At 51.0% G+C, this 256,573-nt stretch overlaps 5 protein-coding genes across 9 annotated transcripts; 2 read left to right on the forward strand and 3 right to left on the reverse strand.

Annotated features, from left to right (window-relative positions):
• Positions 1–8,000: 8,000 nt before the first annotated feature.
• TMEM268 (transmembrane protein 268) lies at positions 8,001–29,423 on the reverse strand. The gene is given in 10 exon segments (XM_081278551.1): positions 8,001–8,953; positions 11,976–12,158; positions 13,010–13,090; positions 15,241–15,351; positions 18,851–19,000; positions 20,042–20,149; positions 22,256–22,258; positions 22,260–22,369; positions 26,284–26,453; positions 29,406–29,423. Coding segments are annotated over 9 exon segments (1,035 nt in total). The 5' UTR covers positions 26,393–26,453; positions 29,406–29,423; the 3' UTR covers positions 8,001–8,773.
• Positions 29,424–39,651: 10,228 nt separating this feature from the next.
• ATP6V1G1 (ATPase H+ transporting V1 subunit G1) lies at positions 39,652–48,076 on the reverse strand. Its single transcript, XM_081278565.1, has 3 exons — positions 47,910–48,076; positions 44,226–44,326; positions 39,652–40,439 (listed from the first exon to the last, which is right to left on the reverse strand). The coding sequence occupies exons 1-3, from the start codon at positions 47,989–47,991 to the stop codon at positions 40,266–40,268; spliced, it is 357 nt and encodes a 118-aa protein (XP_081134691.1). The 5' UTR covers positions 47,992–48,076; the 3' UTR covers positions 39,652–40,265.
• A 62,070-nt stretch (positions 48,077–110,146) lies between these two features.
• On the forward strand, positions 110,147–195,181 carry WHRN (whirlin). 2 transcript variants are annotated; one of them, XM_081264762.1, is made up of 13 exons: positions 110,147–111,011; positions 133,467–133,688; positions 140,058–140,183; positions 175,175–175,377; positions 176,422–176,458; positions 177,374–177,586; positions 178,224–178,433; positions 181,197–181,229; positions 189,581–189,652; positions 190,802–191,345; positions 193,275–193,456; positions 193,955–194,077; positions 194,426–195,181. In XM_081264762.1, exons 1-13 carry the CDS (start codon positions 110,394–110,396, stop codon positions 194,606–194,608), a joined length of 2,766 nt encoding a protein of 921 aa, XP_081120888.1. In that variant the 5' UTR covers positions 110,147–110,393; the 3' UTR covers positions 194,609–195,181. The 2 variants fall into 2 exon arrangements, with proteins under 2 accessions (XP_081120888.1, XP_081120889.1); XM_081264763.1 differs by lacking the exon at positions 181,197–181,229.
• A 2,758-nt stretch (positions 195,182–197,939) lies between these two features.
• Positions 197,940–241,846, forward strand: AKNA (AT-hook transcription factor). 4 transcript variants are annotated; one of them, XM_081274333.1, is made up of 23 exons: positions 197,940–198,001; positions 201,989–202,135; positions 210,450–210,814; positions 213,258–214,315; positions 215,900–215,974; positions 220,866–221,022; positions 221,629–221,783; positions 223,901–223,960; positions 224,884–225,011; positions 225,405–225,576; positions 226,019–226,161; positions 226,259–226,465; positions 227,248–227,476; positions 228,300–228,406; positions 229,071–229,279; positions 230,680–230,842; positions 233,558–233,734; positions 234,337–234,446; positions 235,065–235,211; positions 236,455–236,550; positions 237,818–237,991; positions 238,136–238,328; positions 240,795–241,846. In XM_081274333.1, exons 3-23 carry the CDS (start codon positions 210,562–210,564, stop codon positions 241,024–241,026), a joined length of 4,245 nt encoding a protein of 1,414 aa, XP_081130459.1. In that variant the 5' UTR covers positions 197,940–198,001; positions 201,989–202,135; positions 210,450–210,561; the 3' UTR covers positions 241,027–241,846. The 4 variants fall into 4 exon arrangements, with proteins under 4 accessions (XP_081130459.1, XP_081130458.1, XP_081130460.1 ...); XM_081274332.1 differs by lacking the exons at positions 197,940–198,001; positions 201,989–202,135 and adding an exon at positions 205,086–205,236; XM_081274334.1 differs by lacking the exons at positions 197,940–198,001; positions 201,989–202,135 and adding an exon at positions 205,086–205,236 and having other exon boundaries at positions 237,818–237,925.
• Positions 241,847–243,415: 1,569 nt separating this feature from the next.
• LOC308640778 (alpha-1-acid glycoprotein-like) lies at positions 243,416–246,340 on the reverse strand (the record flags this gene model as incomplete). The annotated part of the gene is made up of 6 exons (XM_081278610.1): positions 243,416–243,526; positions 244,459–244,562; positions 244,715–244,822; positions 245,432–245,502; positions 245,693–245,835; positions 246,227–246,340. 6 exons carry the CDS (start codon positions 246,338–246,340, stop codon positions 243,416–243,418), a joined length of 651 nt encoding a protein of 216 aa, XP_081134736.1.
• Between the last annotated feature and the right edge of the window lie 10,233 nt (positions 246,341–256,573).

The raw sequence follows: 256,573 nt of genomic DNA on the forward strand, positions 1-256,573 counted from the left end.
AGGGGAAAGGAGTCTCTCTTGGGTCTCTGTTATAAAGGCACTAACACTAATCCTGATGGCCCTTGGCTCATAACATAGTCACCTCCCAAAGGAATTAGAATTTCAAAATGAATTTTAGGGGATACAGACTTTCAGAATATCATAAACAAGGGGAGTTGGAAAATAACATATTAGCAGTCCCTGTGCCTACCCACTCCAAAAAGGAGGGGAAAAGAACTATGTTGTCTATGTGGCAATATTGTGGGTAAAATTCATACCTTCTATGGGAGGCCCATCCTGGCTGCAGTGTGAAGGATGGATTTGAGTAGAATAATGAGAATAGCAACTTGTAAAGTATGGCACCTTGCTTACTCAGTGCCAGGTCCTCTTCAAAGTACTTCATAAATATCAACCCTGTCAGTACAATAAACCAAAGAGGTTAGTACAACTACTGCCCTGTTTTTACAGATTAAAAAACTGAGACTCATAGAGGTTTACATAAATCTTTTAGGATTTACACTAACATGTGGCAGATTGGGACTTGAACTCAGGAAACCTGACTCTGTAGTTCACACTCTTAAACCACAAAGCTAGGCTGTCCCCGAGTAATTGTGGAATGGAATTCAGTTGTTGCTCTTGGCCTCATATTGACTGTTCATTGCCTGCTCTTCAGAAATGGAGCTGGGCCCTTTACTTTTCCTTGGTAGGAAGTGCAATGTCCAACTTGGCCAGTAGAGTGTGCTGGAGACTCCTTCCTGGGTCTGAGGCACTCACCTTAGCAGGCTCCTGCAGACAGATTCCCCAGTGCCTGGCTCCTGTAGTGGAGGCAGCTTTTGCAGCAGAGGTATCCTAAGGTAAGTGGAGACCAGCAGCACTCTGCAACTACCAACTTCTCCTAGTGTCCTCCACCAATGGGGGGTGCCCCTGAGTGGGCATGTTTCTAGAACATTCAAGGCCTGGATCTCAGCTGGAGATGGGGGATGGGAACACCCCACCCCCCCACCCCACCCCCAGGAGCAAATTTATCTCAACCCTACTTTTCCCAGAAACAGCAGTAAATCCTCTCTAAAGGAAGATCAAAACCCTTGAATATTGCTTTAATTTTTCATTTAAAATGTCTATCATTCAATCAAAACTTAACAGGATTGTCAAAAGATAAGAGCAACTGACTTAAAGCAAGAGGAAAAAAAAGGCATATTAAAGTGACTTAATTTTTTTTAAAAAAATCTGCAAAGTAATCAGATATTGGACTCAGAAGATAAGAGCTTTTAAATGAGTACAATTAAATATTGAAGAAAATAGATGACGATATGGATAATTTCATCTGAAAATGAAACTATTTTAAAATTCAAATAAAAATTATAGAATTGAATACTACAATAGAGGATGTTAAGAATTCAGTTGACGAGGCTGGGCATGGTGACACATGCCTATCTATAGTCCCAGCAACTCAGGAGAATGAGGCAGGAGGACCACAAATTCAAGGCCAGCCTGGGTAAACTTAGTCTGGCCCTGTATCAAAACAAAAAATTAAATGGGCTGGGGACAAGCTGTCCCTCTCCTCGGTCTATACCCAAAGGACTTAAAAACAGCATACTACAGGGACACAGCCACATCAATGGTTATAGCAGCACAATTCACAATAACTAAACTGTGGAACCAACCCAGATGCCCTTCAACAGATGAATGGATTTTTAAAAAATGTGGCATATATACACAATGCAATATTACTCAGCAACAAAAGAGGATAAAATCATGGTATTTGCAGGTAAATGGATGGAGTTAGAGAAGATAATGCTAAGTGAAGTTAGCCAATCCCAAAAAAACAAATGCCAAATGTTTTCTTTGGTATAGGAGGCTGATTCATAGTGGGGTAGGGAGGGGGAGCATGGGAGGAATAGATGAACTCTAGACAGGGCGGAGGGGTGGGGGGGACGGGAGGGAGCATGGGGTAATTAATGATGGTGGAATGTGATGGACATTACTATCCAAAGTACATATATGAAGACATGAATTGGTGTGAATATATTTATATACAAACAGAGATATGAAAAATTGTGCTCTATATGTGTAATAAGTATAATGCATTCTGCTATCATATATAAATTTTTAAAATTTACATAAAAATATATATTAAAGAAACATTAAAATAAAAAAAAACAGGCTGGGAACATAGCTCAGTAGTAGAGCACTACTGGTTCACTGCTCAGTATCACATAAAAAAATCACAGAATTAACAACCAATTAAATACAAATAAAGGCAATATCAACGGAAAAGAAAATAAATCACAGGAACCAAACAAAAGAATGGAAATTAGAAAAAGTAGTCTTAAACTAGGTGTGGTCCTGCTCACCTATAATTCTAGCAACTCAGGAGGCTGGAGCAAGAGGATCTCAAGTTTGAGGCCAGCCTCTGCAACTTGGTGAGAGACCCTATTTCAAAATTTAAAAAGAATAGTCTTAGAGAATTCTTTATCTACCAAAAGACTCAGAATCCTTGAAGAATTTTTTACTTACCAAAATTTTACTTACCAAAAATATCTTTCAAAAATTAAAAAAATAGAGACTTTTCAAACAAAAACTGAATTGTCACTGTAAGATCTATACCAGGAGGAAAATACGAAAGCTATTTCTAAATATACTATACGAAACACCATACCGTACTCAAGAAAAGCTCTGTAGTTAATTCCAGGAGAATGAGAAAGAGATGAATGTAAGACAGATCATGAAAGTACAGAAATAAACAAATAGTAATTTTAAAAGGTAACAGTAATAGAGACACATGGATAATGAGCTTAATGAACAGTGGCTGCGAAAAGAATTAACAGCAATGTCTGTTGTCATTTCCAATACAGAAAGAACTAGAAGCTGTTAAAGAACAGTACTGCGGGCAGGAAGATGAAAGAGTAGGCTGGCCTCTGTCCAGGAAGTGCTGGGAGTCCTCACGTACAATGACCAATGACGCCGCCAAGCAATCAGGGAGGGTGTTGTCATCTAGGGTGACCACTAAAAGAAGCATACACCTCATAGGCTGACGCAGGACCAATCACCCAAAACAAATAAACAAACAAGAGGAAATACAACTGTTTCAAAAATCTGAATCCAAACGTCAGCAAGAGAGAAAAAACAAAAGCAGAAATCAATAGAAAGTAGAGGGTAAGACGGTATTATTTAAGCCCAAATTAGTAACTGCTTTAGACATAGCATAGCAAATACTTCAAAAAAAAAAAAAAAAGACTCTGGGCTGGGGTGTAGCTTAGTAGCAGAGCACACGCATAACATGCACAAAAGCCATGGGTTCAATCCCCAGCACTGTGAGAAAATAAATAAATAAAAATAATTCCATAAAAGAAAATCCTATGTGCCTATAAGGGTGACACCTTAAATATAAGAATGCAGACAATCTGAATGTAAAAAGATGAACAAAGGTGTATTATGTAGTCAGTACTCAACAGAAAGCTAATCCTCTCAGTAAACTAGAAATAGAAAACTTCCTCAACTTGATAAAAAAAATTTTTTACAAAAACACAGCTAACAATATACTTAGTACTGAGAAACTAGAAACTTGACCACTAAGATCAAAAATAGGGCAAGGGGGCTGGGGATGTAGCTCAAGTGGTAGCGTGCTTGCCTGGCATGCGTGCGGCCTGGGTTCAATCCTCAGCACCACATACAAACAAAGATGTTGTGTCCGCCAAAAACTGAAAAATAAATATTAAAAAAAAATTCTCCCCCCCACTCTCTCTCTCTCTCTCAAAAAAAAAAAAAAAATAGGGCAAGGATGCTCCCTCTCACTGTTACTTTCAACTTCATACTAGAAGTTCTAGCCAATGCAATAATACAAGAAAAGGAAATGAGAGGTATGCAGAATAAGAGGAAATAAAACTGTTTGTAGATGGCATGGTCATCAATGTAGAGACTCCTAGAACAACTGAGTAATTATAGCAAGGGTGAGATATAAGCTACAAACTAGGAGAAACTATTTGCAAAAGATACATCCAATAAAGGACTATTATCCAAAATACACAAATTATTAATATTCAACAATAATGAAACAAACCACCCTTAATAAAATGGGCCAAAGATTTTAACAGGACCTCCACCCAAGCAGATCTATAGATAGAAAATAAGCAGAAGAAAGGATGCTCTACATCATATGCCAAAATGGAGATGGAACAATAAGATATGGTTACACACCTATTAAAATGGCCATGGGCTGGGAATGCTCAGTTGGTAGAGTGCTTGTCTTGCATGCACAAGGCCCTGGGTTCTAATCCCCAGCACCACACAAAAAAATGGTCAAAGTTCAGAATATTCAGGAGACTGACATCATCAAATGCTGTCCCAGATGTGGAGCATCAAGAACTCTTGTTCATTATTGAAGGATTGCAAAATGCTTCACCCACTTTGGAAGACTGTTTGATTTGCAGTTTCTTACAAAACTCAACATACTCTTATTATGCAATCAACAATCATGCTCCTGTGGGGTGTGCAGTGAAAACCACCCAGGGTTGTTGGTAATGGCCTTCTTCAAAATTGCCAAAACTTGGGAGCAACCAAGACATCCTTTGGTAAGTAAAGGGATAGATAAACTGAGGTACATCCAGAAAATGGAATATTATTCTCTGGTAAAGAGAATGAGTTATCAAGCCTTGAGGAGACATGAAGGAACCTTAAATGAATATTACCAAGTGAACGAAGCCAATCTGAAAAGACTCCACACTGTAGAACATTCTGGAAAAGCAAAACCGTGGAGATAGGAAAACGACTGGGTTAGGGATGTGAGGAGGTAGAAGGGGTGGACAGGCAGAGCACAGAGGGGTTTTAGGGCAGTGAAAAGCCTCTTCTGCTGCGGTGGGTACATGTCACCATACACTTGTCCAAACCCACAGAATGTGCACCACCAAGAGTGAACTCTAAAGCTAACCACAGACTTTGGGTGATTACGCTGTGTCGATGTGGGTTAATCAAATTCAATATCATGCATCACTGGCAGGGAATGCTGATCATGGAGAAGCTAAGCGGGTGTGGGGCTGGGGAGTACATGGAAATCTCTTACCTTCCTTTGCTGTGAAATCCCTCTAAAAACGTTAAATCGTTTCAAAATAGAAAGAAAAAAGAAAACTGCAAAGTAGATCACAAGGCAGAAACTCTACTAGGAATGAAGGGGGAAAGTTTCACAAAGATAAAAAAAAAGTCAACTCATCCCCAAGTTATGGGGGATGATTCTCAATTTGTAACCATGTAACAACAGAGCAAAACTTGACAGCAGCACCAAACATGTTATCAAATATGTTCATACAAAATCTGTATGCAAGCTTTCTTTGCAGCTTTATTCACAATAGCCAAAAAGTACCAATAACCCAATTAGTCAGCAGATTGTGGTGTGTCCATGTGGTGTGCCCACGTGATGGACTATTACTCAGCCATAAAAAGGAACCAAGTAGTGATACGTACAACATGGATGTCCTTAAAACCATGAAGAGAGCCAGAAACACAGGCCTTTCATACAAATAAACATTTACCCAAAATGTCCACATGGGAAAATCTGTGGACAGGAAAGTATACTAGTGGATGCCAGAGGCTAAGGAAAAGGGAAGCCTGGAGTGCTAGTGGGTATGGGAGGTATTCAGAATTTTTCTGGAAGGAGGGGCAATGAAAATTCTCTAGAATCAAACAGCAGTGATGGCTATGCAGCCTTGAACATACACTAAAAACTACTCAACTGCACTCCTTGGTATATAAGTTATATCTCAATTTTTTTAAATACATGGTTTAAAAACAACTTGTCAGAAATAAAAGGAAACACAAAAAATAATTGAAGATTTCCCCTCTCTGGATCATTGATACAACAAACCAAAATCAGTAAGGAGGCAGAGTTGAGGGGTTGGGGTGTGGCACAGAGGTAGAGTATTTGCCTAGGAACCAGGAGGCCCTGGGTTCAATCCCCAGTACCACCAAAAGGAAAAAAAAAAGAGGATATAGATTTGAGAAACATAATTAAAAGTTTGTGCTACATACACAAGAAAGATCCAGCAGCCATTGAGGAAAGGCCCCCACGGAGGCTGGGGCGTTGCTCAGTGGCAGAGCAAGTGCTTGACATGCTTGAGGCCCTGGGTTCCATCCACAAAACAAATAAATCAATAGTAAGTCAGTCGCCTTTGGCTGAGCGTTTACTATGGACACAGCAGGGACCAGGCCTCACGGTCTGCGCTGTAGCACCTCCACCCACTCCCCTTGTTAACACACCTCTCTCAAGAGCTGAGGAAATGGGGGTGTGGGGCCTGCAGAGAGGGTGTCTGGCCCCAAGTCACTAGCTTGCTTCCGAACCCCTCCTATGCACCATCCTCCAGGGCTTAGTTCCATAAATCTGACAAGGATCTTTATTCACATAAAAAGACACCAGGGTGCTGGAGTAATTAAGTCTGATGTAGACAGCAACAAAAATATAAACAGGCACCTACTGTATACAAGACAGTGAGAGTTTTGAAAATAGCAACAGCTTATTGAGCCCACCAGCTGGTAACTCAAGGTTGTAAGCACTAACAACTTTCACCATGGACCCTCACGACGACCTGCCAGGCAGACCCATCCCTCTCCTACTGATGAGGAGCAAGATGACCTCGCCAAAGGAAGGACGCTGTTCCTAAGTGTCGGGACACTGGAACAGACGTGACCCTGGAATGCAAGCGGTGAGAGGCTTCTCTACCACATCACGATGTCACACCTTCCCGGCATCACCAGGCCCCTGACGGAGCCCGGAGACAGGGGCACCCTCCTAGGAGGTTAGCTGATCTTTAAAGCAACCCAGAGGAGCCAGTGACACAGAAATCACAGGGGTTTATAAATGAGGAAACCAAGAGGGGTCAGGTGTCTCTGATGGAGAAATGTACACCTGGGCATGCCCCACCCACCAGGCAAGACCACCAAGAACCCTAAAGAGAGGAGAGGTGGAAGGCCACCTGATACAGACCCTGAAGTTGAGACACTGCTGTCTTGTCATTTAGCAAACCCGTTTTTATTCTGTTGTTATACTTCGTGGATTTTATGATGGGATGATAACTACAGGCTTCTATTGATCACATCCACAGTGACACTAGATCAGAAAGACAGTGATCACCTTTGTAAGCAGCTTCACTGAACAAAGCTGCCCTGGGACACAGCTAAACACAGACACTTAACACAGCCATTCCCGGGGCGGGGCTATGCACCTACCTGACCCCTCTTCTCCAGCACAGAAAAAAAAAACTAACAGGTTTGTCTCCAGGGTGGCAGGACTTCTCTGAATGTAGATGAAGCCAAAACAGACAGAACAAGCTTTGGTCCTGGGAGGGCCCTGAACAATCATCCAACCCACCCACCGTACAGAGGGGTAAACTGAGGACCAGTCAAAGAAAGCAACTTGCCAAAAGTTAAACACCTAGAAGAGGAAGACCAAGACTAGAAAGCAGATCCATCATGACCCGGTTCTGAACCCCCAGCAATCTGGAGAGAGATTTGAGTAATCTGGTATGGAATCGGTGAAGAAATCAATCCACACACAGGGTTTTGTGTTTTCTTTTTTTTTTTTTTTTCTTTTCTCTTTAGCAGGTGTAAGTCATGCACAAAAAATGTATAAGGTGCCATCTGGGACCCTGAGAAGTTTACAATCTAGCAAGAAAAAACAAGCATGTGCACAGAAAAACCAGATCAGCAACATAAAACTTCAACCCAAGCAGCAACTGTGTCAAGAATTTAAAGGAGACAGCAACGGGGCTTGTTGCTAATCTCCCTGAAGGAGGGATCGGGAAGGCAGGGTTTTAAAGCATGAATACAAGTCCACAAGACAGAAAGGAATGGGTATGCCGTTCAGAAAGGAATTCCAACTTATAAAAGGGTTTTGAGAGACAGCCGAAGCTGAGTCTTGGGGGCTGGGAGCCTTCCATGCTAGGCCAGGGCCTGGGGACTTGCATCTGTGCAACGAGTGGTCTTGAAACATTTGGGGGAGCAGGAGGTCCCGGAACTCTTCACAGGAGGTCGGAGGTCTCGGAACTCTTCACAGAATTTCACAAGTGACTGATCACATTTCAACATTAGTGTCAGAAAACACAGCTGTGTTGTGTCTGCAGTGTGAACCGGATGGTGGGCAGGCGACACCAGTCCTGCCGCCACAAGGACCCATCCCTTCCCAGCGTTCCTGCTGGAGGGTCATCTGCCCCTTAACTCCTGCTTCTGTCCTGAGCCCTGAGGCTAGCAGACCACAAACCAGGGACCACTGTGGTGGAGACAACATGGGGAGAAAAACCTAGGAATGGAGGAAAGTCGGAGAAGCTGCTTCTCTTCTTCAGGGAGGAGAGAGGCAGTCTCACAACTTCAGAGGTCAGAGGCAAAGAGCAGTGCCCATCCTGAGCCTCGGTTTCCCCACCTGACACAAAGGGGCCGGGGAGAGGAGCACCATGAGACCAAGCTCTGGACACAAGACTTTCCCCAACGGGTCCTCTTCACATCTCCTGGGCTCTTTGGGTGGTGAAAGGAATGAGGGTGGCCCTTCAGCCACAGCCACACTTCCAGGCCGCACAGAGAACAGCAGGGGCAGGACCAGCTCACAACCACCGGCTTCAGCCCTGCCAGGGGTCAGCAAGGGACGCTGGTGAGGTGCGGGACACTGGCACAAGCCTGGCATCCGTGTGACTGACCCCGTCTGGTGTGGCCCCCGTGCTTCTCTCCTCACCAGGGGCTTGCCCCTGGCCATCTGGGCTGTTGAGGCCTCCTCCACTTCTCAGTCCTGACAGCAGATGAAGATCTTGTCCCTAGGTCACCTGGCCAGGAATGGACAACACCCTGTGCCCAGGACCTGGGCTTCTATGAGCTGGCAGGGGCACGGGATCCTGGGAGAGTCTGTGTGCCGTGTCCCCACTCCCTGGGGCAGCTGGGAGGTCACCAAGAGTCGGATGTAGTAGCCACCAAACACTGCCAGCAGCTGTCGGGCCATTTCCTGGAAGAGGCAGAGAAGCAGAGTGAGGCCACAGGGACACACCTTGAGGGAGGGGAGCGGGAGCCTCTGGCCCCCAGCCCAGGAGTGATGCTCTCTGGGAGAGAAGAGGCGGGGCTGGCACCTGAGGCTCTCAAAGACTCTAGCCCTGCCTAGAACCCAGCTCAAAGGCTCCCTGGCTAGGGGCTGGCGCAGCTGGGCTTCCTCATCTCCAAGGGGGTAACTAATGTGTGTGAACGATAAAACGCACAGGGACTGGGGCGTGGTGGTTCTACCGTGGTGGTAGAACACGGGCTTAGCATGCATGAGGCCCTGGGGTCAATCCTCTGCAATAATAATAATGATTAATAATAATAATAATGGACACATAACCTCAAAGCACTAGGGAAATTACCAACCCCCCTTACACACTCTTCCCATTTCCAATGTCCATGAGTCTGTAAAAGTAAGTGAGGTCAAGGTGATCACTTAAGAAGAGGAAAATGAGGACCTGGGGAAATTTCCCGTTGGAGCAGGAGTCTCCAGTTCACACAGAGCACCTGGTAGGTCTCTTTATACAAGTACTCCTAATGTATAAAAGGTTACTTATAAAAATTGGACTTAACCCAAAAGGACAAACACAGTCCGCTGGTGTCCAAATGCTGTCTCTACTACATAAGGCACCTGGAACAGTCAATTCACAGCAAGAAAAGGCAGAAGGGCGGCCCCAGGGGCTGCGGGGAGAGGAGGGGGCAAGCGTTACAGGTGTGGAGCTTCAGCATGGGGGGCCAAGGGTGCTCTGGAGGTGGTGGTGCTAACACCGTGAACATAATCAAAGCCACTGAGCTGTATACTCAAAATGATTAAGATGGTGCACTTCATACTATCTATACTTTACCAAAATGAAAACAATTAAAATGTTTTTTTTTAAGAAATTCTTCAATTTGAAGAATTGAAGAATTTCAAAGAATTTTAAAAATTGGAATTAATGCATGCTGTTAACACACCCACTAGTCTAGCAGGTGAGATTCGAGAGAAACGTGCTTATTCCTAGAGCATATCTAAGGTCTTTCACAAGACCACTGTCCACTCCGAATGTAATGAAATATGCTGCGGGTTCCATCCAGGCAACTTGTGCCTATAGAGTCAGGAATGAAGGCAGGCACGCCAATCAAGAAGGCCACGGGGAAAGGCAGGTCCTCCCCTCTACACTGACCCTGAGCGGTGGCCCCGCCTGCTGAGCCCAAGTCTTCCTGAGTAACAGGGAGAACAGTAGCACCTACCACCTGAGTGGGGGAGGGCTGCAGGAGCCAAAAGATCGAAAGCATTTAGCCAGGGCCTGATAAACAACATCAATAGCATTACCATTATCACACACAAAACTCAGAAACCACCCGGTTCAGAGGACAGCTTTTTTGTTTTGAATTGTTCTTTGTGCTTGAAAATATTGAAAATGTCAAATAGTCTATCACTCACTCGGATCGGTTTTCTCACCAATTTGGTCTAGAATCAATAACATAAGAAGCTAAGAACTGTAGCAAGAAAATTGGCTAAGCTACATTCTCCCTTGCTCCATGACCTTGGGTGAGTCAGCCGACCTCACAGAACCTACTTTGCCCATCAAAGAAGGGAAAGTAACCCCCACCACAGAGAGTGTGCTAAAGCATTTTATGCAGGACAAAAATCTGTAAAAATGGAAAAGGTCACTTTAACTATCTGTCTTTTACAGACTCTGGGCTCACAGAAATAGGACAGTGCAAACTATATGGAGACTTGGGGAGTGGCTGCGTTTTCCCTAGCTAAATTACAAGAGCAGCTCCTTTAAAACAAGGCACACATACACACTTGATATTCGGGACAGGAAATTTTACTTCTATGGATTTGAAAACATCATTTAAAAGACCCAGGTTTAATGGGCTATTGCATCTAAGCCCAAACACGCATGCCACATTAAAGTATGTGACCTTATTAATCTTTTCTGCTCTTTAAAAAAAAAAAAAAGTCAATAGGATCCAAGTGAAAAGATTCATACAGTCATCATTTTCTCTTTGAAGTAGTCCTACTGGCAGGCCTCCAATTCCCACGGGGGCAAAAGAGGGGAGTCGGGGCTGGTTTGAACCTTGAAGTCCTAAAGATTAGTGCTGAAATTAAATCAAAGTGATCTCCTAAAGTTCCAAATGTCCCCCAAGGTCACTCCTTGCTGCTTGTCTCCCTGACTATGGGTCTATGCTCCTGGTTTAGCCTGACCCAAGAGGCAGCTTGGGTAGCAGGACCCACAGAACTGGGGAGCTGTGGAACTAGACTGCAACAGAATTCAAAGACTCATATCAAATCCAAATATCCCATGGCAGTTTAAGTAGAGAGATGGAGGGGTGGTAGGACAGATGGGTAGATGATTGATCAATTGATTGATAAACATGTTTTAAAGGTCAGTATTGACAAAGTAAACTATAATCTGTGAACATGAAACTACCATCCAATATTCAAGCTGAGTACAGCAAAGCGCGCCTGGGATCCCAGCAGTTTGGGAGACTAAGGCAGGAGGATCGAAAGCTCCAGGGCAGCTTGGGAAACTTAGCAAAACCCTGTTTAAAAATCGAATTAAGGACTGGGGTTGTGGCTCAGCGGTAGAGCACTCGCCTAGCGTGTGCAAGGCCCTGGGTTTGATCCCCAGTACCACATAAAAATAAATGAAAATAAAGATATTGTGTTCAACTACAACTAAACAATAAGTATTTTTTTTAAAAATCAAATTAAAAGGACTGGGGAAGTAGCTCTCAGAGTTTGTAAAGCACCTCTGGACTCAATCCTCAATACAGGAAAAAAAAATCCAAGACACTGAAAAACACAACCAAAAATCCTAATCAGTACAAAACAATTTCTATAAATTATTTTTTAAAGTGTTGAGTAGGCAAAAAGAAAGTTCAAAGATTCGGGCTTCAAGGTTTGGATGGTGTCTACCAACTCATAGGAGCTCGCGGAATCCGCACCTACATGGCCACCTCCTCTCAGGAGGAGGATGGCCCCCAGTCTCAGTGCCTGTTACCTCCGGCTCAGCCTCGGGAACGAGCTGGTAGAGCTCTGTCTGCACGAGCGGTCTCTCCTGAGGACGAGGACTGCTGGGCAGGAGAGGAGCCTCCTCCGAGCTCTGGGGGCCCTCTGCCATCGTGGGGCTCACCCCCATCTCCAGGACAACATATAACTGGCTCAGTCTGCTTCTCAGCAAGGACTGCAAAGGAAACAGAGAGGAGTGTGGGTGCTTCCTAAATTGGGTGGGAGCTGGGAGGCGCAGGCTGCCTGTGCTGCAGACCCAGCGGAGGATGAGCTAACTATGGACTCGATGCTGGCCTCAGAAGTATCTGGAACTGAGTCACATGGTGAGGGCCCCTCCTTCCCCATAAGAGCCCGGCCCTTAACGGCCTTATAAAGGGCTCGCCTTCCAAGCTCTCATTTGCTCCTCAAAGTGGCAAGGAGCCCAGGGCTCAGAGCCCGGAGGCTCAATCCCCCACCGGCTACAAGACCATGACCACAGACAGGCTGCGGTCTCAGAGCCTGATTCCTCCTCTGCAGAATCAGTAAGATCTCCCCATTTTCTGAATAAATGGTAGAAAGCACTTTGAAGAAGTGAGAGTCACCTCAACCCATTATACCTTTGGGTCCACCAGAGTTGATCATTAATATGACTCTGAGTATAAAGAAATACATATTCAGCCAAGCTTGGTGATGCATACACACCTGTAATCCCAGTGACTTGGGAGGCTGAAGTAGGAGGATTGCAAGTTTGAGGCCAGCTCAGCAATGTAGTGAGACCCTAAACTACCTTGTCTCAAAATAAAAAATAAAAGCACTGGGGATGGATGTAGCTCAGTGGTAAGCGCCCCTGGGTTCAATCCCCAGTACCCACCCCACCAAAAAAATTGGAAAGCAGAAAAGCAACCACCAATTTCATGAATTTCTTGCAGGGCTTCTTCTTTCTAAGGTACTTTTTCTTGGATATTTTTCCAGTGTTAAGCCAATGTGGTCTACACAGTCTGGCCTCCTGGTTTATTTTGCTGGTGTTGTATGGTTATGAGAGCTTACCTCTTGGTTAGTCTTCATCTCCTGAACGTGGTCAGACAAAAACTGCACGCAGTCCTCCAGGTCGAAGTAGACAAACCAGAGCTGTGCAGGGAAGAGCCAGGCCCCATGGCTCGCCCGCCAGCAGCCTCCCACTCCCAGCCCGGGGCCCACCCGCTACTCCTCACCAAGGACCACCCTTCTGAGGAACACCCAGTTTGTTCCGCTCTCCCCAAGCCCTCCACCATGACCACATCTCCTCTGTACAGCCGGCAGGAAAAAAAAATGACTTTGCGTTCAAAGTTGGAAAATGTCCAGTTCTGTACCAAATGGCAGTGGCTTCATCCCCCACAGGTCACCGAGTATCCCAGAGAGAAGCTAACCCTTCCTAGAGCAGGGCATGTGCACGCCTGTCATCCCAGCAACCTGGGAGGCTGAGGCAGATGGACTTCAAGTTGGAGGCCAGCCTCAGGAACTTAGTGAGGCCCTCAGCAACTTAACAAGACACTAAATCAAAGTGAAAAACAAAAAGGGCTGGGGTGTGGCTCAGTGGCAAATACCCCTGGGCTCAATCCCCAGTACCAAAATATTAAAAATCAAAAAATAAATGAATAAACCCTCCTGGCCATCACTGTTCTTCTGGGGCCACCACCCTCATCCTCTGTAGTCAGGGCGCATTTCTGCCTGGAACCCAGATGGACAAATGAGTGGAGCCCTTCACAGACGACACCTCCATTGCTCATGCCCAGATCCAAGGTCATCACCTTGGGTGCTCTGGGGGAGGGAGCAGGGTAAGCCTCCACCTCACCTCCACCTCACCTCCACCTCACCTTCCACCTCGACCTCAGCAGTCCCCAGGAGGCCAGGCCACACTCACAGGCCGAATCTTCCAGGGCCACACATTATATAACACCTTGCCATAATCACAATCCAAGTTCTAAAAAACGAGGGGTGCCCCTCGCCTCTACCTCCACGCACTGGCCACGGCCCTCCACCCGGTATCTGCCCCACGAGAGCCAAGCACACCGCCCACTGCCAGCTGGTCTCCCACTGTCTCATCCAAGGAGAGGAGTTTTGTCAAAGCTTTTTACTCTAAAGATTTCCAAACAGGTACCAAAGTAGGCAGCAGCCCTCCCTCCTCCTGTGTCAACTACTGTCCCCTCATGGCGACTCCTGTTTCCTCTCTACCCTCTCTCCTGACCCATCACAACACCCCTGCACACCCTGGCCATTTTGACACTGGGTCCCCTCATCCCCCGATGCTATTTTGAAAATGACAAGACACAGTTGCCTGAAAAGGAGTGTCCATGCACCCGGCCTCCAGCCCACCACCATCTGACATACCAGGTCACCCCTCCCCATGCCAACTGATAAAGCAGAGCCAGAGCTCAGCGAGGCTAAAGGGACCAGCAGAAGCTTCCTGTCCACAAGGCCACACTCTGGTGATGTACCTGGTTCACCCCCTGACATTGGGCTCATGTGCTCAACTCCACAGGCAGAGATCTATGTAGTTCTCTGCTGCTGCTTCAGCAGCTAGAACATGTCAGGCACATAGGAGGCTCTCAATAAACTCCTGTGGGATAGACAAGGCCTTTGCATAAGGATTCTCCCCAGGCCCTGTGCGTGCCCACCCCCAGGCTCCTCCAGGCTCTTCAGTGCAAGGGGGAGAGCAGACACGGTGCCAAGGAGATGTGGCAACCCCACTGGGCAGAGTCCAGCTAGGATCATGACTGCCAGCCCCAGTTGTGTCCCAACCCACTGTGAGACTTTGTACTTGTCACCTTAAGGCCTCCCCTCTGACTCTAGGATATAGACAATGACTGAGCCAGGTAGACAAGGCCTTCAGCACCTGATCTGCCCCTCCAGCCTCATCTCTCCCAGCTCTGTCCTCCCTGTTGGCTCCTCATGGTCCTTCAAAGTGCCCTGTCTGCCTTGCATCTCAGCCTTGCCAGAGCCTTTCTTTGCCCCAGGGCCAGCAAGGCATTGTGACCATGTGACCACATGCCTGCCATCCTCACAAGCCTGTGAGCTGTTGCTGGCTGGACACCTTGCAGGCCTCTGGTATCCTTCAGTGCCCACAGGGGGCTCAGCACCAAGGAGTTGTCCGGAGCAGGGAGGAAGGAAAGGGCCTGTGACATCATCTCACCTGCAGGCTCCTGGACCTGCTGCACAGGCTGGGAGATACAAGGCCAACTGTCCTCAGGAGCCCAGATCAAAAGTGGCCACCAGGGAGAGACCACTCCAAGCCACAGTACCTGGATCACACTCTGGCACCCTTCCACGGTGTCCGTCACCCCCAGCAGCACCCGGTGTCTCAGCAGGGCTCTATTAGCAGCCGTGAGCCTCAGGTCTGTATTAGTGTTAGCCTGTAAGACAGATGCCAGGCCCATGGTTGACCCCTGTGCTGCCAGGGAGCTCCTGGGCCACGGCCGCACTGTCCCACCCTGGACACCACACAACAGCCCTCACCCTCAGGACTTGCACCTCCTCCCCTGTAAGTCATTGTTGGGACAGTAAATTCAAGACTATCAGGCAACCCAGGGCAAAGCCCGCCTCTTCTACCTCCAGGGGTCTGGCCCTGGAAGTGATGTGCCTTCCCTGGGCCCTGCTGTCTTCAGTTACAGAATAAGGAGTAAACAATGTCACTGACAGTGAAACTGGATTCAAAGCATCACATTTCCACTGTCCCTGCCTCCCAGGAACGCAGCGAGGTTTCACTGGGATCGGTGGATGAAGCTCTTAACCCGGCTGGGGCGCATGGGCAACAGCACTACGGGGGTGGGCGCGGATGGCCTGTGCACCTGCTCTCGGAAAGCACGCGTCTGTAAAAGGCCTGCCTCTGAAGACCCGGCTGGGGCCTGGGCCTTGTCCCCCTCAGGCCAGCCCTTCCTATACCGGGTAACAAGAGGAAGGAAAGGAGCTGGTCCAGGTGGGACTCTGGGGGTAATGGGCTGCAGTCAACCAGCGACAGCTTCGGATGACGAAACCCAGTTTAGCATGCAGTATTTCCCACGTGGCCCTGGCCACAGACACATTCTCAGGAAACTGCTTAGCAATGAGCGGTACTCTACAGGGGTGCTGGGCACAGTCTTGCCTGCCCTCCCGAACCGTCTGCTCTCAAGGAAGAGCAGCAAGGCCCATGAGGAAAATGAGGCAGTGGGTATGAATCCTGAGGCTCCTGTGGGTGCAAGGGATGTGGGTGGGGCACCAACAGCAACACCGGCCAGGAGCCCAGGAGAGGGGATCTGTATGGTCCTGAGGACCAAGAAGCCTCACAGGTTTGAAGCCCTTGAACTGAGACCCAGAGGAAGACCTAAGGAGAGCTGTGTGGCCACAGACTCGTCACTTCAGCTCGCTGGGCTCCAGGTTCCCCACCGGCAGACAAGATCGACAGTAATGACATGTAATATCTGAGTAGCATTTACAGTATACCAAGTACTACCGTAAGCAATTTTCATGAATTAAATTATTTCATTTGCACAAAAATCCCACAGTTATTTTGCCGCATTAGAGGTGAGGAAACTGAAGCCCTGCAGGTAAAATGGTAACCTGCTCCAAGCTGAGGGCTAACAAATGGCCAAAGTGTCCTGGGCACATACTTCAGGCCCTAAGCACAGGGCACACAGCGGGTGCTCAGGACACAGGGCTCACTGTTAGGAGTTTCCAGAGTGAGCAGATGGCCCAGGAACACTCCCTCGGTGCCCCTGGGCCTTTGTGCTGCCTGTGAGAGGCTGGGCCTTGCTCATGCCTGTGACCTGTGCCTAGCACATTACCTGGAACTCACAGGGGCATCACAGCTGCCAGTTGAATGAAAGGAGGGGAGAGGCGGGGCGGGGCGCCCACGCAGGCATCCCCTGACCACATGGCTTACATCTGCAGCCTTCAGGCAGCCGGTTGCCAGCCATTCTCCTGCCTCTGCTCAAGCACACCACTTTGCTTTTTCCTCTCCCCAAAGAAGCTTCCTGCTTCAGGAGCAGCTTGCTCCATTCATTTCTTACCAGCCAAGCACAAGGGCTATTGGGGGGAAGTCTCAGCACAGCCCGAGGGCGTATTATCTTGTCAGCCTGGTGATAAAGCCCAACAAAGATCCTTTCAGAATGATTCAGCCATAAAATTCCTATTTGTCCCAGTGAACACAGGAGACACATCCTAATGACATTTCCCCACATCCTGCCTCCCCTTCTGAGTAGAAGCCTCGTGCCTGCTGAGAACCTCGGGGCCCAGCACTGTGCCCAGGGCTGCAGGATGCAAGGACAGGAGCTTCCCTGTCACCGTGAGACAGCATCGGTGTGCTGGGCAGAACAATGGTCCCTCAGAGACACCCGAGTCCTACTCCCCAATCCTGTCCATCTTCTGGGTGGAGGCTACTGCAGTTTACAGGTGGGGAAGCTGAGGCTCAGAAAGGCTCTGGGAGCAGCCCAAGGTCATGCTGCTGTTCAGTGGCCGAGCTGGAATCCCAGGCCAGGATGCTCAGATTCCAAGTCATGTTCTTGGTCAGCACCCTGCTGTTGGGCCAATCTGTGACTATTGTTAGGTGGCAAAGGGGACTTGAGTGCAGGATGGACTTCGTGCTGCTGCTCAGCTGACCTTCAAATGCTGAGATTATCTTGGATTAGCCAGGGGGTGTGATATAATCACAAGGGTCCTTCAAAGGGAATGAGAGGCAGGAGAATCAGAGCCAGAGGAGGTGTGGCTTTGAAAGAGGAGGAAGGGACCTAGCCTAGGAATGCAGGAGCCCTAGAGGAGCTGGGAAAGACAGTGGACAGATTGTTCCCTAGAGCCTCTGGAGGGAACACAGCCTGCCACACCCGATTCTGGCCCTTTGAGGCCTGGGCTGATGATCATAGCAGCGTAAGTTAATTCATAACATTGTTTTAAGTTTACAGCATTTTGTTACAGTGGCTCCAGTTCCCACACTGTAGAGTTCGCACTAAGAACATGGCTCAGAATCTGAGCATCCCGGCCTTGAACTCCAACTCGGCCACTTACTAGCAACATGGCTGTGGGTTGCCCACAGAGCCTTCCTGAACTTCGGTTTCCCCACCTTAAACAGAGTCCACTTAGAGGACTGTAAAGCACTGAACAGAGGACTTACTGTACACCAAGAGCACTCAACCCATAACAAGAGACACACATTCAAAGAAACTACAATTCATGAGCCGTACCTTACGATGGGAGGGTTGACCTCCTCTTCAAAGGTGATCAAAACCTTCAGAGGGTTCAGGATTTGAACCCTGGCTCTGCCACTTATAGTGGAATCCAGGAGAAGTTACCTAAAGTCTGACCACCCTCAAGCTCAGGCACCCAGTGCTGCAGGGAGGTGGGCTCATAACCCTCTTGAGCTTTCTCACAGGGCTCTCATGCGCACCCAGGGAAAGGTGAGTGAGCAGCTCAGTCAGCTCAACTGACTCAGCACCCTCTTGCCAAGCTCTTTAAAACAGCTTGCTTGGGGGGGTGGGGGGGTGGGGGGGGGACTCACAGGGATTAGATGAGAAAAACAAAGCTCTCTAGCTCTCTGGCATGAGGCAAGCAGCTTTGCTCCCCTCCCCATGTGCTGCTCCTGGGACATGCGGCCTCACCACAGGCCCCAAAGCAGCAGGGCCAGCCAATCATGGATTGGGACTTCCCAAACTATGAGCTGAAATAAACCTTTTCTCTTTTTAAGTTGATTAAATAAAAGAAAGAAAAAGAGGACTTGGTCCTGATTGTGATTTGATTTCTTTCAACCCTGGTGCATGTGGGCCAGAGTGAATTTTCATGGCAGGAGGGATTCTTTAAAAGCAGGCAAGAGGAAAGGCTGGCTTGGGACTCTCAGGCCCACCCAGCCTCTGGAGGGAGCATGGCAGGGGCCTCTGGACATCTCACCTTCCTCTGCTGCCTCTCGAAGACCAGCATGAGAGTCAGGGTCAGGCTGACTGCGGCCAGGGTCACGAGCAGCACGCCCGCCCAGTGGCTGCCCAGGGCAAACATCTGGCTGGTTGAATAGATGTTGGCCCAGATCACCACGTAAAACACCTGCGGGAAGCCAGGGGAGAGCACAGTCAGGAACCCCCATCCTCAAACGAAGCAGCTCCACTCCCAGGGACACCGGCATAGGCTCCCGACACCCTCCTGGGTTCAAACAGCTCACGGGGCTGGAAGAGACCAACTCTGGATCTATGGGAACGGACGTGTATTCCCTGTTTATAAGCAAAAGCGGACCACAGGGCTTTCAGCTGCTCCCAAGCCCTCTTAATCCTGATTTTAAATAAAACAGAAAAAGAAGAGGTCTTTGGAGAAAGATAAGGTTGAGTCTGAAACCCACAGTGATCCTTAACTGGCCATTCAGCCTTTCATCTCTGAATCTCAGTTTGCTCATCTGTAAAGTGATGATAATAACGGCTACTTTGGGGGGTTGCTGCAAGAGTTAATAGTGTAACACAGGTCGCAGCCCAGTACATACTAGAGAATTAATAAATGCTGATTCTCACTCCTTCCCCTTCTCCCCAGAAGAGGGAGGTGAGAGTCAGCCATGCTATCTGACCAAGGATTCACCAAAGAAGCAAGTCGTGGTGGTTAAGACCACAGATGCAAAGGCCAGACGGCTTGTGTTCAAACGTATGTATGTGTTTGTGAGTGTACATGTATGTGTATGCAGATGTAGTGTTCACATATACACATACACACATGTGCGCACACATATATACATACATGTGTATATGACTAGAGCTGGAATGGACCTCTCTGTGAGCAGAAGAGGAAACCAAGTCCCAAAGAGGAGAAAAGACTTAGCCAAGGTCAGACACTGAGTTCAGAGCCCGGTGGTCTGCAGATTCCCAGTCCAGGTTCTGCCCATAGGAAACCCCAGCTCCCACCCTGTATACAGGGACTTGGTTACAACTCTCTCCCACAGATCTCTTCCAGTGCCAAATCCAGGCCCATGTGGTACTGCTCTTCCCCAAGCAATTAAATGGGTCACCAGCTGCCAAGTCCCTTATCTGCTGGAGGATACAACACTGCATTTGGCAGTGGGAGAGGGCCAGGGCCGGGCCAGTGTGTGCCCATCTCGCTCCTTACCACGGCAAAGGCCAGCCGCATGGGCCTCGAATTGTAGATGATGTATCTTCTCACTTGGGGCTCCAAGAGGGCACTCTCCGCCAAGCTCCTGTACTGGTCAGCAGGGACCTGTTCGGCCACCCAAGGGAAAGAGATTAGTCAACCACCCCATCCCACCAGCCTGTTCCCATGGTGTGTGTTTGGGGGGGGGAGGGGGTTAGGCCGCCCCAGGGGGCAGAATGAGTCCTGGGTGGAAATCACAGGTGCAGGCTCAGGGAGAAACAGCCATCCTGAGAAGGTGAACAGCTTGAGAGCCAGGAGAATCTTAAGGGGTCTGTCCCCACAGCCTGAGACTCAGTACCTTGGGGCAGGCACAGCATGGGCTGACAGTCAAGGCACAGGCCCTGGAATCAGGCGGCCCTGGAATCAGGCGGCCCTGGCCCAACGCCCTGCCACTCTTGTGCTATGTGAACTGGAGCAAGTTACCCTTTCTCTGAGCCTCAGTTTCCCCCTCTACAAAATGCAGGGAACCCACCTTGTAGGGTTGGGTTCTTATTAAATTAGATCAGACACAAACTGTGCTTGGCACAGTGCCAGGCGCATGGTGACCACCAGATACGCAGGTGCTACTGTCAATACTGCAATATCAGCATCTACTGCACAGCCCAAAGTCCCACATGCTCTCCCTGCCCAAACAAAAGTGTCTGCAGAACGCCCTATGAAAGTAGGCCAAGGAAAAAGAATTTACCAATTAAAAATTACATTTAGGAACATGGTACAACAATATATAAACTGTACACCAGTAAGAAAACTCAACCCGAAGATGACCATTTGAGAAAGATGCTCTTCTGCTAGGTGCAATGGTGCACACCTGTGATTCCAGCTGCTCAGGAGGCTGGGGCAGGAGGATCTAAAGTTCCAGGCCAGCCTCAGCAACTTAGTGGGGCCCTAAGCAACTTAATAACACTGTGTCTCAAAATAAAAAATGAAAAGGGCTAGGGATGTGCTCGGTGGTACAGTGCCTCTGAGTTCAATTCCCAATTTAAAAAAAAAAATCAGTACAAAGGTGGAAAGGAAATGCAGAATGACGAAGCCAACTGGTGCCGACATGATATTAGCTCGATTCGTCAAGTCTTCATCTGATGGTGACCCAATATGTTCTGAACAAAAATGCAATTCAGCTTCAAAGAAATAAATTCTGAAATCTTCCGGGTAAATGAGCAGTGCATGCTCCCCATCCGTGCCTGATCAACCTGGCCTTCGCAGGAAACCCTCATCCTGCTGGGGTTTGGGAAGGGAAAACTGGCCCCTGGCACTTCCCACCAAAGGCAAGAGCTTCGATTTATCTATGTGCCAGAGACAGTGCAAATGTTCCTCAGACATGACTTCACTTACTCCTAACTAAACACCAATATAATAGGTATTGATAACTGATAACTGATAATCTTTTTTTTTTTTTTAATTTTGAGACAGGATCTCGCTAAGTTGTTTAGGGCCTCATTACGTTGCTAAGGCTGGCTTTGAATTTGCGATCTTCCTGCCTCGGCCTCCCGAGCCGCTGGGATTTGATATTGTCTTAATCTGCAGATGAAACAGACTCAGAGAGGTTAAGCTACCTATCCAAATTCACAGAGGCAGCGGGCAGCAGAGCCGGGTCTGAGTGCAGAAGAGGGGGTCTGGGAAGCCTGGGCCTGCGTTCCCTGCATTGGGAAGTGAGTTCACACAAACTTTCCTTTGCCAGCAAGAACAGCCCCCTCTCCTCCTGCCCACCTGGTGTACTCCCACTTGTCCTCGAAGCCCCACATCAAGGTCTGCTCCTCGGAGGCTCTCCTAACCACCCAGGCGGGCAGGCTCACCAATCTCCCTGGGCACGTCTTCAATGCTTTGCTGCGTCATTGTGTCCCACAGTCCTGACCCCTACAGTCCAGACCCCTCCAACCCTGTCCATTTCCCCAGTGGGCTTGGAAAGTGTGAGCTTGGGGTCCTGCCTGCCTCTACACTGCTGAGCCAGCTAGGCGCCTGGCACAGAAGGGACACCCCAAAACACACCTTCAGGAAGTGAGTCCATCGAGAAGACAGGCCGGTTCCCACATACCTTCCTTACGTCACCCACCACAGCAGGCAGGAGGACATTCATTAATATTGGAGAATAACTGGGTGAGAGGACAGATGGGTGGATGATGGGTAGACAGACGGATGGAAGGGAAAGCAGTGGGGGCTTGGTGAACATAGCACTTGCCTGAATGCCCCAGGTCTGCAGTTGCTCCTCTGCGGTTCCCAGGTCGAAGGCCATGGGTGCACAGGTATTGTCGACCCGGAGGACGGTGAGGACCTGGCCATTGTGGAGCTCTGAGAAAAGAGCAGAAAGAAGCCTCATCTGGCTGCACCAGAGTCACCTCGGAGGAGGCCAGAAACGAAGGCATCACCCCACTGGCCGTGAGAACCTTCTCACGACAAGGAAGGACATAGCTGTCCTCAAATCCCTAAGGACTGGACTTGATTGGGAAGCCCCAGGGAGACAGAACCAAGGCCAGAGCAAGGAAGCCACTGGGATACTACGTGAGACCAGGCAAGGAAGACCTAACTTCCCCAAACAGAAAGCTGTCCTCTCAAAGAAAAGGTGGGTTAGTCCCATCACCAGGGCCACTTAAATAGCGACCAAACAACCAACATTGAGGGGAACCATGACATCGAGGGGATTACGTAGCAGACGCTGATTCCGGCACTGCAAAGGAAGCTCAGTGAATGTCTCCTGAATTCCTAGCTGCCTCTCAGTTAGTGACAACCAGCTATGACATGGAGAACAAGGGCCCAGAGGACGTCCCCTCCCTAACTCCCTAAACCTGTGAATATGCTGCCTTCATGGCAAAAATTAAGATTGCAGATGCCATTAAGGTCACAGACCTTACAAAGAGAGCACATACGGGACACTCAAGTGGCCCATCATGATCACAAAGTCCCTCAAAAGTGGGATAGGCAGGCAGAAGCAGGGGCAGATGTGACAAGGGAAGAAGGAGGGAAGGACAGTCATTGGCTTGGGGACGGAGGAAGAGGGCCAAGAGTTAAAGAATGCAGATAGCCTCTAGGAGCTGGGAAGGGAAACATTCTCCCGAGAGCCTCCAGGAAGGAGAGGAGTCCTGCCGGTACCCACTGCGAGCTCAGCGAGCCCAGGGTCAGGATTCTGACCTCAGAACTGCAAAACAATACATTTGTGGTTTTGGAGCCTCCATGTTAGTGGCCACTTTGTAACAGGAGCAGTAGAAAATGAACACACTGGCTTCGTGGTGACCTCTCCTGTCTCAGTCTATTTTCTGCTGCTCTAACAGAATACCACAAACTGGGCAAATTCTACATAACAGAGGCTCACGCACGGTTCTGGAGGCCAGGAAGTCCCAGATCAAGGCATCTGAAGAGCACCTGAAGCAGGGCAAGTGAGCAAGGGACAGACAGGAAAACTGGCCTGCATTCATCCTGTTTATTGGGAATCCAAGAAACCCACTCTCAATAACTCACTGCCTGACGGTGACATGCTCGGTTAGGTCAGGAGGACATGATCCTGTGGAAGGCCTGGCCTCCAATGAAGCAACGTGCAAGAACAAGGCTCTTCAGAAGCGACCGGATCACACAGCTCTGGTCTCAGCAGTGAACTGACCCACTGACGGACTCAGAGCCAAGTAATCTACTGGAGGTGGGGGACCTGTATGGGGCGGGCCCTCAATGAAGGGAGCGGGGTCTAGGGGTGCCCTTGGAGACCACTTCTCCTCCCAGCCCCAGCCCCAGCCTCCCCCTCCCTCTCTCTGCAGATCTAACCCACCGTGCCCTCCCCGTCATGATGTTCTGCTTCCCCAGGCCCAAAGCCGAGGATCCTGTGGCCACAGGCTGACATCTCCATCACTGTGACCCTGGATAAACCCTCCTCCTCTCAATTGTTTTTCTCAACACCGCTCACAAGGGCAGAGCCTACCCTGACCTAATCGCCTCTTAAAGGTGCCCCCTCCTCATACTGTTATGGTGCAACTCATTTCAACGTGGTTTTGGAGGGGGCACGCAAAACACAGCACCCCAAGCACATCTGCTACTCACTCATATGTTAAAGGCACACATTCAGAGCCACATGGGTGGCACACGCCTATAATCCCAGCAACTCAGGAAGCTGAGACTGGAGGATTGCAGGTTTGAGGCCAGCCTAGGCAACTTAGCAAAATCCTGACCCAAAATTAAAAGTGAAAAGGGCTGGGGATGTAGTTTGGTGGTAGAGCATCCCTGGGTTCAAGCCCCAGCACTGCAAAAATAAATAAATAAATAAATAGAATCATAAGATTAAATCAAAGAGTATGCAAATTAGGAAGAGTAGACAGAAACAAAATAAAGGCAGATAATAACAACAGGTCTGGATATTGAGCCCCTACTGTGTACCAGGTACTGGGTGGAGGCTTCTCAGGATTTCACCGACTCCTCTAAGCACCCCAAAGGATGGGTGCCATTAACATAGAAAAGGAAAACAAACCTCTGAAAAGAGGAACTTACTCTGTTTTAACAGGGAAGACAGGAGTGGAAAGAGGCAAGAAGGGGAGGAGTGCACGAGACCCAGCACAGCAGGCGGGGCCTGCGACTGACCCACCCCTCCTCGCACACATGGCCCTGTGGAATCCACACAGGACCCTGAGGCCCTCCTGGGCCTGGCCCTCTGCACAGCAAGTGTGTGCAGGAGCAATGCAAAGAAGTTTCATGGTGTCTGTTTGCCTTACAAATCAAGAGTTCCCGGATTCCTGGCAATAGTATTGCTCATCTGTTCCTTAAGACAAGCACACCAAGTCCTCCACTTAGAAATACTTGTTTTTACCCTGAGGCTAAGAAAAGCTACCAAAAGGGAAAGGATGCATGTGTATTCACGTGTGTGCATGCGCACAGGGAAGAGCCCTCTTCCCTCAGAGGAACAAGAACTGGCTTGCCCAGGCTCAGCGGAGCAGCGTCTTAAATGTCCTGAAGGAAAGCTACCCTATTCCACTCCATTCTGTGGCCGCAGGTGCATGCCTAGGAACTGCTTCCCTAACGACTAGGGTAATAGAAGAAACCCTTGCTTTAAGCAGCCATGTTTCAGACCCGCTAAGGAACCAGCCACACTCCTGTGGCCCTCCCACAAAATGGAACGCTGCTCCCCTTTGCCTGTCCCAGCCACTCGTTCCACCTTTTATTCAACCAAAGTGTTTATTGAAGATCCACAATGGGCAAGCTGTGGGCTGGGACCACAGACACACAGAGGCCCTGCCCTCCTGGAGCTTACATTCCAGAGGGGAGGCTAGACACGCAATGTTCATTACTCAGATAATTATCTACAGACTGTAGTAAGTACAACAGGGAAGAAAATACATCAGAAGAACACATCAGAGGGTATTGACTGGGGCAAAGTCATCCGGAAGATTCCTCATAAGACGGATATTTGCATTGAGCTCTGAAGGGTGAATGGAAACTAAGCAATAGAAAGTAGGCAGGGACAAAGTAAAGAGGCAGAAGAAACAGGATGTACAAAGGCCCTGAGGCAGAACAGCATGGCAAAGAACAAAGAACAAAGAACAAGGGCAGCAACAGTCATTAAGACAGACCTTGCAAGCTGGCAAATGACAGGTTTTCATGCCAAGCCAAATGGGAAACCCTGAAGTAGAAAGTGACCCAGCTGCATATGCATTTGAAAAAGATCTCTCTGGCTGCCAGGGAGAGACCAGAGGGACAGGAAGGAGAAGATCAGTTGAAAAGCAGAGGATGATGACAGGAGATGGTGATGGAATGATCTGGGCAGAAATGGCAGAAGGCAGCGGACGTGATGGGGCACACCTGTAATCCCTGCAACTCAGGAGGCTGAGACTGGAGGATCACAAGTTCAAGGCCAGCCTCAGAAACTTTGTGAGGCCCTATCTTAAAATTAAAATTAAAAATTAAAAAGGACTGGGGGTGGGGCTGGGGATATAGCTCAGCTGGCAGAGTGCTTGCCTTGCATGCACAAGGCCCTGGGTTCCATCCCTAGCACCAAAAAAAAAAGGACTGGGGATGTAGCGCAGTTGTAAAGGACCCCTAGGTTCAATCCTCAGTACCAAAAAATAAAATAAAATAAAACCTTCTTAGAAGGCAGCCTGGAAATGTACTCCAAGGTCACCCACCCTTATCTAAAGAATGTTCTGTGCCTCATCCCTGCCCCTAACCTAGAATGCTAGGTGAGTCCAGTTCCGAGGAGCCTCGGGGAGGAGGAGAGAATGAAGGGTCCTTACCTTGCCCCCACCCAGGAGGGCTTCCCCGCTGCAGGGCGCTCCAGCCAGGGGAGGAGGTGGGCAACGGGCTGGCCGCCCCGCCGGGGTCCATCTGCGGTTCACAGGCCATGGCCAGAGCCAGCTGGGTTTCTACTTCCCCTTCCTGGAGCTTCAGCTCATCCTGGAGCAGGCTTCACTCACCTTCAGGAAAGAGCACGAGAAGGAACCTCAGGCCTGGGCCTGGGCAGCCGGCGCTTCCTGGAGCTCTGGGAGGCCAAAGTCACCAAGGCCCACGAGAGTCTTTTTGCTGACTCTAGTCTTCCTGATGATGCCGAAGAAACTTCTTGGAGGGAAGATGAGGAACTAAAACATGCCCCCCAGGCCAGGCCTTGGCTGAGAACTTCCCTTCTGGTCAGGGGCCTTCTCCAGCTCTTACTCCAGAGCTGACCAGGCCCACTCAGTTACCCTCACTGAGCAAGCCCAGGTAACCAGGCACGAGGCAGGCACATCTGTCACAGGAGCCTTGTTTACACCAAGGATCTCCCCCAGCTTCCCACAGACATGGCCAAGACACACAGGGCAGGGGCGGGGGCGTGGTCAGTGGTAAAGTGCTCGCCCAGCATGCAGGAGGCCCTGGGTTCCATGGCCAGCTCTGCAAGGGGGAAAACACAGGGAAAATGAGGTGATGGTAAATTCAAATTTAGTAGGTAAAAATACCTAGGTTCTCTGTCAGAGGCGGTGAAGGTTTGCGTTCAAGAACATGGACTCCAGAGCCAGGCTCACTGGGTAAATGGCGGGCTCACACTCCACCTTGGGCAAGTTCAACCTCAGAGCTTCAGCTCTTCCAATCACAGAACCTTCCCTGCAGGGTAGCTGCAAAGACTCAATCGGTGATTCGCATGAAAGACACACAGCAGCATCGAACAAAGAACCTATCTCATGAATATCAGCTCTACCAAAAAAAACAAAAAGCTGGTGCAGTGGTGCACACCTGTGATCCCAGCAGCTCAGAAGGCTGAGGCAGGAGGATTGCAAGTTCAAAGCAGCCTCAGCTGGCAAAAGTAACTCAGTGAGATTCTGTCTCTAATAAAATACCAAATAAGGCTGGGGATGTAGCTCAGTGGTCCAGTGCCCCTGAGTTCAATTCCCAGTACCGCGCCCCCCCCGCAAAAAAAAAAAAAACCTTTTCTATTGCTTTTTGAGATTTAACACAGTTGCTGTTCCTAAGTCAAGAATTTAGTTTTGAGCTTCCAGGCAGCCAAAGCAAACATGCAAATGCTGTCAATAAAATAGTCATCTAGAAATAGCAAAAAAAAAAAAAAAGATAGTGTAGGGATCAATGTGCCTTCCTGGCTACAACCCATCTTGGAAAGGTTTCTAAGGCCTCCAGGGCCAGGTCACTGAGAGGATAGCGAGTATCACCCTTGGCCACCTTCATAGGCAAAACACAGGGACCCACTGGTGGATGTTTCCTTGGTAAAAACCTGAATCTGCATGCCATCTGCTATGACTGCAACCTGCACTGTTCACCTCTGTTATGTGTCCAGCCGGGAACCTGAGAATCACCCCTTGCCAAGGAAAACTATGCCAGAATCCCATGGGATGGCACAGCAGCCCTGCTAAATGTATTGATGAAAAAGTCCACTAAAGTTGTCTTTGTATAGGAGTGATACTGGGGATGGAATTCAGGGGAGCTCTACTGGTAAGCCACATCCCCAGCCCTTTGTTGAATTTTATTTTGAGACAGGGTCTTGCCAAGTTGCCGAATCTAGCCTCAAACTGTGATCCTCCTGCCTCAGCCTCCCGAGTTGCTGGGATTATAGGTGTGCACCAGGGTGCCCAACAACTAGAATCTCCTTTTTGCTACCATGGTTGGCGATATTGGGGAAGACACAAAGTTCCCAGTCTATACACATCTGCTTGATTCCAAGCTGGATCCAGGACACACTGCCACTGTGTGAGGGGAAGAGCCTGATCCTCCTGTGCTCACCACCTTCTGCTTCTCTCAGTACTTTTTAATAGAAACAGCTACATAATTTGTGAGGCCCAGTACAAAACGAAAACGCAGGGCCCCTGGTTCAGAAATGGTGAAGGGTTGCAAAATGTTGACAGCAGAACATCAAGCCAAATTTGGGGACTTTCCTAAGTAGGACGCCTGGAGTGACTGTGGAGGTTACAAGACTTGAAGCTAGCCCTGACATTAAGCTGCAGAAAGTCATTTGGGAGCCCCTTCTCCCAACCGAGAATATATAAAAGATGCGCTTTTCACTAACAATTCAACCTGCCTGTGCCACACTCAAATGCCACAAAGCAACAAAATATGAGGAAAAGACTGAAGACCTTGGAGCCAGAAAGCCTAAACTCAAGTCCCTGCTCAGTCATTCACACACTGTGACATTTGCTGCCGAGGCACCCAGCCTGAGCGCTGCTAAAATGGGGGTGCGGGGCCTACCTCACTAAGCTGCTATGGGATGTAACAGCAGATGCCAAATGACCTCCAGTGGTCCACCCACCATGAGGCCCCTTTCCTCAACACGTTTCTCCTGCTTCACAGGCACAAAACTGAAGTCACATGTGTGAAGTGATCTGTACAAAGTCGGGTGTCTAACAGCCAAGAAATCAGAGAAGAGCTCCCGCTATCCAGCTCTGGAGTCCAAGGCCACAGTTTCCAGGCCTTTACACCTTTGGACCCTGGTCTGACTGTCTCTTCCTGAAAATGCCTTTAAAATGAGTGGGTCAGGGCTGGGGTTTGGGCTCAGTGGTAGAGCGCTTGCCTAGTGCGTGAGGCAGCAGGCTCAATCCTCAGCACCACGTAAAAGTAAATAAAGGTATCGTGCCCATATACAAGTTAAAAATATATTTTAAAAAAAATGAGTGGGTCAGGAGAGACCGCATTTCCCAGGCCTGATCTAGAAACAAATTCCACTCAGATGGAAAGCTCTCTGCTGGGAGGGCAGGGTGTCCCCTCATTACCTAACCTGAGTCCTGGTCTACAGCAACACTCACAAATTTGACAAGCATTTACCAGCCAATCTCATCCTGCCTCACTTCCTTCCTCTTACCCTGTACCCCAAGAGGCATGAAAGCAACAAAAATAGATGAACCCACAACCAATGAAGCCCTTCTCTGCTTAACTTGATCACCGACTAGGCTCACAGGGCAGAGAATGTCCCATCACCCAGGCTCCAGACAAAACCCAGGGACACAGCAGCTGGGAGCCTGTAAGTCAGAGGAACTGTTCTGGAGTCTCAGACAAGCCTGGCAACCTAGTATCACGGAGGAACCACACACGAGATGGAGTTGCTGAGATCTGAGGTCTCCTTTCAGACTGCACAGGAGGTTCCATTAGTTGCAAAATCCCACAATGAGGCACTGTCTTTCCAGGGTTGGGGGAGGCGGGTGTTGGCGGGGAAATCACAGCACCATAGTTGGTCTATCAGCCACCTTCGGAGTCCCAATCAGCAGGCTTCATTCATTCACCTGAAGCTGTTCTCTGATGGCTAAAAGTAACCTGCCCAGTCCTACTACTTCCCACCTGTCTGACCTGGAGCAAGTTACTGGACTTCTCTCTGCCTTGGTATCCTCATGTGTCAGCGGAGATAATGGTGGTGACTTTAGACTGTTGCGAGGTTTAGCTTTCACAGGCATAAATCACTCTGAATAGCACTGGGAAGCAGCAGTTGCTGAAGGAATATAGCCCTAAGAACCTTCTAGGACCAGGCCCTGAGCATGAAACCAGAGATAAAAATCTGAGGTCCCTGTCCAGTCCACCCTGCTGAGGATCACTATCTGAGGGAAGGACAAACTAAGAAAGAAAATTACCAGACAAGTAGGGAAAGGAGGGAGCTTTGAGGTGGGAAGCGTTCTCCAGGCTTTCTGGGAGAGAAGGGGGCTCCTTGGCTTGGCAAAGGTGAGGGGGAGAGAAGCTAGTGAGCAGGACCTGCCCATCAGGGGAGGGCAGGGCTGCTCCAGCCCCCCACCCCCAGCACCTTGGGCATCCAGATCCAGAGGCGGCAAAGGACAGGAGGGGAGCTGGCAAGACCCCAGGGGCAGAAACTAAACTGTCACCCAGAGCCCTGTACGAGGGCCCCCTCCCACTCAGCCCGGCTTCAGTCCCACGTGATAGTGGGAGAGTCAGACACCAGGATGGAGGCGCACTGAGGGAGGGAGCAGAGCTTTGGGACTCCTGCCACTAGTTCCAGAGTCCTGGCCTCTGTGCTCCCTCTGGGTATTCTGTGGCTAACCAGACCTCCCACTCACCTACGGCCGCCCCCGCGCACCAGCTGGATGCCCAGAGGTCCCCAGCTCTGTTGGCCCGGCCTCCCTAAGAGCGATGTGCTGGCCTGAGATTCCTCACAGGGAAAGAGAAACGACCCCGTTTTCCTCCCTCGGGTCAGGTTTGTTTGTGGAACTGGAAATCCTTCAAGAGATCACAGGAGGGCCCGCCCCAGAAGTTTTGGGGTGGACAAGCCTGGAGTAAATGAGACAAAGCTCTCCATTTTACAGATGCGGAAATTAAGACTCAAAAAAGAAAGTGAGCCATTCGGGATCAAGGCGCCAGTCGGGGACGGAGCTAGAACTGAAACCCCGGCTCCTCCAGGCCCAGGAGGTCCCACAGAACGTGGTGGCCGTGGCCTGGGCAGCGGTGCCTTGCCCTGCCTGGTCTCTGCCCTTCCATCTCGTCCAGGTCAGCTGCCTGGCGGTGGGCGGGGGTCTTTTTCACCCCAAAAAACACCCCCGCCCCAGTCCGCGGGCTCCGGGCCGACCCGGGGAAGGGCCCCAGGGCGCGCGGCATCTCCGAGTCGCCGAGCCAGCCCGGCCCCGGGCGCGAGCGCAGGCCGAGACGCCGGCGCCGCCCGGCACCAACCCGGGACCGCGGGCGCACGGGCGCGCGCACACTCACCGCCGCCGCCGCCGCCGCCCGGAGACGCGGAAGGTCGGGGGCGCCGCGCCCCTCCGCGCCGCAGTCTCCCGACGCCACCGGCCCGCACCCGCCCGCCCCAGCGCGCGGCACCGCCCTCCCGGGCCCGCCCCCGGCCCCCGCCAGTCACCCGCCCGTCACCCCACCGGGAGGAGCCGCCCGCCGGGCCCGCCGCGGGCCTGGAGGGAACGCGTGCCGGGCCGCGGAGCCCAGCTGGGAGGCGCGTTTCATCAGCCCGGCTACCCAGGGACGCCAAGGGCCTCCGCGCCCGCGCCCACGCGGCGTCGGGACCTGGGGCTCTGCCGTGCACCCTGCGCCGGGACCTGCGACACGTTTCCCCGGTAAAGCAGCGGCGGACCTGGGAGGTCAAGTCCCCTATGACACAAGTCACAGGGTCCCGTGGATGAGGCAGTTTAAGGGACCAGAAGTTATCAGGGACCTGTTTTTAATGAAAAATTTGGAGTTTGGGGATCAGGCTGCCTGAGCTCCAATCCAGGCCTCTCCACTGATTATATCACTTCGTAAATAATATAACCCTCCCGCCTCGTTTTCCTAAAAATCATTAATTATAACGATGTCTTAGGGTTGTGTGAAGATTTAATGAGATAATCTCACCCAAAATTGCAAGAGTCTGCAATGAAAAGTTAAGTGCCCCCTCCCCTGAGTAGAGCACTAACCTTGAGTATTTTTCCTTAGAGCCCACAAGTAAGTACATGTCTTTACAGCAGATTCTATTTTACCGGGGATTCTGCTCTTCCATTCAACAAGAATTCCTGGCTGGGTATTCATCTCCACTCTGCTTTCTTTTGAAGAGGTTCATAAACTTCCATGCCATGTAGAAAGGGTCTTTCCTGGCCCCTTCCTCTTTGTGGACATGTTGGGTGGTTCTCTCTCCTGCTGACTGAATGTGCTGGATGCTCATGGTCACATTGTTGCAGGCATGACACAGCCTGCATTTCTACAGGTGGGTTTCCACACATTTTTAATTTCAGCAGATGCTGTCAGATTGTTGGGGGGACCCTCAGACCACAGGACAACTGGCTGCAAGTTCAGCTAGCCCAGAAGCAGAGTGCCTGGAGGCAGGGAGCTGAACTTGAAAACCTAAATGGCAGACAGCTAGCTAGCTCCCAGGCTCCCTCATTCACCAGGCAAGTGAGGGTCCAGGCAGTGGGCTACTAAACATGCAGTTAATTTATTTTTGGCATTGGGGGCTGGGGATATAGCTCAGTTGGTAGAATGCTTGCCTTGCATGCACAAGGCCCTGGGTTCTAATCCCCAGCACCACAAAAAAATAAATAAATAAAAAGAAGTATCAATCATCATTTGGTCTGGGGCTGTGGCTCAGTGGTAGAGCGCTTGCCTAGCATGTGTGAGGCACTGGGTTCAATCCTCGCACCACATAAAAATAAAATAATAAAATTGGCATTGAGTACCTGCTGAATTATATAGGCATTATACTGGACAGTAGTGAGCAATTTAGGGGCATGGAAAGAAGTGACCCAAGGATGTAGGTGCTTTACTAAATGCTGATAAGATGTTGAAAGGGATCCTGCAACAAGGATCCCCATCTCGCTAAACCCTGCCTCTCCGCCAAGGCCTAAGGCCTACCTCCTCCATAAGGCCAGAGCTAGTCCTCTGGTGCTTCTGGCAGGGCTGCCTTCACACTTCATCCTCACTGCTGGTCACTTCACCATGATTCATGTTGACACATCAGCGTCCACACCACAGAAACACAGAAGAGCCAGCCGACCAGGCTCTAATAACTGACAGGTGAACTTCAATCTCTTTATGGAAGGGAGGGAGATACTGCCTGCCCAAGTGGGAGTCTGAAATGGTGAGGTGCCGAGCAGAATGTAGTCCATAAAAGTGAGGCGCATTCTTGGTGAGCAAGGCATGGTGTGTGTTGCATCCCTGAACCTCCTGCATGTGACAATCCTGGCACTATGCCCGGAGGGAGTGGGAGCTCCGTGTAGAATGGAGAAAGGGCAATAAAATCCCAAAGTTTGAAAGCCAACGTCAGCTGTCAGCTGCGACAGCTTGATGGACTCACAAGGGTCTTTGTGGTGATCTCAAGCTGCTCCCCACCCCAGCCTACCCAGGACTGACCTTTACCCACCCTCCCCAACAAGTCCCTCAATACCCGAAGCTCCAGGATCACAGTCTCTCAGTTCCTCCTACACCTCATGTTCTCTCTCACTTCCAGTTCTGTGGTTGCCATCCCCTGTCCATCTGGAAGGTTATCCCCAAACCCTATCCCACCTCAGCACCTGACTAACCAGCTCATTCTCAGGGCTTAGCCCTTTCCTGTCCCAGGCAGTCCCTCTTCTCATCTAACCTACACCTATATCCTCTCACATGGTGTGGTCGTTGTCACTTCTCCTTTCCCAAAAAGAGAATGAACCTTTTGGACACAGGCTGCTGCTGCCCTTGGGCAGAGCTGTCCCAGCACTCTGTCCTCAGCAAGTGTTCAATGCATCTGCTGCAGTGAATGAACACACACAATGAAATCAGAAGGGCCTCAACTACAGGCAAATCCAAATAACCAGGAGCCCCAGCCTTAGCCACTCTTCTCAGAAGGCTCTCCTCTCCCTGCTGTGTTTACAGCAAGGGCTACAGACTCCTGTCTGAGGACTAGCAGCCAACACTATTTGGCAACCTGGATGAAGTAATAGAATGAACTTCTTTCCAGCCTGGCAGAACCTTAAATTGTTGCAGCAGATGGTAGAGGAGGGAGCCTCAGGACTGCTGGGTGAGCATGTGAAAAGCAAAGATCAAAAACTAGATCTTGTGTTTTGGAATTGGTCTGCCAATTACATATTCACTAACTTTTAAAAACATCACTTGACACAACACATAGCCACAGCCTGTACAAACTGAACTAAATCATACAGCAATTCAGGCTAGGAAGTCAAGCATACCCAGGTTCAAATACAAGCTTTGGCACTAATTAGCTGTGACCTTGTGCAATCGACTTGATCTCTCTAAGCTTCAGTCTCCTTATTATAAAGTAGGAAAAATATCTACCTCAGAGAGGTGGTGAGAGAATTAAGTTATGAATATAAAGCACCTTGAATTGTTATGGATGTTCTTCAATTTGAACTACTTAAAACTTATTTCCAAAAGTGTGTCTTAAATAAACTTCTATGGCTAGTGACTCCATGAGATCCATTTCAATTCCTGGAATTCACATCACCAAATAATGAATTCATCTCCAGGATATCCATGATGTAGGTTGACAGCACCTGAGAGCTTGGGACTCAAACACACAGCTGTCCTTGTCAGGAGGTGTGCTGGGGTTAACACAAATCACATGCTGGTTATTAGAAAACTGGGTCAAAACCAGAAGAAAAATGACTCTGAATTCCTGTCAGAAGGCCAACAATCCATCCAGGGGGTGTCAAGGGTCTGTTTCTACACTATATACAGAAAGATAAGTGCCAGGGACAGGAATAATGGGTAGGGTGGAGCATTGGGAGAGAAGAGAAGGACAACTGAAGGTAACTGGGCTGGGCACAGTGGCACACACCCATAATCCCAGCTTCTCAGACGTCTGAGACAGTAGGATCCCAAGTCTGAGGCCAGCCTCAGCATCTTAGTGAGAAACTGTCTCAAAATATAGAGGACTGGGGATGTAGCTCCGTGATAGAGTGCTTGCCAGCATGCACAGGGTCCTCTGGGATCAATTCCCATACCTGAAATAATAATAATACAAAACAAGGAAATTGAGCTTTTAACTAGAGAACTAGATTGTTTTCTCATCCTTAAAAACATAAGACAACAGTACGCAACCCAATTATGTACCCTGCACCCCAGCCAGCTCCTCTCCTGATCTTCAACTGCTGCCATCTGTTCTAAAACATTGCCACTCTTCCCTTTATAAATTATTTTCAAGAAGAAAGGAGGGTTGCCTGTCCCCTGACTCTCCAAGCCTACCCCTCCCCGTCAATCATCCCCACAAACACAGTAAACCATGGCCTTCACTTCACACTTGACCTAGGAGCCAGCCAGTGTCATTTAAAGATAAAAGCCAGAGAAGGCACATGTTGACATCATGATCTGTCAGCTTCCTCTCCCCAAACCACTAGACTGCCCAAAACATTCAGTAAACAGCGTGCCTAGCCGGTCTCTTAAGACCTGCCTATTTGCCCAGGGAAGAGAAACAAAAGCAAAACTAGAACTGCCTGCTTGTATGGAAGCTATTTCAGTCAGTCATCTCACTGAAGTGACAGCAGATCAGTCGACAGGAGGAAAACACTCTGACACCTGCCAGATTATCTCTGAAGGAAAGGAAAAAATAAAAGGTGAAAAATGAGGGGCCTGTAGAAATCATCAAAGCACATCCTTTCCATCAGACAGCTGAAGTTGACTTCCAGCACCATCAATCTTCTTGAGTAGAAAGGCCAAATAGGCCAGAATGAAAAAGAAAAGCAGAATGTTAGTTGCAGGCCTCACTCAACCAGTCCCAGAAGCTCACCAGGGTTAGAGGAAGCTCAGTACCCAGAGCCTAAGACAGAGCAAGGTAAGTATTGTTTTTCTGGTGCTAGAGCTGAACCAGTGCCTCCAGCCCACATGCTAGGCAAGTACTCTCTATTTTGAGACAGTCACCCTAAATTACCCAAGCTGGCCTTGAACTTGTGATCCTCCTGCCTCAGCCCCTACAGTAGCTGGTATTACAGGCAAATACCACCACACCCAGCAAACAAGGCAAGTTTTTGCTTGCAACCTGCAGGCTGCCCTTGACATCAGACTGACACTTCTTTGCTCTGTGACCTTAAATATCCTCTAAGCCTCTGGGCCTCAATTTTCCCATCCAGAGAAGTGGAATTATAATGCCTAACCTGCAGGGCTGTATAAAGTGCCCAGAACATAGGGATGTAGGTCAGTGGCAGAGTGCTTTCCTGAAATGTGCAAGGTCCTGGGTTCAATCTCCAGTACTGCAAAACTAAAATTCTATAATTAAAGTGCTCAGAACACAATAAGCCTCCCTCACTAGACACATGCAGAGATTTGATTAGGGGCCTCTGATGAGTTACTTCACCTTTCTCAAGTTTTTCCTCTATCAGTGATGGGAGTGGCTATTCAGGGAATTTGTGTAAGATGTTACCCCCAAGGTTACACAATGCCTTACTGTAAGCTATTTTATGCTGTCCATCAGGGAGAACTTGAGTAAGTCTGAGCCATGGCACGGAATGGAATGGTAGGGTTTTCTTTCTTTTTGGGGGAATGGGGGGTGATTGAACTCAGGGGCACGCAGCCACTGAGCCACATCCCCAGCCCTATTCTGTATTTTATCTAGAGACAGGGTCTCACTGAGTTGCTTAACACTTCACTTTTGCTGAGGCTGGCTTTGAACTCACCATCCTCCTACCTCAGCCTCCTGAGCCACTGGCTGTGATCACAGGCCTGCACCATTACACCCAGCTCGAATGGTCAGTTTTTAGGCTTGTAACAAGCAATACTAGGAACACCCTCTACTCCAGGCAACTGTAGAACTGCCCAATGTGCAATTCTGGAGCATCCATTCAGAAACTGGAGGTCAAGAACCACATGGATGAGATACAGTGAAGGAACAGTCATGAAGCGTAGTCCTGAAAGCATGCAGAGACTCTAAAGATGCTCAGGAAACTTGGCTCTTCCACTGCATGTTCTTGGGCTGCTTCCTTAACCCCTCTCTGCCTCAAATCCAGTAAGAGTCGCTGAGGATTCAGTTGGTTAGTATAAATGCAGAAGTTTCTAGAACACTAGCTGGTAGGTAGAAAGCTAATGGGTGTAGCTCAGTGGTAGAGGGCCTAACCTGTGCAAGATCCTAGCACCACAAAAAAGAAAAAGAGGGATAGAAGCAACAATTTTTACTCCCTGAATGTCCATAGTCCCCCCTTATTGCAGTCTTCCTTTCAATTAGGTTGGTCACATCACTCACATTGATCAATGGGCTAAGAGCAAGTGTCATGTGTCATTTAAGGGCTGCAGCATACAAGAGTCAATGTCTGTGTCAACTTTTTCTTCCCATCGCTGTAATCATGAAAATGAGGTGCTGAGATGGTAAAGCTACCAAGGTTCCTTGATGCTATCCAACTTATATCATCCTTGGCAAGAAACAAACCTCTGCTGTACTGTTAACTAAGGAAGCATTTGCTGAGCACCTGGAATATTCAGGCACCATATGTAGTGCTTTGGTTTTTGTTTTCTATTTATCATTTTCTTTTTGCTTTAGAATAGTTCTAGTCTGGGGACACTTTTGGCTCCTGGGGATATTTGGCACTGTCTGGGGGCATTTTTGATTGTCACAACTGGGGAGTCCCTTACTGGCATTTAGTGGCTAGATAACAGGGTCTCTGCTCAACAGTCCTACTGTGGATTAAATGCATAAAAATAAAAAGCCTCACCCTGACCCTACCTCCTTTTCCAGAAGTAAACATTCTTCTGACATTTCTTCTACTTCCAGATATACTCTGCTTATAGGCACTTGTATGTCCTTTCTAGCCTTTTTTACCCAAGTGGAACAAATCACATACTGATCTGTATGGATATACTCAAGTTCATTCCACATAATCACCACCACGCCTGCCTCACCCTCTCTGCTCTCTGGTAAAGTGCCTTACAGATGCCAATTTCTCAGGGAAGACCATAACATAAGCCCTTTCCCTGAGAATTCCCAAGGGTTTTAAGAAAACCTTAGCTCAGGCCCCACCCCCAGATATTCAACGAACTAGGAAGGACCAGAGCACCTACCAGTTCCCTGGGAAACAACCAGGACTGAGAACTACAATGAATCCGTCTACCTACATACTGGATCTCAAGGACTTTATACCACTCTGGGACCTCACTCTTCCCAGACCTTCTCAATTCTCTATTCCCTCCCTTCCAGCATTTAAACATGCTACCACCTCCCTTCAGCCAGCGTCTCTATCAGCGACCCCCGAACCTCTCCTCCTCACAATCACACCTCCTATGTTCACTTTTCAAATCAGTTAGGTCAGTCAACTCTTTAACTTTTGTCTAACCAGCACACTCCTTTTGAAATATTCCCCTTTTAGCTTGTGAGTAGCAATACTGATCTGCTTGGCTCAACCCTACTAATCCATCAACATATTGAGGACAAGGTTAAAAAAAAAAAAATGGGTCTAAGGGGGGTGGGCAGCTCGAGTGATACAGTACTTGCCTAGCATGTGCAAAAGCACCAAAAAGGCGGGGAGGGCTTCAAACCAGTGAATATAAGTGTTGATTCACATTCTTCCATTGTGAAATCTGTATTGGCGGAGGTATAAGTGGAGGTTAGAACTGCTATGCTCAGCAATGCCAAGCATGAGGCCTTAACAAATCTGAGTACAGTTTGGAACACATTAAAATGGAGATGTTTTATTAGACACCCAGGTCTAAACGTCAAATATGCAATTTGAAGACTGGAGTTCGAGAAAGATGGGATAAATATGTAACTCTTCAACATAACTTATTTTAATCTACGAAATCAGAACCAGGCATGGTGGTGAAGGCCTGTAATCCCAGTGACTTGGGAGGCTGCCGCAGGAGGTTCCCAAGTTCCAAGGCCAGCCTCAACAACTTAGAAAGACACTGTCTCAAAATAAAATTTAGAAAGGGTGTAGCTCAGTGATAGAGCCCCCAAGGTCAATCCCCATACCACAAAAATGAATACATAAGAATGAAAGAAATGAAATGAAATAAAGGTGTTCTCACCAAGGAAATGTAGAGAAGTCCAAACACACAACCTTGGGAAGAAATGAGCAATCAGGAAGAAACCTAGAAGAAGCACCCCATTGCATAATGGAAGCAAAGAAAATGATCCAAGGGAGAAGTGGTCAAAACTTGACTGAAGGTCAAGCAGGAAAAGCATGTATTTCTCAATACAGACGTCACTGCTGGATCTGACAGTTTCAGCAAGACTGGAGTTTTTTAAACAGTATTTTAAACAAAACTGAAAAGCTCATACAGTAAACCCTTCTGAGGCCTTCAACTCTAAAAAGGAACAGAGAAATTGGAATAGTAACTAGAGAGAAGTGGCCTAAGATTTAATCATCCTGAAGCACTTGAGACTTTTTTAAAAAATACCATCAACTTATCTCATACTGTTTTAGAATAAGCAAGGAAATCCCCATTTTCTGTTTCAACTGTCTCTACCTCAGAAATTATTCTGCAAGCAAATGAAGTTACTACAGTATTTCCCACATCATTTAGCCCACCAGGAAAGAAAGGTGCTCAGTAATTTGCCCAAGGGACCCACCACAGGTCCCTCAAAGAAAAGGTAAACACCAGACTCCTTGTTATTTTTCAAGAACAGTTAGAAGGTGAAATCATGAGTAATTTTCTTCCTGCTAAAAACGTACACCTTGAATGTTTTCTAATTATGAATGTAAATGTGATGCCTATGTTAATTTCCTGGTGAAATTTCACACAATATCTGGGCCAAAGTGTATTTTGCATTATCAAAAAGGATGAACCAGAAGAGGTAAAATGTATGGCAAAGTCTTTACTTTTAAATGATTATCATCACACCAAATAATAACATGTAACAAATTCTTGAGTCCTATCATCTAGTAATTTTGATTAAAATAAACTAACAGCAGCCCAAACAAGTATGTTAGTATTCATTGTTCTAATCCTTAGTCAGAATGGATGACTTTAAGGCTGGCTGCTGCTTCTGACAAGTTACAAATAACTATTTACTACTTTTTCATAGATAAAGCCCCTGACCTTCAAGAAAGTATAAGGGAAAAAAATTATTTAATCCCTTTCTTTCTTCAAAGAATTGTTTTTTTTCCTACTAGATCTAAGAAAGAAAAAGTCAACATTGATACATCCATTGCTTGAGCTAGAAGGCATAGGAAAACAACAACACATACTCAGTAAATTCCTAAGAAGGATGAGGTAAAAGATGACACCTTTGGATAAGGACTAAGGCTGTACAAAGAAGCTAGATTTGCTACTCTCCAAAGGGACCTACTATATCACAGAGAAATAATGTAATGCCTTTCTAAGAACAGAACCCAGGCTTTGCTAAAGCTCCACATTCCTCAAGGCACTTCATGTTCTGAAGTGCTAACCAGGGAACAGGTGCTTCTTTCTCCTATCCATTTATGCGGTAGTTTTCATGGATTTCTGGTCGGATGTCGCAGACAAAAGCCAAGAGATTATCCAAGACTTCGTCCCTGTTCTGCCGGAAGTAGGTTTGCAGGATGGTCATCTTTTCCTGGGTCTCCTTTTCCACTTCAGTGCTGCAGCTGCCATGGGATCCCAGTGCCTGGAGTGGAGATGCAACAACACAGGGAATACCATTCAGTAAGCAATGAGCTAACTTCTGGAGAAACCAAGCACATCAATGAATAAATCAGTAGTAGGTGCTGTGACCCTGCGACTGAAGACCAGGTGAGGAAACAGGCCTTCCCATGCAGAATTAACAGGGAACTACATCCAGCAGAAAGCAAGCTGCAGAGCAGCTCCACTGCCAGGAAGTCACCCCAAAGACACAGCCACACTTCTCCAAGGTCCATCATATAGCCTTACCTAAAGACTAGAATCAACCTAAAGACTCAATGCTACAGGCATGGTGGCACAGACCTGGGATCCTAGCATCTTAGGAGGTAGGAGGATCACTTGAGCCCAGGAGTCCCAAAAAGAAAGACTCAACAACCAAGGACTGGTTAAATCACAGAGCTTCTACACAACAAAATACTGTTAGCCAGGCAGAATAGTGCAAGGTGTAATCCCAGCAACACAAGAGGATCACAAGTTTGTGGCTCACCTCTGTAACGTTGTGAGATCCTGTCTCAAAATGAAATAAAGAGGACTGGCCGGGGGAGGGGGGGGGTGGCGGGGACGGGAGCGGGGGATATAGCTCAGTTGGTAGAGTGCTTGCCTTGCATGCACAAGGCCCTGAGTTCAATCCCCAGAACCACCAAAAAAAAAAAAAAAAAAAAAAAAACAAAAAACGGATTGTAGCTCAGTAATAAGAGTGCCCCTGGGTTCAATCTTTACTACCACACACACACACACACACACACACACTAAATAAATAAACAAATGGAAGAGAATACTGCTCAGCAATATGAAATGAATTGCAAAACATGCAGTTAAGGGAGAGGAGAAGCAAGACATATTATCAGTGTAATTAGTATTCATGTATTTTTGCTGTGGTTTTAAAAAGTGGGAAGCATTATTTAAAAAAAAAAAACTATAATAAACACAAGGAAGATAAAACTTAAGAGGAATATACAAGGAGGTTTACCACCACTGATGTTTTAACTCTAAAGTTCAGCAAATTCACCAACTGAATTTGACATGAATATTGACAGCTGTTCTTTCAAATATACCCAGAAGAAAACAAAAAAAAGTGAGTGTGAGGCAGGAGGATTGGAAGTTTGAGGCCAACCTCAGAAATAAAACTTAAAATGGTAAGTGGCAAGGCTGGGGATGTCACTCAGTGGTAAAGTGCTCCTGGATTCAATCTCCAATACCAAACAAAAACACCACCAGCAGTGACTTGCTTTGAGGAGGATCCAAGGCTAGGTGAGAGGGAAACTAATTTCTCATTGGTGCTCTTTTTATAAGTATGTATCTTAACTATTCTTCCCCCACCCACCCCGCTTCTTTTTTTTTTTTTTTTATTGGTACTGAGGATTGAACCCAGAGTGTTTTATCACTGAGCCCATGCCCAGCCTTTTTTTTTTTTTTCTTCCCTTTTTCCTCATTTTATTTTGAAGCAGGGTTTTGCTAAATTGCTGAGGCTGGCCTCGAACTTGTGATCCTCCTGTCCCAGCCTTCGTAGTTGCTGGGATTACAGGTGTATGCCATGACACCAGAGTTAACTATTCAGTTCTTCTATTCACAAACTAACACGTAATGATTTGTGAATTTCCTTTTATTCACTCTTTCTTTTTTTTTTTTTTTTTTTTTGTAGTTGTAGATGGACAGAATGCCTTTATTTTGTTAATTTTTATGTGGTGCTGAGGATAGAACCCAGTGCCTCACACATGCTAGGCAAGCGCTTTGCCACTGAGCTACAGCCCCAGCCCTCCTTTTACTTTCTATAGTCTTTAAAATATAGTTGGCTTTTGTTAACTGCCATACCTACTTACCATAACTTGACCAATCAGGTTCCGGAGGACCTAATTTTGACATTTTTCACTGCCTAATCTTCTCTTGCATCATTTTATTAAGATACACACATATACATAAGCTAACAACAATATCCCTTCGTGTTTGTATAATATTAGTTTTCAAAGCATTCTTGCACATTACCTCTCTCCAGAACCTATTGAGAAAGCAATCAACCCACTTTTTAGAAATTGGGAAACTAAGGCTCAAAAGGCAAAATGAATATACAAAGATTCAAACTCAAAGTCTTCCAAGTTCAAACTTAGGACTCTTCATACTATGAGTGTTTGTAATACAGAAATAAACTGTTTCATAACTGCTTAGCTGAAATACTTAAAACAGCTTAGATTTTTACACAGGATTATAGGGGGAAAAAACTATTACCTCTGTTCCACAAATATAAATTGTATTATGCCAAGCTCCAGTAAATTGTCATAGAATACTGTTACCATAGAACACTGCTAAGAAAACCACACAGCTTGTGCTTTACAATGTAACACTGATACCACCTCTATAAGCAACTGTAGCACTAAAGGTAAAAATATGGACACAAGATGGCTGACCTGACACAGAAGATTATTATTTTGTGTGCTGTCTGACAACTTGCAGTAATAATCAGCCCCATCAGAAAAACAGTTTTAAGCTTAAAAGCTCTGTAACTTCCCAGTGCAAAGATGACTGCAAGTTTGTATCTCAATGCTAGGAGGAAGGCATCTGCCTTCACTCCCTGGACTTGGACCTGGAAGAGTGTGTACCTCCAACTACTGGGAGCCAGTGCAGAATGTGAAAATGAAGCATACAGAGGCAGAGGCAGAGCTGAGAGATAGAAAAGAGTCCTGAGGCATTATTTAAGCTCCTGGATCAAGAGTCTTTCATCTGGGTCTTTAATTATATAGGCCAATAAATTGTGAAGCAGTTTGAATTGTGTTTTCTGCTACCTGGATCTGAGAATCCTGGCAGCATTTCTTTTCACTGTGAAATTCTCCTCCATTCATTCCCCTTAATAGAATTTTCCTTGCATCCTTCATATTGCTGAGATCTGGTTTTGTACCATGACTGCATGCATCACAGAAGTCCATGCTGGTTGTAGACATCTCTACGTACTTTACTAATGGGGGCTCCATTCCATTTATGTTCATGATCATCACAGTACTTTTCACAGCTATTATGTCTGCATGACTTGCATTTTATTATTGAGTCTCTCAGACAGTAAGATAAGCTCCATGAGGGCAAGGACCATGTTATTTCTAATTACTGCTGATCCCCCAGCACCCAGCATACCACCTGGTACATGTTAACTGTTTAACAGATTACTTGATAAATGACTGAATAAATGAAGATGAGGAGTCAATGTTAAAAAAACAAAAAAAAAAACTAAATAGATAAAACTGATCATCTTAAAAGATTCAGCCTGAGTAGCCAACAAAACATTCAAGCCAGGCACACAGTGGTGCGTGCCTGTAATCTCAGCGAGGCCCTACAACTGGAGAGCTAAAGACAGGAAGTCTGCCAGTTTGAGGACAGCCTCAGCAACTTTGCAAGACCCTGCCTCAAAATAAAAAATAATAAAGACTAGGGGTATAAGTTCAATCTCTAGTATCAAAAAAAAAAAAAAAGAAAAAAAAAAAGAAAGAAAGAAAGAAGGAAAGAAAAAAGAAAAAAAGAAAAGAAAGAAAAAAGAGAGAAAGAAATTAAAAGAAAATCATGGGCTCCAGGTATGGCTCAGTGGCATGAGTACCTGCTAGCAACAAGATGCAGGGTTTGATCCCCAGCACAAGAAAAAAAATAAACAAGTAAGTAAGTAAATAAAATACAATAATTAAATTTTTAAAACTATCAGAATTAGAATCTCTATCTAAGCCATGAAGAATTATTTTTAGAGTGGGGGGGGGCACAGGAAATTAAAGCAAAAACGTGAAGAAACAGGACCCACCGCAGCTTCCTTGGCCTTGAACTCTTTCTCCCTCTGCAGGCGGTACTGTTCAATTTCAGCCTGAGCTTCTTCTTTGGCCTGCTTCAGCCTCCGATTCTTTCCTGTTTTCAAAGGAGAAAGCTACATCAGGAAATGTTAAGAAAAGTAAAAAAGCAAGTGGACACTGAGATGGTGAATTTTAACAGTGAACAGAAAAAAACTTAAGGCAGAGCCCCAAGAGGTATACATAGGAAAGGGGGAATTCAGAACAGTTTAGGTTTCTGCCTTCTACAGGTTATAAGTGATCAGATAAAAATGTATGCCTTCATTGGCTGAGATTCATTGAAGCTCAGTGGTAGAGTATTTGCCTAGCATGCCCAAGGCAATGGGTTTGATCCCCTGGAATTGGGGGGGGGGGGGGGAGTCTTCCATAACTAACTACATCCCATAAAAATGACAGGGGAAATAAAAATAAGATATGTCAGAATATTTTCTCAATCTCAACTACTAAGAACCAACATAAAGCCAGACATGATAGCACATGCTTATGGTCCCAGCTACTTGGTAGGCTGAGACAGGAGACAGGACCACTTGAGTTCAGGAGTTCAAGACCAGCCTGGGTAAGAGCAAGACCTTGTCTTTAAAAAAAAAAAAAAAAAAAAAAAAAAAAAAAAAAATGGGTGGTATTAGCTCTCTGGGGAACTCTTTCACTGCCCAAGAAGTAAACACCCAACTTGCTGATGGCAACTGGAGCTCTGCTCAGGAGCTTACAGAAGAGGCTAATATATTCCCTAGGGACATCAAACTAAAATATAACTAATGAAACAGATGATGTAACACTGGAAACTAAAAACCATACTTGTAGCAAGGAAGTAAACAAAATGCTGAGTGGAAAGAAGGCTGAGTGGGGAGTGAAACAGCAGGAGGAGCTGAGAGGCCAGGGGAACCAGGGGTTCTGGTCTCCAGGAGACAGCAGTTTAATATACAGCTGGAAAAAACCTCTTAAGTTGTTAGAACCTATGTGAAAACAGATCACAAGTCTAGCTAACACATATTGTTTGTTTTGACTAGCTGCTCACCAAGCTTCTTGGATACCCAGAAGGAATTAAAAAAAAAAAAAAAAAAAAAAAAGGAGGCAGTCCCAGATTATCAACCAGTGTTTATATAATTCGGGGCAAAAGACAACACCCTGCATCTAAAACTAAGCTATTATATATATCTCGGTAGTATCAACTGTCCAGCCCAGTTAACCCATGTGGAGGAATGAAACTGATTTATCCAGCTACTGAATAAGAACACAACCCTGGACTTGTAATGACCCAATGACATCAACATTCCGTAGTCTGAAACAATTAACAAGTCTCTCTAAACTATTTCTGCAAGTTTCTATTTACGACAGTACTATTTTGGGCTTACTACTGTAGGCTTCAATTCACCTGAACCTCAATCCTTCACACATATTCTCCCCATAAGTATAGTGAGTCATATTTCAAAGCCAAAAACATCTTCCAAACCAATAAGCTACAAAACATTTATGGCCCAAACTTTATGAAGTAGCTCCACCTCATTTCACAGTATATCACTCCCAACTCCCAGGACTTCCTGAATAATCACTTAATACCATTTCTGACTTTCAGCACCCCAATGAGATTAAACCATAACACATTTTTTTTAATTTTAAGGTCCAAAGCAATGACTTCATGAAATCATTTTATTTTACATCATGTGCTACCTCTTCCCAACTCTTAAATGAGCAAGCCAACCATAGTCACAGATCCAGAAAGGAAATTTTTTTTTCAAATTTCAAAGCACTATTGATAACATTTTAAAATGTGTATTTGTCACTTAAAACAAACATATTCAGCAAATAAGAGCTCTCAGAGATACAAGACCTTGCACCAGGCTTAACAGTAGAGAAAGATGTAAAACATGACCTCCTACTTCCAAAGAACTCAGTCACCTACTTCCAAAGAACTCAGTCAGCTATTCTTACCATTTTCCAAGTATCTGTCCCTGCACTTCCCCTAAATAGTCTCCCATTCTTCCCAATAAATAAACTTCTGTTCCTGATGAGACTCACTAGACAAACTTTAAAGAAGTCATTCTGGAAATACTGTATCAAGGGCATGACTGAAATTATGCTACAAAGAACACAAAACTTCCAGTCACCAAAGCAGTGCCTGGAGCTTCTTTTCAGCCCTAGCACCCTAGAAAAAAAAGCATTTCCTAGGAAATAAAGAGTATCATAATCCTCCCCACATCCATGCTTGAAATGCACTTGGAGGTGGGCTATCAGAGTCTTATACTAAAACAAACTCTAAGGAATTACTCAAAGTAATTTCTTGGTACTTTTACCCTGGCATAGGAAAGGAGGCCTCTAAACTTCAACTATGCCGCTTTCCAACATGTAGTCAAATCATTTCTCACAGCCTCATTTTACAATCTGTAAAATGGGAGCAGACACATCTTTGCTTCAGATGAAAAATGGGATAAAGCTAAATTACACACAGTCCCCACTTCACAGAACTTAGTCCTGTGTTTGAGCCATGTACATACATAGGTTACTGCACTTCTATGACAGAAATAAGCACTTGCAAGGGATTCCTAGCCTCATTCGCTGGAAGATGAATCAGGAAAGGCTTCCAGGAAGAACTACTGACTAAACGATGAGGTCTAAAGGAAGAATGACAAAGAATAAATAAATAAATAAATAAATAAATAAATAAATAAATAAATAAATAAAGGAAAACTAACAGAAAAGAAGGGGGGGGATGGGAAAAGATTCTTCCAATCAGGAGACCTATGCAATGCTAGCAGGTAAAAACGAAGTTGTCTTAAAGGAATCAAACCACTCCCCTGTGATGGAATGAGAGTAACTCAACGTGAGTGCCCAAAGTGAGAGCTGGCAAGAACACAAAAGCAAGACCCAGAAGCGCTGCCTCCAACCCATTAGGGAATCTGGGCTTTATTCTGCAGCCACTGGACATTTGTTGACTGGAAACTTGGTGGGGCAGTCACGTTTGCATTTACACGGATGACTGAAGTCCGGAGTGAGTGAGTACACAGTATAGCACTGGCTTCTTCCATTCCTCAGTGTAGACCAGAGGCACCTGTTAAACTCCTGAGCAACTCTACACTTCCACTTACCAGCAATGACCCTATCCAATATCTGCTTCCTTCGCGAGTAGGTGGAATACCATGATGGTGTTGCACCCATACTGTGCTGGCGCTTACTAGCCGCATTAAATTTAAAAAAAAAAAAAAAAAAAAAAGGAATGAACGAGTTAGGTTGCTACAGAGGCCTCAAAGAAGTTGTGGTTCTCAGACACTGGTGGCAGAGACGGGGGTAAAGTGAACGGATAGACATATCTTGGCGTATCTAGGACTAACAAGGAAGAAAACTCGGGTTTGGAGTCTGAGCGATCCTGTGGATGGTGGCTCCCTTCACTGGGCCGGAGCCTTCCAGAGGCGCAGGTGGGAGGGGAGAGAGAGAGTCTGGACGGCCCACGCCTGGATCCCAAGAAGGATGGGAATCCATACCGTGTCCCCACCCCACATCGACACCCAGGCCTTCCTGAGCCTCGGCTCCACTCAAAGGGCCGCGACAGCGACCCTGTTCCTCGCAGCTCGGGCCTCAGCCGCCTCCCACCTCCCGCGGCCTCCACCAGCTTCCACCCACGCCTAGCGGCGGGCCCTGAGACTTACGCTTGCGGGCCTCCGACACCTTCTCTGCGGCCCGCTTCTCCGCCTGCAGCAGCTGCTGGATCCCCTGCGACTGGCTGGCCATGGCTGCGGCGACTCTGAAGGCCAGGCAAACGGCCTTACTAACGCCACGGCCCCCGGGTCAGCTGACCCACCGCCCAAGCTCTGCGCCTGCGCCTTGAGACAGCGCCCCGCCCCGTCGTCACGTGACCCCAGCAGCGTTGCGTCAGCTGACGGTTTGGAAGTCTTGGGCTCACGCAGGATGGGGCGGGGAGGAGGAGCCTAAATGGAGCGCCGCAACTGCGCCTGCGCGGTGTCAGGGCTGTCTTCCATGGTCCGGGCCCTCCGACCGCCAAATCCTGTCACTTCGCTGGAGGTCCTTGTAGTCTCTCTGCTCTGTGATTGCTCTATTCCCTTTCTAGTATGCCCACATTAAAGTTCAGAGCCAAAGGATATCACTTTTTCCTACTTTCCACACTGCTCTACTGCCGGTCTACTCCCTGCCTTTCTGGAAATTTCCTACAGTCTATTTAGGAGCACTTTAGGAAAATTCTTGCTAGTTTGGGGGAAGGAGTCCCCGGGTGAAGTAGGCCCCTACACTGAACTGGGAACATAGCTCAGTGGTAGAGCGCTTCCTTAGCACGCAGTGAGGCTCTAGGTTCCATCCCCAGCCCCGCAAGGTGGTACTGGTGGAAGGGGTTGGAGCCAAGTCCATTAGTAATCTGCAGAGTGGTGTTTAGCCGGGTCACTGCCCCTCTCTGAACCGAGTTCAGGAAAGAACTGCACTGTTTTCCATAAATGATAAATGAATATCCAGCATGATTGGTAGTAAGGCCACAGCAGAGAGGATGACAAAGTCCCCTGATGGAGCTCACAGTTTACAGACAAAAGAGGTTATGTAAAATGCGTAGACAATGACGAACCCGGGCTGCTTTACAAAGGGGAGGAGGATGCAGAAGGGGATGTGAAGGCTCTCCCAGTGAAGTGGCACATTTAAGATGAAGCCGGATGCCATTGGTGGTGGCCATGCTTGTGATCTCAGCAAGCAATCCCAGCGACTGAGGCAGAAGAATGGCAAATTCAAGACCAGCAGCTTAGCAAGACTATCTCAAAAGGGGAAGGGACACTGCTGGTAGTGTAGCTCAGTGACAGAGCACCCCTGGATTCAGTCCCCAGTACAGGAATAGAGATCGGAAGGCCAAGGCTATGGTAAAGGACTTGCCTGGCATGCACCGCGCCCTGGGTTGGCTCAGCACTGTGGGAGACATGAGCTCTGAAGAATGTGAAATTACCTAGGAATGTATAGTGGCAAATGAGTTAGGAATGATTAGGAGAAAGGGACCATTATGTGTAGAGCTGGGCGGAGCTTGACTTGGCACAGATATGGTCCCCTGGCGCCCCCCACGAAAGCTAATGGTTGCATTTGCATTATGTCAGGCCCTGTCCTAAACACTTGGCTTATACCCCACGGCAACTTCAGGACTACCATGAAATAAATAATGGTCCTGTTTTATCATGTCCACACTGAAGTTGAGCGGATGAGTAACCTTGCCCATAAGTCACACCCCTCTTAACTGTCAGATGGGGTATTTCAGTCTAGTCAAGCTACAGACTGGAAACTCTGAGGAGCTGTGCCCTTTCTCAGGGCTCTTATAGACTATGGAAAGGGCAAGATGACCTCTGGAGTTCACCAAGTACTGAGAACATAGGACGATGCCAGAATTTTTCTTATTATAAATATCTCTGCGTTCCAGGAAGAGGTGGATTTATGGCTCAGTATATTTTCAATTATTTGATGTTTGGGTATGGGGCTGGAAAGATGGTTACAATCCAGAATTCCTTTTCTTTCTTGATCTGTGAACCCAAACTTGATTTCTCTCTGCAACTTTTAAGTCCATTCAATGTTTCCTTGGAAGGTTTGTAAGTTTTAGTGTTCTCAGAAAACTCAGTTCACTCAGTCAATGAGCAAGGACAATATGCTCTTTTCTAAGAGAGGGATGAAGATTTAAAAAGATGATGGTAGCCCAAAATGGAGCAACCTAAATGTCTACCTACAGATGAGCAGACAAATAAAATATGTCATTCCCATGCAATAGAAAAATATTCAGACATAAAAAGGAATAAAGTACTGACCTAGGCTACAACACAGATGAACCTTGATAACATTATATTATGTAAAAGAAAGATGACACAAAAAAAAAAAACACATACATACAGTTCCATTTACATAAAATGTCCAAGCCAGGTGTGGTGGCATATGCCTGTGGTCCCAGCTACTTGAGAGTCTGAGGTGGGAGGATGACTTGAGCTCATGAGTTTGAGACCAACTTGTGCAACGTAGCAAGACCCAGTCAAAGATATATATATATATATATATATATATATATATACACACACACACATATATGGCTGGGATTGTGGCTCAGTGGTAGAGGGCTCACCTAGGCACAGGTAAGGCAATGAGTTCGATCCTCAGCACCACATAAAAATAAACAAAAATAAAAGTGTTGTGTTCACCTACAACTAAAAAAATTTTTAAAATATATATATGTACATATATATTCTCTCTCTCTCTCTCTCTCTCTCTCTCTCTCTCTCTCACACACACACACACACACACACACACACACATATGCAAAATGTCTAGAATAGGAAAGTCTTTAAAGACAAAAAACAGATTAGTTATAACCAGGGCTGGGGCAAGGGAGGAATAGGGAGGGACTGGTCACTAGTACAGAATTTCCTTTTAGGGCAATAGAAATGTTCCAGAATTAAATAGTGGTGGCAGTGGCATATCCTTGTGAATATAAAAAACACTGAATTGTATACCTTAAAGTGTAACCAGTATGGTATGTGAATTATATCTCTATAAAGTTTTTTTTTTTTTTTTTTTTTTTTTTTTTTTTTACTTAAAAAGCAGAGAGAGATGAGGAAGTTGGACGTGGATCCTTTGCACAGTTTCTAGTCTAATAAGTGCCAGCAAATGGAAGCTGTTGTTTTAGCTGGCTAGGGGATAATTGTTCAATTTGCAAATCTGGTTCTATACTTAACAAAAGCCTTCACATTAGGGTTCCTATAACAGCCCAGTTCCTCAGAGCATCTAAATATCTACACATTCCAGAATTCATTTCCTGGAAGCATTCCAAAAGTTTATTGTATAAAGAAAGAAACACTAGACAATCCCTCCTCTGAAATGTCAGACTGGTTTGGATTTTCTGAAGATCAGAGTGGGTGTTTGGTATCAGAACTTGGGTCCCCTGAGGAGGCGGCCTGTAATAACAAGGAAATGAGAGTGAAGCAATTGCCCTCAGAGGTGGGCCTTCAAGTCTTGAGGAGCGCAGTAGAGCAAAAATTCACAAAGTCATCTCAAGGGTACAGAGTAGATGGCTGGCCTCCTTCCCTTGACCAAGGAATGTATTAGAAAAAAATGTACACACTCTGAGGTGGGTTGTTCAGACACAAGTTGGAAACAAGGGTGGTCTCTATAGGTCCAGGTTAGCTGTGACTCAGAGAGGCCAAAAGAATAGGCTGCATAGTTGAAAATCCCAGCCATGCATACTTCAAAATCCCAGCCTGTCCTTCACTTGCTGGTTGACCTTGAACAATTATTTCATAATATGTAAAAATTAGGCTAGTGATAATGCAGTAGCATTGTCAGGAGAATGAAACCAGTTAATACATAGCTTAGAACATACTCACAACTCATAAGAACACAGACATCTGGACCCCAGAATAGTGATTTCTCAACCAAAACTCCCGCCTGGTGCCTGTGGTTAGTGGAAGCTCACCTCTGACAGACTGCTTCCGGAGGATTTGAAGGGCCACTGCATATGGTGACAGGTTGCTCACTGCACACAAAGTGAGACTGCTAAAATCCAGCCTGGGCTCCACCTATTATGCTCAGAAATAACACCCTTTCCTTATTTATATAAAGTCTCCTTGGGACCTGAAGTGGACCATGACAAAATCCAGGGTGAAGGCTTGACTATCGCATGGGAAACTCATGGGAGAATTCACTGCTCCATGGGGCCTCCTGGGAGACAGCTTCCTGGTCCCTGCCTCAGGTCGCCATGATATACACTTTCCACAGTGAAATACTGAGAATTAAATAGCCTACCTACCAGAGAGGCTGCACACTTGTAATCCCAACAACTGGGGAGGCCTGGGCAGGAGAATCACAAGTTCGAAGGCAGCCTAGGAAATTTAGTGAGACAGTGTGCCAAAATAAAGAACTTTTTTAAAAAAACTGGGGGTGTAGCTTTGTGGTAGAGCGCCCCCTGGGTTAAATCCCCAGTACTGCAAAAGATAACTAAAAAGCCCTTCCTCTCGATTTATTCTGAAAATAAAAAGACTGAGATTCGGTTCCTCAATTTTACCAGCATTGGAGAGATAATATCCATCCCCAGTGAGCCACTCAGCTGCATGTTGCTATGATGACATTTACTTGCTATTTCAGTCTCCACACAGTTAAAGATCCAGGATTGGCCAGGATAATATTTTTTCCTCTCTTGTCCCAGGAGCCGAGGAGCATGCCTAGAAAGGGATCAAGGAAATAAAGAATTGCAAATTATTCCTTGAAATTAACTACCAGTGAGTCTGAACAAAGTCATAAGCAAAGATATATTAATAGTACTCCTTTCCATTCATTTGTTTATTTAAAAATGTGCATTTGGGTAATGACCTAAAGGTAGGTGCCAACCTTTGGCCAAGCGGTATCTTGTGAGTAAAACAGACCAATTCCCTGTCCTATTGCAGTTTGGAGTTAATGGGAGGAGCAGCCTGTCTTATCCACAATTGTGCCAGGGCAGTGGTGTGGGGTGTAGACAGGCCAAAGAATGTACCCCAAGACAGCATGGAAGACATATGGCTTACTGGGGAAAGAGCTCAAGAGATCAGTCACTGCTTCCAAAAGAGTTCAGTGGCAATAGGCTGACAGATGGCACCCCTGTCCCTCACGGTGCTTTGCCAAGCAGTGCCTTCTCTCCCTTAGTGCTTTGTCCAGGGTGGTCAACCAGATGAGTGACACGTATTCTTCCATGCTGTACCCATCCCCATTCAGGGGTTTTATATCTTGGGCTGCAGAAGCAGTGACATTATCAACATGAGTTTGCTTAGTTTGCTGGTAGGACCAGCATTCCGAGGAGCAGCTGTGGATGAGAACGTATCTTTCTATAGAGCATACTAACTTGCCCTCGTTCTCTGGGGACATGAAAAAAAGCCAGTGTCCTTCAAGATAATATGTAACTGGACTTTCCCATCCAGGCTTGCCTACATTGTTCCCTTGGGGGGATTGGGGGGAACAGAAAGGGAGCATCCAGGGGCATGGTGCTTTACTGTCCCCTTTTCTTTAGGGATTATCCACAGCCAGACAGAAATAACCCCCACAGAATGTATAATGAAATGTCAAATTCTCTACTGGTATAATGACCAGTTTGGGAACTGTTATGGTGTAGACATGTGGCATCCCCCAAAAGCTCTCTCATGAGACAATGCAAGAGCATTCAGAGGTAAAATGATTAGGTTATTGTAACTTAATCCATGGGTTGATTCACTGATATGGATTAAGTGAGCCATAACTGCAGGCAGGAAGGGTGTGGCTGGAAGAGGCGGGTGGGGGGGCACGCCTTTAAGGTATATATTTTGACCCTGATGAGTGGAACTCTCTGCTTCCTTGTTGGCTTGTCTTGAGCTGATTCCTCCTTCAAGTCCTTCCACCATGATGTTCTGCCTCACTTTGGGACTGGAGTTGACCATCTAGGGACTCAAACCTCTGAAACCACGAGCCAAAATAAACTTCCTCCTCTGCATTGTTCTGTCAGCTCTTTTGGTCACAGTGATGGAAAAGCAGACAAACACAGGAACAAACACTAGGCACATATGGCTACTGAGCACTTGAAATGTAACCGGTCCTCATTGGATACTCTCTGAGCACACAGCAAGTTTCAAAGAATTTATACGAAAAAGAAGGAATGTAAAACATTTCATTAATAATTTTTATTGATTTCAGGTAGATCTGAAGATATTTCAGATATACTGGAATGAATAAAAGGACTTACAAAAATTAACTATAACCAGTGCATCCTGCTTAAGATGGCCATTATCAAAAGGAAGTAAAGGAGAAGGAAGAGCAAGAAGAAGAAAATTCAGGCTTGATGAGCAGAACTGTAGTCCTAGCATTCAGGAGGCTGAGGCAGGAGGATCACCTGAGTCCAGGAATTCAAGACCAGCCTGGGCAAAATACTGAACCTCCCATCTCAAAAGAAAGAAAGAAAGAAGGAAGGAAAGGTTATGGAGCAACAGGAATGCAGCCTCCCTCTGGCCCTCCATTCATACTCTTACATTGCTGGTAGGACTGCAAATTGGTGCAGCCAATACGGAAATCAGTAGAGAGATTCCTTAGAAAACTTGGAATGAAACTACCATTTGACCCAGCTTCCCTCTCCTCGGTTTATACCCAAAGGACTTAAAAACAGCATACTACAGGGACACAGCCACATCAATGTTTATTGCAACACAATTCACAATAGCTATTTGTGGAACCAACCTAGATGCCCTTCAATAGATGAATGAATAGAGAAAATATGGTATGTATACACACACACACACACACACACACACACACAATGGAATTTTACTCAGCATTAAAAGAGAATAAAATCATGGCATTTTCAGGTAAATGGATGGAGTTGAAGAATATCCTGCTAAGTGAAGTAAGCCAATCCCCAAAACCCAAACCCTGAATATTTTCTCTGATAAGTGGATGCTGATCCATAATGGGGCTGGGAAGCATGGGAGGAATGGAAGAACTTTAGATAGGGCAAAGGGGAGGGAGGGAGGGGAGGGGGCATGGGGTAGGAAAGATGGTGGAACGAGATGGACATCATTACCCTACATACATGTATAAATACAGGAATGGTGTGTGTACAACCAGAGACATGAAAAATTGTGCTCCATTTGTATACTATGAATCAAAATGCATTCTTCTGTCATGTATAACAAATTAGAAAAAAAAATTTTTAAAAGAAAGAAAGGAAAGAAGGAAGGAAGGAAGGAAGGAAAGAAGGAAGGAAGGGAGGGAGGAAGGGAGGGAAAAGAAAAGAAAAACTAGCAAACACTAAGTGTTGGCGAATTGAAGATGAGAATTTTGTACATTTTTGGTGGGAATGTTAATGGTATGGTCATTATGAAAAACAGTAAGCCATTTTTTTTTCAAAAAATTAAAAACAGAATTGCCTTATGATCCACCAGTTTTACTTCTGGGTATATTCTGAAAAAAAAAACGAGAGCAGTATCCCAAATATTTGCCACGTTCATAGCCACATTATATACAAAACACAAAAGAAGAAGCAACCCAAGTGTTCATCAATGGATGATGAATTAATAAATAAAATGTGGCACATATCTACCTGCAACAGATTATTCAAGTTCAAAAAGGAAGGTCATTTTGACATGTACTACAATGCGGATGAAACTTGAAGACATTATACTAAGTGAAACAAGCCAGTCACAAGACGAAAAATACTACATAAATCTACTTGTCTGAGTTGTCAAATCCATAGAGACAGAAAGCAGAGCGAGAGGAAAGGGAATTAGTGCTCAAGAAATGAAGAGTTTCAGTTCTATTTCTGAGGGTCCTGGTGGTTAATTTCTTTTCTTTTCTCTTCCTTCCTTCCTTCCTTCCTTCCTTCCTTCCTTCCTTCCTTCCTTCCTTCCTTCCTTTCTTTCTTTCACCAGAGATTGAACTCGGGGACACCAAATCACTGAGCCACATCCCCAGCCCTATTTTGCATTTATTTAGAGACCAGGGTTTCACTGAGTTGCTTAGCACCTCGCTGTTGCTGAGGCTGGCTTTGAACTCATAATTCTCCTGCCTCAGCCTCCCAAGCCACTGGGATTACAGGTGTGTGCCACCAAGCCTTGCAATGGTGGTAAATTTTGTTAGGTATATTTTACCACAATTAAACAGATTTTTTTTATTTAAAAGCAAAAAAAAAAAAAAAAAGAAAAAAAGAAAAAGCAATTCCACTTTTTCTCTTTATTTGTTGAAATGTGCCAATAGGAGAATTTAATATCCCATGTGTGGCTCACGTTGCATTTCTCTTGGTACTGCTCTAAAGGAAAAGAATTTTCACCTCTGAAGGATTTTTAACAAAGGAACTTGCTGCAGTCAGGAGAACCCAGGGAGGTGTCCAGCCAAGTTGGAGGAGTCTTTATGGGGTGAGCGGCCTGAGGTCAGGAGGGGTAGAGAACTTTAGAGGCAGAAAGGACAACTGGGGTAAGGGCCTGGAGGCAAAAGAGAACATAGAAATTTCCAGAAATAGCAATGAGGCTGGGATGCCCAAAGAGAAGGGTAGAGGTCTCTGAGATGAGGCAGGAGGAGTGGGCAGGGGCCAGCTCAGGTGGGGCCTGGAGGCCAAGCTGAGGACTTTGATCTTCCTCTTAAAAGCAGAGGAAGGCATCAGGGGGTGACAGGGATGCCTTTGAAAATATTGCTCTCCTGTGCTGCCATCTGCAGTGGAGGGGGCAAGAGAGAGAGAGAGAGACAGACAGACAGACAGACAGACAGTGTGGCTTTTGTTTTGTTGGAGTAAGTGAGGTTTCGTATGTAGCTAAATATAGTTGAATTTTCATACTTTCTTAAGAGATGGACAATATTGAACTTGATTTGAGGCCTGTGCTCCTGGAAATTGCAACAGTTAAGAAATCCCCCAACCTCTTGCCATCCCAACTCTCCCTCTCCTTTTGTGTTTCTGGAAATGACTTACTAAACGAGCCACTCCTCCCTTTAATTTAGGTGGGGAGACACTTCACCTTTATGTTCTCTGTCTCATGAGCCACTAACTACCTAAGGTTAGAATTGTATGTCCTTCTGAAAGCAGCCAGGCCCATGGACAAGCACTTCCTGTTCAGCTGGCTGAGACTTCCTGTGATTGCAAAACTATCCCGGGTGTATGCCACCCCACCAGGCCTTCTCCTCCTTCTCCATGGAAATGTCTCAGGCAAAGCCACCTGAGCAGAGCGCTCTGATCGTCACATCTGGATGGCTCTTCCTCCTGCAGTAGCCTGAATAAAATCATCCCCTTAATTGTCCCTCACATTTTGTCTTTGACATCATCTTTCAGATAAATGAATTCATAAATCAGAACTTCCTGGTTTGGAAAATAGAATCCTGGCTCTTATGTGCAGAGCAGCAAGGGTGGATTCGACTCAGCAGAACACACCATTGGTTGAATATATTTTATGCACAAGGCACTTTGTTAGGCAATAAATTGTGGGCTTAAAAAAAAACTGCCAGAAGCAATATATTACCCATTAAGTAAATTATCACCAGCACAATTTTTATTGAGCTCTTCTAACAACCTTCTGGAAAAAAAAATCCCAGATAGTTGTTATTATTTTTATGATCTTTGCCATAGTTTTCTCATTTGTAAAATGAGAACAGCAGTGCCTGGGTAGGGAGGTGGGGAGGGTCAAGGATACAATGAACAAATTGTCAGCTGCTAGGCAAGTACTTTTAAGTGCCTGTGCTTGGGTGGGAACGGGGCGAGTCTACCCTTTAAATGACTATTAAAGCTCCTTCAAAGTTGTTTTTTGTTTTAGCTAAGGCCCTTTGGAGAAACTTAAAAGGAACCAGTCAAAAATCAAAGAATCGCTCTGAGTCCCTCTTTTTTAAAAAATTTTTTAGTTGTTTTAATTAGTTATACATGACAGTGGATCACATTTATGCACTTTGGTATATCATACATAGATGGGATATAATTTCATTTTTCTGAGTGTACATGTTGCAGAATCATATTGGTCATGTAGTCACATATACACATAAAGTGATAATGTCTGTTTCATTCTACTATCTTTTCTATCCCAATCCCCACCTCTCCCCTTTCATCACTTCCCTCTACCTAACCTAAGGTATTCTTCCCTAGTTCCCCGCCATCCCAGCCTTACTGTGAATTAGTATCTGCATATGAGAGAAAACATTTGGCCTTTGGTTTTGTGGGATTGGCTTATTTCTCTTAGCATGAGATTCTCCAGCTCCAACCATTTACTGGCAAATGCCATAATTTTACTCTTCATTAAAGCTGAGAAATATTCCATTGTGCATATATACCACATTTTCTATATCCATTCTCTATTGAAGGGCACCCAGGTTGGTTCCATAGTCTAGCTATTGTGAATTGAGTTGCTATAAACATTGATGTGGCTGCCTCACTATAGTATGCTGGTTTTAAGTCTGACTCACTCTTTTGAGGTGACCTAGAGTATACTTAACTTGTTGATCATAAGACCAAATTCTCTGCCTAGGGGCATTCCTGTTCACTATATTTTTAAACATGTGACTTATGACTTGAACTGAGCATGCTCAGGAGTGTGCCCACCTCAGCATGTGATGGTGAGTCTGTCCTATGTGAGTATGTGTATGCTTCCTCCATAAAAGCTCCTGGCTTTCTTTGTTGTGGAGGCACTGCTTGGAGAATTAGCTCTAGTGTTCTCCTTCCTTGCTGAAGTAATGAACCTCTCCTCACTCTCTTATCTCCTGGTTGTGCTGATTGGCCTTGCACTCACCAAAGGGCAAGCCCACTGTGTTCGGTTACAAGACGATCATCTGTTGCAATCCCGGGAACATGCTGGAAGAGCTGTGTGACCCTGTGTGTGTGGGGGCGGGGTCAGGATATGGTCTCACTGTGGGTGTCCTCTCCAAATCTGTATGTTGAAACCTAATGGCCAAGGTGACAGGATTACACTAGAGCTTTATGGGGGCTCCACCTTCCTGAATGGAATTAATAACTTCACCAAAGAAGCCCCAGAGGGCAGTCCCGACTCTTCTGTATGCTTGGACAGTTAGAAGGCACCATCTGTGAAGCAGAGAGCCCTCCCCCACCACCAAATCTGCTGGTGTCTTGAGCTTGGGTGTCCCGCATCCACAGAGCTGAGGAGTCAATTTCTGTTGTCATTTACCCATTCTAAGGTATTTTGTCAGGGCAGAATGAACTAAAATGGGGTGAGAGGCCATTGTATGTGTGTGAAGTAAGAGGGAATGTATATTTTGGTTCAAGATGGGAGTCCTAGGATCATCTTTGGTCCTGATGTTTTTATCTTTGACCCCAGTTCTGGACACAAGAGCATCCAAGACTTTTAGAATCTCCAGAGGGAAGTTTTTCATACGCTAATGAGATGTCTGGCTGAACCCTCACATTTTTCAGGATGGGAGCTGATCACTAGAAAAGCTAAATCCAGATTATAAGCTTGGAACTTTGAGTGCCATCTCCCATCTCATGGGAAGGGCGGAGGAACTGAAGATTGAGTTAATAATCAATCGTGTCTGTGTATAAAAGACTCCATAAAAATCGCTAAAGGTTGGAGCTTGGAGAGCTTCAGATTTGGTGAGCTCATCCTCATGCAGGGAGGGTGGTGTACCCCAGCTCTGTGGAAACAGAAGCTCCTACACGGGACACCCTTCCTAAACTTGCCTGTGCACCTCTTCCTCTTGCGGTTCAAATGAATCCTTTATCCTGTCCTGCCCTTTACAACAATGTGCTTCCCTGATTCCTGTGAGCTCCCATCGCAAATTTTTGAACCTAAAAAGGAAGCCATGGAATCCCCAGTTTGCAGCTGTATTAGTCAGCTTTCTGTCACTACAAAGAAACACCTGAGGCAACCAATTGCAAAGAGAAAAGGTTTGGCTCACAGTTCTGAAGGTCCCAACAAAAGATCAGGTGGCCCCTTCGCTTTGGGCCTCTGTTGAGGGCAACATAGAAGGGTGGGAAGGTGTGGCAGAACCGACTGCTATCATCAGGGGCCAGAAAGAGGCTCAGATTTGGGTCTCACAACCCCCTTCAAGGGCACGGCCTCAGTGACCTAAGAACTACAAGGCCCCATCTCCTAGGGGTTCCATTGCATCCCAATAGTGCCACCCTGGGAACCAAGTCTTTAACACATGGATCTTTAGGGGACATTGAACGAAGCCATATTAGAAGCCATGTTAGACAGAACTGCGGACAACCTGCGGACTCACTACTGACTGTTGGCACCTGACACAGGGGCAGTCTTGTTACTGTGGGGAGTGCAGAAACCCCAGGTAGTGAGTGTCATACTGAGTTGTAGGACACCCACCTGATGTGCAAACAGTGGGAGAATTTTGTTTAATGCAAAGGAAAACGCCACATGCACGAGGCGTCAGAAGCTAAGAGTGTTGTGAGCAGAGAAAGGAGTTCCTCCTAGTACCATAAGAAGAATCTAGACCACACGGGCACTTGCCACTCCTTCAGCCTGCTTAGGAGGCAGAGTCTTGCACACAGGTTACCATCAGGTTCTTGTTCACGGGACCCGGCAGCCTAGCCCTGATGCAGCAGTGATTGTCACTGCTCTACTCATTCCCAGTGACTCTGCATGTGGGTGTTGGGGACATAGGGATTGAACTCAGGGGTGCTCTGTCACTGAGCTAGACCCCCAGCCCTTGGTATTTTACTTTGAGAAAGAATCTTGTTAAGTTTCCCAGGCTGGCCTCAAACTTGGAATCCTCTTGCCTCCATCTCCTGAGCAGCTAGGATTATAGACATGTGCCACCACGCCCAGCTCCCTGTGACCATCTAGTGGGCTCCATCCCATTTCCACCTGCCAGTATCTGCACCCTTTTTATAAAAAGGATAAAAGGAAGCCTTTTTCTTCCCAGAGCTGAAGAAATGCTTCTGACCAGAATGAGACTGGGAATTAACAGTCCCAGAGAGCAGCCCTCAGCCATCAATTCCTCCACTTGGGTGAACGAGAATCTTGCGGATGTTTGGGGCTGGCCTTTCTCTCAGAGAATTAAATGGCTTAATATCGTTGTCCCCTTATCTATAGAGGAGATAACCCAATGGATGCCTGAAACCTCAGATGGTACTAAACCTCATATGGATTATGATTTTATACATAATTATGACAAAGTTTCATTCATAAATTAGAACTAGTAAGAGATGAACAATAACTAATAGCAAAATAAACAATTATAACAATATACTATGATAAAAGTTATTTGTAGGTGGCCTCTCTCTCGCACTTGCAAAATATCCTATGACACAGACTATTGGATATGAAAAATAAAAAAACCCGAAATAGTGTGGCCTGGGAAAATGGAATGAAAAAGAAAGCCATCCATTGATAGCGTTCATCCCTTTCAAGATAAATCCTTTTCAGATGGTGGCCACTGGTGGGGAGAAAGTGTTTCATCAAACAGAATAATGGTCTCTAGGAAACACTAATCTCTTCCAAGATAAATCCTCTCCAGGTGCTGGCCACCCACCCCCAACCCCAAACCCAAATTCCTTAGTGCCCCAACTGACACACTCACTGAGTCACCTCTCAGTGTAGCCTAGATAAGCCTGAACTCCTCCTTTGAACAGTGGCTCATTTTCCGCCAAGAAAGTGGGTCCATCAGAACCATGACTCCATTCCTGAATAAAGGCTTTTGGCTGATCCATGAAGTTTGCATCCGGCCCAGTCTTTTTGTGCTAACACTTCTCCATCTTTGGGTGACATGAGGTGGCGCAATGCCCGTGTGATGGGATGACCTGCAGTGAATGACCTGGGCTTTGTGACACAGGGCGCTATTGACCTTCTGACTAGACCTCGGAAGGAGATGTGTCTGCTTCATTTCTGGGGTGGGATAACGGGAGATTTCAGCACAGTACTCCCAACAGAGAGCCATTTAAAACTCATCAATTGCTTGTTTCTGGAATTTTCCATTTCACATTTTCAGACCTCAATTGACCACAGGGAACTCAAACCATAAAAGTGAAACTGCAGATAAGTGGGGTCAAGTGTGGTGTGCCTCTCCTTCCTCATGTCACTTCTGTCCTCTCTTATCAGTCTGCCTGCCCTCCCAGACGAAAATTGATGCTCAAATCCTTGCTTCCAATAGAGCCCATACCAATACCAGGCTCCACTGATGGGGTGTAGATGACCCGCAGCAAACAGCAGCAGACAAGCTGGCTCCTAGAAATGGTGGCATCATTGGGGAGGCTGGTGTCTTCCCTACGGATGTGCCTCCCTTGGGCCCATGGACGTGAGCGGTTGTATCTCCCATCACCAGTGTCAACCTAAACATCTTCACAATCTTAAAAGAAGTCCAACCCACAGGGGCTTCAGGGCCAGACGGACCTGCAGATCAGTTTCATGTGGTCTTCAATAAACGGCTGAGCACCTCTGACCTCCGTTTCCTTCATTCTAAATAGGCAATACTCGCCATCTCGTGGGTGTTTGTGAGGATTAAATAAAGTAGCAGGTGCTAAGTGACCGGGGACATGTACAGTTTGCTGTCAGTCTAGCTCTGTCCCTTACCTGAGATCTTCGACAGGCCCTGGCATCTACAAATTGTCCCTGTCTCCTCGGTCACTATAGCAACCTGAAGCAAGCAATAAATTTCTCCTAATGAAACTGAGATATTTTCACTTTCCCCTGCTGTGTTTGTCTGGGTCTTGGATGGATTAAAAACTCCCAGAGGAGTCATATTTAGAGTGTGTCATCTGACCATTTATAATCTGTGTCGTGGACCATGATGACCATAATATAGGCAAAAATGACCTAACAGGAAGGGTAGAGAAGCCCCTGTCAGTCTTCTCTGGCACAAAGGTGCTGCTGTATTTTGGGTGAGTTCGGAAGCATCTAGAGAGTGGGACTGAGAACAGCGGAGGTGGTTGGTCAGCTTTAGGGTTTGTTTGTTTTATTTGCTTTTGTTGTGCTGGGAGACAGACCCATGGCCTCATGCATCTGGGAAAGCACTCCACCACTGAGCTGCACCCCTGCCCTGGACGATCTAGAGGGAAGAGCAGCCCTTGGCCAGTTGGGGCCATTTGAGAGGCCATCCAGCAAGCTCTCCTGCCTTGCTGCCCATCTCTCCACCTCCCCTTTGGGTTTGAGATTCATTCTGATTCCCCGCAGCAGGTACACCCTGAGTACCTGAGTGTCTCAAGTCCAAGGCTGAGCGCAAGGGTCTCAGATAACAATCTGGCCCAGCACCTGCCTCAAGAAGCCCATGGCCAGCAATAACACTTTCCTTCTTTGTAAGATAAGGGATCAAGGGATTTTTAAATCCCCTTTCACCTGGAGTTTCTGTGATTTTCATGAATGTGCAGTCGATTCTTAGAGAAAGCCTTGTGAAGAACGGCTTCACTTGAAGATAGGGATGAGAATGGGAGGCAATAGGAAGGTGGTGGGCTTTTGAGAATATTGTCAGAATACTCACCTGGATCAGCTGGGCACTGTGGCACACACCTGTAATCCCAGTGGCTCAGGAAGCTGAGGCAGGAGGATGGTGAGTTCAAAGCCAGACTCATTAAAAGCGAGGCACTAAGCAACTCAGTGAGACCCTGTCTCGAAATAAAATACAAAAAAGGGCTGAGGATGTGGCTCAGTGGTCGAGTGCCTCTGGGTTCAATCCCATTAAAAAAAAAATACTCACCTGCCCTCCTGGCATCTCTCTTCCTGTAATTTTTAAAAACTAACACATTTGAGACCCTGGCAAGTGAATAAGTTGTGTTCAGAATGTCTGAACCAGACATCTACAGTCTGTTCTGTTTTAATGCTTGTTTGGAAAATGCCAAATGGTTCAAATACAATTAATATACTAGAGAACAATTTGAGCACATTTTGCATTTGCCTGTGTGTGATGTCACCCACAAGGCACATCAGGTGAGAGCAGAAAACTGCAGCAGCTGAACTGAGTGATAGGATGTCAAGTCCAAAATGTGGACAGAGCAAGGCAACTTTGATTTTAAACAATTTTTTTGCAAACAGCAGTGGAGGTAGGGGAGAGGGAGACTATTGCAGAATCTCAGGCTTCAACCACGAGGTTTGTAAGTGTGTGTGTGTATGTGTGTGTGTGTGTTTTACTGGGGATCAAACCACAACCAAACAGGACAGGTAGAGAAGACTCCATCAGTCTTCCCTGGGCATGAAGCTGCCTCTGTATTTTTGATGGTTTAGAGAACACCTGGAGGGTGGGACTGAGAACAATGGGATTGTCGGCCAGCTTCAGGCTTTGTTCTGTCTGATTTTGTTGTGTTGGGGACTGCAGGAGCACTCTACCGCTGAGCTACATGCCCAGCCCTCTCTAATTTAGCTTTATCTTGAGACAGAGTCTTGCTAAGTTGCCCAGGCTGGCCTTGGTCTTTTGATTCTACTGCCTTGGCCTCCTGAGTAGCTGGGATTGCAGAAGTGTGCCACTGTACCCCGCCATAAGCATCCTAAGATGCTAAGTAAAACAGGTTTTTTTTCTCTTATGGAGGGAAGTAAACAAGTCTAGAAAGAACTTGGTGGGGAGGTAGGCTCAAGGGCTGGAGTGACTGACAGCGCCGTACTGTGAGGTTGGAGGCTGACTCTGGGTGGTTGGTGTCAGAAGAGGAAGGAACTGTGGTACCCAGTTGGTGTTGGAGAATCAGAGAGTGTTCTTCAAATTTTAATGACAGCCCCCTCTAGAAGACCTGTACATGCAGGGAAAATGGCCTGGGGACAGAGGTAGTGGCAGATGCCAGGCTGAGAATTACTCTTGATTCCCACCCGCTCCCTTGCCTCAGGACAGGTGTTTTGCACACCTGTTAGGGCATAATTCAGAGTGTATTTTAGCTTAAGCGTGGAGTCCGTCTTGAACTCCTAGGAAGTAGGAGCTCAGAGACCTCCTACCCAGCATCCTCTTTTTTTTTAAGAGGGAGGGGGGGGGAGAGAGAGAGAGAGAGAGAGAGAGAGAGAGAGAGAGAGAGAGAGAGAGAGAGTTTTTTAATATTTATTTTTTAGTTTTCGGTGGACACAACATCTCTGTATGTGGTGCTGAGGATCAAATCCGGTCTGCACGCATGCCAGGCAAGCACGCTACCGCTTGAGCCACATCCCCAGCCCCCCCAGCACCCTACCTGACCAGCCTCCACCATGCCATCTCCTAAGGACTTTCTTTTCCTTGTCAGGTAATGGATGGGAAGTTCTGCCAATCAGCTGCCTACACAGACATCCAGCTGTGAAACCAAATGTCCGTGACCTTTCTTACAGACACCCCACTAACACCCTTTGCTTGTCTTGGCCTTAGGAAGAGGTCAGGGGACCTCCCTGCCCAAACACTGCACTGTCCACAAGGCCAAACACCTTCCCCTCTCTCGGTGTCCTTCTAATACTTCTTGGGGAAGGTGTGGATCAATTCCATCTTTTCCCAATAAGACTTGTGGGGATACGCATGCTCTGAGAAGGGAACCCTCAGGGCAGAGGAACTGATTAATACATCAGCCTCCAGGTGCCCTGGTACACGCCTGTAATTCTTACAACTCAGGAAGCTGAGGCAGGAGGATTTTGAGTTCAAGGCCATCCTCAGCAGCTCAGTGAGGCCCTAAACAATTTAGTGAGACCCTCAAAATAAAAGATAAAAAGGACTAGAGATGTAGTTCAGCAGTAAAGTGCCCTGGGTTTATTCCCCAACACCAAAAACAAACAAAACATCAACAAAAGCCACATCTTAGAAGGAAGAAAGCCAAGGCTAACTAGTCCTCTACCCTAGGCATGTGTAAGTCTCCCCAATGGGGCTTTTAGAAAAATTAGGTATGACTTCACTGGGTTCAAGGACAGCATTAAAATTTGAATTACCCATTCATTTATAGGCATACTTATGTATTCATCTGACATGTTTATTGAGCACTTGCTTTGTGTTAGACACTAGTCACTTCAGTTAAATTCAGTAAAAGAGGAAAAAGAGAAAGCTCTGTTGGTCTGGTCCAAGTCTACCACCTCTTCAAGCCTTCCTCAATCCCTCCTTCTCCTCCACATAGAGGGAATCACTTCCTTCTCTGAGCCCTAAAGGAGCACAGAATCCAGATCCCTACTGGAGATAAGGGGCTGTTCACTTACTTCTGCGTGAAATGCTTTGGGCTGCAAGTAACAGAAAACCCATCTTGCTGTGGCTTAACTGTAGCAAATGCTTATTGTATACCTAGAGAAAGAGACTAGGGACCCTAGGATCCTGGGCTGTCAAAGGTCCAATGAGCTCATTGAGAATGCAGTCTCTTCCTAACTTTTGGCTTCTCCTTCTTAAGCTGTCAGCTTTTCATTTTTATTCAAGTCATCTCAAGGTCACAAGATTGTCATAGAAGTCAGGCACAAACCTGATCAACCCCCAAAAAAAGAGAGAAGGGCACAAGCAAAAAGCTTTCTCCTGCTGAGGTTGTGTCTTATTTCTAGGTATTGAAGAACCCAACCTGAGTTCCCTTAGGCCCATTTGGTCAGAACTGGAGATGGAAATTCTCACAAAAGGGAATGGGGCCAGGTACAGTGGCACACACCCGTAATTCCAGCAGCACGGGAGGCTGAGGCAGGAGGATTGTGAGTTCGAAGTCAGTCTCAGCAACTTAGTGAGGCCCTGAGCAACTCAGTGAGACCCTATCTTAATAATAAAACCTAAGAAGAGCTGGGGATGTGGCTCAATGGTTAAGAATGCCTGGTTTCAATCCCTGGTACAAAAAAAATAGGGGGAATGGGATTGTCAGGGATGGCTTAAACACATGATGACTCATTTCAGTGAGGCACAGATCTAGATCTTCCTTACAACAAGCTAGGGAAGGGAATGGAGGGGCGTGGGTGAAGGCTATTGGGCTCCGGTGTTGGCCAACCTTGACCATCTATCTCCTTTACTGGTAGAATCTTTAGTGCATCTGTATGTCCAATGCCCCAGCCATTCTTTCACACACACCCAGTGATAGTACTTGCTACATGTTTCATGAATAAATGGAAACCCCAAATATAGCTTGGCTTTATGCAGGGGGAGTGCAGAATTTGGAAGAAGTGTATTTTATAGACTTATCAAGTGAATAGAACCCCTGGATCAGGAGTTCTTTGCCAGGAGCTCAGGATGTTGTTGTTGTTGTTGTTGTTGTTGTTTTTGTTTTTGGTACAGGGTATTGAACTCAGGGGCACTGAGTTCACATTCCCAGCCCTATTTTGTAGCTTATTTAGAGACAGGGTCTCACTGAGTTGCTTAGCACTTTGCTTTTGCTGAGGCTGGCTTTGAACTTATGATCCTCCTGCCTCAGCCTCCTGAGCCGCTGGGATTACAGGTGTGCACTACCATGCCAGGCCCAGGATAGGTTGTTAGTGACTTCCTGAACTCCTGAAACCATATGGAACATTTGTCATCAACGTGTATATGAACTTGGGGTAGGTTGTGTCTCTGGTTTACATGACATCCTGAAATATTCTGCAAAGACTTGGAAATCCCACTCTGACATGGCCTAGGACAATCCTCTCCAATAACCAGAACACCAAGCAGGAGCCAGTGGCCCACAGAGATTGCAATGCAGCAGGAATGAGCACCTAGGTCCCCTGATCCCCAGGACTCCTCCTCCCATGGCTGCAGACTCCATTGGCTCTATTTTTAAAAAGCTGGCCCAAAGGGTGTCATTAGTCTCTGTCTCTTGGCACAGCCTGGAGCAGAGCGGACGGAGAAGGAGCCTCTCATGGTGACTCACCACCATCCTCCCCTGAGTAATGGTCTGTGGCTCCGCCGCTCACTCTGCTGACGCACTGGAGTGGACATGGCTGGCCCTCTGTCAGTGGTGGGGTGAGAGTGTGAAGCCCTGGAGGGGAGGGGCAGGGGGAGGGAAGGGCTGGGGTAGAGATAGAGCTGGTGCCCATCATCCAGATTTACCCCCTATCCCCAGGGGGAGGAAAGGGGAGTTGATTTATCAATTCTAGAGCCAGTGAGCAACCTGATCCATGTTAGAATTCCCAGCAGCCCCCAGAGCTGATAGAATGTGGGTGGGGAAATGGGAAGAAGGCCCTGCCATCCCCCAGTGGCAAGGACTTCCTACGGATCAGGGTGGAGCAAGGTGGCTGAGCCCTGCTTGGGAGGCTGAGTCAGCGAGTCGCACCCCTGACTGGTAATTCCAAGGGTGTGAGACCCAGCCCTGGAGCGTTTTCACCATCCAGGCTCCCAGGTCTGCATCCTGGCTCTGCTAAGTCCTGGGCTCACCAGGGGATCTTGGGAACATCATTTGGCCTCGCTGGTCCTCAATTGGTTTCCCTAATGGAAAGTGACAGGCCAGCACTAGATCATCCATGGTTCTACATATTGCTTCTCAACAAAGCTGCCTATGCTCAGGCTCCAGGCTGATGGTCCACCAGCGTGGCCACTCCAGGGAAGAAATTCCCTATTCATCCTTGACATCCCTCAAGGGAGAGGGTTCCAGGGAGGGGTCCTAGAGGCTGGGGCAGGCTGGCCTCATTGAAGAGAAAGGATTCTAGCCTCTGGATATTTCAAGTGGATTATTATGTGAGCAGGCTGAACTTTAAAACTGGAGAGCTTTGCTGGACGCGGTGGTGGTGTGTGCTTGTAATCCCCACGGCTCAAGAGGCTGAGGCAGGAGGATCGCAAGTTCAAAGTCAGCCTCAGCAACAGTGAGGGATTAAGCAAGTCAGTGAGACCCTGTCTGTAAATAAAATACAAAATAGAGCTGGGGATGTGGCTCAGTGGTTGAGTGCCCCTGAGTTCAATCCCTGGTACCAAAAAAAAAAAAAAAAAAAAAAAGCAAAAACAAAAACCTGGAGAGCTTTGTGAAAATCAGGATTGCTTTCCCAGACCTACTGACTCACAGTCTAGCAGGGGATGGAGACTGCAACCTGGACTTCCAGAAGGTTCCCCAGGAAGCTCTAAAGCAGCAGGTGTTGGAGACCCAGATCTGAACCACCTGGTGGGCTGCCCTCTGCCCCTTCCTTGTTCTCCCAACACAATGGAGATGGCCATCCCCAAGGCAGGCCTGGATCCTAAAGGAAAGGAAATGCTTTCCAAAGCCAGGAATCTGTAGAAAGAATCGGGTCCAGACCTCACAGGCTGTCCCAGGGCAGGAGCACCTGCTTCCAGATGTTGAGAGTGCAGTCTGCTCGCTGCATCTGTTGCCGGTCATGAGTCTAGCAAGATTTTGAGTGGAAATATCACCATTATTTAGCTGATGACAGACACAATATCAAGAACCCTGTCCTTATTATCGCTGGAGAAAAACATTGAATGGGTTTTTGAATAACCATGGATGGGTTCACACAGCACGCAGGAATTCATTATCAGACTTGGCTGCGCTCCGCTCCTGACATGCCTCTGGCGCTATTGGTTTCTGGAATTTGCATTCCTAGATGGAGGAGGCAGATACAGGCAGCGGGCAGTGAGCAAGTGGGGGGGGGGGGGAGGAAGTGGGCTGGGAATGGTTGCCTAGGAAAACAAGGGTACTGGCTGGAATTGTTCAGTTACCATGACAGAGTGTCAACGCAAGGTGCAGAGAGGAAATGTTCCGTGGTCATGGAAAAGCTCTGCGTTCCATCTCCCTCGTAAGGAATCTCCCCCGGCTCCTGGTTCTGCTTTCTTCTATGGGGGCTTCCATGTGGGCCAATCCCTCCAAAATGGTGACCACCAAAGGCTCAGACTGATGGTCCACCAGCATGGCCACTCCAGGGAAAAAATTCCCTATTCATCCTTGACTTCCAGAAAGACTCTGAGGGTGGAACCTCATGGGCAGGCTTTTGCCCCTGAACACCCCTGAGCACAGTGACCAGGGCTAGAGCTGCATGGCAAGGTCAGCCTCACTCCAACCACTGAACTGCCATGGTGGAGTTGGCTGCCTAGGGGGACAGCCCAGTGCTATTAGAGGGCCTGATGCTGGGAAGGCGCTCAGGAGCTCTTCCCCCACCACAGCAGGAATGGACAGTACTTTCAGGTCCCTCTCCTGGGCTGCGTTCACATCTATGATAGATTTTTCTGGATGGTTATTTCCCTGCTGGTTACATGCTCTCGGGGAGCAGCTGCCAACCCTGTCATTTTGTAGCTCCAGGCCTACCATTCAGGGAGGTGCCTAATGGGTCAGAAGAATGGTGAAAATAGCCCAGTCCTGGGGTTACAGTTTTGTCTGGATTCTGTCCCTAACTGCGTGTAGCCTTGAGCAAGCACTCTCTCCTCTTGGTCTTCTTTCTAATGTAATAGGGAGGGGTCAGCAAACTTCTGCTGTAAAGGACCTTAGAGTAGGTATTTTAGGCTCTGAGGGCCACATGGGCTCCGTCACAACTGCTAGACTCGCTGCACAAAAGTATCAAAGATATGAATGCATGGGTGGGCATTGTTGTGCAAGAAAACTGTCAAATAGGTGGTGGCCCAAATCCAGCCATCCAGCCAAAACTCACCACCCCGACTAGGTGATGTTTCCCTTTTTCTTTTCTTCTTCTTCTTTTTTTTTTTTTTTTTTTTTTTTTTTAGTTGTTAATGGACTTCATTTATTTTCATGCGGTGCTGAGAATCGACCACAGCGCCTCACACATGCTAGGTAAGCATTCTACCACTGAGCCACCACCCCAGCCCTCCATTTCTCTATTGCTATATGACAGGCCACTATCATGTTGGTGTTCAAAAATTTCAGATTTCAGAGCATTAGGGATTTGGGATTTTTAGATGACACCTGCTCAACCTATATGTGGATGGTGCTAGGTTTTGCTGTTTCTTACTGGATTAGGCTCTCAGAGGGCAGAGATTTAAGCTTTTTGCTCTTCTAATGCCAATGCCTGGCATACAGTTGGCAATCAGTAAATGTTGATTGGCTATATAAGTAGCTGCTTATTACTTTTTAGACAATTCTGGGGAAAAATACAGAATTATAAACCTTAAAAGTTAATTAACACACAAGCAAAAAAAAAAAAAAAAAAAAAAAACCCAAACAGTTGTTATATATGTGATCAAGACTAAATTTTTTTTTTTTAACAGAGCAATGAACAAAAACTTAACCTCCAAAGAATAATGAGCTAACGGCAGGGACACAAATTTCCAATGAACATATGGGGGAAATGTTTAACAAAGCATAATAAATTAGACAGTATACAATTTCATACTTCATATGAGCAAAAATAGGGAGAAATGGCAATACTTGGTTTTAATGAGGTTATGCAGAAAGGGACACTTGCTGGGGAAAAAGTCATTCTTGCCCTGCTGGTAGCCTACTCCTGAGCTCTGATGTATGATGTGTTCAAAAGCCTTTAAAATGTTCAGGCTCTGCTAACCAACCATGCTACTTCTAGAATTCTTATTCCAAGGAGTTAATCATCAGTCCCCACATATCTTCACAGAGAGCACTCATTAATTCCTCATTACTTTCTGATGGATCTCTCTACCTCTAAGAACAGACTACCATTATAGTCACAGGAGCTGATAATATCTGACCACTAACTTAGGGACAAGAGCAGAAAATGGTCCAGTGGGATGGTGGTTTGAATGTTGGCCACCAGCCTATGGGAACATTTCTAGAAGATGGTTGGTCATGATTTATAGAGAGTCAACAAGTTCATTATCTGCTGTCCCATTTGGAAAAGGCCCAGCAATTACTTGAAAGATCCTCATGGAAGGTGATTTGGCTTGCCAACTGGGTTGGAAAAGTATTTATTGAGCACCTTCTATGTGCCAAGAAATTACTGGTATGCTCTCATCTTATCTCTCGTTGGGCAGCCATGATTATCCCCATTCAACTGATGGGGAAACTAAGATACGATGCAAGGAGAAGAAGCAGGACGTGAAGCAGTTTTGACTTATTCCAGAAGCCTGTGAAAATTTCCACTGCGCACAGCAACTGGTCCTTAACGACTTAGCACTTAATGACTTAGATGTGCCATTGGTTGTTTAAGCAAAGGTTGTTTAAAACACAGCTATTCCAGCAGCTCCTCATTAACTGCTTTGAAAGATTGTATGACACCCACATTCAGTGGCCTCAAATCTTTCTCCAGGTGCATAATAATAACCTGTCATTTGATTGAGGAGGAAAAGCCTGCGTTCTAGCAGGACAGAGTGGACCGGGTGACTGAATGGGTTCTTGCTCAGGGCCATTGCCTTTACATAAGTTCTCAGTCAGGGTATCTGGAATGTCATGATGATTGATTGGAGACAGACTGCCCTGTCCTGGCAGCTTGGGAGTTCACCTCAAATGATTCCCGTTTGCACATTCTGTAAAATAAACACACAAGCCTCATTGCCTTTGCACCCACATCATAAGAAAATGATGGTTATTTAGTGGATGCGGCCACAACCCCATCTCCCACTTGCCTGAGCAACACAGGTTGACTTCTCCTTAGAGAAAGGAGCCTGAGTACTGCAACCTGAGGCTGAAGTCAGGCACCAAAGGGGAAGACCCTTCCCCGCCAAAAGGGCAAAAAACTATTTTTGACTAGTAGGAAAGAACTCACTGGGTCTTCATTGTGTTTTTGTTTTTCTTGGAATTGATTTTAGTTAAACTTTTTTAAAAAATGGATTTGGTTTGTTGGTTTCAACAAGCTCAAGTAGTGCACTGGGGGCCTTTGTTTGTCTGTTTTGCTGAACTTGAGTTCAATGCCTGCTTTGACAGCAGAAGGCAACACAACATCACAGACACACACTGCAATCGAACCAAGGGGTGTCATTTTAACCATTCATAATGGTCATCAAATTATGTTAACTGTATCTTCCCAAGATGATGGGTCGAGAACCTACCTAAAAAGGACCTGGAATATTGTCACATTTCTCATGTTATTCTCCTGGGGTGGTGTCGTAGACCACCATTCTGCAGAAGGGAGTTGTTGTCAAAACTGGTTAACTAACTTGTGGTTGTCCCATAAAATACCCAGTGGTCCTCGGTCTTCTTGTGTGACAGATGCCTTTGAATACAGGAAGGAAGCAGGCCACTTGGAGGGATTAAAAGACCTAAAACAATAAGGTAAAGGGAGCAGCAATTATGGTACAATGGCTGCTAGGGTGGAAGAACATTCTAGAAGATTGTTAAAGGAAGCAGTTGTCACACTGTTTCTGGGTTCACAGTTCCCCTACAATGCCCCTCACCCATAAACTTCTTGAGCCAAGGGTGACTATTGAGTACCTGCAATGCAGCTTGCCTGAATTCAGAGGTAAGTATAAGATACGCACAGGATTTTGAAAATGTAGCATGAAAGGCAATGTAAAATAACTCAAAAGCATTTTTTCTTATTGATTACATATTAAAATAACATTGGCTGTAGTGGTTTAAATAAAATATAAAAATTAACTTCACTCGTCTCTCTTGACTTATTTAGATATGGTTACTAGAAAATTTAGAATGACATATGTAGTTTACATGACATTTCTATTGGGCTGTACAGCTTTAGGGCCAAGTATTTCCATGTTCCAGAAAATACACAGCACTTCCTAGGCACAATATTGCCTTTCATTTCTTTCTTTCTTCTTCTTTTTTTGGGGGGTACCAGGGATTGAACTCCGGGGCACTCACCACTCAGCCACATCCCAGCCCTATTTTGTATTTTATTTAGAGAAGGGTCTCACTGAATTGCTTAATGCCTCGCTTTTTCTGAGGCTGGCTTTGAACTCACAATCCTCCTGCCTCAGCCTCCTGAGCGGCTGGGATTACAGGCATGCACCACCATATCCAACTGCCCTTCATTTCTTATCTCTTAACAGGGCAGCCTGAGGGACGTTGTTCCTGAAGACTTGGAACAGACAGACACTGTGCATTAGTCTAGTCTATTGCCAATAACACAATGCCTCAGGCTGAGTAAGTTATAAAGAAAAGAGGTTCATTTTGGCTCCTATGGTTCTGGAAGTTGAAGGTGGAGGGGCCTGGTGAAGATCTTTGTGCTGGCAGTTTCCTGAGGCAGTATGGACCATCATGTGGCAAGGGACAGGGAGCATCCAGGTGTACATCCGTGTCTCTTCTGGTTGCTCTCCCTTCTCCTTATAAAGCCAAAGGACTTAATTATGGGGGCTCCACTCTGATGCTTAATCTAATCCTAATCGCCTCCCAACAGCCCCAACTCTGAATACCATGGTCAGATGAGTTTCTACCTTCTTAATGCTTCTCAGTGGGGCTTGGATTTCAACACATGAAAACTTGGGAGATACCCATGCGCATCCACAGGGCTGCTCCCACCCCAGGGAGGGTGGAACTCCAGCCAACTGGGGAAGAGGCTCAGCCTTGGCCTCAGCGGGAGCCTCGCACACAATCTGCTCCGGCTCCTTTCCAATTTGGAAATCACTCTTTTCACAATGCAATTTCTCCAATTTAGGAGAATTTGCATTGCTTCAAATTTTACACACACACACACACACACAATGAAAGCTTACTTAATATGTTTCATATCACAATATTTATAGCTCACAAAATTCAGACCTACATCACGTGTCCTTGGAGTGCAGGGAGAGGTGTGCCCGGCTCTGCCCTACATTGGCAACACTCCACTCCTGTTGCATCCGACAACCATGCAGACCAGCGTCTTTTCTCAATTATAACAATGAATTTACATAACGATTAAAGCTTTGTACCACGCCTGGAAACACAGCCCGTGGGTGAGCCTGCTGAATTAGGACAGGGGACAAGGCAGAGATGCCCTTCACCCCACCCCCATGGAGAACAGCACCAGTGTTCTATAAGTGGGCTTAGGACTGTCATTGAGAGGCCCCCGCATCCAGGGGAAGGGACCTCAGAAGTCACCAGCTCCAGCTTCCACTCCATGCAGGGGCACCTCTGCATAACCCCTGAGGGCAGCCATTTGGATCCCAGTGGACCCCTTATGATAGAAGCCCCTTCCCCGCGCAGGAACCTGAGTGGCGTTTTGCTTTTTGTTTGTTTGAACGACTCTGACTGCATAGAGCTTGGGCTTATACCGCACCCAGGGGTCAGATGTTCATTCCACTGTAACCCTAAATGATGAGATCTAGACTTCAAAGTAGCCCCAGTCCCCCAACAAGGAAAAGTGTGAACGCAGGCTCAGCTATTTAGCTTTCTCAGCCTCGAATCAAAGGCAGGAGAGGGTGTGACAATACTGAGCCCACAGCGATGTTGTAAAAGCAGGAGAGAAGAAAGGGCTCTGTAACTGGGAGGTGCTCCTCCCAGCTGGCCCATTTGTTTGGATTTGGGGTGACTATTTCTTTAAAACAGGACTGCCCAGCAAGCTTTTGCTTTCACAAAGATGCCTTGGCAATTACTCAGAGTCCTGCTCTCTTCTGGGCAGTTACAAATCGGTCTGTCCCCTGTCTCCAGGTAAGCAGCGAGGGGATGCTGTGTGGGAGGGCTGGAGGGTGGGTGCATGTGTGGAGGAAGAGGGGTGCAGTCAGGAGGAGGGCTCAGGACCCGCAGGACAGCAGCAGCCACTAGCCTGGTGTCCCCAGACTGCAAATAAACAACAGATCTTGGAATGCATGACACAAGTGGCAAGTGTACTAGATTTGCAATAAAAGAAAAAGAGACGTAGGTGTAAATTCCAGCTCTTGAGTCACTTCCCACTCTGCAACCTTGACTCTGTCACTTACTCGCAGTGCAACCTTGAGGTCACACCCTCTCTTGGATTCTCAGTCTTTCATCTATAAAATGGGAGTAAGAACATCCACAGAGCAGCATGAGGTAACACTCACATGTCCAGCATCTGGAGTGGGACTGCTATTTAGTGGAAGGATGGCCTCAGACATCTCTCAATTTGCCTGTTTTTGTACCTTCGTTAATTTGTAAAAGGTTTATTGGGGTAAGATTGACGGACAATAAAACACACGCTTCAAAGTGTATAACTTAATAATTCTTGACGTGTTAAAAACTAATGAAGGTAACCATCTGTCGCGTTTCTCACGACTAAAACACTCAGGTTACTCCAGGTGAACTGGGCTGCACGAAATCATCACACAGAGACAGAGGTACCTTTTTCTTTGGGTCCTGTGATGGCTCCTCTGACCTTAGGGGTCTGTGGAAAGAGAGAGAGAGAGAGAGAAAGAGAGAGAGAGAGAGAGAGAAAGAGAGAGAGAGAGAGAGCGAGAGAGCACATGAGTGCACTGCTGACCCCTTTTATTGAGGAGAAGCCATTCAAACGAGGCAGGGGGTCAGGTTTCAGGGGACTAAGCCTACCTTCATGATGTCTGCTGTCAGCAGGTTGAATGACATTTAGGAAGGCCACACCCAAGGGCAGAGCAAGAGAAGGGGACACATATGGAACATTCTATCCCAAACAGGGCAAAGGGGTGGGATTACCAAGGAACAGGTGAGTGTCTCCACCCCAGGGATGTGCCTGCTCAGAAGACTGGCCTTGCTACCCGAGGGGAACAGACCGGGTCACGGGGTCTTGGCACTACCGTGGCAGGCTACAGGGATCTTTCAGATCCCCGAGGTGTATCAGGACTGGAAGGCGTGGTAACTCAATTTGGCTCCCCACACCCGTTGCTTCCAAAAGTATTCCTGTACTCCTACCACCCACATCCTCAGAAAACCACTTATCTGCTTTCTGACACAATAGATTAACCTGCATTTAAAAAAAGAAAAGTTTTTGTGGTACTGGGGATTGAATCCAAGGGCACTTTATCTCTGAACCACATCCCCAGCCCTTTTCCTTTTTTACTTTGATATGTTCCTGAGGCCAGCCTTAAACTTGCAATCCTTCTTCCTCAGCCTCCCAAGTAGCTGAGATTTCTGGTGAGCATCACCGTGCTTGATAATTTTTTTTAAAGTTATGTAATTAAAGCCATGCATATGTGCTCTTTTTAGACTGGCTTCTTTCATACAATAGCATAATTTACTTTGAGATTCATCCATGTTGTGCATCCATAGTTGCTTTTTATTGCTGAGTAATATCCCATCATATGGACATAATAATTTGTTAACCTGTTCACCTGTCAGTCAGCATTTGGACTTATATCCAATTTGGGGCTATTACAAGTAATATTTCTACGAAAGTTATGCATACATTGTCGTATGGACATGCGCTCTCCTTTCTCTTGGGTAAATATCATATGCGTTCACTTCATTTGGGGAAATACCTAGAATAAGAATGGAGGGGTCATATCATATGTGTATGCTTAACTTTTTAGGATCAGTTAATGTTGGGGATGCGGCACTTACCCAGCAAGTGCAATGTCTGATCCCCAGCTCTGGGGAAAAAAAAATTACCAAAATGTTTTCCAGAGTGGCTGTACCTCTTTTCCTCCCATCAGCAACCTACCAGAGTTCCAATCTCACAACATCATCATCATCTGTGACTTAGACTCGGGGCTGCTATAGCAAAATGCCATACATCAGGTGATTTGTGAACAATAGACTTTCATTTCCCACGGTTCTGGAGGCTGGGAGGGTTGAGTTCAAGGTGCAGGCAGATTCAGTCTAGTGACCTCTGACTTTCTAGTTCAGAGATGGCGCCTTCTAGTGGTGTCCCCGTCCAGTGGAAGCAGCAAGGGAGCTCTCTGGGGCCTCTTTGCTGAGGACACTAACACTATTCATGATGACTCTGCTCTCCTGATATAGTCATCTCCAAAGGCCCACCTCCTGGGACCAACACACTGGGGACTAGGTTTTCAATTTGAATTTGGGGGAGGAGCAAACATTCATTCATACCCTAGCAACATGGTCATTGCTTTTTATTTTAAATATTGTCGTAGGTGCATACTGGTATCTTATTGGAGTTTAAATTTTTATTTCCCTGATGCCAAAGATGTGTTTTCATGTTTACCATTCAAATTTCCTCTTTAGTGAAACAGTTGTTCAAATTCTTTTTTTAAATATTTATTTTTTAGTTCTTTTTTAGGTGGACACAATATCTTTATTTTATTTTTATGTGGTGCCTAGAATCGAACCCAGTGCCTCACACATGCTAGGCGAGCGTGCTACCACTTGAGCCGCATCCCCAGCCCTTGTTCAAATTCTTTGCTCCGTTTCTTTGTTTGGTAGTTGTGTTTTATCTTTTGTTGTTTGTTTTTTTTTTTAAGTCAGGGTCTCACTATGTTACCCAGGCTGGCCCCAAACTCCTAGATTCAAATGTTCCTTCAGCTACAGCCTCCTGAGTAGTTGGGACTCCAGGTGTGGGCTACTGTGCCTGGCTTTTGGTTCATTTTAGAAATTGGAGTTTTTTTTTTTTAATCTTCTTGATTTTGAGAGTTCTTTATATATTCTGAATTCATATGTTTTATCCAATGTATGATTTGCAACTGTTTCTGCAAAAACCAGTTGTGGCTTTTCTTTTCATTTTTTAAGAGTGTCTTTCAAAGAGCAGAAGCCCTAAATTTTCATGAAGATCGATTTGTGGATTCATTTTTATGGAATGTGCATTTGGTGTTGTAACTAATCTTTTCCTAGCTCAAGGCAAGTCTGTTAGTTTCATAAGGCTGCTGTAACAAAGAACTGGGCGGCTTAAAACAGATTGATCCTCTCAGAGCCCTGGAAGCTCCAAGGAAGAACGTGTAGTAGAATTCTCTTCCAGCTTCTGGTGGTTGCCGACATCCTCGACATTCCTTGGCTAGACCCAGCAGTCCACTCTTGGTCTTGGCATATTATTCTCTCCATATGTGTCTGAGTCCGTTCATATAAGGACCCCAATTATATTGAATTAAGGCTTCACCTGACTTCAGGATGGTCTTGTTTTAACTTAACATTACACCTGCAATGGCCCTATGTCCAAATAAGTTCTTGATCTAAAGTTCTAGGGAAAACACCATTTTGAGACAGGGTATCACTAAGTTGCTGAGGCTGGCCTCCAACTTGCAATCCTCCTGCCTCAACCTCCTGAGCTGCTGGAATTACAGGCTGGCTCCACTGTGTCCAGCTCAGATTTATCTTTAATTAGCTCATATTTTTGATGCTGTAATGGTAATTTTTAAGGTTCAATTTTTCTAGCTCATTGCTTAAATGTAGAAATATCATTGATTTTTAAATATTGATCTTATATTCTGCAACCTTGATAAGCTCATTTATTAATTCTGTAGACTTTTTTAGGTTCCATAGGATTTCCACATAGATAATCACAGTAACTGTCGATAAAGAGAGTCTTAATTCTTTCTTCCCACTTGGACTGCCTATTATCATTATTAGCCTTATTGCATTGGTTAGAACAATACTGAATAAAAGTGATGAAAGTGGATATTCTTGCCTTAATTGTGACATTAAGAGGGAAAATTTATGCTTTTATAATTGAATATGATGTTCACCGAAGGTTTTCTTAATAGATACTCTATTCCTAAGTATCTGAGAGTTTTTTATTAGAAATGGATGTTTGATTTTGTGAAATACTTTTTCTGTATCCATTGATGATCATATAGCTTTTTTTTAGTCAATTAATTTAGTGAGTTAAATTACTTGATTTTTTTAAAATATATTTTTATTTGTAAATGGGCACAATAACTTCATTTATTTTTATGTGGTGCTGAGGATTGAACTCAGTGCCTCACATGTGCAAGGCAAGCACTCTACCACTGAGCCACAACCCAGTCCCTATTACTTGATTTTTTAAATACTAAAACAATCTTGACATCATGGAATAAACCCCACTTCGTCATGATATATTTATCCTTTTTTATAAGTGGATGGATTCAATTAACCAAAACTTCATTGGGCATCTTTGCATCCATATTCCTGGGTATAGTGCTCTGCAGTTTCTCTCTTTCCCTTCCTGCCAGGGATCGAACCCAGAGACTTACATATGCTAAGCTAGCACCTCACTACTGAGCTACACCCTAGCCCTGTATTTTCTTTTCTTGTAATTTTTTGAGACGTTTATTCTTTTCTAACTGTTTTAGTCCCTGTGACTAAAACACCTGACCAGCACAATTGTATAGGAGGAAAAGTTTATTTGGGGCTCACGGTTTCAGAGGTCTTAGTCCATATACAGCAGGCTGGAGGTGAGGCTGAACATCATGGTAGATGAGTGTGGCAGAGGGAAGAAGCTCACATGACAATCAGAAGCAGAGGGGGGGGGGTCTCTACTTGCCAGGTACAACCAAACCACGTCGCAGTGCCCCGCCTCCTCCAGCCACACCCCACCTGACTTGAGTTACCACCCGGTAATTCCCATCAGGTGGTCAACTCACTGATTGGGTTAAGACTGTCACAATCCTATCATTTCTCCTTCAAACCTCCTTGCATTGCCTCACACATGAGCTTTTGGGGGACACCTCTCATCCAAACCAAAACACTCCCATGGGTACATCAAGTTATAAATTCTCATAACCATCCTGGTAGGGATGCAGTATCTCATTGTGATTTTGGAGTTTCATGCACATATTGCCTCTTGAAATTGCTTCATGGTTCCTGATGCTCTTCTGCTCATGTTGAAAAGTTCTTTTTTCTCTGTGTGTTTAGTTTTAGATCATTCCTGTTGCTAGGTCATCAAGTTCACTCATCTCTAATGTCTAACCCTCCGTGAATCCTATCTGATATATTTCATCTCTGACCTTGTAGTTTTCATCTCTAGAACTTCCATTTGATTGCTTTCTAGAATTTCTAAACGTCTTCCATCTATCTACTTAGAATGCTCAATGTTTCCTCTAGCTTCTAGAACACACGGGATAGGCTGTAATCATATCTTTTTTTTTTTTTAGTGGTGTCATTTTTTAAATTTTTTTTTATTGGTTGTTCACAACATTACAAAGCTCTTGACATATCATATTTCTTTTTTTTTTTGAGTTTTGAACACTTTATTGAATCAACATGGCATAGGATGGCATTGATGGTCAATGAATGTTCACTGGGTAACTGGTCTTGGTCTATTTTTTATTTCTTACGGCACACTTCCATCTCTTGTTTTTTTTTTTTATTGGTTGTTCACAACATTACAAAGCTCTTAACATATCATATTTCATACATTAGATTGAATTGGGTTATGAACCCCCAATTTTACCCCAAATGCAGATTGCAGAATCACGTCGGTTACACATCCACAATTTTACATAATGCCCTATTAGTAATTGTTGTATTCTGCTACCTTTCCTATCCCCTACTATCCCCCCTCCCCTCCCCTCCCATCTTCTCTCTCTACCCCATCTACTGTAATTCATTTCTCTCCTTGTTTATTTTCCCATTCCCCTCACAACCTCTTATATGTAATTTTGTATAGCAATGAGGGTCTCCCTTCATTTCCATGCAGTTTCTCTTTTCTCTCCCTTTCCCTCCCATCTCATGTCTCTGTTTAATGTTAATCTTTTCTTCCTACTCTTCCTCCCTGCTCTGTTCATAGTTGCTCTCATTATATCAAAGAAGACATTTGGTATTTGTTTTTTAGGGATTGGCTAGCTTCACTAAGCATAATCTGCTCTAGTGCCATCCATTTCCCTGCAAATTCTATGATTGTCATTTTTTATTGCTGCATAGTACTCCATTGTGTATAGATGCCACATTTTTTTTATCCATTCATCTATTGAAGGGCATCTGGGTTGGTTCCACAGTCTAGCTATTGTGAATTGTGCTGCTATGAACATCGATGTAGCAGTATCCCTGTAGCATGCTCTTTTAAGGTCTTCAGGGAATAGTCCGAGAAGGGCAATAGCAGGGTCAAATGGTGGTTCCATTCCCAGCTTTCCCAGGAATCTCCAAACTGCTTTCCAAATTGGCCGCACCAATTTGCAGTCCCACCAGCAATGTACAAGTGTACCCTTTTCTCCACATCCTCGCCAGCACTTGTTGTTGTTTGACTTCATAGTGGCTGCCAATCTTACTGGAGTGAGATGGTATCTTAGGGTGGTTTTGATTTGCATTTCTCTGACTGCTAGAGATGGTGAGCATTTTTTCATGTACTTGTTGATTGATTGTATATCCTCCTCTGAGAAGTGTCTGTTCAGGTCCTTGGCCCATTTGTTGATTGGGTTATTTGTTATCTTATTGTCTAATTTTTTGAGTTCTTTGTATACTCTGGATATTAGGGCTCTTTCTGAAGTGTGAGGAGTAAAAATTTGTTCCCAGGATGTAGGCTCCCTATTTACCTCTCTTATTGTTTCTCTTGCTGAGAAAAAACTTTTAAGTTTAATTAAGTCCGATTTGTTGATTCTTGTTATTAACTCTTGTGCTATGGGTGTCCTATTAAGGAATTTGGAGCCCGACCCCACAATATGTAGATCTGAGCCAACTTTTTCTTCTATCAGACGCAGAGTCTCTGATTTGATATCAAGCTCCTTGATCCATTTTGAGTTAACTTTTGTGCATGGCGAGAGAAAGGGATTCAGTTTCATTTTGTTGCATATGGATTTCCAGTTTTCCCAACACCATTTGTTGAAGATGCTATCCTTCCTCCATTGCATGCTTTTAGCCCCTTTATCAAATATAAGATAGTTGTAACTTTGTGGATTAGTCTCTGTGTCCTCTATTCTATACCATTGGTCCACCCGCCTGTTTTGGTACCAGTACCATGCTGTTTTTGTCACTATTGCTCTGTAATATAGTTTGAAATCTGGTATCACTATACCGCCTGATTCACATTTCCTGCTTAGAATTGCTTTTGCTATTCTGGGTCTTTTATTTTTCCATATGAATTTCATGATTGCTTTATCTATTTCTACAAGAAATGCCGTTGGGATTTTGATTGGCATTGCGTTAAACCTATAGAGAACTTTTGGTAATATCACCATTTTGATAATGTTAGTTCTGCCTATCCATGAACAGGGTATATTTTTCCATCTTCTAAGATCTTCTTCTACTTCTCTCTTTAGGGTTCTGTGGTTTTCATTGTATAAATCTTTCACCTCTTTTGTTAGGTTGATTCCCAAGTATTTTATTTTTTTTTTTGAGGATATTGTGAATGGAGTGTTTTTCCTCATTTCCGTTTCAGAAGTTTTGTCGCTGATATACAGAAATGCCTTTGATTTATGCGTGTTGATTTTATATCCTGCCACTTTGCTGAATTCATTTATTAGTTCTAGTAGTTTCTTTGTAGACCCTTTTGGGTCTTTTAGGTATAGAATCATGTCATCTGCAAATAGTGATAATTTAAGTTCTTCTTTTCCAATTTTTATGCCTTTAATTTCTTTCATCTGTCTAATTGCTCTGCCCAGTGTTTCGAGAACTATATTGAATAGAAGTGGTGATAGAGGGCATCCCTGTCTTGTTCCAGATTTTAGAGGGAATGACCTTTAACTTTTGTCCATTCAGAATGATGCTAACCTGAGGCTTAGCATAGATAGCTTTTACAATGTCAAGGTAAGTTCCTGTTATCCCTAGTTTTTCTAATGTTTTGAACATAAAGGGATGCTGTACTTTGTCGAATGCTTTCTCTGCGTCTATCGAGATGATCATATGGTTCTTATCTTTAAGTCTATTGATGTGGTGAATAACATTTATTGATTTCCGTATATTGAACCATCCTTGCATCCCAGGGATGAATCCTACTTGATCATGGTGCACAATTTTTTTTGATGTGTTTTTGTATTCGATTCGCCAGAATTTTATTGAGGATTTTTGCATCTAGGTTCATTAGAGATATTGGTCTGTAGTTCTCTTTCTTTGAGGTGTCTTTGTCTGGTTTCGGAATCAGGGTGATGTTGGCCTCATAGAATGAATTTGGAAGAGCTCCCTCTTTTTCTATTTCCTGAAATAACTTGAAAAGTATTGGTATTAATTCTTCTTTAAAGGTTTTGTAAAACTCCGCTGTATACTCATCCGGTCCTGGGCTTTTCTTGGTTGGTAGTCTTTTGATGGCTTCTTCAATTTCATCCATTGATATTGGTCTGTTCAAATTGTGTGTATCCTCCTGACTCAGTCTGGGCAAATCATATGACTTAAGAAATTTATCGATGTCTTCACTATCTTCTATTTTATTGGAATATAGGTTTTCAAAATAATTTCTAATTGTCTTCTGTATTTCTGTAGCATCTGTTGTGATATTGCCTTTTTCATCCCGTATGTTAGTAATTTGAGTTCTCTCTCTTCTTCTATTCATTAGCATCGCTAAAGGTCTATCGATCTTATTTATTTTTTCGAAGAACCAACTTTTAGTTTTGTTAATTTTTTCAATAGTTTCTTTTGTTTCAATTTCATTGATTTCCGCTCTGATTTTAATTATTTCTTGCCTTCTGCTACATTTGCTGTTGTTTTGCTCTTCCTTTTCTAGGGCTTTGAGATGAAGTGTGAGCTCATTTATTTGTTGGTTTTTTCTGTTTTTGAGGAATGACCACCAGGCGATGAATTTTCCTCTTAAAACTGCTTTCATTGTGTCCCATAGATTCCGATATGTTGTGTCTGTATTTTCATTTATCTCTAAGAATTTTTTGATTTCCTCCTTTATGTCTTCTGTAACCCATTGATCATTCAGTAACATATTGTTCATTTTCTATGTGATGTAGGATTTTTCCTTCCTTCTTTTATCATTGATTTCCAGTTTCATTCCATTATGATCAGATAAAATGCATGGTATTATCTCCACTCCTTTATATTTACTGAGGGTTGCCCTATGGCATAATATATGGTCTATTTTTGAGAAGGATCCATGTGCTGCTGAGAAAAAAGTATATCCATTTGATGATGGTTGATATATTCTATATATGTCAGTTAAGTCTAGGTTATTGATTGTGATATTGAGTTCTATAGTTTATTTATTCAACTTTTGTTTGGAGGATCTGTCCAATGGTGAGAGAGGTGTGTTGAAGTCACCCATAATTATTGTGTTGTGGTCTATTTGATTCTTGAACTTGAGGAGAATTTGTTTTATGAATGTCGCAGCACCATTATTTGGTGCATAAATATTGATAATTGTTATGTCTTGTTGGTGAATGATTCCTTTTAACAGTATATAATGACCTTCTTTATCCCTTTTGATTAACTTAGTCTTGAAGTCGATTTTATTCGATATGAGGATGGCCACCCCTGCTTGCTTACGAGGACCGTGTGCGTGGTATATTTTTTCCCATCCTTTCACCTTCAGCCTGTGTATGTCTTTTCCAATCAGATGTGTCTCCTGGAGGCAGCATATTGTTGGATTTGTTTTTTATAATCCATGATACCAGCCTATGTCGCTTTATTGGAGAGTTTAAGCCATTAACATTCAGAGTTACTATTGATATATGGTTTGTACTTCCATCCATGTTTAATTATTTATCCTTTTTTAAAAAAATTTAGTTTGTTTCTCCATGATTATCTTTCCCCTCGCCCTCTGTCTTTACTGAGGCACTTCCCACTGATGGTTTTGGTTATTGTTTTTCATTTCTTCTTCGTGTAGTGTTTTGCTCAAAATGCTTTGGAATGCTGGTTTTCTGGCTGCAAATTCTTTTAACTTTTGTTTATCATGAAAGATTTTTATTTCGTTGTCATACCTGAAGCTTAATTTTGCTGGATACAGAATTCTTGGTTGGCATCCATTGTCTTTCAGTGTTTGAAATACATTGTTCCATGACCTTCTTGCTTTCAGTGTCTGTGATGAAAAATCCGTTGTTAACCTTATTGGTTTACCCCTGAATGTAATCTGTCTCCTTTCTCTTGTAGCTTTTAATATTTTCTCTTTGTTCTGTATATTGGATATCTTCATAACAATGTGTCTTGGCGTTGGTCTACTGTGATTTTGTGTGCTCGGTGTCCTGTATGCATCTTCAATTTGTATATCTGTTTCCTTTTTTATTTCCGGAAAGTTTTCTGTAATTATTTCATTCAGCAGGTTACTCATTCCCTTGGTTTGAATCTCTGTACCTTCTTCTATCCCGATGACTCGTAAGTTTGGTTTTTTTATGTTATCCCATAACTCTTGGATGTTTTTTCATGATTTTTTACCAGCCTTTCTGAGTTGGCTAGACTCTTTTCAAGATGATATATTTTGTCTTCATTATCTGATGTTCTGGCTTCTACTTGCTCCACTCTGTTAGTGATACTCTCAATTGAGTTTTTAATTTGGTTTATCATTTCCTTCATTTCTAGAATTATTGTTTGATTATTTTTTATAATCTCTATCTCCTGATAAAGATTCTTAACTTCTTCTTTTATCTGTTTATGTAATTCATTCTCAATGTGTTCTTTCGCTGCTTGAATTTGCTGTCTTGTATCCTCTTTAAGGTTCCATTCCATCTGTCTGAGGTGTTCCTTGAGTTCTTTATATGACCATTTTTCTTATGACTCTAGGTCCTCCTGAATATTTAGGGTCTCCTGCATTGTTTGTACTCCTTTTCTTCCTCGCTTTTTGAAGCTGCTCATGTTACTTCTTGTTCTGTTTGACTGCTGAGTTACTGTTTACTCCTATAAATTTATTTGATGCTTGGGAGGAAAGGTATTAGAAGGTAAGGGAAGAAGTCACTAAAGAGAATGAGAGTAAGCAGGTAGAATTCAAGGAAGGGGGATAAGAGAAATGAAAAGACAAAAGAAGAAAAAAATAGGAAATAAAAAAAGAAAAAAAAGAAAAAAATTAAAGTTAAAATTAGAAGAAAAAAAAATTTAAAAAAATTGTAAAAAAAATTTAAAAAAAGAACAAGAAAGAAAAATGAAAATGAAAGAAAAACCCAAATCAAAAAAAAAGAGAAAAGAAAAAAAAAAAACTAATAAATGCAGTCTTAGAGTTTGATTAACTTCTCTTCCAGTAGGTGGTGCTGTGCCCACCAGGCCAAGTTTCTCCTGTCAATACGCGGGAACCAATCACTGTGCAGCTGCTCCTCCCAGACTGGGCGAGTCTCCAATCCTGAGTGCCTAGGGCCTCCTCTTGTGTCTAGTCACTTCCCACTTTTCCTCTAGCCAGGCCCCTCTCACAGGTGCCGCTCACCACAATACTGGCTACACGCCAGGTCTGCTGCTCCCGGGAGCCCTGTTTTCATGAACGACTGGGCACACTCTTCCAGTTTGCCATTCCCTCAGACCCTAAGTTTGTAGAGCTTGGGGCTGAGAATCCTCAGCGAATTTTACTTGCCCTCCGGTAGCCACGCCCCTGGTAGCTGGTGCAAGAGGCCTCAGCAGTCAGCCCTGGTGGGAGCGGTAGTTCCGCGCCGCGGGTCCTGCGCCACCTCTGATTCCCTCGGGCTGGCTATGGCGCTCACGGGAGAGCTGGGAGGGGCCCTTAAGATTTCCCCGATGTGTGGAGAGGGAAGGCTAGGGAATTACACACCTGTAGCCGCAGGTTTCAATGAAGTTATCTCCTCCGCCGCAGTCTGATGACGTCAGTTCTCTGCCATGGTGGTATCTCTTGCAAATGGCGACAGTTCGTTTCCCTTTGCCGGGTGACCAATGCAACGGGTGGGTCCTTACTGTCTCTTCCAAGCCCCTTTTCAAACCTGTGGCCACTACCTCTGAAGGCTCGGTAGGCATTTACCTCCGTAGGATCAGAAGAGCTGACCAGTTGTTTCAGCTGGATGGATTAGTGCTGAGTCACAGCTGTTTGTCTGCGGGAAGCAGGCAAACAGGAGCTTGAATTCAGCCGATCCCGGCTCAGTGTGTGTTCTGAGAGGCCCAGACTGTTCGCCCCAGATCCACGTCAGCTCAGCATTGCCTAGTGAGCCTGAGCAAGCAGATTTAGGTTGTTTACGACTCCCTATGCCCGCACAGCTGAAGAGGTCAGAGACTTGATCTCTCCGCGCCCGCTGCCATGTTGGAATCCATGTAATCATATCTTTATCTGCTAATCCTATCATCTATGTCATTTCTAGGTTGGGCTTGATTGATTTGCCTTCTTATTCTCCTGCTTCTGCACATCTGATCTTTATTATCAGATGCCTAGAGATTGTAAATTTTACCTTGCTGTATGATGGACATTGTGTTCCAAACAAATAAGCAAACAAATAAATTTGAATAAATATCATCTTAATAGTCAGAATGTTGGTGTCCCCCCACCCCCACTCCCCAAATTCACATGTTGAATCCTCACCCCAAGGAGTTGGTGTTTGGAGGTGACTGGGTCATGGAAGAAGACTCTCACAAATAGGATTAGTTCCCTCATGAAAGAAGCCCCAGAAGGCTCCCTTGCCCCTTTTACCATGTAAGGACACAGCAAGAAGGTGTCATCTCTGAACCAGAAAGTAAAAGCTCACCAGTCACCCAACCTGCTGACGCCTGGACCTAGGCCTCCCAGCCTCCAGGGAATAAAGAACTGTGTTCTCAGACACCAAGCTGCTAGCGTATCTTGTTAAAACTGTGCAGACTGAGACAGTATACTCAGAAGTGACCTAGCTTGTTAACTTTGTTCACATTTATCTCTCTGAACATTTTATCTAGTCAGGGCACAGTCTGTATTTCTAATATATTGCCCAGCTCTTTTTCTGGGATGTGGTTTAGTTACTTGGAAGCAGCTCGATGCTTTCGGGGCTTCCTTTTAAGTCTTGGTACGCATGACCTGAGCATGTAGTGCAGTGTTCATCTTCCCCACCCATGAAGCCTTCATGCCAGTGCCCCATATGTCACAGAGTTCTCCAATCTGGCCACGGGTATAGACACTATTCCAGTCCCATGTGAACCTGAGCCCTGTTCTTCCTGGCCTGGTGGTTCCCCCACACATGGGCACTGATGGGTAGACTGAGTGACATCGGCGGAGTCCTGGAGGTCTCGCGCTCTTCAGCTGGCTTCTCTCTGGTACTCTTCCCTACCAACTCTTGCCACCTTGACTTCCTGGGACTCAAGCTTCTGTATCTTGGACTCGCGGAGTATACTAGGCTCTCCCGGGACCCCCCAACCTGCAGCATGGACTGGACCCTCTCCCCAGCAGTAGCCAGGCAAGCTCCAGATCTCTTCAATGTTCCTGTCTCAGACTCTGACTTCCATTGACCTTTGCCCAATGTCTCGAAGGCTGTTGTTTGGCTTTTCTTTTCTTTTTTCTTTCATTTTTTTTTTTTGAGAAGGAAAATTAAATACCATTGCTGTTGCTTCACTTTAGCCAGAAGTAGAACCCAGGAACCTTACTGAAATCCTCTATGATTCAGTTTCCTCATCTGTAAAAATGGGAATAATAATAGTGCCTAGTATCACACAGAGCTGTTGCAAGGGTTAAATAAGTTAGCACCTAGTGAAACTGTTCATCGAGCATCGAATCCATGACAAGTGTTCAGTACATAGCTTCCACTGTGGCTGTCACAGTCAGAGATGACTTAGAGTCCGAAGGTGGGTTCCTGAGACTCTGGAATTTTTGGTCCCTAGCCTGGTACCTGACATTTGATTGGTGTTTGTCCATCACCTCCTCAATCTATCCCCCACCCCTCTGACAGATAATGACTTGTCATCTTACTTTAGAACAGGCTGAGGATGACCTTTGAGATCTTTAATAGCCCTAATTTCTATGCCTCGCAGATCTAATTGATATTCTCATCGAGCAAATTAGCATCCGAGGCAAACATATTTCGCTCCAGATTTATTATGCTCCCTAAATTAATGTAACAAGGGTATTCTGAAGAGCAAACCAGAGGCTGATTCATATGAGCCTGGAGGTTGGGCTCTGGGTTAGCTGGAGGAATTCAGGGCAGGAAAGAAAGAGCATATCCCAGTCCTTCCCAGGAACCAAATGGGATAGAGAACTCAGCCCTTAAAAAGGAAAGAAATCTATTGGGGATCTGCAATTGGAAAGAAAGAAAGAGTGCCCCCCACCGAGTCCCCTTAATTTCTTACTCCTACCTTTAGGCATCTTCCCTCAGTGACGGCGTGGTTGGTATCAGATGCAATATTCATAACTCTTTGTGGTCCAGACGTGTGTTGGACTGTCCTCCTGGAGGCTGGGGAAAGGCAGAAGTTCCAGGCAGTCACCATGTGTCACCTGATAGGTGTGCTCCACAGCGGCTCAGACACAGCGCCCCCTGCAGGTTTCTTGTGAGAACTTCCTCTCCCTGTGTCAGTCAACAGGGTCTGTTTCCCGCAGGTCCCTCTCCACCCAAGTGGTGCCTCAAGGGCTGATTCATGTCCCCAACACCCTCCTTAGAAGGAGAAACCCACTCGTGTTTATTCAACTGCTTTTTCTTGTTTAAGAAAAGAAGTTTCGTGGGGCTGGGGTTGTGGCTCAGTGGCAGAGCGCTTGCCTTGCACAGGTGAGGCACTGGATCCTCAGTACCGCATAAAACAAATACGTAAAACAAAGGTATTGTGTCCATGATCAACTAAAAAAGAAAAGGAGTTTCGCTGTCATGAAGAACTAAAATCCAATGCTTAGTTCAGCGGTCGACAGTGGGCACGCAGGTTTCTCATGTGGTATTTGCAGTTCATGAACAAAGTAGCATTTGCTCTTTCTCATCTCTGAAGTCCAGATAATCACAAGCAGAACTCTCACAAGTATTCACACACCCAACAGGACTACGTCAGGTCCTGAGCAGGTGTTAGGGTTGGAACATGAAAGAATCCAGGGAAGGGAGGAAGCTGGTCTGCACTTCCAACCCGGGGCTGTCATTGGGGCCTGCGGTAATTCTTTTATTCAGTGGTTACTAGGACGAGGTCTAGAGTCACCTCCTACTCTCAGAAAGGTGCAGTTCAATAGGAGATATAAGTTAAGCATTTTATACCCTGAGCAGAAAACGGGCTAGGAAGGGATATGGCAGAGTGGTGAAGATTGAAAACTGAGGGATCAGACCAGGATTGGCCTAGCTGCTTTTGACCTTGACTGACTGTGTGTCTTGGGAAAGTCATCCTATTTCCTGAGCCTCAGTTTCCTCATCTGTAAGAGAGAGATGTACAATTTGTACATCTGGCCTGCCTGGAACTTCTGCCTTTCCCCAGCCTCCAGGAGGACAGTCTGACACACGTCTGGACCACAAAGAGTTATGAATGTTGCATCTGACACACCAGATGAAGTAAGTACTCGGGACCTTGCTCAAGTCAGCCTCTAGTCAGATTTAGCTCCTGTTTTCACTCCAAGGAGATCAGATCTCTGGCGATCTTTCAAGGAGGGGAGTGGTGGTAACTGCTTAGTGGCTCTATGGGACAAAGATAGCTGAAGCTTTGAAATCTGAGACATTTTGATGCTTCTTCCTGCAGTACAAAAATTTTGAGGATTTTTTTTTTTTTTTTTTTGGTACCAGGGATTGACCCCAGGGACATTCAACCACTGAGCCACATCCCCAATCCTATTTTGTATTTAATTTTACAGACAATGACTCATTGAGTTGCTTAGCACCTCACTTTTGCTGAGGCTGGGAACTTGCGATCCTCCTGCCTCAGCCTCCTGAATTGCTGGAATTACTGGCGTGCACCACTGCACCCAGCTATTTCAAGGAAGTTTGAAGTGTGCTACTTCCATCAGGAGACCTGAGCAGCCTTAGTGTGGGGGACACACAGCTCTGAGGGCCACTGTTCTTCTCTGCCTATGCTCTTTAACACTCATACCCACCCTTGCAGTTTGGACTTGCACCTGACATTTCCTATTTCTGGACCACACGGCTGTCCCAACTCCTGCTTTCTCTGTGGCTGCAAACACACTCAGGAATGGCCCCATCTTCCGGGGATCGAAGTCAGAACCCGACCACATCCCAATGCCCCCTTTCCCTCCTTTCCTTTGCCCTGCCTTGTCCCCCAACCTGACCATTGCCCCAGCAGATCCCACACAATCCATCAATTTCACCTGGATCTGTCCACCAGCCACTGCCCTGTGCAGGTCACCGTCATCTTTCCCGTGATGGGCTGCAGCAGGCTTCACCCATTGTCAGTCCTCTGCTCTACAGTGACAATGACCAAAATCCCTAGACAGCCTCCTCCCTGTTCACTTTACATCCAGTCTCCCCTCCTCTTTTCTAATAGATTCCTAATTTTGCTCCGCTATAACTTTGCTTTACAACTTGGTGACCAGGTTCTGGTCAGCGAGATGGAAGGGTGGGATTGGGGTTTTTGGGGGACCAATAGTTTTCCTGAGAATCAGGGGTAGAATCAATGGGTACAGGGCACCCTTTGCTCTTCCCTCCGTCTTTCTGTCTGACATACAGCTTGATGCCTGCAGGAGGAGTCCTCATCTCGACCCCCAGAGGGTGGTGTGGCTGGAAGCTAGGAGGAAGCTGTTTCCTGGGTGACATCCTAGGGCAGCTGCGGTAACCCAGGACAGTCTAGCACCAGATTTCTTGTTATGCAAGGAAATGCAATCCCTGCTTGATGAAATAATTGCATGCATCTTGGTTTCTGTTGCGGAAGTCAGGCTCAGCCTTGGCTGATAGACTCTCCCACCAAATACAGGAGCAACTCACAAACTTCAGCAGCCTCAGTCTCTCTCCTGGGGTGCCTGACATCCGTTCAGAACTGGGAGTCCTCCAACAGATTCTCTCCTAAACGGATCTGCAGTGGGTCCTGTGATGCGTGTTGTTTCCGAGCACCCAGGAGAGCTCAGAGATTCCACGGGAGGATAAGGAGAGAAACACCAAATTCTGGAAATCACAGTTAGACAATTAAAGAAACACACACACATTCTGGACTTACAGGGAATTTTGAAAGTGGCCTCTGCAACTTCTTTAGCCTTGTCTCTGGCCATTTTCCCTTTCCTTTGCTCACCCAAAACTGACCTTCAGGACTTGACTTGTGCTAGCTCCATGTCCAGAAGGCCCTTCCCATCTTTTGGCACCTGGATCCTTTCTAGTCTGCAGGATGCAGCTTGGCATCATCTAGAAAGACCCCCATGACCCTTCCCCCAGGCTGTGCTTGTTGTTAGTCATTAAGGAGCACTCGACATGTCCTGATGGAGAGAAAATTCTAAAAAATGGGGAAGGAGCTACGTATGTGTGGTCAGATTTGCAACCCACCCACTCCCACTTGGCTTGAATGGGGGTGAGTAGGAGGACTTTAGAGGACTTTAGAGGAATGCTGAATTTTATTTGTTTCATTTCAGTCCTCTTTTTGATGAGAACTACTACGGTCTGGAATCCACGGCCAGAGTTAAGCATCTGCCCCAGAAATTTGTTATTTTTAGCAGGCTGTTTTCTCCTTTTTGCTTCTCATTTTTCATTTCAAGAACAAGAGTCAAAATAGAAGCCATGAGATAGGCCCCAGCAGAAACCAGGAATATCTCATTAAAAACCTGTATTTGCAGGTTCAGCTCCCAAGGGAGGATAAAAAAACATTAACCACCGTGAGATTAACGGGGCTCACTCATTCCTTCACTCAGGCGTTCCCTCATTTATCCACTCTGCAGTCTGCACTACAAAATCCTCTTGGTTACGAGAAAGAAAAATAAATGAATAAGCAAACCAAACCAACCAACCTCAGGAGAAAGGGAATAAGTTGCAGAAAGGGAATTCATTGACAAATGTAGCTGGAAAGCCCAAGAGTTCAATGGGCTCCCCACATTGGAGGCTGACTTATGGCCCTGAGCGTGGCTCCTCTTCCTCCTGAGCCCTTCCTCCTCCTCTTCCTCTTCCTTTCCCTTTTTTCCTTCTCTCCAGTGGCAAGAGATAGAGCATCCAGTAACCTCCAGTAAACCTCCTGGGAAGAGAGCCCGTGCACTGTTGGCACCAGCCAGAGATTCCCGGGGAGGACTCTGCTCTGGACTGGGTCATGTGTCCTTGACTGACACCAATTTCTGTGGCCAAAAGTTTGGAATAGTCTAATTGGCTGGGCCTGGGACACATGACCTGGGCGGGATGTAAGACAAGTTCAGCACCATTGAGTCACAGGAAATGTGCATCCCTTAGGAAAGTGGGATTTTATTTGCACAACATGAGGCAAAGGATACCAAAGAAACATGACCAACAAATTCCAGCACTCCATCCTTCCACCCACCCTCTGGCCCATCCATCCTTTTATCTACCCAGCTACCCAACCATTAATCCCTCTGTGGATCTGTTTATCCATTTCTCCATCCAACAAGCATTTCTTTGGAGATTTTTCTGTGCTGGGCATTGTAGTCACTCAGGTACAGGTGATGTAGCAAACAGCTCGGGAACAGAATCAGCGTTCAGCACAAAGTTTGTCCCAAAGTAGATGCTCAGTAAGTGTTGAATGGATTAATAGATAATTCTGAACCATCAAATGAATAAATATTTGGAAGCATAATGAGAGTCAGTAGGGAGACGTGTCGGATGTAAATGGTGCCGTAGGATGCAGGGCTGCTTTCCGAAGCTCCAGCTAACGGGTGGTTGGAGGGAGAACAAGAGCCCCTGGCCCAGGTGCTAACTGTTCAGTGACTTCAATCTTCCATCCTTCCTCTCTCTGAGGAACTTCTCCCTGGGAGCAGAAAAACACTCTGCCCTGCTCTCTTTCCTGCGGTGTCTACCACGTTTGGATCATGTTGGTGGCATTCTGGGCATCCACCCGTTATGAGATTTTCTAGAGAGGGACTTTGCTACAAGGATAGCCACCATCACGACTGACACCTTGCATTTAATTAGCATTAGCTCTGTGCAGGCCACTGGCTGAGTCAGGTGGGCTGGGGCTGGCTGAAGGGTGAGCCTTCTCAGCTGTGCCCTGCATTCCTTCATTAATTGAGTTTGTACATTTCTTCCTTCCTTCAGTTCACTCATTCACTCAACAAACATCTGCGGGGCACATCATGAATGTTCCGTCCAGATCTCTTCTTACTGGTTCTGTCCCCCACAACCCTCTTCTTCGGGGTGCTTTCCTTCCAACAGCCAGCACCTGGGGTTCTTTTCGAGAGGACTGTTCACATCCGCCCCGTCTGAGGAACACAGACCCCCAACTTCAACTCAGGAAAGCACTAGGTGTAACTTACACTCTGGGCCCCCAGGACCAGGCTGGAGCTGCTCTGAAGGGCTGTGTCTGACTCCACATCCTTTCCAGAGGGCTGGTGCTGGGATGTGGGGGTGAGACCACCCGGGCACATTTAATAAGGTTCGCCCCCTGATCCCTTACATCGACACTGTGGGCACGTCCCTTGTCCCCTAGCCCCAACCTTGCTTACTGCTTTTCCCTCTCTTTCCCATCTGCTTCCTTTTTATCTCCATGGGTTTCTCCCAGAAGCCTTTCAACAGGAAACCACATACACATCCATAAAGTTACGATAAACCTACTGAAGGTGACTGGATAATTGCTGTGTTCTGGAAACTTCCATGTGTATAAAAAAGAATAAGATGTGGTCTCTGCCTCCCCACCCCCACCAAGAACTTACGGTCTGGAAGGAAAACATGGTTCTGGGCCCTCCGTCTGCAGATCACTCTGTGGGCACAGCCCTGAGGCAGGGAGAAGTGCCCCCTGGGACCCTAATGCCTGGCGTCCACTGCCTGGCAGTTCAGCTGTCCAAGGCTGCTGCTGCATGGGACTATGGGGGTGCATCCACAGCACATGGCAATTAAAAGCACTTTAAAAAATAATTGGCTTTGAAGAGTCGATTGCTGCAGACATCCATGGATTTGCAATCTGTAAAGGCAAAGAGATTTGCTCTTAATTAACTTATCTTACAGTATTTGCATTCGAGGTTTAATGCAATCCCAGCCTCAGGGGGACTCTGCCTCTTGTCACCGCAGCACCCTGGCATAGATTTAGGACAGGAGGACAGGGTGCTCAGGGACATCAGTGTGAAAGAACCAAGGAGCCAACTAGTGGATTTTTTATTGTAAGTTGCGGAGACTCCTCCCCACATATAGTGGGTTGAATAATGCCTCCCTCCAACCTATGTCCAGAAGATGACCATCTTCCGAAATGGGGTCTTTGCAAATGTAATTAATTAAAGATCTAGAGATAAAATTATCCTGCATTTAGGGCAGGCCCTCAATCTAATCACTGGTGTCCTTTTAAGAAGAGAAGAGGACACACATGGAGATGCAGGGTGTGGAGACACAGGGAAGAGGCCCTGCGAAAGCTCCAGCAGCTCTGGGGTGTGCATCTGCAAGCCAGGGTTGCCAGGATACCAGCAGCGAGGGACAGGCAAGGACAGATTCTGCCCCCAGGGCTTTCAGAGGGATCATGCCCCTAATGACACTGTGGTTTGGGGCTTCAGCCTCCAGAAATATGAGAGAATACATTGCTGCAGAAGGTCATCCAGTTTGTGTTATTTATAGTACCACACCTCTCTGGAGCTGTACAGAAAGGCCTTCGCCTCCCGCCGGGTGTCAGGCAAGTTAGCGCCAGAGACTGTGAGGCAAGAAATTGCAAAAAGATAGCAACTGGTGGTGACTCTCAGGTGGTCCTCCCAACTTCTCCCTAGATCCTAAGACCAGGCAGGAAAAGGGGGAAAGAGAATTCTCACCAATGTGGGAAACTCAGATGGGCTTTCCAGCGAAGGTCAGGATCTGGGAGGAATTGACACTGATTCAGGGCTGCTGATACAGGTGCGTGGGAACAGCTACCCCAGGGGGACTGTGTCCATTCATTGTCCTCCTTCTTCTTTTTTTTTCTTTTTTCAGTACTAGGGATGGAACCCAGGGCCTTGTGCATGCCAGGCAAGCTCTCTACCACTGAACTACATTCCCAGCCCTTTTTATTTGAGATAGAGGCTGTTAAGATGTCCAGCCGGTCTCCAATTTATGATCCTTCTCTCACAGCCACCTGAATCCCTGGAATTATGGCCATGTAGCACTCTGCCTGGCTTCTTAGTCTGTTGCCATCAACACAACACCACAGGCTGGGTAAGTCACGAAGGAAAGTTTATTTTGGTTTATGGTTGTGACTCAAAACGAAGGGGCCACATCTGGTAATTCGTGTGTATTTGTAAGATTTCTGGGGTCACTTTTTTGATGTACCATTATCTAGCCTATTTTGGCTGATACAGAAGCTACAAAAATCACGTTGTCCTCCACCCGGGGCTATAAGGAGAGAATTCACTCACTGTACCAGTGGGCAGAGGGTGACACCCAGGACAAACAATGTTCTGACAATTTACAAACCCTTCAATGTCTGGACTGATCTTTTTATTTGATATTGAGTGAAAGGGGAAAGAACCCTGGGGTTTGAATGGAAATAGTTTTATTCCATAAAAAATTCTTATAAATAAGGAAAAGACAAACTCTCCTCCAAAAAGTAGATCATGGAATATGTGAAAAATGCTCAACTTTACCAGCAATCAAAAAACAATGTGATACCATTGTTATGGTTGAATTGTGCCTCCTACTACCGAACAAGGAAAAAAATATGCTGAGATACTAACCCTCAGTGCCTCATGATGTGACCTTATTCGGAAAGAGGGTTACTGTTGATGTAGTTAGTTAAGATGAGGTCATATCGAAGTAGGATGAGTCCCTAATCCAATATGGCAGGTGTCCTGATAAGAAGGTGGCCTCTCCTATACCCAGGCAAGGGAGTTAATGATGACATGATGCTGGAGGGCAAGGGACATGTGGCCCAGTTGTCCCTGTAATGCTAGCCAACCACCAGTGAACTGACAAACGAGGCCTTCCTAGATCATTCCACTGCCAGCTGGCCTTCTCACTGACCAGAGATATGTGAAAAATCCTGGCAGACCTCAGGCAGGCAGAGCCAGGCTGAACCAACCAGTTGGCCCGCAGAGGTAGGAGCTGCGACCGTGATGGTTGTTGAAGACGCTGCATCGTGGGGTGGTTGTTATGCAGCAGCGACTAACTGACATGCTTCTGGTACAAATGTGTGAGAATTCCTCCAGGAAATATCTCAGGATATAGAGCTGCTGAGTATCAGGCTGGAATGTTTTCAAGTCTACTAAGTATTGCCAAGCAGCTGTGGTCGTGCCAATTTACACTCCCACAAGCCCCGTGAGAACCTTCCTCTTGCATCCCAATCTTGCCGATGCTTGGTAATGTCAGACGTTTTGATTTTGCCCGTCTGGTATGTGTGACATGGTATCTCATTGCTGTTTTCACTCACAATCCCCTGATTTCAAGTGACATTGAATATCTTCTCTGAAGTTTATTGATTGGATGAGGGTTTTACAAAAGAAATGACCTTGTTCTGATTTGTGTTTCTCCCCTTCTTGATCTGGAAGAGTCCCATCATTTCTTTAAGATGTGTATGAGGCACGTCTGGAACTGCCACAATGAAACCCATTAATTTGTACAATTAACATGCACCAATAATTAAAATAAGTAATGAGGCTGCGTGTTAGAAAAGGCTCCACCTCTGCAGTGCCCTCCTCGGTTCTGTGACCTGCCTTCTCTAAGACTCACCCTGGCTTTAACTCCTCCAGGGACTTTTACTGACTTCAGCCCCCAGGCTGGGTCAGGTGCCCTCTGTGCCCATTTGCTTGGCTCTCGAGTAGCCACCTCATATTGTAATCGCCCCACTCTCTTTCTAGAGCAGAGAATTCAACCCATGCTTACTGTGTGGGTGGACGGAACCCAAGTTCCACCTCTTAAGGCTTAGCCTCCCAACCTCAGTTTTCTTATCTTTTAAATGAGGATGATACAGAGATCTTGAGAGTGGCCGCATGTGTTAAATGAACAAAGGAACAAAATGTACTCACAAATAATAAGCTCTCAACAAATCCAAGCAAGTACTATTTAGAAAATGGAGGTCTTCATCTTTTTGGGTCAGGGACTACGGAATTTAGAAAAATAAGACACTGATCCACGCACTACGGAATTTAGAAAAATAAGACACTGATCCACGCACTACGGAATTTAGAAAAATAAGACACTGATCCACGCACAGATACAAACTATTGAACTTAATTCCAGGGACTTCACAGAGGGCCCTGAAGGTACAAGACCCAAATTAAGAACCCATAATTTAGAGATATGTATAAATGTCAATTATTTTTATTCATGTGTCCACTATCAGCAGCACCTAATAGAAGTTTAACAAGAGGGCGCTGCTGAAGGGGTTAATTCTGAAAATGGATCAGTTCCCTTGAAATTCCTCAGCCAATGGTGTCTCAGCCCATGGTCAAGCCTCCTGGCCCATCGCCTGTAACAAAAGAGGACACTCAGCCAGTGGGGTGACCATGGCTTTTTCTGACAGGCAAAGACAATGGCCCAAGGCCTTCTGCACAGACCAGTGAGGACTCCCACTGTCTGTCTCCCTGGGCCATCCTTCCCCACCTCCTCACACTTCAGTAAAAACTCCTTCCTCCCAACTCCGAAATCAGAAGGATGTGATTCTGAAGTGTAACTGCAACCTCCTTCTTGCTACAGTGCTTTTTAATTAGGCATCACGAAGCCCCTGAGATCATACTGTTCCCTTGTAATGGTGTGTTCCAGAAAATTACTGCCATCGGATTACATTAAAGGAGGGTTATTCAACTGATTCGCCAGGCATATTTCAACATCGGTGGGGCTGTTGTTGCTGTTATGGTTATTTAGGGAGTGAGGAACGGAGGCACATCCTTCTAGAAGGTTATTGATGAGACAAACTAGTTCTCAAGGAGCAGATAGGATGGGGGAGGCTGAGAAATCCTCCCTGGAATTGGGACATAAGGCTCTTCAGCAGTCGGAGGTGCAGGAAGGAGTATGTAACTTTGGTGGAGAATATACTAAGTAGATTGGACTAAATCTATGCTGAGGGCCATTGCCAAGTAGAAATGACGCATCGAAATTTCCTTGCTAGCGTACCCCATGTTAAATGGATTTCGCTGTTGACATTGCATGTAAGGTGACCTTGCTCAAGGAAGGCGGATCCGGGTTTAGAGCTGATCAGGTTTGAGGAAGTATCCTGGTCCTTGGGTTTAGGGCGTTCCCAGGGGTTTTAGGGAAGTTGGAGGTTGAAGATTATTGCTGCCTGGATTAGGGTGTTCCTGCTGCTTGTTCCCATTGAGTTCTCGTGAGATTTAATGGGAGATTGGAAAAAAAGCCTCGTGGAGTAGGTGAATTGGGCGGAGGAGAACTGGGATTTCCCCAGAGCGTGTGTGGAGGCCGGTGTGAGTTCGGGAATAAAGAATTGCTGTTTGAATCTACAAGGTGTGTGGTGGCTCGTGATCTTGTGCCCAGCCAAGACATTGGCAAATCTATATGCTGAAATCCTAAACCCCAGTACCTCAAAATAGAACTGTATTCGGAAATAAGATCTTTAAAGAGGTAATTAAGTCATGGGGATCTAATGTCAAAGCAAAAGATATGAAAGAAAGGTTGAGTTCTGTGGCACAGAGAACAATCAAACTAGTTGTAGCTGGACAAAACTTAAATGGGCATTCAAATACCTGTTTTGATTGTTTAAAAAAATCAGAAATATAGCCATTTAATGACTAACTTTGAGTAACTTTCTGGTAAAAACTATTATCCAGAAACTAATTGAAAAACATATTTATAAATATCAAAATAAACCAGATGAGCTAGTGCGCTCTCTGAAACTGTTAATCACAAGCCATTCATGAGGCTACTTAATCTTTTTGAAGAACTAATTTTTTTGTTTTGTTTTATTAACCACCTTTGTGGCCTTCATTATTTCTATCCTTCTTATTTCTTTGGACTTCCTCTGTTGCTCTAATTACTTCAGTTGAATACTTAGCTAAATCATTTCTTTACCTTTCTTATGTTCCCTGAGTTGCCCATTAAACATCGTCTTGGTTGGGTCCCATCAGCATTGACATGTGGTGCTTCAGTTGTTCTTCATTTTAAGTGTTTGGTAAATTTGCCTAGAAATTACCCTCATTAAAAAAAAGTCTTTCATAGATATGTCCAAATATATACAGTAGTGGAGATAATTGTATAATAACAGAGTGTTTCAACGTTGCCAATTCATGACCAGTCCTGTTTTATTAAATGAGAATTTTTTGAGACCTTAGCTCATGAATTTTCTAAGACCAGAGGTGCTAGGAAGGTCATTGAAAGTTACCATTATATCAAAAAACACTCCTGGCTTGTCTTACCTATGTGTAGTAATTTGGATTTTTCAAAACTTTTGATATAGTGTAATAATGGGAAAGTATTTTAAATTATGACTGTCATAAATATATGATTCTCTGTGACTACCCTCAATATATTGTTAACATTGTTCAATTTCAATAAAGATGGCAGAATCAAAGAAAAAAAAGAGGTAATTAAGTCAAAGTTTTAGGGTGAGCCTGAATTCAACATGAAGAAGAAATTTGGACACAGACATGTGCACCCCCAGAACTCGAAGACCCTGTGAAGGTACAGGAAGAAGGCAGCCATCTACAGGAGAGAGGAGAGAAGAAGAAACCGGCCCTGCCCACACCTTGATTTCAGACTTCTGGCCTCCAGACCTGCGAGAAAAATAAGCATCTATTGTCTCCACCACAGAGTCTGCGGTCTTACTATGGCAGCCTTAGCAAACTACTATGGACATTGTCTGCCAGGTGAGTGGGTGGCACGGGCAACTGCGTTGGTTCTTACTGCACCCTTTATTATCTCCACTGAATGGAAGAAAATGTGAAATCAGAGGGATTAGTCACTCACTGAAGATCCTACAGGCGACAAGTTATGGAACCAGGATGTGAACCCAGGTCAGCCCGACTCTGAAGCCTGTCACACCCTGCCAAGCTGTGTCAGGGCAACATAGACCTGGGACAAGGCTGCCATTGGCCAGGTGGAATTCCAAGTCTCTTCCAACAGGAGCAGCCCGTGGTTCGGTATGCCCTAGGGGATCCAACATATTTTAGCACACTCTGGTGTCTCTCATACTCTCACTGAGGGACTTCATGGAGTTCAGGTGTGTCTATGAATCTTTGCGAGCTGTTAGAGAAGGTTCCTGATGCTCCTCCAGGAAAAATCAGAACCTGCACCTGCAAATTGGTGGCCCTCTGTTGCTTTCTGAGTGCTGCCAGACGGCTTAGCCCGGGATCCCACGGCTGGCAAGACTCAGCCCGGCCCCCTGCTTCCTGTCGTGTCTTTGTACTGTGCCCTCAGCCCTCTGTCCATCCCACTTTGCCCAGTGCATGACCCCTACTCATGCAAGAGTCAACCTTCTATTGTTCCCTCTTTTGGGAAGTCATCTTGGAAGAGGCTTCTTCCTCTGGGTACTTGTTGCACATTGCCATCTTCTAAGTGGAAGACATGCCCTAAGGTGATCCAGCCAGAGACAGACACCTGTGTATATTATCCTCTCCTTCAGTAACTTTTTTCTCACCTATAGAATATGGTGCAGAGGATGCGACTCCATTGCTTAGGTCACTTTGTATGGTAAAGGTGAGGGAATGTCATTTCTTTGATTACATCATGTTACTTAAGGTACATCTTAGTCTCTCTCTAGAGACCCCCTCTGACCTTGAAGAAGTGTGGGAGGCCAACCTTACTGGTGACTGAGTTACACTCCCCAACTGGGTGCTGAGGCGCTCAGTCACAGAAATGGGTGTGTCTTGCTACAGCCCCATGGGTGAAGCTATGCTCATCTGTTCCCTTGTAATCTAACCCCTTGCCCTGTTTAGGATAGAATCTTCCATTGAAGTGCCTTGTATGTGTCCCCTTCTCTTACTGTGCCCTTGGGTGTGGCCTACCCAGGTGTCAGTCAACCTGCTGACAGCGGACATCATGAAGATAGACTCAGCCCCCTGAAACCTGACCCCTTGCCTCATTTGAATAGCTTCTCCTAAATAAAAGGGGTCAGCACGTGCTCTCGCGCTCTCTCTCTTTCTGCAGACCCTTAAGGTCAGAGGAGCCGTCGCAGCAACCCCCCCAAAAAAGGTATTTATGTCTCTTGTGTGGTTATTTCCTGCAGCCCAGTTAGCCCAGTTTAACTAGAGTGACCCCTGAGCCTTTTAGTCGAGGGAACAGAAACCCGGCAAAGAAGTCAGCTAAACTGGGCACAGTGGTGCATGCTTATAATCCCAGCAGCCCCGGAGGCTGAGGGAGGATTGTGAGTTTAAAGCCAGCCTCAGCAACTTAGCGAGCAATTCAGTGAGACCCTGTCTCTAGACAAAATATTTTAAAAAGGGCTGGGAATGTGGCTCAGTGGTTAAGCTCCCCTGGGTTCAATCCCCAGCACCAAAAAAAGAAGTCAGCTAATCTGTGCAGTTGACATGGCAAACATTCATGAATGGCTTGTTGGGATGGAAAGCAATCTCCAGCCATCAGCCATGTGATCCCAAGAGATGACCTCCACCATCAACTGTGTGAGCCTGGAAGTGTGTCCTCCCCAGTAAGGACTTCAAATGAGGACACAGCTCCACTAATACCTGGATGCAGCCTGGCATGGCCCTCAGCAGAAGAACCAAGAACCAGCTAAACCAAGAGCAGACTCCTGACACCTGGACACCATGATAAAATAAGCTTGCATTGTGTAAGCCATCAAGCGAGGAATAATTTTAGACAGCAACAGATAACTAACAAAGTCTACTAAAGAACTTGGCCAGAATTATTCTTTATGTGTTATTCCCAAACTAGATGGGAACAAAATTAGAACAGAGTGAGCACTTTATAAATGCAATTTTTAATTTTTTGTTTTTTGTTCCAGAGATTGAACTCAAGGGCACTCGACCACTGAGCCAATCCCCAGCCCCACTTTGTATTTTATTTAGGGACAGGATCTCATTGAGTTGCTTAGCACCTCGCTTTTGCTGAGGCTGCCTCTGAAATTGCGATCCTCCTGCCTCAGCCTCCTGAGCCAATGGGATTATTACAGGCATGTGCCACTGCACTAGGCATAAATGCATTTTTGAATGAAAAAAAACCCTGATTTTTAAGGTTCCATCTGGTTTTAAAAAATGACTCTGATTCCAGGATGTTCAAAGTCCATTTACGGTTACCTTCATGGAAGGTCAACGAGAATATCAAATTTCTGAGGAATAAAGAAGAATGCAGAGAGCAAGCATTCTTCTGTAACAGTTATAGATTCTTTGACACAATTTGCCAAGTAGTTGGGCACACTGGGCCCTGTAAATGTAATAATAATGTCTGCCGAGTGCCTTTGAAGATAGTCAAAGTCAAAGGCAAAAATCACAAAACTGGCTGAAAGACAGCTAGGATCATTAGCTGCTATTTGAAACCCGGAGGCAAACAGACATTAAGAGCCTGGAACCAGTCAAAGAAGAGTCATCAGTCAGCCGCAGAGCCTGGGACAGAATTCCTAATCTGCTTCGGCTGAGAACCCCAGAAAACTCTTCACGTCCCTCTTGTCCTGCCCTTCAGTGCGGCTCCCCACCTCCTGGGCCACAGGAACAAACCTTAATCCTTGGAGCCAGGAAGGCCTGCAGGTCACCAGCTCCAAGCCCCTCCGCCTTGCAAATGGCAAGACAGAGGCACAGAGAGAAAGGACATGGCCAAGGTCCCCAGGAGGGTCCCAGGAACAGGACTCATACTCAGAGTTGACCAAAGGGAAAAAAAAAAAAAAAACCAAACCAAAAACTTTCTCTAGTGAGGAAATGAGGCAGCTATACAGAAAGTCAAGTACCTCATTCATATTTTTTAAAAGACTTTGACGGCACCTATATAAATCAGCAAAGCTAAGGAGAGATTTCCTCAAAGCAGAGTTGTTGGGGTCAGCCCGGAGCCACCCCTCTTTCCACATTGCACCGGTCCCGGTGCTGAGCCACGTGCTTTACCCAGCACTATTTCTGTTTGCTTTCCAGCCCCCGCTCTCCCCTGGGTCTTTTTTAGCTCACGTTTTTTTTTTTTTTTTTTTTTTAATAGGTGAAGAAACCGGGGCTCCAGAGATGATGCGATTTCTCCAGAGTTACGTAACCAGGAATTGTTTAGCCAAGTCTGCAGGACTGACCACGGTGCTGGAATGCTGAGATGATGGGGGCGGAGGCTCAGAGAAGGGGACGCCATCTGGGACTCTATAACTCACAAGGCTCCCTTCAGGCACCTATGATCACATCTGATGTGCACAACACGACACTTCTGTCAGTGCTAGGAGGGCAGGGACTGCAGTAGCCTTCCTCCTCCTGAATCCCCAGGAAATCGTCTGGCAGAGCAGGGAGCAAGGTACCATCTGAAGCTGAACCGAAGAGAGGAGTGGGTGCATAAACGGATGTCCCTGTTAGCCCTGCCCAGGTGGGCGTGGCTAGGATGTTTTTTCTAGAGGCTTCTCTAATCTGAACCTAGCAGGTGCTGGAGCGAGTGTCCCCCGTCACCAATACCTAATCCTGTGATTAAAGGAGCTCTTAGCAATGGGATTACAGCACAGCATGCCTGATAAGGTGGCTCCTACATCCCTGCTTCTTTCCAGATCACAAATTGGCTTCCTGTGATTTGTATTTGCCATCATGATAGTTTGCTGTTTCCCCCAAAGCTGTGTGAGAGAAGGCAGCGTCAATTCCATCTGTCTTACTACAAAGTAAGTGGGGAAACCACTCTGAGCCCAGACACTTGGTTTCCTCATCTGTAAAGTGGAAGTAATAATAGTGTCCATTTCACCGGACTGAGATACCTCTAAAGTACTTAGCCCTTGGCAAGCGATTCATACATATTCCTTTTTGTTACTAATGAAAGAGGCTGGGCAAGCATGCAGGACTGAGGGCAAGACAGCAGTCTTCTGGTGGTTCTATCTGTAACACAAAGGAGGGGAAGGGAGACATCCAAGGAGTCTCACAACGAATACTACTGAGCACCTCCTAAGTGCCAGTCCTTGGGCTGAGCACCAGATAAAAGAGATAAAGAGTCGAGAACCTTTATCTGGGAGGATCCCTGTTGTGCCTAGAGCTTTAACCAAGATGGATGTCAAACTTTATAGGAGCTCATGGCTCGTGCCAGGCACGGTGATAAATAATTTGCACACATAATCACAAATCAATATTTGCAACAATGCCCCCCAGTTTTATAGGTAAGGGAATTCGGGTGCGAAAGCTGTCCACAATTTTCCCAAGATCAAAAAGATAACAAAGAACATAGAAAGTATTTGAACCTAGAGATCAGCTCTGAGCCCTAACGCTTTCCTGCACACACATCACACGATGCTCTGAGACCACGGAACAGTCTCTACCGATCACACCAGGTCAGGATAAACAAATACCGGGACCTCTCCTCTTCTCCTGATGTTTTCATGCTCTCTCATCTCCCTGCACTTCCATCAATATTGTCGGCACTACCTACGAGCCATTGAGGTAACTGTTCCCCTTTCCACTGATGATCCCACCCATCCCCACTGACGTTGTTGGGAGGAGACAAGCTGTGATCCTGGAGCACAAGTCATAACTCTGGCTGCTGATGTCCTTTCTGTAAGGATCCCCAACTGGAAAAGTTCCTTGTGACACCCAGCATCAGATAGCTTGGAATCTCCTTATCCTGTGCCCAGGCTGAGAGACCCAGGAGGTTCCCGTCTCTCTCAGGGGTGTTTTCTTTGCCGACCCCTCCTTATTTCTCCCACCACTAATTAGCAGCTTACTGACCAGGAATCACTAGTAGGTGGCTTGTTTAAAAACAAGCTTTGAGCTCCCAGCCCAACTCTTTAGAGAAGACGATGGCCTCATACTATTCCCATCCATGGGGAAATGTGGCCCTCTACCAGCTCCACCAGGGATGCTGGTACAGTTTTGCATCTCTGAACTAAATGCTGGGAGACTGCACAGCATGGTGGTTGACAGGAAGAGTTCTGGATCTAGACTGTCTGAGTTTAAATCTTAACTATACCTTTAACTGCCTCTGGGACCTTAAGTATAGCCTATATCTCAGTATCTCTCTCTCCTACCTGGAGAATCATGATGATGATGATGATGATGGTATCTCCTTTACTGGGTAGTGGGAGAGCTGAGTTATTTAAGATGCAAGTTTAAAACAGCAGTGTTTGCTGGGCATGATGGAACACTCCAGTGATCCCAGCAACTAGGGAAAGGGAGGCAAGAGAATTGCAAGTTCAAGTTCAGCCTCAGCAACTTAGCGAGATCTTGTTTCAAAATTTAAAATAAAAAGGACTGGGGATTTAGCTCCATGGTAAAGCACCTCTGGATTCAATTCCCAGTACCAAGAACAAACAAGCAAATAAATTAAACGGCAACACTCAATAAACATTAGTTATATTTTTATATGTCTCATGGGAAATGCATCTTAAATTAATCTCTATCTTATAAAGATACATTCCAGGGAGGTAAGAGGGAAGCTCCAAATGACTATGAAACAGAGGAAGGCTTTTTAAGATTGCCATGAAAAAGGAGGGGACATAACCAACAACTTATGACAACTTGCTTTTCTTTACTGCACAGGACAGGAGACATGCCAATTGCAGCTGCCGTCTAGGGGAATAGGGACAGGGAAATGTTAGGAGGCCATCTCACAAATGGGAAGTGAAGCCACCTGCCCTGAGTAACACAATTGGTTAAAGGGAAGCTCCAAGACCGGAGTAATGGTTTTCTAAGCCTGGTATCCAGAGCGTAACTTATCATGTTGCCAAACAAACAAAAATCCAGTTCAACACCAAGCACTGAGCACAAAACAACACGATCCACTCTTCTTCCCTGTCTTTTCAACTGCTCCAGCATGCTCAAGTTTCCAGAAACACCCATCCAGGAAGGACATTGACTGGCTTGAGTTGAGGAGCTGTAACCAACAGTTAAAAGTGGCTTTGGTGAAGAATGCAAAGGGCCATGTGCAGCACACACAGGAGAGTACTATTTTCCCTCTGAAGAGGGCAGTATGCAACCAAGGCCAAAGTCATTGCTCACAGCTTCCTTGCAGGTGCTGAAGGCTGGAGGCAGCGCAGCCCTCAGGAGCCCAGGCAGCTTGGGTTTCCAAGAGCTTATTTCTGAACGACAAACACATCTTCAAATGTGAAATTGGATTCTTGGGGTTTGAGTGCCGCTACACACTGCCTCTCATCTGAGTGTACACATTGCAAACTGACACCAAGGTGTTGCAGGATGGCTGGAAGTATCCCCAACGATTTCTTGTTCTGTACTCTCACACTTGTCTGTCCTCTCAATCGGCCCCTCTGAAATTAAACAATAGCACAGTATCCCAGATGGTCTCAGATGCTTTAAGGAGAAAGTGTTTCTTTTTTCTACTGTCTGCATTGAGGCTTCTGCTGCCTAAAGCAAAATACCTTCTCGAAAACATCCTTTGCACAGAAATAAAATGTTGGGAACAGGATCTTAGCTCCTGGGATGCATTTATCAAGCCAATCACAGTAATTATAATTAGAACACTAACTAAATGAAAGCTAAGCATGAGATACATTTGCAGAAAACCTGAACCGCATACAATTAAGCCATGTTTGGTGGCATTCTGAGGTATTCCATTAATACATTTTAGGGATGGAGATCAATTTTTTTCTTAAGTATCTTGATCTAGTTGCATTAGCAGATTCAACTAGTGTCAAGAAGGAGGAGTAAGGAGACATAGTATGAACGGCTAAGTGGAGAGCTGGAAGATCAATGTCAAAGGTAGCTTAACTGGCTATTTAGAAAGACTTCCTCTGTCACTGCCAAATGTGTCCATTGGGTATTCATTTAACCTGTTCTGTGTTAGAGAAATAAGAAGGAGAACTGAGGATCTTTAGGGAAAATCGAGCTTCATTTCTTAACCTTAGTTTTGGGAATGCATTAAGGCAACAGTGTTGACATTCTTTTCACAGTTTCCCATTGTCCAAAGAAGAAACTTCTTCTTTCTCAGGATTTCTTCATCCAGGGGGTCCCCTCTTCAGTCAAGTCCTTATCATATGCTCCTCCCCTCAGACTGTGCCCCTCAGCCATGGCAACACTGTCCTGGCTTTTAACTTCACTCATACGATCTTTCTCCCTGCTGGACTGTGATCTCCTGGAGATCAGAGATTTTATCTCTTGAACTTGGGTCTGCAGCACCCAGCACATGACCCAGGGCAGCAGAGGTGCTTGGCAAATGTTGAATGAAGAGTGACCAAATAAATAAACAAATAGGAAAATGAATGAGCAAGTGTGCGATTGGTTCTTTTTGGGTCTGGCCCCTCTCCAGGTAGGCATCAGCTGGCTCTGCATTGGCAGTTCCAGAACACTTTAAAGGAGAGGGAGAGGGAGGGGGAAAAACAAAACAGGGGAGGCAATTCAGGTTAGTCAGGTTAGCAGGTGTGTGTGTGTGTGTGTGTGTGTGTGTGTGTGTGTGTGTTTTGTTTTTGCTTTTTGCTCTGGCTTTCCTTAGAAAGCCACCTTTGAGGGCTGGGGATGTGACACAAGCGGTAGCAGCTCGCCTGGCATGCATGAGGCCCGGGTTCCATCCTCAGCACCACATACAAACAAAGATGTGTCCACCTAAAACTAAAAAAAATAAATAAATATTTTTTAAAAATCTCTCTCTCTTAAAAAAAAAAAAAGCCACCTTTGAATAAAAACACAGGATTTTGCTGGGGATGTGGGTCAGTGGCAGAATGTCCTGAGTTCAATCCCTGGGACCACCCCCCCAAAACAAAACACCACAGGGCTTTTCCTTAGATTGCATTTGGGGTAGTGGGTGCCTGGTGACAGAGTCCAGGCTGTGCCTTCCCATTTTATTTTGGGATAGGAGGACATAGAACACTGTTTTCGCAACCCACTTCATATATGCGTGTATATGTGCATGTATTATATTTAAGATTTTTGAGATCATTGTAGAGCCACATACAGGTGTAAGAAACAGAACAAGACATCCCATGTACCCTTCGCCCATCTTCCCCCAGGGTGGACAAGCTCACCACCAGGACATTGACATTAGTACAATCCACCCACCTTATTCAGACTTCGAGAGGTGTGTGTGTGTGTGTGTGTGTGTGTGTGTGTGTGTGTTGTACACTTTTTATTTCTGTAAATGGCTTTCCTCCCCATTGATGAACGACGGGGCAGGGGTCCAGTCTGACCTATCGGCTCACAGGAGTTGGTGCCCGCAGGCACTCCATATGCTTGCCTTCATTTCTTGCACACAGCAGGTGACCAACACTCATCCACATAAAGACTTGAACTTGTATGTCAGTGCGTGTGCACGAGGGGGGCGCAACGTTTTAAGGTAGAAAAGAGAATCTGAGGCGTCTAGTATTTTAGAGGAAAAATGCAAAAAGTTGGCTATTTTTCTCCACAATTGTGAATTAGCTAGCTGGCTAATTGCTTCAAAGCGATCCTGGTGCACATGCTGCGATCCCCGAAGAGCAGTTTTTAAGTCCCCCTCCTCTCCACTCCCAGGGCTGGAGACCAACACGGGGCTCTCAGGGCCCCCGCCCGGGTCGACTCCTGCCCCTACACCCACTTTCACCTCTTTCTTCCCCAGGGCTGGACTGTTTCACCCCGTCTCCAGGCAACCGCCAGGCGCGCCAGGCGGGACGTCATTTCCTGAAGAGCCCGCGGGGGGAGGGGGTGGGCGAGGGGGAGGGGCGAGGGGCGGGGCTAAGGCTGGGCAGGCGACGGCGACGGCGTCGGAACTCACTGGAAGACTCGGCCCAGGGTTGCTCAACAGTTCGCAAAGTCCGGGCTCGCGGCGGCGCGGCTCCGTCTGCGCCCGGGCGGCGCAGGGGCGCGGGGACCCCGGGCTGCTGCATCCCGGGGCTGCCCCGGACATGCCCCGCACCCCCTACCGGACGCCCGAGTGGCCCCATCCGCTGCGACTCCGGGGGCTCCGGGACTAGATCGACCCCCGCCCCAACTTCTGACTTTGGGGTCCCCCAGCCCTAGAAGAACCGGCGGCCCGGCTGGGGGAGCCCCGGGAATGGTGTGACGGGGCGGTCAGCTTTGCTGTGTCCCCCACTCCAGCCACCCGCCGTCTCTGTGCCCTCCGGAATGTAGCTGTTCTCTCCGCGCCCCCCGGCCTCCAGCCGCAGTCTCCGCGACCTCCGGGTTCCAGCCGCCAACTCTTTGTGCCCCAGGATCCCGCCGTTGTCTCCGCGTCCGCAGATTCCAGCCGCCGTCTCTTCGTCCTCCGGATTCCAGTTTCGCGACCCCCTCGGTTTTCGCACCCCCGGGACTCCAGCAGCGTTTCCGCGACCCCCCGGGATCCAGTCACTGTTCCTGCACCCCTCCAAACCCACAGTCCAGCCGTCGTCTCCACGCTCCTGCAAACCCAGACTCCAGCACTGTGTCCGCATCTCCCGGGTTTTGGCCCCGTCTCCAGGTCCCCGAAACCCAGACTCTAGCCGTGATCTCCGCGCTCCCCAGAATCCCGCTGTCGCGCCAGTTCCCGCAAGTGCAGCAGCACCCCACCGCGCACCTCAAGCCTGGCCGGGCCTCGGCGGGGAGATGAACGCGCAGCTGGACGGCCTGTCGGTGAGCTCGTCCTCCACCGGCTCGCTGGGCTTGGCGGCCGGGGCGGGCGGCGGCGGGAGCGCGGGGCTGCGGCTGCTGTCTGCCAACGTGCGCCAGCTGCACCAGGCGCTGACCGCGCTGCTGAGCGAGGCGGAGCGGGAGCAGTTCACGCACTGCCTAAACGCATACCACGCGCGCCGCAACGTCTTCGACCTGGTGCGCACCTTGCGCGTCCTGCTGGACAGCCCGGTGAAGCGGCGCCTGCTGCCCATGCTGCGTCTGGTCATCCCGCGCTCAGACCAGCTGCTCTTCGATCAGTACACGGCTGAGGGTCTCTACCTGCCTGCCACCACCCCCTACAGGCAATCTGCTTGGGGCGGCCCCGACGGCGCAGGGCCTGGGGAGGTGCGCCTGGTCAGCCTAAGGCGCGCTAAGGCCCACGAAGGCTTGGGTTTCAGTATCCGAGGGGGCTCAGAACACGGCGTGGGTATCTACGTTTCCTTGGTGGAGCCTGGTTCCCTGGCTGAGAAAGAAGGGCTGCGGGTCGGGGACCAGATTCTTCGCGTCAACGATAAATCCCTAGCCCGGGTGACCCACGCAGAGGCAGTCAAGGTAGGGCTGTGGTTCGGGGAAGAATAAGGGGGAAAGTATCTGCAATACAGTGGGGCAGCTCCTTCAATAGCTCCATGCTGTATGTTCTTGGGCAAATCACTTGACCTGGCTGGGCTTCATTTTTCCTAACTTTAAAGCAGGAGCATCTAGTTTGTGGAACACAGAGCTGTCAGTCCCTGGGCATATGGTGATGCCTTGCCTTCGTGGGGCCTACCTGCTATTGCAGAAGATAGGACAGTATCAAATACTCAAGCAAACGTATGATCACAAAATGTGAAAGGCTCTTTAGATTCTTATGAGCATTCAAAAATAAATAAATAAATAAATAAATAAAATCTCTGCTTGGCATAGAGTTAGTAATCAGTAGGTGGTCTGCGCTGCTGCTACTGCTGTGGTCATGATCCTGTCTCTGAAAGTTTTGTTAGTTCATCAGTGGCTGGAGGAGACTGTTGGGGTGACCCACAAAGCTTTGGCTTGACCCTGCTGTTTGGGGCAGTCTGAGATCCTGGAACAGGTTGATTGCCCTCCTAGAACCTTTGGTCCTGCACCTGGAAAATGTGGCAACTGGACCAGATAAGTGGTCCCTAACCTTGTTGAGAATGCATCTACTGCTTGAATGTCAAAAACAAGTCCCCTATCCCCAGGAGAGTGTGTGTGCTTTTTGTGACTGTTAATTGAGAAAAATAACCTCCTGACAACCAGCTTCCAGGGATTTAATCATGCTGTTAAAGGAGTGTGTTTGCTGATCTCGTGGCCCAGGGCAATTGAAAAACAGTTGGAGTGTGAGATGGAGCCTGTTTGGTCCCCTGGTGAATTCAAGGGTCCCTTGCAAGCCTTTGGCCCTCACCCCATCCCTCTGTGGGCAAGAAGTGAACAGTCTTTGCTTCTGCAGAGAAATGCTTCAAGGGTTTGGGCTGGCCTGTGGCCCCCTCTCCTCCCCATGCCATACCCTCCTGATCCCCCACGCACAGGTGCCCATGCCTGCTGGCTGCTGGGAACTCCAGGCAGCAGAGCTCCAGGGCTACTTCCTGGGTGCTGACTGTCCAGTGACTGTCCAGTGACCTGTGGCCAGGTGACTCCCGCTGACTGTACCTGGGACACCAGGATCTGTTTCTGCCTTTGGCTTCCTCTTTTGCCTTCCAGCCCATGGACCCCCAGCAGGCTCCCAGCGCTTTTAGAAACTTCTTTGCAGTTTCTGGGGAAAGGGAGATCAGCATAGATTGTTCCAGAGTAGAGCCAGCAAAGCTCTTTGTGGGTTTCCATGCAACCGTCGGCCCTGGCTCCTCCCCCCACATCCATCTTTCCCTTGATCTAGCACTCCATAGAGTTATAAAGAAATAGTCCATTAGCCTTGGCCCTGAAAGGTCAGAGTTCCGAGATGATGAATTTGTGCTCTAAAGATACTTGATCCAAATGGTCATTTATAAACGTGGATTCAATTTTAGAGGCAATTTAAGGAGACTGGACTAACTTAATCATCACAAGGTGATAGACTTTGGAAAGGCCATCGGTCCCCCTGAATAGTAAGAACACTGTCTCTCCCTTCAGTTTGCACCCCAGACCCAGTGGGCCTCACTGCTTGGCTGTGAATTTCAGTTTCCAGGCATTTCTTTGATGCCCCTGGGGCCCTTCTCCGGATGTCTCTCAGCCACACTGTGGTGGTGGAGCTGTGACGAAGGCAACAGCAGGCCTTGGCTCTTTACTTTTGTTGCTTTTACAGCAAAACCTCAGCTCTCCAGGCATAGTTTTTGAAGCCCTGAGAGAGTACCTGCTGTCACCCGGGGAGTGCATAATAGGAGCAGAACTGTCCTTGAAGTATGGCACCTGTGTCACAGGAGCCTGTGTGAGCTGAGCAAGACAGCCACTAAGCAGGCTTGCCCCTCTTCTGGCCAATGTCAGACACATAATCTGCCTGCAGTGGACCCCTCTGGACCCTTAGGAAGCAGCAGTCAAGATGCTGCTTTGTCATATTAACTCCAGAGGGAGAAGGGGACAGACTTTTTGGTGGGTGGAATTCAAAACAGAGGAGGCCAAAGCAGGGTCCCACGGTGTACAGATGGTTTCAGGACAGTTAAAAGAACACCTGCAGAGCTGTTTGTTGATGCATTTCCAAAATTAGGAGGGTAAAGTCCCTTAATTGCAAGTCTGGACAGGCCTGGCTCCCCCACCAGGCACCAACCGCCCCTGCTTGGGAGCTCCCGAGGCCCTGTGAGCTGTCCCTGCAAGCCACCGTGCTGGAGGTCCCCCATCAGGGGTTCAGTGGTACAGGTGCACGGCTCTTACCTGGAATCAACTGTCTTGGAATTTTCACTGGTTTGTCTGCTCCTGACTTTTTACTACATTGTGTTTCGTAGGAGTCATTTCAGTCTTCAAATGTTTCTTTTTCTTCTGTGATAGAAAGAGGGGAAGAGATCCTCTGAGCTTCCCAAAAGGAGGAGTTAACTGTATGTCTGTGTGTGTGACATGAAAAAAAAAAATGAAAATAAAAAATCAACATAAATGCTAGGAGTTAAACTACTTGAGAGTTGACAACTCAGAGAGGGTCACAAGCTTCTTCAAGAAGGGATTAAGCAAACACAGTTCTTTCCACTTCTTTTTCTGACAAATGGAGCATCCATTGTTCCTCAAAGCAGTTTACTGAGGATTTTTTTCCTACATCCAGTGGGGCTTCCATTCCTCTTTTAAGGTCCATTTGCCAAATCAGCAGTGACAGGTCCAGATAAGGCAAGTCAGTTACTGTTTGCAATTAGATTGAAATGTTTGATTTTTTGAAAAGTCTATGTTGAATGAACAGGAGCCAGACTAGTAATAATAAAATACTTGTTCAGAGGTTTTCAGCCAAATGTGCTTGACAAATCGGCCAAGGAATCCACAGACCAGGGATGCTGCCCTAGCTCTGCTGCACACTTGCTGTGTGACCTTGGCAAGTTACTGATCCTCTCTGTGTTCTAGGGTGAGTGGCTTGGGGGCTATCCAGAGCTCTCTCCAGCTCAGTCAGTCTGTGACTTGCTTACTGTGTGCCACACAGAAGGCCCGTAAAATGTCGAATCTGATGTTTTCTTGTTCTTTTGGAATTGCCTTCGTTTAAGGCAAAGAAAGTTGGCTAAGGACTGGGAGATAAGCATCTTGGCATTCTTGTGTAGCATCCTACTAAATCAGGAAATTGATGGGTTACACACTGTACTGACGAGAGCTGCACGCTGTCTCTCGACCCAAGAACACCAGCCCTGGTGCCATTCCAGAAGAAATGAGAAACCACAATAGGACTCTGGCACAAGCAGCCGTGACCTGGGAGCGCTCAAAACCAAACTCACTTCTCCACTTGCTTTCTGAGCTCCCTGGTTTTGTGGATAGAAGAACTTGGGGTGTGTGTGCGGGTGTGTATTTCATCTGGGTAAAAATTAAATGGCTTCTCTACACATCTCAGCATCCCCACATCCACGGAGCACGTTAAAAACTGAAATGTTCCAGAAGTTAAAGACTCACTGGCCCTTGCATTAATTAGAGTTATCACACTCTCCTTCCTTTGCATAATAACCCAGGAGGAACCTGTCTGTATTAATCTAAGTCATTATATTTGGTTCAGTACCTACTAAATGACACATTTGTCACTTGACCATGGTACATGGTTAGCTGAAGCCATTACAGATGATTGCCACTTCCAACTTTGTGTCTGATCTGGGGCTCCTCCCACTGGCCTCATTCCTGGGCCCACGTTTGGAAACCATGGTGGGCCAGGCTTTCCTCGGGCCCTGCATTCATTCTCCCCTTCTCTGGCTCCTGTCAGCAGTGACACCTGGAAAGCTCCCTATTCATAAACTCTTGATTGAGTAGACTTGGGGTTGCAGCAAATTCAGAGCTGGCGCAGTCCGCGGAGAGGGCCGGATTCTTTAATGTAGCCTTGGATATTCATTTCGCCCAAGCTGAGCTCAAGGTTCTAGAAAACTGTGCCGCCCATGTAGGGCCAGATGCTCTTCCGACTGGTTATTACCATTCAGATCAGAGAAGCATTCCGTAGGGTGGAAGGGGATGCTCTTATTTTGCCTTTAAGACTTGCTGTTTTGTAGTAGAAGGTTCTTGCCTCCTGGACTTGAAGCTGGACTTGAAAGAGATGCAGAATCAGCCCCGCTCAGCGTCGTGTTTCCCCTTCAGTCTCCACTGCCACTGCAGATTACTTATTACTTGCCTAGATTCACCTTTTGGAGGGAGCGGTAAATTAGAACGTGCTCCTCTAACCTCTGATCAATGGGATTCATGCGCGGAGTCACCGCCTTCCTCTGCCTGCCTCCTCCAGCCACACGCAGGGAAGGCAGCCCGTGTGCACCTGTCGAGCAGGTGCAGCTCTCACGCATGCGCCTGTCTTACCCGAAGCACGTGCGCATCTCCTCCGAGTGTTAATCTTCCTTCGGTTCTGCAAAGGGCTTTGCACTGAAGCAGGCGTTCTCACCGGGATTAGGCTCCAGCTGGCTTTCTCCCGGGTTCTTTCAGGGCCTGGAAGGGACAGCCTTTGGTCCACACTGCTTGGGACCAGTGAATCTGATTAGAAGGAACAGGACATTAAATGTCTGGAGGTGGCTGGAGGCTGAAATAGAAATCTTTCAAAATGGATTCTTTTTCTTTCTTTCATTTGTTTTAAACCCCCAAGCAGGAATCTGATATTAACTCGAACCTCACGCAGACTTCTAATTGCGCTGCGGGGCGGGGTGCTGTGTTTCAAGTTTCTGTGCTGCAACATTTTCTTCTTCCTTTTGCAGCCTGGTGGGTGGAGAGGGTCCACAGAGTGGGATGCAAACTCACTCCTTGTCCCACGCCTCCCTGATGCCACCTGCAGGAAGCAGCACCATGGGGCTGGAGCTCTGTGGGGTTTTTAATAGACGGTTTATTTTTGAGAGTGGTTTTATGCTCACAGTCAAATTGAGGACACAGGTTTCTCGCCACTCAACTCCCACACACACACATAGCCTCCCGCATGATCAGCCTTCCCTCCCAGAGGGATGCACTTGTCATGATCCAGGAACCTGCCTCGACCTGACCTTGCACCTGGAGTTTACATTGCACTTGACATTCAACTTTGCTTTACTAGAACACTACTGAGAAGAGAGGAGTCTAACCTTAGTGGGTGCCAACTGTGTGCTAGGTGCTTTGTCCCTCCTGGGCCATTCCATCCTCCCCAGGGGAAGTGGGAATCCCTGCCAACCCTGGGATTAGGAATGCAGCAGCCCCCCCTGCCTGGAACCCCACCCCAGGGTTATGAAGGCAGCCTCCTAGAGGACAGGGCCTGTCCCCCAACTGGAAGGCAGGCGATGTTCATTCTGTGCCTGATATCCAGGACCTGTTGAGAGCCACCCCAGACTTGGTTTTGCTAAGCAATAAGACCTCACCAAGGGAGAGTGGCGTGACTCCACCCTTTCTTTGTCTGGAGACACTTGTCCTTATTTCTCTGAGCACTGCTTACCACACTGCAGAGATGAGCTGGACGTGGTCCCTGCCCCCAGGAGTCTTAGAGGGGATTATAGACCCAGCCAAGGGTTACAGGTCAGTGGCATCTTAAGTGACGTCCTCATGCCCCTGCATCCCTGTCATCCTCTCCAAAGCAGTACCTCTACCCTGCCTACCCCTCCTTGATTTCCTTCAGCACACTTGTTGCTACCAGAAAACCTTTCTTGGTTTATCGTGTGCCTCCCCCACTACAAATAAGCTTCACGGAAACTAGGATTGGATATGTCTTGTTCCCATATTGCCATATGCCCAGCTCCCAGCACACAGTAGGATCTTTAATAAATGAATATTTACCAACAGAATGGAATGATAGTCTCTCTCTCTCTCTCTCTCTCTCTCTCTCTCTCTCTCGCTCTCTCTCGCTCTCTCTCGCTCTCTCTCTCTCTCTCTTTCTGATACTGGGGATTGAACCAGGGGCATTATGTCACTGAACTACAACCCCAGCCCTTTTTATTTTTCATTTTGAGACAGGGTCTCACTAAGTTGCTTAGGGGCTCACTAAGTTGCTGAGGCTGGCCTCGAACTTGTGATTCCCCTGTCTCCGCCTTCCCAGTTGCTGGGATGATAGGCATGAGTCATTGAGCCTGACCTGGAATGACCTCTTAATCCAGTGCTGGTAAGTTTGGGATCCCGAGCTCCTGGGTGGGAGAAGTGAAGAGAGTGCGTGTGGCAGTGGGGTGGGCACTGGATGGAACAACCAAGGAAAGCCCAACTCTGTGGTGTGTGCTTCACCACCTTCACCATGGCTGTGTGGCATGGGCACTTCCCATGACATATCTGAACCTCAGGCTTTGGAGCTATGAAATGGACCGTGGGCATCAAATGTCTTGTTAGGGATGAAAACATGTGAAACCCTCTGCTGCTATTTTAGGAAAATACCTTTGCAAAAAAAATATATATATATATGGTCTGTGCCTGAGTGGCAGCAGTTTTTCCCTCCTCTGCGGCCCAGATCCACCCGTGAGCCCCCTCTGGCAAGTTCGTTGTCACTTTGCTCTCAGTCTTAAAACCAGGTTCCCAGAAGTGGGTAATTTCAGCAGCTTGATTGTGTCTGGGATTCCAAAATAGAATCATTTATGCATTCCAAAGCAATCAATGAGCCGATTTGGGGGTAAGATACATCTTCTGGCTTTTTGTTTAAAAAAAAAAAAACCTTCAGGTTTTCAGAAGCCCCATGTTTCCTATGGAGGCCAACTCCCTGCTACCACGTGGATGGTTCAGAGCTGCTCTCTTCTGTGTGGAGAATGCAGAGCGGGTTTATTCTTTCTTTTCTTCCAGTCCCAGCACCTTGGCCTGCTCCCTCCTTTGAGATTTCTTGTTCCTTCTGCTAAATTGGCCGTGGCTTTGCTTCATCTGGCAGCGGTTTCAGGCTTCTTTTCCCTCCCTACCTGAGTTTCCCAGTACAGCGTCCTCCCAACTCCGAATGCAAAGCAAACGGCCCAGCCTTCCCAACACAGTCCCCAGGTGTCTTCTTCCCTGGGTTCTAAAGCTGTGGCTGCAAGGAGGACCACAGTGAAGTGTTTCCAAACGCCGAGCGCTGGGGCTGCAGGAACGCTGCAGTTTCCAAATGTGGAGATTGAACAGGCTTCCCAAGCAAGTCTGAACCGCCCTGAGGGTTGGGCTCTGCCCACTCCCCCATCAACCTTGTCCTTCTTAAAATTTGACCAGACAGCTGCACCCACCCTGTCCCCGTCCTTAGCTATTTTGGAGCAAGTATCCAGATGTGCAAGGTCAGCTGATACGTGGGAAAGGCCTGGGAGGCTCGTGGTAGAGTTTTGAGGTGGCCATGGTTCACCTGACAGTGTTACTTGGCAGTGACCTTGGGCAGGTCCCCTTGCTGCTCTGAGACTCCCATATTCTCTCCACTGCACCTGGCTGTTGCCATCAGAAGTTTGAAAAATATGTCTGTGGAAGTCCCACAGCGAGCATTGAAGTGAAAAATGTTATCAACTCAATTCAGTTGGCTTTGAAGACCTTCTGTGTGCCTGCTCAGTTTTGTTTTGTTTTTTTAAATTGTCATTGGAAGAAAATACCAGGACTCGGGGCCTGGGAGATTGGTCGTAGCTATTTGAATTGCAGAGTCATTTGCTAAATGTGGTCAAATATTCCCGCATAGGCAGAGTTTCTTTAAAAATGTAATTGCTCCTATCTGGCTTTTGGTGTCTTCATTTTTACTTTATAGCAGTAATAAAGCCAGTGGATGAATGGGATTGCATGTCTTCACCTCCTTGATTTTCTTCGAGACCTTTAAAAATAGAGGAGACAGACAGGATAGATGCATGACCCAGCGGCCCAGCGTGTGACTGCACTGTCCCCTGGACCATCCTTCCCTGATGGGCTCCCAGGGGCCTGAGAGAGGAAGAAAAGGAGACAGCTATTTCCAGAACCACTAAAGCAATTAATGCAGGTAGGAGTGGTGCTTTGATAACACAGCTTCTGTACTTAAAAAAAAGAAAAGAAAAGAAAGAAAAAAACACAACTTGTAATTTATTTGAACCGCATCTGAAATGACGTGCCAGGCCTTGGAGAGATGCTCTCAGATTAAGCAGTGTGGTCCAGCTTTCAGAACTCACCTCCTGTGGAGGTTTGAAAGCTTCCGCTCAGGATGCAGGTGAGCCCTGCTGACCACTCCGTCCTTCTGGCCCCAGGGGAGGGGTGGCAGCTCTGGTGTGTCTGGACCCAGCATCACATTTCCTTCATTTCTCTCCTGTGCCACCTTGTTCTCTCTGGGAGTCCCAAAACCTTCCCAGGTTTCCCCAACTCTCTGGAGCCCTCTTCCTCCTCCAGGAGTCCGGTGCTGAGATTTTAAGTCATTTCAAAGGTCAGCGCGTACAGATCTCCCTCCACGTCCTTCCTTCCTCTCCCGGCGTCTGTATCTCTGCCAGCTGTCCAGCTCGCCGTCTCTGAACAGGATCTGTGCATCCTGTGAAGGCAGCTGTTTCTACCTGTGTTTCCAGCCTTCTCCAGCATTAGGAATAATCTTTATTTGCTCTGGACGTCCTGGCACATCTTCAGCCCTCTGATGGCCCTTCTCCCACCCTCAAGTTGTGGACATGTCCCAAGTTAGTCGCCTCGACCTGCTTCTCCTCTCTGGGGGACCACACCACCTTCAGTGTGGCTGGCTCTTCAGGATGGCCCTGTCCCCAGCCTGTCCCCCTCCCTGCCATCCCTGCTGCTCAGCCACAGTGACCGCCTCACCCATCTCGTCCATTCCCCATCCTGGAAGCAGGGTGAACCCTCTAAAGTGCCTGCCCGGAACCTGCTCTTGAGCTGGGAACCCACAGAGAGCCTCCAGGCAGCTCAGGGTCTCAGCCATAAACCTACAGATGATTCTCCTGTCCGGCTGTTCCCTGGATGGGACCACACTTGATCCAACACGTTACAGCCTCCCCTGGAACCAGGCTTTGTTTCTCTCCACCTTCAACACCCATGTCCCTGTTAGGCCGACCTCCACTGTGTCCCCAACAGACCTGCCCACCCCCCATTGCTCCCATCTACAGGAGACCTTCATCCCGCCCTGGCCTCCCTCTGCCTGCCGGCCCCTTCCCCTCTTCCACGACACACCTGTATTCCCCTCCTCCTCCTTGTTGTCATTGAGTGATGATGACCCTGAGTGACGCTGGCAGCGAGCCAGCCGTGGCTTCAGTCTAAACTCATTGAAACCCCACAGCAGGCCTGGCAAAGAGTTTGTCACTTGCCTTTTTGTCTCAGATGCAGGTAGTGGCAGAGCCTGCTTGTAAACCCAGGCGTTGTTGCCCCGAGAGACTGCAGAGACAGGTGACATCTCACTGTGCTAGGGCCTGGGCCCTGGAGCCTGTCCACGTTCAGAGCCCAGCTCTGTTGCTTTGTAGCTGTGGCATCTGGAACGAGCTTCTCAGCCTCTGACTCTGGGATCCCCCCACCACAGAGTGGGGTGTGAACGGTAGGGAAAGGGCAGGCAAGCTTTCGCCATCCCCAAAACGGGTGCGATGGCCACGCAGACAATGTGTTAAAGCGCTGGGCGCGTCAGTGAACTTGAGCATGTGACGATCGCCTGCTGTGTTGTTCAGACCACGGCGCTGGGATCTGTTTTTCTGCTGGACGAGGCTCGTCCTGGCTCTGGAGAAGCACAGACTAGAGAGCACACAAATAAATGTCACCGCCAGGGAGAGTTGTGTGTGCCATCGTGACCTCTGCTGGGCTTCTTTGCATCCCCTCTGACTCTTCCCTACAGCCCGAGGGAGAGGAAACTGGGAATCAGAGGAAATGGTGACCAGCTGCAGGCGCATGGATGGAAGGCAGCTGGACTGAGATTGGAACCCAGGTCCATGTGCCTCCAAAGCGCATGCTCCTTGCCTCGGCTCTTAGCTGTCTAGAAAGACACAGGGTGAACAGCCCGGTGTGGTGCTGGCAATAGGAGGGGCTCTGTGAGTGTGTCTCCTCCCCAGGTTTTCCTCTGGGGGAATGACTTTGTAGACATTTGATGAGAAAAACTCACGCGGAGCCAGTTCACTCACACCCTCGCCACCTGCCCTCCTGGATGCATGCATGTCATCCCCAGGCTTCAGGGACATCTCTGTTATCTCTCTCTCCTATGCCCTGACTTTTGTCAGCTTTTTATTTTGTGCACTGTCCTGTGAAAATCCCCTGATAGGGAACTGTCACCTCAACTAACCCCCTTTCCAATAAACTGGTGTCTGGCAAAGTCCTCTCCTTCCCGGCGGGGCCTGAGGTCCTCTGAACACGGCGAGGATCAGAACAGGGTGGCCTCTGGGCCTGGGGTACAGGCTGTCTGTCCTCAACCCTGCCACACACTGGACAAATGAAAGGGCCATTTGGTTTGGCTTATAGAAAACTCTGGAGTGAAGTTCAGTGGCAGAGCGTTTGCCTGGCTGCATGAGGCTCTGGTTTCCCTCCCTAGCACTGCAAAAAAAAAAAAGTAATTAAAATTAAATGTGTGTGTTTGCATATGTGCGCAAACGTCTTTCTATATTTATTTTAATAAACTAAGATATATGGGCTCAATACTTAAAACTCGGAAAGCCCAGAAACAAACAGAAGAAACAAACACAAAATTGTGGCTAGCCCACCGACCCCCAAGTAATCACTGTTGGCAGTTGGATTCCCGTCTTCCCAGTAGCCTGAGTGTGTTTGCACTGGGAATTGTCCACACACCTGCCAGTTTGGACGTCGTTATCTAGCCTGTTTTCCTCGCCAAGCCATGTATCATGACTGTTTTCCCACTTTGATAAATGTTTCTAGAACGTGATTTTTAATGACTGCATAATATATTGCAGCAAAGAGATACATGATTTATTTAACTAATTTCTTCCTGTTGGACAGTTTGTTTTTTCGGTGCTATCCATATTGCTGCTTTTCACATCCTAGCACATTAATCCTTAAGCGCGTCTCTAATAACTCCTGGGGCTGTCTTTCTGGAGGTGGTATTGGCTCAGGGGAAAGGCATAATTTTAAGACTTTTGATAACAGTTGCCAAACAGTTCTTGGGAAGGGAATTATTTTGCATAATCCCTCCTGCCAATATTAGCAGCCTGCAAGAGCCCCGATTTTCCCCTGGCCATGCCAACATTGGGTATTATGGTTTTCCCCGGTTTTTCCAGTCTCACAGACAAAGAAAAAGGTATCCTATTTTAATTCGCATAATTTAAATAGGTCGTCTTCTCAGTTTCATTTATTTTGCTTGTTGTAATGGTCTTTAGTGCTTGCAAATGACATAATTTCATTTTTCTTTATGATTAAATAAAACTTCATTGTATAAAAAATAAATAAATAAAATAAATAGGTCAAACTCCTTTAGGTGTTTGTTGTTTGTATATGTATTTACATGTTTTGTGTGTGTATAACTTACTGATAACCTATGCCATTTAATCTCAAAGTTTTATATTTGAATCTCATCAAGTCTGTCTTTTCCATTCTGATGTTTGCTGAGTCTGTTTTTTTGTTTTTTTGGAAGAGGGTGGGTAACCAGGGGTTGAACTCAGGGGCAGTCAAAGCACTGAGCCACATCCCCAGCCCTATTTTGTGTTTTATTTAGAGACAGCGTCTCACTGAGTTGCTTAGCACCTTGCCATTACTGAGGCTGGCTTTGAACTTGCTATCCTCCTGCCTCAGCCTCCAGAGCCACTGGGATGACAGGCGTGCGCCACCTCACCTGGCTGCTGAGTGTGTTTTTGAAGCACGGTTGATCCTCCACCTTGAATTCAGATTCTTCAGTGTGAATTCAAATTCAGCTGGAAACCCTTCACTCTTTCAACTGAGAATGGTCAGAAAGAGTTGAGGGACAGGGATATAAGGAGTCTGGGAAGGGAAGAAGCCCCATCAACATATCTGCTCATGAGCTGAGAAAATGACATTGATATACACTCATATTCCTGATGGATCTATGTGCATTGGATATTAATCCCAGACAATAAAATACTCCATTGCAAACCCATCAAGCCTCATCTTGAGCCATTATATTTATGACTCCTAGAGTCATGTTAGTTCTTCCTTAAAAAAAGAATAAAGAGAAAAGAACATTTGTAAAGCAATTTACTTAAATTATAAGGGGCTAAAAGTCAGGTTTAGTGGGTAATGGAAGAATTGCATTAAAAAGGAATCAATATCTTTCTGGGATCTGCGCTGGCTTTGTCTTGTGAGTTGTTTTGCAAAGGGGTGGTCACCTTATCACTTTCTTGCAAATTTCTTGTAGAGTTATCCCCAAAGTCGGGTTTTTTCCTTCCTTTGGGGATGCATTTTCACACAGCCTGCACTCAGTAAGACATTCAGGGGAGAACAGGGACTTTCTCAGTTCAGGTCTCTATCCCAGCCCTTGGGATCCCTCCATGTTTCCAAGATGAAAGTGAGGTTTTCCTCTTACTCACAGAGCCATTGGACAAGGTCAAAGTCTTGTTCAAGAAGGGCAGGGAATGAACCATTGGTTTTTAAAATACCGCTGCAGGAGGCGCCAGTGAAAGGCACTTAAATAGCATGAAGGAAGGTCTGCAGAGAGGAGCTTCCCTCCTGCCTCCTCTTAAACCTCTCACCAGGGGTTCCCTCCCATGCCCCAGCTTGCTCCTGGCAGCCACAGTTCCTGGATCCCCTGCCCCCTTGAGGGTCTTTCATACACTTTTTGCAGCTGCTTCTGGAGGCTCATGCTGAGCTGTCTGTAGGGAGGGTCTTGGAGGGCACCCTGCCCTGCAGTCCTGATGATTCCCCAGGGATGCAGCAGCCAGAGCCGGGCCATAGCTGCAGAGAGCTGGAGCAAAATGGGCAGGCCTTGTAGTGTCACAGCTGTGTCCCAGAGCCTGGCCCCAGCAGGCACACAGATGTCGGTGAGGATCCTGTGCAGCTGTGGGTGTTTGAGAAATAGTGAAGCCTTATCTCACTCCTACCTGTTTACATTGCCAATCCGAAAGAATATGGAATTAGCGATTTGGGGACTTTGATGTAGGGAATGTTTACAAATGACATGTATCTTAGACCTAGGAGTGGTGGGAGAGGGACAGGAGTCTCCGGAAAGCAGAGTTTTATCGTTCAAGCATCTGCGGCAAGGATCTCAGCCTCCAGCTGCTTGGAAGGGGTGTCGGATCCTAGAGACGGGTGTAGATTTTAGCATTTATTCATCTGCTCAGCATTTGTTTTATTGAGCACCTTCCCTGTGACTGGCATAATTTAACACATTCTTCAGCCCTCTACATAGATCATTTACTTATTTGTTCACATATTTATAACTATGATTGCTCTTATGTCAAGAGCAACCGAGAGGCTTAAACTGAAAAGCACATTATTGAAAAGGCAAAGGGATCAGAAGTGAAGTTAGACAGTCTGCGAGTGCTTGTGTGGATAAAAAAGAGTATTTCATCTTTAAATTGAATTCTGAGCTTCCTAAAAACCGAGGCAGAAAGAGAAATGAATAGATTATTTCGATCCCGCTAGAGGATTCCTTGGTACTTGGGGAGGGCTTCCTTGCATGTATGTCCTCGTTGTCACTTTAAGTGGAGTCACCTGCCACCTTGTGGGGTTCTGCTTGTTGACCCACCTGTGATGAAGACAGAGGTCCTGGCTTCCTGGTCTGTTAGAGGGTGGAGCTAGAAGGAGAACTTGAACAGGTATGTGGGATGTGGCCTCTCAGGGGCAGCGAGCAGCACGTGCAGGGGCCTGAAGTGGAAAGAGCCGGTGATCTGATACTGTAAGAAAGCTCAGGTGGCAGGCAGGGGCGGGGAAGGGCTGGTCAGGTGTGGGGCAGCCGCCCAGGCCTGAGATGCACCTTACATCAGAAGCAACAAGGAGCGTTGGGGGCAATAAGGGACAGGGTTGGCTTATATTTTAAAAGGATCATTTGGCTGCTCTGCAGAGGCTGGTTTTGGGGTCTGAGAGCGGAGGCTGGGGCCCATGCAGTAGTGGTCCCTGTGAGAGGTGATTGACACAGAAAGATGGTGCAGGTGGAAGGCACCCTGAAGACAGCACGCTAATTAGGGATTTATTTTCCCATGACATTAAAATATGCTACTGGGGCACAGAGACTACACTGCTAATTTCTGTCTTCCCTCTAGGCAGGGATGATGGGTAGGGTCTTTCCAGGGCTTGTGGTTTGTCATCTGCCTAAGGCTCTGGGGTCTGAGGGCCTCTCACCTGTACCTGCCATGTCTGTTTTGGGACAAGGTGTAGGACCAGCCTTGTGTTCTCTGAACCCCCTTGAGCTGTGGTGAGGGCTGTGGGAGGGGAGGCACCAGTTTCGAGAGTCCAAGATTCATATCCAAGCCCTATCCTCTTTGTGACCTTACATGGGACATTTCACCACCAAGCATCTCTTCCCTTATCTGTGCAGTGGCTGGGCATGGTGGTGCACACCTGTAATCACAGCACCTCTGGAGGCTATGGCAGGGGGATTGCAAGTTCAAGGCCAGCCTTGGCAACTTAGCAAGACCCTAATCTCAAAATAAAATTTCAAAAAGGGGCTGGAGATGGAGCTCAGTAGTGCACCTGACTGGCATGTGTGAGGCCCTGGGTCCCATCCCCAGCATGCCCCACACCCAAGATGCAATCATTGTAATCTTTCTCTTACTAACAGCATTAACCTCCATTTGCCCAGGGCCTCCTGTGTATCACCCAGTGCAGAATATCCATCAGTGCTCATTTGGCCCACAGGATAACTCTGAGGGTGGGCATTAGTAGCCTGATTTAACAGGTGAGAAAACAGGCTCAGAGAGGCCAAGTACCTTGTCTAAAGTCTCAGAGCTAGGAAGGGTGGAACATCCTTTGGGAACTTCCATTGGAAAACTACCCTAGGTCATTGCCCCTACCCTAAGCCTCCACCACGTTACCCTTTTTATATTGGTGTTTTGTACTACTTATGACCCAAGAGTTAGCCCCCAGGTGAAGTTGGAAGATAGAGCCTGAAAGTAGGAAGGAAGGGGAGCGCTGCTTTGGGATACTGTGGGCCCCATCCAGGGGCCCACTACACGACGAGGAGGCACAGTGCTGCCCCCTGTAGGTGGCTGTAGGAACCACAGCTGGGAGAGAGGCCAGCCCCAGGACACATCCAGATGCTGACGTGGGCTGCTTTGCCTGCTGCCTCAGGTTTTCCGCTGCATCTAGAAAGTCAAATGCAGCGTGCTTCAAGATGGGACTGAGAAGGATCTTCATTGTCTAGATGTTTGTGCTGCAAAAAAAGGAGAAACGCCCTAGATGTCTATCTATAGGAGAATCCCATGGTAGCGAGTCCCTGCGTGCATGTGGGAAGAGATGAGCTTAATGCCATTGAATTGGTGAGGAAAGACCCTCAAGATAAACTTTATCTAAAATAAAAAGATGGAGCAGAAGATGTGCAGTGTGAGTCAATATACGTGACACCCAGAAGACAGCTTTGCATATGTCCATAGACACGTGTATAAAAGGCTAGAATAGGCCAGGACGGACAGACAGTGAGGTCTCTGTGTTCTTTTAAAGAATAATGCCTGACCCTCTGGAGCTCTTCCCTATATTCCAAACACTGCGGGGGGTGGGGGGGATGGAGGATACACACACACATACACACACATACAAACACATACACACCCATATACGTATGTACACACAGACACACACATATGCACACTCACACATACATATATACACGTATGTACACACAGACACACACGCACACACACATACGTACGTACACACAGACACACACACGCACACATGCTGGTTTGATTTAATCCTCACAGACACCCTGTGAGATAGTACCACTGTAACTGCCCAGGGCTACAGGTGGCAGAGCAAGGTTGGGGTCCTGTACCTGGCTCCAGAGCTGAGGTCCCAGCCCCTCCTGCTTCCCTCTCCAGAGTCCACTCGGGTCTGAGTGTTCTGTGCTCACCTCAGTGAGTTCTGTGGGCTGGTGGCCTGGGTCTGATTCGCTTCAAGCCCAAGTGCTGCTCTCTGTGCCTAATTGGAACAGATTCCTCAGGGCCCCCAGCACATAGAAACCTCATTCAGTACTTGTTGGATGGATGGATGGATGGATGGATGGATGGACGGACGGACGGACAAATGAATGAGTCTGAAGGAGCAAGGGGAGGTTATACAGAAAACAAGCTCCAGTGTGTCTCGGGACTTGTCTGGTGGTCTCAAAGACAGGAGAATGAAAGGGACCCAGAGCCTACCGGGTTGCCAGTGGCAGAAACAGAGAAGTAGGCTGGTGCCTTCGGAGGAGCCACCACAATCTGGGAGGACTTCCTGGAGGTGGAGGGAGAAGCTGAAGGAGGAAGGCAGGGCAGATAGGAGGAAGGTGGATTAAAGGAAAGGATGGTTCCTACAAGGAAGACAGGTGGGGACCTGGCGAGGAGCTCGAGGTGCTTTATACTGGGGTCCATATAGAGTCAGCTTCACAGAACGCCTTCAGCTTGTGCTGGGAAAAGGAGCGGGCACACTCAGGAAGGTATCATCCTAGTAAGGACGTAGGCCCTCGTTTGTGCCAGGCACCGTGTAGGTGGTGTGCACTATCCTAACAATTCTTGCTTTTTGTTTGTTTGGTTTTGGTACATGGATTGAACCCAGGGGCCCTCTACCACATCTCCATCCCCTTTTAATTTTTCAGTTTTGAGACAGGGTCTAAGTTGCTGAGGCTTGCCTCATACTTAACCGTCCTCCTATCTCAGCCTCCCGTGTCACTGGGATTATAAGCATGCACCGTCACACCTGGCTAACAGTTGCAAAATGCAGACCTGAGCACAGAGAGCTTAGGTGATTTTCCTAGTGCCACATAGGAGGTCGTCAGCAGACCCGAGGACCATTATGCAGTGTCTGAACCCAAAGGCACGCTCATCAGTGGGGCGGAAAGAGCAAGCCGCATTGTCCTTTCAGATCACGAACCTCATCTCAGCACGGTTCTCCTTCCTGATGTTCAGAATCTCTGTTCCCCAAAAAAGAAGAGCCTGCCCCTTGAGGTCTGTGCCCCGGAGTGAGCTGGATGAGTCACCAACGTTACTTGGGGTTTCTGGGGACCTTCTTTTGCACATGCTCAGTAGCAACCATCTTGTGCTCTTGAGGTCTGATCCGGCTTGTATTTGGTGCATGTGTTGTGCTGGGCCTTCTCCCTGCGCCGTGGCCCCCAGGCTGGGCCACAGTCCTCTGCCCTGCAGAGAAGGGTGTCAGCCTGGCCTCTGATTTGGGGGTTTTAGAGTTGTCTCTCTAGAGCTGAGTGGGGCCTTTGCCTCCTGAGCACATTAAGCCAAGAAGTGAATTGTTGACTTGGACGACCCCCACGTGCGATTTCCAGTTCCTTCCTCGCAGCGCTGTCTGGGTGGGTCGTCTTCTGGTGATGGATGCGTCTCAGCCATGCCACCTGCCCGGTCTGATGGAGAGGGCTCTGATCTGAGTTGGTGGACACAGGCAAGCCCCAGGGTCGGTATTACCAGGAGGCACGTGAGGACAAGCGTGGGAACATGGCGCTCTGGTGGCCGCCCTCATTGGCCAGGGACTCCCCCCAGATTCCTCCCATTTGAATGGCTCTTGTAGCTACAGAGAAAGTGGGAGGAGATGTGGAGACAGAAGCCAGCCACCTGCACAGGTCGAGAATTCAGGCTGCTTTAATGTAGGTGTTGCATGTGATTTACCATCTGCAGGTGGCTGTCTACAGAGCAAGGGCACAGCCATAGTGCCACTGGGGGGCACTGACCCCCGGCCTTCAGGTTCTTTGAAGGTCCCCGGCTGCCCCTGATGGTGCCGAGTTGGGGTTTGCATCCTGCTACCCCTGAAACCTCCTGGCCCCCTCCCAGCTGATACGGAACCTCAGAGTCCCAGGTCTTGGACAAGGTCCAAGGATTTGGGTCAGTGCCCTGGGAGCCGCGGCCCGCACAGTCCCCAGAGCTCACTTCCGGGATGGGGAAGGCTGAGGTGGTTTGTCGGGCCCAGCCCACCTGCAGGCCTGCCTGAGACTGATCCCCGTGTCTCCAAGGCCTTGATCTCTCTGCTGTCAAGACCCTGGCCACCAGGCTCCCTGAGCCAGGGAGATACAGCAGTTTTGTTTGGGGCAGGACCTTAGTGATCACTAAGTACCACTTGGTCATTACCAGGGGGCAAAACCAAGACCTGGCAAGGGGAGCTAGCAGCCCCAGGCCACCTGCGAGCCAGGGGCACAGTGCAGCCTGCTTCGGAGGCCCGCGCTGACCAGGGAAGTATGGTGAGTGGCCCGGTACAGCTGACCACGAGTGGGACCTTGTAGTTCCCCAGGTGGCCGGGGTAGCAGAAGCCTGGCGGATGGCTGGTGGGGAGAGGCAGTAGTGAGCTTACTCTAGAAGTTCCCTCCTCCAGACCTAATGCCCTTTTAATAAAGAAGCAGTAGTGAATATGGACAAGGCCGGGAGGTGGTGGGAAGGTGAACCCGGCTTCTCGGGCCCCCTCCTTTCCTGCGTGCCACGCTCAACGTGTTGTAGTTAAATTAAAGAGCAGGGAGGGGCGTTCCTGAGGAGTCCAGGGGGCCCAGGCCATCTTCTGAGCCCACTTGGGTGTTGAAAGTGCTGACTCAGGAGCCTTGCTTCCTGCAGAGTCGCCAGCGAAATCAAACAGGCAACACAGGGAGAGGGCGTCTTTGTCCTCCGAGAAGGCCACATTTACCCTCAAAGAAGAGTGGTCAGCGGACCTTCCAGAGTGACCTAAGCTGAGTGAGTGCAGGTTTACCAGCCCCGAAGTTTTGTGATGGGGAATCCAAGGTGCAGAGGGGAAGGGGCTTGCCCTGGGCTGGCCTCCTGTATCCTGGGCTGTGCCCCTCTGTCCCTCCCCCTCTAGGGACTTCAGAGTCCTCTTTTGTAAAATCCCAGGCGTGGGCAGGCAGCATGTGGGCCCTCTGCAGAGCCACTCTCCACGGTGTTCTCATCAAAGGCGTTGACCTCCTCTGCTTCTCAAGGTTGTGCCGGCCTATTTATAGCACTGACCAAGAGGGTTCCGCCGTGGCCACGAGAAGGAATACAAATGACGCTGCGTGTGGCTGCATCCTCTTCCCCACTTTCCCTTTCAACTCCTGGGACAGTGCTCACGGTGGCATCTGAGCTCCCCTCCTCCATGCAGACATTCCCCGGGAGACAGGCGAGTGGGCTCTGCCGTCCGCTGAGCACCTACGGTGCGCACGGCTCTGGACTTCCTGCCTGTCACCTCCTTTCACCCTCACCCCTGACAGATGGGTATCGTCCGTCCCCACCTCACGGTGCTGCCTGTGGGGCACGCAGCCCATTCGTGGTGGAAGTGCCTGACTCCATGGCCCTCGGTCTCTTCTTCCCTCCACACTCCTCTGCTCTCACTCCAACACGGCCGTCCAGACTCACTGTGGCTGCACAACATGTCCCTAGGGGTTCCCATTTCTGTGGGGGGAACTCTTTACTTTCTTACCTAATCAGACCAGCCTCTTCTTAGGCCCTACTATGTGACAGGTAAAGCTTTGTCTCTCACCAGGCTGCAAGTGTCATGACGACCCACTGTGTGCTGGGCAAAGCTGGTCTCTCAGGGACTGCAAGCATCATCAGGACCTACTGTGTACCTGGTGGTATTTATCCCTCACCAGGCTGCTTGCTTTGTTCCCTGTGGGCCTGACACACAGTAGGCCCCCCGCCAGCCCTGGGGCTTATTCTTAGTGTCCCTCAGAGAGGAGGAGTCAGGCCATTTGAGCAGCAGCAAAGCAGCAAGTCAAAACCTGTGGAGGAGGGAGTGGTGGGCAGGGAGAGGGGTCAGGAAGATGTGTGGGGCACCCAGGATGCGGTGGCCTCCAGCTTCTGCCAACGCCACACCCTGGTACCCACCTTCCTTCGGTACAAGCACACCTGGTCTCAGGCTCCTCCGTCTTGCATCTCCAACTTAACAGAGATCCGATTTTCCTGACTGTTCCACCGGGGAGCCCTGGGGATGCCGAAAGAACACTAAATCTTTCCCTGCTTATCGTCTTAAAATAATTTTTTTTTAAAGCAGAGTTTTGGCGAGCTACCACTCAGGCCAGGGCTGGCACTGAGCTGCGAGTGGAGGCCCAGCGCCTTGGGGCCTGCCTTTCCTCCTCTGGGAGGGGCCTGCACGTCAGAGCCCCCACAGCCAGGCCCCCCCCCCCCCCCCCGACTCTGCAAGCTCAGCCCTTGGTCCCCTTGTCCTCCAGGTCCTGGGAGTTGGAGAGCCCCGGGCAGCGGGGGGTGTGCTGAGAGCCCAGGAGCCCTCCTTTTAAGGCACATTATTATTTGTGTGTGTGGTATTGAAAGCAGTGTGCCCTCGCTGTGGATCATGTGGGAACTATGGAGAAGCAGGAAAAGCAAGACATCATCCCCCGCAGCCCCACTCCACAGAGAAACACTGAACGCTGTCACGGGACTTCCCTGGTTTTATTCCTGTATGGTTTTTCTTTCTCTTAATAACTGAGACCATACCATGAGGACATGATTTGTAGCCAGTTGACCCCACTTAACATTAAAATATATCACATGTCCACGGCTTTACAAACTCTTTGTCGACATGATTTTTATGGCAGCATAAAATCTCAGTATGTGTCTATGTCCTCAGCAACTCAAAGAGCCTCCAGCTGCAGGTCACCAGGGAGCCAGGGCCACCAGGGAGCCAGGACCACCAGGGAGCCAGGGCCACCAGGACAAAGTGCCAGAGGTGGGGGCGGCTTCCACTGCAGGAATTCATTTGCCACCATTTCTGGAGACGGGGAGTCTGAGTGCGGGGTGCCAGTGTGGTTGGCTCCACTTCCCGGCTTCCAAATAGCCACATGCCTGGGTCCTCGGAGGAGACAGGAACAAACTCTGGTCCCTCTCCTCTATGACGATGGCCTCACCCTCCCAACCCCAGCTAACTCCAACTGCCTCCCACAGGCCCCATCTCTAAATGACCATCATTTAGGGGTAGGGCTTCAACATTGGAATCTGGGGGGAGACACACATTCAGTCCCTAACATGGGGTGCGCTTGCAGTTAATCTAGCACCTAGTGACTGCCTCGGAGTCAGCATCGTCATCGCTGCTCCAGGTGCATTGTGGGAAAGCAATATGGCGACCTCAGCTTCTACCCAGGGCCTAGAGTTCAGTGTGGTTGTTCCAACCCAGCCTTTAAAAAACAAAGATGGTGTCTACACTCAAAATGAGTAGCTGTAGGAAAGGAAGCCCCTATTAGCCGTGTGGGCAGGTGATTTCCCTCCATATCTATCCAAGTAGTGGACCACTCCCCACTCCCAAGATTGGATCCCTTGAGAATTTCATGAGGCAGTACATGTCGGATGCAGGGTGGAGCACCCGACACCCACAGGCCCTTTAACAATGTTAAGCTATTGTTATTATCAATGTTTTTTTTTTTAATTTTTTTTAAATTGTTGATGGACCTTTTTATTTTTATTTATTTGTATGTGGTGCTGAGAATCGAACCCAGTGCCTCATGCATGCTAGGCAAGCGTGCTACCGCTGAGCCACAACCCCAGCCCATTATCAATGTTTTTTATTTGCCTCTCACCTAGAATTTTACTGGCGTCCCCAAGACCACCCCCAGACTCAGTGATTAACTAGAAAGGCTCAGTGGGTTCAGAATACACAGTTGTCCCTGGGTCTCTGGGTGATGGGTTCCAGGACCCCCTCTGGATAGGAAAATCCACTGATGTTTACCTCTGTTTTGCACAAGTTGCACACTTCCTGCACATGCTTTGTGATCTCTAGATTATTTATAATGCCCAATACAGTGCAAATGCTGTGTGAGTGGTTGTTACTCTGTATTGTCTGGAGAATGATGACAAGGAAAACGTCTGTACGGGTTCAGTACAGATGCCATTTAAAAAAAAAATATGTTTGGCCCGTAGTTGGTTGAATCTGTGGATGCAGAACCCGTGGGCACGGGCGGCTGGCAGCTGCGTCCTCCTGGCTAATATTTATTACATCAAAAGGAAACAAACCAAAATGAGCATAAGGAAGAGACACATTGGCAAAGTCCAGAAGAAGTCCAGGCTCCCAAGGGTCCTCCCTCGGTGAGTCACGAGGCTTAATTCCTCCAGCACCAGACTGTGTCCACAGGAGTGCAGTGCTGTCTGCCCAGGAAACTGGTTAGAGAGCCCTAGAAAGGTTTTATGGGTGGCTCTCTGCCGGCACCCACATTCCAGATGCCCAGAGGGAAGGCAAATGTTCAGCACAAACCCCAGTTTGAAGGTCCATGCGCAGCAGGCCCCACGTATCAGACAGGGTCCAAGCGCACAGAGGCCGGCCTTGTGAGCAGGTCCTGCTGGGGACAGCAGCCTGGGCCTGTTGGGCAGCTTCTGCCTGCAGGTATCCCAGGAGATCAGATTTCTTATATTGGGTCGGCTTGAAGATAGGGGAGAGGCAGGTGTCCCCATTTCTAGAGGCCAAAAGTAAGGGTTGGGGCGGGGAGGCCAACTTGGGGGCTGGATGGCTCCTCCATTGGGGTCCTGAGAGGAAGCAAGGTCTCTCTAATGGCAAGGGGGAGTGCTCCCTTCCTTCTAACTGTGTGTCCCCCTCTCTCTCTAGGCTCTGAAGGGCTCCAAGAAGCTGGTACTGTCTGTGTACTCTGCGGGGCGCATCCCTGGAGGCTATATCACCAACCACATCTACACCTGGGTGGACCCACAGGGCCGCAGCACCTCCCCGCCCTCAGGCCTGCCCAACCCCCAGGGCAGCAGCGCTCTGAGACAGCCGGAGGGTGACCGGAGGAGCGGCTTCTGCCTCCTGCAAGGCGGGGATGAGAAAAAGGTGAGCTGCACCCAGCTGGGTGGTGGGCCTGCCCAGCAGGACAGGCGCCTCCCAAACCCAGAGTAGTGACCCGCAGGGGCTGGGCCGGGGCTTTGTCCTTACCCTGAGTCCCTCTTGAAGGCCTTTTTTCCTCCTCTGTTTCTAGTGCAGTGTTTATCACAGTAGAGGCTGAGCTGCCCCCACTCCTGGGATGTCATGAGGGTCTCTCTCCCTGCTGTAGCCAAATGGATGGACAGTCAGTCTGGTGGGCAGCTCGGGCCCAGGACTGGCCCTGGGATTCCTGCCATCCACTAGGCACTAGGGCATGGACCCCCTGTGAGGGGTGTCTGGGGGGCTGGTGCACCAGGTCCCAGATCAGCTCCTGGGAAAGGAGAGGAGAGAGAGCTGGTGACAGTGTCTTTCCACCAGCGATGGCTGCCCAGCATGGCAAGGCGGGCGGTGAACCTGACCCAGGCCCCAGGCAGCCCTCCGGAGATGGCCAGAGAGCATGCTTCCCTGGTGGGGAGGGCCCCGAGCGCGCTCTCAGGGAAGCTTTGGCAGCGGGGCTTGAGCCAACTCCTGCCAAGGAGGAATGTACTAGAAGGCTGTGGGCAGGCCCGGAGGTGAGGCTGGGGCACTCAGGGCACCACCTATGGGAGAAGCACCTGCATCTCCGCCAAGACTTCTCTGTGTCCTCCCTCTAAGAGGCCTAGTCCAGGGTGGGACACCCGACTGGCTGGCGGGATGCCAGGTGTTTTGATTGGCAGGACCAGCTGGGGGAGGGGTGCTTGTCCAGCACATCGTGGAGTGTTGTCACCTGAAGGAGGAGGCAGAGGCATCAAAAAATGCCCCCTACAGAGCCCTCCTCTCCCTCCAAGTGGACTATTTGTTAAATAAAGGAAAAAGAGGTTTGGGTCCCTGATATCTTAGCCTTCTCTCTGCCTGTGTGCCTTGCTCCCAGACCAGGAAGGTAACCCCTGCCCAGCTCCCAGCTGTTTTAGGACCTGGATCCTGACAGCCAGGAAGCTGCCTGGCTTGGGGCTCCAGGCCAGGCACCTACCCTGGAGACTCTCTCCGCTCTCCCTTTCCTGTGGATGAGACGATAACATTTATTTAATGCGTTGGTGTTCTTTGCTCAATGTCAAGATGCGTCATCATTCAGGAGATCACCCTGGCCTCTGGTCGCTGTTGGGAGGTCTATGGGCACCTGGGCCTCCTGGGCAGCTCCAGGCCCTCCCCACCAGGGAAGCATGCTCTCCGGCCGTCTCCGAGGGCTGCCTGTGGCTGGGTCGTGTGCACGGCCAGCCTTGCCATGCTGGGCAGCAAACTCCCTGTCTTTCTGGCAAGCCCTCTCCTCCCTAGGTGGGGCTCTGTACCCAGGCACCTTCCCTGAGTCCTCCAAGCCACCTGCTAGGTGCAGGTCACCATCCGCATCTTATAGAGACTCAGCAGGTGGCAGCCGGGAGGTGCTCCACAAGCCCCCCAGTCCTTGTGGAGCACCTGCGGTGTGCCTGACATGTCCTGGGAGCTGGGGATAAAGCTGAGGCCCTGCTCTGAGGGTGCAGTGGAGGTGGGGAGGGAGGTGAAGGTCCAGAAAGGAGCCCAGAGGAGCACGATGAGGGACATGGGTGTCTGTTTTCTGTTGCTGCAACAAATACCATGGACTGGGTGAGTTATAAAGAACAGAGGTTCACTGGGCTCTGTTCTGGAGGCTGGGAAGCCCAAAGGCCTTGGTGAGGCCCTCTTGCTGCCCCAGGACATGCAGGGGACATCACATAGCAAGACAGAGCAAGTCCGCCAGCTCAGATTGCTCTGCTGCTTCTTTAAAGTCACCAGTGCCACCAGGGGAGCCCCCACCCACCTGCACACCAGCTGCACTGACCTCATCTAATCCTATTTTCTCCAAAGCTCCCCCTGCAAATACCATTAGCATATGAATTTGCAGATTAAGTTTCCCTTATGTGCAATTGGAAGGATGCATTCAAACCACAGTAACTGTGGGAAGTGGAGAGGGAGGTGCTCTGGGAGGTGCCTGAAGGTGTTCAGGGAGGTTCTCTCTGAGAAGATGACTTCTGAGCTGAGACCCCCAGAAGGAGAAGGAGGCTTCCTGTCCCATTTTGAGAGCTGAAAATCCCAGGCAGCAAGGGCAGCATGTGCAAAGGCCCTGAAGTAGAACTGAGCCCAGCGTCTTCATTGACATCATTGTTGGAATTCTGTGGGTGGGAGGATGAGGGTAGATAAGTTCCCCTCGGGGCATCTTGGAGTAACTTCTATAAGAATGCAGAAGGCCAAGGTTGAGAGAATCTGGTACCTGGGAGGACCAATGGAAGTACCCCAGACAACACCAGAGAGGGGTCTTCACCAACTTCACTGCTGGATTTATTATGGGGATTAAATGGGATCGTGTCAGCATGGCAGGAGTGGTTCAAATCTTGGCAGCTGTGTGACCTTGGACAAATTGCATAACCTCTCTGAGCCTCCATTAACCATTTCCTCCTCTGTGGAATGAACACAGCAGTAGACTACCCCTGCCCCCCACCTAGGTAAGCTGGTGGAGTGAGGACCTTGGTCTTGAGTCTGGGTGGCTCCTTCGTGCCTGGGACAGTGTGGATGCTCAGTAAGTGTGTATGACACAAATGACTGAATTACAGTGGAATCTGTCTGGGCCCCGAACACAGCGGGGGCCCGAGACACTTGCAGCATGGGACCCTGCACCCTGTGGGGACCCGGGTGCTCGCTGCTCTTTGCAGAAGTGCAGAGAAGAGTGTGGCCGTGGCTTCCCAAGTTGGCATTTTTGGCCGTGGCCCCTGAGCAGCTGTCCTCGCTCGTCATGCCTTTGGTGTTGGTGCCCCCCAACTCTCCAGGGAGGGAGAAGCACTTCCTCACCTCTGTCACCTGTGTGTCCCCGGCCAGTGAGCGAGGTGATGCTCACGGGCAGCAGGTTCCCAGGCCTCTGACCTTGAGGATTTTTCTTGGTTAATAGATTCCACAGGTGGGAGAGGACTCCTGTGTGGCCCTGGGGCCCCCATGGCCCTCCTGTCCTCAAAAGTGAGAGAGGTCACATGGTGGTGGATTTAGCTTTCTGGGTCTCTATGGTAGAGCCCACGTTACCCCCTTGCCTGTGCTTCAGGTGTGCAGTTCTGTGTTGGTAATGCACTCACCCTGCTGGACGCCATCTTCCGGAACTCCTCTTCTTGCAAAACCAAAACCCTTTAAATAACAACACCCTGCTCCCCCCTCTATCCGCCCTGGTGCCTTAGTCAGCTTTACATAGCTGTGAGGAAACACCAGAGAAAAGTGAACTTAAAAGGAAGAAAGGTTTACATTGGCTGACGGTTTCAGTCTGAGGTCGCCTGGGCTAGTGGTGAGCAGAACAGCCTGGTGCGGAGTGTGTGATGTAGGCTAGGAAGCAGAGAGAAAATGCGATATCCCCTTCAAGGACACCCCCCCGGGGAACATCATTTCTTCTACTAGACCCTCTGACCACCTCCTGAAGTCTCCACCCCCCCACACACTAGCACCACCCATAGGAGACCGAGCTTTGGGGGACATTAAGGTCCAAACAGAACCACCTGGGAACCACCGCTCTGCTCTCTGTCTCTGTGACTTTGGCCCCTCTTGGTGTCTCAGATGAGGGCAAGGTGTCCGTCCCTCTGTGATTGGCTCTTGTCACTTAGCACAGTGTCCTCAGTGTCCCCCGTGCGTGTGCCAGAGCTTCCTGTCCTTCAGGCTGAGCGCTGCCCGGTTGTAGCCAGGGCTCCTGGGAGACTGACTCCAGGCTGGGGGGGACACCGTGTCGGGCGTGTGTCCTGCTCTAGACGGCCACCTCCGTGTGTGTCCTCCCAGGTCAGAAAGGCCAGCGAGCTCTGGAGGCCCCTGCCATGGGAGGCTCATTGCATTCGCTGGGGCTCTGCCTGCGTGGCCTGAGCACCCCAGGGCACCTGAATGTTGGGGGCAGGTCTCATCGTGTGACCCTGGGGACACGGGCCCTCATCTGTGGCGATGCGTGGGCCGCGTCTGTTCATCCCTCACCTGTTGGCCGGCGCTGGGTCACTGACACTGTCCGCCTGCCGTGGGGCTGCTGCTGCCATCACGGGGTCACGGGGTCACGGGGTCACAGGGTCACGGGCCTGCAGATGGGAGCCCTGCTTTCATTCCCTGGTCTCCCGGAGCCAGTTGCCGTGTCCCCTGGAGATGGCATTTCTAACCCTTTGAGCATGGCCGTGCTCTTCCCGGTTTCCAACCCCACCAGCCACAACCAGGCTTCCGGGGTCCCATCCTGGCCCGCGGGCTCCCCGCTCCCCGTGCGCTGAAGCAGTCAGAAGCGACTCCCCTCAGTCCTTACGTTGGGATTGCGTGTGACACCTTAGCAGAGTCATGACAGGGCGAGGTCCCAGAGTGCCCCAGGGTGCCATCTCCCTCCTCCCCTCCCCGTGGCTGTCTCTGGGTGGTCTGTCTCTGGGAGCTCTGACCCAGCCGGGCTCCCTGGAGTGGACTTGGGAAGGTTAGTCTATGGGAGGGCGCGGTCCCCACTCCAAGAGGGCCGAGATGGGAGATGATCCTGGATTATCGGTGGCCCCTGTCACTACGAGTGTCCTTGGAAGAGGGAGAGGCAGGAGGCTGGAGGTCAGAGCAGAGGAGGCAGACGGTAGACAGAGAGAGATGGAAGGAAGCACCGCAGGGAGCTCGGGCACCTCAGGAAACAGCGGGGTCCCCCCGGCCACAGGCAGGGTGGCCCTGAACACCCCTCCCCCGCCCCGACTCCCATGGTTTCCAGCCCAGGAGTCCAGTCGAGGCTCTCTCGAGGCTTCAACTCGGTCGCAGTCTATTCATGGAGGTGCAGTGGCCTGGGCCAAGGCTGTGATGGAGCAGGGGTCACAATCCTGGGCGAGGGAGGAGTGGGCTGTGTGGCGGTCACAGCAGAGGTCCGCGGGTCCCACGGGGAGCCCTGGAGCTGGGACAGCCCCGCAGAGGTGTCCTGACCTAGGCGGGGTCAGGAGCTGGGTGAGGGCAGTTCCCAGGAAGGCCGATCTGTGGTTCTGTGAGCCATCGGCAGGCTGCACCCCCAGCCCCGGCTTCAGGGGTCCCTCTGCACCTTCCCAGGAGGCACACGCAGCCCTGTGCTTCCTGTGCACCGTCTTGTCACCTGCGAGGTCGGGAGCATCTGGAGGGACCCTGGGATTCTTTGCTGGCTGCACCCTGCCCTGGCTCACCTGAGGTGCTCTGGCTGGAGTATGGGCCCTGGCTCCCCCCACCTGACTAGGTGGCCCTGGGGAAGCTCCGGGAGGGCTTCCTGAGAGGCCCTTCTGCAGAGAGCCAGGCTTCCCCGGGCCGGGCAGGACGCTGAGCTCTCCAGGTACCTGGACCCTCTCGGCCCTCAGGGCAGCCCCGCTGTGGCTGGTGATCAGCCCATTTTCCAGATGAGGAAGCTGAGACATAGAGGTGAGGCAACTTGCGCAGGGCCACATACATAGCAAGTGTCATTAGGATTGAGCTTCAGTAGCCTGGCCCTGGCCCTGACACAAGTGATCCCCACACTGTCACCTCCTGAATACACAGACCTACGTGCATGTGATGAGGGACTAGGGAGGGCCTTACACCCCGGTCACCTCATCGCTGCATTCCTGCAGCCTCCTCAGAGGTTATGGAACCTTCCAGAACCTCTAGACTCCTGCCTGTCCTCATGTGCGACTCTCCCCCACCCCGGCCATCCTCTGTGACCCACCTCCAAGGTCCTGAGCCAGGCTTGCCGTCCCATGTCCGTGACACATGCCGTCCCATGTCCCATGTCCCTGGGATGCACCGCCACCTACCTCCTGTGAGCCCCTGACTCTGAGCCCATCTGAGACACCAGGAGGCCCCTTCCCCTGCCGCCTCCCCCAGGCAGGACCAGGGCCCTGCGCTGCCCACTGCGCTCTGACCATCCCTCTGCCCCCTGGGACCGTGAGCAGGATGGTGTCGGGGAATCTCCGGGTGGGCGCTCCCCGTGTGCGGAGGGAAAGGCCAAGCGGCCCATCAGGGTGGTGGCCGGGCAGGAGACCCTGGGAGTGGGGCCCGAGGGCCCTGGGGAGATGGGGGACCTTGGGGACGCAGGGTAGTGGTGGCCCCAGGCCTGAATGGAGCCCTGATCCTGGGGAGGGAGGGTGAAGGGGCCTGGGCTGGGTCTGCACCCAGGGGACCCTGGGAGGTCCTCTGTCCCCCCTTTCGCTGCAGTTGTCCCGCTGATGGACGGGGCAGGGCCTCCGTGGGGCGGCACCTTCCAGGGGATCTGGCAGGGTGACGGGGCTCCTGACAAGCCCATGGTGCTCTCCAGGACCAGGCAGGGCTCTGTGGCTGCCACCTCCCCAGGTGTGGCTTCCTGGCTAACGTCCCCCGCTCTCCCTCCTGCAGGTGAACCTGGTGCTGGGGGATGGCCGCTCCCTGGGCCTCACCATCCGCGGGGGCGCCGAGTACGGCCTGGGCATTTACATCACGGGCGTGGACCCCGGCTCAGAAGCGGAAAGCAGCGGGCTCAAGGTGAGGGGGCAGGCGCCGGCGCAGCCCTGGGTGGGCCGGTGCAGGGGGCTGCTGCAGCTGATTTTCCCTAGACTTCGGCCAGCAGTCAGCACCCATTGAGGACAGGCCCCCGCTGGGGAGCCCTCCCGGCCGCTGTGCCCCTGTCCCACAGCCTGGGCAGCCGCAGGGCAGCCTCCCACGTGGGGCTGGGCCCTGGGCCAGCCTCCCCCTCGGTGGCTGCTGTTTCCAAACACTGCTGATGGCCTGTGGTGGCCCTGACGTCAGAGCTAGTCATGGTGCTTGGGGAGGATCAAGAAGCCATGAGCTCCGTCAAGGCCATCCTGGGCTGGTTCGGGGCTGGCGTTCGACCCAGAGTGAGTTATTAAAATGACAGTTATCAACGTGACATGGTTGGTTCACCTTTTAAAGAGGGCCAGCTGTGTGCCCAGGATGTGATTCGCTTCATGTGTGCCCTCTCACCAACCCTCAGGTACCCCACGCCGTTGGTTGGTATTTCCCGTTTTTTCTGGGGGTGTGGGGTGGGGGGACTGAGGCATGGAGCCATGCGAGGACTTGTCTGAGGTCACACAGCTGGGGGTTGAGGGCAGGATTTGAGCCCAAGGAGCCTGGATCCCGCCATCTCACCTGTACCCTCAGCACCCTGCTGGGGGGAGGCAGGCGACTTGAGAGACAGGCGGAGACTGTGCTCGTGAGGACACTGGACCCAGGACACGGATCACTGAAATAGGTGGCAGCCAGTGTTGGGCTCCATCCTGATGCCAGGGACGCCACAGCCACAGTGATCCGAGTGGCAGCTGTGGGCACAGGTGGCATTTGAGCCAGTCCTTGCAGAGGAGAAGAGGTAGATGGGAAAGGGGCCCGGGGAGAAAGGAACCTGGGGCCTCGGAGCAATTCCCCGTCCCTCTGCTAGAGGGTATTGTGGGGTGCGTTGTAGGGCCCTCGTGACAGTAAGTGCACAGACAGGCCCTGTGCTTGTTGGGGTGAGTGAGTTCCGATGGACCCATGTTCATGAAAAGAGGTCGTGTGTCAATCAGGGCCTGAGGGCACTGAGCGCCTCCTCTCCCTGTGGTTCCTGGTGGGCAGGATCTTTTATTTGCTTAGTGGAGACTGTATCAGGTACAGTGCTGGCTGCTTCATACCCGATGTGATCTCTGACCTCATGTGTGCAACAATGTATGCAGAAGGACTGTTCTTTTCCCCATTTCCCAGGCGACAGATGTAGAAACCATGTTAAGCAAGTTGACCAAGGTCACCCAGCTAGGAAGTGCTGGACCCAGGATTCAAACACACACCAGCACGCTCTAAGTCCATGTTCTTAGCAACTATGTCACACCCCCTCCTAGCAAGAACGCAGGGGTTACTGTCCCCACTGTACAGCCAAAGAGACCAGGGTCAGAGAATTAAGCCAACTAGCCCCAGGTCAAATTCTTTCTAATGGCAGAGCTGGGATTTGAGGCCATGCCTGGCAGAACCAGGGGGGTTGCCTTGTGCCAGGGAGGACAGGTGCTTTGGGACCTGCTGCTGAGTCCTGTGTGTGGGTGGGGGTGGCCTCTCCCTCTCTGGGCTGGCGTCTCTCTGCTGGAACCTTGAGCAGTGGAGCAGTGGGCTGGGTGACCTCCAGGGTTTCCTCTGCCTCTGCTCATTTTCCTGGCCTGAGGGAGCCATCGGGGGCTTGAGAGGGGGCCAGAGGCCAGCCACGTGCTCCACCTTCTTCACCTGTAGGCTCCCGAGGCACTGAGAAGTGGTAAGCAGGGGGCAGATCCCCCCTTTGTGTGGAATCAGGAAGTGGACATCCCATGCTGACAGGGTCCATGGCCGCCTCCTTTCTTCTCTCCTTGTGTCAGTGAATGAATGCTGATGACTCCTCTGCCACATGCTGTCCCCCAGCTTCCGTGCTGAGCAAGATGGGCACAGTGACCTCCTGAGCTCACGTCCTGGTGGGAAGTCGAGGGGTCAGAGAAGTTAGTCAACTATTTCATTGCAACTGTGATGAATGACCAGGTGCAGATCACGAGGCAGCGTGTGTGACACGGGAGGCCAGGCTGGGTCCTATCTGGGAGGGCTCCTTGGAGGAGGTATTTTGGTCACAATTTCAAAGAGAACAAACCTAATTAGGTGAAAAAGGAAAAAGAATCCTAGGCAGAAAGGACAGCAGAAGCTGAGCCCCCGCCGGGGAGAGAAGGAAGGGCAAGGGAGGCCACTGTGGGCGCAAGGGAGGCCACTATGGCTGACTGCACAGAGCAGGGAGCAGAGGGTGCCATCGACCAACAGGATGGATCGCACAGGGCACGTGCCTCGTCCAACCCTTCGGCCGTGAAAAGCCAGAGGGCCGCGGTGGCTCACCTGGAAGGATGTGCACAGCACAAAGCCACATACCAGGTGGCTGTCATTTGTGTTGATTGTGCTGCAAAAACACACACAGAGAAACACCTCCAAGGCAGCACTCCAAAATGCCAAGAGTTAGAGCAGGGACAGTTTCCCTTGGCTCTGTGTCCTCGGGCAGTGTCTGCGGGGAGCAAGCAGGACTCTCGTGACTCTCATGATGGTGGAAGCAGCCAGTCAAGCCATTTGCATTTGACACTAGGCAGGAGAAGCGTTCCCTGGAAGTCTCTCGGACGTGTTGGTTGCGCCCAGACTTTATTTGCTCATGAAATGCCCACCTTCGGCAGAAGCCCCTGCATCTCCAGTCCCCTCCTCAGTAAAGCATTTCCCAGCCCCTTCATCCCCTGTTTTCCTGTCCCCTCCCAGGGAGTGCAGCTATGCCAACAGCTGCCCACACTTGCTCAGCATCGGCTGATGGTCCTGTGGATCGCCGCGCACTTTCAGTGGAATTAGGCATATTGAAGTGGAATAAAGGGCTGGCTGTGTGGGTGGCAGAGCCAAGAACAGGCTTTATTTGTAAATAGGGCTTCTTGCTGCTGTGCGGGGCTCTCCTGGGGGGAAACGCTGCCTCCCCCTGGCTCCCAGCCGCGCGGCCCACTTAGCTCCCGCAGGCCCAGTTTGAGTCCAGGGAGCGGGCAGGCCGACACTGGCCTAAGTGGAGGAGCACTGAGGGGGTCAGCCGGGCTCCCAGCACTTACCCCGGAGCAGGGGGTGGGGGCCTGGAGCTGGGAGTCTCCCACCCTCCTGGGAGGGCTGACGTCCCTCCAGAATTTGTCTTTGGATTCTCTTATTCCTTGGTGCCCACTCCCTCCTAGAAAATCCCACCAAAGGACGGGCCATTAAACCTCTTTTGTTCCTTTAAGGACAGCAGATATGGAGTGGCATTTAAAAATAATCACCGTGATAGCCGTTGCCATTTCTTAACCAGTTATTATGAGTCAGGCTCTGTGCTGGGAACTTTAGATAGGCTTTTATTTAATCCTCTCCATAGCCCTGTGGAGGGCATTAGTAACAGGATTTAGCAGATGAGCAGCAGAGGCTCAGAGAGGTACACAGCCTGCCCAGGGTCACACAGGGATCCGGGCCTCGCCCCTCAGGGCCTTTGAAGGTCATGTGCTCTGTGTGGCAGCTCCCTAGGACCCTGACTTGACCAAGTGTTTTTAAAACAACAGGAAAACGGACATTGAGTCTCCTTAGACATCACGAAGCTCCCAGAGCTTGGAGAGGCTATCCTGGTGCCTGCCAGCCTTATGCTCCATTCCCGAGGTTGTCCAGGGATGGACGTGAGAGCCAGGTGGCATCCTGGCTGAGGGTCCCTGGAGCAGGACCTGGGCTCCCAGGAATGTCTGGTGCAACAACAATGCCTCAGTGGCTCTGGGGACTGCAGCTCCACGCCTCTGTCATGGGTGCTGGCTGCACCAGGGGACCACCTATGTCACCTTGATGGATGGAGCCACTTGCGCTGGGTATGAACCTCTGCAGATGGGGTCTTGCCATGGTCCTCTGCCCACTCGGCCTGTCAGGACTGAGTCTCTGATGCACCCGGTGCTGAGCACCCAGTCAGGAGCCAGTGGCGGACTGTGTCATCTCCCAGAACACCCCCCACACAGCTCAGGAGGAGGTCACTCTGAACCTGGTGTTCACGTAATGACAGTGTCCCAGCCCACTGCTGTGTGGAGGGATGGGTGCCCTTACACCCCGTGTCCCCTGGCCCAAGACAGCGTCTGCACATAGCTAATGTTCAGGAAATATTCTTTTCTTTCTTTGTTGGTACCGGGGATTGAACCCAGGGGCACTTAACCACTGAGCCCCATCCCCAGCCCTTTGTATGTTTTATTTAGAGACAGGGTCTCACTGAGTTTCTTGGGGCCTCACTAAGTTGCTGAGGCTGGCTTTGAACTCGTGATCCTCCTTCCTCAGCCTCCCAAGCCACTGGGATCACAGGTGCGCACCACCGCTCCCAGCCTAGGAAATAGTTCTTGACTGAAGTAGGGACGGTGGCCGAAGTGGGACCTGAAACAGGTGCCTTTGACTCCAAAGCCCTGAAGTGGAGCAGGCCCTCCTTCGTCCTGGCTGGAGCCGGCATCTCTGTGGAAGGTGGAACAGTCAGGGTGCATGAGGTGTGCTCATCACACAGGAGGAGCCGCTGGTCTTCTCTGAGGGAGCCAGGGCAGGCAGAGCCATTGGTCTGCACCCCCAGATCCCAGCACCGTGTCCCCTGAGCTGAGATGAGGGTCCAGACCTGGGCACAGAACCCTTGGTTCAGTTGGGTTCTGCCTGCTGACCTTTCCTGTGCTTCCCAGGGGACTTCTGCAGGAGGGAGCAAGCCCCATGCTGCCCAGCCTGCTTTCTGGTCTTTCTTACGGGTCAGGGGCCTGGTTTAATGAGGATCCTTGTTTAGCACCAACCTCCCTGGGACCCTCGACCAAGTATCAAAGAATGGAGAAAGAGGCAACAAAGGACATCGAGTCTCCCTAGAAATCGCCATGATGGAGATTATGGCTGGTTTAGTCCTAATGAAGATACCAACAGTACGTGTAATTAACATTATGTGATTACTAACGGCTAAAATTTTTTAAGAAGCTTAAATATAAGGGCATATTATGGCTGACTTTATGGCAGTCCTCATGAAGAGGACAAAAATAATGACCTAATGTTTATTTGAATCCTGATGATAGCTAAAAATAGCTCAGGTAATAAGGGCATCTTACAAACAACTCTTTGTCCTTAACTCTATGATGGACCAATTTCTTGAAAGACACATATTACTAACTCTAGAAAGAAAAATAGATAATCTATACTTTCCATACATGTATAAGAGAAATTGAGTTTGTATTTTAAAGACCACTCAAAAAAGAAAACTTAGGTCCAGACGTTTGCGTGAATAAATTCTATCAAAACTTTAAGGAAGAAATGTTGCTCAGTCTCTTCCTGAAAATAAAAGATGAGGGAATATCTTCCCACACATTTTATGAGGCCAGCTTTGCATAATACTAAGACCAAACAGAGTACAAGAAAGATATACCACTATCCTTTGTGAATATAGATGCAAACACCCTCAACAAATCATGAGCAAAACAAATCCAAGAACCTGTGAAAGGGGTAATATACCACAACCGAGTGGGTTTCATCCAAGGAGAACACGATATTCAACACCCATTGATGATGGATGCTCTCAGCAAATGAGGGATGGAAGGGAATTTCCTTCATCTGATGAAGGGAATCTACAAAAGAAACCTACAGCTAATGTTTTTCATGGTGAAAAACTAAGTGTTTTATTCTAAGATTGAAATAAGGCAAAAATGTCCTCAAGATTTTAGTATCATACTAGAACTTGTAGCCAATGCAATAAGTCAAGAAAAAGAAATTAAAAGCATGCAGTTCAGAAAATAAAAAATAAAGCCTTTACAAAGAGAAGAAATAAAGCTTTGCAGAAATGGATCATCTCCACAGAAAATTCCAAACAATCTGCAAAAAAGTTCAGAATAAATAATGAGTTGAGCAGGGGGAAAAAGGTACACAGCAGCCTATGCAAATTAATTATATTTCTTTTTTCTAGGAATAAAAAACTGGAATTCAGAATTAATGAAAACAGTACAGTTTACAATGGCACCAATAATACTTAGATATAAATAACCAAAATATGTGCAGTTATTTAGGACAAAAAGGACCTAAATAAACAGGGAGACACACTGTGTTCACTGATAGGCAGAGACAATAGCACTGGGCGCAGTCACACACATCTGTAATCCCAGTCACTGGGGAGGCTGAGACAGGAGGACCACGACTTCAAAGCCAGCCTCAGCAACTCAGAGAGACCCTGTCTCAAACTAAAATATAAAAAGGGGCTGGGGGTGTGGTTCAGTGATTGAGGCCCTTGGGTTTAATCCCTGGTATCCCTCCTCACAAAAAAGAGGAAGAGGCAAGAATATGAAGATGCCAAGTCTCCCTAATTTGATTTCAGTTAAACAGAACCCCCAGGATAACTCCAAGAGCCTTTTTTTGTAGTTTTTCAGAAGCTGATTCTAAACTGTTGTATGGAGAATTCTAAACTGTTGTATGGAGTTGAAAGGGTTCTGAAACAGAAGAGCACAGTTGGAGGATCTGTGCCCGGCTACAAGACTTACTCTGAAGCCACAGTAAACAAGTGGGTGTGGTATTAACAGAGGGATAAACACACACCAACCAGGCAACAGAAAGAGTCCACAAGTAAACCGTCCTTGTAAACCCAGCTAGGTGTAGGTGACTTCGTGGAGAAAGGGTCGTCCTTCCAGCAAATAGCAATTGATCATCCATATGCTAATCAGTGGACCTCAACCCAAACTTTACCATTTATACAAAAATCAACTCAAAATGAATCAGTCTGAAATGTTAAGTGTAAAAACCTTAGGTTAGGCAGAGCTCAGTCCATGAAAGAAAAACCTGACAAATTGGACTTCATTCAAATGAAAACTCTTGCTCTGGCTAAGGCACTTCTAAGGGAATGAAAAGAAACAAAGGGCTTGTATTATGAACATGCACACCTGTAATCCCAGCAGCTCAGGAGGCTGAGGCAGGAGGATCGTGAGTTCAAAGCCAGCATCAGCTACAGCGAGGCACTAAGCAACTTAATGAGACCCTGTCTCTAAACAAAATATTAAAAAGGCTGGGGTGGGGATTGTGGCTCAGTGGTAGAGGGCTCGCCTAGCATGTGCGAGACCCTGGATTCGATCCTCAGCCTCCTGTCATAGGTTGGTACCATTGCAATTGGATCTTACCCGTCATTGACTACCGGCCCAGCATTTAGCCACACTTGTGGATAGTGGTTTTTACACAAACACCGTAAACAACCTGCTACAAGCAGAAAGAGGAGGATACAAAACGCCACGACACCAAGCCAATTGACGGCCCCTTTTGGAAAAATTGTACCACCGATGACATCATCAGCAAAGATACCCCGGCACTACCACAATTCATGCACCAACAGACAGTTCACAATGCATACAAGTGATACATAGTCCAGGCAAGTTCTGCAAGCAGTTCAAAGCACAGGAATCCATTAATATGTCAATTTCCTCCCAAAGTAAATCGACTCCTTGATAGAGCATCACTTGTTGAGTTATTATTCATTAATGCATCAGGTTATACAGTTTATACAGTTTGTTGTGATAGCTATCGCAGAAGCTGTAGTTTGATTTTATCTTTGTCTTCACCGGCACTGGGATGAAGATAGGAATTCTGGCAATGATGGCTAAAAAAAATTATGTAACATTCCAGCAGGCCCTAAAAAAAAAAAAGCAATTTTCTAAACAATTTAGTATCCTGAATAGAATTAGATATAATGAAAAGGAAAGGTGAAAGTAAACAAAAAGATCTGTTAACTTCCTTTTTTGTTCACATTTTAAAACAATCCTCAACAGCTGTTTACCCAATTTAAATTAAACCATTTAAATCACGTGAATAATAAAAAAAATATTTGGATCCATTTTTTTCATGAGTGCTCCTCATATATGATATGTGGACATACGCACATACAGACATACAACACAAAACACAAGTGTGCACACATAACATACAACACATAACATGATAGTAAAGGCCTTGTAGCTTTTCACAGGTGAAATCCCCATTGCAATGCTCAAAAACCCCTCAGTCAAAAAATAGAACTGATCAGAAAAACATTAACCTAGATCTGTATGAGCTCAAAAAACAAAATAAAACTTCATGATGTGGGAAAGGGCAATAATAAAATAGATATTGAAAAAAGAATCCTGGTTACTACCTGGGTTTGACTCTTCTTTTGATATCCCATCCTTTTTCCTATAACTTGCATATGGGTCTGAAGGTATTCCCACGAGCAAGCCCCAAGGTTTCTTACATTTGAAATAGGCCTTAATGGTGTTCATTATTCATTAGCCTCCTGGTGTGGGAGAACCACTGTCGCAGATGTAAGGATAGCCAAACTGGAGTTCTGGATATCAGCTGTTATGGATTTGAGCCAAATCATCTTTTTGGTCTGTAGAAATTGCTTTAGTTAGTCTCTCTGGAATCCAAATTGGCTGCTATTCTCCCTGTGGAAACACACAAACAGACCCCCCGACTCCAGACAATCACTGGGTCAGGACCTTTCCATTGTCCTGTTAGAATATCCTTCCAAAGTACCTTGGGCTTATGTACATTTTTTGGACACATGTGCCTTTCCGCAGCACTAAGCCCTGATGAATCCAAATTTTAAAAGTTTAGAGTAAAAAGGGTTATTTTAAGTTTATCTTCGGGGGATATATATACCCCTTCCCAATTCCCTCTTTTTGCTTTAATAAGTACATTTTAATAGTTTGATGAGCTCTTTCAACTATGCCTTGTCCCTGTGGATTGTATGGAATTCCTGTTATGCAAGTAATGCCAAATGATGAGCAAAATTGTTTAAAAGAGGTAGAAGTATAGCCAGGGCCATTATCTGTTTTTCACTGTTTTGGAACTCCCACAGTGGCAAAATTTTGTAAGCAATGAGCTATAATATCTCTAGATTTTCTCTGGCATGAAGGGAGCCCATCAAAAATCCGGAAGAAGTATCAACTGTAACATGCAAATATTTTAATTTTCCAAATTCTGGCAAGTGTGTGACGTCCATCTGCCAAATATGGTTAGGTATCAGTCCTCTAGGATTGACTCCAAGATTAACTTGTGGTAAAAAGGTCACACAATTTTGACATTGTTTTATTATTTGTCTAGCTTGTTCCTTTGTTATTTTAAAACGCTTTTTTAAAGTATTTGCATTGACATGGAACTTTTTATGAAAATTTGTAGCTTCTTCTAGCATAGAAAAAATATGTATGTCATGTGTAGTTTTATCTGCTAAATCATTGCCCAAACTAAGGGCTCCAGGCAATCCTGTATGTGCCCTGATATGTCGTATAAAGAATGGATCTTTTCTGTCCCAGATTAGACTTTGTATAGCAGAAAACAAAGAGAAAACAGTAGAGGAAGGGGAAATCCTACCAGCATCTTCAAGGGATACTATAGCATTAACTATATACTGACTATTGGAAAATAAATTAAATACAGAATCTTTAAACATCACAAAAGCTTGTAATACTGCATTAAGCTCTACCTTTTGAGCTGATTGTTTGGGTACTAAAAATGTAAAAGTTTGATCAGGTGTAACTACTGCTGCTGTACCATTATTTGACCCATCAGTGAATATATTTGGAGCATTCATGATAGGTGTTTTTCTTGTCATTTTTGGAAAAACTACAGGATGCGAAGACCAAAAAGACAACAAAGGATTAGATGGTAAGTGGTTATCAAATGAAACACTAGTTTTACACATGATTATTGCCCAAGTATTTAACTCATTAGCTAACTCATCAATTTTATCCATAGTATATGGAGTAATAATTTTATTGGGAGAAATTCCAAACACTCCCTTTGCTGCTTTTATTCCTTTGAGTATTAATTGTCCTAGAGCCTCAGGATACCTAGTAAGAATAGTGTTAGGAGAATAAGATAAATGTATCCACAATAATGGACCTTCTTGCCAAAATACTCCTGTAGGAATATTTTGTGTTGGTATACAATAAATAATAAAGGCAAACTTATATCAATTCTGTCCAAATGCATATTCTCCATATATGTTTCAATGATTTTTAATGTCTTTCTTGCTTCAGGCGTTAACATGCGGGGTGAATTTGGATCTGATGGACCTTTTAGGATATCAAATAAAGGTCCCAACCCTCCTGTTGGTATGCCTAGATAAGGCCTTATCCAATTTATGTCTCCTAATAACTTTTGAAAGTTGTTAGGTGATTTGAGTTGATCTACTCGTATTTGAATTTTTGGTGGATGGACCATGGTCGAGGATAATAGAACTCCTAAATAATTAATTGGAAAATGCAATTGAACTTTATCTATTGCTATCTCTAGATTATAATTTTTTAATAAATTTGTAAGTGTGGCATAACATTCTAGCAATGTGTTTTTATCTTTGTGTGCTAATAATACATCGTCCATATAGTGAAATATTTGTAGTTCAGGATTTTGATTTCTAAGTGGCTGAATTGCTTTGTTAACATAAATTTGACACATAGTTGTGCTGTTAGCCATCCCTTGAGGGAGTACTTTCCATTCATATCTCTGATCAGGACCTTCATGATTCAGCACAGGGATAGTAAATGCAAAACCTGGACTATCCTCAGGATGAATTGGAATTGAAAAAAAAAAAACAATCTTTAATATCTATAACTAAAACATACCAGGTTTTTGGCAAAGCAGACAATTGAGGAATCCCCGATTGAGCAGGTCCCATAATAACCATCTTGTTATTAATAGCTCTTAAATCTTGCAATAATCTCCATTTACCAGATTTCTTTTTGATGACAAAAATGGGAGTATTATGGGGAGATACAGAAGGTTGTATATGTCCCTCCATTAATTGTTGTTTGACCAGGTCATGAGCTGCTTGTATCTTTTCTTTAGTCAGGAGCCACTGAGGAACCCATACTGGTCTATCTAATTTCCAAGTAATTTTTATTGTCTCAGTGACCCCTCCTGAAAACCCAATCCATGTCTATCTATTTCTTGACCTATTTGTATTGGTGCCACTATACTTTGTCCTTTTTCTCCTAATCCTTTCCTTTCCTAAAACCTTGTCTAGCCATAATAGTGGGCGCATTTTAATTGATGTTATTTGTTAATGTTAGTCCTAATTGATCTAGGACATCTCATCCCCATAAATTTATAGGATGATGATCCAATACATATGGCTGTATAGTTCCTTCACATCCTTCAGGATCCTTCCAAACTAATACCATCGCACTTCTATGGGGATTAGTTGCCACTCCTAGGCCTCAAAGCGTTTGAGTGGCTTGTTGTAATAGCCAGTGTTTTGGCCATTCTTGACGAGAGATGATGCTAAGGTCTGCACCTGTATCCAGTAGCCCATTAAATTCATTTCCTTGAATATTTAGTTTTAGCATGGGGCAAGAATCTTAATTTAAAGAAAGCATAGCCCAATCCACACCTGTGGAGCCTAATCCCCTGGAACCTCTTTCTACAGTACGACTGGAAAATTTATCATGTAGGCTGGGTATTATTAGTAACTGTGCTATTCTATCTCCTGGTGAAATTACTGATATACCCCTTGGAGAACTGGCTATGATTTTTATTTCACATTCATAATCGGGATCAATTACCCCAGGACTTATCATAAATCCTTTTAGACTAGAACTGTGTCCTAATAATAAGCCTACTGTTCCTTTGGGAAGAGGTCCTTTTACCCCTGTGGGAATGATTTGAACTCCCATCTCTGGAGTTAGTACTGCTCTGGCGGAGGCGTAGATGTCCAACCCTGTGCTCCCTCTGGTTTGTCTGATGAGGGATCTGATGGACAATGTGTCCTGGGCACTACCCTGATGGGGTTGCTGGGTTCCTCCACTGCCCCGTATATTTGTGGTCATGGGCCCCGGAGCATTGGGTCCCCCAGTCCGTTTTTTGGCAATGGAGCCCAATGTTTTTCTCCACGATATCGTGGGTAAACACTTGGTCCTTGTCCGTTTTTTGATAATGGAGTACCCTCTATAGTGGTTTGAGAATGGCATTCATTAGCCCAATGTCTGCCTCTATGGCATTGTAGGCAAATACCCGGTATTCTACTCCTTTGATACTTAGTTTTGTTAAACCCTCCTTCTATGGGGCAATTCCTTTTAAAATGTCCTGTTTGTTCACAATTGTAGCATGTTTTTGGCCTGGCACCTAAAGCCTGTTGTACTGCAGCTGCCAAGACTTGCCCCTGTTCATTAATGTCTGTACATAATTTAATATATGTGTTTAAATCTCTATGTTTCCATGGTCTAATGGCCTCCCTGCACCATCTGTTTGCTTGTTTGTAGGCTAGTTGTTTTATTAATGGCATCACTTGTTCTACATTCCCAAAGATTCTGGTAGCTGTTTGAATAAGCCTATCTACAAATTCAGCATAAGGTTCATTAGCTCCTTGTATTACCTTAGATAATTGACCTTGTAAATCTCCATGCCCCTGTAAAGTTTTCCATGTCCTAACCGCAGCTGAAGTGATTTGTGAGTATATGGCAGGATCATATCTAACTTGTTACAGCTGACCCTCATAAGGTCCCTCTCCTAGCAACATATCTAGATTTCTCTGAGGATAACCAGCTGCTGCATTTTGCCTAGCCGTCTCCGTGCAAAATTCCTGATTGGCAACCTTCCATAACAGGGCTATTGTCCTCCATTTATCACAGCTTTGCACATACTAGCCCAATCTGCTGGCGTCATGTTCAAGTTGGTAATGGATTCGACCATGCTCACAGTGAAGGGCGCTTGAGGACCATAGGTCATTACAGCCTCTTTCAGCTGCTTCACTGTTTTGAAATTTAAAACATGGTAAATTCGCTGCCCTCGTGCCTCCTCAAATACAGGGCATGCTAATCTTTGAGGTCCTGTCTCAGGATCCCATCTATCAACTACGGGGATTGAGAGCCACTCAGCATATGTTGTCTCCATAGGCGGAGCTGTTGGTTGGACACCCATGCCCTCTGGTGATAGAAAGGTGTTAGTAGCAACCTCCCATTGTAACTTGTCCCCTGATAGCCTTTCCTTCTCTAAACTTTCTTCCCCTGTCTGACTTACTCGATAGTCTTCCTCTTTTACTTGATCTAAAATGTCTTCTCCTTGACTAAGCAAACAAGATTGTACCAACGTCCATAATGGTAATGTGCCAACTGGCAGAGTTCCTGGGCTTTTCTTTTCTATCTTTTTAAAATCTTCACCATGATTGGTTCCATTGTGATATATTTAACAACTCCTCCTTAAGAAACCATGGGCTACACTTTTGTATCGTATCAATGTATGCCCTAACTGTTCTTGGTTTTACTGCGGCGCCTCCTTCCTCTAGCAATTTACTTAACATCCTTTCAGTTTGGTTTTTACTAATTTTTAGTTCCATATTTCTGCTATAAAAATAACACAACCCAACAAGATAACACAAAACAAAACTGAAACAGAACGAAACAAAAACGGAACAAAAATTCATTGTATCAGTTTTTCTATTTTCTTGACATGTGCATCTGTGGTCTATCTGTATCTCTTCCTCGGAGCCGAACAACTTTTCTAGCATCCTATTTATTTCTAGGGGCAGGCAGCTTGAAACAGAAATGTAACAAATCAAAAGAAGAATACACTGTCTCTTAAAATGGTCACCCATCCTCTCACCTTGTGAGCAGGTTACCTTATCACTTACCCTCAGGCGTTCCCCATACGGGCCACCAAATGCCGCAGTCTGCCTGGGCACAAATAACCAGGAGGTCACGAGCCACTTGTAGATTCAAGCAGAAATGAACTTTATTTCCGAACTCACGCGAATGCCACCCACACCACCCTCCAGGAACTCCGCGCGAGCTCAACCACAACTCAACGAACCCACACGAACTCTCTAGGAACTCTGCGAGAGCTCAAATGAAACTCAACGGGAACTCCACGAGAACGTAACTCAACGGGAACTCAACCATCCTAATGGCTCGCTGGCGCCACCTCTCAACCACTCCTCCTGGCAAAACACCAGGTGCCATCCTGACTCGGCTTCGGCTCTCAACAAGGGGAGGGAGGCAATGCAGACAGTGGAGTTGAGGAATCTCACCACGCATCATCTCCATAAGCACATGGAGGGGTGGAGAGGCGCGGGGCCAGGTCTCTGGAACACAGGTGTGATCGTCACTGTGATGCAAAACTTTTGCACAGTTTGTCCAGTTGGCAAAGCTTTTTTTTTCCTTCCTTTCCCCAAAGGGGTCTGGATTAGGGATTCAGGGACTATTTCATTTCCAAAGAATAAGAATGTCTTAGATAAGCAGAGCCAGGCTTCATGGAAAGGGGGAAGTGGAAGTCCTGCGACGCTGGGTGAGGGTCACCCGGATTGGACTCACTTACAGAAAAGCAGAAAGAAGTGTGTCCACACAGAAAGGAATGACCGACCCAGAGAGACAAGCCTATGTGTACAGGGGTGTCCTCCACGCAGACCGCTTCCCCCACTGAGAACCTGGACGCCTCCCTAGAAGGGGGCACCCAGCACCAGATCCTGGTTGGGAGAGGCTCTTCTCCAAATCACAGAACCAGGGCTCTGGGTAGGACGGGTGGGTTCCAGGTTGGGGCAGGGAAGAGAGCTTGCCTTGTCTTGTTCTGGAGAGGGAAGGTGAGCAGTAACAGGAATGAGGAGAAAGCATGGATGACAAGCCCAATAGTGTGAGCCCTCACTCGGGGGTGACGGGGATCCAAGCCGAGATGGGGAGGTGGGGCAGGGCAGCCCCCCATGGGAAAACCCCGTTCATAGACAGGGAAAGCGCTCGGGAATGTCACAGTTCTGCCACCGTCCCTGCAGGCAGGGTGCAGCACTGGAGAGCGGGCAGTGGGCAGAGGTGAGAGCAGAACAGGCTGTGCTGAGTGGCCTGCCACGTCTCCACCAGTCTGTTTTGTAAATACAGAAGGTAAATAGGTTTACGGTGGCGGGTCCTGGCTGTCACCCACCTCAGCCGGGTGTAGGACGGGCTTTAATAATCCTGTGTTGACCAGCTGCAAGAAGAGCCCTTGCTGGCTGCAGAGGACACCTACGGGCCTGTTGGCAGGACAAGGCCTTCCTCTCCTGCCCTGTCCAACCCCAGGGACAGCTGTGAGCACTCGGCACCTCCTTCCAGGCCCCCTTGGGTCTGGCCTGCTGTGCACGGTGACTTGTCACAGTGACATGTCCATTCCTGTCCTGTAATGACCCCCCTGTCAGCTTCTCAGGAGGCGTTTCCTGCGCAGTTCAGAACCCGACGTCTCTGAGCCATGAAGTTCTGACTCCGGTGTGGCCACTTCAGAGCGCTGAGATGGGCTTCCGCAAGCCAAGAGGCACAGGGCTGGGTGCTGCTCAGGGGTGGGACGTTTGCCCCAGCCAGTGATCACAGCCAGAGTCGCAGTGGTCTTGTCACCATTATGACCTACTGTGAGTTCATATCGGATGACCTTTCTCTAAAATCAAAGAAGAGATCATGGGAGGGAGAAGGCACAGTTGTTCCCAAGCGTGCTCTCCCATCTTGGGCCAGATTTGGAGAGAACTGTTTGCAGGTGGTGAGGCAGCAGCCGTGTCCCTCCCCAGCACCCAGGATCACACATTGTCCTCATTGGTGGAGCATGTTTTACCCTAATAAATCCATAAACAATCTCCCAGGCAGACGCCATACTATCCTTCATTGAAAGATGAGTGAACTGAGAGGCCCAGTGAGTGCTGTTTCTGCAGTGAGTCACTTAACACTGTGAGGCAGCACTAGTATTATTCTCTCTTAGAGACCAGCACCTGAAACCCAGAGAGGTTAAGTAACTTGCCTAAGGTCACACAGCTAGGACAGGGGACTGGGATTGGAACCAAGATGAGTCTGGTACTCAGTCTATTTAAATAGAAATTTATGATTCAAGCTGCATTTGGGGGAAGTTAACACCTGGTGTGTGCCAGACACCGTGATGCCATTACCAGGCAGTGCCACACGGTTCAAAGCAGATGCTTGAGCTGGGTGGTGGTGCATACCTATAACCCCAGCTGCTCGGGAGGCTGAGGCGGGAGGATCAAAATTTCAAGGCCTGTCTGGGCAACATAGTGAGATCCCATCTCAAGATGCAATGAAGCAAACGCACGTGCTCTGGAATCGGGCTCCCTGGCTACGTCACGTTTATCTCCCCAGGACTCAGTGTCTCATCTGTAAAGTAGAAGTCATAGGGAGCATTGTGGCAGTGTGACCAAAGAGTCTCTAGCAAGCACTCAATGCAGATAAGAATATATTTTTAGATATTGGTTTTGATTTTTTTTTTTTAATTTTCAGCACAATCCTGTAAGGTCACTATCATTAGTCATGTTTGAGGCTCAGGAAGTGGAAGTGACCCAAGGTCACCTTCCAGGCCTCCTACCAAGGAAGGGGACACCTCAGTTGTCCCTCCAGAAGAGAAGGAACCCAAGGCCGTCCTGCCAGTCCTGGGGCAGGCCAGCTCTGGCCCCTCGCCTGCCTGCGGGACCCTGGGCTGAGCCGTACCTTGCCAGCCCTGGCTGTCTGGGGACTAGAGGGTCCCCCAGCTCTTTCACCAAGAGGTGGGGTGACAACTTCCCTGTCATTACTGAGGTTGTGCTTGGAGAGCTGGGCATGGCCTCCTTTCTAGGGACTTCTCTGAAGAGACATGTCCTTGGGCCACCTCTGAGGTGCAGTGGCCACCTCTTGCCCCCTGGCAGGGGTCCACAGCCCCGAGCCTGAGTCGGCCTCTTGCTTCCCCTCCCAGAGACTGTGGAGGTGCCTGCCCAGGCTGTATGCAGTGGTCATCACAATGCCACCTGTCCTAGGCACTGGATGGCCAGGACAGGATGAGCTACCGGCCACGGTGAGCAGCCGCGAGGGCAGCCCTCAGCATGCAGATGAGTGTGCGCTAGTGTGCGCCTGGCCCGCCCCTGGGGGCCTCAAAGTCCTCTGGCTCTGGTGGTGAACACTCTCCTAAGAAGCCTGCAGTGGCGTCCTCCTGAGACAGCAGACACCTGCTGGGGGACTCCAGTCGCCTTCCCAGTGGGCCATGGCCATTCTAGTCCTTCCTGTGACTCTGCCAGAGCTGGACTCCCAGCTCAGTGGGTGTTAACTAAATGGCAAACATTCGAGGTGCCCGGTCCTTCTGCCTGGCCTTGACTGCAGCCCTCCCAGGTGGACCTGGCTCCCAGGCAGGCCGCCCCCAAAAAGACCTCTGTGTCCTGCAGGTCTTTTAGAGCAGAGCCAGCTGAGATTTGCCCTGGCCACGGGAAAGGCGAGGGCATGTGTTCGTGAGCCCTGGGTCCCCTGAACCCTTCCAGCCACAGGGGAGGCTGCGCTGGGGCTGGCTTCGGCTTCTGTGGAATCTATTGTTCCCCTGTGGCCAGCAGAGGGCCAGGGTGGGGTCGAGGACCCCAGGAGGTATCAGTGGTTCTATGGCTTCAGAGGTGGCCGTGCCCAGTTCGACGCCCGAGTATGGAGGGTGAACCTGCCCTGCGGTGTGCGGTCACCCTGACCCCCCACTCACAAGGAAATGACTGCCCGTGGGCATTTCTGGTCCTTGCCATGGGATGGGCCACAGGAAGGGCTTTGAGGGGGGTTGCCGAGGCCCCCTGTCAAGTGCAGCTCATCAAAGCAAGAGCTGTGGTCACCGTGGCTTCATAACCAGCCCAGATCCTGCTCATAGCCAGGGAGTGGACAGGGCAGGTAGGGTGGCTCGTCTCTGTGGCCACAGCCGGAAGCCTCAGCGAGCGAGGGCTGGAGTCCTCGGAGGTGCCTTGTCACTTGGTCTGGAAGTTGGTGTGGCCTGTCAGCCAGGGCCCTGGTCCTGCTCCCCTGAGCCTCTCATGGAGTCTCCCCGGGGGGCTATTTCAGCTGCTATGAGGGTGGCTTAGAAGGGGACGCTGGGCAGTGGGTCCTGGGAGGAAGGTGGTGGAGGCTGCATCTGTTCAATGCCACTGTCCCTGAAGGCAGGTGGCACCACCCAGCAGAGCTGTCAGGAGTCACTCAGGGTCATGGGAGGAGAGCAGACCCCTTGCTCCTGCACGAGTGTCCCAGAGCCACCTTGCCACAGGACCACAGCCGTGTGCTTAACACAATGGGGAAGCACTCAGCTCCGGGAGCCTGAGTCACGGTGGCAGCAGGGTCACCTTCCTACCGAGGCTCTCGATGGGACCCTCCTTGCCTCTTCCAGCTCCCGGTGGCTGCTGGGGACCTCAGTGGTGGCAGTGCTGCTCCAGTCTCTGCCTTGGTCTCCACCCGACCTCCTGTCCCATGTGTCTCTGTGGCGGATCCCCTCTCTGTCCTCTAACGAGGACCCCAGCCTCTGAAGTGAGGCCCCCCCCTCGATCCAAGACCATCTCAATGAGACCTTATCGGGTTGACATGCGCCGAGTCACTGTTTCCTGGTAGCCACGTCCACAGGTCCTGGGGCCAGGTCGGGGACATTGCTTTGTGGAGGCTGCGGCTCAGCCTAGCACACTGCACGAGGACTGGCGGTTTCCAGGGGCTCGTGAACTGTGGGCTGCTGTGGCGGCCACTTGGCCAGGCAGGGGTGGGATGCAGGGGTGCGCCTTCCTCAGCTCCTGGACATGGGCCCTGGTGTCCCATTTTCCTTCCCAGGGACTGCGGAGGAGTCCTCTGGGCTCTGGTGGTCATGGGAATGTCACCATGTCCCGGGCACCATATTGGCAGGAGAGAAGAAGCCGATGCTGGGTTCTCGGACAGCTCCTTGGCGGGGTCTGTGCTGCGGTGACGGAATTCCCGAAGCTCAGGAGGCCGGGGGACCTCCAATGGCTCCCAGTCTGGAGATGGGAGAGGGGAGCGGAGGGGAGGGCAGGGCCTTCCCTGTTACAACGGGAATCAATGGCCAGGCGAGTTTTGGAAGCTGCAAACACTCAACCCTCGCTGGGACTTTTCAGTTGCACATAGTTGGGTGAGGAAGTGGGGGGAGCCAGCTGGAGGGGCGCAGACTCTAAAAGGGGTCTCAGGCTAATATGCAGAGAGGTTCAGTGACTTGCCCAAGGTCACACAGGATGCAGTGGAGCCAGGCCATGAACCCAGGCAGGCTGATCTGCGCCCTGGAGTCACCAGTGCTCACCCTGCCCGTGTCGGGGACTTGCAGGGGGGAGCCTTGACTCCCACAGAGGAGGGCCAGTGTGGCTGCTAGCTGGCCCTGTGGGGTGTCCATGCAGGTATCGGATACTTGCTGAGAAACTTTCTGGCCTGACGTGCAGGCATGAGCCCAGACCACAGCCTCTGCCCTGTGAAATGAGCCGGGTGGTGGCGTGAAGTGTAGGTGACAGGGGCAGAAGGGAGGGCAGCCGTCTTCGAGATACAGGGTGGGGCCAGGGATGCTGAGTGGGGACAGGCAGGCAGCACAGGGAGGGGCGCAGGGCGGGCAGGGACACCGGCCCCAGCAGCTCTCTGGAGACCCTGCAGCTGGTGGTGACCCAGAGAGGCAGGTGGCACCCGGACTGCTTCTGCTAATTCCAAAGTCAGGGAGCAGCTGGTTCTAAAGCAGATGCAAGGAGCCGCGACTTTCAGAGTTTAGGGTGTCAAGAGAACTGGGGTGTTGACCCAAACCCTTTGAAGAAGCTGTTTCATTTAATTTTATTTTTTCCAGCTACTAAAGTAAGAAGTTCCACGCATCAGACCTAACAGGGCCGCCATCCCGCCCCTCGGGCAGCAGGACTCGCTCGCCGCTTGTTGGTTTTGAGAGATGATCCATCTACCCTGAAATTCACCCGGTCCCACTGTTCGAACCAGTACATCTGAGTAAATTCACAGGGTTGTGCAGTTATCACTGCTACTGAATTTCAGAATGTCTTTATCACACCCCTAAAAACCCCTGCACCCCTTAAGCACCCCCCGAACACCCCTCTCCATTCCTACCCTCACCACTCCCTGAAAACTACCATCAGCCTGTCTCTGCCGATTGGTTCACATGGGACATTGCATTTCAGTGAATCAGACTGTGTGGCCCTTTCATCTGGCTTCTTTCCCTTGACATAATGTCGTCTATATCATTAAATTCATTTTTATGGCTGAGCATGATTCTGCTGTGTGGCAGAGCCACAGTTGGCTTCTCGGCTCGCCGAGGGCGTTGGGTGGTTCCCATCTGTGAGCATCTTCCTAGTTCTTCTCCCTCTGTCCCCGAGACTGGTAGGATATAGTGGCAAGTGTTCAGCGTTCCACTCTCTGCTTGCATTTCCCCCTCATGCGCGGTAATTAAAAACTTCTCATAAGCACAGTTTGTAATAGTTACAAAATAACATTCCACCCCGTGGCTGGAGTGTAATGACCTAGCCATTCCCTGGAAGTCACGTGTTTAGCTGTTTCTAATTGAAATAAGGTTTGCTGAGGAGCAACAAATGGTAAAAACCTCAGAGGGCCTTTTGAGGAAATTATAAGCCCCCTCCCAGCTGTATGCCTGCAGGCTGCAGAGGGGGGGGGGGCACTGGCGCCATTCCTCCCAGGTGGCTACAAGGCAGGACTTGGACCTGGGGAAGATTCTTCTCTGGTGAGGGGGGCAGATCAGCCGCAGGCTGATCTTCCTGGGACTCCCCTCTTCCTGGGACTCCCAAACATGGAGGGATGTGAATGGCAGCCTGTGCTCTGTCACGCCTCCCCGGGTTTTTACACTTCTTTTTATTTTATTTTACTTTATTTTTTGGTACCAGGGATTGAACCCAGGGGCACTTAACCACTGAGCCACATCCCCAGCCCTTTGTATTTTTTATTTAGAGATAGGATCTTACTGAGTTGTTTAGGGCCTCACTGAGTTGCTGAGACTGGCCTCAAACTTGAGTCCTCCTGCCTCAGCCTCCTGAGCCACTGGGATTACAGGTGTGCACCACCACATCCAGTTTTGCACTTCTTTTTAGGATTTTTTTTTTCTTTTTGTCTTGATAGGCTGGTCTTTGTATACAATTTGGAGACAGCAGAAAACGAAAAAAGCCTGCAATTAAAATTGCCTGGAATTTATCAGTCAGGGGCAACTCTAGTGAATGGTTCAGCATGTTCCTCCCATTCCTTTCTGTATAGAAGACCACATCAGATAGGAAAGGTTGACATGCATCCAAAGTCCAAGTTCATAAACAAACTGTGTCCAGTGCAGACCACGTAGAGAATCCCACACTCAGGGAAATAGTGCAGCGGTTTTAGTGTATGTCTTTCCAACGTGTTGTGCTTAGGTGGAGAGGAAGGATAAATATATTTTAGCAAAACTGGGATTAAACTATTTTCTTTCCTCTGCTCTCCAAGACAGTGCAGCATCCAGATCCTTCCATGTCAGAAAGACTTGCAGGGCACGGAGTGTTGTTATGTAATTCCACCTTTGCTGTTTAGAAAGGGGAGGTCTGTTCATCTGTGCATAGGTGCATCTGAAGATAGTTCCCAAATCGAGAAATGGCCTCTGCCCAGGGGCCTGGCACTCCAGAAACCTGGATCTGAGGTGTGTTTTTAAGGATGGGGGTGTTGTTGGGGTTGGGGGAGCTTTTTACAGTCAGTCCGCACTAATTTTTACCACTTGACTACTTGTACTATGACTGATGTTGGTTTTATAGTTTTTAAAAGTTTGATTGGAAGAAATCATTTTATGTCCTTACATGTTCAATAACAATGTTTTGAATGTAATTACAGCCATCGGCTGTATGGATATGCGATACTGTATGTGACTATTCTCTAATTCCTCCATGTTTAGGAGGGGGTTCAAACTCTTTCTGCTTATGCATAAAAACCTCTTTTGCTTATGCATGATTATTTTCTTGGGGTTAATTTCTAGAAGTAACATTGCAAATGTTTTTTATATCATTTTGTCCAATGTCCCTAAGCAAGTTGTCACCAAGGGGTGCTCCAGCAACCTTGGCAGGGATTGAACCCCTCCCTCACCCAGGTGGGGACGTGGAAGCCTTCTGTGTTCAGCTCACCTTGGCTAACCATGAGTGTCTACCAGGCTTTGGCATCTCAGATGTGGGAGGCAAAATAACAGATCCCCAAATCATCTATACCCCAATCTCCAGAACCTGGAAATACGTTTGGTGATGTCACAGAGGTAGAATTAGGTTGCAGCTTGGCTGCCTGGGGCTGGGGAGGTGATCCTGATTAACCTGGTAGATCCAGTATAATCCCAAGGGCTCTTCCAAGTGGAGCTGGGATTCAGAAAGAACTCAAGATCCGGCCGTGTGAGAAAGACTTGGCTAGATGACGCCAGCTCTGGAGAGAGAGGAAGGGGTCACCAGCCTAGGAATGTGGGCCATCTCTAAAAGCCTGGAAAAGGCAAGGAAATGGATTGTCTCCAAGACTGTCCAGAAAGGAACCCAGCCATTCTGACATCTTGATTCTAGCCTAATGGAATCTATATCAGACTTCTGACCTTTAGATCTATGAGAAAATAACTTGTGTTGCTTTAAGTCACTAAGGTAGTGGTAATTTGTTACAGCAGCTATCGGTTACTTATACGGTGCATGCTGTACTGCCTGTACCTGTTCTGGCTCTGACCCTGGGGAGGCACTCAGGTCTTATCTAATGGTCTCCACCATCGGGTATTGGCGTCAATGGCATTGCTGGCTTCCTGGTGACAGCTGGAGGAGGCTAGCCTATTTGGAAGGGCAGGTTCACGTCATCCTTTTTACTGACCATGAAGTATACACATGAAACCCACTCGTGTCTTCAGTGCCCTGCTGCTGCCCAACACGGCCTGGGAGGATTTGCTTCAAGTGCTTTTCTTTGAAGGACTCTCAGTCTTCCAAAGCGTTGCCACGGAGCTGCCAAGAACCTCTGTGTGCCTCCACCTGGTTCACTCCTGTTTAGAGATGGGCCACACCGGCCTTATCACCCTTCCCATTTGTCACCACTCTCCCCTCCCCCCTGCATTGAAGTTGTACATCTCGTGCCCTTTGATCCCGAATACTTCAGTACCCTTTCTGCCCCAAGAACAGGGACATCCGGTTAACATGATCGCACCACAGCCATCAAATCAGGGAATTCAGCTGCTGTGCCACCATCTGCCTGGTGCACAGACCTCGTCTGGGTCTTGTCACTTGTCCCAGTGCCGTCCTTTAACAGAAGCTCTTCTTCTGGCCCAGGAGCAAATCCAGGATCACGCCTGCGGTTGGCTCCCGTGACCGCTGAGTGTCATTTAATTTGGAGCACTTTCTTCACCAAGGTCCGGGACACCTGTGGAGAATGCTGGCTCCTTCTGTTGTCAAATGTCCCTCCCTCTAGGTGGTCTGACATTTCCTGGGACGGGGTGGGGGCAGGGGTCTGCTTTTTGGCAGGGACACCCCAGCCACGGTGCCGGGTCTTTGCTGGGTCCCGTCACATCAGTTATGAGGGAGGGTGACCTTGATCGCTGGAGTAAATAATGCCTGCCAGGTTTCTGGGCTCTGAAATCACTGTTTTCCGTTCTGTAATCAGTATCTGATTTGTCGGAGATATTTTTTTTTTTTTTTTTTAGAGAGAGAGAGAGAGAGACAGAGAGAGAGACAGAGAGAGTGTCGGAGATATTTTGAGGCTCTGAATACCGTGTTCCTTGTCCGTCTTTACCTAAAGATTTCCCTGATTCAGAAAATGTGAGAACTCGGTCAGCATTTCCCACGGAGGAGCCTGTCCCCTGGCTGTCCATTTGTGTCAACACGTGCTCAGGCACCCTGGCTTTATTTGTTATGATTCATTGTCACCACTGTTGATTTTGATGCTCCCAGAGAAGTCAGGATGTGCAGGCTCCGTGGGCTCCTGGCTGCTGGGGCATCACGGCTTGCAGGCCTCTGAGTGGACCAGGCTCGGAGGGGCATGTCTGCCAACCCGCCTGCATGTCTCATGCTCGTAACCTCATCCTGTACCACGCACGTGCACGTGAACACACACATGAAGTGCATGCAGTTCCATGTCTGTGTAAAGCTCCTTCACCCGAGGCCTCCTCCCCGAGTGTAACCCGGGCCTCCTTCCCGCCTCCTCCCATTTCTTCGACAGCGAGAGGTCAAGATCCCCCCTCAACACAGTCACTCATGGGCTCAATTTGACAAGACACACAAGCCGTTCTGGGTTGCCACGTGCATGCTGCTGTGAAAGAAAGCCTGCTGGGGGAGGTTTGCTGGCATTTGGTCCCCACCAGAGCGCTCCGAGAGTTGGATGCGTTATTTCACTTCCCCTTTATTGTCGTTGTGTGATTTATCTGAAACCAGTTCACTTATTTCTGCTGGAATTCGATAGGGCTTCCCCTCGGCTTTATTGATTTAATCTTACTTTCTGAGCAACTCAAAAAAACCAGACATAAGGCAACTCTCAGAGGGCTGGGGCTTCCCTTCTCACCCACTCTCCCCTGCTCAGTACAGGCCACCAAAGAAATGAGTTTCTGGGTTTTCTCTCTGGCTTCTTTTTACAAAAATAAGCAGTTTCAACTATACTTTTCCTTAGTTCTTATATAAAAAGAAGCATGCTATAGGTACTTTTTGGATATAATTGTTCGACATACTATCTTGGCAATTATGTCAATACCCACAGATCTTTGCCATTCTTTCTCACAGCTGTATAGTACTCCAATGTGTGGTTCTACCATATTCTACCTAACCATTATCTGAATGGACATTTAGGTTATTTTCAAAATTTTGCTATTAAAAGCAATGCTGTGGGGCTGGGGTTGTGGCTCAGCGTTAGAGCGTTCACCTAGCACATGTGAGACCCTGGGTTCAATCCTCAGCACCACATAAAAATAAATGAACAAAGTAAAGGTATTGTGTACAACTAAAAAATAAACATTAAAACAAAGCAATGCTGCAATGAATAACCATGTGTTTATGCATTTTCTTGCTTTTGGAAGTATATCTTCATGGTACATAGTGAGGAAATGGATTCCATAAGTATTGTTCCACCCCGAATCCCCCCCCCCCCCCGCATGTCTGAGCCTGCTGTCCCTGTGGCTGATGAGTATGGTCAAGTTTAAATTTTTTTCCAATCTGAAAGGTGAGAAGTGGTATCTTCTTGTAGCTTTATTTTGCAATTCTCATACCATAAGTCAACTTGAACATCTTTTCATATGTTTAAGGATCGTTTTTTGTCTTTTTTTGTGTGTGTAACTTGTTCATGTCTTTCCTTATCTTCTCTCCATCAGTGTTTTCGATTTATTCTCCATAATATTGAAGAATCCCTCATAGATGAAGGCCAAGGAGCCTTTGTCTGTGGTATCCACGGCACATGTTCTCTGCGGTGCCCGTCAGCACAGGCTCTCAGGCCACCTCAGGGTGGCTTGGATGATAGACATCCTGGTTCCCCAGGCTGGAGGCGGGGAGGCCGGAGCAGCCTTCTCACTGTGTCCCCAGGGGCTGAGAGGGAACTCTGGTGTCTCTTCCTCTTACAAGGCACCTGCCATCTTGGGTCAGGGCCCCACCCTGATGGCCTTGGTGACATTTATCACCCCCCAGAGGCCCTGTCTCCAACCACAGTCTCATTAGAGCTAGGGTAGGAGGGGGGTGCACATGGGTCCATTACATGGTGGTCAGTTTTTTCAAAAGTTTCCTTGTATCACGATGAACCTCGCTCTTTCTTTGAACCTGAGCACTAGCTGAAAACCCTGCCTTGGTACCCAGGGAATGGAGGGATGGATCCACTTTCCCCGTAACATTGTCAGCGCTTTCAGAGCTGGATCTGATTGGGGTTGATTCTCTCGGAGGTGGGAGATGTTTTCTTTCTGTAAGTGACTCCGTGGTGGCCCCAGCCCTGCATACTAAAAAGCCTGTCTTTGCCACGGGGTTTGTCACATGCCACACTTCCCTGTGTCCTTGGGCCTGACTCCAGTCTGTGCCACTGTGTGGCTCATGGTCAGAGCTGCTGGGGGGGGGCGCAGGGACTGGCTTCAGGCCCCCTCGCGCTCCTGCTATGACTCCTCCCTCCTCGGGTCTGCAGAGCCCTTCATGCAGATGTTTAGATCCAAAAAAATCATTCTTGTTCACAAATAATAATATCTAATTATTTATATTTTTTATTTAAAAGTTATTTCTAAAAAATAGCATTTTTATTTAAAAAATAATAATAGATGTATTTTCAGAGCAGTTTCGGTTTACAGAAAAGTTGAGCAGACAGAACTGGAGTCCCCATCTTGCTGGGCTCCCCCCACCCTTCCTGCACAGAGTCACAGAGTCGCCCCTGCTGCTAACCTCCCGTGTCAGCGGAGTAGGAGGGCTACGTTGGTTACCGACACCGACCAGTGTGGATAGCATTGTTAACCCCCAGCTGTGGTTTACACCGGGGTTCACAGTTCTGTGGGGATTGGTACCAGGGACTGATTGGTACCAGGGGTGCTTAACCACTGAGCCGCATCCCCAGCCCTTTTGTTCTTTATTTAGAGACAGGGTACCAGGGGCTGGGGCTAGAGCTCAGTTGGTAGAGTGCTTGCCTTGCATGCACAAGGCCCTGGGTTCAATCCCAGCATCACAAAAAATAAAAAAGAGTAGAGAGAGGGTCTCACTGAGCGGCTTAGGGCTTCAGCTAAGCTGCTGAGGCTGGTCTTGAACTTGCAGTCCTCCTGCCTCCGCTGCCAGAGCTGCTGGATCACAGCCAGGCTCCAGTTCTGTATTTGATAAACACACACGCAGGTGCCTGCCACCTACCCAGCATCCCAGCATCGTTGCCCAGTTTCACCTCCCTAAATTCCCCTCGTCCCACATACCCCCACCCCCAGCCCCAGCCCCAGGCAACCGCTGATCTTTATGCTGTTTGCATCCTGAATGTCACGGAGCTGGCCCTGCAGGCTGAGCTGGCTCTTCAGCCTGGGCTTCTTAGCGATGAGCCTCTTTTTCTTGTGTCCTTTTACACTGAGACGTGATATTGGTACATCCTTACGGGGCACGGCGGCCCAATGGTCCAAATGTGCACACAGTGTGTGGCGATCAGATCAAGGTCCTAAGCGCTGCGTCTCCTGGCAGGATCGTCTGTGTGCGGGGAGCTTCGAAGGCGTCTGTTATTCTGAACTTGGTCACAGATTCTTGTATCCAGTACCTCCTGCTCCTTAGTGAGGTGCAGTCTAGCTGGCTCCATGCACGTTGGTTTTTTTTTGTTTTTTTTTTTTTTTTGCACAAACATTTGTGTTGCTGTATCTGAGAGCAGCTCCTGCCATTCCTCTTGTTTAACTCACAAGTTGGATTTATAGAGGAGCTCAGAGAACTGGCTTCTGGGCGATGCCGAGCCCCTTCCAACAACAGGGAGTTTCTCTCTTTGTCGAGTCCCCTTGGAGCGCTCCGGGGTGTTGAAAGTCTCTGCACACAGTTGATGCCACCGCTCACTTCTCCCAAGGGCCTTGTCACTCTGTGCACATGGCAAATGGGGCTTCCCTTCCCTTCCTCTGCTCTGGCTGCAGGAAAAATCGCATGCCCTTTCCCAGCTGCGTTCTGTGGGCTGACCTCCCAGGCCGCACCTTCACAGAGCCTGGACCTTCCTGCCTGTCCACAGGGACGGCCTGCTTCCCTGTCCCTGCCGCTCCGCTCACGGAACGGTCTGTTCATCTGTTTGGGGACCCAGGTATTTGTCCAATGCTTCTGAGCGCCATTCAGTGGGGATGCAGCAGCCTGGCTTTGAGCTCGGCCCTTACATTCCAGCATGGTCTCAAGTAGCAGGTGCCCGAGGGGCATCAGTGACATCTGCCTCAGAGGAGGTGTCCTGAGAGCCAGGAGCTGAAGTTGAGTGGACGTTATCCAGGCAAAGAACGGAGGGAAAAGCATTTGGGGAGAGGAACAGCATTTGCAAAGGCCTCCTGGTGGGATGGCACTGTGGTCAGTGAGCTGAGCGGTGGCTGGGGGGGACCGGGAGATGGCACAGGGAGCTCAGGCCCCGCGCCAGTGGGGGAGGAGCTCTAAATCAATCCCTCGGCCACCCGAGGCAGATGTTGGGTGGGTGGGGAGAGAGGAAGCCTCCGAGGTGGTGGCCGGCCCAGCAAGTGAGGGTGGCCTAGGCCAGTGAGCTAACGGAGAGGGCGGGGCCAGGGCCCTTGTGGAAGGCAAGTGGCCTGAGGGTGGACCCAGGGGCTTTGAAGGTTTGGGCTTGAGCCCCAGAATGGGGGGCCCTGGAGGAGGCCTGGGCAGGCAGAAGGGGAAGGTCCACCGCAGGCAGCTCTCGTTCACCTCTGGCCATCCAAACGGAGCTAGTGTGAAGGCGGAAGTTAATGTCATTTAGTTTAAATTAATTTAAGCTTCAATCTCAGTGGCTACTCTCTGGGACAGTGCAGGTAGAGAACATTTCCATTATATTTCAGAAAGTTCTTTGGACAGCGCTGGCCTGAGGTGCCTTCAGTCATCTGAGTTGACGTGTTGGGTGGCAGGTGCAAGTCTGGGGCTCAGAAGAGCAGCCAGGCTGGGTTCATTCTGCTTTGCTACTTGTGTGCTGGGTGTCCCTGGGCAAGTGACTTCCCCTCTCTGAGTCTCACTGAGCTCATCTATTAAAACAGGAAGCCTTGCATGCCTGGTTTGGTGCTAGGTTTAGAACTGAATTTTACCAGGTGGCTGGTCCCAGTGAGGTGCTCGGGTCGCAGGTTCTTATTTGTCCTGGGTTTGACCCTGTGACTCCTTGATGTTTACTGTGGGACCTAGATTTCCCTGTAGGAGAACTCAGAACAACCTCTCACCCGTCTGGCTGTGAACTTGACTCTGGTTCAACCTTGGGCAAGCCCTTTCCCACTGACCACCTGAGGGGTTAGAGCAGGCCTTCGAGGAGGGTGCCCGTGTCAGGAAGGGCTGACAGCCATCTGCCACGTCAGAGAAAGAGCTAGAAAGCGCAGGGCCCTGTACTGGAGGTGGGCAAGCGGGGCTCTGCCGGCTGACCTTGGTATTTCTGGCCAGATTCTGCCTCGGGAGAGCGCTGAGCCTCCGAGGGCCACTCAGAAGTCCCCTGGCCCAGCGCTGGCCCAGAGCTTGCCCAGGAACCTTGTCGACATGCGTCTTGATCTTCTTGTTTTTATTTATTTAAACACGGGCAAGGTTTACTGACTTCTGAACTGTTGGGAAAAACTGATGTTGTCTCATTAAAACTGCATTGTTCACTTGTACCGAAAGGGGAAAAAAAAAACCATTAAACTTTTATACCTGACAAGGAAAACCATTAAAGATTCATAATTGCAAAAAAAAAAAAAAAAAAACCTTTTTAATAGAATTTTAATTTTCATTGAGGTGATGCCGGGTCCTTGGCTGGAGCCACGGAGTCTGTTTCACTACAGCCTCAGCACGGCGGGGAAGGAGGCCAGGGACAGGTGCCCTCCCGGTGTGGCTGGCTCAGCCAGCATCCCACGAGGAAGGGTCCTGGCCCGGCTCAGCACCTGGTGGATCTGGTGGTGTGGGCAGACCTCTCTTCAGCAGCCTCAGGGTGCAGGGGGCGCTCAGAGCTGCTGCCGTCCACGGTCCACGGTTTCTTCTTGCTAGTCTGTTTTCAGTTCCCATCACCACCCATGAATACAGCACCTACTGTGTGCATGGCCCAAAGCCCAGGGCCAAGCAGGCTAAGAGGTACTGGAAGAGCAGTTGGCTTTTCTTAAAGGGGACTTTGGTATCTGAGCAGGGACTTTGCTGGCTGGAGGAACATAGGCCACCTCCCAGGTCTCGTCACCTTCCCTCCTGTCTTCAGCCTCCTCATCTGCAAGATGGGGTGACAGAATCTGTACTTCAGAGTGTGGTCCATGTGGGGGTCAGCTGAGGATGGAAGGAGGGGAAGTGGGTGTGGCCTTGAGACCCAAGGAGGTGGGACGGCAGGTTTGGTTGGTGAGTGGTCAGTGGGCAGCTTCTGGGAAAGCATGCTTTTCTAAAAATGCAGTTAACATTTATTGAGCACCTGTTGTATGTTAGGTACTCTTTTTGTTTGTTTTGGTACTGGAGATTGAGCCCAGAGGTGCTCAACCACTGAGCCACATCCCCAGCCCTTTTTCTTTTTGAGGCAAGGCCTCTATAAGTTGCTGAGGCTGGCTCTGCAGTCCTCCTGCCTTGGCCTCCCAAGCATGAGCCACCGCGTCCAGCTTGGGTCCTCTTTAATGTGCTTTATATGTGTCCATTCAGCAGATATTTGTTGAGCATCTACTATGTTCCAATTTAGGTGCTGGGATACAGTAAGAGTATTAATTCACCTGTGAGTAGGTCCTAATATTATCTCCATTTTCCAGAGGAGGTAACTGAGGCACAGAGAGGTTAAGTAAATGCCCCAAGGTCCTACAGCAAATAAGTGGCAAGGTCTAGATGTAGACCCAGACTCCTGGGTCTGGGCTCTTGCCGGGCCTCTCCTGCAGTCTGCACAGGGGGTAGTCTGGTTCCCATTTTGAGGGAAGAGGTTTTAGAATCAAAACTCATCTTCCTGGGGCCTCCTGGAGACTGGCTGGGCCCTCGTCACTGCCGCTGACCTATCGATGTGAATCCCCAGGCTCCTGGTGGACGGCCAGGTCCAGGGCTGTTGGCCGCTCGGCTTCGGAACACCAGCCTGTCGCCCGCGGCTGTGGGTGACGAAGGGCTCTTGGCTCTGCTGTGAGATGAAGGGTGCTCGGTGGTCAGCCTCCTCTCCTGCGTCACGGAGATCAATAGGACATCCACGGTGACCGATAAGAGAGAGCCACCGTTCTCCATTCATCCTCCTCTGCTCTCCCCGCAGCGCCCGCAGCGCCCGCATCGACTGAGCAGCGTCAGACCCGCGATCTCACCGGGCACCTGTCTGTCCTCGCCGCAGCGTGTCCTGTCCCCGAGAGTCCTGGGGTGGGGGTGCGAGTGCTCATTGGTCAGCCCCGGGGCCCGGCCTTGAGGTCCCCTCCACGTGTCCCTGTCCTTTTTGGGCCTCATCCCCATCTGCAGGAGACCCCCGGGATGGCCCCAGCAGGTGCATCTGCACCTCTTCATCCTCCACCTGGTGTATCCGGGTCACCTCTCCCTAGTTGGCTTGGGGGGTAAGGAAAAGTCTCCTTTCAGGGAACAAAGAGCTCTTGGGTTTTCTCTGGGAAAGAAAAAGACCCCAACTTCACGTGGCACCACCCAAAGGAAAGAGGAAGCAAATGGAACGGGAACCGGTCTCCCCCACCCTTCACCAGTCTCTGAACACCTCCTGCAGCCTGCGCTGGGCTGGAGAGAGGTGGCACGGGTGCGAGGAAGAGGGCAGGGAGGGTGGGCTCCCGGGGCTGGCTCATTTATTCAGTTGCTGTGTGACCTTAAACAAGCCACTGGACATCTCTGAACCCTTCTCCTCTGGATGGGATGTGAATGAAGAGCCATGGTGAGCTGGGGCTCCCGTGGCTTCTCACAACTCCCTGAGAAGCGATGGCCTGTCACACCACCTCAGAGGAGAACAGTGAGACTCGGGTCTACATGATGGCTGTGTGGCACCACTTGGCTACGATGTCACAGTGTCACAGGGACACATCTCCATGCTCTGCTGGCTCCGTGGGGCCACTGTGAGCAGCAGGGATGTACCCATTCTGCTGGGAAGGCTTTGTGGCCGCCGGACACTGCATCGGGTGCTGGGGAGGGCGTGGGGAGCCCCCTAACCAGACCCAGCTGGGCCTGGGGGAGACGAGACAGCAGGGGCTGGGAGGAGACGGGGAGTGGGCTCAGGTGTCCCCAGCAGGGCAGATGGCCATCCACTCTCGGTTCAGGACTGTCCCCAGATGGTGGCACAGAGCCCCGCGCAGCATCCGCCCTGTTCTGCGGGGACAGACTTACTTAACAGGCAGGAAGAGCGTGACCAGCACCACGGAGAGGGGATTTCACGGACAGCAGTGCACAGCGTGCAGCTGAGCTGGGGGTTGCCGGTGACTCACAGGGGCTTAGGCTGCAGAAATGGCAGGTGCCCCCTCCCCGCCCCCCATCAGGAGCCTCTGGTTCTATGACGACACCTTTACCCCAGAACTGCCCGATTTAGGTAATAAATGAATAAACATGGAAATTTGAGTTTCAGACAAACGATGAGCACTTGTTTTACTGCGTGTCTGTCCCGTGCAATGGTTGGGACACACGGATTTTAAAGTGTTTGCTGTTTATCTGAAACGCAGGTTTAACTGGGCAGCTTGTATTTTTCTGCAACCTTCTCCCGGCCTCCTAGATGCTGGTGGCACTGAGTTGTCCCCTCCCTCCCCTCCCCCCCGGCCTGGCTCACAGGATGCTCCTATGTATCTGGCCTCTCAGACGTGAGTTTCCTTTAATTAAGCTGCTGGGATGAAATAAAATGTATTAAAGGAAGATTAAAATTGATTCCCTCAGCTCAACAAAAGCCAAAGCTATTGAGGGAGATACTTAGGAAAACAAAGCACTTGGGCGGGTGAGAAATGGCCCCGTGGCTGGGGCTCTGAGCAGCGGGTGGCAGCCACCCAGGGCTGCGGAGACCAGAGGTGGAGCTGCCCCCGGGGCGGCCTTGCGGGGATTGGTGCGAGAGGCCCTGCTGGAAGTGAGCTTCCCCTCCATCCCAGGCAGGCCTCGTCCCTGGGGAAGCTGACCTTGGCCCTAGCTTCTCTCTGAGCTTCAGAGGAGGACGATGGGGAGGGACACCAGGAGCGGGCAAGGCTGGGCTGGCGGGATCCACACCTTGGTGCAAAAGCCCTTAGCGAGCGCCTGGGCCAAGCTCTGGTTCTCCTCTGGGTTCTCTGAAGCTCTTCCCAAGCAATGGGCCTGGGCGTCTCCACAGGGTGCCCGGGAGATGGAGGGGAGGAAGAGCTGTAGACATGGGGGCCAGCTGTGGCTTCTGTCATGGAAAGTTGAGCGCTGGTGACACTGGTGACGCTGGTGAAGGCTGCTCTTGGACAGGGACCCCATCTTCACCCCTGAGGCAAATGAAGCGCCAAAGCCCCTGGGGACACAGCAGTCACACGGCCTGAGAGTAGCAGAGCCCAGAAGGGAACCCAGGTCTTGGGCGTGACACCTGTGACCGTAGCACTCTGCTGTGTCCTGGATGTGGGAGGTCGTGGGACATTTTTAAGTGGGAGGGATGTCACAAAAGCAAGAAGTCGATGAAATCCATCTGTCCCTGTGTCTGTGGCCAGTTTAGATGTAAATGCACTGTGAGGAGGGGACCACCTCGGGAACCTAGGGGTCAGCAGGTGTCAGGGGGACCCAGGAGAGGGGACTAACAGGGTGGATTTGCTAAAGGAGCTGCTCAGAGGGCAGAGCTGTGGAAGGGTCAGGGTTTCAGATGTGGCTTCGGCAGGCAGGGTGGGGAAGGGTGGCGGGACGGTGGGTTTCAGACCAGCCAGCGCCTGGCAGCGGCTCAGTAGCAGGAAGCAGAGGCCTTGGGGCCACCCGACCTGGCCTGCATCCGCCCCTCCTCTTCACTAGCACTCCTCTTCATGGGTTGAGTGCCCTTGGACTCTCTGAAGTCCTCTGAAACCCCACAGACCCTGAGTGATGCCCCAAAGGTCTCCGATTTCAGAGCACTTCAGACCTCGCAGGTTCTCAACCAGTAAAGTCTGTGCAACTATCTCAAAGTCTGGAACTTCCGAAATCAGAAAGGCTTCTGGTCCCACTCTTTGTGGGTAAGGCTAGAAGATTCCTGGGCCTGTGTCTCTCTAGTGAATCAAGAGTAGGACAACTACTCCGTAGGGTGCTGGGGATCCTAAGTAAGGAGAGTCATGGAAAGGGACAGACACGGCGGTGAATGTGCCTGTCCCTGCTGGACTGGGGCAGGGATGGTCTGGACCTAGGAGCGGATGGGAAGGAGGGTCCTTTTATAGGGGGACAGACAGCTGAAGATGGTGAGAACTCGAGGTTGAGAGAGTGATTCTCTAAGATGAGCCCACTGTACTGGCTCCCTACATGCTTTCTTTGCCAAAAAGCAATCTGCCTGCAGTCCTGCCTGGCCAGAGGGGACAGGAAATGTCACATTCCTAACAAACAGAGGCAGGGGCGGAAGGCCTGGCAGTCAGCATAGAGAGATGAGGGCTGGTTATCACTGGGTTGCTAGAGAAGAAAGGGAGTGGAGGCTTAAAGGGGGATTCTGGGAGTCTATAAAGGAGCAAGACACACCCACGCCCTCGGGCACCCAGCTCTGGGCCCCTTCTCTCTATCTCTATCTCTGTCTCCCTCTTAAATAAAACTTGCACAGGACGCCTTCCAAGACCAGGATCACTTTTATTCATTCGATGACTTTTCATTGAATCCTGCTGTGCGGGAGGGAGCCCTGGGAATCCAGAGCAGAGACGCTGATGCGGACTTAATTATGGCACAGACTGGGTCTGATTCCGACCTGTGAGCAGCATCGGCAGGAGCAGGTGGCATCCCAGCACGGCGTGTGGCACAGGAGGGGAGCAGTACTGTCTGTGGGTGCTGGGCGTGCACTGCAGACCAGCCCTGGGAAGCGGACCCAGGGAGCCGGTTCTAGCCAGGTCCTACATCTCCTGCTCCTCTGGGGCTGCTTGGCTGCCCTCATCCAGATCTTACTTTGAAAAATGCTGGTGCAACACCAGGAGTCAACCACGGGCTGCCAACAGGCGGGGGCACCAGTCATGATCAGCGTCTGGGTGCCCTGGGCCAGGGTGTGGGGACCCCGGGCAGCCCCTTCCCCCACACACCAGCCTCTTCTGGTTTTGTCACACAGTTTTTATCAGAAGGTTAGGTTTTCTGCCTTTATTTTGTAAATGCTTTCATTAAAAATGTGGTTTCTTCCACATCACAAAATGAAACTGCTGGCTTGTTGTTACACACACACACACACACACACACATATTTTTCAGGGAAGGCCTAGTTGGCTCAACAGTGTATAAATGTATAAGGGAAATACTGCAGTCTGCCTTCACCCCTCATGCCTTAACCCACCGTGAGATTCACACCCCACCCCACCCCTGTCCTCGTCTGAAAATGACTTGTTTCCACAAAAGGAGACTTTTGGGGCTGCAGATCTGCCCCTCAAATCCTTGCTAGCTTGGGCAGGTGCCCCCTCTCCTATCAGGATTCTGGGCTCAGGCTTGGAATTGGAAGCCAGCTTTGCCCTTCCTTGCTGTGTGACCCTCAGGCATGCACACACCTCTCTGAGCCTGCCTGGACCACCTCCTTGGAAGGCGGGCCAGAGAATTGGGATAGAGCTGTGAAGCCCCCATCCTGAGTCACTGTCCTGCAAACAGCCCAGGTGACTGTTGTGTGTGGGTCTTGACAGGTTGGGGACCAGATCCTAGAGGCCAACGGGCGGAGCTTCCTCACCATCCTGCACGACGAGGCGGTCAAGCTGCTCAAGTCGTCTCGGCACCTCATCTTGACCGTGAAGGACGTCGGGAGGCTGCCACACGCCCGCACCACGGTGGACGAGACCAAGTGGATCGCCAGTTCCCGGATTGGGGAGAGCACCACGAACTCGGCAGGGTCTGGCCTCTGCGCACGCACACTCGAGGCGCGGGGACCCTGCGCGGTTTCCCAGTCAGGACGTCCCCGGCCCCGGCCGCTGTCCGCTCTCGGAGCTGGAGCTGGGACTGGCCTCCCCGCACCAGGGTCCCTTTTATTTTCAGGCCATGGCTCTGGGCAAACCCCTGTCCCCGGCCTTAGTTTCCCTGTGGACAGCTGAGACGCAGGACCAGCTCTTCATTTGCTGTCAGACAAAGCACGTGACACTTTCCTGGGTTTCAGTTCCTTCATCTGAAAACCGACCCTGCCCCCACCCCAGGTCTACTAGTGAGAATACCAGGAGTTAAGGGTGAGAGAACCCAGAAGTCATACCAGAGGGACAGTTGCCAGGTGGCTGCATAGTGGCTAATAATGTGACATGTCACCTTGGGTCTTCATCAGATGTCTCAGCCTGGTGGCCAGTGGCCCCCTGGACAGATACACCCCAGAGCATCCTCTCCTTTCCTTTCTTTCCCTTGCATAATGTTGGTTTTTGTTGTAGTTGTCGTTGTTGTTTAAAAAGACATCAGGGTTCACATAAAAATCTGAATTTCTGCCTATTAAAAATGAGGAAGTGTTAGGAAGATGGCAACTTGAGCCTTCTTTACCACGCTCCCCACCCCTCCCGAAAACACGGGCTGGAGCTGAGCCACCCCTGCGGTTGCCTGGGAGCTCCAGTTCGCTCGCCCCCCTGTCCTGGCCTTGAGCTGCGCGTCTCGGCCGAGCCTTCTCCAGCTGTTACCTCAAGCACTGTGGCTCCCAGATGCTGAGCTGGGAGCGCTTGGTCCCGCAGGGGCAGAGACAGCGCAGGAGTCCACCTGGCGTGGGGTTGGCAGTGCTGCCCATGTTGTTGAGGGGGGGCTGGAAGCAGCCCATCTGTCTGGGGTTCACTGGGTAGCCCCCAAACTGGCCAGCGGCACTCGGGGGCCATGAGTGTATGGCTCCAAAGCTCCACCCTTCCTTGCCCTTGCTGGGCCTGGCCATCTGCTCAGACGGGCAGCTGAAGACGGCTGTCTTTCTCCACAGGTTTCCAGGGGATGTCACAACAGAAGGGACCAACAAGGTAGGGTGGGGGCTTGGGCTTCTTCTCAGCTCTGGGCGAGGCAGAGTGTGCCGAGCAGCTCCGCACCTGAGACAGTTCAGCCGGCGTGGCTGACCCCCTGGAGGATCCAGGCCCTGCCCGGGTGCCTGGGTTAACAGCAGGGAACAGAGCAGACCAAGCCCTTGCTGCCCTGGGGGTGACACCCAGGATGTCAAAGAACAAAGCAAACCTTCAAACAAATGCCTGGTTAGAAAGGATGCCTGGTACCATGAAGGCAAGGAGGTGGGGTCACAAGAGAAAGAGAGAGAGAGAGAGAGAGAGAGAGAGCGCACGCAGATGAGGCTCCAACTCAGATGGGTGGAGGAGGGCTGTGACCCAGTTCGGGGAGCAGCAGTGCCCGAGCCCGGAGGCAGGGAGCAGGATGGCAGGTCCCGCGGGGTGTTCTGGGCCATGACAAGAGGTATGGCTTCTGACCTGAAGTCCTGGGAAGTTCCTGAAAGCCTTTTAAGCAGGGAGTGACATGGTGACAAGGTTATTCCAGCTGAGCAGGTGATAGTGAAGTCCAGGTTATTCCAGCTGAGCAGGTGATAGTGAAGTCCAGGGACCAGCGCTGAGCTCAGCTGGTGACCGGGAGACAGTGACGGGGGGATGGTGAGGACCTGAGTTACATTGAGTTACATTGTAGAAATACAGACACTAATGGAGTCCCCAGTGTCCCTGGGGGGCCGGTGAGACCTGAAGGAGGAAACGGGAACCTGGGTGACAGCGCCTGAGTGGGATGACCTGTGCTGTGTGGCTCTTTGCCCCTGATGAGGTCACACATTGGGGTTTGTCCGGGTGCCTGGATGTGCAGAGACCACAGAGGGGCACTGTGGCTGGGCCGGGCCTCTGGCCCCAGTCTGCAGAGTCCCAGGCCTCCACCTTCCTATCTTCCAGCCAGGATTCTATAAGGGCCCAGCCGGCTCCCAGGTGACGCTGAGCAGCCTGGGGAACCAGACCCGCGTGCTGCTGGAGGAACAGGCCCGGCACCTGCTGTCAGAGCAGGAGCGCGCCACCATGACCTACTACCTGGACGAGTACCGCCGCGGCAGCGTCTCCGTGGAGGCCCTCGTCATGGCCCTGTTCGAGCTGCTCAACACCCACGCCAAGGTGACCTGCCTCCCTGTCCCCACTCCTTCCCCCCAGCCTCCCAGGTGTTGGGCCCCACTGAGCTGCGGGCAGAGACCGATGACCAAGGCAGCCCCCGTGGCTCCTGTGGAAGCAGACAAAGGGCCGGATTGGGACCCTGACGCCGCAGTCTGCAGTGGGATGTCCTGGAACACTCCTGGCAATGCCCAGGCCCCTCCCCACTGTCAGGAACTGTGACAAGCTGCAGGTGACCCTGCCACATACTAGCCTCGAACCCTGCTCCCGCAGTAGTCTGAGGCTCAGAAGCTGCACAAAGGAAGCAGTGACGAGATCCCAGGGAGGGCGTGCAGGAAGTGCGACTGGGAGACATGATCTGGAGGGGGAGGGTGCTCGGGGTGGACGGACCAGCCAGGGGCCTCATGGCCTGGACATCGTGGCGTCTTCGGGGACGTACGGTCGTGTGTGTTTATGCTGAGGAGGAGGAAGATGCAGGGAAGCGGGGTCAGAGGAGGCCGGGCTGTGTCTGCCCAAAGGTGTGTGTTTGGACTTTCTCCTGAGGGGACTGGGGAGCCATAGAAGGTTCAGGCAGGCCACTTGAGAGGACTAGGGACACTGGTGCCCGTGCTCTGCTGAGTGCCTCTCTTGTCCCCACCTCCAGTTTGCTGTCCTCTCTGAGGTAAGAGGCACCATCTCCCCACAAGACCTGGATCGCTTTGACCACCTGGTGCTGAGGCGGGAGATCGAGTCCATGAAGGCACGTCAGCCGCCGGGCCCTGGGGCCGGCGACACCTACTCCCTGGTCTCCTACAGCGACACGGGCTCGTCCACAGGCAGCCACGGCACCTCCACCACCGTCAGCTCGGCCAGGGTGAGCCCCCTGCCTGGCCTGAAGATCGGGGCAGAGTTGAGACGGTGGCTGTGGGGTGAACCGGGCGGGTTCCAGGCCCAGCCCCATCACTTCCCTGTTGTGCCCTGTCACTCTGAGCCTTGGTCTCTAGAAGCCTGATGGTTGCTGAGCACCTACTGCATGCCAGGCACGGGCGCTAGGCCGAGCAGGCCTAGTGGGACTCTCGGTCTGGGTGCCAGAGTCCGGGGGAAAGGTTAAAACAAACATCATTAGGTCATTAGAAAAAAATACAGCCAGCCGTGGTAATCCTAGTGGCCTGGGAGGCCAAGGCAGGGGGATCACGAGTTCAAAGCCAGCCTCCGCATCTTAGCGAGGCCCCAAGCAACTCAGTGAGACCTGTCTCTAAATAAAATCCAAAAAAGGGCTGGGGAGGTGGCTCAGTGGTTTAAGTGCCCCTGGGTTCATTCTTCAGTACCAAAAAAAGAAAAATAAATATAATAATGATTTGTGGGAAATCTAAAAAAGATGACACAGCATTTGGCGCTGTGCCTGGTTCAGGGTGAGCACTCAGTAAACAGCAGTGGTCACGGTGACTCAGATCAAGAGGTCACCCCTTGTCTGGAGCCCCAGGCCCAGCCTGACCTGCTTACCGACTTGCCTGCCCCACAGAACAGCATCTGGACACCTCGGGACATGACTCTGTGCCCGGCCCAGGGTGCTCAGAGGCAGGCAGAGTCCTTCTGCCCTCTGTCCCTCCCAGAGACAACGGGTCATGGCCATCCACATGGAGGAGCAGGCCAGGCGGGCCAGGCCAGGGTGGCATGGCTCTGCCCCCTCCTCCCCTTTCTTGCCTTCGGGAGGTTCGTCCCCACTCTTCCAGGAAAGAAGGGGAAGGCCTGTTTCTCTAGCACCGTTGCCCCCAGGTGTTGAGCTGGGAGCCATTACTGGGGGAATCTCAGACCACGAGGACCCGGGGTCATGGGTCCCTTTGGAGGGAGATCAGAGCTCACCGGGGACAGCAGGTCCAAGGTCGTAGACACGGGTGGTTAGTGGACATCGGTGAGCCGTGGCCCTGTCGCCCGCTCCCCTATCTCTCGTAGACACCCAGTGTGACTTCTCTTTAGCTCCAGGGCTCTGAGGGATCCTCTGCTCCTGCACCCCCATCTCTAACATCCTCAGTCACCTTCATCCCCAGGTCCTCACCCCTTCGGGGGATCCGGAAGTTGCTATGCGTTCCTCTAGGGCTCTGGACATGGTTGCTCTGAGTTCCTGGAGGAGCAGATCACTTCTGGAGTGGGACAGGGCTGCAGCTGGTCCTGGGCACACATGTCCTCGAGCAGCCAGACTTTGGCTCACAGGGCCGTGCTTTCTCTGAGTCCGACTCCATGAGATGGGCCACAAAAATGTCCACAGAGGGCTTCAGCCACCGTGAGCCACTGTTCCTAAACCCGGGGAACCACAGCCTGTCATTCTACAGTGGTCCCTTTGGAATCAGGGACCAGAGCTCCAAGGAGTGGCTGGGACGCCTCCTGGTCCAGGAGGCAAGGGTCACAGGGTTAGGTCCTGCGTGTCCTGGGCCTCAGATTCCCCTGGATAAATGGCCTGAGGAGCCATAAATGGCCTACAGCAGCCTGGGACCAAGGGCGGGGCAGGCTGGAGGGCAGGCGGAGAGGCCTCAGGGGGCCCAGCAGCAGCCTGGCCTGGCCTGGGTATCTCCCCTACTCAAGCACTTCCTCCGGCCACTCTGGACCCCAGCTGTGACAGTCGGGCCTTCCCTGCCCAGAGTCACTCACTGGACATGGGGCCCCCCGAGCTGGTGGATCTCAGGCCACAGGGAGCAGGGAGTTTGGGGGGCCAGATGGAAGGGGAGGACATGAGTGAGGTTCCTGTGTCTGAGGCGGGATGGACTCAGGACAGCTGTTACTCTGAGTCCTCGTCCTGCCAGGGAGCACGTCAGGATCGGGACTCCCAGACCCAGGCAAGCTCCCAGGCTCCTGGGGGGACTCCCAGGGAAGGCTGCAGGGCACGGCCAGGCCAGCTGGCCCCCCGGTGCTCAGTGTCCTCCCTTGCAGCAGGGTCATAACGCCACGTCCCCCAGCTGTGGGGAGGATTGAGTGGAAGGCTACCCGGGGGCCCATGGGAGCAGATAGCCTGCCAGGGCCCAGAAGTGCCGCCAAGCTCTGAGGCGGGTGACGCCATGTTTTTTCCCGACCTGTGTGGTTTTTTCCACGCCACCTGGGGGTTTGCACCCAGGCCCCTGCTGACCCGTGGAGGCCTGGAAAGCACCAGGTGACGGATGGCCATCCCCCTTTGATGGCTGCCCATGGGGGCAGTGCCAGGGGCCCACTTCTCTACACTATGGTCTCTGCACCGCGGGGCTCGGGCCTCCCCAGAGCCAGCCTCCCCTGGTTGAGGGTTCCACGCAGAGTCCACCTTGAAGCCTGCCTTTCATGAGCAGGTGGAGCCCAGGCACGTCACTTTGCTCCTCTAAGCCTGTTCCTGCCAAAAGGGACAGTGACCCCAGCCCTGCCCCAGGGAGGAGCATGTCCCTCTTCATGGACAAGCATCTTTCTTGCGAGCAGGACCCCGTCTCCTTCATGGCAGGATGGAGGGGTGGGGAGCGGTGTGCCCTTCCCTCACCTCCCCCCCCTTCCCCAGCTGGACGGGGTGGGAGAATCTCGTCTGCATGCGCGTGGGCCTGGGGCGGGGGTGCCGTGGCGGCCTGTCCCTCATATTTATTTGATGTATTTTTCTTTTTGCTTTTTGCCCATCCTTCCGCCCCAGGAGAGGCTGCTGTGGCTTATAGACCTGATGGAGGTACCGTCCTTCCTGCCGGGTGGGGACTGTGGGAGTCCCTTAGCCAGGGGCAGAGGTAGGGGGCTCTGGCCCCTCCGGCCACCCCTCTGTCTGCACTGTCCCTTCTGGGGACTGGGCTTTCTTCTTGGTGCTCACTGTCTCTCCTGGTCATCCATTCGCCAGGTGCCCTCAGGCCCTGGAGTGAGGATCGCTCTGTTCAAATCCCAGCTCTAGCCCGTCCTTGTTGTGTGACCTCAAGAAGTGGCCTCACCTCTCTGAGCTCAGCTTTAGATCTGTCACAATGAGAATGACAGTGTCGGGCCTTGCTGTGGAGACACACCTTGGCCTTTGCATATGGAGATGCTGCCGCTGGAATCTGCTCCTTTCCACTTCACACAACCTGTTTCAGTCCAAAGCTCAGGTGCCACCTCTTCCAGGAAGCCTTCCCTGATACTCTCCAGAAGTGGCTTTCAGCCCCTGGCTCCTTTCAGCCCCTGGCTTCTCCAGTCTTGTCATGGCTCTTAGTGTATTTTTCCAATCTCTGCAGGCCTGACCAGTTACTCCTTGACCATCAGCTGTTGGAGGGCAGCAGCCATGTCTGGGGTCACCACTGAGCCCCTGCTGCTCAGCACAGAGCCTGGCTCACGTAAATAATTCAAGGCTCTTTTATCAACCTTAGAGCCGACCTCCACTGAGAGCTCTCGTGGTGTAGGGCTTTCCATCTGTGTCCTCTGCACCCTCCCAGGATCCAGGAGTGACTGGCACAGCTATGACCCCCATTTTACAGAGCAGAGAACTGAAATCCAGAGAGGAAAAGCGACTTTCTCGAGGTCACACAGCTAGGGAAGAGGTGGAGGGAGGACTCCGACCCGGCCCGCTCGCCTCTGAGTGGTACCCTGGTGACCCAGGCGCTTCCCTGGTGGACCTCTCCAGCCTCTGGCTCAGAGTCGCCAGCCGTTTGTCTGTCTGTCATGTTTCCTCCCCTCCTCCTGCTCTTCTTTCCGTTCTGTTAAATCCTGATGGAGTGCTTGCCGTGTGCTCTCCGCAGCCGTCCGTGCTGGGGAGTCGGTAGAAAGCAGCTGAGGAGCACTTCCCCTCTCCAGAATCCAGAGATGAGCAGGAATCGCAGGCAGTTAGCCAGGTGGATGACGGAAAATGCACAGCAGGTTATGTGACAGGTGCTAAGGAGAAACTTACAGCAGGGAAGGGGACTCCGTGGGGCTAGGAAGTGACACATGAGTAAGACTGGAGGTGATGGAGAGAGCCACCCCACATCTAGAGGAAGAGAATTTTTTAGAGCAGGAATAGCATGTGCAAAGGCCCTGAGGAGCTAGAGTGTCTGAGCACACTCCAGAGTCAGTGCCGGGAAGAGGAGAGGCAGATTATATGCTGGGGACTTTGACTTTGAGCAGCATGAGAGCTCTGAGCAGGTAAGAGCAGGGACTGGAATGGTCTGATATAGTTTTGGCCTGATCTCTTGCATCATCAAGAATAGACAAGAATGGATCTGTCCCATGATGAACAGGTTTGTTCCCATGAACCAGCCAGGCCAAGAGGTCTGTAGGTCATGAAGGGCTGGAAGGCTGCACAGCCTGAGTCCCTAAGACAGGAGGCCGTGGGCTGTGCAGGCACCAGCTCTCCCTGCTGCCTGGGAAGCCCCTCCCTCTACACACCTATAGGACAAATCTCAGATTGGACACCCAGCGCAGCCAGGCCACCTGCACGCAGGGCCACAGGATGGAAGCTCCTCCCCCTGAGCCCCTCTTGCAGGTGGCCAGGGCCTGTCCTGGGTGTCCAGAGCCTTGCCTTACGCTGTCCCTGCAGAGCAGTGTGCCCTCCAGACAGCTCAGCCCACTCACTACCCACTACACCCGAGGCAGACCCCGCGGCCCCTGCAGTCTGAGTCTCCTCTGTGTCAAAGGTGCTGGGAAAGGTTCAGAGCAGGCACGACGAGGAGACAGCTGCATCCCATCTGCTCTCCATGCTCCAAACATGGGCTGCAGCATCCTGCAGCGGGAGAAGGAGGTCGGAGCCCTGTTTAGTCCTCCTCAAGTGCCAGGTGCCATCGGCAGCATCGCTGGGTGCCCGTAGCTCTTGGCCTCAGTAATGCTGGCCAACAGATCACCCCAGATCACCATCAAGGGATGATAGCCGCACACATCTCTGACTCGTGGCCCAGATCCCTGAGCTCCTGGGGCTCACACGCTCTTCCTCTCTGCTGCAGTAACTGCGGTGTAGGCACAGAGGACGTGAGTGCAGGCAGGGGCTCCATCTTTCCCGTCTGCATTACGGGTGCCAGCCCAGGGGACCCAGTGGGGACCCAGGAAATGCAGAGAAGGAACTCACTGAAGCCACGCCCCCAGCCACCTGCAGAATCGTCCTCTACATACTCGCCTCCCATGTCCTAGGAAAATGTCCTTTGCTCTGGCATTGAGAAGCACATGGCAGCTTCGGGTATCTGGGTCACGGGTAGCCAGATACCCAGACAGTTGTCCCAAGTGGAGCCAGTGTCTGTTTGCCTGCCCTCCCTGGGTCGTGCGGTCCGTTATCGATCTCAGGCTAAACGAGGTTCACTCACAGCCGTTTGCCCTCCAAGCAGAGGCTGTGGATCACAGGAAATCAGATGCAGCCGCCCGGGGACAGATGGCGTGTACTTTCCATTTGTCGAACTGAGAGGCAGCCTTGAGCATTTTTTTTTTTTTTTGTAACTTCCAAACAATATCCTTTTCCCTCATAAATATTTTGGCTAAGCCGGATACAGTGGCCCACGCCTGTCATCCCAGCAGCACTGGAGGCTGAGACAGGAGGACGTGAGTTCAAAGCCAGCCTCAGCAAAAGTGAGGCGCTAAGCAACTCAGTGAGACCCTGTCTCTAGATAAAATACCAAATAGGGCTGGGGATGTGGCTCAGTGGTTGAATGCACCTGAGTTCAATTCCCAGGGCCAAAAGAAAACAAAACAAAACAGATGTTGGCTAGGACAGCAGACTGAAAAAGAAGTTCTGCCCAGCATTTCTAGAATTCTCCACTTAGGGCAAGCAGGTCTTTAGCAGAAGGACTTCATCTCTCGAGACTTAGAATCCTACCAGCAGGTCTGGCTCTCCACGACAGTAGCCTGGCCACCTTGGGCAGGTGACATAGCCTTCTGAGCCTCAGTTTCCACTTCTGTGTTTTGGGCTAAGAAGACCCAGCACCTGAGGGCTGTTCAGTGAGGTCAGTGGATTCACAGTGGCGAAGCCGCAGGAGCGCATCCTCTCACTACCCCGTGAGCTGGAAAGAGGACCACAGAGAAAGACTGTGGAGGTCAAGGCCAGGCCTACACCGCTGAGCAGATGCCGTGGAGGTCAGGGATGGCAGCTGGGACCCTGTCTTGTCTAGACTTCAGACTTTTCCACCTGGACTTGGGAGGCTTTGCAGCCAGGCCTCCAATGTGCCTGGATAGAGGCTCCTAGGGCCTCCAGGGTGCTGGGACAGGGCCTCTGCCCTGAAGCCTCTCTGTCCCCGCCTCCTGGCCCTGCAGGGAGCTGCAAGGGAGCTCTGGCCATGGCTGTGTTGGCCGGGCCCCTTATGGTCTCTGAGCCTCCCTCCTTATTGGGGCATCACGAGGGTGCAGCAGCTCAGACCCCCGCAGCTGCCGGGCCTGCCCCCGCCCCAGGAGGTTGGTCCACTTTATTCCTTCCAGGTCACCTTGGGCAGTGACAGGCTGAGGCGTGGCCTGATGCCTGGATCTTGAGGACAAGGGACCCAGCTAAGATCTGAAGCTGGGGGTCAGCAGGGCAGTAGCTGAGGCAGGAATGGTTTGGAGCTGGACCTGAGCTGGGAGGCATGTGGCCACTGCAAAGAGGGCAAGAGGTCACTGGGGCCCAAGTGTGGGCAATGCTGGGCAGAGGGGGTGGGAGAGCAGCAGGTGCTGGGGTTCCAGCTTCCTGAGGAGTCTTTAGTAAGTGATGCAGGGCTGTTTGCACCTAAGATGCCTCCTTCCGTGTGCAGAGGGCCTGGAGGATGGGGTGACCCAAGAGGCCGTTGTGACTGTCCAGTGTGCAGGGACCCATCGGGTAGGCTGACCTTGCCTCCCAGTGTCAGGAAGTTCTTGGCCCCCAGCCCCGCGAGGCTGCAGTGTGTCTTCCCTCTTGAGTGGAATAGGCCACTCAGCTCCAGGCCAGGGGCCTCCGCACCTTCCTGGGGTCCCAGCAGTTCACCAGAGCACAGTGGCCTAGGACGGTGCCTCCCAGGCAGGGCCTTGCTGGATCTGCAGTGGTTTGCAGTCCACCCGTGTCCCTTACGAGGACAGGGACGCAGGCACAGTCTCCACCAGGTCAGAGCCTGAGGGAAGGTGGCTGAGAGCCGACTTTCCCGCTAGCCAGCAGGGGAGCTGCCCAGGGTTGGACCAGGGCTGCCTTGTTTGGCCGTGGGCCCGTCTCAGAGTGGCCACTTTAACTACCCAGTGTGAACACACAGGAGGGAAAGGGCACCGACCCCGACCCCGTGATGAAACACTGTGGTCACTGTGCGGAAGTTTCTAGTGTGTCTGCAAGCGGGAGGCTGTGACTCTTGCAGTACCTGGGAGTAGGTAGGCCCGACCTGTGACTTCTGCCAGGGGACAGTGGCCGGTTCCCCTGAGGCGCCGAGGCTCCATGTGTCATGGAAGGAATGCTGCCCTTGGGTTAGAGGTTAGTGGAAACAAGACGGACTGATGCCCCTGCCGGGCTCTCAGGTCCCCGCGTCCCTCCCTCCCTCCCGAGACGAGTTTCCGACACTTGTCCTGGGGCCCTTCGAGCCCTGACCTTCTGGAGATTCTGGGTCACCCAGTTTCCACTGAGACCTCCTTCCCCGAGGCAGCAGGGAGGGCCACGCGGGGGCAGGATTCGGGTCAGCAGGAGGAGGGGGCCTGAGCGGCACAGGCCGCGGCGCCCTGGCAATGCCCGCCATCCCCCTGCCTATGCCCGCCATCCCCCTGCCTCAGGGGCTTCAGGCGGAGACTGCCCAGAGCCTTCCGCTTCTGCGACTCTTTCTCAGCCTCTTTCTGCTGAGGTGGCCCCGGGCAGCACCTGGGCCTGGACGTTGTCCCAGCAGAGCCTTCCCCGCCTCCACTTCCGGAGCCCCGAGAGTAGGCGGCAGGGTCAGCAGGGGTTGTCACCATTCTTCACTTGGCATTTGTCCCCTCTCAGCTGCCCCACACCAGACTCGGGGGGCTGGGCTCTGACTGGGCCAAGCCAGGCATGAAGGCGTCTCCCCTTGGGACGGAAGGGAGCCTTGTGAACAGCCACCAGCCCAGGATGAGGGAGGGGGACCAGGCACATGGCTTGGAGGTGTCCTGGCCTCGTGGGAAGCAGGGCTTTGGTCTGGAAGGTAGAGACAGGCACTGGAGAGGAGTTGGCTTCCTGCCCGGTCCTTGCTGTGTGACCTTGGATAGATGACCTTCCGTCTGGGAGCCTCAGCTGCCGCAGCTGTAGAGTGGGTGAAGGGTCCCACCGGGGAGGACTCAGTGTACCTCTTGGTGTAAGCCCCAGGGGCTGCAGGGGCAGGGACCCCCAGCAGTGGTCGGGGGTGCCCCCAGGCCCAGGCACGAACTCTGACCTTGAGTCTCTGCTCGAAGCCTGTTCTGCTGACACCTCCCCCGAGTTCTTAGCCTGCTGTCTGCAGCTATTTTGGGTGCACAAGGAACATGGCTCGGGGACTTGGGGCTCCTGAGCGTCTGGATTCAGCACAAGGAGCCTGGCAGGGCTGGGCTCCGACCTGTCTGCCATTTGCCCCACTTCCCGCTCCCTCCCAGGCGGGATCCTGCCCCCCCCCCACCCCCCGTCCATCCCCACCTTCTGTCCTGGCCCCAGGATACCCTGGATAGCAGGGCCAGCGGCGGCTGGGCTCTCTCATTTCAGAGGCCCTTTCCTTCCCACGATGCCCGGGTGGGACTGGACATCATGGGCCTTGGGTTGACCCAGACCTGGCTGAGAAACCTGGCCTGCTGCCGTAGAATGGCCCCCGTGACCTTGGGACAAGCCACTTCCCTCTCTGAGCTTTAGTTGTAGCAAATGTGACCAGGAGAGTTCCAGGGCCACCCCTCAGGGTCCTCGGGAAAGTTCATGAGATAACTAAAGTAGAACGGCGCCCAGGGCCCAGCCTGCGCGGGTCCAGGTCTGTGGCTCCCTGTGTTTCTTCCAGAACTCTCCCCCTCCCTGAGCTTCCCTCAGATGCCTTGGGCCTCGCTGACTGGGAGATGCCTGCCCGGCCACTGAGTGAATCCCCAAGGCTCCGGAGAGGCTCCAGAGGAGGACAGCCCCCGTGTCTTTGTCCCAGCCTGTAGCCCAGGGGGCCTGCAGGTTGAACCCCTCGCTGAAGCCAACTTTAGGCTCCCACGGTGGCCTGCAGCCCCGTCTGCCTCCACTCGGGCCTGCTCCCTAGGGTGATGGACCGATCCGTTCACCCATCGATTCATTAATTTGATGAATATTTACCCAGCAGACGCTGTTCTGAATACTGAGGAGACCAGGTCATCCGAACTCTGCCGTCTCAGAGTTGGGTTTCAGCAGGAGGGACAGACAGTCAAACCACATGGCGATCAGGGTCATACAGAGGAGCAAAGCCAGGGGGTGGACGGGATGTTGGCGAGGGCAGGGACGGTCCCATCCTGCTGGAGGAGCAGCAGGACAGGGCCGAGTTGGAGGCACAGGGGGCGTGGTGTTTGGAATTTCCTCCAAGAAGACGGGCAGGCCCAGGGTCCCTGAGCAGGGAAGAGACGTTACCTGACTCGTTTTTCCAGGATCACGTCCTGGCTGCTTGGGGGGCAGGGGTCAGTGAGGAGAGGAGGCCAACAGGGCAGTGGTAGGCTGTGATTTTCTGTGGGTGGTCCCCCTCTGAGGAGGTGACCTGGGAGTGGGATCTTAGAGGTGAGCGAGCAGCGCGTGCCTCGTGACAGCCAGGCAGGGCGCAAGGGCCACGTGAAGACCCCGCGCTGGCCCTGGTGTTCCACTGTGGCTGCAGGAGTGGGGGGCGCCGAGCAAAGGGAATTTCCATAAGAGGCAAACTTGACCTTGTCTCCATGGCAACCGACAGCCCTCAGGCTCGCATCCAAGCACATCCACGCTGGACTCACAGAGCTGCGCAAAGATTCTCCACACCTTCTGTCCCCTCCTCTGTGTCCACCCTTTCCTTTGTCTGAGACACCCATGGTTCCTCTGGGCCCGGCTTGGACCTGTGCCCCCTTCTCCAGGAAGCTTTCCTCCATAACGCCTCCCCCCAGGTGTCCTGTGCCGTTGGCCCACCTGGTGTCCGGGTCTCCCACCTCCTCTGTGCCCAGCCTGGGGTCAGTCTGGGGCTTCAGAGCCTGCTCAGCCTCCACGGCCTCTCGTTAGTCAGGGCTCTCCAGGAGCAGAACCCTCAGGGCACCTGTAGCCCCCTGCCAAGACGGGCTCTGTGACAGTGGAGGCCGAGGAGCCCCATGGCCCGCCCTCCGGCCCGGTGGAGGCCCTAGAGAGCTGGGGCTGGAGCTCCAAGTCCAAGGGCCCAGGATCCGAGGGTGCTGCATGCGGATGTTGAGGGCCGGGCGAGCGCTGGGAGCGGCCCCGTGTGGGAGCCCTTTCCTCGCAGGTGCGAAGGCCTAGATTCCATCCCAGCACCCAGCGGTGAAACCCGAGGACAGGAGAACACGGGTTCCCAGCTCCAGAGAGTAAACTTGGCCCCATTCCACTGGGGCCCTTAACAAATTGGCGACGTCCCCAACCCTGGGGAGGGTGAGCGGCACTCAGCCCGCTGATTCAAATGCTAATCTCTTCGAGAAACACCCAACGGACCCCCCACTTCTCTATGCCAGTACAGTTGACACCCCAAATTATCCATCGGTGACAGAAGCTCAAAGCCATCCCGAGCTCTGTGGATGGAAACGGCCCCCTGAGTCCAGCCCAGAGAGGACCTCTGCTGGGTCCCCAGAGATGGCCTTTTGACAGCTCAGTGTCACTTAAGGGAGCATTAAGAAAGGAAAGAAGGAACATGAATAAGGTCCACTCAAGCCCTAGACCAGCCCTCAGGATGAAGACCACTAAGACAGAAAGGAGTGAGGTGTCCCTGTCCTTCCTGCTGGCCGTGGGCCTTCACACGGCCCTGGGACTCTGTTCATGGGTGGTGCTGAGAGAGGCCAGAGGACCACCCCCTGCATCTCCAGGTGGTCCAGGGAGGCCAGAAATGACCAGAAGGTCCCCAAGGAAAACTGGCTTCAAAGGGACTGGCGGGAAAACTGACCCCAATTACGGGGGTCAGATAGAGAGGACAGCGGATGTGTCAGGAAGGCGAAGCACGTCGAGTGCCGAGGCCCGCGGGTCGTGGTTCCCGGGGAGCCAATGGCTCCCGGTGGCTCAGCTCGCTCTCTTGTCCATTTCAGAACACCCTGGACCTGGAGGAGTCGGGCCAGGCAGTCCAGGGCGGCGTCAACACGCTCCCCGACGTGTCCGTGGTAAGCCCCGCTGGCCCTGTTCCACCTGCCCTGTCCCTCAGGTGTCCCCTGGGCTCCTCTTAGTGACAGCCACGAGGAGAGGACACAGGGAAGGCGGGAGGACAGGGCCTCTGCTGTGTCTGCAGACCTGCGCACCGAGGGCGCCTCCGCCATCTCCCGCAGGGCCAGGGTAGCTCACCACAGTGACTGTGGGCAGGGCGGGCGCTGACCCCAGGGGGTTCCGCCCGGGGGCCTTGCTTTCGATGTGTTACCTGAACATGGTCATGGCACGTCCAGGCACTGGGCACATGGTGAATGAGCCTTCCTAGCCTTCTGCCTCAGCTGGACGTGGATGCTGAATATAGCATGAGACCTGTGGGTGTCTGACCCAGGTGGCTTTTGAATGGCCTGGATTCTGGACCCAGGTTGCCTGGGTTTGAATCCCACCTCCTCCATGGACTGTGTGACTTTGGGCAAATTCATTAGCTTCTCTGTGCCTCTGGTTTCCCATCTGTGATATGGGGACGATTACACAGTACCTACCCCAGCAGTTTGTGGCAAGATTAACTGATTGAAGCACATTGTTTAGAACGGTGCATGCGAGGCCATAGAGCCAGGCGAGTGTCAGCTGCTGCCCAGGCAGAGGGAGAAGGAATTGTGGGTCCACAGCTGCTGCTCGCCATGCCAACACCGGCCACATCCCCACCTACTCTGCTGTTACCCAATGACATGCTCAGAGAAGTGCCATGCCTTGCCCAGAGCCACACAGCACCACAGCCGTGTGTCCCTCCTTCTGTCCATTCTCTCTCCGGTCCTACCTCACCTCCCATTTCCAGTGGCCAAGACAATCCCCTAAAAGGAAAAGCCTAAGAAATCCTTTTTGTGTGTCCGTCCTCTCCATCCTCCTCTAATTAAGTCTTGTTGCCTGTGACAATCCCTGGCCGACGCCAAGAGCTCCAATTCCCAAAGGTAACCGCGCAGTCCCCAGAGACACCTGCCAAGGTCCCGATGCTCCTCAGTGGCTGCGATGCCAGACAGTTTCCCATGGGCTGCTGCATTATTCAGGGCTGTGCGGCCAGGCACTGAGCTGAGCTCGGGACCCACTTCCCTGCTCCCTGCCCAGCCGCCATGGGCTCTGACTCCTTCTACTCCTGCTGGGTCTTTTGGCAGGACGACGTCAAGCCCAGCTCTGAGGAGCTGCCCAACACCAAGCTGCCGCCTCCCCCTCCACTTCTGGGCCAAGGCCAAGGCCAGGACCGCCCGCCCAGCCAGCCGAGGAAGCCGGCCAGGGAGGACCCCCAGCCTCCCTCCTCCGCCTCCTCGTACTCAGGCATCATTTTCTCCGCACCCGGGACCTGCAGCCCGCCACTGGCCACTGCACCCTCCCCAGGGCCCCCCTCCACCCAGGACTCGCCCTCCTCCCCCATCTACGCCTCGGTCTCCCCGGCCAAACCCAGCTCCAAGAGGCCGCTGGATGCCCACCTGGCCCTGGTCACCCAGCAGCCCATCGGCCCCTTCCCTCGAGTCCAGTCACCCCCACACCTGAGGAGCCCCTCAGCAGAGGCCCCAGGAGCAGGGGGCTGCCTCCCGCCACCCTCGCCCTCCGACCCCCTGGACCAGCGGAGCACGAACCAACACTTCGTCCTGGTGGAGGTGCATCGGCCCGACAGCGAGCCCGATGTGAACGAAGTGCGGGCCCTGCCCCAGACGCGCAGTGAGTGCGGGCCCCGGGCTGGGCGGGCTCTGGACCTGGGCCCCTGGCCTCTCTGGGCCCAGGTGCCTGCTGAGGGGCCTGCTAGCCTAGGTCCAGTAGTAAGGTGGCCTGGTGGTCTTGGACTTGGGGTTGAGTCCTGCTTCTGCCACTGGACAAGCTGCCCCCTGTCGAGCCTCAGCCTCCCACAGTCATTTGGAGCCCACAGTGACAGCCCTGCGAGGTGGCTCAAGGGGTGGGTGCCTCCTCCAGCTCCCCAGTGCTGGTGCCCGCACCCTCCTCCCAGCCCCTCCAGTAAGAATGAGCCCGTGGAGGACAAGTGGCTTCTGTCACTCCTGTCCCCTGTGGAGGACGGGTGGCTTCTGTCACTCCTGTCCCCCATGGCCTGGCCCTGGAGTAGGTGCGGGGGTCCAGGTGTGTGTCGCAGGCTCTGGACCCCTGACAGGGCTCCTGACCTGGCACTGAAGGGTCAGACTGCAATACAGTGACACCCAGCAGGCCAGCCACCTGGACCTGGGGATCCTGGTTTTCCAGGGTCATCCAGCCTCCAGGAGGTGAAGGCTGGGTGGAGCTGGGGCTCTGGGTCTCCAAATGGAGGGTGTGGGTACATTTTGTTGGGTTCTGCTGCCATCTTGTGGCTGGAGTGACACTGGTCGCTCAGGATGGGGAAGGGAGCAGGCCCAGTGGGGGACTGCAGTGCCCCAAGTACCAGGTAGGGGCGGCAGCTCAGGAAGAGCGGTGGGGGGGGGGGGCGCTGTGGGGAGAGGAGCCAGGATTGGTGGATTCTCCGCTGCTGCGTCAGGGCCTGGCATGGAGCAGGGTGTGCATCAGAGCCAACAGCTGTGCTCCTGAGCCCTCCCACGGGCCAGGGCCAGCCACTGTCCCGGGGCCTTGCCTACACCATCAACCCACTTAACCCCCGGCAGCCCAGACAGGAGAGTGCTGTCATTGCCCTGTTTTACATGTGAAGAGACTGGGGTAGAGCCAGCAGCTGTTGAGGGCCAGTCTGGCGTGAGTCTTCTCTCCTGACCGCCCACCTGCTCGCCATCTTCTGGTCTTTATGATAACTCCCAGCACAGGCCTCCTATCCCTGTGTTAGGTGAGACTCGGAGGCTCAGAGAAGCTAGGATCCTGGCCAGCGCCTGCACAGCTGTCCCTGGGACTCAGACCTGACCCGCCCACTCCAAAGCGCATTCTTAACCTGGAGTCCAAACTCTGGGGCCACTTAGGAAAGCAGCCTGGTGGCCTGAAGAGCCAGAGGGCGTACTCCTGCCACTTAGCTCAAGCCCCACTGGGGCTGGGATCCAGGCCAGGTGTGGCAGACCATCCTTTTTTTTTTTTTTTTCTTGAGACATTAAAAACTTCTATATTTTTTTAACATGAAATGTCCTAATTTTTGTTTGTTTTGCAGTCCTGGGGATGGAACTCAGGACCTCACACACACTAGGCAAGCGCTCAACCACTGTTAGTCCCACCCCATCTTGTTTTAATTTTTGAGACAGTGTCTAAGTTGCTGAGGCTGGACTCGAACTTATGATCCTCCTGCCTCAGCCTCATGAGTGGGTGGGATCAGGTCCCCTAATTTGGATACATAGTCCCTCACTACAAATAAACAACAGAACCAAGCAGGCGACCTATGTCCGAGGGCTGAGTTTGTCTGCTGACCTGTTTTTAATCATTTTACTAGTGGCTGAGAACTGGGAGGTCAGCAGATGTCCCCAGAGTAGCGACCTTCAGGCCAGGACCTGTTGGAGGGCAGAGGGTCCAGGGGAGGAGGAGCGGTGAGGAGTGTCCTTGCCCCTTCCCCTCCATCCCTTCCTTCCTCCCTCCAGCTTTGCCTGGAGAATTACCCCCGCCTTCCAGCCTTCAGCTCCATCACCGCCTCCAGGAAGCCCTCTCTGACTGCTGCCATCCTCCTGTCCCTACCCCCAGCAGCCTCCACGCTCTCCCAGCTCTCGGACAGTGGGCAGACTCTTAGTGAGGACAGTGGCGTGGATGCCGGAGAGCTGGAGGCCAGTGCCCCAGGCAGAGGCAGACAGATGGCTTCCACCAAGAACAAGAGTAGCAAGGAGCTGCCGCGGACGGAGAGAGCCACCGAGGGGGCCACCAAGCCGGTGAGTGGGGGCGTGGTGCCGAGGTCAAGAGGAGGTGCCCAGGTGCAGAATAGGAGGCCCACGGGACAGGGTGCAGCTTGCAGGGACCACCAGGGAGGCGGTGAGTGCCATCACCAGAGAATGGATATTCGGAGGGGTTCTCCAGGTACCTGGAGGCCCATTTCAAATCCCACCTTTGCCCTCGCCCTGGGTGACTGAGTGCTGAGGCTGGTCCAGGACCTTTGAGGGGACTCCCCTCTGCTCTGACATGTCATGGAGGCTGAGACAGGCCTTGGGGTCAGACAGCCTGGACTCCAGTCCCTGCCACACTGGGCAGTCAGTGGCGAGCCCCAGGTTTGCAGGGACTCAGGAGCCGAGGATACCCACTGCACACTGGAGGCTCCCCACACAGGATGGAGTCTGAACCCTGTTGGTCCAGGGGTGTGTTTTGGCCCAGCCCTGTCCCCAACCAGGCCTGTCCACTGAGAAGGCTTGTGGTCACCTTCCTTACACCTGCAGCCTGGACTCCTGGAGCCTACGTCCACCCTGGTCCGCGTGAAGAAAAGTGCAGCTACCTTGGGCATCGCCATCGAGGGTGGCGCCAACACACGCCAGCCCCTGCCTAGGATTGTCACCATTCAGGTACACCCAAGGGTCCCTGCTGACCATCTTTATACTCCTGAGGGCCCGTATCACAGGATCCCTGGGGGTTTGCTGCTATCCTGAGGTGACAGCATCCAAGGACAGCCCCTGCTCGGGCACTGGGACTCCTCGAGGGCTGTGGGCAGGACAGCAGGAGGACATCGACCCACTCTGCTCTGGCCCACTGGACCAGGCCTAGGAAGCTCGCCTCACCTGTGCTGGGTGGCAGCAGAAGCCGGGGGGTGGCTGCTGGTTGGCAGTGTCAGGCTGCGCAGGGGGTGGTCAGAGCCAGGCCTGCCTAACACTCAGGTGCCCCATGTGACCCCTGCCCTGTGTCTCACTCTGCAGCGAGGCGGGTCGGCCCACAACTGTGGGCAGCTCAAGGTGGGCCACGTGATCCTGGAAGTGAATGGGCTGACGCTCCGGGGCAAGGAGCATCGGGAGGCTGCCCGCATCATCGCCGAGGCCTTCAAGACCAAGGACCGTGACTACATCGACTTCCTGGTCACCGAATTCAATGTGATGCTCTAGGGGCCGAGGCCTAAGGGCCTCCCACTACTGCCCAGCCCCGGGTCCCTCCCCTGTCCTGCCACTCTCAGGCTCCTCGAGGGGGAGGGGCTGCGTGGCCTGGGTGGCAGGAAGGCGTCCCCCCTCCCTCCCGGCCCACTGCTCCAGAACTGGGGGAAAAGGGAACTGGGCAAGGCCGACAGATGGCAGGTCAGAGTTGGGGTGTCGGGGACACGGTGGGCGCTCAATACGAGAGGTTCTGGGAAGGAAGACAGAAGAGGAAGGGCAGAGGGCCTGCTTCCATTGGCTGGAGGGTGGCACTCCTGTCCCCAGCCAGCTAGCACCCAGCTCACCCCCAGATCCTGAGCCTCTGGAGCAAGGACACAGGAGAACTCGGACACGGCTTCCTTCGGGGGCATCTTGCAGGACCTTCAGTGCCACAAACAAGCATCAAGCCCGCCCCCACTCACACCCTTCCTCCTGGCTCCTCTCCCCACAGTATTTATTATTTATTTCCTCCCCGCACTCCAGGGGACCCCACAGCCCCAGCTTCCCACCCCCCAGCCTGTCCCGGAGGCCTTGCAAATGACCAGCAGGGTCAGTGTATTTATATACAGAGCTTACGACTTTAATTTTTCAATAAAGAAATCTGAACAAGGTTAGGGCCAGAGTGCTGTGTGGTCGGCCTGGGTGGCTGGGTTCTGAGTGCTCGATGTGGAGGGGTACGCAGGACAGGTGGAAAGCACAGTGCCACCTTGAAACCCCTGCCCCATGGCTTAGTCTGGGATACATGGCGGGGTGGGCAGGGGCGCCCAAGCCTCATCTGCATCTTGAAGTACTTACTTGAAGGTTTGAGGATAAAACTTAAGTATGTAGAAATAATATTTTTAGAGTAAAACAGGCATAGCATGATGCAGAACCCAGCAAGCATGGATTTCTGGCTGCAGGTCGACTCCCCCGGAAGCTGACTCAGCCCAGGATTTACATGCAAGTGATTTATTAGGGAGCTGCTCCCAGGGGAAGCAGGACAGGGACAGCAGGAAGCTGTCCCAGAGGACAGCTTCCGCTTTACCCACTGGGACCCTGGAGTGTAAGGGAGACCTGCAGTGGTAGCCACTCAAGGCAGGGCTGGGCTTCTATGCCTGCCCGTCCTTGGGCGAGACGGTGAACACCCAGTCACCTCTGCTGTCTCCTGCCCGCTCGGGCCCAGCAGTTCAGCAGTCAAGGGCAGTGGGTGTTAGAGGCTCAGGTTGGGGAGGATGAAGGAAACGGCGTAGGGGCTCAGGGCCAGCCCCAGTGCCCATTTCCTCCTGTCCAGGAACTGACTGGTGAAGGAAAGGTGTAAGAAGTCCTACTTTGCCCAGCCCTTTGTCCAGATCTCCGGGTGGTGGTGGGGTAGTTATGGAGCACTGGTTCCGGGGTCTTGTTCAGAATCCTACTCTTGGCTGTCCCCGTTCCCTTTCCAGCTGGGCAAACCACCTGAGCCTCCAGCCCTTTCAAGGGGCCTTGTTTGCCCTTTCCCTCCCACAGGGTCTGTTACACTGCAGGTAATAGCCCTGTCCCACTGCAGGGGGGCCAACCCCATGGTTACAGGCGAGTGATTTCACCTGAGCCCCGAGGGTCCTATAACATATAGGGTGGGCTGAATAATAGACCCCTCCCCCCCCCAAAGAACTAGATCCCCACTCCTGGAACCTGGGAGCAGCACCTCAGCCAGCAGTTGCAGATGTGGGAGGGAGTCAGAGGGACATTTGATGCAGAAGAGGAGAGGGGCTGGGCTGAGGGGAGCAGGTGCAGCAGAACCCTTTGAAGATGAAGGACAGACTCAGGCGCTAAGGGGTGCTGGCGGCCATGGGCAGCCAGAAGCCAGATGCTTCTCCCTGCAGAGAACCCACCCAGTGGTCCTGACTTTGGACTTCTGACCTGTCTTTGTAAGAGAACAAATGCATACTGTTCAGAGTCACCAAAAGTGGTAGTTGTCACAGCAACTGAAGGACACTGATACCATGGGGACAGTGCCACTTCCCTGCAGGGGAGGTGGGATGACATGTGGGGCTCAATCTCTGGACCAACATCGACCCTGGGGAGAGGATTCCAGGAGCCGCTGGCCTTGTGAATGCCGTACTTCCGGGGGCCCAAGCCCTGGTGTGCCTACGCTGAATGGAGAGCTCCAAGGTCACTGGTTAGCAATGTGACCTGCTCTGTGAACTCCAGCACGGTGGTGATGTCCCTGCCTTGAATCCACCATCTCCTCACTTGGTCCAACCGTCAGGGAACAGACGGACAGACCCCTCCAGAATTCCTGGGCCTGACTCTAGTGCTGCTATCCATTGGGTGTGTGGGTTTCTCCCTGCTGTGGGTCTCTAAACCCAAAAGCTGCATTTCAGGTGGTTTGGAAAGATCAAATTGCTCAAGGCACACAGATAGGAAGGGCAGGTTTGGACTTGGAGGCCTGAGGCCCAGGCCTGCTCTTTCCACAACACAAAGCCCCAGGACAAACACCTGCCCTGGTGTCCCACCCCCCTTGGTACTGGGGATTGAACTCAGGGGCACTTGACCACTAAGTCACATCCCCAGACCTATTTTATTTAGAGACAGGGTCTCACTGAGTTGCTTAGCACGTCTCCCCATTGCTGAGGCTAGCTTTGAATTCCCAATCCTGCCTCAGCCTCCCAAGCAGCTGGGATTACAGGCATGGGCCACCGCGCCTGGCTGCCCTGGTGTCTTTTAAAGGACCAATAATCCCGGGAGGCATGAGGTGTCAGAGGTCCACCCAGGCCATGGACTTGTGGCCCTGACATCTTTATACATGATGCCAAAGGTGGGGAGTGGATGGTGGAGAGTCTCCAAGGTTATGAGTCACATTTGTGGCAGTTCAGTGGCAGTAAGTGGCACAAGAGCCTAGTTCAGTTTGACACCCTATAATACGGCCATTATTCAAGGTGCGCTTTGGGGGGACAGTATTGTCCTGAAGTCACTGCGCGATCTCGATCTCGGGCAGTTATTGTCCCTCTCTGGCCCAGGAAAGTTTATTGCTAGTTATTAAGCAGTCTATTTCAGCCATAAGCTTGTGATTTCTTCCTCCGGGTGGCTCCGTGCGATAATCTCCTCGGGGACTCCCCGGGGCACTCCAGTCGGAAGCAGCAGCCTACCAGAAAGAAGTGAGCTTTTCAGTCCCGAGCCGCGAGCCGGATCCCCCGAGTCCCAGTCCCTGGGGGCGGGCCGCAGCAGCCGCCTCCCTGTGATTGGTGGATCTTCACGAGGCTCCGCCCCCAGGCCCCGCCTCCCGCTGCCGTGGGTCGGCCGCAGGGAGCTAAGAGGCGGCCGTCCCGCCCCGCCGCGCCCCGCCCCGCGCGCGGATTGGAGGCCTTTGTTTGCCGCTCAACTCCAGGAAACCTCCCGCGCGGGTCCCAGCAGGTGAGGCGCTGGGAGGAGCTGGGGGCTTCCTGCCGGGCGCGGCCCCTCGCGGGCCTCAGTTTCTCGGCCTGGACAAGGGGAGGGAGGCCGGACTGCGGCGGTGGGCTCCCTCCCCAGGGCCCGCGCTGCTCTGGGTCTTCCCCACGTGGAAACCCCGCGCGCCGCGGGCGGAGATGGACTGCGGCCCTGGGAATGGGCGCGGTCCCGGGGACGCGTCTCCGCCCTCGGGCCTCAGTCTCCACCTCCGCAGAGTGGGGGCGTCGGCCGTTTGCCCCCGGCTGGGCCGATCGCAGGGAGCGAAGGGGTCCCCGGGGAGCCGGGGGTGGTCCTTGGCGGGCAGCGGGGGCCGGAGGCGTGGCCCGAGTCGCTGTGGTTACCGGGGAGGTGGGGCTTTGCAGTTCTGGGATTTGTGCGAGGTTGGTTCACCCGGCAACGGCCCGCGCAGCCCGGCGGCTCCGAGCCGCGCTCCCTCCCCGGACGCCTAACGCAAGTTTCTTTTCCTCTTTTTTTTTGGCAGGGGGAGGGAGGGAGAGCAAGGCCTAGCGTGCAGTGGGCAGTCTGGACAGTGATAGGAGCCGGAACGAACAGCAGAACTAAGGCCAGTCACCTCTTGGTACACACCAGGGGACGGAGGCCCAGAGAGGAGGCCAGCTTGCCCAAGGGCGCACTGCGGGGAAGCGTCCTGGGACTGCCGCCTGCCGCTAGCAAAACCAGAGCCTGCTTGCTGGGTTGATCTTGGACGTGACTTTTCCAATGCTCCTTTCCCAGGCTTTAGTTGAAAGAAGTGACAGCGTGGAGCAGATCCTTACTCAGGTTTAAAAACCTTTTGCTTCTGAATGAGAAAGTTGGAAAGGAGGGTTGCTGATAGCAAGCCCAAGCTATTTTAGGGCTGAGAAAAGAAGCTGCAATGAAAAGAGACTTTGTTCTTCTGTTCTTGTAGATCAGAAGAAGGAATGGACTGAAAATGAAGCATAAAGGGCTAAGATTAGATACAGACAGGGACTTCCCAAAATAATTTTCCAGGTGCCTCCTGTGGAATTGGTGGGTTTCACTTTTTGACTTTTTTTGTTAGGCAAACAGAATTGGTGCCCGTGGATTGGGGGCGGGGGCTGCGGGCCCCTAAGTCTGGTTTACCTACTGTCAGTGGGATGGAACCTATGGTGTTCTGGGGACTGCGTTCGGGTTTATCCCCACAGGCAGTCTCTGCTCTTTCGTGGGAGGAAGAAGGTGCCCACGCCTCCCAAAGGCCCTCTGGTTTGCATTTGAAACATGTGATTGAGGCTGTTTCGAGGGGATTTCATCAGCCCCCACCGTGCCCGCAGACTCCGCCTCCCGAGGTGCAAGGGCTGGGATTTCCAGCGACTGGGGCGGGACCCAGGCTGAGCTGTCAGCTGGGAGGGTGTTTTGGGAACCCTTTTGCCACGGACATTTCAGTGCACCCCAGGAGGGAGCAGGAGGAAGAGGGAGTTTAAAGCCTCCACAGGGCCCCTGAGTGCCAGGTCCTCCAGCTCCCAGAGCCTCGCTGTCCCCTCTGTGAGATGGGCAGGGCAGGGCTTACCTGAGCACCTCCTAAGGCTGGAGTGGGTGGCATCTGGCATCCTGGACAGCTTTTGCTCCCACGTTCCAAGGTCAGCCCAGAGAAAGGAAGGGCTGGTGACGACAATGTTTCTGACCACAATGAGTGCTGGCTTCTAGCCTCTGCCTGGGTTCTACTGCAAGGAGGTCTAGGAAGGCGGGAGCTCGCCTCTGTTTTGTCCCCACTGTCATTCCCCAGTGCCCAGTACAGAGCCCTACTAGATTCTGACATTTCATTTCATGATATTGCCTTGAAGTAGATGTAATTGTTGCCCCCATTTTACAGACAAGAAGCCTGAGGTTCAGAGAGGTTAAGTCTGAAGTCACTCAACTCTTCTCTAGAGTTAGCCTGTCTTGACTTTGGGATGCGCAGGGGTGTGGAAGCTGATGGTGCCCCTCTACCCAGGGCTGTGTTCAGTAATTTCATGTTGGTGGCTTGAAATTGGCCATGGTGAGGTATGTACACTAGGGAAATCAGTAAATAACACAAGGGGCCTTTTTCTTGTCCTTTTTTGTTTTTCAATAGCTGTATGCAAAGTGCCCTAAGGGGGACCTCCAGCCCTGCTTCTACAGAGTGGCTGGGATTGGGGGTTCCTGGCTGTTCAGGGGCCTGACCCCCACAGCAGTGTACTTTGGTCAGGCAGCCTGAGAGCCATGGGGCTCAGTCCATAGTGTGAGTCACAGTGGTGGCCCCCTGGCCCAGGAAGAGACTGCTGTGAGCCCAGACTCCAGGCCAGAATGACTGGCCTTGAGCCTCCAGGTGACCGGAGCCCTCAGTGGTCTTTCACAGGCGAAATGCCTGACCAGGATGGTATCCCAGGAGAGTTGCCCAGCAGCCTGCGTGAGGCATTGCAGGCTGAGCTCAGGGGGCGCTGGGAGAGGCTCACGGCAGCCCTGCTCCACGCAGGCCCCCTGTGCCCCGAGTGGAATCACATCTTCTTGTTGCTGTCCCTGCTCACCCCAGGGAAGCCTTGTCCTCGGTGTCCATGAGGCCATCAGAGGTCTGGAAGCAAAACCAGCTGAGGTCTGAACCACCCGCTCAGGACCCAGGCCCTCCTGCCCCAGATGCCCGGACCCTCCTCCCACCCGCCTGCTGTCCCCTCTGGACCCTGCTGTCCCCTGCCAGGTGCAGCCAGACTCCAGTGTGGTTGTCAAATGAGACCCCAGGGCTGCTCCCACACCAACCCCAGGTCCTTGCCAGCACCTCCCTATTTTGGGAGAGAGACAGGGATTAAAGCCATAACGGAGCCCAAGTGTCAGTCTCCTTGGAGTCCTGGGATCACAGCCAAGGACTAACGATTGGGGGGAGGAGTCAGTGCCTCAGTCTGCTGGGCACAGAATCACGAGCCACTCAAGCAGGAACAAAACTTTATTTTTGAAAAAGCCGCCAATACTCCGTAAGCAAGCCAAAAACCGGTCCACCCACGCGCGCCTACCGGAACCGGCCCCTCCCCCACCTCCCCCGGAATTCCCTCCTACTATCCTTCCCCAACCAATGGGAACTCTCCAGGAGTCCCGTAACATGAGTCCCGTAGCAGGCCAAGGTGAACAGCAGGAGTCCAAATTCCATATGAATGTAAATCTTAACATAATCATATCATCTCAATGGCTAGCTGGCGTCACCTTACAACCGAAAGTGCCATGCATCATATTATTTGCTTGTGGCTCCTAGCAGTCAGAGTCCTAGGGGCTCCACTCAGCCCCTTTAAGTAAGGAATTAATCTGGAGGATAATTATTTGTGGATACAGACCAGCTCTGCCCCTAGTGTGCTGTATGACTTCAGGCAAGTCATATAACCTCTCCCGCCTTCTCCCCTCTATCACATGCATGATTACTTAGGAAGGTCCAATGACACAACTTGTCATGCTCCAGAATGCTGAGTGGGTGGGACTGGAGCTGATTGCTCCTTTCCTTTCTGTGATTTCCACAGGACCATGTGCTTGCTGTGTAGTGGCCGTGTATGCATAGAGTGTGCACAAGACCCTGGACGCAGAGGCGGCGGCGGGGGGGGGGGGGGGGGGGGGATGTTCCAAGCATAGTAGATGTTCATCTGATGCTTATGTTCAAGCAACTGTTAGTTTTAGAAAATATGCGTAATGAAAAGGTGAACTTCCCTACAAATCACCTAGCGATAATCTCTGTAAACATCTTCTTTCTCCCTTTTTCCTTGTCTCCCTGTCTTCTTCCATGTTTTACTGTATTTTCTTTCCCTTTAGTGGACTCAGACTTGATACGTATCACTTTATATCCAGCTCATTTGCTGAACGCATCATGATTTTTCACCCCATTTTTATTCCTCTGTAGCATGCCCATGGTGGCTCAGAGTATCCCTTTGAGTGGAAATAGAATTCATTTCATGGATCCCCTTTTGTTGGACACTGAGGTTGTTTCTAACCTTCTCATCTCTGCAGGCCTCAGTCATGAAGTGATGGAGACGGCACTTTCTGGATCTGGACAGCCTGGCTGAAGTCCAGGCTCCTCGCCCGTGAAACATCTGCCACCTTGGATTGGCCCAGGACTGAGAAGTGAAAACAAGTCCACGCAGGAGTATTAACAAGGTATTGAAGCCTCGCTGTTAGCAGTGCGTCCTGGTATATGCACTTTTTTGGTTTGATTTCTTGAAAAGCATTAATTGTGGTGCACACGGGTGCTCACCCTCCTTGTGACCTGTGCCTCAGTTAGCCAAGGGAGGCCTGTTTCCTCCCTTCTTGAACTACTCAGGGTGGGGACATCATTTCTAGCTGGGTCACTGGCCCCCAGGACTAGTTTGGGGGCACCAGGAGATGGCAGCGTTTCCCTCCCCTTGGGAGGGTGGACTGTGCCTTTTAGCATATGGGATTCAAAACCAAGCCACATGAGTGTTTCACCAAGACCAAAGGCATCGTTGTGAGCAGTTGCTGTGGGCACTTGGCCAACAACCGTAGGCCCATGACCTCATTTATCACCCTCAGAACCATGGAAAGTCAGTATCCATTTTACAGATAAAGGAATCTGGGGTTCAGTGTGGTTAAGTGACTTTCCTGAGGCCACACAGCTTCCAGAGGGAAACCTGCAGTTTCCATTTGCCCACAGGCCCTGTGCCCTTGCGGCTGCCCACCGGCATGGCAGTGCTGCCCGTGGGGCAAATATATCGAAGAACCCCGGAGGTTTAGAGTTAGAAGATAATCTCTGATGGCCTCAGAGAGAATCTCTAAATCCTGGTTCTAAGAAGGGAAGACTCTTGTCCTGGCTCTCCCAGGTGGGGTTGGCTCTGGACTTCCAGGACACTCCTGAAACCCTCACCTGACTCCCTGTGGATTTTAACTACTGGGGTCAGCTCAGCAACTGAACTGGGGGTGGGGCCTTCCCAGGGCAGGGGGAGGCTGCAGGCCTGGGAGGGGCCAGAGACAGAGCAGCACAGCAGGTCGGGGGTTGCCACCCCAGCTCCCCCAGGAGGCAGTGAAGCCCCGTGGCTGCCCCCCATCCCCCGGGCCTGAGGACAAGGTGTGAGGGTTGGCTGTCCAGGGCTCAGTGGGTCAGCAGCTGTGGCTTCCCGTGTCCTGGGTGTGCCCTAGGCTGTGTGAGCAAGGGCAGGGACGAGGGACAGCAAGCCTTGGGGTTCTAAGAGCCTACACCCCAGTGCTAAGGCTGCCCCTGAGAGGGGCTTGGCTGATCCGGGGGCCTCGGGGGTGGGCGCCTGCCGGAGGAGCCACCTGGCCTGGCTGGCAGGGCTGCCGCATTAATGAGCAGGGAGGGTGGTGGGTGATTGGCAGCAGTCGGGGAGCCCGCCTCTCTCACAGTGGCCCACGGGGGCCTCCTCGGGGTTTGGCTCAGCTCCATGGTGGGCTGGGGCTGGGCCTGGAGCCCGCCAGCCAGATGTGGGTGAGAGGCAGAGGAGCCATGGTGCGGGCTGGGAGAGGGGCCTGTGCAGCCCGGCTCTGCCGCACACACCACTGACCTCCCCCACCCCCCTCAGCAGACACTCACTGCTGGGGACGGTGTGCCAGGCTGGAGGAGAGGCCGTCCCGCCCAGCCCTTGGAGGGCACTGGAGCCTTGGGCCTCAGTAGCACTGGCCGCAATGGTAGTGAGCTCACTGAACTCGGGCTGAGCTGCTCTGGGTCCCCTGCCCTGCGCTCGGCGGGTGTTGCCTCAGCTCTACGGTGGCTACTCCTAGCCCTGCCAGAGACTTAGGCTTAAAGAAGGTCAGAGGTCACAGCCAGTAGGAAGTGGGGCTGGGACTTGGGCGCAGGTTGGGATTGCCTTCTCTCCAATGGAGACACCACTGTCCGTCACCTGGAGGCTTTGGGACAGCTGTGAGGGCTGTTCTGCTTGTTTCTCGAGCCTCTCTGGATAGAGGGTGGGGCAGCACTGGGAGCTGGCACCGTGGACCAGCCCTGCCCCTCTCCACTGACCCCGTGCCCCCCTCCACCGTGGCTCCTGACCCCCTGGCTGGCCCCGCTGGCCTCGGGCCAGCCCCCCCACACCCGGCTCTCCGTGGCCCCGGCTCTCCGTGGCCCTCCTGCGGCTTGCTCCGACTTCCACCCCTGTGGCTCTCACAGCCCTTCCTGCCCATCCCAGGCCTCCTCCCCAACCTGCTGCTCTTCGTCCCTCGGGTTTTCCACAGGACAAGTCCCAGCCACCTGGACCTTGGAAGTTATAGGTGACCAGAGGCAGACTCTGCTGCTCAGGGGTGAGCCCCGGTGTCAGAACTGGTCACCCTGCGCCTCCCCACTCTGTCCCCTGCACACCTCTCTAGCTTCTTGGCTGTGTGTCCCCAGGGCAGCGGGGCAGTGCTCCACCTGCACTGTGTGTGCCATACACCTGGCACCTGGCGCGCTCAGGGGGCGCCCGCTGGGCAGCCTGGGGAAGGATGGCAGAGCCACTGGATAAATCTGTGCCTGGACCCCTGGGGAGCCCCCCAGGGGCACTTACAACAGGGAAATCCACCAGCTCAGCCAGGTCCCTACCTCCATGGTGGCTGTAGCCACATTAGGGTGAGGCTGTTGCAGAGGTGAGGAGTCTCATGCCCCCCTGGGGAGTGTCCAGGCCCAGCCTGGATCCTGTTGTCATTTGGAAAACAGTATTGGAGTTGGAAGGTCCCCAGGGAGCATCCAATCTAAGCCCCCACTGTACAGTCGGCCAAGGTCACGGGAAGAAAGGGGTCACGGGAGGAAAGGGATCACGGGAGGAAAGGAGCCACGGAAGAAGCAAGCAGAGGATAGAGGCTTCAGGCCTCCTCCCTGGCAGCTGTGTGACCTTGGCCAAGCCTCTAAACTTCTCTGGGCCCCAGTCTCCCAGTCTGTACCTGGAGGCTAGTGTGTAAGATGGTCCCAAGCCTGTGACATCAGAAGATCCGGTGAGCACCTCTCCAGGGCAGCGCAGACCCACTGTTGAACTGCAAGGGGTTAAGCGCCTGGGCTCTCGCTCTGCACCGCGAACCCCTCCTTCTGACAAACACTTGTAGGAAATCAGGCGGGCGCTTCCTGCCGAGGGAGGCAGGCAGGCGGTGGCCTCAGCTGCGCGGGGCGGGGAGAGGTGGGGAGAGATGCTGTCTGTGAGCAGCTTGGGCTGCCTGGCAGAGGCTGGTGAGGGCGCGACGGAGCAGGGGGCTCCCTGCAACAAAGGCCTCCCAGGCAGGTCCTCTGAGCCCCAGCTGCAGGACGGTGGATCCCCAGCGAGGTAAGGAGGGAGGGCTGGCGGGAAGGACGGCTTCCCTGGACCGGCCAGTCCGGAGCAGACTCCAGGACAGCCGCCCGGACCAGCCCAGCCAGGAAGTTGCGCTGTGGCAGCTGTTACCACTTCTCCAGGGCTTAGGGGGGCCGGGCCAGGCGAGGGTGGACTTGAGGGCTTTCCTCTGGCTCGGGGTGCAAGAGTCCAGGCCCAGCCTGGATCCCGTGTCCAGTGAACCTGGATGGTGCTCTCCCTCCGTGCCTAGGCGTCCCCTCCTGCACATGCTGAGTTGGTACTCTGGGTCACCAAGGGGCCTCAGACACGTGGGGTGGGGAGCAGCCAGAGGCAGCGGGGATCCCCCCAGGAGTGGCCCTTTCTGCCACATAAGGGCAGGCAGAGAGCCCAGGGGTGGTGAGGGCAGAGTCCCCGACACCAGGGCCCCTTCCTCTTTCTCTGCAGCCCTGCTGCTCCAGGGCTCTGGGGGCAGTGGGTGTGTTCAGAGGCAGTGGCCCATACTTCTTTGAGGACCAGCTTCTGCGCAGCCCGAGGCCAGCCCTGGAGAGCAGTGGTCTGTGCCTGCCCGCTGACCAGGCTGCTGAGCTCCATGGCCAGGTCTCTTGCAGGACCCAGCTGCTGGCTATGGGGCTGGGCCGGGGAGTCTTCCTTACCCTTCCTCCTGCTCCCCCACAAGTCTGGTGGCTGCTGTTCCCCAGTCCTCGCACCAGAGCACCCTGGCACAGGCTGTGAGTCTCGCCACGGCCTGCTGCTTGTCTGCGCCTCTGTTTCCTTATGTGGGAGGAGTCAGGGTGGGGCGAGAGCAGGGGCTGTCCCTGGCTGGATGGGAAGGGGCTTCAGAGGGTACGAGGCGTGGATGGGCATATGCACAGGAGCACCCTGGAATCGGATGGCACGAGCCAGGGAGGGGGGACTCAGTTTTGGAATGGCTGAGAGCCCCTCTGTGTGGGTTGTGGGGAAGAGGAATCTGACCTGTGATCTTTCAACTGGAAGATCACAGGGGTCCGTGGGAGGTTAAGGAGGTGACATGGATATGGGGAGCAGATTTGCAGAAAGGAGGTGGTCTCTCCAGGGCACCTGGGACCCTGAGTCTGAAGGCCCAGTCCTTGGGGGCCTTAGTCCTGACAGGGCTGGTCCTCCTAGAGTCGGCTTCTAGCTCAGGTTTGGCAGAAAGAGCAGCCACCTCACCATGCCCCCCTGGAGGCTGTCTGCTGCGCCCTGCCTTTGTCTGTCTCCTGAGGACCCTGCCTCTAGTTCTCAAGTTCAGCTCATGCTTTGGACCCCGTGCCTTTGCCTGTGCTGTTCCCTCTGCCCAGAATGCCTTTCCTCGCTCTCCCCTAAATCTGCTTTGTCCCTGAAGCCCACCCCAAAGCTTCCTCCTTCAGTGACCCTTCTGTATTGTCTCCTTCCTGTCCTGTATGAAATTTTGGAAAGCTTCTACTCTTTTCTGTATTCCTTGTGTGTCTTTTTGGCGGAGGCGGGGTTGGGGGGGGTACTGGGGATGGAACTCAGGGGCACTTGACCATGGAGCCCCATTTTATTTAGAGACAGGGTCTCGCCGAGTTGCTTAGGGCCTTACTTTTGCTGAGGCTGGCTTTGAACTTGCGATCCTCCTGCCTCAGCCTCCTGGGCCACTGAGATGACAGGCATGGGCACCGCGCCCGGCTCCTTGTGTCTTTAGTAGTGCCTGGCCTCCAGTAGGTAGGAAGTCCCAGGATTTTTTTTTTTTCTTAATTGATTGGTACCCACCGGGCGCTCAGTATGGATCTTTGGTCCTTTGAATTGGGACCCGAGGGAGGCGGGGGATGACAGTTCTGAGGCCCTTAGGAGCTGAGGTGTCCTTAGCCCTATCCCTGCTTCCCTGCCTGCCCAGCAAGGCCATGCCCTCTGGGCAGCAGCCAGGGCGTGGTGCTTTCTGTGTGACAGTGAGGACAGTTTCAGCCCAGACGCATGCCAAGAGTGGCAGCAGCACGGGCACCTGATGCCCACTGGGCAGCACATGATGGGCACTGCTATGTGCTGGTTGACTGACTAGCTGACTGGCAGGTGCCGGGCTCAGTGGCACTGAGGGCTGTGTCTGGCGTGGTGGACACAGGTCTTGCCCAGGGAAGGCTCACAGACGCAGGGGCCTGAGGGGCAGGTGCAGACCTGCAGCCAGCCACTGCAGCGGCCTCTGACGTGCTGCGTCCCCTGGTCACAGTGAGATTTCTGCAGTGACTGAGTCATCCCAGAAGACAGGATGTTCCTCTTGGTGCACACAGAGGCCTCTGTGATTGGTCAGGCTGCTCTAGGCAGGGTTAGAAAAAAGCCCTTTAAAAAGTCAAAAAACCACACGCCTCCCCGGGCCCCTTCCTGGGCTGATCTTTTAACTGAAAGATCACAGGGGTCTGTGGAAGGTTGAGGAGGTGACATGGAGACATAGAGACAGGGAGCAGATTTGCAGAAAGAGGGGTGGTCTCTCCAGAGCACCTGGGGACCCTGAGCCTGAAGGTCCAGTCCTGGGGGGCCTTAGTCCTGACAGGGCTGGTCCTCCTGGGGTCAGCTTCCACTCAGCCAGTGACAGCAGCTGCCTCTGATGTGCTGCATTTCCTGGTGACAGTGAGATTCACAGGGGGCTCAGAGGGAGAAGCAGCAGGTAGTGGGCAGCACCTGCTGCCCCTGTTCCTGTGTGTGGCGGAAACCAGGAAAGGCCAGCGAGCTTCCGAGGGTGGGCCCTGCCCAGGCCTGGCTAGGTGCAGTTCCTGGCCATCCCCAGGCAGAGAGAGCCAGGCTCTCTGCGGTTGGACCCAGGCATCCGCATGCCCAGAGGGTCCTCACACACACTCAAGGTCAAGGTCACTGCCAAGGAATCCCGGCGGCCCACAGCTCCTGGAGATATTTCATCTAATACACGTAGTGTATTGGCACAAGGTTATATACGGGAAGTAATAAAAAAATATATTCTTACTGATGGGTTGTATGATCAAAAATAAAAATCAGTAGCCCACTGGGCCAGGACTGATGGTCACAAATTGTGCCCGGGCACTGACCAGCTGGGTGATCTTGGACACATCACTATTCTCTGCTGAGCTTCAGGGTTTTTAGATATTTTGTTCACTTATTTCCATGTGGTGCTGAGCATGGAACCCAGTGCCTCACATGTGCCAGGCAAGCGCTCCACCCCTGAGCCCCAGCCCCAGCTCCAGCTGCTGAGCTTCGGTTTTATCATTTGAAAGAAGTTCACCTGTGACAGGAAGCAGGGGAGGCAGAGAAGATGTCACATGTCCAGCCGGGCGGGCGGAGTGGGGACATCTTACGTGGTGAGGATGATGGGGCTGAGGGGCGACCCAAGGGGTGACAGGGAAGAAATTCTGGGGCTGCGCACTAGGGGCAGAGAGGAGGAAGGAGAAGCCGTGGGGCCCTGTCCCCGAGCTGGGGCAGCAGCCGAGCCGAGGGTCATTCCTGTGCTTACCCCGTCCTTGAGAAGTTGGCCTTTCCTGGGCCACACTGTTCCCTAGGGAGCTCTATGTCCAGAAATAGCCTCCTGTTCACTTTCTCAACTGAATGAAGCGAGGCTCCTGCCCTCTGTCTCGAGAGCCTGTCCTCGCACCCGCCTGGCCACAGCATGGAGGGGAGAGCCCAGGCCGTGGGCTGCACACCCACTTCCTCCTGGCCTGCCGGACCCCTGTGTGGCTTCGGGGCAGGCCCCTCCCCACTCTGGGCTGGTCCTCCCACCTATAGAACAGGCCTTTCCTGAGCCAGCCTGGGGCTGCCCCGCGGTGGAGGGTGGAGGGCTGGGGGCTCCCATGGCTGTGCTCCTGCTTGTTGGCCCTGCGCTCCAGTCCTGGCTCCCAGGGAGCGCTGGAAGGGGCTGGATGTAGGAGAGCGGGAAGCCGCAGAGGGAGAAGGGGAGGAGAGGAGACGCCTCCTCGGGCCACCATCCCCTTGACCAGGGTCCATCCCAGCTCTGGCCAGGCCTCCTGCTCCGCTTCACTCCCTCAGAGCAGCCAGAGGAACTGCCCAGGCCCACTGGGACACACTCTGTGCTGGACACAGGACCTGAGAGGCCCGCCTGGGGCTGTCTACCCCTTCCCTCGCCACTTTCCCTGCTGCCAGTGTCACCAGGCCCCAGTTACCCCAGTACGTGGGAGACCTCCCCTTGTCCAGAGCAGCACCCGCCAGGCTCATCCCTCCAGCCCTGGCCTGTGTCCCCTGGTCCCCTTGTCTGGAATGCCCTGTTAGTTTTTTCCTCTGTATTGAAGTGAGATGGATAGAACATACATCAACCACTTCGACGTGAGCAGTTCAGTGCCATTTAGTGTGTCCACTGCACTCGGTCGCCCTCCTCTGTACTTCCAGAACACTTTTGTCATCCCAAATGGAAACCCTACCTGTCAAGCAGTTCTGGACCATTCTCTCCCCTGCCCCTGCCCACCCGCCCTCCTCCTCTCTGTGTGTAGACCTGCCGTCTGGACACCCCTATAGGTGGCTTGGTGCACCACATGGCTTCAGTGTCTGACTTCCCTCACTTCGCATGGTGCAAGGGACCAGTGTCAAGACTGCAGCCCCCTTTAATCCCCCTCATTCCTTTTTGTGGCTGATTAATACTTCATTGTGTGCCGAAGCCACACGTAGTTTACCCATCCGTCCATCCATGGACACGGGTGCTTCTACCCTTGGGCCGCTGTGCCCAGAGCTGTGGACAGGTATGGGCCTGGGTTTGTTTGGGCGCCTGTTTTCAATTAGTTCACCCCCTGGGATGATCTCTTCAGCATTCCCCACTTTGAACCTAAATTCTCTTCCCCATTATAAATGGCAGTCACCACCTGTCACCTGGAGCTGTGCTGGCCTGGGCATCTCTGCTCCCCCAGGCTGCCAATCCTCCAGGGAGCAGGGCCTGTGTGTGGACCCTGGTCCACAGGGACAGTCACTGGATGGTCAGTGATAACAGTGACACCAGACACCTGTGGTTGGTGTGCTGGCCGCTGGTGTCCTTATCTAGTGTCCCAGGGAGTTTTATAAAACCCTAGAGGGAGATTCTTATCCCAGTGTGACCAATATATCAAGTGGAGACAAAATGTCTCTCCCAAGGTCCTGCAGCTTCAAGAGGATGGAGCGGGAGTGGACAGGGCCCGCTGGCCCCTGAGTCCTCCTGGTGACTTGCTCTTGTTCTGAACCAAGGAGGAGTCTCTAAGAATAACGTTGTCTCTTGATTGTGTCCCCCACAGGCCACAGGCAGGATGGCTGGTGCTGAGAAGAGCCTGCGGTGACTCTGGGGTCCCCAGCAGCAGCTCTGTCTCCTGAAGATGAAGCGGCGGAGGTGAAGTCCGAGCCAGGCTGATGGCCAGCTCGGGGACTGAGGTCCACTGGGCCGGGCCAGGCCTAGGGAAGGGGCCCCAGCAGCGGCGGCGCTGGGCCTGGGTTGAGGAAAAGGATGCAGAGAGGATTAACACTCGCGGCTGGGGGGACGGGCGGCCCTTCCCCAGTGCCGCCAGCCCCGAGCTCCTGGAGGACTTCCGCCTGGCCCAGCAGCATCTGCCACCCCTGGAGTGGGCCCCAGACCCGCAGGAGTCAGGAGGGTCTTCAGGAGAAGGTGAGTCTGACCCCCCCCTCCCACCCTCAGTGGTGTCTTGTCCCCAAAACATCCCGGCATCCAGGGAGTCGGGGAGCCTTGAAAGTTTTCATTTTATAATATAAAATCTATGACTCAAGACCTTAAATGACTTTAGCTGTGACACTGCACGTGGCATCAGACCCCCAAACACAAAAAAGAGGTGAAATGAACAGTTGCTCCGTATCCCACCCACGGAGAACCCCCATTTCCCGGGGCGCGGATGTGCAGACGTGATGGGACGTGGACCAGCGTTCCGCGTGCTCCTCGTCACCTGCCCCTTGTTAAGTCCTCCGCCCTCCCCACACCGCCACAAGCCACCCCTCACGCTGGCCTGGAGGTCCAGGTGTGTGTCCACGGCGGGACCTTCCACGCCCCAGGTGTCGTGGTGCTTCTCGTGTGATCATAAATGGCGGTGTCACCGGCTCCTCCTGGAACACCGGGGTCTGTGACACCTTTGGTGGTGGGAAGGCCTGGTGCAGGGGTTGTGTTCCCTTCGAGGCCTTGGACTCTCACTAGCGTGGCCATCTTGGTGGTCCTCGTTTCCCTTCGCATCAAGCCCGCCGCAGACCATCCCCCGGCTTTTCCTGCCAGGACTCTTCCCTGATCTTGGTTTCCCCGTCTGTGAAGGGGGTGCCGGTGCTGCTGGACACCGGGCTTGACACATGGTGTGACTGCACTTAGATTGTGACGGAAAGGCCCGTTTCAGGGCCCTGGGCATCAGCAGAGCCCCTGTGGGTGGGAGAGGAGCCATTAGGCCAGGGTGTCCTGTGCCCGATGTGCCCCGCGTGCCTGCTCAGTGGGCATCTGGGCTCCTTCAGGGAATAGGGACTGAGATGCCCTGTGTAACAGGACAGAGGCGCCCCTTCCTGGGGCCACATGGTAACTGACCCCTGCAATGATGTAACAGCTGCCACCATGTCCCTGGGTCTATCCCATGTGCTGGACACAGGACTGGACCGAGCCTGGCCTTCTCTCCTCCCTTCACTCCCTGCTCTGCCAGGTAGGAGGGCCAGGCCTCCAGTTTGAATAAGGTCACCAGAGAGGTCAGTGACTCGCCCAGGCCCCAGGGAGGGGTCAGAGGAACTGAGTGAACCCTGGCTCCAAGGTCGACTGCACAGCCAGGCCTGGGTTCGAGGTCCAGGGCTTCTCTGAAGTTACCCAAGAGCAAGTTCATGCCTCTGGGCCTCAGATGTGCTGCTCTAAAGCGGCCGTCAAGGGAGGAGAATGCGCCTGGGAGGCACAAGTGACATGGAGTGACCAGGGTGTGCCCAGCCAGAGCAGAGAGCATATTCTTGGGGTCACCCAGACTCGCTCATGAAACTCTTCTATCCCAGAAGACGAAAGAGCAGGTGCTTAACAAGCACACTGCGGACAGTGGCTGGACGGGGTGACAAGGGGACGGGGATGAGGACAATGACGGTGGGGGTGGGGGTGTTCCTGAGCACCCACTGTATAGTCATCCAGCCACTCCTCTGCCTTAGGGCTTCACACACATGACCTTCTTCCCCTTCTTTCTCCCCAGTCAGCGCCGGGTGTTGAGCACCTGCTCTGCCGATGCAGCGGTGCCCACCGTGCCTGTCATTGTCCTCGCAGAGCTTACAGTGTCCTAGGGACCTTCATTAATGAGCAGGTGACACAAACAAACATCTCAGGGCTGCAGCCCCTGAGATGGGTGTCACAAAGTGCAGCCGTCCGCCCCTTGAGAGTGTACACTGGAGAATGTGACCTCGTGGTGGGGGGCTCAGGACTTCCCTGTGGAGCCAAGTGGAGCTGGTGCTCAAGGACGACTAGGAGGCACTCCCTGGGCAGAGGGAGGAGCCCTGCAGAGGGCAAAGCGTGTGCACCCAGGAGGGAACGAGGGGCTCGGTTGGGAGCAGGGAGAGCTTAGGTGAACATGGAGAGAGATGGGTCCGTGGAGCCAGTGGGGTCTGAGTGGCAGGGGCCGTAGGGCCCGCTTTTGTCCTAGAGCAACAGGGAGGTGCAGATGAGACGAGGGTGTGGCCTGAGGAGGTAAGCAGGTGGCTACTTCAATGTCCAGGCCTGAGAGGATATGGGCCGGGGCACAGCGGTGGTGATGAACTTCAGAGCAGTCAGCAAGTTTGAGAGCTCTGGAGGAGATAATGGGACAGGGCCAGGTGACAGAGTAGAGCATTAGGGGGAGAGAAGTGACGGAGATGCCTCCAGGCCTCTGTCTTGGGCAGCTGGGTAGGTGGCACTGCCATTTGCTGAGATGGGAGACCCTGCAGGGGGTGTGGCCATCCAGGTTTGCGGCTGGAGATTGAAGAGGTGTCCCAGAAGTACTTGGCTCTGTGGGGGCTCGTCGGGATTCTTGCCATCCCTGAAGCAGGAGGTTGAAGTGACGTGGGGTTAAGTCACATAGCCTGACCAGCCCGCGATAAGTGACAGATGACTGTCTTTCCAGAGCCTGAAGCAGAGGTCGTGGACAGCCCAGAAAGTTCCACCCTGCCTCTCCACTGGCCCCCCCAGCAGGACTGTCAGTTGAACATGACTGAAGAAGACTCAGATGAAGTCCCTGGGAGTCCTGAAGCTGAGGACCCTGGGGAGAGCTCCCCGAGGCCGGGGCAGGAGGCTGCTCTCAGCTCAGAGCACCGCGGGAACACCTGCACTGTGGCCCAGGGGCAGGCTCAGGCCAGAGGCTGGGTGGCCTCTGGCCAACAAGCCAGTGGAAGCCAACTTCCAGAACATTCTGAAGTCAACCCATCTGTTGAACTCGGCTCTGCCAGGTCTTGGAGCAGTGGCACCATGAGCCTGGGCCGCAGCAGTGACAGCCTTAATTCTTCCTGGGAGAGAGAGACGGATGTCCCCCAGCCCACTGCCCTGGCAGAAAACCTGCCACAGAGCCCCCGCCACCACCTCAACCCAGATGACAGAACTGGAGGCAGTGTTGCTCCGGCAACGCCCACAGAATTCCAGGACCCCTTAGCACCACCAGCCCAGAGCCCCCAGAACGCTACAGGCACATGGAAAAGAGCTACCACCAGCCTGTCACGGCCTGCAGCCCAGGCCTGGAAGCAGACGAAGACATCACCTAAGCCATTGCCCTCCCGATTCACTGGCTCCGTCAGCCTCCAGAATCCCCGGCCTAGGCCAGCTCAGAAGGACAGGTCTCTGCCCAGGCACAGAGCCACTCTGGCCAACCACTCCTCTTCTGATGCCCCCAAGTATGGCCGGGGGCGTCTGAACCACCCGCTCCCTGATTTCTCCAAGGTGGGGCCGCGAGTGAGGTTTCCCAAAGATGAGAGCTACCGCCCCCCCAAGTCCCGAAGCCATAACAGGCAGCCTCAGGGCCCCACTGGGCCCCTGATCTTCAAGTCACCAGCCGAGATCGTACAGGAGGTGCTGCTGAGCAGTGGAGAAGCATCTCTGGCCAAGGACCCACCTCCTGCCCACCCTATCTCCAGGGTACCCCAGGAGTTTCAGACGCCCGAACAGGCCACTGAGCTGGTCCACCAACTCCAGGTGAGCAGGGCTCCTGCCTAGGATCAAGTCACCCGGGCACCTGTTGGCTGTGACGGAGGCAGGCAGGGATAGGGAGTCTTGGGTCTGGCCAGGAGTCCCCTGCCAGCGGTGGGAGAGCTGTCCCCTGAGCCATGAGGCAGACCTAAGCCCTTTGGTCAAAAAGAGCCAGGACTGCTCACGTCTGCTGTGGTCAACCCCTGCTGGGAGAAACCCAGATACACTCGGGGGAGAATCGTACAGTGGACGCCACATTGTGTGCTCCAGCAGCTGCCAAAGCCTTCTCCATCTGTGTCTGACACCCCCTGCCCCCCTTCGGGAAGCCGAGTTCCAGGCCCCCAGTCATTTCACCTCTTAGTGCCTCAGTAATGACCACCTGCCTGAGCATGGCCGCCATGCCACGTGAGACCTAAAAGGCCCTGGACACCGTGGTTCAGATACCCAGGCGGCTCTCAACCCCTGGTCTGTGTGCCCCGTGGTGTTCCTCTCAGTGAGTTTGAGGGTCCTTCAGGGTCCTTTCAGGGAGTGGTCCCAGGAGCTCCTGTCTGACGTCTGACTCACTTCCAGGCCTCCCCCTGTGTTCTCTCTTTCCCTTCTTTTCGATTCTCTTTCAACCCATGTCTGTCCTCTTGCTTCTTCCTTGGAACTTATTATGGGAGGCTGGTGCCCCCTGGGAGCCACCCCCATCCTTCACCTTCACCCGGGCATCTCGTGGGGCCACTGGCCATCTGAGCAAGATGCTTTTTTGGGCCACCGTCGTCTGTGTGCCAGAGGCCCAGGCTCCGTGGAAGGAGTGTGTGGCCCGAGACAGCCCCGCAGGCCCGCCTGCCCCCTCCAGGGAAGGGCCTGACCGTGGTGTTCTCAGCCCGATAGTCGTGCCCTTGCCCAAGCCCTTTATTTGGGTGACAAAATTGCAGTATTCTCATATTGTTGCTCCTTCTGCATTCATGACCAGGAATTTTCTAAAAAGTAAACTCCTGCCTCTCACGGGTGGTCACCAAGGTCTGGCTCCCGTGGGGAAGACCCAAGAGGCTCCATCTGCCCTTTTCCTGACCTGTCTGCAGAACCTTGAGTGGGCTCCTCTCACCCTGCAGAGGTGACCGGTGACACTGATCATTGAAGGCAGATGATTCTGATTTAATGAAACTGTGACTTCTGAGTCTCCTGTGTTTCTACCAAGGGACCCTTGGGTGACCCATTCAGCCAGATTTTGAAAATAGTCACGAAGCACAGGCTGCTTCAACACCAGGAGCCGTGCCGGTGGGAAGGTGGGCGGCCCTACCCCACAGAGCTGGGCAGGGGATTTGGACAAGGAAGAGAGAAAGGGCCACCCTGGGGGGGTTGTGCATCCACGTGCCCTCCGAGGCCTCACCCTGGCTTCCTGAGGGCTGGCCTTGCTGTCCTGTGCCCCAGGATCTGGACGTGGGGGGGTCTGTATGTACAGCACCCAGAGATGTCTGCTGGGTTCCCACCTTGAACTCTGCTCCAGGGACCCGGGACCTCCAGGGAGGGGGCTCAGCCACCAGGGCCTCTTGCAGGGCTGGGTGCTGCGTGCCTGGTGTGACGGTTGTGCTCTCCTTCCTGCAGGAGGACTACCACAAGCTCCTCACCAAGTATGCGGAGGCCGAGAACACCATCGACCAGCTGCGCCTCGGGGCCAAGGTAACTGGAGGGCTGGGTGGAGGGGTCCCCAAGTCCTCTAAGAGGGGGCACTTTCTCATGGTCTTAGGGAGGGGCCACCACCTCCTGCCTCACTTTAGAAAAGGGAAAGTCCCACATCAGTGGTCCCTTCTGAGCATAGTGGAGCCCAGCCCTGATTCTACCTCAGTCTCTCTGTGACCTTGGCCATGACTTTGCCCCCTGGGCTCACTGCTGATGAGCTTAGATACCATGAATGCAGACTGTGGGGCAACCAGGAAATTCACTGGAAGCCTTTTTCTTCTTAGATGAGCTTTGGGATAAGTCGCCTGGGGTGTGACTCTTGACTCCATCACTAATCAGCTGTGTGACCTTGAAGAGAGAACTTGGGCTCTCTGAGACTCGAGGGACTAGACAGAATTTCTTCCGAGCCCCCGGTGCTTGTTTCCTGGGCCTCATCTTCCTGGGTCACACCTTTGCCGTCTCCCCCACATCCGGTCCCCACATCCGGTCCCCACCACCCAACAGAGATTGAGCACCATGTGGGGCAGGGTTGTGTGGAGGGGAGACTTGCCCCCTAGAGACGGGCTGCTGTGCTGCCCAGCTCTAACCTGTCTTGGGAAGAGGCTTCATCCTGCTCTTGGACCTTCCTCTTTCCTGGGGTGAGGCAGGAAGTGGGGGCTGTCACGGCCTGGTGGCTTCCTGCTGTCTGCCTGCCCACTCTTGCCCCTCGAGGCTGCCGTGGAGGCCTGGCAGCTGCAGGGCACAGATGCAGCCCCTCACCTGGCGTGGGTGCACCCGTCTCCTGCACGGCTTGTCCCTCTTGGGCTGCCCCCTCCCCCGCCACATATGGCTTTCATATTTAGAGGTGCTTCTGGGCGTGTGGGTGGAGGCGGCACAGTGAGAGAAGAGAGGAGGCCTGTTCTGCGTCCCCACATCCACCACCTAGGGTAGGAGCGTCCCTTCCCACCCTGCCCTGGTGGGGCACATCTGTAAGAGGGGCTTAGCGCACCTTCCTTCTGGGAGCCAGTGACCTGGGCCCGGGTCTTAAGGCTCCTCCAGGCCCTCCCAGTGCTGAGCCAGACCCAGGGATGGAAGGGACAGGAGTTGCTGCAGACCCAGAATGTCCCAGGAGAAAGGAACTGGTCACCAGGCCCAAAGCTGCCAGCAGCCCCATTTTACAGGTTGGGAAACCTGGGCCCCAGCTGGGGGGTGGCTGCTGCAGGTCCGGAAGTGGCCCAGGCGGGTGCTGCAGCACCTCCTCCCCTCCCCCCACTGGTTGAAGGAAGTGGTGAGCATGGCGGCACGGACCTGGCGCGTGCATGGCAGCCACCTGGCAGGATTAGGGGGTGTTACCAGAGATGTGCTGGGCAGGGGCATGGGCTAGGTGGACACTGGGAGCAACCAGGACCTCCTCTCCTGGGTATTCCTGACCCAGGACTCGGGGGCCTTCCCATGGGCACTGGGCTGCCTGGCTGAAGCCCTGGTCAGGTGTCCAGCTGGCAGGACCAAAGGCAGGAGAGGTTGGGAGCAGCTCAGCGTAGCTCACCCCTTTTTGCTTTCATGGTTGCCGTGGGAGAGCACCGTGGAGTTGGGCCCAGTCCCAGCCGCAGGGGTTACGGGCCCAGAGTGACGGAGACCTTGCCCCGGGTCCCACAGGGTCCTCATTCAGGACCCTGTACACTCTGCTCTGCAGATTCAGGAGACCCCAAGAATACACCCTGCTCAGAGCCCTGGTCAGAGAGCCCCGTCAGGGAGCCCAGTCCCCCCACCAATCCTGCCACTCGGGCTAAGCAGCGGCTGTGACTCCCTAGGGTTTGCTGAGCCCCTTGCCCTGCCCAGAGCCCATGGGAGAGGGGGCTGGCGCAACCTGTGGCCACTCAGACCAGGCCTGCAGTTTGTGGGTGGGCACGGGTGTGGACCCACGGGAAGGCGACACTTGCCAAACTGGTCAGAGGTGCCAGGCCTGGGCCCAGGGTCATCTCATCTGATGTCTCCACATGCAGAAACCAAGGCTGGGCCCGGGGAGAGGTTTGCTCAGCCTCCCACAGCTGGCCTGAGAGGCAAAGGTGGGAGCTGACATCTGTCTGCACATTCTAGGTGCCCCCCCAATCCTGGGAAGCCTGCTGCACCCTGGCATGGCGTGGTAGGCCTGGGCATGAGGCAGGTGGAGGCAGGCGGTAGTGATGAGGATGGCGAGCGGCGCTTGCTGTGGGCAGTCCTGGTGGTCTACAGAGCCTGCAACTTGGCCCCAGAGGCACTATTCACACCACAGGGCCACAGCCAGAGTAAAGGCCCAGGATCTGCAGCAGGGAAGCCGCCGGCTAGGGGCAAGCCCCGGGCTGGAAACCTCAAAGGATCTGGAGCTGGGCGCCCAGGGCCATGTGGCACGGGCTGGGCACCAGCATGGCCAGGAGTCTGCTGGGCTCTGGCTAGAGTGTGTGAGGCCATCACTACATCTGCTGCCTTGTCACCACCTCCCCCACGCCCTGGTCCCTCCATCTCAGCTGCAGGGGATGTAGAGGGCTGAGGTGACCAGAAGTTACCCCAGAAGGAAGTAAGGGATGACATAAATGGCCTTCCCCACAGTGTGTTCTTGGTCCAGAAGCCCTGGTGGGGGCAGGGCGGGAGGCTGTGTTCAGGGTGCAGCTCCCCTCCCCCCCCCGCTCCTCCCCCTCCCCTCCCCCTCCTCTCCCACCCCATTCATAAGGCCCATTAGCATTCTGAAGGCTGGAGGAGTCCATCTGTGCAAAGAATGCTCCTGAGTTTAACCCAGTGTTTCCCAAACTCACTGCCCACCCTGCCCAGAAGCCCTCAGGGAGCCTTCTGCCCAGCCTCAGGAAGCAGCATGGGACATCAGGCTTGAAAGGGGTGCTCTAGCCCCAGGGGCGGGTGTCTCCGTGTCCCAGGAGGGACAGGTTGCAGCTGTCAACCCCTCGCCCACTCCCCACCTCCTCTGGGCATCTGCACAGGCTGTGGGCCTCTGCTTTGGGCTCTTCTGATCCCTCAGGACACTTTCCTGCTGCTCTCCAGGTGGGGTCTGGGGTTGAGGAAGGGGTGGGTGTGAGGAGAGAAGGCATCTCAGGGCTGGGCCCCCCTGGGATTTGGGTCACCTCAGGAGGAGAGGGGTGCTATGGGCAACCCCTGCAGGCGCAGGTGGGGCGGGGGCAGGGCTGAGCAGATGGCGAGGGGATTATTAAAATCCAGCTTTGTTCTCATCTGGTGGGGCTCAGCCTGGTAGAGGGGGACCCATAGGGCCAAGTCACACGTGGGCTAGATTTTTTCTGCCCCATCCAGGACGCTTAGAGCAACATGAGCATAAGAAGCTGTGTACCTGGGCACCAGGGAGCCCCCTCCCATAGGCCCACTTTCAACTGCCTTTGACCTTGGGGCAGCAGGGAGCCATCGTGATAACCCACCCGACATCATGATGGGGCCCAAGGCAGCACTGGAGTATAGCTCCTCCAGGGTCTTGTTCCACACTGGCCACGTGAACAGTTATGGTGGGGATGATGGGGATGACGGTGAGGATGGTGATGATGATGGTGCTGGTGATGGTGGTGATGCTATTGATGATGATAATGGTGGTGGTGGTGGTGATGGTGATATGGTGGTGACGGTGGTGGTGGTAGTGATGCTATTTATGATGGTAATGGTGGTGATGGTGATGATGATGATGGTGGTGGTGGTGAAGGTGATGGTGATAATGGTGGTGATGGTGGTGGTAAATGATGGTAATAATGGTGGTGATGGTGATGATGATGGTGGTGGTGATGGTGATGGTGACAGTGGTAGTGGTAGGGTGATGGTGGTGGTGGTAGTAGTGATGCTATTGATGATGGTAATGGTGGTGATGGTGATGGTGAAGAAGATGGTGGTGGTGGTGATGATGGTGGTGGTGGTGCTGATGATGGTAGTGATGATGATCATCATGACGGTCGTGGTGACGATACATATGAGGGTGGGAGCCGCTGTTTATTGGGCGCTTACTTCATGCCTGGAAACATTAGCTCTAGGACCCCCAGGGGTGTGGTTGGGGAGTGTGGGGAGGAAGCTGGCTGTGACTCCCGAGCATGTGCACTAAGCCAGGGCTGGAAACTCTGTAAAGGGCCAGGTGGATGGTTCTGCTCTGTGGCCCTTGCCATCTCTGTCACGGCTGCCCAGCACTGCTGCTGTGGAGGGAAAGGCCGTGGCCGTCATGGGAGCATGTGGGCGTGGTGTGCTCAGGCGGCCCCATTCCCAGAAGCAGACCCTGGTACCCCAACTCTAAACTCTTCATGGACCACAGTTCCTTCATGGACCACGCTGAGCTTCAGCTGGTCTAACCTGGTCAGTGCTCCCTCCAGAGACTTCCTCCCGGGGCTCATGAAATCCATTCTCAAATGGTGGCGATTTGCTACAGCAGGGGACTCGTTTGCCCACTTGGTGGCTCGTTCTTTCATTCAAACATCCATTGATTGCTATTCACTAACCATATAATAATAATTGTTGGAAATATTTTATTTAATTAAAAATATCAATAATTATGACTATTATATGTTATATAGCATAATTACATTATTAATGCCATTAATAACAATTGCTAATAGTGGAAAACCATGGGCTTTGGGGTCAGATAGACAGTGTCATAATCCTGGTCCATGGATTTTTCAGTTGGAAATTTTGAGTAAGTGACTTAACCTCTCTGAGTCTCAGTTTTCTCCTCTGGAAACTGGGGGTGATGTTCCCCGTCCTGCCTCCCTTTTGGAACCACGGTAAAAAGCAGACAAGGGCATGTGAGCTGCTCACAGTGCTGGCCTGCTGGCTCCATGGTTGTCTTTATCACCAGGTGGGCCAGTGCTCCTGGCAGAGGCCAGTGGCCTGAGGCCTCCCGGGTGAGTCTGCTGCCTGACTGCACTGCCTCCCTCTGTCTCAGGTGAACCTGTACTCAGACCCGCCCCAGCCCAGCCACAGCGCCCAGGTGGGGATGATGCCCCAGGGGACCAAGGCCTTGTCCTTCACCATCCCCCAGCCCTGCTCTGTGGAGTGGTGGCCTGGTCCCTCTGAGAAGCCCCAGGCCCCGGGAGCTACAGGTGAGTCTGGAGTGCGTGCAGGCTCCCGCCTGAGGTTCTGCTGGGGGACTCGGTTTGCCAGGGAGATGGCACTGGCCTCAGGCAGGGGACAGAGGGAGCCAGGCGCTCCCTGGGCCCTTTGACCTGAAGAGGCCAGTCAGCTGGGGAAACGCCCTGCTTCCAGAGACGCCTGGTGGGCCTGCTCTGCCGCGTGGCATCTCCGTGGCGGTGGGTGAGCTGTGACAGAGCTTCGTTCCTGTAGCACCTGCACTGTTGTGCCATGATGGTCTCAGGTCACCCCGTCGGCCTGAGGCCTGCACTGTTGTCGCCCAGGACGGCTGGGAGGTGGGGCACGCTGAGGTCGAACTGCAAGAAGGGGAAGGCTCCGGACCGGAACCTGGGTCCTCCTGAGCTGGAGCCTGGAGCTCTGCCCCTCCCAGCCAAGCCATCTGGGCACTTCCGGCCTGGTTCTCGCAGGCAGATGAGGCAGCCCGCTGCCCAGGGCTTCTCCTCAGCCACGGTGAAGAGGGCCCAGCTGGCCCAGCTGTGGTGGCCTTGGGGTTGGGCACTGTCTGTCTGCCCGTGAGGACTGTCCTTGGTCTCAGTGTCCCTGGCTTTGTATTTCAGGGTGGCCGTCAGCTCAAGGATCCCTGAGCCCCTCCTTGCCTGCTAGCAAGCCTGCCTCAGGGTGGCTTCCCGAGAGCCAGGGCACCACCAAGGACCGGTCCTCCATGGGGTGGACCCAGGCCCTGGCTTCCCAGACCAGTCGGTTCCTGGCCAAGGTGAGCAGCCCCCAGCTCTGCCCTAGCAGGACTTAACTGCCTGAGGTCTCAAGAGGCCTCTAGGATGCCCGCCGTCACCCCTGCCCCTGCGCTGAGTCCACTTGGCTCCGTCCAGCACGACCCTCTCTCCTGGCTTAGAAGCCACACTGCTGCAGCCCCCTCCCCATCACTCCAGCAGCCGTGACCTTCTTTTTCGGCATCGCCTCCCGCCAGAAACCTGCATGTGTGTTCCAGGCGTCCCCTCAAGCCCAGCGAGACTCCACTCTGAGAATTCTGGAGGAGTGACAGGGCGTGCCTCTCCCCCTCGTGGTTCACCTCGTTACTGAAAGCAGTTCTGTCACCGCTCACAGGGTTTCAGTATTTCATCAAACACTCCAAGTCACTGAATCGTTTGCACGTTTTTTAATAAATACACAGTTGGCCTTTCTCCAAAAGTGCTTAAAGCAGCTTATGAAAATACCTAACGTTTTAACCACATTCTGAAAAAGGAAGTTAAGAAACTGGGGCGGAGAGGAAGTAAGGGGGGAGAAAAACATAGGAACTTAGTGAAATGAGTAAGCAAAGTGTTCCGTGGGACCCTGAGCACTTCACCACAATCCCACCCTGGCCTTGAGCTCCCCTTGCCAAGGCAAAAATGGAAATGCAGTCACGACCTGCACCAGGACCGTAGAACCCCTTCCTCAGAGAAACATCCCCATCCCGTCTGTGAGACCTCCCTGTCCCCACTGTCCCGGCCAGCACGCTTCTCACCTGCGCTCTGTGTCTGCGTTGGCCTGTTCTGATCATTTCACATAAGTTCCGCGGTGTTTTCCAGGCGCATCCATTTTCAGGTACCATGTTCAAGGTCCTCGTTCCTCTTTATCTCCACCATTCTTGGTCCCGTGGCTGGAGAGACTTTGCTTCCCATCCTGTGTGTTTTCCATAAAGCAAAGTCAGCCACCACGCCAGCAAGTGCTGGCCACTAGCTGACCCCTTGTGATCCGGGCTGCACTCTTGGACACAGGCCGCTGGCCCCTGTGACTGTTGGGGTCTTGACATGTGATGGTCTGAGTGAAAACAAGCAGAGGGTCATAGAACACCCACCAGCCCTCCAGGACAGTGTGGGGAGGAGACATAAATCCCCCCACCATCTGTTACATGGAATACAGGTTGAAGCAGTATTTGGGGTCAAATAAAATATATTATTAAAATTTATTTTACCTTTTTTTTGACATTTTAACATGGCTCCTAGAGAATTTTTAAATTGTACGTGTAATTCATAGTACATTTCTAATTTATACATGACATATTTTAGTATAATTATATAAATCTCTGCATCATGCTTCAATACTGATCTCCTAGAGACTCCCTAAAAGCGAACCCCAAATAATCTCTTGCTTTTTCTTTTTCTTTCTTTTTTTTTTTTTTGGTAAAAAAATACAAATAAAAATTTGTGAAGAAATAGATGCACCTAGGATGTATAGACCCCCACCCCCAATGCTCAGAGGGTCTGTTCAGGGGGAAGGCCATCTCCCCCCACAGGGGAAGATGAAGATCATGGGCAAATCCTCCATTTGACATAAGGGGCTTGAGCATCTTCAGATGTTGACATCTCTGGGGGCCTGGGACCAGTCCCTCACTGAAACCAAGGGACAACTGTACAAGAAAACATCATCCCACTTTTTCCCCTGTGTTTCCTATGTGTTTTGTAGAGGGCAGTGCACTAGAAACACTGTCCGGAACCTGGATTTGACACTGAAGGTGTCTAAACATGAGACCCTGCCCATGTCCCCCTCCTCCTAGGTCTGCATGCTGTCCATGGACAGGTATTTAGGCTACTTACAGTCTGACCCCTCAATGGGCTGCCATAGACGCCGTCCCTGGGACCCACGCACAGGACCGAGTATGCTTTGTTGTCAGGAAGTTCCAGCAGGCTCCACTGGGATGTCCCAAGGTGTCCTGACCAAGGCCCGTGGCAGTCCGTTTCCAGTACCTGCCTCCTGCTCGACAGAAACCCCGCGTCCCCAGGCCAGGCCCAGCCTTGCAGGCAGAAGTGCGACGTGGAGGAGCATGGAGGTCTGCAAGGTGCAGAGGGCTCTGGGTTGACGGAGCACATCTCTTCCTCTCTCAATGTCCAGGTAGAATCCTTCGAGGGACTGGTGCAGACGGGGCAGCTCACACCCCAGGACCAGCTCAAGGTACTGACCTGTCCAGGAGATGCCCATGGAGCCACTAGACAGCTCTGTCCCCAGAGCACAGTCTTCGCAGCTTCTTACTGTATTAAGGATGAGAGTCCCAGACAGGGTTCCTTTTAGAATAAACAACTCCTGCTTAGCTTCCCCAGGCAGTGGTCACTGTATCACAGGACTTACCACCTTATCAGCCACAGCCTGGCCGGCCAGGCGCCATGGTAAACCCCCGACGTCCGTTATTTTATCTTCATAAAAACCCAGACAATTGCAGCCATCACCTTATTTAACTGCGGAGGGATTAAAGCCCAGAGCAGCTACGAGAATGCCACACAGTCTTGGGCAGCAGAGCCTAGAGCCAGCTCCTCCTTACTCCCACACTTGGGTGCAGATCTTGGTTGCGCCACTCACTCAGTCACTGTGACCTTTAGTCACCAACTTCAGTGACCTCCTCCCTGATCCTCAGCTGCCTCCTGTTTGAGTGAGATGATAAACTGTCCTCTCATTGGGGTTGTGGTGGAGCTGGGGGGGGGGGTGGGACACAGTGCTTCAGCACAGGCCACACTCAGCCAGTGCTGGTCATCATCAAGAGCAGCGTGCTGCCATCGTGCCATCTGTCATCATGCCGCTACTAGGACTTGGGTGAGGGGTTCATTTTCTGAGACCCAGTTTTGCAGAGTCTCTCGAGTATGATTCTTAGGGGGACATAGTGACGGTACATTGGACACTGCAACTGTGTGGTCCTCAGGTCCCTGAGGGTCTGCCCAGGCAGGGTGGTGCCCAGGCTCTGAGTCAGGCCTCTGCCTCCTGGGCTGGTGTCAGAGAGCTCAGGGCAGAGGCCTGGGCTGGGACAGCAGTCCCCGGGGCTCCTGTGTGCAGGACAGAGCTGCGGGGGCTGGGCACTCAGGGCTTCCTGGCTGGTCTGGTTTCAGGGCTTCCAGCAGCTGAAGGCCACCCATGCGGCCCTGGAGGAGGAGTACCTGCGGGCCTGCAGGGAGCCACACCTGGCTCCGCCCCTGGCCAGCTCCAAGGGGACCACTGGGAAATTCGATCCTGCCAGGTACAAGCTGAGGAGGCCCAGGAAACAGGTGGAGCAGGCCCCTGGGTTTCCTGGGTCACCAGGAAGGGGTCACTTCAGCCTCACAACTCGCACACCAAGCAGCAGAGAGCAGTCCTCCCATCAGGACACAGCCAGATGGCGGAGCTCTGGAGCCTGGAGCCGCGGGGGCCTGGGAGGAGGGCTGAGCCCCTCACTGGGGCCTTGAGGGGCAGCCTGGGGACAGTGGAGGAACCTGGGCTGAAGCCTCCTGGTTCCCGTGGAGTCTTCTCTCGGCTTGTTTATTTCAGCTCTCAACGTCACCCAACTGGTGACATGAAGTGGCCCGTTCAGGGGCCTCCCTGAGGTCTCGTCCCTGATGCCCAGCTTCTGGGTGCCGCTGTTTCCCCACCCCAGGGAGCTGGAGGTGGAGATCTACCACCTGGGCATTCGCCTGGACGAGCTGAAGGGCCACATGGACCACATCCAGCGAGGGCCTGAGCTAGCGGGGTCCAACTCGGCTCTGGACACTTCCCCCACCACGTGCTTCCCCCACCCGCCAACGCACCCACCCGCTCCTTCTGGACAGGTACCCACGCCAGTCTTCCAAACTCCTACCCAGAGGTACCTCTTTGCCCAGGCACACTGGGATGCTGCTTCATTTCCCAATTGACCTCTTTAGTAAATGTGTGTGAAGTGGGTGCCACATGGGATAGGGGTTCAGCGGGGCTGGGGCGGCGGGAGGTGACCTCTTCCCTCGCAGAGGTTTCTGAATGGTTGAGCTAGTAACCTGTCTGTAGGGGCCGCTGTGGACTGGGGAATTGCTGAGAAGCACTGACTGTATGGTGCTTGTTGGTAGTAGCTGCTCAATTCATGGCAGCAATTTTGAGTGTCACACGGGCCCGGCACACGCATAAGGGGGTGTTGGCTAGTGAGTCTAATATACCTCACTCTTCAGCACCCAGCACAAGAATATCTAGGCAGACACTTAGGAGCCATGTTTAAGTCTGCCCCCCACCTTTCCGACTCAGCCCACTGGCACCTGCCCGCTGCATGCGAATGTGGAGGTGAGTCTTGGTGGCAGTGAGGTAGAGGACAGGCCTCCAGACTTCCCAGCCCTGCTCAAGCATAAGGAACTGCAGGTGGAGCAGGATTTCCACGGCCTCCTGGAGAGGTGAGCACCCACCAGGAGGGAAGCTGGCCACGGCCGGGGTGTCTGGGTCTCAGCTGTCCTGCTGGGGTGAGGTCACCGCCTGCTGTGTGTCCTGCAGGTACCTCAGTGTGAAGTCCCTTCCTGAAGCCTTGAGGGTGGAGGAGGAGGGGGAGAGGGACGAGGAGGAGCAGGAGGAAGAGGAGGAGCGTCCTTGCACCCTGGAAGTCGACGGGCCAGCTTCAGCTCCAGGGAGGGCCGAAGCCACCGGGGCTGTCCCAAGGCAGTACCTGGTGCAGGTGGAGAGGAATCACAGGGCCCCTCTGCAGTAAGTCCCCAGGGCTCCCCTACATGTCCCACCCCGGCTCTGAGACCAGAGACGGTTGCTGCCCAAGCATGCTGCATGCTCTTCAGAGTGGACGTGGCCAGCCCCTCCGGTCTCCACAGCGAGAGGACGCATGCAGGGCGTGTGGGTGCTGGGGGATGTGATTCCGAGCAGGATGGGGGCAGTGTTAAGTAGCATCCCTCCCCTCTGACCATCTATGACGGCAAGGACAAAGCCTTCGTGCTGTTTGTCTTGGACACCCGTCTTCCTTTGGAGAGAGAGTCAGAGAGACAGGAGCAGGAGACCAAGCCTTGAGCGGCCGGAGGATCCAACCATAATAGGATGGTTTTCATGCTTTTTTTTTTTTTTTGTATTTATTTTCAAAGTTAGTTTCTGTGTGTAACGTGAGTGCTGGCCTTCCACGGTCAGCAGTGGTCTCGGTCTCTGAGTCTGTGGGAGCCCTGGCTGGTGTGAGGAGAATGGGGTGCAAAATCCTTAGGTCTAGGAAATGCTGCTTCACCTCATTGATTTTTCAGAGAACTTCTGCTGTGGTGGATCGGGTGGGTTTTGTTGGGATCTCATTTTACAGTTAAAAAACAAAGTTCAAAGGTACGAAGTGCCTTGCCCGGGCCTACACAGTGAGAAGGTGGTAGAAGTAGGATGGGGGCCCCTGGGTGTCTTGACTGCAGAGTTTTCCCCAACCAGCCTGGCTCCCAGCACAGGCCCAGCCCCAGGCCTGGCTGCCTGGCTCTGTCAGGGCTCAGAGACGCTGTGCTTCTCTCCAGGGAGGCCAGAGAGCAGATGGTACCCGGGAAACCACCCAGCTTCCAGACTTCCACGACCAGAGATGGGCACACATCAGGCCTGAGCAAGGCCAGAGCCGCTCCTCTGGGGCCTGCCGTGCCACCTGCCCACGCGTACCACCAGAGCAGTCTCACCAGCCTGGAGGGAAGCGGCATCTCCGAGCACCTGCCACAGAAGTCTTTGCGCCACGCTGGTCGGCCCCACCCAGAGGTGAGTGTCCTCACTGCAGGGGCCCCGGGCCCGGACCCTCCCTGGGCCATCTGAGCTTCTCCTCCAGGCCTCCTCAGAGTGCCTGCTGCTCTTGTCTCTGCCAGCCACAGTCCTGCCTGTCACTCAGGGCCTAGGCCCAGGGCCACCCCCGACCATCCCTCCAACTAGAGCTCTTGTTCCTCCTTTGGGGAACTTGGCTGTGTCATAGCTGGCTAGTTCCTGCCTCTGTGCCCTTTGCACCATCAAGTAGCTATTCTCACACTGTGGCAGGGGTCGCAGACACTGTGGGAATGTGACTTAGGTGACAGGCCCTCTCCTAGGATGGTTGATCCATGTGAGCAGAGGCGCGCACACTTCTGTCACCCGAGGAGCCTGTGGCTGGGCATCTGCTCTAGATGGAGTCACTGGGGGCCTGCGCCTATCACTCATGTTCTCTGGGCCTTGCTGGAGCCCGGAGAGTGGGACACGTGTGTGTGGGGGTCTTTGTCCAGTGCAGTGGGTCTGAGTGTGTCAGGAGAGGCCGGGGCATCTCTGGCCCTGCCGTACATTCTGGGATGAGACCCTCCTTTCATTCCTCCCTTGCCGCAGTGCCTGTCCCAGGAGCGCTGGCTGCTACTCCTCAGGGAGGCTGAACTTGGGGGTCCTCTCAGGGATGGAGACCCTGTCAGGGCCGGAGGACCCTCAGACCCTGGGCCTGGCCGTGAGAGCGGGGCAGCCTCCCTGGGCCATGAGGCCTGGAATGCGAGGTGGGAGTACCTGGGAGGGGCTTCCGACTGGGCCCTGCGCACACTCCGCAGACTTAGAGGGACACTTCCTCTTTCAGGAGCCCTGGATGGCATCCCCAGAGACAGACAGTGGCTTCGTGGGCTCAGAAACCAGCAGAGTGTCACCCCTCAACCAGACCCCAGAGCACCGACTCACCCACAGCAGGTATCCCAGGACCGCCCTACTGTCCCCCAGTGCACACACCCGGGACAGCCAGGGATGCCGGTGCCCAGGACGGCCCAGCACAGGGCTCGGGGCTCTGGGTGTCCCAGGCCTGCATTTCACCCCGCTTCATCCTTTATTGCCATCTGACTGCTAGAGGGGAAGCCACTTGCCCACTGTCACTCAGCCCATTAGTGACAGTCCTGGAAGTTGATACTTGTTGAACAAATAAACAACTGAACGGATGAATGAGTGAAAACCGCAGTGGGGGCGGTGAGGTGAACAGAGCCAGGGACAGAGGCACTGGGGTGGCCATGTGAGAAGCCCAAGGAGAGGGAAAGGGCAGAGGAGAGGTGGGTCACCATGCAGACTGGTGGCCCCCAAAGTGGGTCCCAAGTGTGTGCGTGAGGAACAGATGAGTCATTCTTTTATATTGTCTACAACAGAAATCGAGCTGTTTCCCAGGCACGTGTGGCAGGTGTGCTGTGGAGCGTGTGTGAGGGTGTGTGACCAGCTGTGTCCTTGGAAATGTACCACCAGGGTGTGAAGGCCACAAGTCCCAAAGTTTGGGAAGCTGTTGATTTAGCATATGGTGGGGTTTGGGTGCCCAGGGCCTGAGGCCTCTCGTGGTGGGACCTCAATGTGTCTGTCCCCGCCTGGTCCCCAGCAACCCAGGAACAGCCCAGCGCTTCACAGCCTCTGCACCCCGTGATGGGCCCTCTCACCTCAAGGCCAGGGGTCCTCTGGTCCCCAGAAGAACCTCTGAGCCCAGTACACCCAGGAGCCGAGCCCAGAGGCACCCCTCCAGCCAGAGCTGTCCTTTCCAGCAGAGGAAGCCCAGCTCCCACCTGGACCGGGTGCTGGCCGCTGAAATGGGTGAGTCTGGGTGGCCAGAGCTGGGTGGGGCCAAACTGCACGGAGAGAAATATCAAAGGACAGGAGAGTGCCTTAGGGTACACAACGGTACACAGGTTCATCGTAGGAAAATCTGCAATTACAGATGGGGTGAACAGAGAGGAGAAAGAAACAAAGACCTGTGAGCTGTTTCTCAAGCTGGTAAAGACGCGTGTTTATTTACACATACTTAAAACAGAAACGGGACGTCCTCTAGGTGAAGGGCAGCCACCTCTTTTCCCTCAACATTGGGTCACGAACACATTCCACGTCTATAAACTCTATGCACGATTCATTTTTTTATCTGTATAAGACACACACAATCTTTTTACTGAAATAAAACAAACATACAGAAAAAAAATCATACATTAATGAAATTGAACCCAGACCACGATCAGAACCCCAGAACTCAAGCCCCTTCCACTCACCGCCCCGCTCCTGGGACTCACAACACCTCAGATGAACTCTGCCTCTTCTTTTGGTTCATCTTTAAAAACAAAAAATTTAATTAAACTTTTTATTTTGAGAAAACTGTAGATTCCCATGCACTTTCAAGATTCAATACACGAGATCTCCTGTGTCTCTCCCAGCTTCTCCCGGGGGTCACATCCTACAGAGCCATAGAGCAGGGTCTCAGCAGCTGTCGGCATTGACGGCAATATCGCCCTGGCCAGGAAGCGCCTCAGCTGGCCCTGGATAGCCATGCCCGTCCCCTCCTGCCCCATCCTGGCTCCCAGCAGCCGCTCACCTCTTCCCACATCGATCATTTTGTCATCTCGAGAACGTGAATTAAATGGAACCAGATGGTGTGCGAACCTTTTGGGATTGATTGGCATTTCCGCTTGGCGTAATTCTCTGAAGGTTCACCTAGATTGTCCCATGGGTCAACAGTGTCCTGTATATATTGTTGGGTAATGTCCCAAGGGCCTGTTGCTCTTACGCATGGGCCAGGGCCACAGGTGTCCACCTTGGTCCCTGTCCCTTAGAGAGGTCGGGGTTTGTCATGCTCTTCCCACACACAGGTAAATGTGTGTTTGATTCCAGAGGGACATGGAGGTCCCAAAGCTTGTCCCTGAACAACATGATGAGATGGTGACAGAGTAAGGAGGCCCAGGTGACCCCTTGGGACCTGGTAGTGTGCTAATGGGGAGGGGGCCTCTTGCCAGAGCAACCCAAAGGCCCAGCACAGCACCCCATGCTCCCAGAATAGACCAGCCCTCTGGTCTGAGGTCAGTGGGTCACTGGCCACCTCAGGAACTTCTGGGACCTCTGCAGAGTGCCATCTCCCAACCTCACCGCCGTGTTCCACCACATTCCATCCAGCCGAAGCTTCTGGTGGCCTCTCTGCCTCCGCTCACTTTGTCCTCTCTCTGCCTCCCTAGTGAGCCCTGGCTCAGAGTTCGAGGGGCGAAAGCGGACTTCTGAGCAGCTACTCCCCAGCAATACGACCAGCCTGCTCCCCACCCCAGCCCCTGCAGCTGCCCCTCTGCCCTGTGAATCTCCAGAGACCACTCCCAACCTCATCCTCTCCAGGACTGGGCGAGAGTAAGTCGGGCACTTGGGCTGTGTGGATCCCAACTCCGTGTGGCAGAGGGTAGGGGTGACGGGGCGGGGGCCCTGTAGCTCACACCAAGGGGCCGGGCTGGGGCCAGGCAGAGCCAGCACAGGGCTGCTTCTGTGGGACCTCCTGGAATGGCCAAGAGGTTCACCTGCCTGGGGCCAAGACCCCCCTCCCACATCTAGGACGGGTCCACCCTTCAGGCAGGGGTCTTCTGCAGGTGGCTCGTTCGCTGCGTGAACTCAGGAGCCACTACACCTGTTTATCTCTGTCCCTCTGTCTCTCTCTCGGTATCTCTCTCCCTCTCCTCCCTCTCTCCCTCTTTCCGTCTCCGGCAGTTTCTGCCAAGCTCCTGCTTGGTAGGAGAGAGCGGTCAGCAGCCTGCTCAGGCCTCGCCCTCTCCCTCATTGCTCTTGACCTGCGGTCAGGCCCAGGCCTTTGCTAGACGGGGTGTCTGCCTCAGTATTCTGGGAGGTGGCTCTGAAGTCACCCCTGGGGCCCCATGGCCCGCTCAGTCGTACACCCTGTGTGCACAGTGGGGCCCAGCCACCGTCGGTGGTGTTCAGGGCTGGGTTGACCACTCTGGCCCCTGCCAAGGCCTGGAAGCGTATTTGTCTGTGTTATGCCAGGCCCTGAGGACACAATGGTGGACAGGACCCTGTCCTCGGCCTTGTAAGGCTCACTGTCTCATGAGATGGAGAGGAGCAGGCCACCGCTCCCCAGCATGGGAGGCACAGTGGAGAGGTCCCAGGCTAAGACAGTGCCGAGTTCGAGCTGCAGGGAGGGACATGGTGTCAGCTGAGACTCAGAGGGGGACAGCTGGCACAGGGAAGAGTGTACGGAGTCCTGAAGGTGAGAGAGTGCCTGTCACCTTTGAAGTGTTGCTGGTGACAGCTGGGTCCTCGAGTGTGAGCTGGTGGGTGCTGAGCAGACAGGGTAGGGGAACTCCCTGCTCAGAGATTCCTCCTCAGAGGCTGTGGGTCAGGTCACACTCTGGATGGGGGCTTGGCTCAGAGAAAGCACTGGTAGAACCCTCTGCGAGTGACTGGGGCCCATCCTGAGGACAGCGAGGGGCTGAAGGTGGAGTTTTTGTTTCAGAATGAGGTCTGGGGCCACCAGGGTGGGAGGAGAGGCTTCCCAGCAAGAGAGGACTGGGGGGCCTGGACTCCAGCCAGGGTCCGGAGGGAGGAAAGCTGGTTCTGCTTCTGAGAGGCGATGCTTCGGCCATTGAGCCACAGGACTCGGTAGCTGGTGAGGTTCAGGGTGATCAGGGAATCCGGACGGATCCCTCCGACTTCTGAATGCCTACCTGGTACTGATGCACTGGGCAGGGATAGGGTAGGTTTGCGGGGAAGATGAATTTCAGTGCCAGCTGGGGTGCGGTGACCAAAGAGTTAAGTCAGAAGCCCCAAATCTTGACACAAACCCCAGAGAGGAGAAATGATGCCCCAGTGTGTGTCCAAGACCCAGGTCTAAGAAGGGGCCCGCCTTCCAGGAGCCTGGCTCTGGCCGCCTCCGCCCGTGGTTTGCCCTGGAATTGCCAACATGGTCTCCCTGGGGATTGTCATGGAGACCCAGTTCCGTTACACAACCTGGCTGGGACAGAGCTGGAGAAAGGTCTCCAGTGCCACCTTCCACACTTACTGGAGACCTGAGTTTGCTGGAGGTAGCACCGGGAGACACCCAGGAGTCCAGGGGCCACCAGGCAAAAACTGACCCTGAGGGCAGTCCCTGGAAGCCACCAGAGCCAGCGTAGAGTGTGCATCAGCCCAGAGGAGCATGCCCGAGCCGGGCTACAGCACCGCACTGTGGGTAGGGGTCTCTACCGGCTGAGAGGTGGGGCTGGTGGCCATCGTGCTGGGGTGGCCTGTGGAGTAGGCCCTACGGTGCAGGAGATGATGGGAGAGAGACAATAGCATCTGCTCCTGGCACTAGCTCTCGGTGCCATAGCTGTGGGCAAGAGCCGGGCTATGCCTGGGTCTCGCAGGGGTCATAGAGGGTGTCAAGGAGGTCAGGCCTTGCAGGTGCACCCTGCGTCTCCCTACCCGGGCACTTTACCCTTCCAGCTCAGCATGCTGGGCACACCTGATGTCCCCTTGTGTACGCATGATACTTTGCTCCCTCTGAAGTCTGGATCCAGCTCAGTAACGTTTCTGAGCACCTGTCAGTAGGGTCAGGAGATGGGGATAGCCTGGTCCTGCCTGCCAGTGGTTGAGGGTTGAGGACACAGATAGACAAGCATCTTCTGCCAGAAGCAGAGAGTTGAACATAGGAAATGTTGCAGCTGAGCAAGGACAGAATGGAGTCAGGCCAGGTTACAAAGTTAAGTTCTCTGGAGAAGAGACGGGGGTGGAGGACAGCCCAGGGCCAGCGCAGATCAGAAGGAAATTGTAAAGTGGACCTTTGGCCCGTGTATCCTCCTCATCACCATCTGGAGGACAATTGCTCACGCCCTGCATGTTAGGAAGGCCGACCCCAAAGGAAGGTTCTGATTTGCTCACAGAATGCACAGGGACATGAACTCAGGTGTCCAGATGCGTAGCAAGAAAAGTGGATGCACAGGAAAGTTCTAGAATCATTCAGCAGCAGAGTTGGCCCCTGTGCCTGCCAGGAAGGGACAAGACCACCGTATCCAGGCAGCCCTCAGGCGCCTCCAGCTCCAGTCCTGTGCAGCTGTTCCATTTCTGTCTCTCCCCTGCCAGCCAGGCCATCCGCGAGCTGCAGGCAGAAGTGTCCCGGCTCCGTCTGCAACTGGAGGACAGCCTACACCGGCCACACCAGGGCAGCCAGGCGCACCCAACGACTGCCTGTGACCACCCCGCCCAGACTCAGGACCGGCCAGCTGCTTCCTCAGCCACCTGGGGCTCCCACTGTGGCAGGTGGGTGACCCACCTCTGTCCTCACCTCTGTCCCTGTGGCACCTGTCAAAGATAGATGTGGCCTGCCTGTGGCTCACCTAGACATGGGACGCAGGCACAGCCCCTTCCCCTCTCTCAGTCCATCATTCATGCACTCTCACAGTTTTCGTGGTAGAGTATTTGATGCATAAAAGAATGTCTAAGCTTATGTGTTAGTAATAAAGCATGAGGCAAAGTATATCCCTGAACCTACCTGTTGCTGAGGAGCTAGACCTTTTTCAGGATTCTCATGTACTCATTTAGTGGACATGCATCTGTGAAGACAACTTATAAAATCAACTCACTTCTTTTGAGTGTTTTAGTGGAGAGCACTAGGCTAAGGATTTTATGGATAGTATCTCATTAATCCTTCCAACAGCCATCGGAGGCCCGTGCTCTTATTATCCCTGTTTGACAGATGAGGAAACTGTCCCTCAGACTGGCTACAGAGTTTGATTTTGTCCTCTACATTGTCCTTCTCCCGTTGTGCAATAAACAGTTCTCCAGGTGGCCTTTTTGTGGGCCATCTGTAAAGGCTGTGCGAAACCTCATCCAGTGACATTATTTCCCTTCCCGTTTGCTAGTAAATCCACAGAGCGATTGTCCGGGGAGCCTGAAGGTGCAGAGCAACCTGCAGGAAGACGGCGAGCCAGGTCCTCCTCAGTGCCTCGGGAGGTGCCCCGACTGTCCCTGAGTAAGTGAGTGCTGGCCAGGCCTGGTTTCTGGAGGCTACATCTTGGGCATGTTGCTCAGTGGTCATGGACCACAGCAGCAGAACTTCCAGGAAACCGGGAGGAGGTCCTTTGTGCATCCGTTGTGGCTGTCACCATGCTCTGAATTGTGGTGCGTGTCTGTGTGTGGCCCGTGCTTTGTGCGGGGCAGCCGTAAGGGCTCTGCAGACGTCACCTCAGGGACTTGCACTTCAGGGGTCATCCTGCACATGTTCTGCACATAAGGACCTTGAGGCCTAGAGAGCGTGGGGACATGCTTAAAGGAACCTGGATCTGAGTCCCTGATTCCACCACGTTGTCACCACATCATCCTCTCTGGGTTGCTACTCCCTTGGAGCAGTTAAAGGGACTACAGTGGTGATGGCATCTACCTCTCGGGATTGCTGCAGAGGTACAGGACAGCACCCCAGTGTGTCTGGACTGGCTTAGCGCAAGGTCAGGGTCCCAAGGTGCAGACCGTATTCCCCGGAGGTAGCCAGGATCACAACCTAGGCATTGGCCTGAGGCCTGAGCTTGCCATGAGCTCACTCCTCCAGCTGGGCCCCACCACTGCCCGCCTAAATCCCCTCTTTCTACTCCAGGTTTGGATTCTGAGCCACCCTTCCCTCAGCTGTCATCTGGGAAGAACAGGAGCTCCAAAAATGGTCCCCGGGCCACTCAGGAGGGAATCAGAGGGACAGGCAGCAGCAGACATCCTGACAGGGTCTCCTTCCGGGGCCAGTACACAGGTGGGTGAAGCTGGGGTGGGTGGATGCAGTCCAGGGGAAGGGCTCCTCCATGGCCAGACCTTTTCCATTCACCCCTCAAATCTTATCTGCCATGTTCTGACAGAAGGAGCACCAGGGGCATGGCCTCTGCTGTGTTTTAATAGGAGGAGCACCAGGGGCGTGGCCTCTGCTGTGTTCTGATAGGAGGAGCACCAGGGGCGTGGCCTCTGCTGTGTTCTGATAGGAGGAGCACCAGGGGCATGGACTCCCTGACATAGGGCTCTGTTCATTCATTCATTCCTTGAGCAAACCTTTCCCAGGCCCCCCTTTTATGGAGCCCGTGCTTGATTCTGGGGTGCCCTTTCAGCTCAGCCAGCCAATGATAAAGAGGTCTATGATCTCCTTTGCCACCTCATGTGTTGCATGAGCACTGAAGGGCGTCTGGTTTGCCCTCTGATTGCAAGGGGCCTCTGCTTCTTGTGAACTGGGCACCTGGCTCAGGTGACACCTAGTAGCACTTCAGAGTGCTTGACATTTAGAAAATGCACGTGCTCCCATCTGCATGAATGTGGCTGCCCAGCAGAGGCACTGGCCAGCAGTCACAGTGAACTGTGGCAGCAGGGGCACCGCCCTCCGCTCCCTGTTGTGCTGGAAGGAGGCAGGAATGGCCTCCCCTGCCCTTGGAGACTTATCAGGAGCCATCAGAGAGCAAGCAGTCCCCGCGCCCCTCACAGGGCTTCAGGCCCACAGAAGGGCTGTCTTTGAGACTCAGGGACCCACACAACAAAGGGTGGTGTGGATCTGAGAGCCTGCCCAGAGTTCTAGAGGCATTGAGAGCTTTTCATCTGCCAGTACTGGGTGGAGACCTCACAGATACTGCCCATTTGGTCCTCCCAGCAAGCTAGGAAACCACCCCCAGACTGTCCCCTCTCACAACCAATCAGAGCACAAAGGAGAATTGCCCAGGCCCCTGAGGGCCAAACCAGCAGGGTTCCCCTGGGGAGCAGTGTCGTCTCAGACCCCAACCCAGCCTGGGGTGCTGATCACTCCATGTGGGGACAGCCAGGCAGCCACTCCTAGAAGCAAGGAGTCAGGAGAGAGCTCACCCCACACACTTAATGAGTCTTACACACTCGTGTGCTCACTCCTGTACGTGGGGCCACTGTTAAGCCACTGGGAGGAAGGGGTGAGGTCCCCGAATGGGCTCCTCCCGGTTCTGCAACCCCCACCCGGGCTGATGCCAGCTGTCCTGTTTCTTCCACAGGCCAGGAGTACCACCTTCTGTCCCCCAAGACTGCCCCAAGAAGCAGTGGCTCAGCCTCCTGTCCCCACAGTCAGCCCATCAGATCACAGGACACAGGTAAGGGATGGGACCTGGGGTGGCCACCCTGCAGCCTCTTGCTGTTGGGGGCCATTGTGGCTGGCCCTGTGGGCCTGCCCTGAGCCCAGCAGTTGGAGGGTGGTGGGCACAGGCAAGGATGGGACTTTCCTGGGCTTCTCAGCCTTGCCAGGTACCTGCCACCACCCCGTTGCTCCTGGAGCCACTGTCTGAAGCCACCTTCTGGGACTTTAAAAGTCCCCGAAAAGTCCTGAGGGACAGGCATGGATGCCGACCGGCTGGCAGCAGTAGTTCCCCCTCCTGTCTCCACCCCTCCCCCTTCCCCAAACACAGCAGCTACAGGGGATGGGGAAGGTGGTGGCCTGAGAATCCAAGCGTCAGGTTCTGGTCCCAGTTCTGCCACTAGCTTGCTGTGGGGCCTTAGGCCAGGTCCTTGATTTTCCTGATCCTCAGGTTCCATGTCCTAAAGGAGAGGGTAAAGAGACGGTCTCTGAAGCTTTTTAAGCAGGGATGCTGGTGGCGATGGAGTTGCCATCTGCGCAGCCCTCTGTGCTCTCTTGTGCACAGTCTGCGTCCACCCTCACAGTTCAGTGAAGTATTGCATTATGTCCATTTTGAACCTCCTGAAATAGGCTCAAAGAGATGGTGCAACTCGCCCAGGGGCACACAGCTTACAAGTAGCAAAGACTTCATTGCAGGACTTTATGACTTGAGGGCCCCGACCTGCCCTCCTCCTTCCTTCATTTACTTGGCAGCTACTCCTGCCAGGCCTTGGGCCCTGTCCCAAGCAGCCGGTGGCGGAGCTGGGATGGGGCTGGGGCAGCACTCTTTGGGCACAGGAGTTCCCAGAGGGCGTGCGGGCCAGGCTGAGCCTGGGGAGAGGCAGGCGGCCCTGGAACCCACTAGATGCCGAGTTGGGGATTTGCAAGGGAAGCAGTGCGATGCCCTTGCCTCCTGCTCCACTGGTCTCTGCTGACCCTGTCCCTGGAGGCCCAGACTGGCCACTCCCAGGCAGGGGACAGACGGTAGGAGAGCCCAGGCCGGGGGTCAGATGAGTGTTGGTTCCCAGCTCTGAGATCTGGGGAGTGAACAGGAAGAGCCGGAGCCTGTGGGTAGGGCTGGGGCTGCAGGACGGCCCCCTCCAGCGCCTGGCCCGCGCAGGGTGCACTGTGACCATCCTGCCGGGGCTCTCTGTGGTGGCTCCTGACAGCAGCTTGGTGCTTTGGAGGCCTGTGGGGGGGCTCTGGGTCTGACAATCTAGACAGGATCCTTTCCTGTCCTCTTCCAGACACCACTGCCACCAGGGAGCTGCAGGGACTGTCTGCCACTGAGGCCCTCCGATGTCCCTTGTGTGGCCACATCGAGTCCCTCCCAGAGGGAGATGGCCCTGGCTCTGGTAGGGACAAGTGCTCAGAGCCTGCTCGTGGCCAGACCCCAGCTCTGCTTACCCTGGGGGCCGGGGGTGAGTTTAGGGGGGGTGGCGTGAATGGGACCCCATGAGCTGTTCCCAGGGGAGGCCTTGCCTGGGGGCAGGGAGGGCCGTGCAGACCGCCATCCTCAGCTGAGGACGCCGGGTGGCCAGCTGTGTCCTGGTGTTTTCCCACAGGGGCAGAAAAGGCTACCGCAAGGAAAAATGTACCTGTGGCTTCCAGCCCCAAGCAGAGGAGCCAGCGGGTCCCCTCGCCCGCACGGCCGCCCCCTGGACTGTGGTACCTGGCAGCTGCGCCCTCAGCACCGGGACCCCCGGCCTTCACCTACGTCCCCTCGGTTCCCATCATGCCTTATCCGCCAGCCACTGTGTAAGAGCCCCCAACCCCCGGCCCCAGCTGCTCCCGCCTCCATCTTAGTCACTGAAGAAGCTCCAGATGTGGGGGCTGAGCAGCAGGCTCGGCTCTCCTGGGGACCATCCCAGGTGGCCACCTGCTATCACACCTGGCACTCCTATAGTCATTCAGCAAACCCCAAGAGCTTGCTGGGTAGGAGAGTGCTCGGCCCTGGGGACCCAGCAAGGAAGGAGGCTGCCCCCCGGAGCCTCCTAATGTCCCCTGATTATACTCCAGGACTTGGCCATTTCCTTGTGGCCAAGCAAGGCATGAGGACGCCCTTATTTTTTCAATTGACTCCTGTTTTAGAGCAGTTTGGATTTAGGGGAGTTGAGTAGATAGAACAGAGAGGTCCCACAACCCCTGTTCTGACATCTTGAGTGAGTATGGCACATTTGTCACCAGCCAACGTTAGCATTGACGGTTGACCAAAGTCCGTGATGTCTTCAGTGCCGCTGGCTTGTCTTCTGGGTGGCCTCCAGGAGGTCCCTGCCTCTCCCTGGCATCCCCTCAGCTCCGCAGCTCTGGCAGCTTCCCAGACCCACCTTGTTTCTGGGTGACCGGGAGGTACTCCTGCCAGGTGCTGGAGGACAGGCCACTGAGATGGCAGAGTAGCTGTGCAGTGGGGCCGGCTTCGGAGCCAGGCAGAGCTGCTCTGGAGTCCCCTCTCCCACATTCGCCCCATAGTCAGGGCAAAGCTGCCTCCTCTGAGCCTCGGTTTTGCCATCTGTCTGTGGGGAGTGGTCTCTGCCATGTGCACTGTGTGGAGACAAGTGGGGTGTCAGTTGGAGTCACCCCAGGTGCTGGCACAAGCTCATCACTGAGTAAACAGGAGCTTTGTCCTTCCAGACGACATTGCTGTTGCTCGATATTGTCATTAGTTAGAAGGAAAATGAGCTCAGCAGCTTTTCTGCAGGATTGTGGAGGGAAGGAAGCCTGGGCCCTGGAATTAGGAGACCTGTCTTCTCGTCCCAACCGTCGCCAGCTAGATCTCTGCCTCATTTTCCCCCATAGTGAAACAAGCCAGCCAGCGTTCAGTGGCCATGCTCTGGGCAGCAAGGGCAGAGTCATGCTGTGGGCTGACGCTTGGCGGGAGCAGACACCCAGGTGCCGTCCACCATGGGCCTCCCCAAAGAGGCCGGCCTGTGCTGGGGCATCTTGCCGAGCCTGGGCAGGCCCATAGGAGCCTCATCTGGCCACATCCTTCTGCCTGCCAGGGGCCTAGCACAGGGCTGCAAACCCCTGCTGGGTTCCTACTTGATGGCAGTAAAGGCTCTGCCTGGAACTGTGGCCCCCTGGGCAGCCCTGGGTCTCCTTACTGCTCCTGAGGCCACCACCTTCCAGCTCAGGCCTTTGGGGAAAACTAGCCAGACAGGCAGCGTCTCCAGCCTGGGTGGGCCATGGGGAGAGGAGAGCAGCTAGGGAGGCCAGTGGTAGCCAAGGAACTTGGTAGGCCCCTGTGCCTCCGTTTCTTCCTGTGTGAGATGGCTTGTGGCAAGGATCAGCTGAAGGAATGCCCAGAAAGCCCGTGGTAGTGGAGGTGGCCAGCAACACAGTGCTCTTGATGCACAGGGAGCAGGGCAGCAGGACTGGGCGTGCTCAGTGGTGCCTGGTGCAATTTAGAAAGTTCTTGGCCTGTGCTGCCACCTGCTGGCCACCGCCCCACATCCCACTGCAGAGCTTTGCACCCAGAGGATTTGTAGGGGCTTCTGCCCTAGAGGGTCTTGGGGGAATTCTCTGGCAACCTGGCCATCCAGTAAGCAGAAGGTGGGGTGCAGGGAGCTCCCCAGAGGCAGGAGTGCGGGCTGCCGTCCATGCTTAGGCCAGAGCCGCTCATCAGCAGGGGCTGCTCCCTAAGTAGCTCAAGCTCCAGATGCTTGGCACCAGGTCTGGGGCGACTCCAGCCTGCCCTTTCCAGCCTGCCCCAGGGCCTCGGGAGCTGACTGTGACAGAGCACTTCCCTGGCCTGGCATTGCGAGCTCCTTACTTGACTTCTCCCGTCAGCTCACTCTGGCCATTTGAGGGGGAAATCAGAGGCCTTGAGTGGGGAGGTTCCTGGGCCCTGCAGCCGGCCGAGCAGAAAGAACAGGGTTTGGGGCAGGCCGGTTCCGCTGGCCTCTGCTGAGGTGTGTGACACTGTCCCCTCATTCACTAACTCCCGAGCTTCACTGCTCCTGAGGTGACGGTGCTAACTGGCCAGCCCGGCTCTGCAGGTTGTTGAACTGTGGGAAGAGAGGACCAAGGCACCGCTCCCCTTCCCCCAGCAGCGCGGGAGGGTACCCTGGCCGCAGTTCCTGCCAGCCCTGGGCTGTGAGTCTTTCCTGCCTCAGCTCTCCTCATGGGTGTGCCGAGCACGGAGGAGTGTGGAAGGGGTAGGTGCCAAGACCCGGGCTGCGGGCCTCCCCAGCTGCCTGTGCTAATGAGCGCCCCCTCCCTCCCCAGGTACTTCGCACCTACAGCGCCTACCTCAGTCCCCACGGCCTCCTTGCGGGCACACCGGGGACACCGGCACTCCATTCAGCTGGACCCCGATGACCTGGAGGAGCTGCACTCGGCCCTGAACCAGGCGGTGCAGGCTGCAGAGGACGTGCGCTCCACCACCCGGAGGATGACCCGCTCGCTGTCGGCCGACCTGCGCCAGGCCCACGGCCTGAGGGACTCCTGCCTCTTCTGATTCCCTAGAGGCTCTGAGATGGGGAGGAGCCGGGGCAAAGGGCAGGCAGGAGCCACTGATGCCCAGGAAGCCCTGCAGCCCCTCCTCAGGGGGCCAAGACCTGCCCTGCCCGGTACCTTCAGATGGAGCAGCGTCAGCCTGGGAGGCGGAGTAGCTTCCCGGGGGACCAGCCCCGTCCACAGGTGCTGCCAGCAAGGCCACTGTACCCACACAGAGCCTCTGGGACTCTCCTCTCCTGCTCTGTCCACCTCCAGCTAATAACATGTGTCTTATGTTCAGATGGCCAGGCGCTCTTCATCCTGGGAGTCACCCTGGTCTTGGCCTTACAAGGCCAGATACGTTGGGAAAGGCCAGGCTGTCTGGAGCAGAGCTGTCCCCTGCCTGTGACCAGCCACCTCTGGGAAGGGCCTTGTCCGAGGCCTTGCTCCTGGCGACTGGGCAGTGGGGCCTTTGTGGACTCAGGTGTCTGAGCTCCTCGCTGGGCTGCAGAGGCCTCTCCCCCAGGCCTGCTGGGCTGAAGACACCTCCCAGAGCCCTGGGAAGCCACCCGCCAGTGGCTCGCTGCACCTCGCCCCAGGCCTGGGCCCTTCCTAGGATCTCAGTGGCATTGGACTGGTGACCAGCTCCCTGCCAGGCCCCAGCCCGGGCCCTGCAGCCGGGCTGTGGGCTCCCGCCCTGCAGCAGTGCCCTCGGGTTCTGGAATGTGTGTGCATGGCAGATGTTTGTATATTTGCGGCATTTAAAAGTCTATTTTCGTTACAAGAGTAAATGAAGAAGAATGAATAATGATCTAAAAAATAGAAAGGACAACCAAAAAAGAACCGCCCACATTCCCAAAATGGCCTGCGTCTGTGGTGTGTGTCACGGATCCGTGATTTCTAAAGTCAAGGGTGTGGCTGAGGGAAGACTTGACACCCAGCCAGTCCCTCCCCCAGGGGACCTGTTGAGTAAGAGTTTTCTGACTCTGCCTCCTCCTGCGGGCTTCTGTTCCTGCAGCTTGTCCCCACTTGTCTTGGAACCGTAAGCCATAAACCTTGGCTGTCAGGCCAAGCCTCTTTACACTAAGCCCAGAGAGGTTATGAGATACACACAGCAAAAGCCTGAGTCTGGACTCTCCTTCCAGTGCTCTTTTTAGTAGTGAAACAACTGCTATCTCCTGAGCCCCTGCTAGACTGGGACCTGAACTCCACACAGGCGTCCTAATGGGCAGTGACATTCCTTCGGCCTGCCCCACCTCTTAGTCTCCCCTCCCTGCCCGCCAGCATCAAGGTCTAATTCAGGTTTGAGCCGATCCTTGGCAGTGTTGAAAAAGGCCTGTCCCTGAGAGTGACCCTGAGCTGGACACCTTTCCTGTTGGTTCTAAGCCTCCAGATCTCGCCTTTTGGCGTGCCAGAGGCCATTTCTTCTGCTCATGTTCTGGGGGCATCAGGATGGGGCGGGGGCCTAAGCTGGGGACCCAGGGCAGCATCCCCAGTCTCAGTGTCATGGGCCCAGCAGTGTCCAGCTGTTGATGAGGGATGCTGTTGCCATGGCTTCTGGGAAGAGGGACAGCAAGGGTGTTGTCTTAGGAGGCTGAGGGCAGTGCTGGCCATGGGCATCCTAAGCCGCCCCTCGGGAAGGCGTGGGCAGCTGTGTGCGCAGATCGTTTAACAATCCAGCCCTGACCTCCTGCCACCCGAGAGGTCTGCCACCCTCACATCCAAGAGGCCACCCATCGTGAGCTTCCTGTAGGACTCCTGACCCCAGGTGCTTGCTCTGTCTGTACCTGGGCACGGCCCTGACCTAAGGCACAAGAGAGATGTGAGCTGGCTTCTGGGGAGTAACTTCATCTCCAGGTGTCATTGTCTTCTTTGGGGCCCTCTGAGGACACTTCCAAGGAGACACCAGCCCCTTTGGCTGAGGCCCGAGTCCTCCTGTCACCCACCCTGCCCGGCCCAGGTGCTGCCTCTTGCCAGGATGCCCTCTATGGCCTCTGCTCGGGCCTTCCTGCCTCCAGCCTGGCCCCGCCCAGCTCATCTCCCTGGATGGCCAGGGTCCTTCCACCCCTTGCCCACCTCCTGTTGTCCTCATCCTCTGTCTCTGGTTCCTGAAATGTGTCCCTTTGGGCTTGCAGCTTCCAATCCTCCTAGATGGGTGCAAATACCCCTCCTAGGAAGCCTGTCCCCCTGCAGAGGAGCCCTCCTTGAGCCGGGCTCCTAGAGCACCAGGCCCAGTGACATCCACCCGGCTCCTCCCGCCAGGCTGGGGCTCAGCCAGGCCCCACTCGGGGCAGAGTTTCCCACCAAGAAATGAGTGGGCATGAAAGAACGCGCAGGTGACCAGCAAACTGTCCCAAGCAGAAACTTTACTGAGGCAGAGGACTGTGACCGAGGAGGCCGGTGTGGGGTGGTCACGGTGCCGGGGGCTCTGAGCTGTGACCCCCAGCAGGTGGCCCGGGGCTGCTCTCTGGCTCCTTCTTCCTCTCCAGCTCGTGCTGCCTCCGCAGCGGCTCACACTGGTCCTGGGAGAGGGCAGGGAGGGCTGCGAGTGACGGGGTGCAAGGCCTCCTGGGGCCGTGGCACCAGTCCCGCTCCATGGCTCCCCAGCAGAGGCCCTGGGGTTGGCCCTGCCCCTGCACCCCAGCTTGCTGGCCCGAGAACGGGGCCCAAGCTGCGGCAGCTGGTCTGCTCAGGACCTGTGGGCACCGCTGTTTTGCCGATGCAGCTGCTGAGGCTGGGGTGGCCAGATGCCCAGTGGAGTCCCCTGGCCAGGGGAGGGGAGGGGCAGGCTGTGGGGCAGGAGGGGCAGCTCATGTGGTGGGTCTATGAAACCCCGGGACCCACTACTGGCGGTCAGGGGAGGAAGGGTCTCAGGTGGAAGACGGACAGCGAGGTTTTATTGTCGTCGTCATGGAAATCTCCCGGGTCTGTCACTGGCTCATGGGCTTGGTGATTTTGTGGATGGTAAGTGACGCCTTTCAATTAACGCAGGTTGGAGGCAGAGCTGCGGTGCCGTCGGGCAGCCCACCCTCGTGTACAACAAAACTCCGGACCGCAGCCCGGGGCTGCGTGCCATTCGGGGCCTCACTGAAAACCATGACCCCAATTCCCCATTGGCTGGGTGGTAGGAATGGGGGGCAGGCCAAGCCTGGGGTGTGGGAGGCGCTCCTCGTCTCCTCCTCTCCGCTGTGTCTCTTTCCTGGACCTACCACCCCAGGGTGCGGCCATCCCCTCCCACTGGCCTTTCAAGTCCTCCTCTCGGCTCCAGTGTCCACCTGGCTTGCAGGGTTGGTGACCCCCGGGCTCTCATCTCACACCCACTAGTCTCTGAATCTCAGCTGCCTCAGCTTGAGGGCAGGTTCTTAAAAGCAGGGGATCTGCTTGGCTGTGCAACCTTGGTGGGCAGCTTTCCCTCTCTGGACCTCTGGGGTTGCCCGAGGTCCCCCATATTCACCTTCTTCCAGTCGGTGTACATGATCTCCGACTTGTCCAGGCCCTTGCACTCCAGCGCCTCATGGAACCCTTCCAGCTGCTCAGGGGTGGCCTCAGGCTTGTCAGCTGCGAGGAGCAACAGGCAAGCAGGGTGAGGGCCTGGGTGAGGAGCTCGGGGCGGCGGGAGGCCAGGCGGGAGGCCAGGCGGGGCTGGGGTTCTAGGATGGGCACCGAGGGAGAGGCTGGGTCGGGAGGGCTCTGGGGCTGCGGGGGCCCACCGTAGAAGGACAGGCCCCTCTTGTTCTCATCATCCATCGAGAAGGCCAGTAAGTAGGTGCTGTTGGAGTCCTGGAGGAGAAGCTGGGCATCGATCTTTTTGCCCCCATCTGCAGGACAAAGGGCCCAGGTGAGACCGGAGGGGGTCCCACTGCCCGTCTCTCAGACGCAGCCAAATGGGAGCCCCACATAGGCCAGGGCTTCCAGAGTCTGTCCCTTTGTCACCGATGAGGGACACAAGGCCAGAGAGGGGCTTGGGGCTTCTAAGTGGTGCCAGCTGTGTCCCCACAGCACTCTGTGCCCTTCCTCTGCGGCATCTCTGGTGGTAGTGGGGACGTGCAGGCTTCCACCTGAGCTTCCAGAGACTTTCAGAAGGTGCTTAAGAAAGAGGAGGTCTGGAGCCAGACTGGGATTCCAATTCTAATTACAAGCTGTGTGATCTCAGGAAAAGTCCTTGATGTTTCTGTTCTCCTGTTTCCTCATCTGATCCCTTCAGATGCCCTCCTGGGGTTACTTGTGGGTAGGAAACTGGCTCACTTCATAACGCATTTAAACAGTGCCTGTGTTTACTGCAGCTCCCAGGCACCAGACCTGGGGGACATGGCGGGTAGAGCCGCCTTCTGTTTTCTGGGCCCAAGGTCTCCGGGGCCTCAGTCCCACCCTCCTCCGTAGGCTGACCACTCCCTTCCACACCCTCCCACCTGAGGACAGGCCCTCACCATATCTGGAGAGGGTGGCATTCTCTCGATGAACCCACAGGACACTGGAGTTGTATTCGCAGCGGTCCTCGCTAAAGCCAGGTGGAAGGCGGGAGAGAAACAAGATGGCCCTCAAGAAGGGACAGTCCCCACCCCAGGGCCTTGGCAAGGGGCTGCTGGAGAGGAGAGCCGGAGGTCCCGTTCCCGTGGGGAGGCGAGGCCCAGAGGGGAGGGGCGGGCTTGAGGCCTCCGGCCTCTGGAGTGGGGCAGGGCGGGGCTCACATGCTCAGGTACTGTTGGAACAGAATCGTGTCCTGGGTCAGGTTAGGGGTGAAGGAGAAGTCGGAGGCCTGGACCTTCTGAACCATCTGCTTGAACGCGGGGTCCAGAAAAACTGAGCCGATGTAAAACCACCTGCCAGAGAGCTGGGGAGGGGGCAGGCGCAGGGGTTGACCTCTCTGGAGGTCGGCAGCAACCAGCCTCGGGGAGAGGTGACCCTCCATTCTGCAAGTAGGGGACTGAAGCCCTGGGGGGGGGGGGACTGCTGGGCTCACCAAGTCCTCCCCCTGGTGGGCCTCGCCATGCTCAGCACAGAGCTCTCCCCTGCCGAGGGACTTTGCCTTGGAGCTCCTGAATTTGGAGGCAGGGGGAGGCGACCAGTGTCCCCCAGGCTGGTCAGAATCTCATCCCAGACCCAGGAAAGAAAAGGGCAGCACCAGAGGTAAGGGGCTGACCCCAGCCAGTAGAGAAAGAAGGGCCCAGAGAGGGGAGGCAGCTGCCTCTGGCCCCAGAGCAAGGCTGGCCCCAGGCACTCACCCAGTCCAGGGTGGCGTTGGTGATGGGCTTGGCCGTGAGGTTGGCACATGCCGGGCTCTGAGCCTCTAGCAGTGGCAGGAGGCTCAAGACTGCGAGGGCCCAGGGCAGCGCCATGCTGAGAGCAGGAGGCACCTGGCAGAGCTCAGGGCAGGAGGGCGCAGTGACCTTTTTAACAAATGTGGGAGGGGTTCTTGGAGCCACAAAGGTCAGCTCATGGCTGTGACCCAATCCTGCCAGTGCTTGGGAAATCCCCAAAGCTGTTGAGTCCCACCTCCAAGGCCAGGACAGCGACCGCCTCACCTGCCAAGCTCACCCCAGACTGGCTCAGTTGAGGTTCAGGTGCGCGTGGGGCTGGAGTGACACCCAACAAAGTTTGAGCACATGTCAACAGAGGGACCCGCTCAGCAGTCGCTCCTGTTGTAGGGACAGAGGAGGCAAGGCGACAAAGATAGCAGGAATCAGTTTTATTTGGCTGCAGCCAGGTTCAGAGGGCACAGCTTTGGCTGTAATCAACCAATCCCCTGAATCCTGAATTCAGGGAGTTTCAGAACTTTATACCCAGCATGTAGCGGGAGGGGCTCAGAAGTTCACAGTCTGCAGAAGGTCACATAAAAGCAGCTTTTTCTTTCTCTGTTCTGGGCAAGTTAACCCTTCAAGGACAGCACCTGAGAAGGGGAGAGCTTCTTCTCCCCTTTCTTTCTGTTACTGTGGAGCCCAATTGTAACTTATCTTATCAGAAATGTAGCCATCTCTGTGAAGCCCCAGCTCAAGGCCAGAGTCCTTGTTTACACATTTCTACAGACTACTACACTGGATACATGTTTGTGAAAAACTAATAAGGGGGTGTCCAGCACCTGGAGTGCTAATTTCTTCCCGGCCAGTGGCCAAGTAAAACAGGGCGACACAAAAATAGGAAGTTTATCTACATTGAACTCTTTGGCAGACAGTCCTAAAATCAGCCCTGGTGGAGATTTCTGGAGAGGCCCAGGTAAGACTTTTCTGTGGAGAAAGGGGGTGCCCCTGCACTCCTACTGCTCCCCAATTCTTAGCCCACAGAGCTGTGTGACTTGGTGGATCCAGCCATCTATCCAACACCAGAGGCAGCTAGAGAGTTCCTGGGGACGTGGGGTACCAGGCGCTCAGGGGAGGGCTGAGGACAATCAGATTCAGTGCCAAGTGCACCTGGTAACAACTGTGAAGAGCAAAGGTTCAGAGGGACCCCCACGCCGCACTAGAGGCAGGGACTTTTCCAAAAGAGGTGACCAAGTTGGGTGACGTCTTCAGTAAATGCATTGTTCAACCACCCCCAAAACAAAAAGCAGGGAATGATCTCCCCAGGGTCCCCTACTTCCTGCCATGGAAGCAGGCACCCCCTCTTTCACTACCATCCCCTCAATCCTGGGCCAAGGCCAGGCTCTGCAAATATCATGGACTGAGTGACTCCTTCACTCCTTTGAATCTCTACCTCATGAGGCCAAGTCCTTATCCATAGAGATACATCAGTACGTCCCAAAGGCATTGTTACGGTGTCACGGTGTCCCTGCCAAGTTGTTTTCTTGTTCATTTCATATATGTTCAGTAATTTGTCACCTCTCCACTTTATAGTCAGGTTTGCATTCGAGGCCAGCACTCTACCGACTGAGCCCTACCCCAGCCCCACAGTTAGAATTTTTAAAGATGCACAGATTTCCATTCCCTTCCTGTGTTCTAGTTGAATGTTGCCCTTTCCTCCCATCGATGGCATTTCGTATTGTACTTTTTCCCTCTGCTGTGAAGTATCAGAGTGACCAAAACTGCCTTCTAAAATTGCTGAACTGCCCAAGAGAAAGAAAGTGTGTCACGGGCAGTGTCCTGTGCGTGACAGTTCATAGCAGTGCGTGTCCAAGGAGCCCCAAGTTAAATATCCAGATGCTCCTCACCAGGAAGACAGAGTGGCATCTTTTACAAAACAGAATTGCAAGCAATAAAAATAAACCAACTACACGGACCCATCTCACCCACCTGATGCCGACGGATCGGCTGACATTCCTGGGCCCTGGTGTCTGATGTCCTCTGTCTGCAGTTCTGGGGAAAAACGGATCTGCGCTGAGAGAAAGTGCACCTCGGTGGCCTACGGTAAAGCCGTGACTGAGAAGGGCCCCAGACAACTTCCTGATGTGGGGGTGCTCGGATTGTCACTGCGGCTGACCCCACATCGGGATGTTTGTGAAACTCATTGAACCATAAATGTGTGCATTTGATTGATTCTGATTCAGCAAAGTTGATTCTGGAAAAAACTCTTCCAAACAGAACAAAGGCAAACCAAGTCCCTAACCAGGAGTGACTCCATGGGCTGACAAGGCCAGGCGAGGCTTTCTTCACGTCCTTGTCAGAACTAGACAACCAGAAATCCCGTTTTCCCCTCCCTCCCTCCCTGTATCCTTGTATATATATATTTTTTAATCTTTGCTGGGTGGGTTTGTTTTTTGGCTTGGCTTTGTTCTAATTTGAGGCTTGAAAAGAGAAAATACCCTGGCTTTGAGCAGGGGAGACCCAGGGGGAGCGTGTCCAGGTGGCCTGTGGTGGGGGATGGGGTCGGGGGTCAGACTGGGGGAGAGGCTGGAGGAGCCCTGCAGGGTCCGGGCTGGGGAGTATGCTGGGTCCCCGGCTGCTGCAGGGCCCTGTCTGCCTGCCGTGGAAGGACGGGGTGGCAGAGGAAGCGGGGAGGCTGTCACAGGGGTCCAGGGGCGAGATGATGGGTGGCATCATGAGACTGTAGATTGCCAGGAGGCTGAGCTCCGTGTGGGGGCAGGACCACCGTTAGACCTGGACTAAGGGGCTCCTGCTCAGCACCCAGAGATTTAGAGGGCCCTTGAGTGCACTCTCTCCCCTCTCACGCTCTCCCCCCATACACACACACACACTTTATTACATAACACTTAGGCATGTCTCTCGGGATCTGGCACTTGGTACTGCCCCGAGTGGCCTGTACCCCTGAACAGCCTCTTTACAACCAGCCCTGTTCAGGCCCTATGGAAACCACGCTCTACCCTCAGCGCTGTCCTCTGTCCTCGAACCAACCTGCCACACCCTATCCACTGCCTGGTGGTTAGTGGGTGCTGCTGCTGACCTAGGAGATGGCTTCAGGGCACAGGGAGGTCACAGCAAACTTGGTGGAAGAGAGAAGATCAATTAGCGCTCGAACTCCTCTTCCTAGTCAGCTGTGCAATTGCATTATCAAATGTGCTTTCCCAATAGCACCACAAGTCCCTTTGTGATGGTCAAGCCAAAGTGACTCCATTTTGTTTAGTAACTCCAATAGAAGGGTCGTGACTGGGGCAAGATGGTCTTTCCTTTTGCTATAAAAACCTTTAAGAACACGGAACTACCTAATGGGGCTCTGTTTCTGTAACTGGGGTGACTGGGCTAATTGTGATTGGTTAGGCTTCCCGCCACTTGACCCCACTCTCCCGCTTCTGTAACCCAGCTTGCTTGCATTGGCTGGACCCCCGAACATCCCTTTTGCGGTTTTCAGGCTCATAAAGAGCGCCCTTGCAATTGTTCGGGGCTGATCAGGGGAACAGCTTTATGTTCTGGTCATCCACCACTGGTGTGCTTCAATAAAGGCTTGATTCGATTATTCGTGAGTGGTCTGGAAGTCAGTCTATGAAACCCCGGGACGAAGCTTTAACCATAACATCTGGGGGCTCATCCGGGATCCATTTCTTCCCTCCCCTCCAACCACGGGCCTTTGGATCTCGGTCCCGGAGTAGAGGGGAGCTCCTGAGAGACGTTCCTCAGCCTCACTCCAGGGGGGACCCCAATCTGTCCTAGGACGCTCTGAGAAGCCTCCTGCCGGCCTGTCAGTTCTGGTGAGTCCACTTCTCTGGGGACAAGGTCAGATTGGACGCAGTTGTTTACACCAAGTCGGGGACGGGACGAGATGTCACAGGACTAGACTTTGTCACTGTCTCCCTGGAGGGCTCCCTGTGTGACCTCATCTGTCTGTATCTGGCGGCAGGACAAGACATCATCTCCTCTACCCCACTGGAGGTCTCCCTGGGTGACCTCAGCGATTGTTGCTTGTCCCGTGTCTGTTCTGCTGTTTGTCGTTTCTCCAGTGTCTTCTTGCTGTTTGTCATTTGTCCAGTGTCTGTTCCTTGGCCGTTTGTCCTGTTTGTCTGTCCGTGTGTTGTGCAGGGCCCTTTTCTTGTTCTCATAACCGCTCTCTTTCATCAGGACTCCTTGGCTCCACCACATCATGGACCAGGAAGCGCTACAGAGGTCTCTACCTGGACCTCTTTAACTTGTTTTCTTAACAATTTTCAGGACTTTGTCTGTTGGTCTGTTTTTGTTTTTCCCTTTGTGTTCTGTGTTAGTTTCTATCTCAGTTTGTTTCTAATGGAAAAAAAAAATGGTTAAGAAGGTTTTAACTGTGCTCACTACAGCTGGCATTAAAATGTAAAGTGCTGCCAACAGGACTAAAAGAATTGTCAAAAGTAAAAGCTAAAGGTAAAAAGAAAAAAAAAAAGTCATTCTAGTGATTGCCTTCATTTAGGAACTGGGCCAGGTGGCCAACAGGGTAGATCAGGTCAGTTCCTGTAGAGGACAGATTAAAACTAAAGTGTTTTATAAAATTATGATTCCTAAATTGTATAACAAAAAGCATAATTTTGTCTAGGAAATTTGGCTTTTGTCTCTCAGTATTTGCAAGCATGAATAACTCCCAACTATTAAAAATGGTCCAAAGATTTTTCAACATCAGGCTAAAATTTGGTGGCCACTATCCAAGAAACCAGAAACCAAGGAGACCTGCATCTTTGGGAAGTTCCTCCAGGGAGAAATAAGGCCCCTTTGTTTGTCTATGTTCCCTCAACTCTTTTCAGCTTTGATGAGCAGGACCACCTCAGGAAAAAGGTCAGAAAGGCTTTTAAAATTCTATGTTTGTTAAATTCAGGATTTTGATCTGACATTAGTAGATTACTATGTTTTTCTGATTATACTCTGCTTTATTCTGATGCCAGTTTACAAGGGTCAACTCTCAATACAATAGGTTTTTATTTTATTTTTTTTATTAGCTACTCATGACATTACAGTGATCTTGGCAATTCATACATTTGTATCATTGGGGCATAATTTCTCATTTTTCTAATTGTACAGTTTTGCAGAATCACACTGGTCATAGAGTCACCTATATACATACATCAATCATAATGTCTATTCTATTCTGCTGCCATTCCTATCCCCCCTACTCCTCCCCTCCCCTCCCATCATTTCTCTCTATCCACTCTAATGTGGTACACTTCCAATAGGTTTTTTAAAAATAACCTACAAGGCTTTTGTCTGTTTGCTTTGTGTGGGTGCACCGGTGTACTGTCCGTCTCCATGTATCGCCATGTTTATATATATTTGGTAACAAAAATTGACATTTAAGCTCATAAATTAGAATTAAAATTTAAAAAAAATGAATCCAAATACCTTTGGTTAATATGATTTAAAAGATTCAATTTAAATTGGGAAAATAAATAAAAGTACAAATGTCTTTAAAGTTACTAATACACAGTTTTGTTTCTAGGTGATCAAACAGATGTTAATAAAATGTTAATGTCTATAAAGTATCTAATATCCATTGTCTCTAGGATTTTTCTTCAACAGAAAAAAATTGCTAATGCTATTCAATGTACTTGACTGATACCTTGTTTTTTTAAAAAAATATGTAAATTAGATCTGATATGTATGAAATTAATCATGGATGTGTTTGTCAGAGACATCTAATTGGTTTACAAAGTTAAAATGCTAACTGTTAAATATGATATCAAGTACTCTTAACTCCTTAAATTCCATAAGGTAAAATACTTTAAAAATGTTGGTGTTTTCATAAATTGGTAAATTAACAAAAAATTTAAAAGTATTTTGTGTTATCACAAAAACAAGGTTTCTATAAGTTAAAAGTCCAGCAGGTATAATTCTACATACAGGAAGTCAAAAGGTTTCAACTGCATTTCAATTAAAGTACTGTAAATAACAATTTAATCTTATTAAAATGGATTAATTTATCTAAATTCAGAAATTAATAAGGGTTATTTCAAGGTATAAGCAGAAAGAAGGATCAATGGATTAAAAATTATTAAAAGGTTCCAAATATAAAAATATATTTAGTAAAAAAAAAAAATGCTTCCCGGTAAAGAATTCTTTATGTGGTAAAGTATAATTATAATACATCTAAGTAAAAAATAAAAGGATCTAATTAAATAATATGAAGGTCTATAAATAAAAGATGAATATTAAAAGGTTTATATATAATATGTAACACAAATAGTTAAAGTTATACAAGGTCTTTCCTACAGACAAATATTAATGTTCTGATATATTTATATGCTAAAATGACAAAAACTTATAAAAATATTCATTACATTATGTCTGTTAAGTTTCATTCTCTAGAACAACTAATCTTGGAGAAATTAAGGTTTGTATATCTGTGGTTAAACAGCAACTGTTATTTTAAAGTATTGCCCTACATTACAGAGTCTAGATTTTCCTTTAAAAGCTAACCTTGGTTAATATAAAAACATCAATAAAAGTGTGGTACATTACTCTTCTTTACAGATTAAATGTGTTCATATCTTTCAGTAAAGTCTTTTAAGGTAAAAGGGTTAAAGAAACATTTTATCAAGCTGATGTTCTCCAAACTAAAGTTGTCCGTAATGGTCATTTTACACTTATACGGATAATAGATTTTATTGGGGATTTATTTATACTATTTTGATGTTTTGTAACCAAACCTTATGTTACCTTTTACATTGGGATATAAAAATTTTAAGGTATTTTAAAAAGTAATGAGAGTCTGACCTGTTTAAAGGTCAATATTATAAAACATTTTTGCCACTTTTTCACACAAAAGGGAAGTCAAGGGCTCTCAGCCTTTTCTTGATTCATGTTTCAGATGTATGTCACATTGTGTTAGCTGACATTCATATAGGGTCAGGAAACAATATCTGTAAACTTTACAGAATGATATCTAAAGAGAGAGACAAAGCTCAGCTTCAGAACTAAAGCACTTTACCTAAGATTGTGAAGAGCCCTGCCTAGCCTGAGATAAGGCTCTGCCTCCCACCTTACAGCCTGTCACAATGACTTCAAAGTGGGCCAGATTTCAGTTGATTTGAAAAGATTGATTTTATTGGAAAGATTACTGTGATCTCAAATAGGAAATATAAGGTATAACTCAGCCAAGTTTCAAAATTACGTACAAGCTAAGTACATTTTTACTATTGTTGATTTCACTTTGTATTTTCATTATAACTAAAAGTGACCACGACCCTCAGAGCAACCAAGAGACCTTTATTGTGGCAGAGTCTGATTAAAAGGAAAGGAAGAGACAAGAGGAAGAGCGAGAGAGGAAAAGAGAGGGGGAACCGGCAGGAGAGAGTTTTTATAGCCAAAATCTTATGGGGTCTCTGGGTCTGCAAGCTGCCTTGTTGGCGAACAGTAGTTGCTAAGGGTGTCATCTTCTGCCTTCGGGCAGACTGGGCAGGGGTCAGATGTGGGTTTCCGTTGCAACAGACGGGTGGGAGTCCAGTGTTTGACCTTGAGTGAGTGGGGTTGAGTGTTCAGCCTTGAGTGGAGTCGAGTGTTCAGATTTGAGGCAAACAAGCAAACCTAATATTTGTTCAGCCTTCTCCAAAGCTAAAAATAACTGATGCCTGTTAATATTTTACAGAGGTAATACTTCATGAACACACAACCTAAATTAATTTGAGATATTAAGCTGTCTTCTGTAGACAGATAATAATTAAAAGAGATTAAATTAACTGTAAAGGGGCTAAAGTTATGGCTCAGCAGTAGAATGCTTGCCTTGCCTGTGTGAGGCACTGGGTTCAAACCTCAGCATTACATGAATCAATAAATAAAATAAAGGGGCTGGGGATGTGGCTCAAGCGATGGCGTGCTCACCTGGCATGGTGCAGTGCTGGGTTCGATCCTCAGCACCACATACAAATAAAATAAGGATGTTGTATCTGCCAAAGACTGAAAAATAAATATTGAAAAATTCTCTATCTCTCTCTGAAAATAAATAAAATAAGGATATTGCGTTATGTAAAAAAAAAAAAACTGTAAAGTTATAAACATTAAAGTTAAAGCCCAGTATTCTTAGTTAAAGACTGATAAGACTGACTTGCTGGATGTTTAAGGCCAAGACTTAAACATTCAGGTTAAAATAAAGGGGCCAAGGAAACCAATATTTGGCTCTTGCCCTCTGAGTCAGCCTGAACCCAGGATAGGGGGAAAGCTTTGCAACTCTGGGCCACATAACCTCCCCATAAGGGAGATTGATGAGACCCCTGGAGAACAGAAAGCCAATGAATGTCCATGCTGCAAAAAAGGAGGTCATTGAAAAGGGGGGACATGCCTGATTCTTCCAAGGGAAGCCACATGGTCAGCAAGACCTTGACCCATCCTAATGCAGATGACACTAGCAGAGTTAAAATGCTGCTCACAAGTTCCCCAAGAATGTCCTCCAAGGAAACTCAGCTGACTCTTACCAATAGATAGGAACAAGGTCAGTTGGACCAGCCTGGCCTTAAACACCTAGCAAAAACAGTTAAAACCAAAGCACAGCCATTCCTGGACATTTAAAAAGAAACAACAGTTATTTTAATGTAACTTAAGATACACTAGTGTTAACACCCCCAACAATAAATAAGACTGGAGACCAAAAAAAAAAAAAAAAAAAAAAAAAGATTCTTAAGCAAGAATAGCCTGATAATTATCAATAAAAACTGCCAGAGTCAAAATTTTATAGTCAGTTAAAGGCCTACAGATCTTCCTAACTTCCTATACAGGTAGATGTAATCAGTGTTTATTAATATAATTATCTAGCCCTAAGTAACAAAGGAATCTTTACTGAACACTGAAGTCATGCCAAAAAGATATTTTTACAAAAATCAGATGACATTAACTAATTTAACTAAATGTCGTGTCTATATTCCTGATAATTCTGACAGTGTTAAAGATTTATGTTCCCTAAAAAGGGGGCCTTATTAGGCTTTGTTAGGCCTTGTTATGGGGGTTTAGGTTAAAATAAAGGGGTCAAGAAAACCAATATTTGGCTCTTGCCCTCTGAGTCAGGTCAATTTCTCAGGTCTTCCACCTCCTGGTAAATGATTATTAATTTCTGTCCTTTTCATGATATTCATGGACAGGTTCCAGATACTACAACTGCTATTTTGTATGAATCTTACTTCAGCACTCATGTCTTTTTGCTTCTCTCATAGAAGTGCCCACCCCAGGTGAATTTACAACTTGTTCTTCCTGAGCCAGATTTTTACCAGGGACTCCAGACTGCTTGCCCACTGCCCCCTCTCAGCTCAAAGCAGCAAGAACGGTCATCGTCCTTTTTCCTTACAGCAGTAGGAGGTCCCTAACATTAGAGGGGAAATTATGATCGGTATAGATATTCACAATTATGTCTGGCTCAGGAAGATGTGCCTGGGGAACTGCCCCCCAAGATCACCCTGGGTGATCTCCCAGAAAGAGACACTTGCTTCCACAACCCAACTTATAAGTGGGACAACTCCCCATTCACCAAAAATTGTGCTTCTAGGGTCCCACTGCAATCGACCACTGAGCCATACTTTCTTGTTTCTCCCTAGGGAATTCAGTTTTCCTGAACATCTGGACTAACTCCTTGCCTAAATCTCCAAGCTATCAAGAGCTCTGAACTATGTATCACAATCCATCTATTTCCTTAAACCTACTAATTTGATGGAGTAAAAGGAAAAGAACACCTGGACTTATTTTTTTTTTAAATATTTATTTTTTAGTTATAGGTGGACACAATGTCTTTATTTTATTTTTATGTGATGCTGAGGATCGAACCTGGTGCCTCATGCATGGTAGGCAAGTGCTCTACCCCTGAGCCACAACTCCAGCCCCACACCTGGTCTTATTACAAGGCCAGGGCCCACTGATTAACCGACACAGACAGGCTGCCCCCATTTTAGTTCCCCTCCTAACTGATTTGGAAATAGCTGGATCTACTGCTTTAGGAACTGCAGCTCTTATCAGAGGCTCTGAAAATTTTAAGTCCCTCAACTGCCAAATAGACTTAGGAAAACTAGAAAGGTCAATCTCCAAACTAGAGGTTTCACTAGACTCTCTGGCAGAAATGGTCTTACAAAACAGACGGGGGTCTAGATCTTCTCTTTCTAAAACAAGGAGGACTTTGTATGGCCATAGGGGAAATTTGTTGTTTCTATGCAAACCATTCTGGGATAATAAAGGACAGTTTGGCACTAGTGAGAAACAGGTTAAAGGAAAGAGAAAGCACGAGAAGCTTCAGGCCATTGGTTCCAAAACCTATTCTTA

The sequence above is a fragment of the Spermophilus citellus genome, assembly GCF_964194105.1.
Source record: "Spermophilus citellus genome assembly, chromosome: 2".
Classification (NCBI taxonomy): domain Eukaryota; kingdom Metazoa; phylum Chordata; class Mammalia; order Rodentia; family Sciuridae; genus Spermophilus; species Spermophilus citellus.

Excerpts from the sequence above, each read along its gene's own strand:
- ATP6V1G1 (XM_081278565.1), bottom strand. The coding sequence starts at position 47,991 with ATGGCCAGCCAGTCGCAGGGGATCCAGCAGCTGCTGCAGGCGGAGAAG. Across the intron at positions 44,327-47,909 it reads GGTGTCGGAGGCCCGCAAGC|GAAAGAATCGGAGGCTGAAG; the intron begins GTAAGTCTCAGG and ends CTTTGAAAACAG. Across the intron at positions 40,440-44,225 it reads TCAAGGCCAAGGAAGCTGCG|GCACTGGGATCCCATGGCAG; the intron begins GTGGGTCCTGTT and ends TCTCCACTCCAG.
- WHRN (XM_081264762.1), top strand. The coding sequence starts at position 110,394 with ATGAACGCGCAGCTGGACGGCCTGTCGGTGAGCTCGTCCTCCACCGGC. Across the intron at positions 177,587-178,223 it reads TGCTCAACACCCACGCCAAG|TTTGCTGTCCTCTCTGAGGT; the intron begins GTGACCTGCCTC and ends CCCCACCTCCAG. Across the intron at positions 193,457-193,954 it reads CCGAGGGGGCCACCAAGCCG|CCTGGACTCCTGGAGCCTAC; the intron begins GTGAGTGGGGGC and ends TTACACCTGCAG.
- AKNA (XM_081274333.1), top strand. The coding sequence starts at position 210,562 with ATGGCCAGCTCGGGGACTGAGGTCCACTGGGCCGGGCCAGGCCTAGGG. Across the intron at positions 221,023-221,628 it reads CCAGGCCCCGGGAGCTACAG|GGTGGCCGTCAGCTCAAGGA; the intron begins GTGAGTCTGGAG and ends TTTGTATTTCAG. Across the intron at positions 233,735-234,336 it reads TGGGGCTCCCACTGTGGCAG|TAAATCCACAGAGCGATTGT; the intron begins GTGGGTGACCCA and ends CCCGTTTGCTAG.